General features: G+C 36.1%; 1 protein-coding gene across 1 annotated transcript; it reads right to left on the bottom strand.

The window, feature by feature from the left end:
• Nucleotides 1-150401: 150401 nt before the first annotated feature.
• On the bottom strand, nucleotides 150402-270462 carry LOC129235475 (pituitary homeobox homolog Ptx1). Its single transcript, XM_054869343.1, has 5 exons — nucleotides 269533-270462; nucleotides 245156-245986; nucleotides 202614-202754; nucleotides 188749-189002; nucleotides 150402-151703 (listed from the first exon to the last, which is right to left on the bottom strand). The coding sequence occupies exons 2-5, from the start codon at nucleotides 245643-245645 to the stop codon at nucleotides 151122-151124; spliced, it is 1467 nt and encodes a 488-aa protein (XP_054725318.1). The 5' UTR covers nucleotides 245646-245986; nucleotides 269533-270462; the 3' UTR covers nucleotides 150402-151121.
• Between the last annotated feature and the right edge of the window lie 17896 nt (nucleotides 270463-288358).

Here is a 288358-nt window from a genome sequence, read left to right as displayed (position 1 = left end):
CCCAGTATTAATGTGATAAATGGTTAATTATACAGAGCGATGTGGAGTCGACCACTCCGTTGAAACTCCATTTATTAACTGCAGTACGAATAAAATTATAAAAAGCCGTAATAATAACAAATTGCTTAAAATCTTACCTACAATTATGTATACTACATTTGTATATATTTCTAAATTTTCGCATTTTTTCATTTTCATCAAACATTTAGAATATTTTTCATATTTTACCAACCACAAAAAAACTACACTTTTCGTATTCAATCCAAAACCGAACGAAACGAGTTGCCAACAACCCAACCCTTTCTGTTCGTGATAGCTCATATTTTTTGCCAACAAATAGTGCACGAAATTTACATTCTGTGCACGTAAACACTCAAAAACACACACACGCACTATACACAAATATGTATGTATGTGTATAAATATATAACTCTAGAGAGACAAGTATCCTTTTACTAACTTTTCAATTCCTAATTATAATTAGTGAATCGGCTGTGTTTATAAATATTAAAAGCTCTGCTTGGTTGGCTGTCATCTCCCACTCCAGCCATGCGGCGCTCATTGTCAACAATGGAATGCGTTCTTTTTGCTGAATGTTATTGGTGTTCGCCTTGAGAGCAACGCAGCGACACTGCGTGAATAATTAACTGAGTTGTTGTAAACATTTCGTTACGCTCTGTACGAAGCTTTGCATGAAGCCTTGCTTGTTCCTTTACCAAGAGACAACGTGGCCGGATTCTCTGGCACCCACTCACAGTTGCACCATATTTGTCGTTTTTTTTCTGTCTTCAAAAACTTATACTTTCGAAAGGCTGTTTGTGTATTCTGCATGCGATATGAAAATTCTGGTGGCATGCAATCAAAGCTCGTACATATATATGTACATAAGTATATGTGTATATACATTACACATACAGTCATGCATTAGGCCGGGTCGACTTTGCAACCCGTACCGCGTCGTCCAAATTATGAGTCCTCTTGTTATTACATTAAATTTAAATTAAAAAATTTTCTACGAAATGGGTGTAAAATGAATTTCGAAGTTCAAAAATTTGAGCTTCATGGAACATGTCTTGTTTATATAGAATTTTCATTGGTGCATTCGTTACATTACAATTTCACGTACAATTTTACGCTTAATCCAAATATGAAATTGGAAAATAAAACCGTAGAGATATAGCCAAATTGCGTTTTTGAGACTTGAAAAAAGTGTATTCATTTAAATGTAGTTGGTTCATTACAAATTTCCAATTATTAAAGCGAGTTGACTTTCCTAGGGATCAATTTTAAATTGTAATAAAAAAAAAATGCAAATTCAAATTGATTGTTCAATACTTATTATTTTTGTGTAGAATATGACATTTATTTTTTAAATATAATCCCTTTCAAATGTTACCCGCAACTGCGTCGAATTCCGGCCATCCGTAAACACCAATCACTGGAGGACTTCGGTCGGTATTTCATTAATAAATTTAGTTAGTTTGGTGACTTCTAATGCCTCAATCGAAGCATTTAGACTTTACATTCCCTCACATATAAAAGTTCAAAGGTGTGATATCACGCGATCCTGGTGGTTATTCCACTGGTCCAAGACGCGAGATAAATTGCTCACCGAAACGACGTAGCAGTAAATTTATTGTTTCACGAGCTGTATGGCAAGTAGCGCCGTCTTGTTGGAACCAAATATTGCATAGATAACTGGCTTCAATTTCCGGTATCAAAAAGTTGTTTATCATAGCGCGATAGCGTTCGGTATTTACTGTTGCATTGGCGTCAGCCTTGTTTTTGAAGATATATGGGCTGATGCTTCCTCCGGCCCATAGGCCGCACCAAACGGTTGTTTTCAGTGGATGTAATGGCTGTTCTTAAATAACTTCGGGTTGCTCTTCAACCCGAATATGGAAATTTTGCTTATTTGCGAAGCCATTAAGCCAAAAATGGGCCTCATCGCTGTACACTATAAGTTGGCCTGAGTGCGCTCTTCACAGTGCGTCGATTTTCGTAAAACAATTGTACGATTTGTAAACGTTGTTGAGACGTAAGTCTTTCCACGATGAAATGTCAATGAATACTGAAAAAAATATATGTACAGTAGGTTCTGTTTTTATGCGGCTTTTTTTTATGCGGTTTTGAAATAGTGCGGTTTTTTTTTAAATTACAAAATGCATGTCGACCTATGGGGAATTGTACATATAAACAAGATTCTAAACCAGCTAAGCAAAAACTCATCACAGATTGCATCAGAAATGCTAACCCTACAAGTATGGAAGATATATAAAGATATAATTTTCAAAGATACAATATTTTGTTTATGCGATTTTATTTAATTATTTCAGATTCATGCGGTCTATGGAACGTATCTATAGTAATAATATGGGACTAGTGCCCTTTTTTATGCGATTATTTCAGATTTATGCGGTTTTAGCATTTGAAACGTATCTATAGTTTTACTATAGAACTAGTAGCTTTTTTTATGCTGTTTTTTCTTTATGCTGTTTCTTGCGGAACGTATCTACCGCATAAAAACAGAACCTACTGTATTTAGTTTGACAATAGTCACGCGTGATCTGCCATAAAAACCCTATTGGAGAAAGTACCACCAATCTGACCAACCTATATTATAGGTATATTAGGTCTGTCCATAAGTTCCTAAGTTCGTGCGTGTTTTAAAGGCGGTTTTAAAATTAATAAAAAATATGTTTAAAGTATTTGTCCATCAATAATATATTTTCCTTCATTATTTACACTGTCTTCCCAACGTTAAGGCACATTTTTAATTCCCTGCTCAAAAAAATTGTTTGTCCTTGGAGCTAAAATACGCTTCGATATCCCTTTTTATAGCTTCTTTTGAGGAGTAGTTCTTGTTATTCATATGAGATTGAAGTCCGCGGAAAAGGTGATATTCACAAGGTGCAATATCCGTAGAGTATGGTCGATGCGGCATTAGCTCCCATCCGGGCTCGTTCAGCTTGCCTAATGTTTGCCTTGCGGTATGAGGTCTTACGTTATCGTGGTGAAACACAACTTTGCGTCTATTCATTAAAGACGGTCGATTTTTTTTAAGTGCCTCATTCTGGTTTAATAGCTGATGGGAATAATAATCGGCAGTTATCGTCTGGTTTGGTTCCAGAAGTTCATAATAAACAATACCGGTCATATCCCACCAAATAGACAGGAGAATCTTTTTGGGGTGAAGGCCATCTCTAGGGGTCGGTTCTGGTGTTTCATCTTTATCTAACCATTGGCGTTTGCGAACAGGATTATTGTAAAGGACCCATTTTTCATCACCAGTAACGAAACGGTTCAAAAAACTTTCATTTTCAAGCCGTTGCAGCAGCTGAGAACACACATTCACTCTCTGCTGAAGGTTGGAAAGTCTTTGCGGAACCCATTTGCCCAGGTTTGAAACCTTTCCCAACTGAACCATGTGCCTGTGAACTGTTCCATGCGATGAATTTAACCTCTGAGCTATCATATCGACTGTCAAATTTGGCTCAGCTTCCACGAGTTCGAGCAAGGCGTCGGAGTTAAAGACTTCAGGACGACCAGCGCGCGGGGCATCCTCCACGTCTCAGTTACCACTTCGGAATTTTGAAAACCACTTTTGCGGAATTCTTACACTCACGGTATCCTCTCCATGAACAGTGTTTATTTCTGCAGCAGCAGTTGTTGCATTTTTACCACTTTTATAAAAAATGCAAAATATGCCTCTTATACGCGTTCGAAGATTCCATTTTATTTTTTAACAACACGTGCTTCTATCCGCGATTAAACTCACTTGTTGAATGCACAATATATCAAAGAAAATATACATAAATAGTTCCGTTATATTCCGCGAATAATTTTTGTATGCAAGGACTGCCCTGATATTAGCAAACTTTTCTCACCGGATTGTGGTTTGGAGCTGACTATTGGTTTATCGATGATTTTTCATAATTTTTAACAAAAATCTCTAAAAAAATCATATTTTGACGTCTAGGAAAGAAATTGCTGGTAAAATTTTTTTTCAGGTTGGTATTGAAAGTAAAAATTAATTTAAATTTTATAATAAAATTATGCAAAGTTGTTGATAAACCCATGAATAACAAAATCCATACAAATTGCATTGCCGTGAAATATGCGTGAACTTTCGTTTGTATCGACAAAGTAGTATTCGGTTCACGCCGTGAAAACACTGCGCAACATTTGCTCACATCTATTTGTTTTCGAGTCAAGTGCCTGTGTTTGAATATTCCGAAGATATGGCAATTTTAAGCGAACTTCTTCGCGAAGAGTGTAAACAAATCTTTTTAATATTTTCATATTAATTTGTTTAAAAACTTTTCTTTTACCAAAATTTGCCTAGTGCTTCTGGGGCAATGCTAATAAATTGACATTTCTTCTCATTTGGACAATCAATGTTGCTAGCAATATTTCACAGCAAGCCAAATGCATGTTGCTGGCGCAATATCACGGCTGAGAAGTTAGTATTAGACTTAATTAGCAATCCGATTGGAAAATGTTGTTAACATACCGAAATTCAATTAGTGAAAGGACATTTGAGATTGAGCTGTTATGCACATTAACAGATGATTGCACTTAATTTAGTGCACTTTTTTCAGATTTTAAAACCGAAACTTGACCATAACTCAAGAATGATTTTACTTTTCGTATTCTGACTTCAGTACGACATAGTACTCAACATAAATAAAGATCCGTCCTTATCAATACAAGATTGTGTTTGGGCACCAAACTTATGAAATCTTTCTTGATTGAAAGGAACAAAATCTGCAGATGAACAAAAATTTCGAAGACCGGGTCTAACCGATGGTTGTGAAACATGGATCCTTAAAGCTAATAACGTGAATTTTCTGATGCGCTGCGGGGCGAAATGTAACGTGTTTTAAAAAATCGCAAAGATTATGCTGGTATGGACAAGTCCAAAGAATTAGCAGCGAAAGAACGACAAAAAAGTTTTTGAAACGAGAATCAGTAGCGACGACAAAGAGATGGCTACAAGACGTAGAAGATGATACGAAAGATGAAAATCCCACAACTTCGAGCAATTAAGTAAAGGTCTTATTTTGGAAACTCAAAGTTCATATTACATTTATTTTCAATTCGTGATAACAAGAGGAATCATAATTTTGACGGCACAGTATCGAAAAATGTATTGCCATACAAATTGCCCCGGCCTAATATACATACATACATACTTTAACAGCCAACCACCACCCATTAATCGTCAAATGTCAGTTTTTGCCCACCTACAACGCCATTTTGTTCCCTCTATATCCTTTTTATTGTGTACATAAATATGCATGAGTATGTGAATATTAAAAACAGCAACAACAAAATGTCTAAACATTGTATCAACGAAACGTACGCAACTTATGAATTTGTGCATTTTTAATGTAATTTGTGCGAGGCATAAATAATTATGTACGTAGATATATAATATACAAACATACAAATGAATACACAGCCAAACACATTATTTTCTTATGCTAGTGTGGGTGTGCGCAAACATTTAATACAAAATTTCAAAGATTCTGTTAGATGAACTCATGATTTATGAAGCGATCTCAATGAATGCATATAAAATGTATATAAAATAGCTAAATATTATACATACAAATGCATAAAAAGCCATTGAATATTCATATAAATATGTAAATATGCTCTTGCATTCGCCTATTTTCGTTCATTGCACAAAGATTGGACTTCAAATGAAATGAGTAATTTTAAGAAATTTAGAAAGCAAATCTATGAGGCAAACCGTACTGGAATTAGTTCAAATGGCTTATGATTAAGAAATTGCACGTAATAACAGCGAAGCAGCTCTACTTATAAATAAACTATGTTGAGAGTGCAATGCCAAAGTCTCAAAGTAAATGCAAACAGTTGCCTTTTTCCCACAAAATGCGTGGTGTTTTGCCTGCTCTAAGATCTGCAAGATGGGCATTGGATCACGTTTCCACTATTGTGCAAACAAGCTTACAGTATGGCCTCTTGTGGATATGAGGACCTGATCAAGTAATTTTGAGCCATCAATTCAATGCTTTACTCGTAAATGTTAGAAAAATTAATTATTTTAAGCCGATGTGGGAGTGCTCGATTTGTCGTGGAGTAGAATGATTTGTCTGTTCCAATTGGTTTTCTTTATTTTTCTAAGCCGTTCCAGTCAAAACTGACAGTTGTATATTGCTCTAATGGCAACCTTTTACATCAAGCAGTTGCTCCTAAGCAGAACTTAGACGCCCTCAGCCAATATGCTGCTTAAATTAGGAGCCTTACTTCATGTGTTAGGACTGAAAGTCCCAAGCCTAACAAAGAAAAACCGTTTTTTTGTTCAAAATTAGCTTTATTCATCAACGTAATTTCCATTGGGAACAACGCAATCATTAACGCATCGCTGGCGAAAACGGTGGATGTGGGGGCAATTCGAAGTTTAATTCATGTAGTTTTGCCATTGTTCTAATTGACTTGTGACGCGGTGCATTGTCTTCATGAAACACATTTTTTTCTTTGCCATATGAAGACGTTTCTTTGGAATTTCGGCCTTCAAACGCTCCAATAACGCTATATAATATTCACTGTTGATTCCCAAAATAGTCGATGAAAATTACACCACGCACATCCCAAAATACTTTCCAGCCCATTGGCCTCCAGCCTAATGGCTAAACACTGCTAAGACACATCAACACGTTCTTATTTCTTTTCCAGAGCTTTCTCATAGTCACTTTATTTTGATATCTTTACGATGTCTGCTAACTCACGCAACTTCACTTTTCGGCCATTCAAAACGATTTTGTTGTTTTTTTTTTTTAATTTTTCTGGTGTTATCGCCTCATTTCGACGTCCATTGCGTTGTGACTCTTCGGTATCTCTACAAACCGTCATTTTACTATTGTTTCTGATGGAGTGGAGCCCATTGATTCACTTGAACGGTAATTTTCCCATCAAAAAGTAGTGTAAAATTAAATTCGAAATTCTTTTTGATAATAATAACTCAGGAACTAATGAATATAATATCACGAAATTTTAACAGCTGTATTTTTAAGGGACTAACTTAAAAAGAGGTGAATGCAATAAAACTAGTGCAATCTACGTGTTAAACCCGGAACTTTTCAGCCATGTGTTATGTGCATAATTCTGTCGTATTAATGCTATTTAATGCACCCTGATGGAATTTTTCCAACATTTCTTTGCACCAATCGAGATGAACCTCTTTTTGCGTGATTATGTGGCGTTCAGCGGGAACGAATTATTTGAATAATATAAAACATATACAAGCAAGTCCAGCGCGCCTCAATCTAACGGTTCGTCATATAAAAATCTCGTAATAACAGTTTATGCAGAGCATCAATAGTTGGTGGCACAGCAGTTTTTGGACGAAATATTTGTGTATCCGTCTTGTTGCGTAGTGCGAACATGATTTAATTCGGGAAATCAGCTAAACAGAGTGGCTTAAGAGGGCGATGTATCATCTTCAGTTGTTGATTAAATCCACCTTGAAAGTCATTGAAAATATTGGATCCAGATGAATGTTTCATATACGTGTAAACATCATATATACTGAGTGTGATTACCATTAAAAAGGTCGAATTTTATGATGACAATATCATGTACGGGAGAGGGAAGTATGGCGTACTAAATCTCCTCTACTACATCTACAACACCAACCAACACAAAAAACCAAGGACCAACACTTCTAGAGCATCGACATGAAAAATTCGCTAGTAGCCTACATAGAAAGCCAAGCAGCTATATTCGTAAAAGCGATAAAATCATACTGTCCTTCATCCAAAAATGTCCATGAATGCAAGGAAGAAATTAACATGCTCTGACGTAACTACAGGCTTTGTGTATATTAGGTTCCGGGGCATGAATAACAAAGGAAGGCGCGAGATTGCAGGGGATCACATAAGTCAGGTACTTAAACTCCTACGCATAATTCAAAAAGAACTAGAAGAGCATATGGTAAGAAAGGCTTAGTCAAACCAACTGCAAAGTTGCCAGGAGCATGTGTAAACACGCATATGAGGACAAGAAAGTATACTAAATCGGTTATATCGTTTGATAGAAGGACCTGTAGAACTCTAATTGGTGTACGAACAGGGCACTCTGCCTAGTTGTAGCGCATGCTTACAAGCTAAATCTAACTCTGAACGATGATTGCAGGTAGTGCAATGAGCCGGACACAAGAGAAATCCTGAAGCATTTTCTATGTAACTGTCCGGCTCTCTCGAAAACTAGACTATGCTACATGGTTGCTGTCAGTTTTGAAAAAGTAGTATTTATCCCTGGACTGAAGGGGTGACACCACTGTAGAAATTTCAAAAAATTGATTTTTTTTATAAGCTTAAAAAATTCTTTGAACCTTTTAAAATACAGAACAAAAAGTTTTATACGTTACCGAAGTTTATTTCATAAATATTTTAAGCTTTTAACCAAGCGTTAGTGACTGCTACCTAACGACTTCTCCAAATTTCCAAACTTTAAACGCGTTTTTCTCAAAACACGTTTTCTGAAATTGGCACGCAGCATAACTCAAACAATTTTAAATATTTTTAATCAGGTTTTTCACTACGTCTGTATAATAACCTTCTTAAGAGAAGGGCGTAGGGGATTTTCGATAGATTAATTTAAACGATTGTTATAATTATTTAAGTGCCGTTTTTTTAGTCCAAAATAGAGTTTTTTCCTTCAAATGCTTGCTAAATCCACAAAAATAAATATTTTTTAAATCCCCTACGTGTTTCTCTAGCTATTCTTATCTAGATTAAGAAAAAAAATGTTTCTTTGTTCCAGATTAAAATTTGCACCCTCTGTGCTGCGTGCCACGGAGCTCCTTCAAGAGAAACCACATTAAAAAAATGTCTCCAATGCCGCCATTTTGTAAAATTTTTCGATCAAACTTTGTAGTTTTGTATTTTAGTATATAAGTAATAACTACCCAAATCAGAGTGATTGTTTTCCCTTTCCTTCTATACAAAAAAATTCTTTAAAAATCGTGTTTATTTTACGCGTGTACAGTGATGTTACCCCTGAAGCTTGAGCGACTTCTATAATTCGCGAACAGCACGCGAGGCTTGAGAGATGAATTTTTTCGCTAAAAAAAAAAAAAAAAATTAGACTCTAATCTGGTATCGCTATGGACCACAATGGTCTCTGCGCGGCTTCGGCTAGCCAGTATAACCTAATCTAACACATATGGAAAGGAGAAGCGCAGCAGATCGGTTCTATTGAATTTTTCTACAGAGTGCATACGAGGTGTGTTCAAAAATTGAGGTGACTTTTAATTTTCTTCGAAAAAGTATTTATTTATTAATCAATATTTATTTTGTCACCTTCAAAGTAATCCCCCTCAGATACAATATACTTTTCTCCAATCTTCAAACTACGTCTTACCAAAAAGCGCTTTGGTATGGCCTGAGCTTCTTCGACGATGCGGACATTTTTTTCACAATTATGGCAAATATCCGTGTTTTCAAAGGTATTTTCTGTTTTGACAAAAAGAAAGAGTTTTAAGGGAAGTCTGGTGAGTATAGTTGTTGATGCAAGATTACGGTTTTACTCTTGGCCGGAAAATCGCCCAGTGTCGAACCTTTGCATTTGACAAATACAAACTAAATATGCTACATAATACGAAAATCAAATGTGCGTTGCTCGCGAAATATTTGAAACCAGTATGGCAATGCTAATCATGCACAGAGTTCATGAGTCCATATGACTATGTCATAGTCATCAATTCAATTTGTCCTGCTTGTCAAGCTAAAAATGGGATTTGTATCTTCGAAAGAAGTCGGTGTGAAGTTATAGTGAGAGCATGCGATTTGATACGATAAAGTAATTCTTGATATGTTTCGCCCATTACCTTTCGATACGACATACATAAGTTTTGGAGCTGTTACCAAAGCAGTCGGCTTGATTCCGTATTCGGATTAAACTATCTATGAATCTGAGGAAAAATTGTATCTGCCGTGGCAAAAAATTCTAAAGCAACGCAGAAAGTATATTCCTCCAGAAATTCACGAAATATTATTTAAGAAGTACGTTTTGGTATGCTTAAGAAATTCTATATACGTTGTGTCTAACCAATTTCCATTTGCAATACTCAGCTGAAGGGAAGAGTATATTGGGAACTTCTAAGAAATTGATTCCAACATCTCCTGTCAATAGTTTATGGAATGAAAGTAAACAACAGATCACATACATTTTTAAGACCACGTTGCCTGAAAGTTAATACAATATCTTGACCAACTATGATTTGTTTTTTACTGCTTTGTGGGATGCATAACCACTACGATGAGAACCTAACCCGCTGAAATACTCAGCGGACTTCTAGGAGCTCCCCATCTGCTCTATCATGATAGAGCACTGATACTTATTAATATGTCAGACCAAAAGAGAGTATGGACATATGGAAATCGCAATGAACTCCTGTAGTGCTTTTGCGCAACTCCTTTGCCATAACTCCTCTGATAAAGATCTAAGATTAAGATAACTATTTTAGATCGGACACTTTGGGAATCAGGTAATCCATAACCTGGTACGCAGATGGGACGAAGTTTGTGGATGGTGGGACTGGTGCAGATATCTTTGTGCCGAACTTAAAAATATCAGTATCCATAGGCGGTTATCACACAGTCTTTCAATCGGAGATCCTTAGTGGTGAGAATACCTTCTACTACATTTGCCACTACTTCGAAGCGCATCTGCATTTTGTTAGACAGTCAGTCAGACTTATATGTACTGGAATCTCATATAAGAGTATTTAAACTCGTTGAAGAATGCTACATTGTTGCCATTTCTCAATTCTTAATGGGCTTAACGAACACCGTCGTGCTATTCTGGGTACCAGGACATGAAGGTTATGAAGGTAATGAACGGGCGGACTTAGGCGCCCTTTCAAAATTTAATGCACTACAAATTTGTTGTGGGCTCACTAAAGTCCACATAAAGGAAGTTTCGAAGACTGCGAAGACAGGAACTTCACAAGACACTGTATGTATCCTTCCCTCCAGAAGAGCATCAAATAGGCTCCTAAACCTGAATAGAGCGGTTCTTTTCTTCGAATGTGCAGCTCTCGTAAAATGTAAACCTGAGCACCAAGATGGTGCTACTCTAAATTCATGTGAAATGGGCCACATCAGAGATCGTAGTACATTATGACCCAATAATAATAATAAAAATACTCAGGAATTCACTTGAATCAGTTGTCCGTTCTTAAGGAATATATGTATTGATGGTATAATGGCTCCTTTAGAGAACCCGAAACATATATATTTATATACGTCCAATTTTTTAAACAGAAACTTTTTTGAATGCCTATGGCTACACAATTCGACTTTGTCTTTTTCTGAAAAAAATTCTTGTAGATATTTTTCCATCAAAATAACAACTCAAACAAGTGAATACATATATTTAGTAATTACAAGAAATGAGAAACTAAAGCGTCAATCTAATTTCACGCCACACGCGTTCCGCTCGGGCACTTGGACTTAAGCCCAGTAACAACAAAATTGACACGCTCAATTATGTCATATAAAATATGATGGTGTTCATCATCGAACGAAGCGTAAAGGAGAATGTTCTCTGAATGTGTTTTCATTTTCATATTCATTTTAGCTTCCGTTTTCATTAATTTTGTTAGTTTTGTTTTTTACTTTCCGTATTTAAATTTCAATTCGAGCCAAAATGAAGCGTGAAGAAAAGCAAATAGCCGAAGAGTTGCGTCATTACTTTTCTGATTTCTGGTTACGTATTAGTGTGATAAACGAAGCGAAGCGGCGGAGAAAAACAAGAATGAGTGCAAAAAGAGTAGGGGAAGAGCTCAGGATGTGTGGTACGTGCCACTGCAATGATGATATTAGCAGTTAGTGGGTCAGTGTAGAAAATTTCTTTAAGATAGAAAAATTTTTAAAATTATAAATTGAAGACTGGAAAAGAAATTTCATTAAAATGACTTGGGCAAGAAATACGCAAGGAAGCTTTGGAACTTGATTGGTTCGTCATAGAGGCTTGAAATGCACGGAATACAGACGCATGTATGTACATAACTTTAAGTATTCTTTTGATTTTCTTTGCCTTTGCTAGATGGCAAACAAATTAAAACGAAGGACTCAAATTTCCATTTCATCTTGTAATGGAATTGCGTACACAGCAGAAATCCCCCCCTTTCTTTGCCATCACATTGCGCTTGAGTGAAAATTTTCAAAAACTTCTTACTCCACATCTGGTTACATAAACCAATACTCAGGCAATTTCATTCCTTACTCACTCCCGCTTTTCCGTTGTAATTTCACTTCAGTTTTTTGGTAACTTGTCATAGCAAACTGAATCAAATTAGGTTCAACGTTGACTTTCCTGACGCTTCTAGATACATATATTTACCATTCAGACACACGTTCATACCTACATGCATACTTATATACGTACGAATGTATGTGCTGCAAAGTGAAGCGCACCATTTGCTCTTCCTTTTCCAAATCTCGTTGGTTGCGCATAAAAAACACACACTCACTCAACTGCACACTTACTAGTGACACCAATACAAACGAAGTGTAGGGAAAGTAAAGAAAAAAACGGCATCGCACAAAAGTCACGAACTGTAAAGTCAAAACGGAAATGCCTGCATGGTCCGGTTGCTGCACGATAGGAAGGAGGAATGATTGGGTGCAAGCGACTAAGTCACTGAGATTAAAGTAAAAAGTCCAATCAAGGGCAAATGTTTTGAATATAATCGAAATTGAAAATATGTAAAGTATAACGTAAGACATACAAGGAATGTACATACAGGAGCGATTCGATTAGTGCATTTCTCGATTTGGGCTATTTCATAGTTTCTGAAACTTGTAAATTTGTGAACTTCTTAAATTTTAAACTAAAGACCCTCTAAAAGAAAAGTTCAGAAAAAAATTATTTCACTTAGCGCAACTCTTAGATTTCTTGAATCTATAATCGTTAAATATTGGAAATCCTTAGCCTGAGCAGTTGTAGAACGGAATGCACTGAACAGGATGATCTTATCTTAAGCGTAATCAGAAGTTTAATTCTCTATGTAAACAATTTCACGTTGTCAGTGTCGGATCAATTATACGAAGCTGATCTTTCAGCAAATCAGTCCGTTAAAGAAGTGCGAAACCTCCTGAGCTGTAGAGCAAAATACCACCAATGGAAGTCGAAAAAGTTTCTTAAGTTGATAACGACTTCGAAAGTATGGCGTAGCAACACAAAATAAAATCAAAATCAAATAAAATAACAACTCACTTAATGAATTTTTAAGACTACAACGATATCAACAAAAATGTTTGCATTCCAACCTTCTAATACATAAATGATGAGCTTTTGTTTTGTTACTGCCAGGGATGCGCATTTTGCACTACCTTTAAATTGCATTACAACTAATTTTTGTGGTTTTATTGTAATAAAAAATTATATATACATATAATTGGCGCGTACACCCGTTTTGGGTGTTTGGCCGAGCTCCTCTTCCTATTTGTGTCGTGCGTCTTGATGTTGTTACACAAATGGAGGGACCTACAGTTTTAAGCCGAACAGCAGATACCGAGGGGTGACCGCTATTACAAAAAACCTTTTTCTTCATTTTAATGTTTCACTCTGATTCGAACCTACGTTCTCTCCGGATTTCGAAAGGTAGTCACGCACCAACCCATTCATCTATGGCGGCCGCTAAAATGAGTGATATTTAAAATAAGGGGTTTATTATCATTAAATCTTCAGTTTTCCAGTTTTTTAACTCTTCGCTTATTGCATTAATTATTTAGTTCACTATGCCCAACCCCGGTTAGTGCATGCAGCCTCGAATTTTATTACTTGCACAAAGCGCAACGCCACTGTATGTAGAAATAGATACATATATTCAACCACACAAATAAATAACTTGCACATATACATTGCTTCTCGTTGCTTTCTCCAATCTTTCTATAGATTGGGGCCCCAATGTGCTTCACAAAATATTTTCTCGCTGTCACATAAACTTGGCTGCCTTGGTGAGTAGGTTATGGTTGGTCTCGGATTCGAAGCCCACTATGGACATGAAAAGTTTGTTTTTCTGCCAATAAAAACCATTTGGAGTCCACATAAAACTGTAGAATGTATGCGAAAATTATGCATATATAATATCCCAATAGGCCTAAATAGTTCCAGAATATTTAGAAGTTGAGCCCAACAAATCTTATAATAAAAGGATTTTATTTTCCATCGCGAATAGCGCTGAAACGGAAACAGTTATTTTTTTATTTCAACATATCGAATAGTAATGAAAAGTGAGTATACAACTCGATTTTTAGAAAGCCATGGAATAATCCGGCCAGACACATATGCATGTATGTATGTAAAGCGTTTTTCAGTAAGAGCGCTTCAACTTTTTTTTTGAATAAAATACAAACGGTTTGACTTTTTTAACTAATTTTTTTTTATTATCGAGTTTGAACATATACATTTAAGTATGAAATGACCACCGCGTGCACGTTTTACGAAGTCCAATCGTTGAACCCAATTTTCGACCACTCTTTTGCATAAATCGGCCGAAATTCCAGCAATTTCGCGTTCAATATTGGCTCTGAGCTCACAAATCGTCGCCGGTTTGTTACTGTAGACCAATGACTTCACATAACCCCAAAGAAAATAGTCTAGAGGCGTCAAATCACACGAGCGCGGCGGCCATTCGACCGGTCCATTTCTGGAAATAATGCGCTCATCGAACTTACTCTTCAACAAATCAATTGTAGCGTGTGCTGTGTGGCTTGTGGCCCCGTCCTGTTGAAACCACATGTCGTCTAAGTCCATACCATTCAATTGCGGCCAAAAATAATCGTTTATCATGTCGCGGTATCGATTTCCATTCACAGTAACGTGGCGATCGTTCTCGTCAACGAAAAAATATGGGCCAATTACGCCGCCGGCATGTAAACCGCACCAAGCAGTGATTTTTTCGGGATGCAACGGTGCCTCATGAATCACGTGTGGACTGCTTTCTGCCCAGTAACGCATATTTTGCTTGTTGACAAAGCCATTGAGCCAAAAGTGAGCTTCATCACTGAAGATGATTTTTTGGAAAAACAGCAACAGCAACAGAGCGATTATTTTCATAAAAAATTTGCACGATTTGCAATCGTTGCTCAAGTGTGTAGCGTTCCATGATGAAATGTATACTAATGAAGTTTACAAATCACAAGCAAAAATAAAAAATATTGCGTCGTTCGCCCTCCCTATCGGAAAAAAGTTGAAGCGCACCTATTGAAAAACGCTTTAGAAGGTAGAGCAAAATTAATCAGCCTATCGAAAGATTTATAATAATACATTTATTGGAACTACAAAATACAAACAGACATGCATTGGAGCGCTTAAAGGTCAAAATAAAAATTTTCCAAAGTTTCTTAAAACTAAAATGATTAAGTTTGCGCCACCTAGTATAATTGGGTACATCCTTTGTTAGACGTTTGGCCGAATTCCTCTTTCAATTTGTGGTGTTTCTCATCAAGGCATCTACATCTGAGAGTTGCTGTTGCTTGCCGAGGCATGGTGTTTAAAAGTAGCTTTCGAACCAGGTTTCTACCGAATGAGAGTCACGTACAAATCTATTTAGTGCAGCTTTACTAAATCAAGTATCTGTGAATCCAAACTAATGCGCTGTACTTAGTAGAACCAGTTGAGTGCAATTTATTAATAACTCCTTCCGGTCACTGAAGTCAACTCGAAGAGAATTGCCACTTCTACATATATTTTCATACTCTCATACAAAAATATCTCACGATATGTGGTATATGTACTAAAATTAAAAAAAAGGCTTCGGATTACTCACGCTTTCCACTAATAAACGTTTGTTAACAAAACCAATCTGTAATTTTTATATTGTGAGTAAAAAAGTAAATGAGTGTCTGAAGAGTGCAGTCTCCATACATTCTAGTCACCTTTGAAATCTGTAGTCGGCGCGGCAGTCGATCTATTTCTAAAAATCGTATTTGCGTTTCGTTACTCCATCAGAAAGTTATATTTAGGCAGCATAAAAAAAATCCATTCGGCCATATTCATTCACTTAAGGCATATCTTCAACGAGGTAGAAACTTTGCAAAGATTATTTGGTGGACGATTAAATTTACTTATGTGCACGATATAACACATGGGCTGAAAAGTCCCGGGCCTAACACACAGAAGGCATTAGTTTTATTGCATTCACCTCTTATTCAGTTAGTACTAACCTTAAAAAGACAGCTGTTAAAATTTCGTGATATTATATTCATTAGTTCTTGAGTTATTATTATCAAAAAGTATTTCCTGCCGGCGTGTCGAATGGGGTTGTGTGTGACTACCATTCGGAATTCAGAGAGAACGTAGGTTGAAATCTCGGTGAAAGATAAAATAAAGAAACTTTTTTTTTTCTTATCGCAGTCGTTCCACGGCAGGCAATGACAAGCCTCTGAGTGTAAGCGCCAATTATAACTATATACCTATATATAAGTTAATTTACCCGGTCACGGTTGTTTAAAAAAACAATTTTTATCCGGTGAACGGTCTTTATTTGTTGAAACTAAATTTACAACTGACTTAAAATTATTCTTAATTCTAATACTAAAACTAAGCCCGTGTGCCAGCAACGTGACCCATTCTTTGCTGAATTGGTTTATTACAATTCCCTTGAAAGTCCTTCGGTTTTCTTTTTCCGGAAATTTTAAGTGCAAGTAGTATGACAGCTATTATTATGGATATTGTAAGTGCTGTATTGGAGGTTAAACCCACTTTATTGATTTTGTTGATCGTCTCCAGCTTCTTCAAGTTTTGTATTTGGAGACCTTTCATCATCTGCAAGGATAATATTTCTTCGAATGGCGTCTTCGGGTTTAGTTTTTGTAGAACAGGTGGAAGAGGTTGTAAATTACTCATTTCATGTACGTAGAAATTTTTGTTTTGCACGTTGATAGTGGAGTTGTGGTGTTGGATTATGAATGTTCCATTCAATTCTATTGATTTGCCATCTATTTCGATTAAACTATTATAATTGTTCAAAAATAGTATTCCGGGTTGTACTTCTTCTAGGTTGCTAATGTGGTCAGCGTTGATAAGCGTGCAATTTGGGCGTCTACTGTTTATAAGATTACTAATACAGCTATTATTATTTATTTCTATAAAATCTTTTTCATTACAAATTGTTATTTTATTATATGCTCTACATTCATTTTTTAGTCCGTATATTTTCGTTTTACATTTTAATATTTTTTCATAATCAATTTTATTAATTTTATTTTCCTTTTTTACTCCTTTGAGTATTATCTTTTCACAAGTTTCTTTATTAGTAGTAGGTAAGCTTAGAATATAAATTATAGAAGTGCCATTTGAGGCTATTCTAATATCGGTAAATTCTAGTTCTTCTTCAATATTAATGTAAGGTATTTCCTCTTTTCCAATAATTTTTTCAATTGTGCTTATTTCTAGATTCGACAATATAAATGAATTAACAATATTTGATTTTGCCCAATGTAAGGCGTATTCAATATTAATAAGCTCTTCCTTAATTAATTGTAATTTATATTTAATTTTAAGACCTAGTTCTAATTTTACATTTTCATTATTTTTTAAGCTTTTAAGTATTTCATTTGTGTTATTACTTGCTTCATTTATTTTATCTAAAAATTTTTTGTTTATTATTACTTGTCTATCGTTATTTTCTAGTAAATTTCCAATATTTTTATTAATTAATAGGTCTATGAATAAGTTCATGCGGTTTTTTTTCGAAATTTGAATTTCGGATCATTCCCATGGCTTTTAAACGTTTGGAAATGGTTGATTGATCAACTCCCAAAGTTTTTGCAACCTCTTCTTGCGTTTGAGCCGGATCTTGATCGAGCAATTCCTCCAATTCGGTATCCATGAACTTTGGCGGCGCGGCCAAAATCACCACTTTTAAAGCGTGCAAACCACTTCTGGCACGTTCGCTCAGCTAGAGCATGCTCACCATAAACTTCCACCGAGATACGATGACTTTCGGCTGCTTTTTTCTTCATATTAAAGAATTCCCCGCAAAAACACATTATTTGGCACGAAATTCGACATTTTCAAGTGTGGTAAAAATATTGTTGTTTACGCTTCAAATAAAAAACTTATACTGACGTTTGTGCCTTACGACAGTAGCTCTCCAATGAATGTTTGGAAATGTGGATCGATGGAATAATAATCAAGTTACGCTATCTGTTGTAAAACCGCACGAACTTATCCATAGTGATAGACTTATTTCTAAGTCATGGTGGTCTGGGTTACCAGCAATCCATTTCCATGCTGTGCCTATAAAATCTAATGAACGTTTATTTTTAATTCGAGGGGTGAGTTTTGAAAGAAGTGTGTGAATTTGGATTATCTCGTGGTTAAGGAAAGGATGTAATGGATGGTTGATTTGGATATTTTGTGCGATAGTATTTTCAAGTTCTTTCGTTAGGTTGTCGTACTGTCTCGTGTCTATTATATGTATAATTTTAAATGTTCCTTCCTGTATTCTTGCTGTTCCATCCTTCAAGGTTATAAGCTGTGCGTTCGTATAGTCTAGGATTTGTGTTTCTGCGTAAGCCATGGCGGCAAGGGTACTGTAAAAAGGTTGTAATTATGGACCTATAGTTATTTATCTAATTTTTAAATTTCTATCGTTGGCCTATGGCATTTATAACGATTTTTCTTATTATCTAATGATCGAACGCCTATGGCATTTTACTCGATTTTCCCTATTATCTAATGATCGAACGCCTATGGCATTTTACTCGATTTTCGATATTATCTAATGATCGAACGCCTATGGCATTTTACTCGATTTTCCCTATTATCTAATGATCGAACGCCTATGGCATTTTACTCGATTTTTCCTATTCGCTAAAGATTACATTAATTATTTTCAAATTAAATTTAATCATATTAAAATTCCTTTGATTTTAATTGTATCAAAATTAATTCAATTTAATAGAACTAAATTTGGTTTAATTTCTTGAAATTAATTTAATTCGATGGATGCGAATTTAAATTAATATGAAGAAATTCAGTTCAAGTTTTAGTTTTCTATAATTAAAATATATTTTTTCCTTTGTCCTTTTCTTTTTTCTTTTTTTCCTGTTGTTTTTTTTTTCTTTTTTGGTGATTTTCCTTCTTATTATGAGGCCTGGTGAACCAAGTACGCTTTGGGTGGTAAGGTTAACTTCTGATATTACTTTTGTGAACAGTTCGGCCTGATTGGGTTTTGACTGTAGTCCTATTATTTTCTGCAACTATTTCTTTCTTGTATCTTGATGATAGTTTGGAGCCTAATCTTTTATTTATTTTGACAAATATCTCTTCACCTACGGAGTAATCTTTCGTTTTTTTCCTGTTTTTATTGTGATAGTCAAGGTCCTTTATTTGCTTCTTTGTAAGTAATTCTATATTTTGTTGTCTATGTCTTTCTAACTCTTGGGGGTCTGTGGTAACTCTGGTGCCGAAAAATGTTTCTAAGGGTTTTTTCTTGGTGGTTGAATGAATTGTCGAGTTGTATTCTTTAACAGATTTAAAAAGTAGTTCCTCGAAAGTCAGACTATTGTTGTCGGATTTTAAGCATCTCATAATTTCAGAGAGAGTAGAGTGAAATCTCTCCACTTGTCCGTTTGTCGTGCTAGCGTAAGGCGGTGTAACATATACTTCGATGTTCATTTGATCCTTCAATAGTGATGAAATTGAGGCAGAGTTCAGTGAATTCTCATTGTCAATTACAACAAGTTTGGGAATTCCAAATGCAATCATTAGTTCACGTATTGGATCTTTTATGTGCTCTACTGCTCGGGATGGGATTATTTTTACTTGTGCGTATTTGGAGTATTTGTCAACAGAAGTGAGAATGAACCTTTTTTCTGTGGAGTAAATGTCTATATGGACGATTTCTCCAGGGTTTTGTGGAATCGGGGTGGCTTGGATTTCTGGCTTTGGGGGATGTCTATCGTATTTTTGCTGAAGGCAAGTTGAGCACTGTTTGACCTTTTTCTCTATTTTGGAGTTCGTGCTAGGGAAATAGTATTTTTTTAGAATTTGAGTTTTATTCTCACGGCTATTTCGATGGGCACGTTGGTGCTCTGTTAGTATTATTTCTTCTTGCTCGGTTTCGTTTGTGATATCCTGTAATAAAGTTTGTGTAAAACGGATTTTAATGTTTCTGAAATGTAGTGGATACATTTGTATGAGGATATGAGCAGAGCTTTCGTCACTATGGTCGGTTGTCGTGAGGGTATTTACCTCGGATTTAGGTGGTCTTGAAAGAGCGTCTGCCACGACATTAGTTTTACCAGGTTTATAGTAGATTTCATAATTATACTCTTCTAAAATGCATTTCCATCTTTTCATTTTTGCGTTATGGTTTTTATTGCTTAAAGCAAACGTAAGAGGTTGGTGGTCGGTGTAAATTATTACTTTGGCTGAACCGTAGAGATAATTCCGTAGCGTGTTCAATGCCCAAATTATCGCCAACATTTCCTTCTCATTGGCGGCGTAATTCTCTTCTGTCTTTGATAAGGATCTAGATATGAACGTAATAGGTTTACCTGATTGTTCTAAAACAGCACCTAACGCATAGTTTGATGCGTCGGTTGTCAGATGGAAATCTTTTTTGAAATCTGGGTATGTGAGTATAACTTCCTCAGATATTAATGAAGTTTTAATTTGGTGGAAAGCTTGCTTGGAATTATTATTCAGCGTGATTAACTTTTTACTGGAGTTAATATAGTTTTTGAAGCTCGTCCGTCTTCTCCTCTAAGGAGTGAAGTCAGTGGTCTTGCTAATTTAGCGTAGTCTCGTATAAATCGTCGGTAGTAACCTGATAATCCAAGAAATGATCTCAGATCTTTCAACGTCCTGGGATAAGGGAAATCCTGGATGGCTTTTACTTTGTTAGGATTTGTCTTAATACCATTTCGTGATATTACTACACCTAGAAACTCTACTTCGTCCTTAAAAAATTCACACTTATCCAACTGTACTTTCATTCGAGCGTTTTCGAGTGTTCGGAAAATGGTTTCTAAGTTCTCTAAGTGGCTACGTTCGTCCTTACCAAGTACTATTATGTCGTCTATATAGACATAACAGATTTTTCCAATGTGATCCCTAAGTATGTCATCAAGGGCACGCTGGAAAATGGCTGGTGCATTTTTGAAGCCGAATGGGAGTCTTGTAAATTCATACTTCCCATTATTGACTGAAAAAGCTGTCTTTTCCATGTCAGATTCCTTCAAAGGAATTTGGTGGAAGCCGCTTTTCAGGTCGAGAACAGAGAAAAATTGGCTACTTCCTAGTTGGGAGATTATTTCATTTATTTCAGGTATAGGGTATTTGTCCGCTACTGTCACTGCATTCAATTTTCGGTAATCGATAACAAGTCTATATTTTTTCTGTCCGGAGGCGTGTAGTTTTTTAGGTACTACCCAAATAGGTGAGTTGTATGCAGATCTTGATCGTCTAATGATTCCATCTCTTAGTAAGGTTTCAATCTCTTGGGTTACAAAGTCTCTCATAGCTAAAGGATAGGGATAATATTTGGAATAAATTGGGCTGTCCGAAAGAGTCTTAATTTCCCCAACTACCGTGGTGGTATAAGTAAGCTTTGCATTGGGTTCCGAAAATAATTTGGAATATTTTCTTGTTAAATAATTTATGTCATTTTTCTGCTGCAATGTCATGTGTTCAGTCCTAATATCAATTTTATTAACGTCCGCTGAGAATTTTTGTTTAATTTTAATAACTGTATTGTTACCAATTTTTAGTGTATTATCGTGGATATTTATAATAGCAGACAAGTCTCTTAGACTATCGTTACCAAGAATTCCGTGGAAAGAATTTAATGTTGGGAGTAGGAAGAATTTTAAATTTGTATCATTTTTCCCGAAAAGATTTACCAAGGTGGTATGGGTGATTTCTATTTTTCCGGCTATGGAGTTTGCGAAGAAGGGTTGTTCATTAAGAAGAGGCTTTAAAACAAGATTTGGCTGAATATAATATAATTCTTACTAGAACCAGTATCTAGTAATATCTTAATGATTTTTCCGTTCTTCGTCCGACACTCTATGTACGGTAACGAAGAACACGTCATTCTAAAAAATGTATATCCGTAAAGTCAGCTGAGGTTTCATGTTCCTGAGACAACTGCGGATTATATCCATGATTCAATGCTGTCTCATATTCGTCCATTGTAGGTATACATTCTTGTTCGTATCCTTCCTGTTGTTGCCGTTCACTTTCAATATGAAAGTTCCTCTGAAACTTGTATGGTATTTGATGAGAAGTGTTGGATGGCCTCTTTTCAGCTGGTTTACTTGGTCCTGGTCTATTCATGTAATTAATTGCCTTAGATTGCATGGAACGATCAATTTCCATGGGTTCCGGTCTCGGTAATGGTTTTGGAGCTACCGGGCGAGGAGGTGTGAATGTATTTCTGACCTGAGGGTAAGGTTGAGAAAGCCATGGTTGAGTTGGCGGTTGAAAGGATGTAGGATACTGTTGAGAAGTTCGTTGTGTATTCCAACCAAATTGAGCAGGTGAAGTCCTTTGGTAGTACTGTGACATATTTCTGGGTGGTAGAGGTGGAGGAGTTTGTTGTGGGTAATATGGTCGAGGAATATGGTAGGATGCTCGCGTATTTAGAGGCATATTCCTTTGTCCATTTAACTTTACAGGTGCTGGAGGTGCCTGTATATTTGACCTATTATGAGGGGAAAAGTTTACTTGGTTTTCGAGGATTTCACATAGATGAAGTGAATGTGGGAGGTCCTTTGGTTCCTTTACCGCTAGAAGCCTTGGCATATCGCCGTTGAGTCCATTTATGAAGGCATCTCGAGCTTTTTCTCTATACATGTTCGTTAAGACTCTTATAGCTTCTGGGCTCTCCTCCATGCAAGATATTTTGTTTAATATTAAGGACAGGTGGGAATAAACTAGTTGATAAAAATCCCGAATCTGTAAACGTCCCTGAACCAAGCTACAAAGTTGGTACTCGAGAGTTTTTAGATCTCATTTATCAGCATAGTGCCAAGTTAAACAAGAGCGAATAGCCGTCCAATTTAATGGAATATTATAAGATTCCAAAACTTCGTCTGCATGACCTACAATTTTGTTCCTTATTGTCATAAGTATCCCGAAATATCTCGGAGTCCCCTGATACTGACCATAGTACTCTAAAAGTCTCTCTATACTTTTTTTCCAGGAGCTAAACTCACTTGGATTTCCTGAAAATTCTCTTATTGTCCTAGCTATTTCTGGGACACGGTCCGAATCTGTGGTTCCTTGTGCAACTACGGGTTCGTCTCTCAAATTAAGGAATTCGTAGTTAGGGTTCACTAGATTGTTCACTAGCTTCTGTCCTTCACTTTCAAAAATATTTTTTACTACCCTACGGATTGTCTCTTCTAATCCTGTCATTGCACTGCTGCTGGCCGCGGTGCCAGTGTTCAGCACGGAAGGTCGGAGTATCGAAGATATGTTGTCGTCAGGCATTTTGGATTTTCTTTTAAATTTACAAAATTTTCCTTTCTAAATTTTTTTCTCACTTTTTATTTAGTTGCATTAGTTTTCTTAAACTTACAAAATTTCTATTAATATGAATTTCCTTTTTCTAGATTTTTTTCTTCACTTTTTATTTAGTTGTATTATTTTCTTAAACTTACAAAATTTCTATTTTTAGATTTTTTTTTCTAAATAAAATTTCTTTTGATTTTTTTCTTCACTTTTTGTTTAGTTGCACTAATTTCCTTACAAAATTTCTCTTTTTAGAATTTTTTTTTTCTTATATAAAATTTCTCTTGATTCTTTAAAGAATTGGGGCCAGCGACATCTCCTCTTGTATGGGGTCCTGGGTGCGGGCAGAGCGGCTTGGCATCCGTTGCCGTCCTTTTCCTCTGCAGTTCGTCCTGCAGCTACTTGGGGGCCTCGTTCTCTACACTCGCGTTTTTTTCGGGACCGACAGTTCCGCCGTTAACACTTATATCACACTTATATTATATGTATTTCGTACGACACGTTAACGTTCGCGTTTGTTCTAACGGGATTAGCGCACTATCGGTCCCTGCTCAGGCGCCAGTTAATTTACCCGGTCACGGTTGTTTTAAAAAAAACAATTTTTATCCGGTGAACGGTCTTTATTTGTTGAAACTAAATTTACAACTGACTTAAAATTATTCTTAATTCTAATACTAAAGCTAAGCCCGTGTGCCAGCAACGTGACCCATTCTTTGCTGAATAGGCGTTTCCCACGGAAACGCCAATCGCTGCTCTGGTATCTCTTCATATTTTGGTTGAGGTGTGCGAACTGTTGCGTTAGTTGAAACGTTGCGCATATGGGGTGTTGGGTTACCATCATATTTGGGTTGAGGAATGTGAGGTGTTGCGTTAGCTGAAACGTTGCGCATGTGGGGTGTTGGGTTACCATCATATTTGGGTTGAGGAATGTGAGGTGTTGCGTTAGCTTATATATGTACAGGGTGGGCCATATAGCGTTTGCTTTTTGAACCACCTATTTTTTTGAGAATGGTAACACAAATTACATGTCAAATGTGTTCATAATCTACTTAAAAGTTTGACATTTACAAAATGGGACGCTATACGCTTGAACAAAATTGGGAAATATTGAAAACCTATTTCCAAAGTGGTGAGTCTTCTTCTTCTTTTTTGATTTTCACATCGGTGGCTACGTTAATAAGCAATATTGTTGGATTTGGGGCTCAGAAAATCCACACGTTACTGTAGAGAAGCAAATGCATCCACAACGAGTCACTGTTTGGTGCGGTTTTTGGTCTGGCGGCATCATCGGGCCATTTTTTTTTGAAAATGAGCGAGAAGCCGCGGTTACAGTAAATAGCGAGCGTTGCTCAACGAGTTTTTGTTTAAAAAATTGAAGAGGATGAGATGGACGACATTTGGTTTCAACAGGACGGTGCAACTTGTCACACTGCCAAAGTTACACTCGAACTATTGGCTACCGTTTTTGAAAACCGAATAATCAGTCGAAATTCCGATATCAATTGAGCGCCTCGGAGCTGTGATTTAAGCCCGTTGGACTATTTTTTGTGGGGAGCCGTTAAGGATAAATGCTATGCGAACCATCCAGAGACGATTGATGCTTTAAAACACGAAATCGAAGTTGCCATTCATGAAATTGGAGCCCAAACAATCGAAAATGTGCTTAAAAATTGGGTTGATCGAATGGCCTACTGTAAAGCCAGTCATGGCAGTCATTTGAACGATATTATTTTTTATTCATAAATGACAATGTTCAATCTTCAAAACAAAAAAAAAAGTTTGAAAAAATATTGATTAGTTTTTTTTTATAGCCGATTCAAAAAGCAAATTTTATATGACCCACCCTGTATACTTCTTGTTTTAATTTTACATTGCTTCTTAATGGGAAAAATACCTTTCAAGAGAAGCAATGGCTTGAAAAGTGTAATAAAGTGTGTTATAGGTGTTATATTGTTCCATCAGAAACAACAATAAAACTTTGGTTTCTGACTTCAAACATGGTCTAAGAGACACCCATGATGCAAAACGCAGTGGACATCCGAATGCGGCGATAACTCCAGAAAACATCAAAAAAATCCACAAAATCGGTTTGAGTGCTCGAAAAGTGAGTTAGCAGATATCATAAAGATATCAAAAGAAGGTGTTGGCTTTATATTGCATGAGCATTTGGCTATGAGAAAGCTCTGTTCAAAGTGGGTGCCGCGTATGCTCACTATTGACCAAAAACAAGAATGTGTTGATGATAGCAAAACAATGACAAAACTACATGAATTGAACCTCAAATTGCTCCCACATCCACCGCATTTCAAAGATTTGGCTCCCAACGACTATTGGCGACTGCGAACAGCAGAATTAAAAAAATGCTCGTCCTTAAGAAGTTTCACTCGAATGAAAAGGTAATCGCTGACACTGAGACCTATTTTGAGGTAAGAGATAAATTGTTCTAAAAAAGTGGTATTGAAATGTTAAAGCGGCGCTGAAATGATTTCGTTGTTCTTGGTGGAAATTACGTTGATTAATAAAGTAAATTTTGAACAAACAAAAAAAAAATATATTTTCTTTGCTAGGTTGAGAATATTTTTGGAGAGAAGAAGTACGAATTCATTATTATTTTGGCAATGAGTTCTCGGCTAACTTCCCACACAAATAAATAACCAGAAAGAATTAATTTAGTTACGATTCTAAAAAGGTCAAAGCCTCCTTAAATGGTTCTTAAATATTTTACGTTATTTCTGAGTCCATTGGCATATAGCGATTAAGTTTTCCTGTTCCTCAATAAATATTCTGGAGAGTAGAGTAATAGATGTGATGATCATATCTTGGTTATGATAGGTTCTTAGAATTACATATCAAATCTACAGATTAATATAGCATTTAATAATGCTAGAAGGATATATAAGCATGTATAGCATTAGTAGGTATGCTCACAAATCGTCATGGAAATATAAAATTCTTGGATGCAATATTTTGAATTTTTTGGTGCCAAGAAACCATATGTTCATGTTAAAACTGCTATAGTGGAAGGGGCGAACGCTATTAGGAAACACCTTTCTTATTATTTGATAGTCACCCATTCGGCTACGGTGGCCGCCGACTTGTGCAACTTGCAACACAAAAATATGTGGGTAACAAAAAGAAAAAAGATTGTTATACTGATAGGCGACATCTGCGAATTTATACTTAAAAAGTTTTAAGCAATCACGAGAAGTTCAGAAAATTGGAGGGAGGTTGAACGAGTCAATTTGATTTCTCAGTCGAGTTAGGAATGCCTTCAATAACGGGGTAGGCTAGGCTAGGCTGAATCGTGAACTGATTTTTCAGTAGAAATCTACCAGCCAGTATCATATCATATGAAATAAATCGCCCAGGATAAATATTTGTGCGTACTATTAAATTGTTTCCTACCGAGCTCTGTAGCTCAAGATATTATGCAAAAATCTCAGGATGCTGTCTACGTTAAAAATATAATATATTTCTAAAAAGCCCTTTCTGATGAACGCGAGCTATTCTAACAAGCAAATTTACTGTGTTTGGGGATGAAAGAAATCTGCTCTTGATTATTTAGTGCATTCGATTTGAGGTTTCTTTCTTGTCAATATCGCAGGGTCATGTTGACCGACAGAAAGAATTCAGTTCCTTAAACCATTTCATTAATACCATTTGAACTCCTCGTGGCATAGACCTAGAAACTTGACGAAGGTGTTGGAAAGTTTAGTTGGTAGGATATACCACTGTAAAGCTAGCCGTGAAAGTCCTATAAATAATGGTAATATTGCTAGAAATTTAGTTCTTTCTATTTTTTTTTGTAATTTTTATATATCCTAAACAATGTGTATGTAGTATAGGCCCCGATGTGAAGATTAGGCCGTTCGCTTTAATTTATGTACTGACGTTACTGAAATATTCTTGGCAATACTTTTTTCCGGGTGTAGGTTTTAGCAATCTCAACTGGTCTAGTAGTCAATCAGATACTAATGCTAAATCTAATTAGGTTTTCACATTTGGGCAAGTAAGGAAACACTAATAAGTGAGTGCGTATACTCAGAACCAAGCGAAACTTTGGAGTAGGGCCGACATAAGATTACACATAGTGTATCTCACTCGATATGGTCTGGATCTAGACTAGGACTCTTTAAAAAAAGGTATAGCTGATTATGATGAATGTTACGACTGCGGCTACTAAGGATTTCTTAGCTTCAGTAAAGAATCCGTATATGCTTTCGGTAGTCGGGATTTTGTATGAAATCCTCTAAAAAAATTAATAAGACATAAAAAAAACATTTTTTTCATGAAAAAAATTAAATCCAAATCATAATGGAACAAATAAAGAAACTTAATTTAACATAATTTGGTTTCAATTCGTCATAAAAAGATGCGCTCATTCTGCCAAGTAGTTCTGGGAAGAGTTTCTAGAATAAGTGTTCAATGGTATGTGAATTGGTATATATTTAGTATACGAATTATTTATTTTCGGCAGTGTATCTTTTCGGCACAGTTCAATGGCTTTGAAAACTCTTTTTGGACTTCCTCGGTCTCAATGTTGCAAATATTTTTGTACCATGTTGCGGCTGCCGTAGCCGTATAGAAAAACCAAAAATTAAGAAAAAGTTTCTTCTAATCGCGGCCGCCCCTCGGCAGGCAATGGCAAACCTCCGACTATATTTCTGCCATGAAAAAGCTCTTCATAAAAATATCTGCCGTTCGGAGTCGGCTTGAAACTGTAGGTCCCTCCATTTGTGGAACAACATCAAGATGCACACCACAAATAGGAGGAGGAGCTCGGCCAAACTCCAAAAAAAGGGTGTACGTGCCAATTATATATGTATATATTAGGCCGGGTCGATTTGTGAGGAGGCAAAAAAATCGCCCATTGCTCTGTGAAAATCATATTCTAGGGATCAAAATAAGAAACTTTGCCGAAAGAACCATACCTCTAAAACGAATTCTGATGTCTCCCAATTTGGGTCGAACTTTTAGTGTCTTTTGTGGGGAGGCAAAAAAATCGCCCATTGCTCTGTGAAAATCATATTCTAGGGATCAAAATAAGAAACTTTGCCGAAGGAACCATACCTCTAAAACGAATTCTGATGTCCCCCAATTTGGGTCAAACTTTTTAGTTTCTTTTCTCATGTAAAGGTCAAAAATGGTGATATTTTGAAATGATTGTATGGGGAACCCCCCAGGGGAGTACCAAGGGGTGTGCCACTGGCATGGGTGGACCGCCCGTCCAAAGTTAGTGGGGGTCGGTCATACATTTGGACTCGATTGGAGCACTCTAAATGGGTCAAAGTGGGATTTTTCGATCGACCCGAATTATTGGGGGACATCAGAATTCGTTTTAGAGGTATGGTTCCTTCGGCAAAGTTTCTTATTTTGATCCCTAGAATATGATTTTCACAGAGCAATGAGCGATTTTTAAATCGACCCGCCCTAGTATATACATATCTTTTAATACGTTTTTAATTGTGGCTCGAGAAAAATTTGAAATTTTGAAAAGCTCGGACTATCAAGGAGCTTAGCCACCCCTGATATATACAGTTATATATAACAATGAGCTTATTGAGTATTTTTTAAAAATTCAGCCAGACAGCCCTAGGCTGGATGTACATACATAAATCCGCGTCGCTCCCGTAACGTAACCGACTGTCGTGAGAATATGCTTATGATGCGTTATCGTTGGTGTAAAAACACGAAGACGAACTGCATAATTTTCATTAATTTATTTATTTCGTAGATTTTAATTTTTGACAAATGAGTATTGGGTATTGGGAACATGATATCGTGACACAAATTTTCCATGCATTTGAACATTTTGGTAATTATTGAACAACTTTTAGTCATACTTATTATGCAAATTAATAATAACTTAATTAATAACTTTTAATTCATACATACTTACTTGTGTTGTTTACATACAAACCAATTATCTGGCATTGCGTTGCTTAGAAAAAATTAAATAATTCATCATAGTACGTCTCGCCGCTGTGCTTTGCCACTTTAAGCGACTTAAGTAGGGGAGATATAGATTTGTATGTGTTTAGAACCGTCACTCTGTCCGTCCCAGCCAGTAAATCCCACTCACATGTTTGTGCTAGCATAATATGCACATACATAAATACATACATACACACATACATACAACCGTATGCAACACTTGGGCTGAGTGACAGCGGCGTTGCCTCGTCGTACATACACGTAAAGGCGTTGGTGGTGTTGCTTCTGCTGTTGCATTGCTGATGAAGGTGACGGATGCAGCCAGCGACAGCAATGAACCCATAAGTCAAACTAACAAACGCATCAGTTTAATTTTTCCCACTTTTTCACAACTAAAAAGGCACTTTCAGTTTTTAGGTGGATTAACTACTTTATCCCTCAAAGCAAAAAACAAAAAAACAAAACGAAAAAACAAAACAAAAAAATCGAAAACAGTGGAAAAATAAAAACTTCATTTGTAATGGCAGAAACAAAACTAATATGAACAAACAACGAATGAGCTCACCAAAGCATGCCGGCTTCCAGTTTTCCGCTATTTGATGTGCTGCCTTATTACTCGAATCCCTCGGCGGCTGCCAGCCAGCGCTAGGCGTTTGCACGCACTATTTGTCGGAGTTCGTCTATCTGTGTGTGAATGTGTGCCACTGGAAATGGTAGGCGCACATTCTGGAGCACTGTGCGCCGTTTGTTTGCTGCTCGAGTCGCTGCATGTCTGCTGTTCTGTTTCATTTCAATTCCGGACGGCTCCTTCTGACGAACGACACTGCCATGTTACTTTTGCTGGTGCTTTATTTCGTATGAAAATCAAAAATTAAAACAACCTGGGCGGGATTAAGTGAGATTAGAAGGAAACGAAGCTAATTTTATTGCACGCGTGTGAGCCAATGTGGGCAGAAATACATGCAGACATACAAATATAGACGCAAAACGGGAGCCCCAAATTACAACCTCAAATGATCAACGCTCGGAGTGCACATAGTGCTGATATGAAGGAACGGGGTTGCTTCATCGTGTTTTTAATTAGATATTTTCTTGTATATAGTATTAAATAGAAATAAAATTACTGTACATTTTTATACAGTGCTGCAAATGTTCCGTTTTTCTGGGTGATGGAATCCGCTCCCAGATATACGAATTGTGGGCGTTGAATTGGTTGTGACGGCAGCTGAGCTGAGCGGGCGTTGGATTTCAATTTTTGAAATGCACATTTCATGTTCACGTTTTCCTTTTTCGAGGACGAATTTAATCAAATCAACCAAAGTGGCTGAAAATGGCAATTACTCTGCAGTTTTGTTTTACAATCTCTTTTTTACATTTCGCCATTCGTATCTGTATTTTATTACGTTTTACCATTTTGATCTGCGCACATTAAATTTTATTACTATGGACTTTATCATCAAAATTTTATTTCGCACACAAAGCCACACACACATACATACTGATGTGCATACATACATACAATAATGTATATAAATAAATGTACATACATATAACTGTATTTTTGAAAGTAAACGTTTATACATATATATGTATTTCTTATATACAAGAATAAAATCGCTGCAAAGCAAACGAGCATTTCGCATCCCTATTAGTAACAATTTTTGAATGTCAACAGAGGGGATACTTTAATGTCAAGTAAAAATGTAATGTTATTTCTTTAAAACCAAAACCAAAGGTAATGAAATGAAAATGGAAGCAAATAGGTTATGCAGGGGTAGACGTGCACATGTACCTAGCTTAGCTGTTTAAAATAAGTGGTTTAGTGGAAGTGGATCGAAATGGCATAAATTGGAGTATTTTAAATTATTTATTTAACGTTTAAGCACAGCTTAGAGGAATTATAACTATAACTAATTTCTGTTGCTTAATACATTTATGGTACTAACGCCATGCCTCCACAGGGGGGAGTATTATCTCCACTCCTCTGGTTATGTGTTATTAGTAAAATCTTAACAAAACTTAATGGAGGAGGGGTAAAAGTCGTCGCGTACGCTGATGATGTGGTGTTAATGGCATCAGGACTGTGTCCCAATACGATCAGTGGGATCATTCAAAGGGCGCTAAGCGAGCTTAACTATTGGGCTACAGGCTGTGGCCTAAGTTTAAACGCGCGTAAAACAGAACTCATGCTATTTACGACCAGATATAAGGTACCAATTTTTACTCAACCAAGCATTAATGGACAAACCCTCTCACTTTCACCCAGTGCAAAGTACTTAGGGGTAATTCTGGACTCCAAACTTAGCTGGAAATCAAACATTGAAGAACGGGTAAAGAAGGCAGAAATCGCTTTATATGCCTGTAAACGTATGCTGGGAAGAAGATGGGGTCTTCAACCCAAGTATACATTATGGTTGTATAAGGCGGTTATACGACCAATTTTAACGTATGGCTCTGTAGTTTGGTGGAAAGCTCTAGAGAGAGAATACAACATCAAATTACTCAGCAGAATACAAAGATCAGCCTGTGCAATAACAGTCGGTGCGATCAGACCATGCCCTAGGGAGGCCCTGAATGCGCTGACTCACGTTATTCCGGTAGATTTACATATCAAGAAGATGGCAACTATGAGTGCATTTAGGTTAAATGAAGCGGGTCGCTGGAAGGAAAAAGCTCATGGCCATGCTAGTCTATTACTGCGACAAACTCAGTATACCTCGAAGAGGACTGACTACATCGTCCCGACGGTGACATTCAGCAGAAATTTTGTCAATCTCTTTCCATCTCGGAAAGAATGGAATAAGGGATTCTCACTAAACAAGTTCGACACTGCAGTCTATACAGATGGGAGTAAAGTGGAATGTGGTGTTGGAGCTGGTATATATTCTCATAGACTTAAAATTGAAACATCTGTGCGTCTCCCTAATGCTTGCAGTGTCTTTCAGGCGGAAGTACTGGCAATTGGGGAAGCTTGTAGACTACTAATCGCAGATCCCTCTTTTAAGGGCAATATCGCTATTCTTTCGGATAGCCAAGCAGCAATCCAGGCACTGGGTTCAGCTACAACAACCTCTAAAGTGGTGGAGCAAAGCAGGAATAGGCTCCCCACCTTGAGCGAAAACCATAAAGTAACCTTAATCTGGGTCCCGGGACATCGGATCATCGAAGGTAATGAAAAAGCGGATGAACTGGCAAGAAGGGGATCTGCCATGAATAACGCTCTTGCAGAATCAGTATTCACACCACTAGGGGCAGTCAAGAGTGCAATTTCCCTAAAATACCTTCGAATCGCAGATTGTAGATGAAGAAATCAGACAAAATGCAAAATTAGCAGAACGTTATGGCCCACCTACAACCTTAAGCAATCGTTAGCATTGATCAACATGAAACGACGGGACGCCTGGAGACTAACGGCAGTCATAACTGGCTTTTGGTCTGTGGGAGAACAAGCAGCCAAAATGGGCATCCCTCACAACACATAATGTCACAGTTGTAAACAACCGGAGAAAAAGGAAACAATCTTCCATTTCCGCTGCGAATGCCCTGCCTTATGGAAGGACAGAATGTTAACCCTGGGTAATCCGTTGTACGAGAGTCTGGAACAGCTATCTGGCTTAGATGTCAACAACCTGATAAGGTTCTTGAACCGCACAGACTGGATATAGTCATGCTGTGAATAACTGGCACACAAGTTAGTAACGAGGGTGTGGCAACAAAATGGTGCGGAAGCGCTAGTTGGATTCTGGAAGAATCACCACTTAAACCAACCAACCACCAACGCCATGCCTTCCGCCTGATTAGATTTTGTCATGGACCCAAACTCTTTACAATATCGCAATAGATAAAGATGGAGTTGGTTTTTATTTTAATAGCCAAGAGTCGTAAATTAAACTTAAGTTTACCTCTGAAAGAGTTAGCACCCATTAAGCATTAAGTAAGGAGATGTAAGCTGTATAATTTTCACCCTGTATTGGCCATCTTGGTCGCCGTAGGCGAATGGGTTGGTGCGTGATTACCATTCGGAATTCATAGAGAGAACGTCGGTTCGAATCTCGGAGAAAACACCAAAATTAAGAAAAACATTTTTTTAATAGCGGTCGCCCCATGACAGGCAATGGCAAACCTCCGAGTGTATTTCTGCCATGAAAAAGCTCCTCATAAAAATATCTGCCGTTCGGAGTCGGTTTGAAACTGTAGGTCTCTCCATTTGTGGAACAACATCAAGACGCACACCACAAATAGGAGCTTAGCCAAACACCCAAAAAGGGTGTACGCGCCAATTATATATATATATATTGGCCATCTTGAACTACTCAATAAATCCGTAATGCCCTTTTGGAAAAGCTACTTTTTATTTCGGAGCAAATGCTAAAGAAAAATTGCTAAAAAGCATAGAAATTAAAAGTTTTATGAAAAAGTTTTGTTTTTGAAAAAGTACTGTTTTTGTTGAACCACAAAAAGAAAAATTAAAAAAAAGAGTGGGTAAAATCATGCGGCACTTCAGTGAAACCAGGCGAAAAATATTTACATAAGTGTAGTTTTGTGTCTACCGTTTGGAATTCGGAGATCGTAGGTTCGAATCTGAAACATCAAAATGAAGAAAAAGTTTTTTCTAATAGCGGTTGCCGCTCGGCAGGCAATGGCAAACTTCCAAGAGCATTTCTACTATGAAAAATCTCCTCATAAAAGTATCTGCCGTCGGATGAAAACTGTAGGTCGCTCCATTTATGCAAAAATATCAAGACGCAACCGATTGGAGCGGGTCAAACACCCAAAGAGGGTGTAATCGCCTATTATATATATATGTATATTGTTTTGTTTAAACGCATTTTGATTTAGATCATACTGACTGTTGTGTGCTTGATCTGGACAAAGAAGTGGCTCATCTTAAGGAACGACTTGTGAAGCTGGACCAATTCAAATACATCGTCAGTCAATTAAAAAGTTGGAAGTCACAACCAACACCATTCATTGGGCTTGGGAGGATATGACACAGGCAATATCAAAAATTTGTACATGGATTAACATATGTCTTTTTGTCAAAGTTTTTGTGAAACGTACCGAAAGTTGCAGAAATTGTTAAAAAAATTAAGTGGAAAATACTAAGTTAAGTTGTATTTCATTTCTATGTAGTTTTCGTCATCCTAAATGCTTGTGAAACTATGATACTAGCTTTTAGATTTAGGAAATTCATCTTTCTAAAACCTGAAAATCAAAACTAATTTAAGGAAAAGTTCTAAATTAAAATTTTACAAACAAAAATACAATGAAATATATACCACATAAAGAAGTAAGTAACTAGGCGCTAGGCATATAGATGTCAATGACATGCACTAACTATATGCATATGTATATGTAACAAATCCACAGGAAATATAAATAATTAAGTTTTTTTTCCTTGTTCACTCCTCTCGAAGCATAGGGCCTCGACAAGACTAATAGCTCCTGGTGACGCTCAAGCATGCATGTCCTGCAGCTTATATGTGTGCGTGTCGGGTGACACACGAACTTGCTTCGTTTCACACACACTTGTTGTCGGCTTTTGCATGATGAAAATCAAAAATTTTAGATATTAGCGTCATGCACCCAACACGCACACATATGAACTGCAGGACATGCATGATTGAGCGTCACCAGCAGCTATAAGTTTTGCGTTGGTTTTGTTAGTCTGTAAAATCTGTAAATAATTACGTACCATTCATAAAATAACATAAAATTATGGTATGGTTTACATCGATCTATTTTAAATTTTATATTACCTTTTTAGAATGAAGATAAACTTACCCTTTTCATTTTTCTCTCAAAAACAGTTTTTTTGTTCACATCAAAATTTTTTTTTATTTATTTAATTATGAATATTTACTTCAAATAATATACAAAAAAATATGTTTTTGAAAATTTTTTTCATGTATTATTTAGCGTCTACATCCCTTGTCGGGTGTGGCCGACCTGCTCCTCCGATTTGTGTGGTGTGTTGAGTGTCCTGATGTTTTTCCACAAATGTAGAGATTTACAATTCTTACCACCTCTGAATGGCAGACTGTTGTTTAAGAGGAACTTTTTTACCTGAAAGAAAAAAAAAACAAAAACGGTTGACGTGATATCTCAAGTTTGTAAGATCCGAAACAAACTAATGATAGTTATTGGCAAAGAGCTGACTTGAAAAAACATTTAAAAAATGGCGTTAAATATTAGTTAATAACTTTGAGCGTAATTCATCTTGTAAGGACATACGCAAGTACGTGCAAAATAAGCTGTACAAATTTTAGACAGATTAGATCAATATTTTTTTCTGAACCACATCAACCAAGTCGTAAAACATTACTTCGAGAAATACAGAGTACAAAACAATACTTATATACTCGTATTATCTAAACACGCCCAAGGCAGGTTCTGAGTGTTAGAGAGGTTTTGCGTACTGAATCCTTTTTAGCAAATTAACGTTTTCCCCAACAATCCCACAAATGCTTACTATGTATATGAACTTGCACTTTTTAGAAAATACATTTTTTTGTAATATTTCTTGGACAAAGTTCCTTGTTCAAATATTATATTTTCATTTCAAAGTAGTTTTCCACTTTTCGGTAATCAATTTTGAAAAACCAAAAAACAAAAAACCGGAAACCAAAAACTATATACGGAACCATTTTTGAACAACGAAATATTCAATTTTTGTGATTCCATATTCATATGATTTTATATTTTTTATATGATTTGTTCAAATTTTACCAATGATGTACATTAGAGCGGGTCACTTTGTTCGTAAAATATATAAGCGACTTTGCCTCGACCACTGATGTATTTTACTGGCAATTCTGAATAAAAAAGTTCATGGAATCGTGGACTAAAATGGATTTCGAGCCTTCTTATTTTTAGATTTAGAGAGGTTTATTTTTTTAAATCTTATTAAATTTTTTAGAAGAAAATATATGTTTATAGAGACATTATTTTTTTAGAGATTTATTATATTTATTTTGACGTAAACTCTCTACTAAAGAGCGTAAAGTTTATTCATTTGGACTATTTTTAAAAAAAGAAGCATTAGTGTTTTGTAGTTTTAAATAAAAAAAATATGGCAATTTTTTTCTGTCAAATTTAAAAAAATAAATAAAGCAAAACATAAAAGATTTAATAAAAAAAAACAGAGGCAGTAGACAGTTTCAGAAAGAATTCTATTCACTATAATTCCCTATATTTGCCACTATAATATTGAAATTTGAAAAGTTAAGCCAAGCCAGGCTAAAAAGCCCATTGTATTTAGGTTAGGTTAGCCTGGTTGGCAATAAGCCACGCATAGACCTTTTGGTCCATAGCGATACCAGTGGAGACCGACTTCTAATGAATAGTGCCCATTGTATTTAAAGCTATGGAAAATGGAAGGGTAGATAGTCAAGGAGAAAAGGAGAGAAGTAACGGAAGGAAAAAGATAGAACAGAATAGAGAAATAGAGGTAGTAAGATCTATGAGAATTTTGCAGATTTTTTGGTAAATTTGAAAATATCCTCCAGTTTTAGAGAACAAATTTTACTCGCTCTCATGACATCGGAACCTAAAACTCGCAGCTTTGCCCTAGCAAATGTAGGACACCCACAGAGAAAATGCTCAGTGCTATCCGCCTCGTTTAAGCAAGACAGGCAAATCGGGTCCTCAATGATTGTGTCCTGTAATAATACGGACCATCAACCGAACGTCTTTTCTTCTAAGTTTTAAAAGAAAGTCCGACAGTTTTCTGTTCGGGCTTGTCAAAAAATACTTTGCAGTTCTGCAGCGTTATAATATTACACTGTGTGTTTGCTTTTCTTTCAAGGTTTGTGTAATGTGCCTTAATTTTTACATCCCGCGTCAAATGCGTTATGTTGTTTATATTGTTAAATTATGTTACAAAAAATTGTAATTTTTAGTTATTTTTTTCTCGCAAGCCAGACAAAACACTTCTCCATAGAGCTGGTAATATTGTTGCCGAATATTGTTGAAATTCTCTCCTTAAGCTAGAGCTAAAAAGAAACTTCAAATTGCAATGTACATAAGTATTATATTTTCTTCAAAAACTTCCTCATCACCACAGTGGAACTTTCTTATTTTTCACTGGACTCTTTGCCTTTTTCTCTTTTATTGTAAATCTGAAATAGTTTAACGCACTCTAAGATTTTGTAGAAGTTGAATGTAAAATAAACCTATTTGCCCATATCTCTTAATATACATAAGTTATTCATAGGTTCATCATCATAATTATAGCATCACAGTTCGGGGTGACCCATTGTTTCCGTTACAATTCGCCTCCACGCCACTCGGTCATCGGCTTTTCGTTTGTTATCAGATATGTCCATAGCTAAAATCGCCTTCGATGTCATCGTTTTCTCGATCAAGCTCTTCTTCTGCCGCCTTGTGGACTTGTTTCGAAGATATTTTTTAGATAGAACTCGTTGCTCATTCGTAAAATTTGATCGTATCACCGAATCCTTTGCGCTTTGATGTACCTGATTACATTTGCCCCCCTGATAAATGTGGCTAACTCTTAGTTGTACCGAATACAGTAAATATCGTCTTCAAGTCATACAGGTCCATATACTTTTCTTAGAATCTTTCTTTCAAAACCATTTAACTGATCGGCTTCGCACCCGTATGTGAGTGTAGGTCTTATGAGAGTTTTGTATATTCGTAGTTTTTGGTGTCTAGAAAGTAGTCTCGAATTCATCAACTTTGTATGCGCGAAGTAAGACTTATTTGCAGCTTGTATCTTGTCTTGTATGGTTAAGATGCATTACGCGCTGCATCTTCCTTATATTTAGTTTTGTCTTCGTTAAAAACATATCATATACATATCTGAAATCTAAAGATCCCATAGTTTCCCATGACGATTTGCAATAAGAATGTGCGAAATGTGCAAGTTGCCGTTGCGCGTATACTTTTGTTTGTCCTCGTTACCAGAATTCAATATTATAACCTTGTCATTTTCGGCTTGTACAGAGTAATTAGATGATTCCGAAAGTATTTAAAGAAACCATTACACTGGTTGTCATGTCTTCTATATTTTGATGAGTTTGGCCTCCTACCAACGTATAGATTCGATATATCGAATTGAAGAGAAAATGACAGCTGCGCCTGAATATGGGGCTTCGACGGGCCTTTTAGCAAGACAACGGCTGGAAGCACACTTCGAAGCTGACCAACAAATGGTTCTTGGATAACAAAATCAACTTATCATATTAAGCTGGACATTTTTTTTATTTAATGAATTTTAAGTATTTTCTTTTATTGTTTCCAAGTAACAACATTACCTTCTTTCAAAATAAAACACCACTCACAAATATCTGAAAATATCGGGTTTATTTGTATTTCTTTGAAATATTGCCATGCCTCCCTATTATTTTTCACATGACTGTATGTGAATATAATTTAAGCAATGGTCCGAGAAAATTAGGTAGGCAGTCTGCAGTCTGCAGTCTGCTAGATAGGTGCATGTCGTAATATACTGCAAGTGAATTGATTTTTGTTCACTTCAAAAAAAAAATAAATAAACAAAAAACTGTTTTGAAAAATTAATCTTTATTTGTTCCAATGGTTTATAGGTTCCTCATTGGTTTATAGGAGCCCCTGATGGCCAAGATTAAATTCGTGCTGGAAGATTGAAAACAATACTCAAATTTTTTCATCACTTAATTATTTTCAGACTCAATATTTATAGATAATATGCCATATTCTCCAATAATTGGCCAATAATAAAATAAACATCATTACTTTCAATATTTTGTTTGCTATCGTCTTTTATTGACTCACTGTAGAATTGCAATTATTTGACAACATAATAAAAATGTTGGGGTTTCGCTTTCATTCGCACCATTAAATTAATTCCTAAGCGCTATATTCATTCCAACAATATTTATTTGGTGTCGTTGCTTTTTTATACTCTCTTAGCAACACTCGTACATACCTACAACTACACATACTTACATATGTTTACGCATATGGGATATGGGGTAGGTTTGTATTTTCAAGCGCATGCTATTGTTTTCTAACAACTGGCAAGACTAGTCAAAATGGTGAATACGTGGGTGGATGTGAGCACTCTCGGGGTGCAGTGTCAATGAGCAAAGTGAAATAAAAGTATATAATTTTACGCAAATCTTTGCATTTACATCTCTCGCAATCACATGTTGAGAGTAGTCATGTAACTTCATTTTTATACAGTTCTATAAAACTCGTTGTTGCTGTTATTGACACTAACTCTAACCCAGATGCAGCACACTGAGCGCAATGGTAGAGGTTGACCTGGTAGTCGTTTGAATGTCGCTGTTTGTCGCCCACCTACTCGTATACGTAACTTATGAGCAAATGAAAGCTGAATGTAATAGGTTCTTGCTGCTATTTCTGTTGCTGTTGTTGCCGTTGGCAGCGGTAGACAATATCCATAAAATGCGCAGATAAACATAAGTCCTGCTTAAGGCTGCACTGCGTTGTGCCGCGTTGCCCTGTATTGGTGCGCCTCACATGGGTTTGTGCGTGTGCGTATGTAAGTACGTGCGTTTGGAAATAAAATTGGGTTCTTGTGTCTTCTTAGCGCTCATTTATTGCCACTGTTTGCGCTTGAAGGCTCAATTTTCACGTACTGCATTCGTTTCGGTTCGCCTATGTTTGCTTTCATTTTGGTTTCATTCGGTTCGGTTTGGTTTGCTTAATGTGCTGCTCATCTACATAATAATAAAATAAACACAGTGAAATAAGTTAAGCGTTAACCTAATTTTATTTTAATTTAATTTTATTTAATTTTAGCACATAAAGTTTCAACAATCCTTATTCGGTTTCGATGTGTGTGAGGCGTTTTATCTTTCTTTTGTAGGCGTTAGTCTATAAATCGGTAAATTAATTTTGATGAAAGTAATCACACGATTGTATTTATTGTGTATATAAGTACACTTAATTGGGGTGATATACCGATTGATGGAAGGAGTGAAATTCTCCGATCATCCCTGAACTTTCTTTTTCGGAAATAATGGTAAATATGTGTTAGTTGAAAACATTTCTATACACTTATAATACATTCTAAAAAAATCAGGCAGCGCAAACTTGTTTACAAGCCTATACCACAAATCTTCATTATACTTTATTTGTATTCCTAAGCTTATAGGCTAGTTAAAAGGTTTAAACAACCTGGTCACAATAAGCAAAGTAAATACTTCGAAACATGCCTCATTAGTTTAGGTAGTTGGAAATAGTTTGACTACGGTTTTACTTAGATATCAATTTAGTGTAAATACAAAGTTAATATTAGTAGTTATAATATTGTTAAAACGTATATAGATATTATTAATAAGTTATTATCGAATATCGATTTTTAAGGCCGAATTGAACCGAATCGAATTTCGGCCAATTTTAGCCGAAGCCGAATCGAACATTTTAAAGCACACCAATAAGGGTAATACAAGTAACGATTTTTAAAAAATACAGTACTTTTGTTAATAAAAAAACAAAAAAACGTAGGCCGTTTTATGCCCTGTTTCACAAATCAAGCCTATTATAAAATTTATCAGCCTATTAAGACTTACATTTGTACAATTTCAATACGAAACTTTGCTGTCTAAATTTTAACAGTCTGATAAATTTAAAATGGATAAGGGAATCGGGTATCAATTATCGGCTCTTTTTTGGCCGTCGCCGAATGGAAACCGAACCAAAATTTTGCGGCCGAGCGTGGCCGAAGCCTAAGCTAGGTCCTATTCTAGTTATTGATAATTAATATTTGTATGAAGTATGTATTAGTTAGTATCCGGCGTGCTTTGAAGTGTCTCACATCTGAAATGTTTTGTGTCTTATCCTAGGTTAGGTTAGGTAGGTTGCTTGTCTAAGACAAGACTCTCGGTAGCCATAAGGCCCATTGTAATACCTGCGTTTGATTTCCTTTCCCTAACTAAGTTGCTTAAACCACTTAGACCTTTTTAAGAAGGTAAGTAGTCCCTCCAGTGAGATATTTTGCAAATTATTTCAAAGAAATAATGGCCAAGATATCTGGTAAGGTTTCTTTAAAGTGCAGGGCATTCGTATAGGAGGCGTTGTATCGACTCAATTTATTCTTCATCTTTTCATGATTCTGAGGTACATCCATAATACTGGCTAGGGTGCCAATAGTGCAGGGACCCGTCACAACCCCTATGAGGGCGCTGGTAGTTGATCTGTTGAATCCAAGCAGATATTTTGTTCTTTTAAAAGTCAGTTTTGGCCAGAGAGCTTTGGAGACCCTGCAGTTACTAGTCAAATACCCCCTTCTGTTGGTTTTCGCGATTATGCTCAAGTCAATCGCAGTGTACAGTTGAATGCTAATGCCCTCTTCTACTTGCTGAAGGTCAAGCCCAGAGCCTTTCCTTGCAAACTCATCCGGTCTGTCATTTCTTTCGACTCCGGAATATCCGGGAACCCAACAAAGTGTGATGTTGTGTTTTTGGATAAGCGAGAGCGACTATGAACAAAAATGGTAAGGTTTGCCGAAGGTAAGTCCATTAGTCTTATCGTTTTTATTGCTTTTTCTATACCGTAGACCTCAGCTTGGAAGACGCTAAGGAGTCTTGGAGTCTAAAGGAGCAATTTAAGGATAATTATTCCGAGTGCACTCCCGATCCCGTGCCATTGTCCATCGGTATAAATATGGTGGCTCCGTCGGTATAACTATGGTGACAACTATCACTTGATATGACTCTGGTCTGCCCATCCTTTCTGTAGGGTAGTTCATTTTATAGTCTTTGTCCAGATCTATTTTGGGAAACAGATAGTCTGTGTTCGATGCGTCTTGCAAGTGTTCCACAGATAGTACAGCTGATGACAATGTTGCCCTCCAGGCCAATAGTAGGTAGATCGATGCTATACCAGGCGAGTATTTTAACTTGGTCATGGACTTATAGTATATGTCCAAAGTGTAATACTCCAAAAGTTTCGATGTATTATTATCTAGTCCATTAGCCAAACGCTTTTCGGCATCCTTGCTGGCATTTAATGTGCGGAGTTCCCAGTCTTCCATCGAACGCGTCTCCATGTGGCGGATATAGGAATGCTCGACAGATACGGCGGCTAGGTGGGAAAGAAAAAATAGCCGCGGACGAAAAGCGGCAAATATCAGCTCAAATGCTCTCTTTATGTCATCGAGATGAAAAAAAATCCATTCAGTGTCTATCTTTCAAATAAGCAGCTGTTTCGCCAGCGTCTGACTCAGAATGAGCGGCTGTGCACGGATAGCGGAATGCCAATTTATAAATATGAGCTGATCCGCACGCATTTTTTTTACAAGTATGATACTGAAACCAGACAATTTCTTCAAAAAAGAAATTGAAAACTGGCTCAAAATGGAAAATATTTTTAATAAATGAATCGTTCAGATTTTTGTTTAAAAAGCACGAAGTTAGAAACTTCAAAGCGCATAAGTTCCACCTCTAAAAAAATTTGTGTTAAAAAAGCTCATACATATCTAAAGCATTTAACAAAATAGTGCATAGCACTTTAATTACAAAGCTCTCGAAAATTGGTCTTCATACCACATTTCTTGATTGATTTTAGTCCCACCTTATGAACCGTTATTTGGTAGTATTGTAAGGGGTGATTTTTTAGCTATTATCTTTTTAAACAGTTGGTTTAAACAGCTGACGCACGTTTCGTGTTTTGTTTCACTGTCAAACATCTTCAGTTTGGTCTATAATTTAACCATGAATCGTCTTACAAACGAACAACGCTTGCAAATCATTGAATTTTATAATAAAAATGCGTGTTCTGTTAGGAAAGTTTATCGCGCGCTTCTTCCATTTTATGGTCAGTTTAATCGACCCACTGAAGCGGCTATTCGAGCTATTGTGACTAAATTTAGAACCAAATTTACATTATTGGACATCAAACCACCAACACGCTTACGTAGAGTGCGAACTGAAGAAAATATCGCAGTTGTATCGGCCAGTGTTAATGATGACCATCAATTATCGATTCGTCGCTTTTCGCAGCAATTGGGCCTCTGTTACTCAACAACGTGGAAAATTTTACGAACGGATTTAGGTGTGAAGCCTTTCAAAATACAGCTGGTGCAAGAATTGAAGCCGAACGACCACAACGCAGAATTTTTGGTGAATGGGCTCTTGGAAAGTTGGCCGAAGATCCACTTTTTTATCGAAAAATTGTGTTCAGCGACGAAGTTCATTTTTGGATCAATGAGTGCATAAATAAGCACAATTGTCGATTTTGGAGTGAAGATCAGCCAGAAGGGCTGCAAGAGCTACCAATGTATCCAGAAAAGGTCACAGTTTGGTGCGGTTTATGGCCTGGAGGTATCATTGGACCGTACTTCTTCAAAGATGCTGCGAAGCGTAACGTAACTGTGAATGGTGTGCGCTACCGTGGAATGATATCCAACTTTTTTTTTCCCAAAATGCAAGAGCTTGACTTGCATGACATGTGGTTTCAGCAAGACGGTGCCACATGCCACAGAGCACACGTAACAATGGACTTGTTCAGAGGCGAGTTCAGTGAACATTTTGTTTCACATTCGAGACCTGTCAATTGACCACCCAGATCGTGCGATATAACGCCTTTAGATTATTTTTCGTGGGGCTGTGTTAAAGCTCATGTCTATTCAGACAAGCCTGCTTCAATTAACGCATTGGAAGACAACATTAAAGCATTTATATGTGAGATGCCGGCCGAAACATTGGAAAGAGTATGCCAAAATTGGACTAAGCGGATGGACCATTTGAAGCGGAGGCGCGGTCAACATTTGCATGAAATAATCTTCAAACATTAAATTATATGGACTGTACTATCGAATTAAATAAAAATGTCATGCATTTTTCTGAATTTTACGTGTGTTTTTTTGAAAAACTTTTCTATAGCTCTTAAAAAATCACCCTTTAGCTGTGCATAATGCTAAATTCTATCTCGTTGCATAGCCAGGTGCTCCACAAGGAAGAATTCTTGTGCTATTGCTATCTCTTTTGATTATTAATGAATATTTCTCAATGCTTTGTAAAATGTGTTTTATATGCCGCTGATTTAAGGGGGGAGCCTGGTTTATGAGGTCTAAAAATTGCATCTCTTTGCGATTTTTTTTAAGGAAAAAATTAATTTAGCACTGCAAAGTTTTTTCTATCTTTTAATGAACATTTAAAAAGTATAAACAATTTTTGTACTGGTTAAAATAAGTTGAAAAAAATGTTTAACATAGAAATTAGTAGAGCGCTGCAACGCTGGAGTTTCCAACTGGCGTACAAGATACAGCTCGTAATTATTATCTAAAGCAAAAAATTCAAATGGATTTCTAATTATCATGATTTTTTATTCTAGATGAACAAAGAAAACTGAGAGAAATTCCAAAATTTCACCTTTTTGGAGGTTTTAAAGAAAAAAATGCCTTTCTATAAAAAAAAAATTCACTTCAACTTGGTATAAAAATCTTGAAATTTTTTTTTTATCTATTTTGTTAGTTCAAATAGAAGATAATTTAATACTGAAGGGAACAAGTTTATGTTTAAGTTCGTGCGGTTTTTTTTCGAAATTTGAAACTTTATTGACGTAAAATGGTTACAAATTTAATATTCAAAGTATTGTCCATCGCTTACTACTACTTTTTCCCATCTTTCTGGCAATTCACGGATTCCCTTTGTGAAAAATTCGGTCGGTTTTGCCGCAATCCACGAATCGATCCATTTTTTGACTTCATCGTAATTACGGAAGTGCTGGTCAGCCAGGCCATGTTGCATCGATCGGAAGAGATAGTAATCGGATGGCGCAAGGTCTGGACTATACGGCGGGTGGGGTAGGACATCCCATTTGAGCGTTTCTAAGTATGTTTTGATCACTTGTGCAACATGTGGCCGAGCATTGTCATGTTGCAAAATAACTTTGTCGTGTCTATCGGCGTATTGCGGCCGTTTTTCTCGCAGTGCTCGGCTCAAACGCATCAATTGTCGTCGGTAGACATCCCCCGTAATCGTTTCATTCGGTTTCAGTAGCTCATAATACACAACACCCAGCTGGTCCCACCAGATACACAGCATAACCTTCAGGCCATGAATATTCTGCGCCGACGTCGATGTTGAAGCATGGCCAGGGTATCCATACGTTGCCCGACGTTTTGGATTGTCGTAATGGACCCACTTTTCATCGCCAGTCACAATTCGATGCAAAAAACCCTTTCTTTTGTGCCGTTGAAGCAGTTGTTCGCATGCCATAAAACGGCGTTCAACGTCTCTTGGCTTCAATTCATACGGCACCCAATGGCCTACCTTTCGGATCATTCCCATGGCTTTTAAACGTTTGGAAATGGTTGATTGATCAACTCCCAAAGTTTTTGCAACCTCTTCTTGTGTTTGAGCCGGATCTTGATCGAGCAATTCCTCCAATTCGGTATCCATGAACTTTGGCGGCGCACCCTCGCGTTCTTCGTCTTCCAAGCCAAAATCACCACTTTTAAAGCGTGCAAACCACTTCTGGCACGTTCGCTCAGCTAGAGCATGCTCACCATAAACTTCCACCAAGATACGATGACTTTCGGCTGCTTTTTTCTTCATATTAAAAAATTCCCCGCAAAAACACATTATTTGGCACGAAATTCGACATTTTCAAGTGTGGTAAAAATATTGTTGTTTACGCTTCAAATAAAAAACTTATACTGACGTTTGTGCCTTACGACAGTAGCTCTCCAATGAATGTTTGGAAATGTGGATCGATGGAATAATAATCAAGTTACGCCATCTGTTGTAAAACCGCACGAACTTATCGATAGACCTATTATTATTCATTTCAAAAGGTTCATTAGTTTTTTTCATTCATGTACGTCAATTCAAAGAAATCATAAAAATGAAAAGTCGAGAAAAGAAGATAAAGTTTGTGCTATAGCTGTCCGGTCACAGCGTAACTACCTAACGCTCGCCTACCTTTGGCTTTGTATCTACGGAAATATTGAGAATTAGGCTCTGTAACTTTGTGTGAATATTCTGAAATATGTTAGGAATCGCTTAAAACGAAAAAAAAATTGATTTTTTTGACCTTATAAACCAGGCTCCCCCCTTAAAGGTCTATCTAAGAGGACAGGATTCTAATGATATAATTCGCTTACAGGAAGATTTTGATAACTTTTATAGGTGGCGCAACAAAAATCGGCTGTTCCTTAGTCTTAAGTAATGCACTAAATCACTTTTTGGCACATTCGCTCTCATTTTTTGTTATCGTACCATTTTGGAAACTTTGTTTTTATCCAGTATTGATAAATTGCTGAATTTGGGTGTTGCTTTTCATTTTCGTTCACATTATTGGTCACTTAAACTCATTAAAACTTATTTACTTCTACCTTTTGTTAAAGGTAATAGCAAGAAATTTTCTTTTTGTTACGTTTGTCCGTTCAAGACTTGAATGCGTATCTTTGATTTTTAGTCTCTTTTATACTTCTCACATTACGCATCTACTTACAGAGTGCATTCCAAAGAAATTTTTTTCGCTTCGCTTTACATCCTTGAATTGAATTCTTTAATTTTTATTGCGGATATCATTAGTGGCGCAATCAATTGCTCTAAGTTATTAGAGGAAATTTCTTTTAATGTTCCTCTTAAATACTTCCGGCATAATAATTTGTTTTATTTAATTTACATTGAACCAATTATGATTTAGACGAACCTATTTATAGATCGCTTTTAGAATTCAATAACTTATTAACAAAATATAATATTTTCTTTTTGGTATTTCATTATGTAGAGATTTTCTCAAACGACAGTTATGTATACAAAAACCCTGGAAATTCTACAGGGTGGCTGATGAATTTTGCTACATTAAGAAACTCAAATAACTTTTTTTTTAGTGTATGGAATTCATTTATTTTTTTTTTTCAAGTTGAAGGTCATTAAATTTTATTAAATGTAGCTTAACTAGTTTTAAAAATAATTGAATTTAAATGCCCCCCATGCTCGTTGACACAAGTGCGGTATCTTAGTAAAAAGTTGTTCATTGCTGCTTTGAGAGTTGCGACAGGAATAGCCGCAATTGTTGCCCGAATGGATTGTTTTAGTTCATCCAAATTTATTGGCTTTGTTTTATAAACTTCTTGTTTATATAAACCCCACAAGAAAAAGTCAGGTGCAGTAAGGTCAGGCGACCTGGGGGGCCAACGAAATTCGGAGTTTCTTGAAATCAGTTTATTGGGAAATTTTCGTCGAAACTCTGTCATAACAGTCTGGGCTATGTGAGACGTTGCCCCATCTTGTTCAAACCACACAGAGTTGAAAGGAATTCTCTTTCGGCGTAGTTCTGGATAGAAAAATTCTTTCAGCATTTTCAAATAACGGTCTCCAGTAACCGTAATGGTGTGACCATTTTCTCCAAGAAAATAAGCCCCGACAATACAGCGTGAAGAAACCGCACACCACACTGTCACGCGAAGAGGATGCAATTCCGTCTCGTGGAGTATCTGTGGGTTAGAAGTACTCCATATTCGACAATTTTGTTTGTTCACATTGCCGTTTAAATCGAAATGGGCCTCATCAGACATGAAAAGGCAGTTTAACATGTTTTGGTCTTCTTCCACCATTTGCAGGATCTTCTGGCAAAATTCCAAGCGAATCGGCAAGTCTGCTGCATTGAGTTTGTTAACCATTTGAATTTTGTAGTGAAATAAGTCTAAATCTTTGTGCATTATTGTTTGCAAAGACTGTCGGCTGACACCAAGTTGAGCAGATAAGCTTCTTGTTGAAACCCTTGGATTGCTTTGTATAGCTGCAGCTACAGCAGCGATCGTTTCCTCCGTCCGAACTGGTGGGTTTAGATGATAAGGCCTTCTTGCGACTGTTCCTTGCTCAGCAAAATTATTCACCAGTCTCATATGGTCCATCTGCTCGGGGGATCGCCGCCAAACATCCGCCTGTACTCTCTCTGTACCAAAACTACGGACTCCAGTGCGTGATAGCGGCGGACTATCCAAATTCTTGTTTGCGTGTCCCAGTTATCCATTTTAATAAATTTTAAAGATCAATCTGCAAATTAAAACAAAAATGGAACAGATAACTTAAAAAGAAAAAAAGTTATTCAATTTTTTTTTGGTAGCGGCTTTCATCAGCCACCCTGTATTTAAAATTATTTATTTTTATTACTGATTTTATATTCTATCTGAGTTTTAATCTCAGTCAAATAATAATAATGACTCCCAATGTACTTTTAAGAAGTTCAGCTTAGCAGCCATAATACTCGTTTGTTCTCTATTTAGATACATGTTTATATAATACTCTCCTAATGCAGTATAAAAAGGACGTGCATCATTTGTGTTGCTTTGTTTTTGTGTTATTACTCTAAATTTTTCTACACGAACTTGCTGAAAGTTTTAACATGAACTCGTGTGTATTTCGAATACTCTCATATGGCTCTTTTTTCATGTTTGCCTTTTTGTTTTCCTGCTTCTTTTATTTGCCCAATTTTCACATCATACTCGAAGTCATAAAAATCCCATTGGAAACGATTTGTTTCATGAATATTTACGCCTGTAAATTCGCATCATACGAATATACATACATACAAATGCAGCGCCTCATCTCGTTTCATGTGCAGCGCCCATCTCTCGCGTTATTTTCTAAGACTAAAAAAATCTCCATTACTCATGCTCATCTCGGCTGTGTTTGAGTTCTACAGTTCATTTGTGATGCGGCCATATTTCATAACTTTGTAAGCCGGCGAAGATGAATGGCTCCAAATCTACACAAATCGAAAGTTCCGTAAGTGAGCTGTGGCTTTTGTTCGCACACAGTCACATACACTAATACATATGCATATACGAGTATACTGGGTATGTGAAGCCAATTTAGTCGCAATTTATGTGTATTACTTGGCATTGACTTGGCTCCAATAGAATAGATATGCTGACAAGGGATAGTTGCCGCACTTCTCCCTCCTTTCTCGCTCTTACATTTATTTTTACTGCCTTCTCTCTAATACATATACATAAGCGTTTTCGGCATGTTTTTTTCGGTGATGCAATAAGACGGATTTATTTCGTAATGTGTGAACTTGTATTTTTGATAGAGTTATACACAAAATGGCCAAAATATAAACTTTGAGCTTGTTTACATGCGAAAAAGTTTCTTATGAGCGCACGTTACGTTAGAAAAAAATATGCCCACAGTGGGAGTGGAGAAAAGTGTTGGAGAAATTTTGCAAAAAAGTTTTTTAACTGCTTCTCTGTTACTTTTTTGTTTTCAATTTAAGTTTGTTTTTGGTTTGCACAAGCGAGTTTTAATGTCTGCTGATATAATTTATTGTGTTTTAAAATTCCATGTTTGTGAATAAATTACAAAATGAATGGAAAAACGACTTTATGATTTTTACATCTATTTTTTGCGGAGAAAAAAGTGAGTTATACTCGAACATGGTAGAAGTGTAAATTGGTTGGGATGCTAGCTGATAGTCAACTTACGAGAGATTACCACCCAAGAATTAGAGGTTTGAGAAAAATTCTATCATAACTGCATATTGAGAAGTGGTGCATGACGGTTTTTTAGAGCGTAAGGTTGGATGTATGTGGATCATTCCTTTTTGATTCTAATTCAATACAAGCGGTATCTTATAGGGGTCAGCCAAAAAGTTAAAGAAAGAAAGAAAGAAAGGTTGAAACTTCAAACTCCATGCCAAATTACAGGGTGAACGATATGAAGTGTTACCTATTCAAAACCCCATAACTTTTTTGTGTGAAATTAGTTTTTATTGATTTCAAAGACAAAATTGTTCAAAAATGATTACAATTTTAACATATTTTCAATTTAGCTCGATATGACCACCTTTTGCCTTGACTATAGCGTTCAAATGGTCAAAAAATGAGTTGCATGCAGCACGAATGTGATCTTGAGGTATTTTGGCCCATTCTCGTATTATCGCTTTTCTCAGTGCATCCATACTGGCAAATTTTTTAGTTCTAACCTTGCTCTCCAAAATGGACCAGATGGAATAGTCCATCGGATTTGCGTGTGGCGAATTCGAAAGCCATTGTGTTGACGAAATGAAGTGTGGAACATGATTTTTTAACCATTCTTGGTTCACACGAGCCTTATGAGACTGTGCCGAGTCCTGTTGGAACGTCGATGGTCTACGACCGAAATGTTTGCGTGTCCGGCTCTAAAGCAGCTTCTAAAACATTTTCCCGATAATAAATCGCATTCACTTTGACACCAGGCTCGATAAAAACGATTGGAGAGCGTCCATCAGCGGTCACTGCGGCCCAAACCATTACTTGTGATGGGAAATTGCTTCGAGTAGCAATTCGTGGGCTCGAATTCTCGTATGAGCGTTCGGTCAAGTAAACACGATCGTTTTGAGTGTTTATGAACTGCTCAATTGGGAAGTTTTTTCATTAGAAAACACAATGTTAGGAAATTCTCCACGTTCGTGCAAGCGCAACAACTCCTTTGCTCTTTCGCACCGAACTTTTTTTTGCTGGGGTGAAAGATCGTGTGCGTTTTGGAACTTGTAAGCCTTGACCTTGAGCTCATTTTTCAATATGCGTCGAATGCTGTCTTGCGATATTTTCAGTTCTTTGGCCATTTTTCTTCCACTTCGACGTGGATTTCGTTCAAGTCGAGCCTTCACTTTCCGAACCATTACTGGCGTTGTTGCGGTTTTTTTTGGTCCACCTCCATAGCGTTGTGCAATGCTACCAGTATCATTGTAACGTTTTATGGTGCGATACACAAACATTTTATTCACTTTGAGGTGACTGAGCTCACGAACAATGGCTGGTTGTGATTTTCCAGCCAAATATAATGCAATCATATTATTAAGTTTGAATTCCATCACAGAAAAAAAATTTCAACAAAACTGAGACGCAAATGCTTTTGATGGCTTATAAACAATATATTGAACTGTCATTAGAACAATTTTGACGTTGATGTCATGAGCTGTTTTACAGATACAAGCAGTGTGAAGTTGGTAACATTTCCGTTCACCCTGTAGTTTGAAGCGTTCTCAATGCGAGACACTATGTAATGTGTGACTTCCTGTGTTTTGGCTAGTTTCCAAATTTTTAAAAATTCAGATAGTTCAATTTTAGTGACTGCGGAGGAATCAAGTATGAACTCCATGATTTTGCAAAGCAGACCCAAAACGCTTAAATAATAAATCCTCATGCACTTTATAGGGCTCCGTATCTGGAATAGGTTGGTTCTAGTCTCCATGCATGAAACACCAAATGTTGGGAAAAATTGTTTCTAGTAGCGGTCGCCCCTCGGCAGGCAATGGCAAACCTCAAATCAAAATCAAAAACATTAAATAAAGTGTATACGCGCCATATATATAATATATTAAAAAAATTTGGGACAGTCGAAAATCCTTCTTCTTGGTCTTAGGAGTTATATTGTATAGAAACACTCTGTCCACCTAATTAGCTTGGACAGAAATTCTCCATTAGTTTTTTGTTTCTTGTAGAGTTGCTGACGTACTGACCGGCTCCTGCCTACTACTGCAGGCTGCTTTCCAGTTTCAACTAATATGATGACATTTCGGGACGACTTATTAACAATTCTGCAATATTGGGATAAATGCCGCCCTTAAAGTATGGATAGATTAGGTTGGGTGGTCCCTTTTTAGTATGTATTTTTACTAGGTGGGTAATGCCAAAGGCGGTCTCTGTAACTGTTTATGTTGCAACACTTACTATAAAAGCTATGAGGTGCAAAACTTAAACTTCGTATATCTCGGCAAGGCTAGAGATGAAAAGTTACCGTATGGTTTGCCTTAATTATGCCTTTTCTATAAAAGTGAACCATCATTGAGAACTCAGATGTGATGACTGGTTGTATTACGACCAATTTCAACTGACCTCTGTGAGTCGTTTGATACCAAACTTAAATTCTGAATATCTTCTTATAATATATTACTAAATAGATACAAAACTCTCCATGGATCTGAAACAGTAAATGATAGAAATGGTTTTTTCTCGTAGTAGTGGCAGGCAATGATGAGCCTCCGAAAATATTTCTGCCATGAAGAAGTTATTCATAAAAAACTATCTGCTGTTCGAAGGCGTCATAAAACTGAAACTTTACGGAAAAATATCAAGACGCGACCCATAAATTGGAGGAGGAGCTCAGCCAAAATACATACGAGTGATGTGCGCTTAATATACATATATATTAAAAATGAAACAAAAAAAAAAAACGATGTTCGCAGTTATATACCCATTTCCAAACTCTCACCTGTTTTTAAAGTTTTTGAGATAATTGAGAATTAAAAATTTCATTTTGCGGGCAAATTCAAATAACCATAAATTGTCACTTTTTCGTTGCTATCCCCTCTACCACTGTTGTAAATTTTCCAATTTTCAATGAATATAAATCCTGAGTTAATGCAATATACTTATATGTACTATATACTAATTTCTCTAAGGCATTCAACAAAATGTACCATAGAATAATCTTGTTGAAGTTTGTGCCAAAGAGTTTTCACTGCACACGTTTTCATCATGCGCCAAGTCTTACTTATCCAATGGAAACTATGCCGGTGCAGTGACTTCCGTTCGTTTGTTCCCCGACTAGCATTGTAGGACATCCCCTTTTGATTCTCTTTGTTAGTGATGCCCTTAAATAATTTGCGGTTATTTTCGGCAAGATTTCAAACTGATCCACAAACTGATCTTTTATAGCTAAACATTAACAAATACTTGCACGCAACGTAAATCGATTATTACTTCGCATACTTCGTACAGGATTGCTTTCCCTTAAAATTCGTTGACAAATTTAAAGATTTATGCTTTATTTTGGAGTCTAAGTTAAATTTCACTTACAATATTAACCACAACTCTTAATGTGCCTTACTCAACATCTGTATATTGAGGCATCAATGTTTCCAGTTACGGATCATTTTATGCTCAGTAAGCAGTTCCTGCTGGGGACTGTACCACTGCAGGTACTTGTTGGAGGCTGAATCACACGGAGTTGTCACGATGGGAAACATCTGTCTACATGACTTGAGTGATGCGATCCCGGACTACACCCGACAAACCCTGGACCTCCATACATACCGGTAGGCTATAAATGACATTAAACAGGAGTTCCTCACCACTTTTATGAACCCGTGCTACTCGAGATCCGCGATAATTTGGCACAATTAGGTTTTGGATACCGTAGCAGGTTATACCTTCTATCTATCCAATATCGACGATTACATACTCAACATATGTATGTGTGGCATGTGAAAGTACCCCGACGCACTAACCAGCTATTCACGGCACCCCTTAAATTTACTTATTTAACAACCCTTTCCCTCTGTCCCTACCATGTCGGAACATCAAGTTTCCTGTGCCTACTGTTAGATGGGACTGATAATGGTGGCGGACGACTTCCCCGCTTTTCGCGGTGCTTGACAAACTACTATAGTAACATCAATGCTCATCTTCGATGCTAGCATTCGTTCATCGGAGTTGTTCTTCTTTTACTAACACCCACACACTAAATATATGATATTGTTTTTTCCTTTTGTCAAATTGTCTCGTTTTTTTACTTGTATGTACTACTTACTGGAGAGGCTCTCTAATCGGCTTTAGAGAGTTCAAAAAGTTTTTCTACAATTTGCGATTCGTTCACTCAACTTTTCGGGATCTTTGCCATTGTACCACTTTCGCTATTTACTGATTGATATAAAAACTTTTGAAAGCAGAAGACCCATCCTATCTTGTTCTTTTGCTCTTAGCATTATTTGTGGGACTACTGATTTCGCTTCCTTTTTTAATGCTCACTCAAGAATTTATGACAGTTTGAAACTTCTTTAGATCTAATCAAGGTGTGAATTAAATTTGTTTCAGGTGCAGATATTTTATTATATTTGTTTATTTTTATTTGGCTTACAGAAATACAAATTCTTATGGACTAAGTATAATGAAACTAATCGATATAATGTAAAAAGGAAATTGCTACTGTATGCTAGTCTGTAAGGATCTGTTAATCCAAATATTTTATTAATAATCAAACAAAAAAACAAATCCAACGCAGGTATTGCCAAAAAGTGTTTCTTTGAGTCGAGAACCACCACCATCCAAGAGCTTGGAAATAATAAGTTGTATTTTCTCTTACGTACTCATTGAAATATTCCGGCGTAATAAGAACCAACGGCTCTAAAAACTTCAGCCTTTGAAGGTATGAGCGTGGACAAATCGGACTGTGAGGAAAAGGTTAGCGCGATATGAATTCGCTCGAAATACCTTTGGCAGTATCGCCACCATTAGAAATTAAACAATCATAAAATGAGGTTTCACAAGACGCAAGTGTGTTAAAAATAGTAGAAGCGCGGCGAATTAAACTGGCAGGAGCATATAAAGAAAAAGCGAAATGAAGTTAAAAATTGTTTTAAGAAATTGTACTGGCTACTTGGACCTCAGTCCAATCTATCATTGCAAAATAAAGTACTTATTTATCGAACGATAATTGCTCCGATATGGAAATATGGAATTGAGATTTGGGGCACTGCTGCAAAAAGTAATCTAAGTATACTTCAACGAGTCCACTCTAAAATACTTAGGACCTTAACTAATGCACCTTGGTACATACCTAACGCAGATATTCACCGCGACCTTGATATCGATACTATTGATGAAACAATACAAAGCGCTAGCAGAAGACACATAAATAGATTATTAACGCACACAAATCCTATGATGAGAAGACTACCAAATAAAGAAAAATCTACCCAAAGTCGGCTTAACCGTCAAACACCAACAGATCTTGCAAAATCCATGTAATCAATTGTCAACTAATCGTATATGTCATTGTTTGTTAACCACCGGTTTTAAATAATATAATATGTATATTTCTTCTATATGAGCTTGGGGGCATTGGCCCTTCTATATCACTCTCATTCCATCTTTTTGTAAATCAAATTACTTATTGTCTAACGACAGGTGTAATATTTTATGGAAGAAATACAATAAAAAAAAAAATAAAAAAAAAAACTTTTTTTTATTCAATTTTTTTTTTATTTTTATAAAAGTGTGCATTCTAAAAAATTCTCAAAACTCCACACTTCGTACAAAATTCGCATAAAATTCACAAATTTAAAAAAATTCTCAACTAATTAAAATCTTTGAAAAGCTTCAGGGTAAGCAGCCCATTAAATTTTTGTATAAAAAGTGTAAGTTTGAAGGTACCAAAAATCGCGTTGAAATGCTCAACATGTCAGGTAGAAAGAGTTGAGAAAAACCAATAAGAATTTTGAGCCATTTGATACTTGCACTCTATTATAAATTGGCACTCTATCATATATTGGAGCAAAACTAATCACCCTATCGGAAGATTTATAATTTTTGCTAATAGCGTCGTACTTTAATCATATTTGGCACTTGGGAGTTAGACAGCTGCAGTATACAAACAGACAAGCAATGGAAAGCGTAAAGGTCAAAATAAAGTGTCAAAGTAGTCAAAGTCATTTTCATTTAATAAGAAATTTATTGATAAACAAAATTGGATGATTAGTTCCGCATCACCTTGTAGTAAAATTGAATGGGCTATGAAACTGAATAACCAGACTTTTCAAAAAATTTTGAATAAAAAGTTGAAAATTTTGATATGTGAATTTTTGTCTTTGAAACTTGTTAAATTTTAAAGCAACAAAATTGTTATCTCATCGTAATTCTTTGCGCTCTTATTATTTTGAACGGTATCTGTGTTGCGGCCGCCGTAGCCGAATGGGTTTGTGCGTGATTACCATTCGGAATTCACAGAGAGAACGTTGATTCGAATCTCTGTGAAACCAAAAATTAATAAAAACGTTTTTCTAATAGCGGTCGCCCCACGGCAGCCAATGGCAAGCCTCCGAGAGTATTTCTGCCATGAAAAAGCTCCTCATAAAAATATCTGCCGTTCGGAGTCGGCTTGAAACTGTAGGTCCCTCCATTTGTGGAACAACATCAAGACGCACACCACAAATAGGAGGAGGAGCTCGGCCAAACACCCAAAAAGGGTGTACGCGCCAATTATATATATATATATCTGTGTTGCTATGTATGTTTGCATATTTGTTAGCAATGATTGAATGTAACGAAATCAACACCAAATATCCGCATATTATATAAATCATGTAGTTGTACGTTTGTTCGTATGTATGCTTGTATAGTAAACAAATTCGTACATCCCATCAGCAATTATAAATTACATAAACACGCATTTCAGTTGGGGGAAAAGGCACAAATATGTGGCTATGATGAATTTGCATCTAAATCGAATGGACTCTAAGCACCTAACCTGGTTAGATATTTATTTATTTATTTACTCTATATCACTAAGCCAGCAATGCCTTTGTGGGCATTAGAAGCAAGTTCAGCGGTGGAGATGCAAATGACCATTGCTGGAGAGTAGATTGACAAGGAAACCACAATTTCTAGTTAGCTACTGCAACTGGACAGCACTCGTAATACAACAACCGCAACAACAATATTGTTGTTAGCATTTTGTAGATTTGCATAATAAACTTATGCATTAGTTTAGAAGCTATACCAAGGATTTGCCAGGACAAGCGAACATTTCATTTTACTGCATAAAGATGCAAAAATAATAAAAAAAGATAAAAAAACAAGGAAATAAACAATAAATAAAAGCAAAATAATATACATATGTATGTACATAAATAAAAGTTGGTGTATTGCTTAGCATTTTTATTAAAATATTTATAAATACCTTTTACTCTGCCAACAGGATTGCTGGCCTCCGATGCGTTTACACATACATACATACATATATATATACATGTGTATGCGTATAGTTTTTTTTGTGCTGCTGCTGATTTTGTATTGGAAAATGAAACTTCTCTGCATTGCTTTAAAATTGAGTGCAAGATTTATCTGTGAAATTACTTTGACCAAAATCTGGGCTGGTTTAGATTTAAATTGCTGGGCTTATCCGTTCGCCTTTTTCTCACTCAGAATGGTAAGCTACAATGCAATATGCATGTCGTATGTATGTATGTATGTGTAGTGAATATGTATGTGTGTGTTTGAATGTAGATGTTGGCTTTCTGAGAGCTCATGCATTCAATATTTTTATGAAGTCCTGCTGCACTGCAGATATCTGGCTTTGAAGCTGGTTAAATTGGCGTATGCAAAAAATTTACTCTGGTTATTTTAATTTCGGATACAAACGACTTTTATTTATTTTTTGTCCGTTTCGCAAAATAAAACGTCAATAATCCTAGCAATTTCATTTCGAAGCCACTCAGTTGGACACCTAGCAAGGCTAAAGCTGCTATCAACAACGTCACACACACACACACACACACTCAAATATATGAATGTATGCTAACATGCGGAAAACACAAGTTTTTCTCTGCATACATAGGTACTCGCATGTATGTATGTATGTGTAAGTATATTTCCGTTTGCGTTTTAAATTTTCATTATGTATTCCGCATTCGCATAAATAAACTTCAACGTGAGGATATTTAAAATATCGCATAAGTTTTGGTATTGTCGCACAATGACACCAACAGCAATATATGTATGCAATGAAGATAACAACAATAACACAGCTCTATACTGACAACTGTGCTACTGTCCAATGGCTCAATGGCAAAAGCAGGTTCTTTACTGGTAAGGGGTTTTTAAATACAGCAAAACCAACAAATGCCGCATTTCAACACCACAAACAACATGGCGAGTGGCCTGCATGGTTGCATGGTCACATTGTTGGTGAGTTGTAGCCGAAAGCCCGACAAAATAAATTTATATTATGTTCATAAATTCAGTATGAGCAAACACGTACTGGTACTCAGAGTGTGAGCTTTGACATGCAAAAATGTTTATCTCATTGCTCTTGATCCCGAAGTATTTCGAAGTTTAATTAGAAGTCTCAAAGAAACGGAAGAAGTTCGATAATGCAATACAAGTCCCGTGTCAAGGACAGTTGGGTCAACGTTACCGAGGTTAATAACTGGACAGGGACTGTTACAGGAACTTTCACAAAAAATTAATAGGAATGCTTTATGCTTTTACAATAATAACACTAAAGTAATAAGTCATTTGGGACATAAAAAAATACTTTTATTATTATATGATTAGTTGGTAGAGAATCGGCTTTGGGCACATATTGGCGAAACAAATCTCGTTGTTTACTTCTCGTTTTCGTCTTAATTTGGCCTACGTAAGAGATTCATCGAATTCTGACAGTTCCTCAATAGAGCATCCCTTGAGGCGTTATCCTTGTGGGTTCCAATCAAGTGCCATTCTACTAATGTCAGTCGCTGGTTTGCGCAGTCAATGGCCAATCCACTTCCATCTGCGATCCGGCATTTCGATGTTTATTGGTTTTTGTCTGCTTCGATTAAAAATATGGTAGTCGAGATCTTTGAAACTCAAGTTACGCTGGTTATTATTATTATTATTCTGAGAAAATTTAGCACTGCGCCTTGAAAGATGCATTGTGTCTCTTTCATGGATTCAAAGTATTTTCCCGAGCCCAATATTCGTAATTAATTTGAGTATTTGTTCCATTTTATTGACTTTTATTTCCTCCTCTGGTAAAATATGTTTACCAGGTCTTTGTACCGCTTATGTATCAGTGTTGGGCACTTTGCCAGCGCCGATTCTCTTCGTGATTTCGTGAGGCAACAGCGAGACATCTACGTAACCTCACTTTCCGCCACTTCTTCAGTTATCTTTGCCGCTCCGATATCTGGTATTTTGATCCCAGTGTTGGCGTAGGCTTGATTGCTGCTACATTATTTCTATTGCTGCGTCGTTGTTGTACGTAGACGGAAATCATTTCTTGGATTGATTTTATTCACATCTCATCGATGCCCATTTTTAATAGTTTCTCAGTTTTCAGTTCATTGTTGCTGAGTATTCTCCCTAGGTGTGTACTCAGATGCCTGTTCTGAGTGATGACGAGGTCCAGAAACTTCTTTGTTTCAATACCAGCTGCTCGGGGTACAGTCCTTAGATGAACTTCTGATATTTTGTTCCCGTCACGTGGATACAATTTTAGACCTCACCAGTTGGATAGTTAAGGCGCCATTTCCTTAACCAATTGATAGTTTCCTCGGTTGCACAATCGACTGGTATTAAGCCTAACCGAATGTATGCACCTTCGAAATTGTGTTCGGATTTACACCCTTTATACATCTCCTCTGGGTAGAGCTCCTCAACCCTTCTCGCCTCCTTCTGTGAGGGTATTTGTGTGTAAGATTTAAGTAAAACATCCAGTCTTAAACCCTTAACGATGGTAATATAGCTAATATCAGGTTTCATAGTTAAATTGGTTATTTGCGCAGCTTTCGGTGCAAAATGTAGCTCGAAGCTTCAGGTACTTTGCCCTTACTTACCGCTTGTATTAGTTTTTTGGCACAATTGTCGTCTGCTGGGCTTATCTCAGCAGCACCACACTTTCTTGCCTCTGGAGTACATTTAGCGCCGCCTAGCGTCATCTGCTTTGCGTGCTCTGTCTTTAAGCCTTCTTTGATATCTACATATATACCATTTGGTACCTGTGCCATTCAGACTAGTCGTTTTTGCAGCCTCTCTGAAGCTGCATTCATCAGATCATTTGAGATGCGGTTTGCGACATGTATGTTTTATTATTTTTTTCATATCTGTTTTGTCCATAATTTAATGTCATGAGTGTGAGGGAAAGAAGGGACATATGCCCCAATAGCACAGTAAGTCCACAGGCAGCAGTGATGTGCAATGCTAAAATACAGCCTGTCATCCCCGACTGCAAACAAGTCCCATGGAGTTTGTTCTATCCCGGATTGGCGGGCAGTATGTTTTGCGACCATTCTAGTCATGTACCCATATTAGTCTGACATCTCCATGCAGACCACTCCAATATGAGTGACCCTGATGGTATAACTAACCAAACCTTTGGTAGAGGCCAACCTGTCGTAGATGCAAGCAAACCATATGCATAAGAATAAATGGGTAGCAACAAAATATATTAACAAATCAGCAAATAAAGAAATAGAAGGCAGAAAGTTTTTATCTTTACTTTGCTTGCTTATTCGACCAACATAAATTTGTGGAAAAATGACCCTTTTGTTTTAAAAAATGCAGAGTTATAGTAAACATTTTAAAGTTTTATCACAAAACACTACCCAATTTGTTGAGATATTTTTGATTTGTAGCACACATACTTATGTATTTTGGATATTTTTTGAAGGGAAAACTTCTTTAGAATCGTTGGGAGTGATTTGAGAAAAAGTGAAACGAAAAAAGCGACACTCTTGGCTACGAATATTACATATACACGTAGCGACGAACTAAATAACTTTTAGGCCAGCGCCGACAACATGGCGCGATAGCCGAGCGGCTAGCAATGTGAGCTTCCGATCCAAAATCCTTGGTTCGAATCACAAGAAAAAAAATTTTTTTATACAGTTATTTTATTTTATTTTATGATATGTTTATGAGGAGCTTTTTTTCATGGCAGAAATACACTCGGTGTTTTGCCATTGCCTGCTGAGGGGTGAGAGCTATTAGAAAAATAGTTTTCCTTAATTTTGGTGTTTTCACCGAGATTCGAACTGAAGTTCTCTCTGTGAATTCTGAATAGTAGTCACGCACCAACCTATTCGGCTACGGCGTTTGTTTAATTTTATTGATGCAAAAATGAGGAAAAATATATGAATAAAGTTTGCTTACTGCTTACACATTTTCCAAAGGTGACGGAGAACCAAAAAAAAAAGTCGATTTTCAAACAAATACGAGTGCATATGTGTAATTGTGTTAGAGTTTCGGTCACGCCCCAGCAAAACCTGCGTGCATATGTGTTTGTAACATTCAAAAAAATGTAATTGTGTTAGAGTTTCGGTCACGCAGGTTTTGCTGGGGACGCTCATAATAGCAACCGCGTGTGTATTTTTATATTCGTAAATATTTTCATTTTTAAATATTTACCGCAATTATGCCGAAAAATAATGCAGAAAAGTGTCGCGAATATCGACAGAAAAAAAATCAATAAATAGCATCACGGAATTCATTCACGAAAATTTAATAAAGTATACACCAGAAGTATCGCGGATACTTAGAAAAGATTACAATAAAGTTCCAATGATTTTAAGTGGCGTTTTTAACGTAAATTTTGCATTGGACACAGCGGTTCCTTTAATTGACGTTCTCAATACAACATTCAATTTAAAAATGTGTTACAATCGCACTGAATCGACAACACGATCAAAAACAACCATTGAAGCGGTATTTCAAAGACATGTTGACAACATCGAAACCAAAGCATTTGTATCATATTTTAGCTATCATAAGCCACTCGTATCATTTGTTGAAATTGAAAGCATTGAGGTTGAATAATAATAAAATGAAGGAAATAAAATATGAACTTTATAGCAATATTATAATGAACCTATAATTATCTTGCTCCTAATGCTGCTTTCGTCTTATTCTCTCTCTGTTTGTTTTACGGAAGGTTTCACTTCTATCGCGTCTAACCGTTAGACTGGTGTTTTTTTTTTCATATAATGCAGTGTTTATTAATGCGTATTTAGGGTGCTACTATCTCTATGTTATTTTTTTTCTTTTTGTATATTTTATAGCAGTTTGCTCTTTAGTCCATCGTTTCGAAAACTGGGACAATAATAACAGTGTTCCTCAATTCTACGCAGATAATTGTTTAAGATTACAAAAAAAAAAATTAATTATGAAACGAATTGTTAACTAACTTAAATGATTTTTCCAGCGAAGCAAAATTTACTTATACAGAATTAGAACTTATCAAAAAGTACCCAAAATATGCAACACTCCAAGCATGAGAGTGGTAGACTGGGCTATACTATATATGGACCTCCAGAACTCTGTATCCTCGGTGTTTCTAGTGCAACTTCAATACATAAAAAACACAGATGTAGTAAATAGATAGTAATTAGTTTCATAACTATAGTGGAATAATTGAATACCCATCAGTTGCCGGGAAAAATTGTATAACTTTATGAAATTGATCCTGCCGAAACCGAAATATTTCCTGAATGTGAAACATTAAAACATTGTTTTTTCGAATACTGAGATAATGCTGCGTTTTTGTTTTCTATGTTATTTATAAGTAACAGGTGAGTTTTTAGCTATTATCTTTTTAAACAGTTGGTTTAAACAGCTGACGCACGTTTCGTGTTTTGTTTCACTGTCAAACATCTTCAGTTTGGTCTATAATTTAACCATGAATCGTCTTATAAACGAACAACGCTTGCATATCATTGAATTTTATTATAAAAATGCGTGTTCTGTTGAGGAAGTTTATCGCGCGCTTCTTCCATTTTATGGTCAGTTTAATCGACCCACTGAAGCGGCTATTCGAGCTATTGCGACTAAATTTAGAACCAAATTTACATTATTGGACATCAAACCACCAACACGCTTACGTAGAGTGCGAACTGAAGAATATATCGCAGCTGTATCGGCCAGTGTTAATAATGACCATCAGTTATCGATTCGTCGCCGTTCGCAGCAATTGGGCCTCTGTTACTCAACAACGTGGAAAATTTTGCGAAAGTATTTAGGTGTGAAGCCTTTCAAAATACAGCTGGTGCAAGAATTGAAGCCGAACGACCTACCGCAACGCAGAATTATTGGTGAATGGGCTCTTGGAAAGTTGGCCGAAGATCCACTTTTTTATCGAAAAATTGTGTTCAGCGACGAAGATCATTTTTGGATCAATGAGTACGTAAATAAGCAGAATTGTCGATTTTGGAGTGAAGATCCGCCAGAAGAATTGCAAGAGCTACCAATATATCCAGAAAAGGTCACAGTTTGGTGCGGTTTATGGGTTGGAGGTATCATTGGCCCGTACTTCTTCAAAGATGCTGCGAATCGTATCGTAACTGTGAATGGTGAGCGCTACCGTGAAATGATATCCAACTTTTTCTTGCCCAAAATGCAAGAGCTTGACTTGCATGACATGTGGTTTCAGCAAGACGGTGCCACATGCCACACAGCACGCATAACATTGGACTTGTTGGGAGGCGAGTTCGGTGAGCATTTTACTTCATGTCCGGGACCTGTCAATTGGCCACCCAGATCGTGCGATATAACGCCTTTAGATTATTTTTTGTGGGGCTATGTTAAAGCTCATGTCTATTCAGACAAGCCTGCTTCAATTAACGCATTGGAAGACAACAGTAAAGCAGTTATATGTGAGATACCGGCCGAAACATTGGAAAGAGTATGCCAAAATTGGATGAAGCGGATAGACCATTTGAAGTGCAGTCGCGGTCAACATTGGCATGAAATAATCTTCAAACATTATATTATATGGACTGTACTATCGATTTAAATAAAAATTTCATGAGTTTTTCTGAATTTTACGTATGTTTTTTTGAAAAACTTTTTTATAGCTATTAAAAAATCACCCAATATTACCACTATTGAGCTCGACTGCTGCATTAGTAGCTCCCTCTCGAGAGCTCTGCTTCTTTTTAGAGGACTAATTCGAAGCATTAACACTGCACTGTCTTTCGGAGGAATCAAGGCCGAATAAGATATTTACAGAACTGCGAAGCATACTTGTCCCAAACACGACAAGTCATAGAAGGGGGAAACTTTCTAAAAAGGCCGAGCAGAGGTATCTTTAGACTAACAATCGCGATTACGGGACATTGGCCTCTTGATGAGCATGCGGGTAAAATGAGCCTTCCGCACAACTCATTTTCTGTGTTAATTTGAGACAACTGCTACATTTGTCTCCGGTTCCTTGGACGGTTGATTCGACTTTCGGGCTGGACATCACCAAGTCTCTCGGCATGTAACATATTACATATCATACAGTTGCTGCAGTGGTCCTTTTGCTTTCTCACGCCGCATGTTGTCTTTTTGGAAGCACGTTCATTGGTTTGTCCTTTGTCATTTACTGCATTTCTATTTTTGCAACAGTTTGTGTATTGGTGTGCATCTGTATGTGTGCTGGTTTTTCAAATGCAAATTTTAGCGTACCCGTCCAGCAAATCAGTGGAGAAGAGGAGAGAAGGAGGCCAAAACATTGCCGCATTGTCGTCACTCGACAACGGCCAACCAAATAACAACCAATCAACTGTGTCAGCAGGCGCAGGCACCCCTCGAGACCCTAGGCCAGAACATGGCATGCTACCAAGTGGCTATATAGCTGGAGTCGCACTTGTTGTTGGTGGTGAGTGCTGGTAGGCTCAAACCACAGCGAATATTGGTTTGGTTGTTGGTCAATGCGACAGAAACGGTTCACTAAAAAAAATCTTTCGACAACATTGCAAAGCAAACAGAATATAAAAAAAGAAGTGTTGCCGGCGCACTGGTTGATGCTTCCAATGCAGTGGTTGTCAGTGCGACGCCATTACTCGTAATGTGTTTGTTTTACTCCAGTTTTGAGTGTTTTTCTTCGCAGTCTCCCTCCTGGAAGCACTTAACTGTCGAAACATTGGTCGTCGGGCAGTGGAAAAGTGTCGACATTGTCACTTGTATTTAGCAGCAGCTGGACCACTTTATCTCCACGAAATTTCTGCCGCCTCTCCTACTGCCTCCAGCGGCCAACAAGAACAGTAGTTACAACCACCATCACCATCATCACCATTGGAAACTGTTTGTTACTCTTTGTCACTTTGCTCAAATGTGGCTGTGCATGTTGCATGTTGCATGCTATCGCTGTTCGTTTCCATTGCCACACGTGCAACATGCATGCTCGCCCCACTGCCAGTGGCACTTTTTACTGTCCCTCATGTTCTGATGTTATTGGCGACGGCATTTATAAATTATGCCGGACAGCAAAGTGCCATTTTGAATATGAAATTTGATGCTTTTTTAAGCCTTCGTTTACTCTTTTGCTTTATTGTTCATATGGCTCTTGTTTGCTTTGTTCTTGTATTTTTTGCCACAACCAACCATTGCCGGTTACGTGTTCGTAGAGGTTTTTACATTGTGTTGTAACTTTTCGCCAGCTTTGATCCACCAAAGACAAGGCGATAATTTAAGATTCTTAAATTTTTCCACATAAAAGCACTCTCCATTGGGTATTTGGTGCCCAAAATTGATAAATGTCAATGATTTTCAGCCCTATCTTAGGGGTATCTAGGAATGTATGAAGTAGTGTGTTATTGTGATTCTGGTGCTTAAAGGGAAAACAAATATTATATTTATGAGAGAGTTTAGTGCGGCCGTTCGGTCATTATAAATTCATATTTAGCTTCTTCTGGCATTAGTTTCTATTAAGTCCTATTTACGCTTGGGAGACTTGTACACCCACTCACATATATTATTTAAAAAGAGATTTTAGTGCGATCATTTGCTAGATTATTATCCTACATAAAACTACCACGAATGAGTAATAACAAAGGAAAAATTGGGTGTGTCATGAAGACAAGCGTCCATAGTGAGGCTTTCTAATTATAGAAAAATGTGAGAGAAAAATCTTCGATTGTAACGATGTTTTTCTATTGGTATTAACTTTCATTACCAAGTGATTTTATATTTTTAGCTTGGAAATTAAGTATAATTGACCACCGTAGAAAACTTGAAAAGATTTATTTGCCAAGAAGGAATAGCTCCATAGGCGACTTCATAGAAGAATTAAGAAAGTTTAAAATATGATACTAGCGAACTGGGAAAAATAATATTTTATAGTTATTAGAGAAATTGGTCTAAGTGATATCTCGAGGTGTTTTAGATATACATAAATTTCGTATTTCAGTAAATTTTTCTGAGTGAAATTTGCAATTGAAAAGGGCAGCTGATGGGAATATTAAGCAGATGGTTTCAAGCTTATCAACCGAATAAACATTTAGCGCACAATAACGTGATTGTAAACCTTTGGAAGTAAATTAATTGCACTTTCTCTTAAGCTCAACTGGGATGAAGCACACGAGGGCTGGCTTTTATATTTTGCGACTTTGCAATACTACGTGTGTTGAGCTGTAATGTGATATTTTTATGGAAAAGTTTGATATTTGTTAGCATAACGTTGCATTTAACATTTTCACTTCCGAGATTTATTTGTTCTTTTCACAGAGAGTTGAAAAATTCAACTCGCCAAAAGATGACAATAACTCATGGAAGTTTCGTACGATGATTTATTACGATTTTCGACGTGAATTATCGAGATAGGAGGGGGCATTGATCAATTTACCAATAAAACGCAGGTACAACGATTTCCAATTTGTGACGACCGTTGAAAAACGTTCTCGTGTTGATTGACGTTTCAAAGCACACGTGTGACACCGTAACAGGTAACGAAACTTATCTAGATACAGATTTTGACAATTGACAGTACGGGTGTTCCAAGATGAGCTTAATTCATCCACTTATTTGCGGAAGTAGCATCTCAAAGCAAATGGTCCCTCCGGAAAATCTGGTCATATCGGAACGCTATGTTAGCTCTGGACATACTTAAAACAGTCAATTTTGAGTAGTACACGACCATTTGTTTGTTAGAAATATTCGGAGAATTAAGCTTGAATATTACTAGCGAAGGTTTTGGTAAAGGAAAGGTGATGTCATCTAAGAACATGGAATTGCTGAGTCTGCAGCTTTTACTTGCCCAGCTACCTAGGGATGATATCAAGTCATTAAACTCGAAAATAAGTTCAGAACGACCTGGAAGACAAGGTAAACTGAAGGACACTTGCATTTGAAAGGGAGCTTCAAGAGTGTACTTTGCACTGGTACACATATAACTCCTAGACACTGGAAGACATAGGCGCTGGAATATACGACCCCAGAACCAAGTGTGTTGTGTCAATGGGTAGATTTCCAAGCATCTTCCAAGCGGCGGCTTATGCCATCTATCTGAATGCAGAGACCAGTTTAGACAGGAATCTCTGGAATGAGTGAAGCGGTACTCAAGGCACTGTCATCCTGTGAGGCTAAGTCCTCACTGGTCCTTGAGTGTATCGAGAAACTTCGGTAATTTCCATCAAAATGCTAACGTCTGGTACTCAGCTAGTTCCCCTTCGACACCCCTTCGTAGGGTTAGTAACCAAGTGATTAAGTTAAGTATCTACGACGTCTTTCTCGGTAGGCCTGTGTCTTCTGCTTCGGTGCACAATTTTGAACGCTTTCCAAGTGAGTAAACTACGTTTGCTATCACTGCCTCTGTAGGAATGTTTTTTAAGATGGTAGTCACAGCGCACAGTGTGCCCATCTTCGGAAGGTTAGTAAAATACGAGAAATAGTACATATCAATACCTCGACACAAAATTTTTAGCTGCAGCAATACGTAGATACATTTTTTGCAATTTTTTTTATACAATTTGAGTTTTCAAATGCTTCTTTGAAACCTATTAAAGGTTACTCAAAAAAGTAATGGTTACTGAATAAAACAAGATTCAGCTGCTACCACTTGCTACCTTGCGACCCCGAAAACATATAAATTTACATGCATCTTGATTATGTTCTAGAATATACGCTATTTGACGTGAGGGGGTGGCCAATAGGGGTGGAAGGGGGTGGATTTTCAAATTTTAAGATCAAATTCATAATCAGCGACCCCGACAACCCCCGAGTAAGAAATTTTGAATCAATTACTTAATTTTTTGAGTTTTGGCCAGCTTTTCGGGAATCGGCCGCACTGTGCAGCGGCTTGAATGATTTCAAGCGATTCAAATCCGGTGAATCCCAACAAAGATAACGCAGAAACTTAAGTTATTTGCATCCAAAGGTAAAACTTACTTCATAGTATGCCAATCCTGGACTAATACCTACTCGTATATTTAATTAAAAATTTTCCGGAAGTTGATGCTTTAAGTCCATTTTATTTATGAAAATATTATTTTTTTGGGATTAGAAGTTGTAAGTTTAAGGGATTTGCTGTTTGAATAACAGTTGAACATGAAAGAAAAGCGCTTCAAATTAAATAAAATTATTTGGAAAATATATCGATGTGGTGAAAAGTCTGACTTTGTCGTTTCGCAGTCGAAAAGTTTTGAATTTAGAAAACATATTTTTTTTCAAGCTCGAGGGCAGGGTGGGCGGAGGTGTATATTCTGATCATCTGGGGATCTCGTTCAGTTTTCGGCTCCCCGACTACTGTAGTGTCTTTCAGGCTGAACTGATGGCAATAATAAAAGCCGCGACAGTGTGATGCGATATCCGGAAATGATATCTACATTTTCACTGATAGCCAAGCGGCGATAAAATCCCTCACAAAACAGTCGACAACCTCCAAGGTAGCCATGAAATGCCGCACATCTCTTAACGAGATGGCTGAGTCATTTCACCTAAAGGTAACATGGGTTCCTGGCCATCGCGACATTGAGCGTAACTGTAGAGCCGATGAATTAGCAAGACTCGGCACTAAATTGTCTGACGAGCACATAGATAATGACATAGGGATACCCTTACAAACATGTAAGCTACACATCCTTGAAGAAATTGTGAAGAAAGCAAACGAAAGATGGCGAAATGAAGCAACCTGCAAAATCGCCCGTCAACTTTGGCCGACTCTAAATGCTAAACGCACAGAATCTCTGCTAAGCCAAAATAAACACAGTCTTAGCACATTGATCTCAGTCTTAACGGGGCACTGCCTAATAGGTAGACACGCCCAAAGGATGGGTGTGCAAACACATGACTTCTAAAGAAGTTGTCTAGATGAGGACGAGGAAGAGACAATCTCGCACCTACTGTGCCACTGCCCTGCTCTATCCAGACGCAGGTTTACTATTCTGGGTAGAACATTTTTTAATGAGTTAGAAGACCTCAGTATTATAGAAATCAGAGATATTTTAAAATTTTTGAAAAACACACACTGGTTTTAGGAGAGATAGGGACAAGCTCCCCACGCGGCATCACAATGGGCTATGAGCCTGAGTGTGTCCCACAGGACAACCGCTTCAACCTAACCTAACCTAGAATTCATGTTGACGACAGACAAATCTATTGTCTCCCACAAGAAATTTTTATTAAGGCAAAAGTTTTTGTAAATTTCAATTATAAACTTAATTTAGTGAGTAATGACCAAAAATACAATTTAAACTAAAGAATGAGACTTCGCGGACAAATTGCCTTTTCAATGTAATTTGTACTATAATTCCAGTATACTTCATTTGTTGTTGTAGCAGTTCACGAAACCCTGCTCAGTGCCGTGAAGTCATCGACGATCGTCGTTTATCTCATCTAACTGAAGACGCAAGAAAGAGGTTGTTCCGGCGGGGCGGGAGCAAAAAGAAAGGAGTGTTGGTTCTGTGGGCTTAAGTGGGCATGTGAAGAGGAGGTTACTCTGACATGCCGCAGATTTTGCTTGTTTGGGGGTTCATTTAAACCTGCTTTATTCATTCAAGTCTTATTTTCAAGTCTTATTTGCATAAGAGGTGGATATAATGGTGTTTGCTCAAAATCATTTATATCTACTTAGTCTTGCCATAAATTCTGTGACAAATTTCCAAATATGCAGAAAAAAGTTCCGTTATTTGTGAATTTGTTGGAATGCCTTGTCTACTCATAAATTATACTCAGTTTCATAGTAAATTCCGCTTGCTAACAATGGAGTGCGGAGATAAGGAAATTTATATTACATAAATGTTGAAAAAGCGCAAGTGAGATTTACGAATTGCTGAAAAAACTTAATATTTCGAAAATATTTGTTTACCACACGGTCAATCGATTTTTCCAAACGCCTCAAGCGGCAGACAGAAAAAGAAGTGGTCGCCCTCGAACCAGTGCAGCCATAAAAGCCGTTCGAAAGTATTTGCAGAAATCCCCTTAGAAAGCAAACAATCATGCCCAGCGGAATGAATGTATCGACCAGGTCCATGTCAAGACTATTTGGAGTTGATCTCCACATGAAAACCTTCCGTCGCTCAACTGGTCATCTTTTGGCAACGCGTTTGAAGAAAATTAGACTCGACACATACAAGCAGCTTTTCTTCTTTTCATAGATGAGAAAATTTTAACTGTTGAAGAAGATTTTAATAAGCAAAACGACAAATTCTATGCTAAAACTTCAAAAGACGCAAAAAAATGTTGTTCCAAGGGTTCAGGGTTGCCACCAACCAGTCTCGTAATGGTTTGGTGGGGAGTGTCTTGTAAAGACGTTACATCAATTTTTTCTGCGAAAAAGGGGCTATCACCAGCAAAAGTGTACCAGTACTCTCTTCAATGGAGAGCATTGGATCTTCGGGCTTCGCTCCAGCTCATAAGACAAAAACCACCAAGTAGTGGCTAAATACAATATTCCCGGGTTCATAGCCGCAGAAGACTGGAAGATTGGCCGTCAGGAAGCCCAGATCTGAATCCATTGGACTACAGTTTGTGGTCAGAATTTTAGAACATGATCTATCGGGGACCTTGCCGAAATTTGCAGAGGCTCAAACAATCTTCTTTTCGAGCAGCGACGTCAATATCTATGGAAACCATGCGTGTTGCAATAGCTGAATGCCCTAATCGTTTGAATATTTAGAATTGTTTAGAATTTTTGCTTTAATATTTACATGACTAAATAAAACTAACTTCATTAAAAAAAGTATTATAATATTTTATCTATAACGGACTTAACTTGTAACCGAACTTATGGCAGGACTAAGTAAAATAAACCAAGATATTAGAGCTGCTGGTCGGCCGCCGTAGCCGAATGGGTTGGTGCGTGACTACCAATCGGATTTCACAGAGAGAACGTAGGTTCGAATCTCTGCGAAACATCAAAATTAAGTGAAACATTTTTTTAATAGCGGTTGCCCCTCGGCAGGCAATGGCAAACCTCCGAGTGCATTTCTGCCACGAAAAAAGCTCCTCAAAAAAAAATATCTGCCGTTCGGAGTCGGCTTAAAACTGTAGGTCCCTCCATTTGTGGAACAACATCAAGACGCACACCACAAATATGTGGAGGAGCTAGGCCAAACACCCAAAAAGGGTGTACACGCCAAATATATTATATATATATATTAGAACTGCTGAGGTTCAAGAAATTAAAGACTTAGGAGTGCATGTTGATAATCGATTGAGTGTCACTACGCATTTAAATTACAGTAGAAGCCCGATAAGTGCAATACCGATAACTGCAATTTCGCGGAAAGTGCAATTCGATTTTGAGTCCATAGAAAACTCGAAAATAGCAATAAAAAATGTCGATTTTCGGGCGCAAAAGAATTCTTGTTCGAAGAAATTTTTTACTTAATACGGCAATGTATTTGCGTTCATCACGCGCGAAGACACAGCTTTATAGCTATGCATAGTTATGGTTCTCGGAATTATTGCCACCAAAAACACTGTTCTCACGCTTTGTGATTTTTGATTTTTACAAATAACTGTAAAATTGTAGCGCTGATATCATAAAATATGGCATCGAATCGTTTGTGACATTCAACACGCGTTAGTTTCAAGCTGGTTCTTGAGAGTAAAACAATCGTTCGGAGTTTGAATCATTTTTTTTTGCTTTCATCAAATAAAATCATGGGAAAAGTGAAAAAGAATCTACATTTTCTTACATTGAAAGAAAGAGATGAGATTCTCCAAAAAATTGAAAAAGGCGTTAAACAACGAGATCTTGCATTCGAATACAAAGTTGATTGCGCAACGATTTGCCGAATAAAAAAACAATCCCGTTCATTAAAAGAAAATGCATACAATTCATTTTCACTTGGAAATAAACGGAAAACATTACGGTTTGGCAATCATCCAGAGCTCGAGAAGCGTTTGAACCAGTTTTTCATGAATCAGCGGCGACGAAATGCTCCTGTTTCTAGCTTGATATTGAAAAGCAAAGCATTAAAAATATTTGATGAAATAAAAAAGGATGGAGAACAATTCAATGCAAGTAATGGATGGTTTTCGCGATTCAAGAAACGCTTCGGACTTCGCTATTTGACTGTGACTGGTGAATCATTATCTTGTGATCCAGAAGCCATTGAGCCATTTAAGGAAAAATTGACGGCGAAAATCGCTGAAAAAGGATATGTAACATCACAAATATATAATGCTGATGAAACGGGGCTTTTTTGGAAACTTTTGCCAAATAAAACCTACGTTTCGAAAGATGAAAAGAGTGCTCCAGGCAACAAAGTTTCAAAAGATCGAATCAGTGTTCTTTTGTGTGCAAATGGTGATGGCAGCCACAAAATAAAACCATTAACGATCGGCAAATCTATGAATCCGCGTTGTTTTAAAAATTTTCGTCTATTATGCTAGAAACAAGAACGCGGGATATTTTCAAAAAGTGGTTCTTTGATAATTTTGTCAAAGAAGTGAAAAAATTCGCCAAAGAAAATGATGTTCCACCCAAAGCATTACTCTTGCTGGATCAAGCCCCATCTCATCCGCCCGAAGAAGAATTAGTTTGTGGTGAGATCGAAGTGATGTATTTTCCGGCCAATTGCACAGCGATTTTACAGCCAATGGATCAAGGTGTTATTAACCATAATTAGTGAAAAAGATTCTTCATTACATGAACTATTGAAGAAAATTGATTTGAAAACCGCCGTGATCATGTTGAGCCAAGCATGGGGGAAATTGCTCCCTGAAACGATCGCTAAATGCTGGGAAAGCGTATTGGGTACAAACCCAACAGTTGACGCGATTATTGAATTTAATCCAGACGATATGCCATTGGATATCGAAATTGACGACCTCCTTCTTGTTGGAGGAGTACAACGGTTAAATGAGATGGGTGAAGCAGACACAGTTGAAATCCGCAATTGGGTTTTGGAATTAGGAATAGATGAAGGCGATAGTGAAGCCAATGAACCCGAAGATACTACTCAAGAAGAAACAACCGAAAAAGTCCAGCATGAATCGATTTTTGGCTGTGTCAATACAATTTTGAAATGAGGTGAACAGAACGATGTACTGTCATTCAATCAGATCGCTTGTTTGCATGATATCCGATCAAAAGCACTTGAAAAGTGTTACGAGAAAACGCAATCGAAAATAACAAAGTTTTTCCAAAAAAATAAAAAATTGAATTTTGGAGCACACACTCATTTGTCCTTCCGCATTGATCTCTTTGTATTAATTTCATTAAATATGTGTTAATTTTTCTTGAATATCAACCTTTTGAGCTCATTAATTGCATTGAATAGAGTTAAAATATTTTTCCGTAGGTATTCCTCGATCCACAGGAGAAATTCGCAAAAGTGCAATTTTTCGCTAAGTGCAATCATTGCTGAAATTTTCCAATTGTACTTATCGGGCTTCTACTGTACATTATTATGAATTACAGCTTTCATATCTTAGATGCCACTTTTCCCATTTTTCTGGTCCACCTACTTATAAAATATCTGTCCGATCTAAATTTGAACACGTAGCTTTTATATGGAGGCCCTGTCATGCCACATAAACTGATTGAAAAAGATCCAAAATATCTGTCTCCGTTTTGCTTTCCGCTCTCTTAACATTTCTCACCAGATTCCGTTCTGCGAATACGGTGCCGATGTTCTTGTTAGTTTAATTAATTTTTGATCTGGTTTCCGATAAGATCGAATTTAAGATTATTTAGTGCAAAAGTATTAAGTGTTTGTCGTATAAATTATAGATAAACAAATAAATTCATTAATTAATTAATTAATACATAAATAAGTAATTAAATAAATAAATGAAGTGATGGAAATCTGTTTTTGTATCTTAACGTCTCCATTGCTTGTCTATTTGTATAGTGAAGTTGTCTAATTCACAAGTGTAAATATGTTTGACACACAACGTTATTTGTAAAAGTTGTAACTCTTCCGAACGGGTGATCAATTTTGCGACACCATATTAGAAGTTGAAAAGAGTTTATGTTAAAAATCGTATTTTTATTTTGCAAAAGTTCTCTTAATATGGTTTCCACAAAAAAGGTGCACTATTTTACTATTTATGTATATGTATGGATGCATGTATATGTGTATTTCAAACTTTGAAACTTTTTGTGTTCGAATTTTAACAAAGAACTGTAAACCCCTCAATTAACTCTTTCAATGGCTTAGAGCAAAGACTTTGTTTAACTCATTTATATGCATTCTATTTGATTGTCGTATTTCATATGCAATATTTGAGCGGTAGATTTGTTTAAAATTTATACAATAAAAAAATTAATTAAAATAAAGAGACAAGACAAATATTATTTCGACAGCAAATCCACTTTCGAAAGTACATATGTAGATACTCCAGCACAAAGTAAAAGATATTTTTTTTTGTCAAAATACTAAAAACTTGAACGTAATAGTGCGTATGTATGTGCTGTATGTATGTACTATATTTCTGTACGCATATGTGCATGCATGCAAGGATTTATGAATTCTTAATAATGCAGCACAATACAATGAATATGGAAGCTCATATGTGCGCAATTGTGTATATGGTAGATATGTATGTAGTACGCAATATGGCTCCCTGCGAGTAATACCGAGATAAGCAAATTCATGTAGGTGGAAAAATTCAGATAAAAGCTACAATTGCGAATGGCGCACGGATTCGAATCGCTAGGCAATGAAATGAAACTGAGTAGAGTGGCATCAAGTGCCAGAATATGGCAGACAAAAATGTCAGCATTTGATGGGTTATACTTACGTACATACCGAATAATGTAGGCATAAATGTATGTATATTGGCATATATGTATGCACATAAATACATTAGTGTTCCCATGCCCTTATGTACATATGTATGTATGGATATGTATAAGCATTTGCGCTTCACTTTGGACGTTTTCGTACAGAGCGAGTGCGTAATTTAAAATGCAAAGTGTGGCAGCCTTTGGTGGTTCAAATTGATGTCAATATTGGAGCATACAAAACAAACGAACACATTAATATAACACGTACACATGCAAGAATCCATATCCATACGTACTGGGACTTACTATACCTAGGTTAAGCGTATGAAGTGCGTCTATATAGAAACCCAATGGCGTTCGGAGGTAAAAAATACGTAGCACAGATATGCAGTTACACATACATATATGAAAGTAGTATATAAACATAAATATGTACATTATTTATGAAAAAGCGTGATACATAAGCATATAGGAGGTGTGTTCAAAAAGTAATGTGACTTTTAAAATTTTGCGAGGAACGCTTTTATTTAAAAAAAATTTTTTTTTTAAATCAGTTTGCAGAAACGATCATAATCACTTCTTTTTACAGGCCCTTATTAGTTGAAAGTGTGCCTTTATTTTTACTTAGGAGACATAGTAAATTGAAAATTTTGAGGAAGTTTTTCGCGACACTTTAATACTTTGAGTTATGACACTATTGATGAGTGATATATATGCTTACAGTTTTAGTTTCATATGACATTAGTTTGTTTTTGAGAGATACAAAGGTTAGAGGTGTTTTGGTATGATCGGCGATTTTCTACTATCGAACAATAAATAACAAAATCTAAATAATTCCATCAAAAGTAGCACCGCAATATTACCTGTCTAGGTTAATTTAGACAGACTTTTCCGGAATGAGCGAATTGTTATCATGAGACTGTCAGGCGGCACTCAAGGCTATGCCATCCTGTGAGATTAAGTCCTCGCTGGTCCTTGAGTATATCGAGAAACTGCATTTGTTAGGAACGCACAATTGCATTCGGTTAATTTAAGTATCAGGGCACAGGGGTATAGCTGGGAGTGAAGTAGCGGACGCAAGAGTGGCTGCGGCCTCGTTATTAAAAGAGCCCCTTCTTTGCTATGCGACAGCACACCATCTAGGAGAAGTTTAGAAGTCAGTCTGCCATTTGCAGCCAGAAGAAAGGTACATACGCTCAACAAAACCCAGCTCTATCCTGAGGTTAATAAAGGAACTGGAAAGATGATGTGAGCAGTAGAGTACACAAAAGGCCATGAGGTTGAAGTGCAAACCTCAAATTAATCTAATTCTAATCTCTTGCGTCAAAAACTGTACTCACCGGAGTTGGCTCCTTGCGACTTTTTCTTATTCACTGAAAATAACTATGGAAATACGGATATTTGCTACAATTATATAGATAAAGTTCGCGTTGTTCGACGACGGCCATATCAAAGCTCATTTTGTGGGCTCGAGAATTGGAAAAGTGTTGGTAGAAATGTATTATTTTAGAGTCCAATTACTTTGAAGTGGACAAATAGATACTGATGATTTATAAAAAATTTACGAGGAAAGTAAAAAGTCACCTCACTTTTCGAGCACACCTCGTATTTCATACCGAGGTACTTATATTCCTTATATCTCCAATGTGCTTCATAACAATATTACTACTGTACGCCACTATTTGTGTTGTGGTTGTTTTTACTGCTGTCAAATCATATTTTAATCTATTTTGATTGCTGACTTTGGTATGTGTGTGTGCATTGGATTTGCATACGGAATATATTCGTATTGCGTACAGATAAGGTAATTGAATTTTATTTATTAAAAAAGACAAATGAATCAATCGAATTGGCTTATGCACATATACATACATATACTTTATATGTGCACACGTGCACCGTATTCATACGTATATAGGTATCTCTACAAATAATTATAAAAGTCCTCATAAGCAATATATTTTCCTCATAGAAAATATTTGCCGTTCGGAGTCGGCTTGAAACTATAGGTCCCTCCATTTGTGGAACAACATCAAGACCCATGCCATAAATAGGAGGAGGAGCTCGGCCAAACACCCAACAGGGGTGTACGCGCCAATTATATATATGTAATTGTATGGAGAACCATTTCTATTAAATATTTTACAAATGTTTTTTGGCATCCTCATTTGATGTGCAACCGTGGTAAAATAATTTATATGACTCGACCAAAGGTTCGATTGCATTACATAAAAATAGCAGTCGACGGTGTGAACCGTTGGCTCAATACCTGCCATTGCCGGCCCAAATGGCGGTTCTTGAACCAATGGCGAACCATTCAAATTTGTGTAACACCTTAAACAGGTCACTTTAGGAATCATTGACTTTCATTAATTTCTTATAATAAATAAGCTAAGCAACACTGTTTGATTAAGGCACAAATATAGGAAAGTAATTTAGAACTGTGAACACAAACGGGTTTGAATACAGCTGAAGGCACAAAACACTAAAATTAGAAAAAAGGTTTTTCTAAAGCGGCCACTCCAAAGCAGGCAATGACAAGCCTCTGTGTGTATTTCCGCCACGAAAAAGCTCCTAAAAAACGATTTACCGTTTGGAGGCAGGTAAAACTGTAGGTCCCTCCATTTGTTGAAAAATATCAAGGGGCATATCACAAATTGGCGGAGGAGCTCTGCCAAACATCAAAGCGCAAATTCTGTGTATACATATATGCATATATATGTTATATTTGTATAAATATTGTTTATTATAAATGTATTTATGACGATTTTTGTGAGGGTAGTGCGAGTTGGTTTTATTTGCTAGTATTTACGACGAAAATTAAAATTAAATTGAAGACAATTTCTAAATCGATGTTTCGGCAACATATCATCTATCAGTGCAAATGTACTGTGTAATTTAAGAAGAAATCAGTTTATTTAAAATTATTCGAGTTTTATCATTCAGCAAGACGGGTAAGATTGTCAACATATTAGCTGTACAATTACCAAAGCCTTTCTAGCAGGCCAAAGTACCTAATTTTCTACAACTATCACGCAGGTTACCGGAGCAATATATGTAGTTACATATGCCCAAATTTCGTATGTCCTTGTAAGATAGCGTAAACTAAGTACTTCCATACATACATACTTATGTAAGCCAAAAATTTGCTTCTTCGCACACCCACAGCTGTATCCCTACTGAATACCGCACATTCTTCCCCATATGAACGCCAATTGTCTGCATATCCCTACATTGTTTAATGTGGTGTCGCCAACTATTTTACCGTAGTGTCAGCTTAAGCTCTATCATCCTCCCTCTATTTCCTCTACTGTCAACATATTCCTATCTCCGTCTCGCTCAGTCGTCCTTGTCGCCAATGTCGCCGTCGGGTTGTGGCAGTCAGTTCGCCGTAGTTGGTAGTTGGTTGGTTGACATTCGTAAAATCTCAAAATCCCGAAGGTCGTTGCCAGGGATTTTCTTAGATTTTGTTAGATTTAAATGAATTAGTTGCGTGGACGATTGATTTTTTGACCTTTTTTAGCAACTAATGCCGAGTCTAGCTTATTTGTTTGTTTGCACTCATATGCTGTCGCAATCACCGGTAGTAAGTGGCTTCAATGAGATTTTTCTGCCGGCAGTAGAGTAGTTATTAGGTGCTGCCATGGCTTGTTAATACACATGTTTTTACATTTTACGAGTATGAATGTGTGTATGTGTATTTGTATGCTTACACTGTTTGTTTGCTTACTGCTAAGACTTTTAATTTGAGTTTTATACTTTGTTGGAATGCCAAAAGGATCCCAATTTTGTTTGAGCTAATTTGATATTTGTCCATGCATGAGCCATAAAAGAGCAGCAGAGCATTGCTGAAAAAATAAATATGTCGTTCAATGGCTTGCTGGTTGGATGTATCTACATACGTATACCTACTCTTCCAAGTTTATACTTGATTTCAAAGAGAGAAAGAGACAAGGGATGGCTTAAAAATAAATTTATTTAAGTAAAACCTAATAAATATTTATTTACGAAGGCAAATAAAACCGTAAACTGACTTCTACTTTTTTATTAAATCAATTTTTTCTGTGTGCTATGTTTATCGTCTGGATTCAAAGTCTGAGTCGAAAATATAATATTACAAGAAGGCAGGCTGAATTCGGGTCAGACCACACTTTATATACCGGTACACATTTTAATAAATTTAATTTGGACTGGTTGTTAATTATTAGAGTCGAATAAACTTCGATACAATTCGAGTTACAGCTTGCAACACCAGAGAGACTGCCCGCATTTTCGACTTAACTTGTAAAAAGTGGGCGTGATTTTTATTTGATCTCAATAGCATTTATGGCTGATTTAAGTAATGAAGTAATCGCATTTACCCAAAAGTGGGCATGGCACCGTCCATTTTCCACAATTTTACTTGCGTCCAGAAATATGTTCTTATTTGGCTCAAAATAAAAAAGGAATTTACTCAAAAAAAAAAAAAGTTATATGCTTTCAAAATGCCGATTTTTATGTTTTAAGTTTTAGTTTACGAAAAAGTTTTTAATGAATAAAATTACTTTAATATTAAATAGTATTATTTTGCGATTAATTTTTGTGATTATAAAAAAGTTAGAAGGCTGAAAAAATAAATAATTCCAAAAAGTTTTCTATTACCGCTATGTATTTGACCTTCAAAATATTTAGTGGTATTATTTGTCATCACATAAGGTGCAATTTCACAGAAAGTTTCACAAATTCGACTAAGTCATCTCTATGAAACAATTCACTGTTCCAACACCACTGTATTTTGGAATGGTGGGAGCTCAGGTATAATACAATTTAATGGTTTAAATTCCATAGACTTTGTGAAGCCTATAAGAATGGTAACAAAATGTGTTTTATTTTCTTCTCTTCTACTATTTAAATAATTGTATTGTAATATCTCATATCTCAGTGAATAAACCTTAAACTGTATAAAATACATAGTTTTTAATTTTTTATATGATAATCCTTACGAATACTAATTCAAATCGGGCAAAACATTTCATTGGACTAATACTATAATAATTTAAAAACCGTGTCAGTTTAACATTAGTCGTTTTAAGGTAGTCAATGTTTAACCTTGCCATGAAAAACCCCCTCATAAAAGCCATTTCCATTCGGAGGCGGCATAAAACTACAGGTCGCTTTTTGAAAATTCTGGACCACCGGGACCCCTTAATACAGGGTTTGATTGAAAAGTAATGAGCCTTATTTTTTTTAAGCAGTTTTATTAAACCTTTTGGCTTATACAACTAATATTCTTCAAAATAGGACTTTTGAACGTCAATACACCGCTGGTAGCGGGCCTTCCACTGCAGGAAACATTTTTTAAACTCATCTGCCGGAATCGCGTTCAATTCGGCCGTCACAGTTTTTTGGATCGCCTCGATGGAGTCGAAACGCCTCCCCTTCAGCTTTCTTTTCAGGCGCGGGAAGAAGAAGTCCGGAGGGGACAGGTCTGGGCTGTAGGGAGGGTGGGGAAGCACCGGAACCCTCATCTCGCATTGTCGTGATGAAGGGTCCAATTGTTGACGAGGTCGGGCCGACCCCGGGCGAGGCGGTTTTTCAGCCGAAGGAGCACTTCTTTGTAAAATGCCGCGTTTACAGTGCTTCCTGGAGGTACAAACTCCTTGTGGACTAACATCTTCGTCTGTTGGCGTCGTCGAAGGCCTTCCAGATCGCTGTTCGTCTTCGACGTCCTCCCGGCCTTCCTTGAGCGACTTGTGCCATCGTTTTACCTGGGCACTGGACAGAGATTGGTCCCCGTAAGCCTCCTTGAGTAGCCCAATGGTTTCGGTACTCGTTTTGCTTAGCTTCCAACGATCGCTGCATTTCCGCCGCTGCAAAATCCTAACACACTTTTAAAACAGCTTTCACGCGCGGAGCGATGTTGACTTCACCGCTGTTGCCAGCGAACTGGGACCAATTTTAGTGGAAGGGGAAGGTCCAACGATCATTTTCCCCCACCTGCCGATTCGGTTGATCGCTTGGCAGACGCTCCGCGCGGGAAGGCTCATTACTTTTCAATCAAACCTTGTATTAATAATCGGTGATGATATCTTTTAATCTGTTGCAGAAATCAAAGATCTAGGGTTTGTTTTGGATGCATGATTAGATTTCTTAATCATAATATATAAACTTTATTCTATCTGGCTCGAACTTTGTAGACCCGTATACTCTTAAGTTGATATTTACTGCATTTGTCCAATCTACATTAGCATATGACATGCTTGTGGGGAGAACTTACCGCCAATTCTCTATCGACGTAATTGAATGAGTTCATAAAGTTTTTCTTAAGTATGCTCTGTCTTTCCTGAATTCCTCTGATCTTGTCGCAATATATAAAACCAGAATAAGGATTTTAACGCGCTCTTTTTTGGTTGATTTATCAAGGGGGAAATTGATAGAAATTATTAACTATTCGGTCCGTGCCAGGCCTTTGTGTAATAAATATCCGTTCCATTTGAATAGGTTCAGAACAAATTATGTCTGCAATGTTCTTATTGCTCGCTCTCTTCATGAACTCAATGAGATCCCGAATTCTACTGATCTTGAGTTCACATTACATAAACTGCTCAATTAAACTTTTTCTAGTGTAGTTAGTAAGACATTTAACTAAATTTTGTGTTTTTGGTACATATACCTTGGTTATATGTATTTAGTAAGAACAATTTTTTATTGATTTCAGGATAAAAAAAAACAAATAAAATAAGTAAGAAAATGACCGTGATTTGCGTTAACGAACGTAGTGACACGGGATTTTCATTTACTAAGATTAAATATAAATACACAAAGAAATATCAAGAAAACTCAAAATGAATTTTCATCTTCCTATTTGATAATAGCAAATGCAAAGGCAGATTTGTGACCATTGTTCCCACCATAAAGCTAATTTGGCTTGAAATAGTGAGTGTACTCGTACAACTAATACGAGTATAATAGAAAACTATTACAAAGCAATGGAAAGGCATGGATTGCGAGAACAGCGCCATCTATAGGGTCAAAAGTATAATTTTTTCAAGTGAGAACCAACAATACACCCCCAAAAAATTTCATTGAAATAAGTTGGGCCGTTTTGGAAAATATCGAAGACTTGAAATTTTTTTGTATAAATTTGTTTGTATGTATCGGGTTCAAAATTCTTTCATGCATGAGGATTTAGATAGGCTATCTAAATAAATTAAAAAAAAGAGAAAAAAAAAATTCCCGGCAACAACGATACCTACACGTCGGTTTCAAAAGTATCTTATGTTTCGAGTAGGAACCAACAATATATCCTCAAAATTTCATTTAAATCGGTTGGGTTTCGTAGATTCGTGTAAACGAAAGTAGTGGCACGGCGATTTTATGTATATATTACAAGTATTGCTATTTGTGTTTCTGGACTTGGGCATTTGGGCATAGTGTTGTCAAGTGTCCATCTGACGTTTGAAAGTGTCGCATATCCTTCAGCACTGTAAAAAACTGAACAATGAATTTTCCCGTGGTAGCTATTCGCTCATCCGCGAACTTTGGTAAGGTAGTCCAAAATCTGTTGGTGTTTCAGAAAATATCGATACTGTGCACGAAATGATTGAGCGAGATTGAGGCGGCCTTGTATTGAACTGCCTAAAACTAATGTGAAATTTTAAAAAACTTGGAAAATCTCTTGTTCTCTTGTTTCCACAGTGCTGAAATCATTGAACACATTAAAGAATTATCCACCTAAAGCGGTGAATCTTCGTCTGGATAAAACAGGTGACATAATGTGCAAATTCGTATTTTTATTTTCCTCATCTGCATCTTATGTATGCACATGCCCGTCATCTGAGCGTGTGTGTCGGTATGACAGACAGTACCCCGTCATAATAGAAATCACATTATTTTGGCTTAAGGGGTTACATGGGATACGTCGGGTAAAAAAAGGCCTATTTTCAATATTTTTTTTCTATGTAAAAAATTATTTATTTAATTAAAACTTTTTTCTGTCTCATAGATACATATTTGAAGAATAATTTCTGAAATTTCAAAAAAAAAAAAAAAAATTAAAACTCCTCCATTGTGACGTCATTTCCGGTGAAAAAAAGGTGCGTCCGCGTTGTCAGCAAACTCCTGACAGACTCATCAAAAATGGAAAAACAAAAATAAGTGCATTAGTTAAGTCCATAAACTCGTGTTTGAACGAAGGAAAGAAAAAAAAGTAAAAATTGGAATTTTGGCAGACATTTTTGCAAAAAAATGAAAATTTCGGTCAAATTTGCTTGACATTTTGTTTTTTTTTTAAATAGTAAAATCCTTCGTTCAAGCACGAGTAAATTGTATTTCGAACACCTGTGTAAAATTTCATCAAGATCGGTTGAGTAGTTTTCGAGAATATTTGACAACCGACTCTGAAAACACAGTTCCGAGAAAAACGCGTTTAAAGTTTTGAGTAACAATAAAAGTGGCTTGGAGCGCACACAATTTATTATTCGGATCGACTTGAAAATTTAAGATAATATTTCTGAGATGCTGTAGAAATTAACAAGCAAAAAAAAAAAAATAAATCGATTTTTTGAACCAACGAAACCAATGTAACCCCTTAACAGATATTTTGTGCGTGTAGTATTGACAGTCGGCCACAATTGTCGGGCTATTCAGCAGGTGGGATTGTTATGCCACCACTCGTTCGCTATTCTGTCATGTTATGCCATTTTCCGATGCCATTTCCTACGTGCCCGCTAGGAATTGTGATCTTGAGTCCTAGTTCATCGGCTCTAGAATTCCCCCCAATGTCGCATTGGTTTACAGATGTGCGCTATTTCATGGCTATCTTAAACGACTGATTTGTGCGTGACAGCCGCCTGGTTATCAGTGAAAACAAAGATATCATCTGCAGGTATCGCAGCGCACTATACCAGAGTCATGGCTTTTATTAGTGCCATCAGTTCAGCATAAGAAACACTACAGTAGTCGGGGAATCGAGTGCTAAGGAAGATCTCCCGATGTTCGGAATGTACACCACCGCCCATCCCGACCTTGAGCTTTGAGCCATCAGTGTATGCATGGGCGTCGTCGTCCAGTCTTACAACGAACCGTTTTTACTCTTCCTTTGATGGTAGTTTTAGGCGGTAGTGCATTGTTCAACATTCCAGCAAGTTTCGAAATATCGGGCAGGATGCTACCATGCCCATAGCAGCGCGGCATAAGCGGTATATTTTGTATAAAAAGTTAAAAATTTAAATTTATTTCGGCTGTGTCCTTTATACAAAAATAGCAAATTTAAATTACATTCCAAATGTATTGAAATTGGAAGGTTTTAATATGATTATTATCTCTATATTCTAATATAATTAATTTCTGAACTATCTATAAACTACTACATGCACGAGTATATAATATAAGTATATGCAAATATCTCTACATGAAAGTATAGACCTCAGCTAATATCTATCTACGTATGCACATATGTACATATTTATAACCAAATCTTTGTGAAATGGATTTATGTTAATACACATCCACAGCATCCAAATGCAATTACAAACCAATACCAATTAATAATTATGTATGCACGTTCATGTACTTATGCGCCCACATAATTACAAAACTTAACCCACCAACTAATCCAGTTAAACAAAAGTGATTAGAAATTGCAGCCACAATAATTTAGATATTTATTTATGCTACATTATTACATGAATATGCAGATATATTTGTATGTATACGAGTATGTAACTAATAATTTGTGGTAATCACCAATAGTTATTGAAATATTCGCGGTGTTCAAAGTACTTGACTAACAAAAACGGTTCGGTTTAGATTAATCTTAATAAGAATTGATGAGTATTCTCGTACTTTATTATTATTATAGTTCTCGTAGTCGTACATGGAGTGGGGGATCTCTACTCTGATCGACCCCATTGTGTATGAGTAAAATAACTTGCGGAAAAACAGATAGCAAGGCGAAGATGATATTAAGTCTCCTCCTTTTTGTTTTTGTTGCATGTTATTGTACCCAAATGCGACACTACCCAAAGGATTTACGAATGAATTTAAGAAATTTAGACTGCTATCATTCAATTGTCATTCTGTCTGATTTAATTTAGAGCAATTGTATGAGTAAGTTTGCATTGCGTAAAGCTGTGACCTCGCGCCTTAAATAAGAGGTTTTTACAGCCTATAGCTGGAACTCCCTAGATGAAAAAAACTGTTTTGAAGCTCCTAGAGAATGCATAAAGATCTACCCTTATGTGGATTGCTGAGGCTAACTGTGCCATCCTGACTTTTAGATATGCATATTGTTTTTTTTTCCTATAGATATTAAAGACAGTATCACGCAGTGGAATCAATCTACGCGATCATGATCAACAATTCTCAGAAGATTTGAGCTTATCTAGACTTGGCCATAGCACTGCTCTTATAGAATTCCATCATCGCTGAGAATACCTTGAATACCTTCGGAAAATGGGTTAGCTAGGTGAGTTTCTATTTTTTGTTTCTAAACTAGGTGACATAATCATAATTATTTTATGCTGCCATTTTAATTAAAGTAAGTTAAAGTCCTTTATAGAAAAAATTTGTTTTTTTAATATCCCACATTGATCAAAATGTTGCCGGAACAATATACAGGTGATTTGAGTTCTGTTTTTTTGTTTGGTTGCATCGTCTGGCGTTATCATTCCTACCATTGCCATTCGCTATTGCTTGACATTTGTAAAAGTTACGCCGCCTTAAGTAAATCGACCACTGCACGTATTTTCGATGTTTTACTGTTTTAGAAATGGATTTGGATTTGTAAGAAGAAGTTTGTATAGGGTGATCAGTTAAGAGGTACCAGATTTTAAATTGAAAAAATGAACATTCAAATTGATTGCGCAATCTTTATTATTTTTGTGTAGAACTATTCATGACATTTACTTTTTAAAGATAATTCTTTTCAGTTGTTGGCCGCAACTGCGCCGGAATTCGGCCATCCGTAAATACTAATTTTGAATCACTCACTGGAGGACTTCGGTCGATATCTTATGAATAACTTTAGTAATGGTGACCGCCAATACCTCAATCGAAGTTGGTTTATCCACAAATCATTTAGACTTTACATACCCTTACATATAAAAGTCGAAAGGTGGCTAAATTACTCACCGAAACGACGTCGGAGTAAATTTATTGTTTCACGAGCTGTATGGAAAGTAGCGCCGTCTTGTTGGAACCAAATATTGTATAGATAACTGGCTTCAATTTCTGGCATCAAACAGTCGCTTATCATAGCGCGATAGCGTTCACCATTAGCTGTTACATTGGCGTCAGCTTCGTTTTTGAAGATATATGGCCAATGCTTCCTCCAGCCCATCGCCCGCACCAAACGGTTGTTTTCAATGGATGTTATGGCTGTTCTTAAATGACTTCGGGTTGCTCTTTAACCCAAATATGGCAATTTCGCTTATTGACGTAGCCATTAAGCCAAAAATTGGCCGCATCGCTTTAAACTATAAGTTGGCCTGAGTGCGCTCTTCACAGAGCGTCGATTTTCGTAAAACAATTGTACGATTTGTAAACGTTGTTGAGGCGTAAGTCTTTCCACGATGAAATGTCAATGAATACTGAAAAAATTATGTATTTAGTTTGACAATAGTCACGCGTGATCTGTCAAAAAACCCTAATAAAAGAAGTACCTTCAATCTGATCACCCTTTATTAAATTTTACGTTAAAAATGGATTCAATGTTGCGATTCCTTTAGAAATATTAGGAAACTGTTTCGGCTACGATTCTATAAAGAAACAGCAGTCTACGAGTGACATGAATGCTTTAAAATAGATCTTGAGTCCATCGAGGATGATGAGCGTAGTGGAAGGCAATTGGCATCAAAAACTTATGAAAGCATCAATAAAGTGAAAGAAAAGAACCTGAATGTGATGAAAAACAGGGACCGCGCTGATATCGCCAAATACGTGATGTCCAAATCTGAATCCGATCCAATATTCATTAAAGGCATTATTACGGGAGACAGGACGAGGGTTTATGAGTAGGACACGTAATCCAACCAGGCGAGAGAGTGGTGAGCTCCAAGTGAACCAATACCAAACATTCCAACTTGTTAAGAATCTTAGCGACCATGTGTTGGGTTTCAAGCATTTTCCTTTGTATTTAGTTCTATTAAACCTCGTATATTAGTCATTCCCTACCTGAAAAAGAATTATGCCACCACTCTACCAGGTCTTTTCAGGAACCACTTGCCAATTTTATAGGTTTTAGTACTGCACCAATGGTTCCCATAATATGTATTAATGAAAACCTTGATGAACCCACCTGTTCCCACTAAGCTTGGCTCTAGAATTCGATCCGGCTCAATTGGCAACTCCAAAGAACGATAGTTCTCCAATTAATGAGCCAGTTTGTTGCCTTGGGCAACCACATAACCTCAAGCTCCTTCCTCCTTGCTAAGTTCTGCAACGATATTTCTGAACTATTTTTGAAGAGACGCGAGCGGTTTTGAAGGCATTTAGAGTCGCTTGGCCCTTACTTCAGGCTCTGATCTTAATTCTTGGCTACCTTTCGACAATTATCCAGGATCCAGGTTAAGTGTTGCAAGGATTTCTAATTAAAATACCGTTTTCATTTGCATAAAATAGTAAAGCATCTGAGGTTATTGAAGTGTCAATATGTAGCCAGTGAGACTACACAGCATTCAAAGTACAGAAAACAACGCAGTCGTAAGTGATCCAGTTCAAAATAAGAAAATTTGGCGATTCAAAACCGTTCGCCGGAATTGAGAAACAATCAGTCCACTTTGACTAAAAAAAAAAAGAGGTTGTCTGTAAAGTCGGTTTACTGACGATAGTTTAAAGTGATAACGTCATAAGAAAATACTAATTGAATGGTTGCATTTTTCAAAAGAAAATTTTAATTTTATTTGTTTGATAGATATTTTGTATGGATATAGAGAATGAGTTAACATTAACATAACATAATATACTTTAACATAACATAACATAACATAACATAACATAACATAACATAACATAACATAATATACTTTAACATAACATAACATAACATAACATAACATAACATAACATAACATAACATAACATAACATAACATAACATAACATAACATAACATAACATAACATAACATAACATAACATAACATAACATAACATAACATAACATAACATAACATAACATAACATAACATAACATAACATAACATAACATAACATGACATAACATAACATAACATAACATAACATAACATAACATAACATAACATAACATAACATAACATAACATAACATAACATAACATAACATAACATAACATAACATAACATAACATAACATAACATAACATAACATAACATAACATAACATAACATAACATAACATAACATAACATAACATAACATAACATAACATAACATAACATAACATAACATAACATAACATAACATAACATAACATAACATAACATAACATAACATAACATAACATAACATAACATAACATAACATAACATAACATAACATAACATATCATAACATAACATGATGTTCAAGCAAGGTAACGACGCATGAGCAAGATAACGACGCATTTTTTGGTGCGTGCAGCTGGCTACATAGAATTATAAGACGTTATCACGTCAAAAAATAATAATAATATTAAAACAACAGGTATTATTAACAAACTTGGTTTTATTTTAAATTCTTCAAGTAAATCAAATTAATAATAATCAATAAGAAGGCATATGCAAATACAAATAAGTGAATTTATATATGTACATATGCGCATATACATACACATATACGAGTTATGTATTATCGATCGAGTCAGTCTTCGGCTATGACTCGTAAGAAATAGTCGTGTAAAACCAATTATTTTAATTTTAATAATATAATAACAATAATAAAACTTAGAAAGACTTTGAAAAAACTAATTGTTTCAATCGGAAAACATAAATGGCGACGAGGATAAAAAACAACAAAACAAAAACACAAATTTATATTATTAAAAAACTAAAATTTAATATCTGCTCTTCGTGATGTATTGAAAGGAAAAATAAATAAAAATTAAAATAAAAATAAAAAATCAATAAATCAAATGCGTGCAAGCAAACGTTGAAAAAAAAACTATTACGAATAGTGTGCAAAATTAAGAAAAAAAATATATGACTAAATTTTAATAAAATATTTAACAATAAATATTAATATAATTACATATGAAAACTAAAGTCGAATCGAAATTTGAAAGTGTGAAATTTTGAAAATAAACTGGAAGCTATACGTGATTTGACGAAAATTCTGAAATGCGCACATACATTTGTACATAAAGTTAATTTTACAGAAAATGGGATTTGAGATCTCATGGGGAGTCAAATTAATACGAGTGACAAGGAACACCAATTTGAAAGGTGTTAACACTTAAATTTCAATCTTGTTAAAAAAAAAAAAAAAAAAAAAAAAAAAATGAAAATTGAAAACTGAAAGTGAATAAATATTGAATGTTGAGCGCTGTACTACTTGAAAAAGCCTAGCCAAATAACAGTTGAAAAAAAAAAAAATACCGCAAATCACTCAAGTATTTCTATATTACAACAACTAAAAAATCGTTTAAAAGTGCACTTGACTTCAAAACGAAGAAGTCATGACCCGCTAGGTCAAGAAAAGGACAGAAAAATACTAACGGACATAAGGCTTATACACATTGTTGCCAACGAACAATTGTTGCGAAACAAAGCCATCTCGCGAAATTCTGGACACATGTTGAGTGATTATGTGTGTTTGTGCATAATAGATGTAAACGAGTGCGATCAACCTCGAATGAGAATTAAAAGACAACAAAAAATAAAATTTAAAGAGAGATGAAACGAGACGAAAACATAAACTAAACACAAAGAAATAACGAAAGAAAGTAGTTAAAAGAAGTGCTAGCTGAGGAGGCAAAGGTATTAGAAGAAATAAACAAAAAAGTGGAAATAACGACATACATAAATAAAAATAAAATAAAAGAGGTTTACAAATTTATACAAACGTGCTTCCTTCGCTTGTCCTCAGAATAAATATCGCGCAGTGATAATTTGTGCCGGTAAATTTTGGTATAAACTAAATTTCAAACCCATTCAATTGTAATAACTAAATAAAAATAATTCAAAAATAAGAAAGCAGCAAAATAAATAGTGAAACAATAAATGAAAATACAAAATTAAAAATACGAAATCAAGTTAAATCGATTTAAGTTTGTCTAACGTAATACAACGAAAATACTGTCAACATGGACTCGCAGGGTTATGAAAATGCAAAGGGTGAGGCACGCACTGTTCACGATTTGTCCTGTCAATTTGGTAGCAAGGAATTCACCAAGGAAATGTTTCAAATTGCTGGCGGTAGTCAATCGGATAACAACAGCGAACAGCAGCAACAACGAGCCAACAAAAAAATAAAATAAAATAAAAAATAAGTAAAATTAAAATATCAATATAGCAACAGTCGCAAAAAAGTAGAATAAGCTTACCAATAAACAGTGTTTCTCAAACTGCCTTAATTTAAAGTAAAGGAAAGTAAATAAAGAAGTAAAAGGGGGACTATAAGAAGGAGGAAAATAAGAAAAAGTATAAGGATTCGTAAAAGAAGGGGAATAAGAATAAGCAAAAGAAACGAAAAATAAAACAAAAACGAAAGAAAAAAAAACAAGAAGTCAAAGTAAATAAAATGAAAATGAATCAGAAAAAAAGTAAAAATAAAAGGAAAAGGAAAACGTAAATGGAAAGTAAGAAGAAAAAAAGTGGGAAAAAGAAACAGAGAAGAAGGAAAAGGAGGAAAATAAAAATAAGAAGTATTAGATATAGTAGAAGAAGAGGAATAAGGAGAAACAGAAAAATATATTAAGAAGGCGAAAAGTAAAAAGGAAAAGAAAAAGAAGAAAAAGAAAAGGAGAAAGAAAAATAAGAAGAAAAAGAAAAATAAGAAGATAAAAGGGGGAAAAAGAAAATAAGGGAATAAATAAGGGAAAAAGAATAAAAGCAAGAAAACGAGGACGAGGAATATAAGAAGGAGAAGAATATAAGAAGGAGAAGAATACAAGAAGTAGAAGAAGAAGATGAATAAGGATAAAAATAAAGCAAAAACACGAAAACGAAAAAATTAAGAATTAAGAGAAAAATAGAAATAAAATGAAAACGAATCGGAGAAAGAGAAAAAAACAACAAGAAGAAAAAAGTAAAAATAAAAGAAAAAGAGAAAAGAATAAGAAAAAAAAGAGCAGTGGAAAAATACAATGAATAAAAGAAAAAGAGAAGGAGTAGAAGGAGAAGGAGAAAGAAGGAAACTAAGGAGAAGAAGTGTGAAAAAGCAGAAGTAGAAGAAAAAGGGATAAAAAGAAAAAAAAATGAAAAGGAAGGTGAAAATGAAGATAAAAAGGGGGATGAAAATGAAGAATTGAAAGCTAATGAAAAAGGAAGTGAAATAATTGAAAAGGAGTATGTAGAAAAGACAGATAACTTAAAAGAAAATAACACAATATAATACAAAATTGATTTTTGAAGTTTATTTACAATTCTTGCTATTTCATGTAAAAATTTTGTAGTTGCAAAGCAATATAAACAATATGGAAAATGCCTTCACATATTATTTACAAAATAACTTGTTGCAAGACATTGATATAGGTCGCGGCAGCCTGAAGGTTGACACTTATGAGAAAAATGTTAAGAGCAATCATGATTTTCATTCCAATTTCAATCGGTTGAACCATAAAAACCAAACCAATAACAATCTTAGTAAACAAAATTCAGGAGTTTTCCGCAACAAAAATACAAATTTTGAATATAATCCGAATTATAAAAATTCGAACAGATACAATAGAAATTTTGAAAATAATCAATCCGGAAATTTTAATAGCAATGTCAACTACGGTAGAAATAGTGGCAATTGGAGAGCGAACACTTTGAGAGCCTAAGAAAAATATTTAACTGCTTATCTACAAATAACTTAAGAATACAATACGATAAATGCAAATTTTTATATAGATATACAGATTTTTTAAAACGATAATAGTTACTTTGCGGATAACGAAGAAAACATTGATATAAAATCTTTGTTCGAAAATTCTTTAGAGACGGTGCATACGAAAACCTAAATGAACACTTTCTTTCCGAGTCCATGGTGAGTGGATGCACCACTCAAATTCGTATGGTGGGGAGCAGGTCCATCGAGGGCGAAATGTTATATAACAAATATAGAATAGTCTAAGAGCCACTCAAATTCGTGTGGTGGGGAGCAGGTCCATCGAGGGCGAAATGTTATATAACAAATATAGAATAGTCTATATAGCCGAAAGAGATACAGATCTTTTTAGGAAATATATTAAAAAAGGATCAACAGGAATTCATTCAGAGTTGCCTGATAGTGCGTAAAATGTTGTATTAAAAAAGGAACAACAGGAATTCATTCAGAGTTGCCTGATAGTGAGTAAAATGGGGTATTAAAAAAGGAACAACAGGAATTCATTCAGAGTTGCCTGATAGTGCGTACAAAGTGGTACAAGAAAAACTGATAAGTTTATTCTCTTATGACAATAACATTAAATTTATTAAATGCTGTTACAAAGCTTTAACCTTGAAAACAGAGGAGGAAATTTTAGAGGTAGTGGAAAAAGTCCATACGGAAGGGAACCATAGAGGTGTGCTAGAAAATTATGAACAGATGAAATTAAGGTACTTTTATCCAAATATGAAAAAAAAACTTTATCAATAGAAACGACATAGATTTTGAAAAAATAAAAAATTATACGTACAGAAAAAGAAACAAGCAATCAACAAATTGAATGCAGAAGCAGAAGGGCTTCCATATTTCAACAACAGCAAAGTTTACATGAAGAATACTCTTGCTAATAGAAATAAACTTGCAAAAAGGTTCGTACAATTGCAAAAAAGTTTTCCTAATAAAGTTGACATAGCAAATATCAAGAGGCCGCATAAAATAACGTAAATGTGCTTATGAGAATTTTATTAAAGATTTTAATATTTACTCATAAATGAAAAAAAAATAGTGATTGCTACCACAATAATTACTAGAAATTCTACTGAAGTTTTAGTTTATTAAACACTATGTAAATTTACGTAAACTAAGCTAAGTTTTATAGTTTGTAATACAACAACTTGTATACTGCAGATGTAAAGTATAAAGTTCTTTTGTAAAATGTAAAAAGTTGAATATTCAAAAACGGCAAATAACGAAAATGCAAATAGAAGTTAAACATAAAACAAAATTTTAATGCTGGCTGAAACTTAGTTTTAACTACTGTATATTACAATGAAATTGTGTAGTTATAAGTTAATAAATTAAAGTAAGTTATATAAAATACACTAAGATAAATCGCAGGGACTCGATTTAATTTAAAAGTAATAATATATAATAATATAATATTAATAAAAAAGTATAAAGTTCTTTTGTAAAATGTAAAAAGTTGAATATTCAAAAACGGCAGATAACGAAAATGCAAATAGCAGTTAAACATTAAACAAAATTTTAATGCTGACTGAAACTTAGTTTTAACTACTGTATATTACAATGAAATTGTGTAGTTATAAGTTAATAAATTAAAGTAAGTTATAGATAAATCGCAGGGACTCGATTTAATTTATGTGGAGGGCGAGTTATGTATTATCGATCGAGTCAGTCTTCGGCTATGACTCGTAAGAAATAGTCGTGTAAAACCAATTATTTTAATTTTAATAATATAATAACAATAATAAAACTTAGAAAGACAAAAAATATTAAAGTGTTTTAATCGGAAAATATAAATTACGCTCACTTAAGTAGGAGAGAGCAAGATGTCGAACGTTGCCGTTCGTTTGCTTTGTCGTTCGTTCCGCGCTTTCGCTTGCAGTTCATTCAAGGTAACGGCAATGAGCAAGGTAACGACATATGAGCAAGGTAACGGCAATGAGCAAGGTAACACTAATGAGCAAGGTAACGACAAATTTTTTCGTGCGTGCAGCCTGTTAAATCGAATTATAAGACGTTATCACGTCAAAATTCTGACCTACGCTCTTACAAGACTAAATTAACCTAAGGAATTAAGGTTGTCGATCGTTTAAAGTTACCACACTTCTCAATTGGTTTCTGCAAAAGTTTTGTTGTGTTTCTAATGAAATACCGATGGCTTTGAGTTCGGAACCGCAACTTAATATGAAAAAAGTGCATTTAACGATTTTTGAAGCGTTCTTAAGTAATACGTTTCCCCTTTTGTAGGAAAAAGTAAGTTTACCTGGCTTCTAAATGTTTTGTTGTTTTGCAAATGTACTTTAATTTATTTATAAGAATGTTTCTGGAATAAAGTATTCACTAAAGTTTCTCTTAAATCAATTGAAAGCGAATTTTAAAAAATTAAATCGAAACCAAATATGTGCCAATTCAAATATGTAGCACTGAGAACGCCCAACCGATAGCAAACTCAGGTTGGGAAATGTTTTGCAGCAGCGCATAGATAAACTTAATAATTATGTCGATTGGGTCCTTGATCTCGTTTAATGCCCCAGCTAAGTCCACATAGTGGCTGATTTACTTTATTGTCTGTTGATGTGTTGCATGCAATTTTAAGTGTAGTAGTTACAAACATACCAGGCTTCAACTGTATGCATATTTACATACATAATTATGCTTCTATTATTTTCAATGGTGTGTTTGGGAACATAAATATATACGGGGCGCTTGCGTAACATACCAGCAAATTGATGTTGCTTCTAAGTAATCATCACAGCCAAGATTTATTCTAATTACTACGCACGACCGCGAATTACAATGCTCATAATTGTAGCCCAGTTACCAGTTTTCGGCGAATCAACTCATTCTACAAAAACAAAAAAAGATACGTATTATGTCGGTATACAGATACTAGGGCCATCACATATAATATTTGATATTACAAAAATTCTGTTGCTAGGTTATTAAAAAAAATGTTACCACTTTTATTTAAAAGACGCCTCTTAACAATTTTATGTGAAAAATGATTTCATTTAAATGTCCACCATGACCACGTGACCGATTCATAAACGCCTAATTGCTCAGAACGTCGTGAGATGTCAATGTTGAAAGTTGTTCAGCAACACTTTGTACTACACTAAAATTGCTGAATTTTGACCAAAAACAACATCGCATGAGCATCGCTCAGAAATTGTTGAATGACGTCAACGATGATCCAGATTTGCTTAAAAGGATCATAACTGGTGACGAATCATGGGCATATGGTTATGAAGTCCGTACTAAGAAGTCCGTACGGTAAATAAGGAGTATTATCTTGAAGTTATGCGCCGTTATCGTGAAGCAATACGAAAAAAACGCCCGGAATTCTGGAAAAAAATTAATGGCTTTTGCATAATAATAATGCACCTACTCACTTATCTTTGCTTGTGAGAGATTATTTGGGCAAAAACAACATCTTTATCATGCCTCAGCCACCGTATTCATAAGATTTGGCCTCCTGCGACTTTTTTCTGTTCTCAAGATTGAAGGGAACGGCGTTTTGCGACGATTGAGTGATATCAGAACTGCTTCGAGAATTAGAAAAAACGCTGGTAGAAGTGTATTAAATCTTAGGGGGACTACTTTCAAGGAGATAGAATAGAAATTGATGGATAAATAAATATTTTTTTAGAAAAAATGAAAATTCACCTTATTTTTTGAACACACCTTGTATATAGTCAAGGGAAAACTTGTAAACTTCTATGAATGTCTATAATTAGTAAAAAAATGTATCATTTTCAAAACGGTCTTGAGATGTGTACATTTTTAGGTTTTACAACGATATTAAATTTCATAACTTCAATCATTAGTTTGAATTTCGGAAATTCTACCACTATTGCATTTCGAGAAACCGCGCAAGTCCCATTTTATGGGGACCTTTAAGTTGGCTGGACTGTAATAAAATTACACTTAGAGCTAAGTTTTTAAAAACTTTTACCGAAAAGTGAATTACACTCAGTTTCAAAATCGTGATCAACCACCCTAAGGCACACATGCATACATACATATGTGAAAATTTACCAGCATTTCAGTATTATGTGCATATTTGCATTGCCTATTTGCATTCACAATCGCATCGACAAATACCAATGAATTTGCGATTGCACTGCATGTATGTCGACACAGTATATATATGTATGCATGCGTGTTTACGTGCATATCTGCGAATTGTCAGATCTCTGGTCTTTGCGATTTGCATTGCATTTCGATTTGCAAACGCCTAAATTCTCATTAGGCGCATTAGCTGCAAATTCCCAGCTGCCACACAAATGCAATAATTCCATTGCATGCACCATGTACATATACATATACTCGTACATATATAATTAGTGCTATGAGTGTGTTTTGCAGGTGTTTCTCTTGCTTTGGGTCGCATTTATCGTTTTATCCGCGGCCAAAACCACAACCAAATTCAATAATAATAATTGATAGCTTATTGCAATTTGCACACCCACATACGCGCATAAATGAAGAGTACATGCCCAGCACACAGCCACATACAAATGCACTAGCGTACATACTATAGGTATGTGTGTATGTACATAGCTATAGGCATATCTAAGCCAGTATTAGACAAATTCGTTTAGCTATGAACACATGTTCACGCACACGATTAGAATTATCTTGGCTTTGGTTAGAATGGGCAAATGGCAAATGATCACATAAACACGTGGACAAATATATATAGTGTATACAAATATACATAGTGTATAGATACATACATATGTTTGTCCATAAGTACAGGCGTTTAGATGTTAACTCTAATACAAATGAATCAAATAAACACACACAAATTTGCAAATATATTTCCCCTCTGACACCTTTGAAATCCGGAATTCATTAATTTCTGCCTAAAATATTAATATTTTCATTTGGTTTCGTTTCCGTTTTGTTGTTTATGCATCAATTAAGTTATCACATACGAGTAAAGATTAATGCAAAAGCAATAGGGATTTTTACAAAAGTAAACATTTTTAAAATACATTTATAAATTTTTAATTTCACACATTTTTTGAATGAATAAGTCATTTATATAAAGTTGACTTCATTTGTGTTTTGGGAATTTTACATTTCTAATCCTTCAAATTATTCTTGAAAAGAAAAACAAAACAATGTTTGCTTATTTTTCACTTTCCTGGGGGTCGGAAATCGTGAAATCGCACAACAAAAACCATTACAAATCAGTAGCCATAATTAGCCATTTAATATATTGATACCCATGACTTGTTGGAGGAGCTGGTTAGGAGGCGCAATCACCCTAGCCTATGCGGACGACGTGGCACTGATTGTTAGAGGAAAGTTTGTAGATACTGTACGATTTGTTGCAGGGATATCTGAACGTAGTTGTTCGATGGGTAGCGGACTGTGGCCTGTCGGTTAATCCTCTTAAGACGGAGCTTGTCTTATTCGCGAGGGAATATAAAATACCAAGAGCTCAACTCCCCTCAATAGGGGGCGCTCCATTGGTGCTTTCTGACAAGGTGAAGTACCTAGGCCTAATCCTTGACAGTAAGCTAAGGTGGAAGCCTAACATTGAGGAGAGAGCAAAGAAGACAACAATAGCACTGTATGCATGCAAGGACGCCATTGGCAAAAGATGGGACCACTCGTTTACAGTTGTATTTTGGCTCTATAATACCATAATAAAGCCAAATATGGAGTCATTGTCGGGTGAAACTCACTGGAGAGGATGACATCGGTTAAGAAGTTGGAGAGCGTTCAAAGGTTTGCACTAATTGGAATCAGTGGGGCGCTTCGAACTACTCCTACTTAGAACTTAATGTAATGTTAAATGTGGTACTTGTAGACATCGCGAGCACAACTGCCGCTGCACGTACTGCGAACTCACTTACGGACACTCAAGTATCCTTAGAAACTTTGGGTTCATCCCCCCGACAACAGAGCAAAGTGTACCCTCGCTTAGTCCAAGCGGAACTTTCTCCACTCATATTCCATCAGGGGAAGATGGCTGGAAGTTGGACGGTAGGGTTGGAGGAGGATTATTCTGCAAAGAGACTCAAATTCAGTTTACCGGATCAATGCAGTGTGGTCTAAGCAGAGGTGGTCGCAATCAAAGAAGCAGCTGATTGGCTACTTACTTGCGAAAGGCTAACCTGGGTACCTGGTCATAGTGGCATTGCGGGAAACTGCGAAGCAGGCGAGCTGGATAGACAAGGGACCTGTGAGGTATTGTTCCCGCGAAAGGAGAGAATCGGGATCCCTTTGACAACTTGCGGTCTACTCCTGGAAAGATGGGATGCGCGTGAATGTCAGCGAGCGCTGGGAAAGTACTCAAATGTGTTAAGTCGCGAAAATTTTTCTGGCTACGGGTGGATCGGAGGCGTTCGAGGGATATTCTGAGGATGACAAAATCTCAGCTCTCAAATTTTATGCACGTCCTCATGGGGCACTATCCGCGAGGTCTACATGCGGTGAGACTCGGAATTACTTCGAGTTATCTTTGTGGTAGCTGTATGGAGGATGAGGTGGAATCATCTCAGCACCTGCTGCACAGCTGCCCCGCTCTCGCGGGACTAATATTTAGGCATTTTGGTTCGCTCTTTTTTCCTACGCCTGCTGACATAGCAGGCCTTGATATCAAAAATCTGTCGAACTTCATCATCAGCATAAAGCTTCATAGCCGCAAATTAGTCACCCTTCGTAATCCACAAGCACCTCCTCTCCTCTCCTCTGTCCTTTCGTCCTATAGGGTTTTCAATAACTTATTTTCCACTTGTAATGGTATCACATAGGATGAACTTAACTTCTTCGTCCAAGCATTTCTCGTGCAATCGGCGCCAGCTGGACATGCCAGGGGAAGCCAAGTTCTACTCCGCCTGATCTTTCCAACGCAGAGAAGGCCTTCCTCTTCCTCTGCTAACACCAACTGGTACTGCTTCGAATATTTCCTGAGCCGAAACGTTTGTATCCTTTCTGACGACAAGACCATGTCAACGGATCCTTTGAATCATTACTCGCTGGTCTATGTCTAAGTGGTCATAAAGCTCAGACCACTTATTGTTCCATCGTGTACGATACTCGCCGTCGGTAACGTGCAAAGGCCCAAACATCTTCCACAGAATCTTTCACTGAAACACTCCAAGCGATGCTTCATCGGTTGTTGTCATTGTCCAAGATGCTGCGAGATACTATGTATATGACGGACATGATTAGAACCTTAAAAAGTGTTAAAAAACATTACGACGCATAATTTATAAGCTATTATAATTTCTTACCATATTCACTAAGACCCTTAAGATATCTTCCATGGATCTGACTATGAAGAATCGAATGCGATTTGCAAATTTCTGGGATGTACGTATGCACTACACCAACAAATTATAAGACCAACTAAATTTCTTTTATTTTTATTATCAAATTTTTGACCATTCGACATTAATCACACTTCTATGGCTCTTAACGCTATCAAACTGCCTGCTATTTTTGAAAACCGATTTAAAAAGTGTTGCCCATACATTTTCGATTGGGTTAGGGTCAGGGCTGCAGGCAGGCCATTCTAAAATTGGTAGTTTTTTCGATTTGTTGCTTTGGAAGCATGAACGGCTGCGTTGGCCATTGCTCATCGAAATTATCATAAAAGAAGTAATAAGTACTTCGTCTAGAAGCTTTTTAATACTTGACACTATTAATTTTTGTGTATATGAAACATTTGCCTTTGACACTAATGTGTGCCCAAGCCGTGACAGAACCTTCGAAATTACAAGTCATTGTCTCTTCCGTTTTCTTCCGCTTATCATGCAAATATATTTGGCAGCTATCTGGAATGTTCAGATTGAATTTTTTTTTATCAGAAAAAATTGTTCTTTTCCTTTCATCTTCCCTAAACTGGTACATTTGCGCCAATGTTAATGTCAATCTGGCCTGTTTGTGTCGAGTGCTTAAGTTAGGTTTAGGTACTCGTTTTGCATATGCATAGTAGTGCGTAGTACAGGTAACTTCCAAATTAAGAATGTGTTTGATTTCAGTAAGGCCGTAGGATGTATTTATAGCTAAGCGTTGGATTTCCGACATCTCTAGCCCTAAGTTTTGGTTTTCTAGCATTTCTCTTGGGATATCCGTACTTTTCTTTCAAAAGGAAGTAATGCAAAACAGCACTTTTGAGAACGAGATAAGGTCATCATATAAAGATCAAAGGCAGTTATAATAAAATAATTTTAACGTAATAACTTAAATTGTCCACTTTTAAGTTAAAAGAAAACGCTTTTGGTCTTATAATTTTTTCGTTTTGCACAGATCAAGAATTTGCGTGTTACTAAAATACTAGCAAGTGATTCGGAATAGTTTCCGTTGAGATACCGTTTTAAAAATACAATTAACGAAACGATATTCGAACATTTTTCTATTATTGCTTTAGTAGGCATCATCATAATCATATTGGTATTACACTTTTCTCGTGCGGTTTACATGAAAGTAAATAGTATCCCTATCAGAAAATGACGCCATTACGACTTAAGCTATGCGTAAGCTTTTTAGTATTTGCAGTGGATTTTCTAACTTTTTTCATACTAATTGCCGGTATTAATATTACCAGTATTTTTTGTTCGAATTCATTAATTCATTACGTTACTAAAACTCAGACGGGTTATTACAACTATGTTAAAAATAACTTTAAAAGTTGCCAATATTTTATTGCTTTGGAATTTGCGGAGACCTATGTATACATTCAAAATTCAGAATGCCGTTCAATCTTGTCAATAGTTCACCCTTATGTGATGTATTACCAAGTTACCCTCCATATATCTATATATAGTAGTATACCTTTCTATATATGTAAATGATTACATAACTAAAAAACAAGTTTGGACCAGTTAATGTGAATAAACTATTGATGAAGAAATTTTTGCTGATACACAAACAAGTGCAATCTTATATAGTAAACCTTAAAAAATATTTTAAATTTGGTGAATGAAATTTCTTTGATACATCGCATAGAAAATATTTGTGCGATGGAGTAGGTGGCACAGTTAAACGGCGCGCCTCCTGTGTCAGCTTGAGAAGAACCATGAACCACTATAGGCTCCTTCTATTCGCCACTTCTCGGATCAAAAATTTGTGTGAAAGCAACAACAAAGTTATCGAGCAAGATTCGTCGGGAATGTGGGTATGCCTCATAAAACTGCTATAACTCACTATTTCAATGCTTTCAACTTTCTTTGTAGAGAGTTTCATTAGACCGCATTCATACAGGCAGACTTTTGTTGCTCCAACTTTCCGAATTCTTGTTTGATGTAACCGACGTGCACACACACCTAACAACTAGCATTAGTCTACAGTCAACATCATTGGGGAGAACGAAAACGCAAGGGTATTGACAGACCACCAGCATCACAAGTAACGAGTTGAAGCAACAAAAGTTGCTCTATAAGAATGCGGTCTTACTAATACTCATTAAGTGTTTCGAAACAAATGTACCGTAATTTTGGCAGTTTCTTTCCAGCGCTACCAGCATATGTTTATTTTAACAGTTGTTTCATCTACTCGACACTTGCTAACGCATTACATATTTTACTTTTGCTGATTACAACAACAATCATACTTTTTAATCACTCAGATCCAAGGTAGCTAAATTAATTAGAAAGTACCACTCATTTGTACCACAAATTCGTATCACTTTATATGCCAAGAAACTTCATTTTTTAAAAATAAGAGTACTAACAATAAAATGTACCAGCTAATATAACGCGCTTTATTCTCTGTTAATTTAAAAATGCTATAAATAAAATAAAAAATTATAATGAATTCGAACACAAATACTTACCTGTAAGTTGGCAGTTTATATGCCAGGAGGATCAGCCATAACCAATCATCAATTTTGTGAAGTTAAAACTAAACTTCCGCCCGTTATGGGCGTGTGGGCATAAGCGATCACGTATTTCAAAATTATTTGGAACATAATCTCATAATTGACTTTTTCAATTTCTTCACCAGTTCTCACTTTCCAGCAAAGGTTTTCTAAAGGCAAATAAAATCAATGAAATATTTATTAATTCACAAGTCTAGTCTCAAAAGGGTTTAGAGAAGGTGTTCCCACTGAAATCATATGTACTGATCTCAGCATTTGACAAATTATGACACTCGTTAATAATTTATAAACTCGACCTTCAGGATTTTCAAAGTGGTCTCATTCGTTGAATCTCTTTCTACCGCTATAAAAAGTTATTTTCCACTCGTAGCGTAATTTACGTTTCTTTAGGAGTCTCCAGGCCGATTCGGTTCTTGATACCGATACCTGTCATGAAATTAATATGTAAAACACGTTAATGTGTGCCGATGGGTAAAGTTTGCTAAGTCACACGAAAAAAGGACTTAACTGCAAACAGGGTAACAGGTGTCTCATATACCTTATCTTAAAAAATGCAAAATTATGAGCTACTCACGAAGATATGACTGGAGGAAGTACCATACTTATGTGTTACAATAGTTGACTTAGGTGTTGCAATGAATACCAAATGTATTCTTATTCTTCATATTAATGACACCGTTAGTAAAGCCAGAGGTGCTATTGCTTTTATAAAGAGATAGCCAACAGAATATGCCAATGAAGCTCTTGTATATTTTTTGCAAAAAGGTACTAGAATATGGTTTGATTGCCTTGAACCCGCGTTATCAAATTCACATTCAGAAGTTCAAATCCATTCAAAAACAGCTTTTACTAGATAGTTCGATAAGAGAAGGCGTTGCTACTTACCAAACTTATTTTTTTTGTTATGTTGGTACCCTTTATATAGTGAATTTTCATTTCAATCTGTCCATTCATTTTATGCTTACAACTCATTTAGCATCAATGTGTCACAGTATTTTCGTATATCGTATTGGAAAATCGTGGAGTGACTGAAAGAGATTCAGTAGAAGTCCTAGGCATCTCATTAGGCAGTAAGCAATATTTTGACTGAAGTATTGGATTTCAGAAACAAAAACATATGCGACATTCTCATCAATATTTTGAGCGTTTTCGAGTTCGTCCAGAAATCGGTCAAGAATGTGTTAGCATAAGATTTTGGTATGCGAAAGGAATTTTACAAAAAGGTAAGCAAAACCTTAAATTCTGAATATTATTGTAACCTTTTAGACAGCTGAAGGAAAATATTAATGAAAAAATACCCAGTTAGAAGAAGAAAACAATGTACTCTGTCATAACAAAATTTTCACTATGGCGAAAATCCATGAATTTATGTTCGAATTGTTGGAGCATCCACCGTATTCACTAGATTCGGCACCTAGGGACTTTCACCTGTTTCCAGGCGTAAAAAAAGCATGCATGGAAAGAGTTGAGGTTATAACAGCTTTGGATGCATATTTTGCAGCCCTTCCAGATTCTCACATCTGGGATGGAATTCATAAATAGGAATCTCGTTGGAACCAGTATATAGTATTGATGTTCACGGAGCCTATACTGAATAATAAAGCGCTTTTCAAACCATAAAATTGTGTTTTTCTTATCGAACCGCAAAAGTTATTGAACAAGCTAGAAGTCTATTTCTTTTGGCATAAGTCAAGCTTAATATCCTCACACGAATATCAAATAACTTTAGGCCTGATTTTAAAACCACGCAAAACAAATGATGGCCTTAATAAACGTTTTGATCCTTAAGTCTGGATTTTATACCTAATTCTGGCACTTTTGATCTACTTTTTACCTTCAGGAGACTTTACCTTCTCTGAATAAATCATTGACGATGGTATAACTCGAGATTTTCATTCAACTAATGAACTTCTTTTCTGTTGCTGACCATTTTTAGATATCGACGCTTAAATTATCCGTATGTCATGCAGACTAGGGCCCTGGTGTCGGTTGGGTATAATATTATTATTTTAAGTACGTAAGTGTACTTATGTACATATGTATATATATATATATCTATATACATATATATACATATATCTGTACTATAATACCAGTATTAACATAATATTCGCCTTGAAACCCATTATCTGATTTCAGTGAGATGAAAAAGTTGTTCAGTTGTTATTCCATCAAACAAGAGTAAAATTAGGAAAATTATGATTATTTCCATGCAACCGGTATTAAATGTGTGCCAGATAAAAGTGTGTGCAGTCGTATCTACATATGTATATATGTTTACTCATTGTTGCGTACGGGTAGGAAGCAAAAATCCAATAATGTTAAAATGAATAAAAAAGTATTAGGTCCCTTTGCGAGCCAAAATAAAAGCTCATATCCTCCCTTTTCAAATGTTATTAGTAGAATTTCAAACACAATCGCATTGACAGAGCACCATCAGGAGAGTGGAAAGTGTGCTTGTATGCATGTGTGAACACTTTCGTAAGTACTCTACGAAGATGCGGGAGATTTGACGCACACATGCGCGAATAAGGGACATCGCACACGTGTATGTATGTACGGGCAGCCTGCAAAAGTGACTTTAGGCAGGGATAAAAATAAGGATTTAGCATAATCTACAATACATTAGCGGTAGCTTTGCTGTGGATTTCAATTCAATTCTTCAGGTATTGAACTAAAATCCATGTAAATTACGATTTGGCACCTACTTGTGCGACGAACCAGCGCGGCATCAGCTCCTCAGCGAAGTATAGTATAAAAGCTAAGCAAAGTGAATGGCGGGGAAAAGGAATAAGGTGAATAGGTGAAGCAGCAAATGAGAAATGAGCAAACGAGAAGCAGAAAAGCTTTGAGAGAAAAGAAGCAGAACATTCTCCTATAATTATAAGTAAATGCAAATGTTACCATTCTAATCACAAATATTAACCAAAAACATAATAGATGGATACAAAGCGTCTAAAGCTCTTATTAACTAATGGAAAACGAGGGCAGTAGTAGGGCTTAAAACAAACATACGTAGTTCTAGTTCAATGAAATATATAGTTCCAATACATATATGTGGATATTGAACCCTTTCTCACCTAATAAAAGCATTTGAACTTGCCTTATCTTCTTTCTTATTTTTTTCTCCAACAGCTGTACTGCGTAATGTAGGTATTGCCTACTTCGCTTGTAAAATAAACCCCTTTTAGGGTTATGTTGTGTCAACGTTACAACTCAAAGTCAAAAGAACAATTCAACCATTACGATTTGCTTTTTTCATACTTAAAAGTACACACGTATGCACGCATATTTTATATACCCTCTATGCAATAAAAATAGGTGGATATACGAGAATTCTATTCATGACTTTTACGTGGCAATAGCGTCAAAAAATGCTGCTTGCTTTTAGTTAACCAATGTTAAGTCACACTACAGTTTGTTAATAGTTTTAATAATGTTTTCAACAATTATGCATTACTCATTTTCTCTTTTTCTCTTTACCTCTACTATTTATATTTTCACATCTCTTCTTCACGTGTCTTAATTTGCTTCGTCTCAAATAGATCCTTTCTTTAATAACATTATCGAAATAAATCTCTTTGTTATACCATAACAACAATAACAGTTCTCATTTTGACTCTCTCTATAAGTACTTAAGCTCATATTTGTTTACTTAGTGGTAAGAATTGTGTAACCTCGGAAATTATTAATTAAGCTACCTTCGAAGTGAACGGAATTATTATTATACTGAATATTGGGTATACCTTATTTTTTCGTAGGAGGAAAGTACAACTATGATGACTAAAGAGTCTTACTTAATTATATTATTATTTGTCAACGTGGGCTTATTTGGGTCACTTGCTCTCGAAGTACTCGTAGAACACTCAAAAATGTGTGCTACATACAATAAAATTTAATTAACACGCGTGCTTATGAATCCAAAATACTTTCTATAAATTGCGAATGTCGACTGGCAGTAGATAAATGACTATTGAGATAAACGATTATCGATTATCGATGCTATTCTGGTGTCGATCGGTCGATAAATCCGCGACTGTGAACAGTTTTCAATCACTTATTGTTCTACAACAATATCTTAGTTGTTGAAAGTAAATGCGTGGAAGTCCACAGCAAGAGGTCTAAACGGCTCTCTAAGCCAGTGAAATTATGTGAAATGTGGTTAAAAATGAAATATTCAAATCGAGATTTAATAAGTAAAATAGTATGAAAGCAATCAAAATCAAATTTAAAAAAATTGTTCACAAAGTAACACAGTAATAGAGAAATTTTTGTCGATCACAATAAAGGGTGTTTTTTTTTAAAGGTTAGGTTTTCAAGATGAAATAAAACGTATATAATTTAATGTTATGGCCAAGAATTTAGCTTTATTATAAAGATAAGGGTTTGCCATTATGTTTTAAAAATGATTTCGGGCAAGTGGCCGCCGCGGCTGGCTCGAATAAATTCCAGCCGAGAGGCCCAATTTTCGACCACTTTTTGCAGCAATTGGGGCCGTATGTCAGCAATAACGCGCCGAATATTCTCTTCCAAGACGTCAATCGTCTCGGGCTTATCTGCGTAGACAAGCGACTTCACATAGCCCCACAAGAAATAGTCCAGCGGTGTTATATCGCACGATCTTGGAGGCCACGCCACAGGTCCACGGCGCGAGATAATGCGCTCACCAAAAGTTTCCTTCAATAAATCGATTGTTGCGTTGGCTGTATGGCATGTAGCGCCGTCTTGTTGGAACCAAAGGTCGTCCACATCAACATCGTCCAATTCAGGCACGAAAAAGCCATTAACCATGGCTCTATAGCGCTCTCCATTGACTGTAACATTATGGCCGGTTTCATTTTTAAAGAAATATGGACCAATGATTCCCTCTGCCCATAGAGCACACCAAACAGTGACTTTTTGAGGATGTAACGGCGTCTCAGCAATGGCTTGTGGATTATGTTCACTCCAAATGCGACAATTTTGCTTATTGACATACCCATTCAACCAAAAGTGAGCTTCATCGCTGAACAAAATTTTCTTCGATGCGTCGCGCGAACCTAACCATTATTTTCGTAATAAATTTGCACGATTTGCAAACGTTGTTCAGGTGTAAGTCTATTCATTATGAAATGGCAAAGCAAACTGAGCATAAATCAAGTGACAGCTGTCAAAAAGACCATCTACGAAAAAAGTAGTGCCAACTTGAAAACCTAACCTCTAAAAAAACACCCTTTACAAAAATAGAGTAGAATCGACTCAGGCGAAAATAGTCTATTCTACTGCCAGTCGACATTTCCAATAGGGGTGAGCAAGACCTTTCAGTTTTAAATTTTCAAGAGTCATAGAATAAATTTTAGACCTGTATATTGAAATGTGCTCACGACATGTCTCTAGCAATATTGTTATACAGGGTCGGCCATATAGCGTTTGCTTATTGAACAACCTATTTTTTTGAGAATGGTAACACATATGACATGTCAAATGTGTTCATAATTTACTTAAAGGTTTGACATTTACGAAATGGGACGCTATACGCTTGAACAAAACTGGGAAATATTGAAAACCTATTTCCAAAGTGGTGAGTCTTCTTCTTCTTTTCTGATTTTCACATCGGTGGCTACGTTAATAAGCAAAATTGTTGGATTTGGGGCTCAGAAAATCCATACTTTACTGTAGAGAAGCAAATGCATGCACAACGAGTCACTGTTTGGTGCGGTTTTTGGTCTGGCGGCATCATCGGGCCATTTTTTCGAAAATGAGCGAGGAGCCGCGGTTACAGAATGGCGAGCGTTACAGTGACATGCTCAACGAGTTTTTGTTTCCAAAAATTGAAGAGGGTGACATGGACGACATTTGGTTTCAACAGGACGGTGCAATTTGTCACACTGCCAAAGTGACATTCGAACTTTTGGCTACCGTTTTTGAAAACCGAATAATCAGCCGAAATTCCGATATCAATTGGCCGCCTCGGAACTGTGATTTAAGTCCGTTGGACTATTTTTTGTGGGGAACCGTTAAGGACAAATGCTATGCGAACTATCCAGAGACGATTGGTGCTTTAAAACATGAAATCGAAGTTGCCATTCATGAAATTGGAGCCCAAACAATCGAAAATGTGCTTAAAAACTGGGTTGATCGAATGGCCTACTGTAAAGCCAGTCGTGGCAGTCATTTGAACGATATTATTTTTCATTCATAAATGACAATGTTCAATCTTCAAAATCAAAAAAAAACAGTTTGAAAAAATATTGATTAGTTTTTGTTTTATAGCCGATTCAAAAAGCAAATTTTACATGGCCCATCCTGTATAATACTTGATTCATAACCATATAATAAATTCGGAATCAATTAAGTTTTAGCTAGGAGCCACTAATTTTCTCTGGGGTAAAATACATGTTGAATATACCAAAGGGACCGAAATATTACATATAATTTACCTACGGGTTAGGGATTATTTATGTGAGAATTCGACTAAATATAACACCAAGACTTATTACAAAGTCAACATTAAGGTTACTTTGCCAAATGCGTCAAGTTGTAAACACTTTTTATAAATGACAATACACTGGGATTTACTTGGGTTGAGAAATAGACTATCATTGTTAGAACACTCATTGACAACGCTTAGATCTTTATTTAAATTACAAATTCTTGCATTAACTGAATCAAAGGGGCAACTAAGACATAATTGGGCGTCATCGGCATAGATATGAATACCACAGAGATTAAGTACCTCAGGAAAATCATTAATATGTGATACAAATAACAGAGGTCCAAGGACAGAACCGGGATACCTGTGCCCTTTTTGTTCTTAAAATGTGAAATATTGTCTGCAAGCGAAATCAGAAAATCATGCCAAGAAAATTAATGTATCGACCAGATCCATGTCTAGACTAATTAGATATGATCTTCACATGAAAGCCTTCCACCGCTCAACTGCTAGAATAGCTTGTAAAGTTCCTCTGTTGAAACAAGCAAATTTAAGGAAGAGGAAAAGTTTTGCTCAAAAGCTCAAGTCGCGGTGTGCACCAGAGGGTATGCAAAAATGGTGTAACATATTTTGGAGCGATGATATAAAAATAAATTTATTTGGAAATGATGCTGCGAAATGTTAAACGCCATAAAGAACAAGAGTCAAGCTCATAGAAACAACAGTCAAGCACGGTGGCGACAACTTAACGATTTGGAGATGCTTCTCTTCGTATGGAGTAAGACCTACTGACCTTATAACCAATAAAATGGACATATTTCATGAAGTGATGCTAGATAATGACCCGAAACAGTCCTCAATACTAGCACATGAATGGGTTTTAGAAAATAAAGTTAAAGTTATGGATTGGCCAACCTAAAATCCATTGAAAATCTTTGGGAGACTTAAAGTAACGAATCGGAAAGAAAACATTTAAAAATAAGAACGGTATATGGTAAAAAATCCAGAACTATGCCATTCCACTCCCACAGAAACTTGTTGTAGGATTATCAAGTCTATGGCAAATGGATGCAAAAAGTCATTGACAATGACGGTGGAAAAAGTGGTGATTGATTAAACTTCAATAAGTTAATTAAATAAAAAGCATTTTTAATAAAATCACTAAGTTCTTTTTGTAACGTATCTATTTTTATTTCGTACCTACGAATATTTTCTTTTTGTTCCTATCGTTGGATTGTTATTTATATTTACTATAATTACTTACGAAAAATTTAACATTTGGATATCTGTTATTATTTCTTTAACAAACTTGCATTATCCGTATAAACTTGGGGGTACCTATTTTAATGACGGCGTGTGTACATATCTCGCTAGTGTTGCTTTTTAGAAACACCAATTTTTAGAGAAATGAATAAGTATATATGAGTCTATATGAAAAAATAGAAATATTATAGAAACAAGGAAAGAGTAGAAACAATATGTCCGTTTAATATATTATTTTTATAAGAAAAAAAGTTTTCAGTTATGATATTTCTGATTTTTAATTAATTTTTAATTTTCAAAATAATTACGCAAGTTAAAAGTAAAAAGCTTAAGTTAACGTTCGTTTTAAGACTAGCTTTCGTTTTTTATACATCTTTCTAAAGTAAGCGTTTATTTAAAGCAACGGTTGTGGTTAATAGTTTAAGCATTTCTAAAATTATTGCTTCAATCCACCGATTTACTGAAGGGTATATGAAGTTTCTTCACCCACACTTACGAAAACTTTTGCCTTCACCACACCTTAAAATTGTTAACAAACGACACGTACGAGAATTCTTTCTTCACAGAGAGAAAACATAAGCACCAAGTCACTTATGCACAAACTTAGATACTGAAGCGGATGCGCGAAATATCGGTAAAACGGCGAAGAAAAACCCAAAAAAAGGAAAACTACAATTCGAAATAAAAGGAAAAAACAGCGTTGTTGATGGCTATAACAGTGGGTTTGGCATACCAAATTTACAACAACAATTGCAATAAGCGTAAAAACAACAACAGATGAAGCAATAGTGGGACCAATATGTAGCTAGACCAGTACTCGCAACAAAGCAACAGCAGCAGTGGCAGTAGCAGTAGCAGATTTAGAGGTTACTTATGTGTGATTTAGGAGAGCACGCGCGAATATGGCGGTGATAATTCTTTAAAAATTGGAAATTGTTTTTCAATCGATTTTGCATTAAGTCAAAGCCCTACCATTTTGGCGATTTTTGTATTTGTCGTTTTTACTTTTTTGCACATACATACATATATTTTCTAACGCTGATTGTTTCGCAAATTCATGGGTAAAATGCGTGTTCGGACGAAGGGAAGAATATTTGTGAAATATTGGCTGAAGTTAGTTTAGATTTTATAAATTCAAACGGATACAAAGTTTCCATATTTGCCTGCATGCTTGTACATACATACATGCATATATTATATTATGCTTCCAAACAAATGTAGGTACATATTTCGTCCGATATTATTGCTTCATGTTTACTTTATTTCCGCAGATTTAGTTCCGAGAGTGAAGTTTTGGGATTTATCGCAGTACAAATTATGGCTTATTTTGCATCGAAAGTCGAAGTGAGAAATGTCTTCTGTTTTGTAGTTTGAAGTTAAGATTTGATTCAAGCTTATTTAAGTGTACAATAAAGTGCTTTTGCATGTTTGCATGTGTGTCAGGCTGCCAATTTGATTGAGTTGTGTTTAAAAAAAGTTGATCGAGTTTTAGCTCAGTAATAGAAGAGAAGTTGTTTAAGGTACTTAAGGGTTTAAACTGCATGAAATTAATGCACATATTTTGTCTTCTATGTCAAAAAATACTTAATTTAGCCAATTTGACCTAACAAGTAGTGCGAAAAAATATGTAGATTTATACAAAGGGGGCGTATGGAATAAGGGGACAGGTGCAGTAAAATATTGTATTCTGATTTCAAATATTATGTACAGGGTGGCGTATATATATAGCCTTTATATGCTTACACCTTTGTTGGGTGTTTGGTCGAGTTGCTGCTTATATTTGTGGTGTGCGTCTTGCTGTTTTCCACAAATGGAGGGACGTACAGCTTTATGCCACGAGAGGTGTTTTTTATGTCAAGCTTTTTCGTGGCAGAAATACTCGGTGTTTCCAAAAGAGGTCCTACAAAATGGCAGCTGTATTTTGACGGTGAAAGCTGGAAATTTTGACAGAAAATCGGTATCATGCCTTCGCGGGTCAAAGTGAATCGCTTTGTACTTGAACAGAGTTAGAAAATACTGCAAAATTATTTCAACAGTTCGTTTATTCAAACTATGTCAAAAACATCTCTTCTGACGAAATGCATTTTCTTCTCGGCAGCTGTGTTAGCGAAACTGTCAAAACTGAGGACTGGAAAACCCGCATGTGAACATCGAGAAGCCAATGCATTCTCAGAGAGTGTTAGTTTGGTTTAAATTTTATCGTAGGTTGGAACATTTTTCTTTGAAAAGGCGGCTGGATTTCAGTCAATGGCGAATGCTATGGACACATGATAAACGATTTTTTAGACCGGAAATACTCGTAGTATACATTGACTTGGATGATTTTTGGTTTCAGCAGGATGTGCATTATGCCTATATAATTCAACGACAGATCTCGGTGATGTCAATTGGCCACATCGAAGCTTCAATTTAACGTCAATGATATACCAAAAAAATTAATTGTTGTTCATTTCTTTTTTTATTTTAAAATATTAACCACTATATGGACCACCATGTGGATATACTCGTATGCATGTATTCACTTATTATGGGCTTCAGTATTCACCTCATATCTCTAAATAACTCCATAGGAATCTTCGACTGCTCAAAATTGTATTGGGAGTCTTCTTCTGAACATCTGCGCCTTCTCATTTACAGCTTCAACGGACTGAAATCTTGTTGCTTTCAATTCAGATTTCACTCTAGGGTGATAGCAAGATAGAAGTCACACGGCACAAGATCCGGCGAAAAATAAGCTAATAAGGCATTTGGTCTAACATTGGGATGCTGTACTTGGCTAGGAACCCCTTTATAAATAAAGGGAAATGTTAGTCCAAAGTTCTCTAATGCTTAAGTATCTAATTATGATGTATGTCTTAATGTTTTTCTACAAACGGATTGGGCTACAGTTTTATGCCGTATCCGAGCGCAGACGGTTTTTATGAGGAGCTTTAATCAAAAATTTAATTCTATATTTCTCATTTTTTAGTGCCTTACTTGACGCGTGAACAACGCTGAGAAATATTGGAACCTCAGTGAGTGACTAGCAAGGTCTATGCTATACATAAGCCCATAATAAAATTAGCAATTAAAGTCCTTAAATATAATATCAACCGAATGAGGATTGAGAAATAGCCTGCATCTGTGAACAGGGTCGTTGGGTTGGCAAGATGCCGTACATTAATGAAAACATGTTCCTTGAATAATGAGAATACTTGCTATTTTTAATAAAGCCATAAATAATGAAAAGAATTTCCAATTTCATTTTAGTTTTGAAAGAAACTTGTAATTGGACTACAGGTACACTTAAAAGGGAACATCTAAATATGAACCAAACGTTATGAGATCTCAGTGAATCATTCTAAAATTGCTTCCAAAATTTGCTACTCTTTTCTCTTACTGCAAAATTCTTTACAAATTTTGGTGTGTTGGTAACAGATTTCACAAAGTGTTGGTTGAAATATTTAGCGCTTAATCAAAAGCAAGTTCCTTTTAAATTAAAAGGAAAGGTATATATACTCGAACAAAATACGTCTTTAAACAAGGTTTGCTGGAGGAAAAATCAATGATAATTCGCAGTAATCAGAGTTTTACTGGAGGAAGAACTGGTTTTTAAAAGCGATTAGGTAAAGCGTTGCCTTAAGCACACCCGATTATCGGTAATATTAGTAGGTGCATTTTAAATATAGTAGTCAAGCAATTTTCAACGATGCCCTGTTAGGCTGCTATTGGGAAATTGTGCCATTTTACGTTAATTAACCTGGTAAAAAACAGGAAAAGGATTCACTCTAAATAGGTGACGGTCTCCGGCAATTAAAGCATGTCTAATTCTTCTACATATAGCAACTTCAGTCACGTTAAAAGTATTATTCCTATGCATGCACTTACCCTAATCTTATCCCACGATTTCTTCTCATATCCGCCCCGTTGTGCAATTATAAACAACGACTATTTTTTTATAAAAATGTTGTTAATAGTGCAATAAGGCAAACTTTATACAAAATTTATAATACTTTTTCAAAATTTCATTGTGAAGCGCAAGTTTCAAGTGACTACAAAATACCCTTGATTGTCGTTTGCCTCTTGCACTACGTGACTTATAAGTATGTAAATTCAACGGGCTGTTAAACGACCAAGCATACCCAAAAAATTCTCAAATTTCTGTGTGCAAAGTTTATTATTTCTTTAAAATTCAATACAATTTGTTATACACTCATTTATGTACGATTAACGGTACTCGTTAAAGGAGACTGAATTGAAGATGCCTAAAACAGTGAATAAGTAAATACATACATAGGCTACTGATCTACTCTTTACATCTGGTTGATATACTCATGTTCACATAAGTAGTCTGTTTGTACACACATATATACAGTCAATTTATTTATTTTTTAATTAAAATATATTTTTATAAAAATATATGTAGTTCATTCTATAATATAGACCATATTAATTTTTATTTCAAACTTTGTACCAGATTTATAAAAATTCTAAAAATTGGGAAGAGAGTTTTCAACTGACTCAAAAATCCCGTTGATTTTTAATTTCCATATAAAAATTATTAAAAATGATTATAAATTATACAAAATTATTTATTTTCTCCACATGAAAAAAGTCGTAGATTTGTTACATAAGAATACTAAAAAAATTATAAAAAATCAAAGACATTTCCTACCAACTTCAGTCTTGGAATTTATTGCACTAAAATTAAATAACCAATGAAAATGTGTACCAAATTTCTTTTTAGTTCTGTTCAAGAATTTTAAAATTTGGGTGAAAATATGTCTAATTTTTGAAAAAAGTTTGAAATTTGGATTTATCTAATTTATTTATTAGACAAGAAGCTCGTGTTTGTACATATGTATACCTGCATGTATGTATATATACTTAGCACATCACTGTATCCAAAAGGAAGTGACATAGTTTTACTTTTTAAGGCATAATTTCGAGTTTTGAGCCTATTTTTTGGCTTAATTCTATTTTTAATTTTTTTCGCATGTTTCTTAGTAAAATTTGTGTTTTCACATTAAATGACTTTAAAAATCTGCATTCGGTGTTATCGATGTATACATCGTTTGATATAAGCGTAACTTTTCAAGAAAAATGGAATAAATATTTCCGCCGTAGCTGAATGAGTTGGGAAGTCCACCGGAAATCGCGGGCATCAGATTTTAATTAATAGAACAAGCTTTTTTTCTAGTTGTAGCAGACAAAGGCAAACCTCCGAGTGCATTTCTTCCATGAAGAACTTATCAAAACAAGTCATCTATCGTTCGGAGGCGGCTTAAAAAAGGGAGGTCCGTCCCTCCATTTGTGGAAAAACATGTAGACGTCTACCACAAATAGTAGGAGGAGCTCAACCGAATGCCCTAAAAGTGATGTAAGCGCCTATTATATATACTTATATATATCTTAAACACCAATTTATAAGGGGGTTTTTCGAAAGACGAGCCTCGGTGTTTTTTTTAAATAAATTATGAAAAAATTTCTTTTAGGTTTCGCTATTTTTATTCAAAAGACGGCTCTTAACAATTATATGCGAAAAATAACATCATTTCAATGTTTACCATGAACACGTTTGCAGGTAAAATCCGCCAAACAGTTGATTCATGAATGCTTAATTGTTGAGAACGTCGACATATCGAAGTTGAATGATGTTCGGCAACATTTTGCGCTACAGCAGCAATATTCGCAACAGAACGTCCAGTTATTGGTCTGCCAGTCTGCCTTTTTCTATCCTCGATGGAACCTGTTTCTGTAAATTTTTTCATCATTTGAATTGTCGACTCATTTGAATGATTATTTCTAGTAAAACAATCGCTAATTTTGCGAGATGTTGCTCTTAAAGGTCGACCTTTTTCATAATAAGTCTCAATAAATTTAACGCGTTGTTCCATCGTTAAAAATTTACATCTGTCTAGTTAACAAATGACAACGAGGACATACAAAAAGGTACTGTCTTGGATATGTTCGCTATTGATATCTAGGCGTCACTTTTGAAAGATCCTCTACTTCTTAAAATAAATTACGTTTATATGCAAAATAACGTCAAAAACTGGAAGAAATAGCAAAGCACACTGCTTTCGAATAACTGTTTGGCTGAAAAGTATGATCCGTTTGCTGTTGTGGTCTTCATTTATCATTTGTGTACAGCTACAAACATTATATATATCTTATCTTCTATATAGTAATACGGAGAGCAAAATTTTGTCGTACTTTTTTTAGAATTTATAGTCAGAGAAAAAAGTTGAAACATATACCAATGGATAGCATATGTGGCGACGGTTTGTACAATGTATTAAAATAGATACATAAGTGAATAGGTGCAGGTAAATTTTATCACACTATTTTACCTGTATTATGATATATCATGTTAAAATATGTATCATGATATTATATATATGTATCATGATATAAAAGTTGATGAAACAACTGTAAACTTATATATTGTGAATCAATACTATTATAAATTTGATTCAGAAATTCTGATGGTCATGGATTAATTAATGATTGCTTTTTATTATGCTCTCTCAAACAAAATTAATTTTTTTCCGTAATACATGAAATTAAAAGTTTCCAATTCATGAATAATAAAAAATGATGATATTTGAAATACACAAATATAGGATCGCTTAATACAGATGAAATGGGATATTTTTCACATTTAATTTTACTACATCTATTCACATATATCATGTAAAAAGTTTCATCATAAGCTATCCATTTATATATGTTTCAACTTTTTTCTATGACTATAAATACTAAAAAAAGGTATGACTAAATTTTTGCTCTCCGTATTTATATAACGTCGAATAACGTCGAAATTTCGACGTACGGGCGATCCTAGTGTATACTTAATTCACACATTCACTATATGGACATACATATTGCAATTCAGCCACTTCATCTTTTTACAGTGTTTGTTATATTTTTCAACCAAAATTTTCTCGATGATTTTTTATAAAAACATAGTTTATTGTATATCAAAAACCTTCAAAATATATATCTATTCTTTGTACAATATCTACAAAAATTAGCATACACATTTTAAAATTTTTAATTAAGGTCTTTAGAACACTGCAGTTCTAAAGCCAGCTCAAGTATAATAAAGTGTGAGTTTGAAGTCCTCAAAAATCGGATTGATTTTTCGCAATTTTTGTTTTGTTCTTTGAGAATCTTCTTCCATTTAAAGTGTTTAAAAAGTTCATGACAAATATTTAAGATAAATCTAAGAAAATTTTTAATTTCTTCTACCGGCCGATGCAAGTCATGGCAAATTTTCAGTTCGTTAACTGTTTTGCTTATTCTTCTCTTTGAGAGAGAATTTTCGTTAAGGCTCCTGATTTAGATTGGGGCTGATGATCAAAAATGATAGATTACCTGGTTTGGTTTTCAGCTATGGTGAAAAACGTCAAAAACTGGAAGAAAAATCAAAGCACACGGCTTTCGAAAAACCGATTTAAAAACTCTAGATCGTGACTATATGGCTATCCCCTTTGAAGTACGCACGTGTGGATACCGAACGCATATTTTCTATTTATAAACTTGTTTTCGACGATATTGCCCAATAATTTGTTATTTACTGCAATAACATGAATTGTTATTTTTTTTAATAATTACTTTTCATTTAATATATATATACATATTTAGATGTGCAAGCATTATGAGAGTATTTAGGTGCTTTAATTTCGTCAATAAAAAATTGTATGTTTTCTAATTTATTTTGTTTAAAAAGAATTTTTTTTATTTTTTATTTTTAGAAAATGTGTTTATTAATTTCTTATTTAATTTATCAAACTATTTCTTTTACATTACATTTTCTTGAATTCGTATTTTTTAAGACATATTAAGTGCAATTTTGTAAGTTTTATACAACACGCATTATTTCAAGTTTTTTAAACGACTACAATTACATTTCCAGTGCATATTACAAGGCCAGTGTTGGCTTGCTCTTGTGATGAAGAATTCACGAAGTCAAATAAAAGCTGGTGCCATAAAGGGTTGGCTCCAAGTTAAGTAAACTAATTTAGTACAGAGAGGCATAAATGAGATAAAATTTTGTGTAATATCGAAATAGTTAATAAAAATAGCATAAAAGGCAATCAAAGTAAGAGGAAGAACATACTTTAAGAGCATTTATGAGCGGTAAGATTCATATGTAACTGTACATATAACTGCATAAAAGCACATTAAAGATTGTACGTATTTAGAAAAAAAAGCAGGAAATGTGCACAATGCCTGTGTTTGGATGAAAAGGATGAGCCGTTTGCTGTTGTGGTCTTAGCACAAGCATATATGTATGTATGTTTGTAAGTACACCTTTGTTTGAATGCTTCCACCTCCCATGCAATCCTCTTTCTTTTCTTCTTTCCTACCGCTATTGCCCTACTTCAGAATGCGAATTTCATTTTGTAAAACCACGAACAAAACCTATATTATGACTACCCAAATGTGGGTAACAATAGGTTTGACTCCACACCGGCAACTGGGTGGTTACTATGGTATTGCTTCCAGCAACAAAAACAACATAAAAAAATCAAAAACAAATAGCGGCTGCAGGAGTGACAGTTTATTCTAGGGTGGGAAAATAAGCAGGCGCGTATGGGCAAGCAGAAGTGGGCGGATAACAGTTCAACGATATTAATGTAGGTGTTTGCTTTGTTAGTTTGCTTGTACGCATGTACATGTAACTGAGCGGTGGCAATGGGAATGCCAAGGCTGCCGTCGTTGTAGCTTTTGTATGACAGTCGTGACATATTTTATTTGCACAATGACAATGGCGATACATAAACATCTAAGAGATACATACAAACATAGAATTGCACGAAACCAGTTCTACAATTTTCCGCCGCAACATCCTGTATACGCATACATACACATATATGTAAGAATGTAAAACTTAGGAGGCGATGCTTTTATATTTGCAGTTACATCCCTGCAGGAAAATTCAGAGATGCTCAACAAATTTAGCTATATTAGAAGTAGCCGTATTCCAATGCAAATGCATTAACAACTATATGATCCTAATAGGGATACGGTTGCATTTATAATCCCTTAATGTCGTTTTATTTCCCTTGGGTAGTTCGGCAGCACTGCGTTTAGTAATAGAATTAAAATTTTAATAAACAGAAACGGTTGCCGGTTTTTGTGAAACGTTACATGCATCCTTGGGAAAATTGTAATTAGTGAATATGAATTTGACCTATTAGCGAATAATGGCATTTGTGTTCGATGTATGACAATATCGAAATCGAGAACAATAAATAAAAAATAATAAACAATGTCTCTTCTGGCATAATATGAACTGGGAGTAGCGTGATGACTTTGGGTTTTTACGACCAGTTGTGAGATTAGAAATGATTGCCGTACCGCTACTCGGGCAACAGAGAATTTTATCGAACCAGTAGTTGAGCTGAGGTAATTTTAGAGGTTTGCATAATTGTTTTTGGTTCCATACAATTTTTCTATATGCTCCCTTTTCTATTCTCATTCATGTTTACATTGGCCTAACCGAACTTTTAATTTTGTTCTTGAAAATTCACTATTTTGATCTATCATCTGATCAACTCATCTACTCTTGTAGTACGGGTAGGCAGCAGATAGCAGCTGTATGCTGTGTGGCAATAAGAACATTTTAAGTGGCCAAACATCGGCTACGGCCAAATATCGGCTACGGCTACGGTAAGATGCTAACTGATATTTTGGAGCTTCACGGAAAGGGGAATATGCATCCCCGCCTACGTTTACGCCTCTCCATCTTCAGGGGAAGAGTGAGTACGGGACGACGTAAGATAGGTCGCCTCCGTTCAAGAATACAAAGATAGTTCAAAGCTCGAGAGTAGAGTGGGCGGAGGTGCATATTCCAAACACCTTGGCTCTCCGACTATTGCAGTGTCTTCTGTGTGAACTGATGGCTGTAATAAAAGCCGTGACACTGGTACAGTGTGATGCGTTACCTGGAGATGATATACGTACACATTTTCACTGACTGCCATAAAATCCCTCATAAAACAGTCAAACACGTCTAAGGTAGCCCTGAATTGCCGCACAACTCGTAACGAGATGGCTGAGTCATTTGTATTCATGAGTCAAATGTAGCATGGGCCCCTGGTCATTGCAACATCGACGGAAACTGCACGGCTAATGAACTAGCCAGCCTTAGTACTATATGGATATATGGATATATACTATACAAGTATATATACTATACAATGATAAAAATACACCCTTACACACTTGCGGGCTACTAATTTTTGAGAAAAATGTAAGAGCAGACTCTCTGCTAAGCATAAAAATATGCATAAATAAGCATAGTCTTAGCACACTGATTTCCTTCTTAGCGGGACAGTACCTACTAGGCACACACGCTTAGAGGTTGGGCGTGCAGACACATGACGTCTTCAGATGCTAAAGAAGAAGAGACAATCTCACATCTTCCAAGCCTAACCTAACTTACGTCATGGGAAGGTTACGTTCATATTTCCCCCTTAAAATGCGTGATCTTGTATTCTTAATCTTAAATTATGCTTAAATCAGGATGAGTTATTTCGAGGATTGATGATGTGTTTTTTCGTAATTAATAAGTATTGCAAGATGACATGCACATCAGAATTTTATTAAATCCAAATTATCCGACATATAAATTAAAGTATTGTACAATAGTTAAAGAAATACCATAAAAATATATGTAAGAGCTGAGAATACTATATCAATAATCGCAATTAGGATTTATTGAAGGGCATGCCAATGCTACTTATACTCGTACATCCTTTCGACTACTGTAATAGTGACATCAATGCGAATGGGTTTACAGTTTAGTTTAGCTTTGTCGAATTTTGCATTTGGAAAAGCATAGTCCATATCCAGCTACGGTTCACGGTGTCACGTTTCTAAATTCGCTAGAAACACAACAGTTCAGATTCAATTGACTTACCTGCAGGGCCTTCATCTGCTTCGTAAATACAATAACAAAACTAAGTGAATGTTATGCTAAAGAATGTGTAATAGGAACACGAAAAGCAAACAGCCGAGTAAAGAAGGTGACAAAACAACAAAATAATCATGACAACAACAATAATGCAATTTGAAGTGAATCACACGTAGCGTAAGTGCAGAGGATAATGCGAATTGAAATGACAAAACCTAAAATAATCATTGGAAAGTGCTGGCAGAGTGAGTGTGGCAAACATGCAACTGTGTGTAAATGTATGTGTTTTATATTACCCCAATAAACATTTTTGTTCGATCTCAAGTTGAGAAGCATTTGAAGGCTTACCATCAAAGTTTTCGAAGGTCTAAATTTACCATGGAATGCGTTCTCAAACCAAAAGGCACAAATAGTAAGGGTCTTCATTAGTTCTCAATTTGAAAAGGTCATATTCTCAACTCCAAGTGTTGTCATTGATACGAAAAATAACCAATTACGATAACAAGCTAATTTTTTTTTTGAAAATTATGGTTGAAATAAAAACCAGTTTATAAAATTCGCATTCAGATAGTTTTCATTCGTGTCCAGCTACAAATATTATTTACTTATTTTAATTTGCTTAAGTAAAATACAGCCTGTTTAATTCACATATTCATTATATGGACATACCTATTGTACTTGTATTTCGGCCACTTTATCTCTTCACAGTGCGCGCTATATTTTTTAAGGTACATTTTCTCTTTAATTTTTTATAAAAACATAGTTTATGGTATATCACCTTCAAAATATATGTGAGCTGGTCCACGAAAAGGTACCTTACGTGCGAAAACAAGTTTTCGAGAAAATATCAGTTAAAGTTTAAACTTCTAAAAACCCTTGTAACTTTTTTAAATATTAATATTTTTCAATCCGGTTTGGCTTTTTCACAGTATCAATAAAATCACAGAAGCCGTGAAAAACATTTTTTTATATATACGCGGGGGACGATATTATATGTATGTAAATAAATAAGAAAAAGTTACTGCAAATCGCAGAAATCATGACAAAGAAATCAGTCTTTTTCGTATTTGTACTTTTCTTTTTTTTTACTTTTAACAAACTTTTAAACAAATTATGACTTTCTGGTTTTCACCATTTTAAAGAGCCTTTCACACTCTATTCGAATCAACAAAAAAGTGAAAAATGATTTTTTGACACGTAAGGTACCTTTTCATAGACCAGGTCACATATATCTAATCTTTGTACAAAATTCAGAAAAATTAATATATGATATGTACAAATTGTAAAATTTGTAATTAGAGTCTTCTAGGTTGGCAATTTTTATTTTTTTTTTGAGAATTTTCTTCCATTTAAATTGGTTAAAAAGTTGATGACAAATATTTGAGATAAATCTAAGAAAAGTTTTAGTTTCAACTTATATGCAAAGCTGAGAACTAAGATTTTTTCAAAGGTTCGAGAATTTGTTTCTAGTGTTTGTTGGGACGTTTGAGTCTAATTTCCAAAACTTACCTGAATACTGCAAATATTTATGCACAGTATACACCTAAATGGGTATATCAAAGTGCCACAAAAGATAGAAATGGTGCGGCAGAGATATAATTTAATTGGGAAGCCAAATATCTACTCAGGAACTTTGGATGACCACCCGTTTTTAAAACTATTTACTTAATAAAGAGCACAAATGGATAATATTCAGAGTTCTTACATTTAAGTGCGATGCTAGTTTTATTTTAAACAGTTTTGTATTATTGTATTTAATAAATTTAAATAATTGTTTTGCGAATAATTTTGTGTAGTCGACACAAAAATTTGTAGCAGTTATTCCTAATTTTTTCAAGTAGGCCAAGAACGTTAACGCCAAAAAAATATCCATGACTCAAATATTGAGAGAGCAAAGTCACAGTTCGATGTAAGAGGTACGCTGATTCTATGCTATTGAAATTTTAGCCAACAAAAATTATCCATCACGAAAACAAATGATATGTGACATTTGATTGAACTTTTTGTAAGCAAATAAGTTTAGTTTTTGTTTAATCTGGTATTGTGTGTACTTTTGTACTTGCGCGGTTTGAAATTTTCAGCTTGTAGTCAGAAACGATAAAATGAAAAATTTATCAACAAAAAATGTTGCATACTCAAATATATTTATGGGATGTTTGTGGCCAACATAAGCGTTTGCGAGCAAACTTAGCTGATAAGTTTTCTTCTAACGGTCGATGCAAGTGATAGCTAACTTTCAGTTCATTAACTGTTTTGCTTATTCTTCTCTTTGGGAGAGAATTTTCGCTTATGCTCTTGATTTAGATTGAGTCTGATGATCAAAGATGACAGATTACCAGGTTTGGTTTTCAACTTTGGTGAAAAACGAAATTGAGCGAGTCACTCGGCTGCTACGTCACTGGGTACCCTGAGTATACTCGACATTAAGAGAAATTCGCTTTGCTATTTATTTGAATATTTAAGTATAAAAACACTATTTATTTATAATGTTAGTACATTTTAGAATACATTAGATAAGTAATCGAATAAATTTATTTAAATCATTCAACTAATTGTATTTATTATTTAGAAGCACAGATGTGCATATTTTCAAAATAAAAAAAAGTGCCTAAAGGGTTAATTTTAATATCAATATTACGAGTACAAGTACAGTGAAATTTCTCATTAAGGACAATTCTTATAATAGGACAGCTTCAATGGTCGGGCAAATGTTGTGTACACAGATTCATACAAATATCTTCGCAATAACCAGACACTCTAACAACCCGACTCCTGGAAGTTTATTTCGACAAAAAATGGGGACTCAAGCCTCAGGCCGTGTTTTGGATGTACAACTTAGTGGTACTGCCAATTTAAATGTATGGATGCCTGGTTTGGTGGGAAGCTTTTCGGAAGGACTATAATATTACTAAACAGTTCTGCCCTGAATGTCGTTTTGCACTTACTTTGACTGCACTTCACTTACACCGACTTTTCTCTTATGTATTTCAATTGCTGTTCAAAATTCCAATCAGGTTAAACGAAGTTGGCATCTGGAGATAATCTCTCAAGAGATATGGTAGCGTTTTTGGGCAGTTAACACCGCATTTCTCTGAACTTCGAACAGATCTCTCTGTCTACAAACTGGAGTTTGAGGGTCGTACCAGGGTAATCTTTCCAAGTACGCAGGATTGGTATGATAGGAAAAACTGTACTGATGCAGGTACCTCTGTCTTCACTGACGGCTCGAACATGGAATCGGGAGTCGGAGCAGAGGTTTTCTCTAAATCAGCCCATTTATCTATTTCCTTAAAATTGCCGAATACTGCCAGTGTTTTTCAGGCAGAAGTCTTTGCGATCCTACAGGCATACAAAATGCTTAAAAAACGTGGGAGCGAGGGAGATATTAACAACTTTTGCGTCTTCCGCTAACAACTGCATTTGAAGGCTTTATTTTCATTTGTGCTTTAAAAATTTAACACGCGGAACCTCGTTTGCATTAGTTTGTTTAGTTCTAATCTCAAAAATCCCAATATTACCAAGCCATTCACTGAATTTTCACGAACAGGTAATTACTGTTGCTTTTATTTGATTTGTTCGTGTGTTTTGTGTTGCGAAGGGAGCTGACGTAAGATTAAATTAACTGTTTTTTAATAGCTCGACCAAAGATTTCCATCACTCAAATTAATTTTATTTATTAAGTAAAAAAGTTATTCAAGAACTAAATTAGATGCTTAGTTTTGCGTCACCTTGTATATGTATATGCTTCGGAGACATATTCCGTGTCTAGTAAGTGTAGAGTTGCTAACCGTGTTTTATTGGCTATTAAAGGTAGCACATCTTCCTATACAAATTAGTAAAACAGTACTCGAAAAGATGTGTTTTTGTTCATAAGAGAAAATGACATGCTAAAACAATGTATGTAAATATAAGTACAACAAAGAAGTTGCAGTGCACATAACAATCGATTTATAGCAATATTGAAGACTGATCGAATGGACCACATAACTTGTAGCTGCGGTGGATGTATGCCGGATATCATATTCAAAAAAGAATGCCATGAAATTATCTACCAGATTGCAATAAAACAAAAATTCATTCTCAAGCTCTTAAAAACACCGGATATATCTTAAGGGATTAGGCCACTGTAGTGGCGGAAAAAATAAGCATAGTACCGAATTTTTTTCCACGGGACAATCAACTAAATCAAATTCTGAAAAATATTCTTTATTGTACAGGCAGTATGATTATTTTTCCAAAGGATGGTGAAGTGTAAGCGGTTGGATCAACTGCAGCTGCAATTTTTTATTTACGATAAAAACAATTTTTTTTCGAAAAAAAGACTTTGATATATTGATTTAAAAAAAGCTGGCGCCTTAAATGTATATTAATGGTTTAAATTGTGGTATAAAAAACTCTATGTAGTACATGGTTAGCTAGTTGTATATCAGAAAAATAAACATGGTCAAAAAGAATTTGATTGATTTTCAAAATATTCCCTATGATAATCCATGCACCTTTGCTTTCGTTTGGCCCAATCTCCGTAGAACTTTGTCTAGCTGCGTTTCCAGGACATTTTTAAGTTGTGTGGAATCCAACGTGAACACACCTTTTATACTGCAAGGTGATCGTGATGATGATGGTCATAGTAATGCCTCAGGATGCTTCAATTTCAGCTCCACGATAACTGATTTCGGACGAGCTTTTAGAATTCGTCAGAGCGCGGACAACGATGCGAGAAACTAATTTTTTTTCTTGTTAATCAATGTTGTGATAAATAAGCGGAAGAAAATGTTCACGGTTTAACTCCATTTTTTGGCGTGCTAAATTGTTAACACTGTAAACAACACTAGTATGGCTCACAAAATATGTTAAACTTACCAAGGGAAACGGAACCTCAAAACACTAGAAATACACGGGGACAGAAATATAAATAGCGACCCCCGTACTTCGAAGAAATACGTATATTACCTATATACGAGGGCGGTTCAATAAGTACCTGTGTTTGACGAAAGATGGCGTTCCTGAGGGAAGTTGGTATTAGGATCGTATGCTGTCATCTATCAAATGATGGCAAAACAAATTTCAGACAGATTGATAGGCTAGTTTGAATTTGGCAGCTATTCTAGTAACACGTGTTTCTTGACTTTCGCTAAGATGGAAAAAGAGCAGTATCGTTCGGTAATTCCCTTTTTGTTTTTGGATGGGAAAAAATGCGAGGAGAAAAAGCAAAGTTGGGGACGCTTCACAATCTATGACTACAGTTAGATATTGGTTCAACGAATTTAAATGTGGGCGAACATCCATGAACATCCGATGGGTGCGGCGATTGCTCACATGCAACAACAAGCGGATGCAGCCGTTAATTTCGAAGCAGTGTTTGAAGCAGTTTAAGCGAGATCGGCGTCATCCTGATGGAGTTTTTAGAGAAAGGAAGAAAGATCATTGGACAACACTACAGTGAGTCATTGGACCGCTTTCGCATAAAATTGAAGGAGCCACGGTCGCATTTGACGAAAAAGAAGATGCTGTTCCATCAGCACATTCATCCGGAGTTGTCGCCGCCAAACTGCGTGAATTGCGTTATAAATTGCTGCCGCACCCCCCATATTCACCCGATCTGGCTCCTGCGACTTTTTCTTATTCTCTAACATGAAGAAATGGCTTGCGGGAAAAAAATTTAGTTCAAACGAGGAAGTTATCGCCGAAACAAAGGCCTATTTGGAGATTTCGACAAATTCTATTTTTTGGAGCTAAACGTCTTTCTTATCTTAAACCTTTGAGTATCTAATTACAAAGTCAATAGAAATAAATAAATAAACTTTTTGTAATTTCTATAGTGGCACAATCCTTTACAGCTTTGTTTTGATGGCAGCCCTCGGCCATTTTTCTTATTCCGTACACCATTCCACAGCTAGTCTTTGCTCTAAATATATAATATTTGCTGTCCATAATGAGCGCTAAGTTTGCGCTCGCCGATAATTAAACCCCTCAACATATTCGTTTACACGTTTGAATGTATGCGTCAATGTTTGGTCTGGAAACATTATAAATACATTTTGTGTGCTTCATAAGCATTTCACATCTATAAAATTCAGGTCTTTTGCGTGGCATTAGAACATATCCCGACTACACCGCAAGCAATAACAGCTAAAAAGCAATAAACTTTTTTTCTTTTGATTTTCCTCATTCTCCATTAATTCATTCAAACATTTACTCATTCGTTGACTTTTTTCGCTAGTTACTGTCATTGTTGTTGTCAATGGCTGTTTTATGATGGTTTAGGTCAAAATTTTGTCATAAAAATGGCCAAAACGAAAATGGTGTCACTTTTTATGTTCGCTGCTGCCATAAAAGGACACGCGGCCATTTTTATTAGTCGATGCTTGTGTGCAATATTGTATTTTTACAACAAAAAAAATGCATGTGCCAAATCATCATATACGCACACCCGCATCCACCCCATATGCGTGGAATTGGGGTATTTGTGGGCTTATTTTTATGTGTTACCGTTTTTATTGCATTTTTATTTACCTCTTTGTATTAAAATTTGTTCATAATTTGGTATATGGACTAGAAGTACATATATGGACTAGATCCGCAATATGTTTATGAATGTAAAATTGTATTTAAATGTGCGTCTTAATGGGTATCTGCAACCTTTAAGATATGTTTATATTGCTGCATTATTTTGCGCAAAAAAATTCAGGAACGAATAGAGTTACAGAAATTCTTAGACACTAACTTTAGCTAACGAAGGCAATCTTTGTGTGGTATGCAGTAACAAATCTCTATACCCTTGGGCTAAGTTGTTGAATTTTTGGTTGGCATCTAAGACATATTCAGGTAATGGCTAAATAAAGTCAGCTTTGAAAGGTGCATCTAACATTAAATAAAGCAAAACACAAAACAAATCAATCGAATTACCAATATTTAGACCACCCAGTCGAACCAGCTTTATCTCATCGATAAGGAATCGAATGTTAAATTGCAAGTTGTTAGCTTCAGCTGGTTTATCGCGAGAGGTTCGTATTGTATTGCATGAGGGTTGCCTGTTACATTTTGCGCCCAAAAATATAGTAAAGTAATAATGAAAAACGGGGTTATTCAACAAATTCTTCTTCGAAGTCAATGCGTTTCTGCTTGCATTTGAACTAATATTCAAAGCACTTTTGCCTCTCAGAAGTTGATACTTCAGGCTTCAACAGCTTCACACTTATGTTCACTTCACATTTTAATGTTTTTATTTGGGAACGAACAGAAATCATTAGGTGCGAAATCAAGGCTGAAAGGCGGATGGCCTATTAACTCGATCTTTTGAGTGCTTAAGGATGATTCGTCTTCGGCGGTTAGTTTTCCTTAATGCTCTGAAAACTTCTGGCATAAAAATGGTTGTCTACTGTTTTAAGATTTTCTAGTGGTACAGTTGCGACAGGAACAGATTTTTTGGATCATTTGCTTTGAGATGCTTCTATCGCGAACCATTTTTGCAGGATTAAACTCCCCCTGGAACACCCATACTGTCGATTGCTGTCAAATTATGCGATATCTAACAAGAACAAATCTTCTTGGTGACCAAATGCTCATGGAAAATTGAAAAGTATGCTGATCCCACTAATGGGATCACAGAAACACACGATGGAAAAAGTGGCAAGTCAATTAAACTATTGTATTTTATAAATCGTGGATGGGAAGAATCGCAATCTCAGCTTTTTAATGGCGATTTCATTGCCAAGTAGTGCTATTTATTTAGTGCGTGAGTATGCAATTCTTCAATAAATTCCTAAGGTATGAGGAGTGCCATAGTCGTGAATATTGATGTGATTAAGTTTCAATTCTAGAGTGCAAATATCATCACTACTTTGTCAATATACAAGTATAATATAAAAATGGCTTTTGGTGACTTGAGAGCCAGAGTAGGACAAATAAGGAAAAGTTTTCTGAGTTCCTGTACTTAATCACAGTGGAAAAGATACAGAGGTGTGTACGACCGCGAACCGTTATTTTGCTCTCAGTGCATTTGACAAAATCAAGGTGTTTTCTGACGCAATAATATATTACATGTATTCATTTTATTGTTGAACTATTTTTAGTTTGTATTGTTAATCACGAAGGAATTTCCTTTCAATGTGGTCGCAATCTTGTAATCTATAAGTCTAATTTTTCGTGCTAAAGATGACTCATCATTTCGTTATTGATAACATTAATTAGATGACTCATTGAGATATAAATATAGTCATCTTTTTCTTATTTATTTATAAGCAGTTATCCCTGGTTCAAGCACCAACACCATATCAACCGAAACTATGGGTAAAATTTGCCGCAAATCAAGGATCGTGGTTAAAAAGGGGAGAAAGATTAGTTTTAAAGAGAAAAAGTCGGTATCCGGATCTGGCTCCCAGTGACTTTTTCCTTCTTTTTCAAATTTAAAAGAGGAGTTACAGGAACTAAAGGCTTTCCAGCGACAGTGAGATTAAGGTGTCTGTAGAAAACTAGTTTTGCAACTGATGAGACACCTTTTTTCTTGGTGGGAAAATAATAATTTTTCATTACTGCAAATGAAAACGAAACATTTTATTAAATTTTAAAATTGCTAAAGGAATACTTAATTCTATAAATTGCGTGACGAGACTTGCATAACAGAGCTGTCAAGCTAGCGATAGTCAACACTATCGATGTTTTCGATTCTGATCTTTTGAAATATCCATAAATCGTCGATTGTAACGAAGTCCATGTTGATCCATCTAACCCCTTCCTGGCCAGATTTTCCAATATATAATATAAACATGCCTTAATTACAATAAAACAATTCATATAGATATTATTGATTTTAGACTTCATGTTAATAGAGATTTTACTTTATAAGCAGTTCATAGAGGATCACTCGATGAGCCAATAACATTTGTTAATAAAGGAATCATATCAACATTTTAAGGCTTGAGAGAATATCTCCTTTGGAATAATAAACCCAGCATTAGTGAATATATGCAGGGGGCCTCGCAAAATAAAATCCAATGCAGGCAAAGTGGTTGGTGATGGGAATACACACCTTATCTCCCTCAACTGTCAACCTCATTTTCACGTACTACCTCCTGTTTAAAACGGACGAGGCTCTGACGACCGAGTAAATGCGGTATAACTTTGCCATCTGTAACAGAGGAAATGTTGTTGCAACAAGCCAAACATTTTGGCAGCAAGTCTGGGGGTTTTAGCCGAAGCCTCGGCATTGGAATCGGAAAGGTAGGCTGATAACTTGCTAATCTTAAGCCTTATACTATCAACGAAACCGCAACAAATAAGCCACGGATAAAACAAACTGTTCCAAACTGGACGACTTTTGGCATGAAAAACAGCAACAGATTTGGAACAGGGGTGTTAATTTGCTCCCTTGTGGAACCATAGAACCGTATGAAATTGTGTATTCATAATTTTATATACAGCCATGGACAGATAAATAGCACAAATGTGAACCTTATATGTTAAGTTAAGTTTTTAGTACGAACTCTGCTTTGATCAAATAGATTTGTTTTTTACATTTATTACCATTATTAAGCTTACTGTAGGTCCCTCCATTTGTGGAACAACATCAAGACGCACACCACAAATAGGAGGAGGAGCTCGGCCAAACACCTAACAGAAGTGTACGCGCCAGTTATTTATTTTTTTTTTTTTTAAGCTTACATTTATGCGAGGAATTTACCGTTTTTTTTTTTCGATGGAATCTTTTGCGTTCTATTTTATGCTTATTGCTGTTTTGAAGTGGACACAAAAATATCACATTTTAACTTGTGCAGCGGAGAGTAAAACTTTAATATTGTGTCAGCGATTTTTAGTATAATTTTTTGTTTATTATATAAAATTTTAACGTAATTACTAAAAATGAGGCGTGGAAAACACTGCACACCGGAGAAAAGAGCTCTTATATACCGTATGAGTCAAAACGGAAAAAGCTATGCAGAAATAGCTGAAATGATGATGTGCTCTCGGAAAATGGTTTATAATGCTCTTAATTTAGTTAAGAAAGATTCAAACGGAAAGAAACCCAAAGCCGCGAAAAACTGATGGTAATGTGGTTAGAGCTATAATTCGCAAGAGCAAAGCAGATCCTTTTAAGTCGGCACGGCAAATAATGCTTGAAATAAACCAAGAATCTGGTCTACAGGTGTCCAGAAAGCTTGTAGGAAGGCGACTTAACGAAGCCCAGCTGTTTGGCCCCATAAGCAGAAAAAAACCACTCTTCTCAAAAAGACATATCAAACACCGGTTTGCCTTTGCAAAAACCCACAAAGACAAATCTATTGGAAAAACGTACTGTGAACCGACGAAATCAAAATAAATAGGATGGGACCAGATGGGAAAAGTATTGTATGTCGTCCAAAAAAGCAAGAGCCAAATCCTAGGTTCACAAAAAAGACGATTAAACACGGCGGCGGAAGCATTATGGTTTGGGGAGCTTTTCCTGGCATTGTGTTGGGCCGATTAATCGCGTGGTTGCTAAAAGGGATAGATTTCAGTATCTAGAAATACTCCAGAATAAAATGGAGCCATTTGTGTTTGATTAAATTGGACATTTATGCATGATAATGATACAAAGCATACTGCAAAGACAGTGAAGCAATGGCTCAGAAGAGAAAAAATTAATGTACTGGATTGGCCGACGCAGAGCCCTGATCTCAATCCAATAGAAAACTTGTGGAATGACGTAAAGGTCAAAATTGCTAACAAAGATTTTAAAAATTTTTATGATTTGTGGGCCGCAGTTGAGGAGGCTTGGTACTCGATTCCAAAGGAAAGATGCCACAAGCTTGTACAAAGCATGAAGCAACGGCTTGAGGAAGTAATCAAAAACGGTGGATATAGTACTAAATACAAATCTGGTAAAACAATATTATTTCTTAACTATCTGATTTGTTTACTACTTTTGCTTTTATTTTGAATTTTTTTAGGATGTGCTATTTATATGTCCAGGAGGTTTCGTGAGGTATCAATGTTCTTGGAAATTAAATCAGAACTGAAATTCTTTTTGACCATTTTTTTGTTTTAAGAGGAAGTATATAAGTTTTTTATTTTTTATGTTGATTTTTTCCCAATAAAAAATAATTATTTAAAAACATATTCAACTCTTTGCTTTCAAAGTCTAAATGTGCTATTTATTTGACCATGGCTGTACGTTGATATACCGATTCAATGGACGTGGCTGGTATTAAAAAATCGCATTCCGCACCTCATCAACTCCTTCATAGGAGTGTTATTGGCATTATGTCGCAGAGAATAAATAGAAGCTTAAAGGACTCTATAACTTCCAAGCGTTACACAATCACTAACAGTTTGCCCCCTTTTCATTATTCCAAAGGAATCGGTGTTTTTGATAAATTCCACTGCTTGAAATACTGTCGCAATTTGATTATAGAATTTTGGTTGTCGTTTGACGATTCTGCAGCTTATGATATTGATGAATCACTGCATATACCTGGGATTTCATTCTCCAAAATTCTTACCATTACTTTCCTCGAACTGTTCCACCTTCTAAGACCTAAACAGAATCGCGTCAACAACTTACTTTAATATTAATACTTGAATGTCATTTTTAAAATTCAAAGTATGGAGTGGACAACCTACATATGATAAATAGTCGCGTTGAAACATTTAAGGAAACAATAGTAAAATAAACAAAAACAAGTCATGTCGATTACTGTTTTCTGTTCGACAATTACCAATTACCATGTTGTAACCAACAAACAACTTCTTTATGGATAAAAAATAAATATATGTAAATATAATTTGTCCTTGTCACTGTAGTTGTCTTCAGAAAATTAGCAATGAGAAATTTTCGAGCCCTTTTTGAGCATAGGAACATGCTTGTCTTCACTCTTTTTTTGCCTGCTGCGCAATTAACTTTTTGGCGTAATTAATGCCAACTCTAATTATTGTTAATCATGCTTAGCTCACGAAACGCAAAAAATATATGAGCTCCAATTAAAATCACAAACATGTCAGAGGAAAATGTTGCATAAACCAAACGACGGCCGAAGAAGCAGTCGCACGTACATCTATCTACCCATCCAGCAGCCATCAATTACCCCAATACTAGAAACACACACAGGGACACATGTACACAACAATGCCGGAATATGTGTGCGTGAATGTTTCAAGGAACCCCACATCAAAGTGATTTTGCCTGTTCGTCTGTTTCTTTCGTGCATGTAAATATTGCTACGTACATTCCTATCTACGTACATACGTACATTCGATAAATATGTGCGTCCATATACAAGGTGGTTCAAATACATATAAGAATTTTTTTAAAAATGAAGTAAAGTGTAAAAAATTAAATCTTTGGTATCTGACTTCATTAAGTGCCACTACACTTCTGTTAAGTGATTGACCCAGCTCTTCCTCCTATTTGTGGCGTGCGTCTTGATGTTGTTACATGAATGGAGGGACCTACAGTTTTAAGCTGACTGCGAACGGCAGATATTTTTTATGATAAGCCATTCATGGCAGAAATATGGAGGTTTGCCATTGTCTACCGATGGTTGAAGGACTGTTTTTTTTATTTGGTATTTCATCCCAGATATTCGAAATTATGCACTTCCGAATGGTAGTCTCGTACCAACCCATTCGGCTACGGCGGCCTGACTTTATTAGGCAAACAAAATTCTGACTGAAAATGAAAACGAAAGATGCCTCGACTGCCTTCCCAGAAGCACATCTTCTGAACTCAATCCGACAACCTTAGTGGCGGGTTGTGGCTCAATCACATGAACGGCTCAAATGATATTTAACTTAAGGGACTGGCCCATTTCTGAATTTTAAGCATAACAGCGGTCGATTGTTTGAAGGGCCTTGTGATATGGTTCGCCATTCTACAAAAACGAAAGTGCGAGGTGTAAATGTACACATTCCATTCCTGTCAACGGTAATCCCTTGCAGCTGAAATGTCATTTTTATCAATAGTATTGTTTTGAACGTGAAAGATATCTGCAATTGGACCACCCTGTGCACGACCATTAAAGAGTTTATACAAATGCAGCATTGTCCCCGTCACTATTGCCGCCATGTTGAATTTTTACAAGCCAACCCATTTGGATGAGGTAACTCCTTCACCACTTCCACTTAGCGCAAAGCATCCTGTCCCAATCACGTTATTGTAGTCGCTATTCCATTCCCCTTCAATTGCGGAGAAACCACCTAAAGCACCAGAATCATCATTTTCCCCATCATTTTCTTTGTCAACTTCTTCATCTTCATCATTATTATTATTTTGTTATTGTTGCTATTATTGCCTCTGGTTTGTGTTCTTGCTCTTTTGATGCTACTTAAGTTGCTGGCATTGTTGTTCTAACTTTTGTTGCCTTCACTGGCGTTCGCATTGTCTGTCATTATTGTTGTTTTTGTGGTTGTTGTGAGATTTCTCTTAGGTACTTGTCTTTCTTAACTCATTGCGTTGGTAATAAATCTTTCCTGCTCTTATCTTGTGTTGCGCACATTTTGCTCCATTTCATGTAGCTTTTGCTTTTGGAAATATGCTCCATTGTTGTGGCAATCTTTCCTCAAACCTTCCTACACAGTGGCTCCACCCAACCATCATCGACATCATCATCAGTAGTAGCAGCACCACCAATTCCAACCCAACATTATCATAATGCAACGGTAGATCTTCTACGTACAGACATACAAACACCTACACTCCCTTAGCGGTCTGTTGCTGGTTATGTATTCCGTTTCGACATCACCCGTTCTGTGCTATACTCCTCCTCCTTCATGCATATTCAATTCGCTGTCTCTGCAAGTTTTCAAACTTATTTACCCCTTTGCCCTCGGTATCACTCTCTTCCCCTCCAAAGATGCTTTTTGTTCGCAGCGTGTTATTTGTATTTGTCACTCTGTTTCACATAAAACATAAATATTTATTTTGTTATGTACCAGTAGTGGAGTACTTATGTCGAGGCATATTTAGTAGTATGTATACATGTATGTATGAGTGTTTGTAAATGTTTGGTTGCGTAATGCAGGTATGCAAGTTTCACATACTTATATATTACATTTGTATGTGTATATGTGTATGTTTGCTAATCTTAATTTTATTTAAAGTTATCTGTTTTTTTGCTAAGCCAAAAGTAATGATATTTTATCATATTTTATGAGGTTTAAACACCAAAAATTACACAGCTTCTAAATAATAAAACGGTATACTTTTTGCTGAGATTTTTTTTATATTTTTATAATAACCGTAAAGCTTTTTATTTCATATCTGTGGTCGTATGTAGCTTAAGTAAAAATTAAAGTTTGGTCAGGTTCTGTAATTTACTCTAGAGTGAATTTCAATGCAATTGACAGAAAATTTCAATGAAGTTGCTCCAGTAAACAATTTTAGGGCGCATTTCTTTTGTGAATTTAAATAGGAATAATAATAATAATACTAGAATTACTAATGCAGACACACTTTCCAGGTTGTCTCTGCAACTAAGACAGTAGAACTCAACCTATAGTTCACAACGGGAATCCCCCAACAGATTTCATAACGGAGGATAACATAAACTTTGCCATTGGCAGCTTCAGACTTTACAAATCGCCAGGTCCAGACTGATCTGCAACATACAAGAGATATGATCGCACCTATACTCGTCTTAATCTTCAAGGCGGCGGTACGACTCAATTATATTCCCAAAAAATGGGCGGAAGTAAAAGTGGTATTCATTCCCAAGGGAGGGAAAACCACACATACGAAACCGAAGGACTTCAGGCCGATTAGCCTATCATCTTTTCTGTTAAAAGCCCTAGAGCGTTTACTAGATATGCATATCAAAGGTGAAATTTGCAATAAGCTATCATCGTCCCAACACGCATACAGCAAAGGCAAACCAGTGGAAACAGCGCTCCACGCGCTAGTTGACACGGTTGAGAAATCACTTCACTATAAGGAATATACCCTCGCTGCCTTTTTAGACATCGAGGGTGCCTTCAATAATATATATCCGGAGGCTATTACAACTTCGCTAACGGAAATGGCTGTAAAGAGGGCACTAGTCTCGTTTATAGAACGAATGCTAACTGGGCGAACGATAATCGCAAATTTGGGTGACACATCCACCTCCACCAAGAAATTCCCGATCAGGGGTACACCCCAAGGTGGGGCAATCTCTCCACTTTTGTGGAACTTAACTGTCAATAATCTTCTTCAAGAACTTGAAATAATGGGAGGGAAAATAATCTCATATGCCGATGATATTGTTAAAGCAAACTCGGGGAAGCACCTTCCAACTTTATGCGATCTTCAACAAAGATCCCTCAACGGACTATCACTTTGGTGTAAAAGTCGAGGACTTGAAGTAAATCCGAAAAAACGGATCTGATACTATTTAGCAGAAAACATAAAACACCTGCTCTTAAACACATATTCCTAGGAGGGAAACCACTTAGAGTAACAGAAAAGGCGAAATATCTAGGACTTGTACTGGATAGGAAGCTAAATTGGGGGCTCACAGTCGCAGATAGAGTACGCAAATCTATGATGTCGTTGTACTCCTGCGGAAGGGTAGAATGATACACTGGCTGTACACAGTAGTGGTTAGGCCTATTCTCTACTATGGTATTGTAATATGGTGGAATGCACTTGAGAAGGGGGTGAACATCAAAAAACTTGACAAGGTTCAGAGACTAGCATCTGTTCTCATAACTGGCGCGATGTCAACCACACCATCCAAAGCATTATATGCGACATTAAACTTCACGCCGGTAGATCTGCAGGCGAAATACATCGCGCGCAGCACGGCAATAAGGCTGAACACTCTAAGTAAGTGGTCAAATAAGAGCTACGGTCACGGCAAAATCCTGGCTGGCACTTTGGAGATTCCCGGATTGGTGCACTCCCGCCCACACTTGCCATTACATCGTTTACGACCCTCCTACCCTCAAGGGAAGAGTGGGAACGGGACGATGTAAGACAGGGCGAGTCTATCCATGTATACACAGATGGCTCAAAGCTCGAGGGCAGGGTGGGCGTAGGTGTATATTCCGAGCATCTGGAGATCTCCTTCAGTTTTCGGCTCCCCGACTACTGTAGGGTCTTTCAGGCCGAACTGATGGCAGTAACCAAAGCCGCGACGCTGGTACAGTGTGATGCGATATCCGGAAATGACATCTACATTTTCACTGACAGCCAGGCGGCGATAAAATCCCTCACAAAGCAGTCGACAACCTCCAAGGTAGCCATGAAATGCCGCACATCTCTTAACGAGATGGCTGAGTCATTTCGCCTAAGGATAATATGGGTTCCCGGCCATCGCGACATTGAGGGTAACTGTAGAGTCAATGAACTAGCGAGGCTCGGCACCAAGTTGACCGATGAGTACATAGATAATGACATAGGGATTCCCTTACAAACATATAAGCTACTTATCCTTTAAGAAATCGTAAGGAAAGCAAACGAAAGATGGTGTAATGAAGCCACCTGCTAAATCGCCCATCAACTGTGGCCGACTCTTACTGCTAAACGCACAGAATCTTTGCTAAGCCAAAATAAACACAGTCTTCGCACACTGATTTCAGTCATAACGGGACATTGCCTAATATGTAGGCACGCCCACAGGATGGGTGTGCAAGCACACGACTTCTGTAGAAGTTGTCTTGATGAGGAAGAGGAAGGGACAATCTTACACCTTCTGTGCCATTGTCCTGCTCTATCCAGACGGAGATTTGCTATTTTAGGCAGACAATTTTTTAACGAATTGGAATATCTCAGTTCCGCAGAAATAGGAGATATTCTAAAATTTTTGAAAAGCGCACAATGGTTTTAGGAGAAATAGGGAAAGCCTAACCTATCCTAATAGGAATAATGACAATAAATAAATAATTAGAAAATTATGTTTACGATTTAGGTGTGCTGGAAATATTATGAAACAAACGGATTAATGCACTTAAAAGAAATCGACATTTATATCGGCCACCTGAAAACTATCGGTATCGATAACTATGGCTTGACAGCTGAGAATGGCACACTGTGTTGGCATTTCTGTTCGGTAAAGTTTGACAAGTCATCACGAATCGTTTAAGGCAAGGATGTTTAGTTTGAAAACAATAAGCCATGGAAATTTAGTTTGAAAACAATAAAAATAAATATGTTCACGAAGTTCATAGAGCAAAGTGTTGAAGAGATGCCGAAATGTTGATTCGTCATCATACTCAACTTGTTGGCTCTTGCCCTTCGACTACTTAGAAAATTTCACGTAAGGATTTTGGCTTACGTGACTATAAAATACAGTACATGCAAGACTTTAAACTAATTGACTATCGTTTGCATCGTATTTCTGCTGATTGGGCTCATTTAGATTTATTATACGGATTAATTGGAAAAAGTAGTCGAAAATAGGACTGATCGAATGAACCATGTAAATCGTAGCCCCGCGAACATACGCCGGGTAAGATATTAAAAAAATTAAAAAATGAAATTATCTACCAGATTATAAAAAAACAAAAATTCATTCCAACAATCTTTCATTTTAAGTTCTCAAGCTCTTAAAACACCATACAAAAGAACCCGACACGGACTGTAATGGAGAGGGAATGGACAAGGCGAACGACAGGATAAACAGAACGAGACGCAATGAAAATGTAAGCAATATAACTTTCTTTGGAGAACCGTCGAAGTGAGCTGTTTAATTGAAAAGAGCGATTGTTGGTTTGAGGCTCAAAAATATTTACATAATAAGTCTATGAATAAGTTCGTGCGGTTTTTTTCGAAATTTGAATTTCGGATCATTCCCATGGCTTTTAAACGTTTGGAAATGGTTGATTGATCAACTCCCAAAGTTTTTGCAACCTCTTCTTGCGTTTGAGCCGGATCTTGATCGAGCAATTCCTCCAATTCGGTATCCATGAACTTTGGCGGCGCGGCCAAAATCACCACTTTTAAAGCGTGCAAACCACTTCTGGCACGTTCGCTCAGCTAGAGCATGCTCACCATAAACTTCCACCAAGATACGATGACTTTCGGCTGCTTTTTTCTTCATATTAAAGAATTCCCCGCAAAAACACATTATTTGGCACGAAATTCGACATTTTCAAGTGTGGTAAAAATATTGTTGTTTACGCTTCAAATAAAAAACTTATACTGACGTTTGTGCCTTACGACAGTAGCTCTCCAATGAATGTTTGGAAATGTGGATCGATGGAATAATAATCAAGTTACGCCATCTGTTGTAAAACCGCACGAACTTATCCATAGACATTCAGACATACAGATACATTTATGGCATTAGCAAGAAACAAATTTAATTTTGATCATATGCCGACCTAAACTAATATGGTATACGACCCAGATATATTCCCCATATCATTTCGAAACAGATTACTATTCGACAATTTAATGGCTCTCTTAAAATTGTACCACTGTTAAATATTTGAATAAGACAAGTAAGGAAGGCCTTATACACCCTCATATGTTTAGTAACACTTAATTAGCGGGTGTGACTTTTATTTGTTTCGTTTTTCGGATTTTATTAATATTTATTTTACTAAGTGCATCCAGTTTGGGCGAATTTTATTAAGTCATTATGGAGATACATGCATTTACAGAAAAGAGTTCGTCGCCCTGCACATTTTCCAAAAAATTTGTTTGGGGAGAAAAAAGTCTTGCGCAAAAATAGCAAATGGTTTAAAACTATTTTATGGTCGATATTTAGATCCTGGGCAATGCTACAACTACTAACATGCCGGTAAACCTCAATTGTTTTTGTGATTTTATCGACGTTCTCTTTAACATCAAAAATGCCTGAACGTAATCGACGAAATTAAAATTGCTCAATTAGCTGTTACAGTAACGGCACCATAAACACCATTCACAATTTCAGCCGCCTGGCTTGCATTTTCGCCTTCATCAAAGAAAAACTGTAAAAAATAAAATGTTCCGAATTTGCTCTTTGTTGACTTCCATTGTTAACACCCTGTAACTCACAACTGAATGGAACAAAAAAAAAACATCAACAAAATAATTTGTTTAGTGTGAAATGCCGCATAAACTTTAAACTGTTTGATCAACTACAATCATCTATCGAAAAAATAATGATTTCTTTTCCCCAAACTAATATTTCCTTCGTCGTTTACTTAGTGCATCACTCGTACTCCGATTTTTCCTTTTTTGACAATCATCGTTATATGGACAAAGATTGATATGTCTTCTAAGTTTCTTTGAAATATGTATATCAAAACCCCTAATCATTCTGCGCATTCGAGCTATCTCATCGAAAGTATCCATTTCCACTTCATCCAACCCACTGCGATGACCAACTGGTACAAGGTTGGCTACTGTTTGATGCAGTCGGAGTTGCAATTTTTACATACCAATACGGGGGTTGCTATTTATATTTCTGGCTTAACAATGATCAAATGAAGGATAGTGGTTCAAAGCAGTTGTATTGTTTTTTGTTTTTAATATTCTCCATGTTGATCAGTATACTGTTTCATTAGTTACCGCTACCCTAACAGCCAAGTAAGGTTTTGGTTTGAGTTCGATGCCCCTATACATAGGAAACATTTTAACGGTCAAAATTCCCTCGGAGGTTTGCCATTGCAACCGGTATTAAAAAAATATATCATCATATAGCATCACCGGATGGTAACACATATCAACTCATTCAGCTACGGTGACCGCGGCTCGTTAACTATAGGAAATTTGAGACATTTTTCTTTTTTAAACTTACCATTGTATGGGAACTGGCGTAGTTATTGACCAATTTTCTCCAATACCAAACTATTTTCGACAAGCAGTAATATCTATACCAAGTTTCAAAGATATACGCGTATATTCATTTTTGTTCGAGTTATCGTGCGCAGGACGAACGGATGGATAGACGTGGTTGTATTGACTCCTCTCCTCATTCTGAGCTTTTTGGTATGCATATGTCTATATCTAACCCGATTCCTTTATACGGTTAACTCTCTAACTCAACTGCGCTAATCCCAGAGCAGTTGGTTATAATATTTATAAGTAAACCCCTCACAGTTGGGTTTACTAATATTATTTTTAAACATCACTGCTTCTTCGCACAGTTATTTTTTTTCCTTTTGGGGTTAACGAAAAATAAATATTACGTTTTCCCCTAATTGCAAAATGAGGTGCCAAGTATCATATTTTCAATATTTCCATCAAAAAAAATACTTCCCACATTTTTTTCACTGAATTCATTCATTGTTGTTTTTTTAGCTAGCTGTTAGATGTATAGCGGCTTTAAGTGCAATTTCGGTAACACTTGAAATGCCTAACCACTTTGGTGGAATCTCAGGAACGCACGAAGTATGTAGTAACAGATAAGCAGTTTATTCAACTGTTCAGATTTGGCAGGAAATTAGAGACCCTTAAACTTGAGATAAAAAAGTATCGTAAATACAGCTAATATTGTTGCTTCTTATCATTTAAACTTTGACCTTTCAATTCGTAATCGAGTAATTCGAGTAATCTTTCATTTTTCTTGCGAAGGCAGCCAATCAAAAAAGTAAAAGTAATTTAGCCCCAAACGAACAATTTCACCGCAGGAAACGCGAAATTGTGCTAATAAAATCTAATGAAGTTCTAAAACAGCACGATGACAATTTATTAACCCTTTGACACCTCTGCGGGGTAACATTTATAAATCTTCTACACTATAGCGGAATACAAATGCATTTACACATCGTTCGGGTGCATATGAAAGGCATGAAGTGATACATAAATACATACATACATACATTTAAATGCAATAATATCAATTTTATTAAAAAAAGCTACAAACGAAAAACACAGGGATTTAAATATCCAGAGTTAAGAAACACTTATCGATGCTGAAGGCAGGAAAGAAGGTAGGAAGAAAGGTAGGAAGGAAGGAAGGAAGTAAGTAAATGAGTGATAGAGTGATTGGCGCGCGGCAAACGTTTATTTGGGTGAATTGGCGGCGGGTGGTAGAAGGTGTGTAGTTGGCGAAAGTTGAGCGACAACATCACACCCCAAAAAACGGATTTAATTTCACCGATTTATTGTTTTGGTCGTGTGGGTGCATGTTCATCGCTCATTGCTCTACGCATAGAAGGTAGCACCGTGCGCGCCCTAAGCGATGTACTGCTCAGCGGGATGCATCAGCTTCAGCGCATCCTTTTTTGGCAAATATCATGCGGCTATTAGCTCTGCAGAAACGCTGTACATAACGCACACTTACACTGACACACTTACAAATAGTAAAGTGAACAATCAACCCCAGAGTCGACTTCAACTGCTACGAGTCACTTGTGTGTGCATTATTGAGACCATTGCGCTATGTGGTGGGCTTTCACTTTCTTTGCCTCCACGCTGGTGTCATTCTTGGTCGCTTACGACAGTTGTGGTAGCCCGCGTTTGTTCTTTTATTATTACTTTTATTGTGCGGTGATTTTCTATTTACTTACCAACGACGGCTCGTTCACTAGTGCAAAGTGAAATGAGGCATTGAACATGTGACCATGAACGAAGCGAAGCGTAGCTCGGCTACGAGTCATCCCTTCGAATTGCTTTCGTGTACTTGGGGTGCATATAAATTCGACATAATTTCTTTGTAATGAATAAATTGATGGATGGATTTTGCACCAGTTTTGGTACGTTTTGAATAAGAATACCAATTTTGTGTGTTGGTGGCCCTTAATGCACCCCACTTCTGTATCACCTTCGGCAAGGTAATAAAATGTGCTATGGTCAGTCCTTAACGCTGCGCTCAGTCTGCTTCCAGTACCGCTAAGGTTGTTTGAGCAAGTAAATTTGCATTTTCCACCGTCTCGCAATCCTGGTGGTACGAGTGTAATGTGTGCTCGCACACATTTTAATCAAAATTAAATTGAGTCTTCCTGCGGTTTGGTGTCTGTTTGCCCTCTGCATCTCTCTGATGTTACTTTGTTCTGCGGTAGAATAAATTACGATTTGATTTTGATTTTAATTTAGCATTTTGTTAGAGTCATTTATTATGGTTCGGTGGAAGTGGGGGCGCGAGGAAAGCTGCTGTGGATGAAAAAACGCACACTATTGCTTCTCACTTTTCTTCGATTCTGAGTAACTTATTTTCGTAATTAAAATCAATAAGTAGAGAATGGCGGTTGCCATTCATTCATGAAAAATGATAGATTTGACTGAGCTTTGACAAAGTAACCCAGAGTTTAATATAATTCGTGGTTTCGGTGAGCCAACCGCGTTAGCCATTAATAAGATCTGCCACGGGATAGACAATAAACGCCCTAAACCACTCTAAAAGACGAAAAGAAGTGTTAAACAATTAAGTTAAAACACTTTTTGATCAATTCATACTTTTGCGTCGTTCACTTTTATTCGCGTTGTTATTGAAGAACCTACCTTTCTAATGTTTGTGATGTATATAGTAGATGTGCTCACTGGAAACAGCTGTTTTAAAAAGTCATGTTTACTTTGCAGCGCTTCTTGTGAAGGAGTTTCCAACAAGAACCTTATTGAAAAGGGCAAAGTTAATATTATGAAAATTTTGACATTTCCAGCAGCTTTGTCCATTGTTACAATGATTTTAATATATATATATAATTGGCGCGTACACCCTTTTTGGGTGTTTGGCCGAGCTCCTCCTCCTATTTGTGGTGTGCGTCTTGATGTTGTTCCACAAATGGAGGGACCTACAGTTTCAAGCCGACTCCGAACGGCAGACATTTTTGTGAGGAGCTTTTTTATGGCAGAAATACATTCGGAGGTTTGCCATTGCCTGCCGAGGGGCGAACGCTAGTAGAAAAATGTTTTCCTTCACTCTGGTGTTTCACCGAGATTCAAACCAACATTCTCTCTGTGAATTCCGAATGGTAATCACGCACCAACCCATTCGGCTACGGCGGCCAATGATTTTAATATTGCTCGAAAAAAGCTGACTATGAAAATGGTGGATCAGTAGAAGTCACGTTCCGTAAACGTGTCACTGTTTAGTGCGCTATGTGGTCCATTTTTTATCGAAAACTCGGCTGGAAATGTATTTTACGCTCTCGAGGGATGTTAGCAACTGAATTTTGGCTTATTATTGTTGTTATGGATATCACTGACATTTGTTTTCAACAGAGCGCTCCGACATGTGTGACATAACCACCGAAACAATAAATTTATTGCAAACAAATTTCCCGAGGAATCGACATCTTTAACCGAGGTTTTTTCGATATAATTTTTTCTTTATAATTGCCTTACTCTTTCTAATACAATAAACATTGGAATCATTTTCATATAAATTATCGGTTTTCTTTTATGACTAATATTGTATGTTTTTGTTTCCGTTACCGCTTTTGTAAATGTCGTAGAAACATTTTGCAAACATCGGGTTTTAACTAAAGGGTTTTTCAATAAGGGCGGGTAGATGTGCAGAATGTCAATCGTGGCGTTTGCTGTGTGGCACGCAGCGCCGTCCTGCTGGAACCACATGTTGTCTAGGTCCATATGGTTCAATATGGGCCATAAGAAATTGGTTATCATCGTTGTGTAGCGGTCGCTGTTGACGGTGACCGCCTCACCAACGTCGTTTTCAAAAAAATACGGACCAATGACGCCGCCGGCCCAAAATCCACACCAAACGGTAACTTTTTGAGGATGCATTATCACCAGGTGAACCTCGTGTGGATTGGTGTCGTTCCATATACGGCAATTTTGTTTGTTAACACAGCCATTCATCCAAAAATGCGCCTCGTCACTAAAGATGATTTTTCGCCTAAAACTGGGGTTCTCTTCCAAACGATTCGAAGCCCAGTCAGCGAATAAACGGCGTTGTCTATGGTCATCAACTTTGAGCTCCTGAGTCAGTTGGATCTTGTACGGGTGTAGACTCAAGTCCCGACGCAAAACTCGCCAAGTTGAAGTCTGTGAAAGGCCAAGTTCTTGTGCACGGCGAGGAATAGCCTGCCTCGGGTTCTGCTGTACACTTTCACGGACCGCGGCAATTTTCTCGGCTAATCTTGCGTTCCTTGAACGTACGGGTGTTGGCTGATTGTTTACTGACCCGGTCGTCTCAAATTTGGCCACCAAACGTTGAAGAGTCGACTTTGAAGGGCCACCACGTCTACCGAAAAATGGGCGCAATGCGCGCAACGTTTGCGTTAATGAACACTCATTTTGATAATAAAGTTTTATCATTTGAACGTGCTGTTCAATCGTGTAACTTGCCATGATGATTTGGCATAAACAACTGAATAATAAACAAAAGATTTGACAGATGTCACCAAAACAAAATGGCTGCCACAAGGTGCCAAAATCGACCCGCGCCAATTGAAAAACCCTTTAGTACCATAATAGTACCGAGGTCAGTCGCTTGAATATTGGTAGAAGAGATAATTCATTGATGTACAATTTTATTTATTAGTCAATAATTTTATTTTTCAGCGTTGAAAAAAGTAAGTTTACCTATTGTAGATATTAGTTTTAATCAGCTATGGTCTTGATTAGCTTTATAGTGGGAATTTTATGTTTCCACAAGGGAATAAATGGTTCCCCAGTAGAGTAGAGATTTGATGAGATCGTTCTACTGGTGGATTGAGAATTAGCCGCCGTAGCCGAATAGGTTTGTGTGTGCCCAATTTCTTGGGCTAGAGTTGGAGACTTACCGAGCATGGAATACTAAATGATAGAAAATGCCACACTTCTGAGCATATTTCCGCCATGAAAACGCCTCTTGTAAGAAACATCAGTCATTCAGAGGTGGCGCTAGGCTGTATAATAGGCCGGGTCGATTTGTGGGGAGGCAAAAAAATTGCCCATTGCTCTGTGAAAATCATATTCTAGGGATCAAAATAAGAAACTTTGCCGAAGGAACCATACCTCTAAAACAAACTCTGATGTCCCCCAATTTGGGTCGAACTTTTTAGTTTCTTTTTTCATGTAAAGGCCAAAAATGGTGATATTTTGAAATGTTTGTATGGGGAAACCCCCAGGGGAGTTCCAGGGGGTGTGCCACTGGCATGCCACTGGAGCACTCTAAATGGGTCAATGTGGGATTTTTCGTTCGACCCAAATTGGGGGACATCAGAATTCGTTTTAGAGGTATGGTTACTTCGGCAAAGTTTCTTATTTTGATCCCTAGAATACAATTTTCACAGAGCAATGCGCGATTTTTAAATCGACCCGCCCTAACTGTATAAAGGTTGTATGCGCCAATTGTATACCCAATTCCTTTCTTAGCATACAAAATATGGGATTATTTATTCTATGGTACAATGTATTGTGCATACCCTATCTGGAGTAATGTCGTATATAAAAAAATATATAACACAGACTTCTTAATTTTAAGTATAGCCTCCCTATATACTTTTTAATGGCAAATTACGTAGTCGACCTAGAACTTGTTTCAGATAAAACTGAACTTACTTTAACCACAAATATTAGTTTCTGAATAGTTACCCACTCGGGGTAGCCTTCCAATAGTATAATAAGTTAGTATTAAGTTGAGGTATTTAAGTTTTATTGAAGTTTCAGAAATGCTGTGAGGCAGAACTACCTCTACCTTTCCTATCTAAAATACGATTAAGTTGAAATAAATTAATTACCTTAGAATTTCAAAAAAAATTGACCACTTAAAAAGAAAAATTTTTCAAGCTTAAAAAGAAAACCTTTTCAAGCCAAGAGAGTGAGATTACACTTAAAAGATTTGATTTGAAATTGACTATCCAGCTAAATATTGTATCTATCGTAGTAACCATTCATTATGGCTATTCTAAAAGATAGCGCAAAATTAATCACTCTAAAGTTCAAAATAAGGATTTTCACATTCAAAATATCTTTTTTTATTCAGTAATTTTATTTGCTTAGTAATTCTAACTGGATACTATTTATAAGGTGCCAAATCATGTTTCGTGGATGTAATAATGGTTTTCAAGAATCATGAATTTACTGTGTAATCAGATTTCTAAATGGCATTACAAAATTTAGATAATCATGATACACCATTTTATGATGAGACTCCATATTTTTCCGACGGCAGTTTTACGTACATAAATTAGTTAACAGTTATTGATTTCTTTGAGTGCTCCTGAATATAATTGGTAAAAAAGATTCCAGTTCCACTCGACTATCACATTTTCCAGTGATTTCCATTTTTAGCGATCTACTATTAACCCATTAAACGTCACCGTACTCAATTGAGTAAATGGGGATTTAAGATTTTAAGCAATTATTTTTTATATTATTATTACACTGTTCAAAGCTATATATAAATACTTGGTGGGTACTGTGTTTGTTTTTACATCAAACCATCAGTTGAAGTTGATTAACGTGAGTACTGTGCAGGTATGGACCAAAAGTTATAATAGCAACAAAACTATAGCCTTTTAAATTTTGCTCAGCTGAGTACAGTGGCGACTTACGTAAGTAAAATAACTGTCCTATGTGACATGTGATAAGTAATGTTGCACCCATGGATCAAATCATCTTCTGACATCATATCGCACGATATTACTTATTTACATATGTCACAGTATAAAAAAAAAAAAAATCGCGTTATCTGAGCGTGGAAATCCTTTTTAGTTAAAGGAAAATTTTTTGAAAAAAAATGATTCACTGAGTATTCAAGCCATTTAATGTGGCGTTTAGAGTTGTTATTTTATTGTAAGTGAAATTAAAAATTTAAAAAATGACTAAATTAAATGGTTAAAATAAGATTATCTTCATAAGAGGGTTCAAAGCCAAGACTTATTAGTGGATACATCAAAACTTTCCAGTTAAGATACCTCAGTTCGCATCGTATTATCAAACATGTGGGTGTGTTCGGGCGCTAATAATTACGGTACTGTGCTTTGCATGAAATATCATCACCTTCTAAGCGAAGTTACCGGTAACATTTTCTATATCAGACGCTCGATCAGCAAAATGTTGGCAGTCTCTTACTTATCACTAGTAAACAAGCGCTCTAAAAAAATTTTACTCCGTAATTGAGGTGCAAAACCTTGTGGAAATTAGCATTTGTAATAAACGCTAAAATTTTACTCAACTAGGACTAAATTGTTGATCAGTTCACGACTGGAGTTTAAGATGAGTTTGATATAAAAAAGAAATCGATTCTTTGGGGTAAAGTATTACTATAATACCAAGTTTTTTTTTTGCAACCTATATTTCATCCGTGACTAAATAGGTGGAAATTTCTGTACTTTCTTCTAACTCTTTCAAATATCACGTGTGAAGCAAAATTAACTTCTGGAATATTGCAGCAGATTATCAGCCAAGCGTTAGCAACAGAGTATCAAGCAAGTAATAAGGTTGCAATTAGGAGTGCAGACTATTTTGATATTCATTACTTTGCGACAACCTAACTCGAAAAAATTACACCGAAATTGTTTGGGAAACTGTTCTACCATATAATATTATATATAATATATAATATTAAATAAATGTGTTTTAAATACAATTTTCTCACTTAAAGGGAAAATTATTACTTTAGCAACACACCAAAATGTATACCCATATTATACTGGGGTATGCATATTTGATAAAGTAATTTAAGATATGCCGAAAAACGCAAGTTGCTGAGCAAATAATTATAACTGGCTCAATTGACTGCCCTTCTTTTTAGAAAATATTTCTTTTAATATTTCCTCTAGAATCCCTCGCCACGCGGAATGCTTTAAAATTGCTCTTTCTAGAAGTAGTTATGGTGTCCACGCTCCCATATCTAGGACCTGTGCTGAACTAAACTTACTCTTCAATGCTTTAGATTTTTATTTCACTCAATCAATTCCTTGTTTCTATCATTTGATATTTCATGCCCACATGACCGGGCTTTACCGAAAGGCAGTCATGTTCTAATCCATTTGATTATGACAACCGCTGTGTAGTTTCCAGTATTCTTTAGTTTTTCCAATTATTTCATTAACCCCTTCAATGAATAGTCGAGCAGAAGGAATGTGGAAATGTGCGGAATTAGAAGTATTGAACCATTTTCAGCAGGTGTATATTCCACTGGTTTTTAGGAGACGAAAGTGTTTGTAGAAAATTTTTCTAGTTTTTTTAATTCGAATTAAAAAAACAAAAACACTATTCAAGGATACTTGAGTTTAAGGCTCTATATCCGGAAGTCATTCGAGAATTTTTATACAAGAAGAATAAGTTGGTTTTTCAGCCAAAGTCACGCTTTGATTTTAAACCATTCCATAGGCCAATTTTCAGGATATAATTTTATGTTGAATTAGAAGAATGTGGAAATGATAAATTATTCATTCCTGATATCATTCAAACCTTGACATAAGTGTGTGCTCCTATTATACTTTTATTTTAATTTACCTCTTTGAAAATTTGTTTTAAGGTTGAACGCCTGAGTATATACCGCTCAGCCTTTGAGCCAATGTATACTATCTTGACCAAAAAGTTCTCAAAATATATTATAAAATTTCAAAATATAAGTTTATTCCGCAAAGCTGTTGAAATATGAGAGCCGGTTTCGATTTTTCCATTACTTCCTTTCGGCTGTTAAAACGCCGAAGTGGCTCCCCGTAGTGTTTTTTGACTCGAGCGAACAGAAGAAAGTCGCAGAGATCACTATCAGGTGAATTCGATGGCTGTTGGATGGCATTCGTTTTGTTCTTGGTGAAAAATTCTGGGATCATGGTGCAAAATTGAGTTGTTTCCCACAAATCGTTTCTTTTTTTTGGTGAATTGCTTTACGTAAACGTCTCATAACGCCAAATAATAGTCCTTATGTTTTGTCTGACCTTCTGACAAAATGGTGGTGGTATACAACACCGTTGTAATCCATAAAAACCATGAGCATCACTTTCTTTTTTGACTGAAAACACTCGTTCGCCTAATGTCTGGATATCGTACTCCTAAATCCTCGTCACGTCTCCAGTAACGATGCGTCTGATGAATGTTGGCTCAGATTCAACGAAACTCAGGTATTTGGCAACAACTTTGCAGCAACTATAATATCTTGAACGAATCCATAGACAATGTTCAAGTCCTCTGCCAGCTTTCTGACGTTTAATTTGCGATTATTGATACATTTGTGGCAACCTAACAAAAAAGGTCGAACTCTAATCAAAATACTTAGAGTGTCTCCTGGCGGTTGTTCCCAGAACTTTTTGATCAAGGTGGTGTGCAATATACACTTTTGTATGTCCGACATCGGCCGCCGTAGCTATTCGGGAGTACGTAGGTTCGCATATGCGCGCATGAACATCAAATAATAGAAAAAAAAAAATAAAAGTGTTTTCTAATAGCGGTCGCCCTTCGGCAGCCAATGGCATACCTCCGAGTGTATTTCTGCCATTAAAAAGTTCCTCATAAAAAACCATTTGCCGTTCGGAATCGGCTTAAAACTGTAGGCCTCTCCATTTGTGGAACAACATCAAGAAGCATACCACAAATATGTAGAAGGAGGAGCTCAAGAGAAGTGTAGGCGCCAATTATTTATTTATTTATTTTTATGTTCGACTTCTATTTTTCTGTCACAATTATTATCTTTTACCGTTTTCCTCATAAATATAAAACCATTTAAAGATGTTCATTGCAATTTTTTTATTGTTCACTTTCAGATGTTTTTCTTAAAATTTATTATATTATATAATATTTATATTTATTTACTTTTATTATGCGTTTAGCTGTTTGTGTTCTTCATTTATATATAGATTTTTTTGTTTGAGTTACACGACTAGACAACTTCTTAAAAACTGTTAGTGATAGAATTTGCATTTACTTTATTTAATATTACTTTTTAATTTACAATAATTTTTTCCATATGTATGCTTGCTAATTTGATTGATTATGGTATTACACGATTTTCTTAGTACTATTTAATTTCGTTTCTTTTTTGAAAAAAAAAAAAAATCTGAGTAAAGGAAAGTATGCAAAGTAGTTAGAAAAGGAAACTATTCATTTCGAATCTTTTAATTTATTTACTTATCTGAATTTGGTGTTCTTTCTTTGCGGACCAGGAAGTTGTTTAGGTGTTTTGCTTTAAATTCCTTATTCGTAATTTTGCTTTATTAAATGTGTCTTAAATGCGCTGATAAGTTTTTATTCTTTAATTCTGAACAATTTTATCAAATAATTTATTGGGCGAAGAGTCATTTGTGTGTTTTTATTTACATTTTTTCTGCTGTAAAAGCAACACAATTTTTGGAAAAACTTAACACAAAAAATCGCATAATCACTTTACAAAACAATTTCAATATGTGCTTTCTTTTAGTTTAGTAATAATAAAAAATAACTAGATTTTTCTTTTAATTTATCCTTGCGTTCTTACTTAACATATTTAAATACATAAGTTACCGCAGTGGCTGAATTTAAAAATAGTTATTGTTCTGTGGGTATTTTTAGATAATTTTTCTTCCTTTTTAAATACAAATTTTCATCATTTTAACTACAATTAATTCAATTACTTACAACTACTCGTCTGAATAGGCTTCAGTTGATCAATATTTTACAAATAACAAATATTTTTTTATAATTTTTATGCACTTAATCCGTTTAAGCTTCAAATATTTTGAGAGCTGTGGATTGTGCGTTTTTCTTTAAGTTCTTATTAGTTTTTTTTTTTTTTTTTTGAGTTACATTGACTCAACCTATTTAATTCACATTCGCCACCTTTAGTCAATCACCTCTTCCACCTCTTCGCCGCCATCGCTATTGACATTTGGCCCCAGCAGCCCATTTGTCCCACCATTACCGCCGTTGCCATCCCCCATATCACTGTGTTGATGTCCTAGTGGCGATTTACTGCTGTGGGTACCGTTGCCCACCAAACCACCCACGCTCAGATCACCGTTATGATCTAGCAGCAGGTTGTTGTTATTCAACAAGTTGTTGTTGTTATTATTATTATTGTTATGCAAATGATGTAAATTGTTGTTTATATTGGGTGAGTGAGAGGATACCCCGGCACCACTACTAGCGGAGAAGTGATGTAAATGGTGTTGATGTTGATTGAGTAGCGCCCCAAGGGCGTTTTCTCAGACAACATCAGTCACGCCAGTGTATTGACATGCCGACAGACCCGCCGAATTGGAGCGCGACACTGGCGATGGTGCCGAGTAAGGACTGGCAAAACCAGTCGTGTGCTGTTTGGCCTTCAGGCGTAATGTGGCGATACTCGATGACATGCTCGACGTCATGCAGGGTTCGGCGGCGGCGCGGTACATGTACGGATTTGTAGGTGTGGTGTAGGGGCATGGTGCAGCACCGACATTTGTGTTGGTAAGCGTGGAGCCCATTGTGCCCGGCAACATGGAATTGTTCATGCTGACAGGTATGCTGCTAGCGCCGGTATTAAAACAATTCACCGAATTCTGATGATGATTGGTGGTCACCATGGAACCGAGCGGATTAACCGGCCACGGAAAGGGTTTCGTGCCCAACGGCGAGGGCACTTTTGTCCAGTTATTATAGGGATATGACGAGTAGAGCGAGTCGTCGGCGAAGGGTTGCATAAACTGTGAGCCGAAGCCGGATTTGAAGTCGGCGGCGGCAACAGCCGCATTCATGGCATTGCGTTCGCGCTTACGCCACTTGGCGCGACGATTCTTGAACCACACCTGCAATGATCAGAAATAAATGAGAACTATTAGATTTATTTAACCTAAATATTTAAATATGTATATATAAACAAGATTAAGAATAGTACTTGTAATGAACTTTTACATCACAAATTGCTGCACAAAAAGGGAGAATAAAAGTATAGGTCTATGTCATTTGGTATACATAAATCGCGCATATCAGCTCTAAGTTGTTTGGCCGAGCTTTTCTTCCAAATTGTTTTGTGCATAGTGATGTTATCTTACTAGTGGCAGATGAGTTTTTGTGAGCCTTTTCCATGGCAGGAATGCATTCGGAGATATACTATTGGCCGACCTGAGTACTTAAGTCGCTTGGGATACAACTTTTCACATCATTTGATATTTCATGTGCCCAGTGGTCATCGGACAGGAAATTATCGAGTGACAGTTACCCGCAAACCGTTCGGCTACGGAGACAAAATCATTACTAACTCTAACTAGTAAGGAATTTTGTATTCAGTTCGGACCGAACTTGATATATCAGCGCACAAATTAGTAAAATTTAGTTTAGGCTGACTGCCAATTTTTTGAACCAAACAAACTAATAAGCAATGCGAGTTATCCTTTACATACACTGCCTCATCAATTGTGCACATTGTGTGAATTTGTTATGCGAGTATATTCGTTTGTATGGAACATCGAAAAGTGTGGCCATCACTGATCGATAGTGTGTTTCTTTCTTTTTATACCTATCAAATTTTGTTGGCATTCTAATGACCATCTTGAGGCAAAATGAGGCATGCAAGTAAGTTCAAATATTTTCAATAAATTTTAGCTTGAACCAATTATGTGTTGCTTAAAAGGTGAAATATAGAAATAAAAATATGAAACTTCCATTTAACACAGAATTTGTTTATATTTTCTTCATTGAAAAAAGTGAAGTTTTGTGTAAATTTTCATAAAATGCGTCAAGTTTACTAGCTCTCGAAAACTATGAAAGGCATATGCTATGTTAGGCTCATAAAAAAATGCTATTGACCAAAAATTATAAAATTGTCTATGAGGTACTCATCTTGTATGATAGAATCAAAAGAAGGTCCAAAATTTAGTCTTAATATATAAAAAAGTATAAATATTTATGTCGAATATAAACGAGGTGGGGAGCAATACTTTTGATAGGTCCTCGACTAGAATTACAGTGAGGCATGCCGAAGAATCAGTTAGGCCCGAATTAGGCAGGCCTTACTGAGGCACGCCTCACTATTACCCTTACCAGGCCCACGTTAGGCAAGGCAAAGATTGGCATGCTAGAACAGTACCAAATTTGGTTGTGGTCACGAAAATCTGTGGCAGTGTCTCACTTAGGCATAAATTGGAATCCCTAACTGATTTGTAGAAGGGCATCCGGAGTATTACCGAAGTTCGGTTTTTCGAACCTGCGCCTAATGAGGCAGATGTGTGGCGATACCTCTCGGGACTTGGGCCTAGTTTGGCTGCCTTATGAGGCGCAAATTTGGAATGCGGTCTGCCTTATTTGCGCCTAATCACCGCCTTACCAAAATTTCTAGTCGGGTCAAGGAATTTTATATAGTCGTTAAGAGCTACGCTCTCATACCCAAAAGTTGTTATTCAAAATTGAGCAGGAACAGTTCAGAGTATATCCGCGTTTTGTATGAGAGGCACGGCAAGTTCTGGGAGCTAGACATTCCTTCCCGTTCTTTTCTTTGCCGGCATGCATTTATTAATTTTTATTTTGACGTTTTCCCTTACACTCATAATAATAATTATCGATAATACGGAAAACACAGCGTTGCACGGAAAAAAGTATAGCTATAATTTAAGATTATTTTATGATCTCGATTTTCAAGAGAAAAATTTTGTATGGGTAATATACAATGGGTAATAGATAACCTAGTAATATATCAAGCTAATATAAGTTTCATTGCTCGAATTAGGGTGCACACGAGCAGACGGACGAACAAACAGACATGGCCAACCGACTCCGATCATCATTTTGAGTATTTTGGATTATATAATATTATCTATCTCAATTCCCTTATACCGTTATGTGAACAACATTTGTATACCCTTGGACACAAGTGCGCCGGTATAAAAATGAAGTATAATGAAATTCTTCACGGCATTTGTTCTATATCGACAAATATTACACATATCGTAATTTATTTTTATTTTTTAATAACTAATTTCTAAACTCCATGCAACCGGAAATTCATTTAATAATTCATAATTTCCTTAAAATTGCCTTGATTGGTATCAACTCAAATACTAGCAATAGATCAAGTTTTTAATACCAAAAAATTTACTTCGAAATGTCATCATTTACCAATTTCCTGGATTTAAGAACAAACAAAAAATCGAATCAAGGATTAGCGTAGCGAATTGTTGAGTTAACACACACGCACATGCTCAGTATTCTTGTTTAATATATGCACATACTTATGTACGGATTGTACGGGTCTATGGTGAAATTCATTCAGAAAACGATTTGGCATATAGAGCTGTTTTTACCGGAAATGTTATTATGCAATCAGATAAATATAAAAAATATTTAAGTGATCGATTTTTCGGCAGCCAAAAAGTACAAATACAGGCCCACCGTTTATGCACTATATTTATAAATAACATATACATATATATATATATATCTGCTTACTTACATATGAATGTACATCTAAATGAATACTAAAGAATTGTTTCATAAGTCATGGTGATTGGCAAATCTACTAAAAGCCTAGATTGTGTAATACGAGCATAGAAGAAATACGACAGAGGGAGTCTTTTAGCCCACAAATAAGTATTTAATCTCGTCATCATTCTCGGACGTTAACCAATTTGAAGGATGTTAATTGAACAACCAAAACATAACAATTATTTGTTATGCAGACGATTATTTGTAGTAGCAGACTGCGAAGATAATCTGCAGAGACTTCTACATCCCCTCATAACAACGAGTCTGAAATGCAACATGGAAGTGTCTAACCAAAAACCCTAAAGAACCAAGAAGGTGTAAACTGGAGTTTATCATTAGCATTATAGAGCAAGTAATGCATTTCATAGTAAATGTACCAAAAGGGCGAGAGTGTTGGATTATTTTCGTGATATGATATGGAAAAATAAGCATATGATCGTTGAAAGCAAAACGCGTATATGCAACACGATTGTGAGATCCATAGCACCGTATGTGGGGCCGAAGCTCGAGCGAAAAATTCAAAGTCAAAACAAGCAGAAATACACACATTAAGGACATTTGAGGGGAAAACAAGATGGAATTGCGCTAATAATCAAGACATAAGAAGCCAAACAAACACCGACGAGTTTGTAAAATGTATAAAATTCACACTGGCGCGCATGGACTGAACACATAAAAAGAGCATCCCACAGCCGACTGATTGAAATTGCACGCGACAGAATACCAAAAGAGGGGCGCAAAGCTAGATATCAATTTCAACAGAGAATTAACATTAACTGTGTCTTTAATTTGTAATTCAGTGTATATAATAACAGAAAAATATATAATATGATATGTTAAGCTATGATACTACTTTATAATAATTATAAGCTTATGTGCTTATTTATATCAAATGCTAGTAAGTTAAAATGTTAAAATATTTCGATGAAAATGTAAAAAAGCAGGCAGTGCCTATAACAAAACTATAAGAAGGAGAAGAGTTACATTTTGATACGGAGTTAAAACGCACACTTAACACACATCGAGACGTTTTATGGTGTCGCCGCAGACCGCATTTGAAATGCGATTTGAGAGCCTCTGAAGTGTGAGAAACTGCCCGTATAAACACGATTTACGTCCAAACGTTTCTGAACAGCTGATTCGCAAGGCTGCCTTTGAAAGGATTTGGTCGTAAAAAAAATGTATTATCTACGGAAACTTGGTATTGAAATTGAATGAAATCGGTCAATAACCGCGTCGACTTCCAATAAACTGTAACTTTCAAAAAGCAAAAGAATAAGTATACTATTGAAATGGGATAAAAACCACGCACATTTTTGCAAGCTACAAATCGAGAAAAACATTAGTTACAGACTTAGAGCTGGTGAAACTCAGGAATAACTCTTACCTTAATAGAAGGAAAATGTATATATGTGTGTCAAAAATTGACGAAATCAGTTGGTAAGCACGTCCATCTCTCATATAACGGTAACGGTGTTTAGCAAAAATCGAGATATCGTTGTTATAAATGACGCAAAATTACTCAAATTATGAACCGGAGAAAAAAAGTGTGCAAGGATAATAGATTTCAAGGTTTGGCCATCTGAAGCGAAATTGTGAGATTAACTTTAGTTGTCACGTAACCGGAAACTCTACAGCAGAATTCTGCTCACTCATTTCTCACGGTTATGTCTGCTGATTCCTTCAAATTCGCCGAGAGTAGTTTAATGTTAACCTTATCCTGCAGCAGAACTATTCTCTCTGTCATCTGTTGTTAATATTATTTATAGTTGCATAGTTGTTCCAGATAGGGTGCAAGGTACCTATATATACATATATATATGTATATATATAATATAAACTTTTAGCATGCCTACATTATCACATCCTTCAAACCTGTCTTTGGAATAATGTAATTTTTTCCTTGAAACAAGTTAGAAGTAGTTAGGCTGTCAATGCTCCGATTTATAAAGCTTTAAGGCAGTAGTCTGCTTTACAGGCTTCAAAAAATCGATTTTTTTGTTTTGTTTTAAATCTCTTCCAAAACTATCCAAGAATATGTCTTTAAAATTCCAGAGGCCAATTCGACATATTTTCGAAGCTAGAGCAGTTTTGGTGGCCGAGCGTCGAGCAGGTGCGAATGCTCAGGCAGAACTTTAAAGCGCGTTTTCTCGAGTTTTCATTTTCACAAGTGTTAGAAAACGGTGCCGGCGATAGCAAAAAGAATATATGTATGTCCGATCGAAAAAAACCAAAGTGATCTAGCTTCAGTATTAAATTATCTTCTATTTGAACTAAAAAAGTTGGACAAAAGTATTATTTAAACTACTTGTTTTGCAACTTAAAGTCAATTTTTTTTCTTAAAAAAGTGAATTTTTTTTTTCAAACTTCGAAAAAATTTGGAATTTTATAACTTCTTCGGTATTTTTTTAGTTCATAAAGAAAAGAAACTTATAAAAATTAAAAAAAAATTTGGTTCGACTGTTTCAGATGCATCGCACGACCTCCATCACCGGCACCGATTTACAAGTGCAGACTCCAGGCGCTCCAGAAAAATACTTACAACTTTAAAAAATTTCAATATTTTTTAAAAATAAATATTGTTTTTTAAACCTTAAATATAGTACACTATCGTCTTAAAATTCCGTTTACCGCAATCATTTCCTTCCCTTTCAAAAAAAAATTGCTAAAAAAACGCTTTTTTTCGGCTTCTAAAGCAGACTACTGCCTTAAGGAAACTGAATTCCTTTTCAAATTCTTTAGCACTTTGACTTATTTTCTCCTTAATCTGTAATATTCTTAAACAAATTTTTCAATGAATGAATGCAAACGCTCCGGCACTGAAGAGGAAGAACTTGGCTTCACCTGGCATGTCCAGCTAGCGCCGATTAGCACGATAAATAAGCGACTGTTGTGCTTTGTTAAACTCGGCCAAAATCGCTTAAGCAGTTTTCGCGCCAATCAAAAAGAAGGAGAAAAAGTCCGCGATGATTTGTTGATGGATTTGGATGATTTAAAGGCGCTTTAGTAAATTTGTCTTTTAGAGCAGCCGTATCATTTCGGACGTAGAATTTGGAATTGAAACTTAGCGGTGCATTAACCCCGACCGATTTTTCTTCCGAATCCACATATTATTTTTATTAAGAAATTATATTCAATTTTAAAAGAATTACCCACCCAAGTTCATAAATTAACAACTTAGCAAATATATTGCATTTAAGACACATTATTTGCAGTTTCTATCGCATTCTGAAATTTCTGGCTCAAACATATGCTATGCACCTACATACATAGGTGGATGTACACGAGTGTTAACACAAATACTTGTTACATATACGCATATATATATATGTACTTAAAAGAAGCACTTGTGTATAGAAATATGTACATATGTGAATGTGTATATGTGTTTATGTACACCTATGTATGTTTTATGTGTGCGAACACATAAATTTAAAGCACTTAAAATTTCAATGAAAGATAAACAAACACGAGCACCTTAAAATGCTTGAAGCGTATGGCTGACAATGAGTACTCAGGCTGAGCAAAAAAAAAAACAAAATGGCGTCGAGCATGTACATGGATACAAAGCTAAAGTACTTATAAAGCACAAACATGCAGGCATTGGTGCCTCGGTACATAAGTACACACATACAATTGTGAAATTGCAATGGGACTAAACAAGAATAAGAGAGAAATCGAAATCAAAATGAAACGCCCCTTCATACTCGTATGCCATCCATACACATACACACATACAGATATATGGTGGAACAGATAAGCAATTTTATAAATAAATAAGACAAACTAAAGAAACAAATAAAAATTCCAAATGCGGAAATAAACCACTTCGCAGAGCTCATCAAAATTCATTGCAGCTACGGCTGCTAAAACAACAAGAGCGGCTAAATACAATAAATGCTAAAGAGTTGCGCTGTTATGCTTTTCGTTACTTGCAGGTCTTACTGCTTTTGCGCTCACTCTTAATTTAGTTTTCTTACATAGATTATTCTTCTCCAGCAAATTCCTGCCGTCGACCCGTTTACATTTTACTATATTTTATTTATTTGGCACAAGTTGACAGCCCCACGCTCTGTTTGGGCTGCTGCCTCTTAACTTAAGTAATAAATTACACAGTTGCCATTTTGTTTTTGCATTTTCATTTGTTTCTTTGTGTTATTTTTTTCTGCTTATTTATTTGCCATTTATTCCTGGTGTTTTGTGTCTTCATTGCGTACAATTGCAGAGTGTTTTCTTTTCCATTTTGTTGCATCGCGTCCATTTTATGTGTTTGCTGGCTATTCGGTTTTACTGCATTTCCAAATAAAATTTTGATTTATTTTACCACCGCATGACTTGCTTCCCCACTAACCCTCGCCCCCACAAGCCACTGCTTCACTGCTTTGAGGGTTGCTTGATTCACTCATTCATTCACTCGAGTGTGGGTGGCCACCCAACCACCCACAATTGTACTTCTGTTCAAATTTCACTTTGTCTTTCTTCCATTTCCACCTTGCCCCCTCCGTCCTTATCCCTTCCATATTATATTTTATTTATATAGTTCTCTCTGTTAAAAAAGCTGCAGCATTTACTGGTATTTGTATTTATAATTACTGCACATGCGTACTCCACAGTTGAAAGCCAGTGCCGTTGGAGTGAGTAGGTGGTTGGGGAGTTGTGAGTTCATTGGGGTTCGCCATTTCGAACTCTCTTTACGTGCGAACAAATGGATCTACATGTATGTGTGGTATATCGCGTATGTGCGTCTGTGCTTATATGTAGTAGGTGTATGAGTGTTTTAAATAAATTGGGGGTAGTATTTTATGCAATAAATATGGTGGCAGACGGAATACATAAATTGCTGTCAGTGCAAAGTTTATAAAAATATAAAAATGTGCGCAAGGTTTTTTATTATTTGTTGCTTGTTTTGTGTCGCTTTGGGATTAAATGTTGAAACTTTTGAAGAAATTAAAGTTTCTGCGCTATGAATATCTTGTGAAACAGAAAGCAAGTAGCGAAAATTGCATTACTTTAAGTAGTCATAGGAATATTTTTACAGGCGTATGTAGCAGCTAAGCTCTTGGCGCTTCTAGTTTCATTTATATTTTGAGCAACATCGATTACATTTTGTGAGAAATAGGAACTAGAAGGTCCATAGGGTATAAATGACTGTTCATGCAAGAAGTGTGAGTATTATTTCACAAGAATAAACGAGAAAGACCTGAAGAGCTGGCTTAATCTGATATTACTTAGACTTTTATACCACCAATTAAAGAGAAGTGCTGGTGCACATTTTCCCATCTTTTTGCCATCACAGTAATTTCAAGCACGAGCCATTCATGGAGTTATGTTTGTATACCTTCGTTCAAACCAAAGTTTCATTTATAAATTCCTTGAATTGTTGGTACAAACAAATGGTAATTCCAAGTAGTTTCCTTAGAAGAAGGGTCCGAAAATAATTGTTATGATGTATTTCAAAAACTAAAAAGTCAAGACATACAAATTTGTGTAGAGGTAGAATAAGAAGTGGAACAACATCAAGGCGCACACCACAAATATGAGGAGGAGTTTGGCCAAGCACCCAAAAAGGGTGTACGCGCCAATTATATATATATATATATATATATATATATACATATATATGTATTAGGGAGGCTCGATTTAAAAATCGCTCATTGCTCTGTGAAAATCGTATTCTAGGAATTAAAATAAGAAACTTTGCTGAAGGAACCATACCTCTAAAACGAATTCTGATGTCCGCCAATTTGGGTCGAACGAAAAATCCCACTTTGACCCATTTAGAGAGCTCCAATCGAGTCCAAATGTATGACCGACCCCCACTAACTTTGGACGGCCGATCCACCCATGCCAGTGGCACACCCCCTGGAACTCCCCTGGGGGCTCCCCATACAATCATTTCAAAATATCACCATTTTTGGCCTTTACGTGAGAAAAGAAACTTAAAAGCTCGACCCAAATTGGGGGACATCAGAATTCGTTTTAGAGGTATGGTTCCTTTGGCAAAGTTTCTTATTTTGATCCCTAGAATATGATTTTCACAGAGCAATGGGCGATTGTTTTGCCTCCCCACAAATCGACCCGGCCTAATATACATATATACATATATACATATGTATATACATAAGAACAAGAAGTTCATGTACTTTTCAAGCTCACGATGTCCCTGCAAGGAGCATTATTATTATTTTTTCTACCTTTTTTAACCCTTTATCGCATGTATGCAATTTTATATCCAAATAAAGTATTGTAAAATAATTTAAACCATTTTAGTCCATGAAATATATATTTAGCAATAATAAATTGGGGAGGATGGTTCCATGTGTAGAAGTCCACGCAAGTGGGGAAAGTTACTGATCGCCATTCACTTGGGAGTGGCCAGGACGATTCTTCTGCATATGGTCCAAGCAGCTCATAAAGTCCGGGATTAGCCAACGTATCCTCTAAGTAGCTTCCGAACACCCGTTCGGGAGTGAGCTAACGTGAGAAGGCGAAGCATGAATGAAAACAGCAACAAAGCCTCGGATGAGAATTCCAACACTGATGACGATCCCTGCAAACGAACTAAGGACTACGATTTGAGGGCATGCACCTGGAATGTCCGGTTCCTTAATGGGGAAGGTGCCTCTGCCCGGCTGGCTGATGTCCTCGGAGAGTAAAGGCTGACATCACTGCCATTCAAGAGAAGCGATGAACGGGGCAAGCCAGTTAAACTTAGGACCTTGCGACATCTACTATAGCTGTCAAGTAACGGAGTGCAAATTCGGTGTTGGATTTGTTGTGTCAGAGAGACTTCATCGCCAAGTACTGTCGTTCACTCCGGTGGATGAGCGTCTCGCAATAATCCGCATCAATGCGCAACTTTTCAACATCTCGCTCGTTTGCGCCAACACAGGAACGGAAGAGAAGAACGATGCGGCCAAAGATTCTTGCTATGAGCGTCTAGCGCTGCGCACGCCACGACAAAAAAATCGTGTTTGGCGACTTCAACGCCAGGGTGGACAAGGAGGGAATTTTTGGTTCCAATGTCGGAAAATTACCCCTGCACAACGAAATATATCGTAACGGACAGAGGCTGATCGACTTCACCGGTGCCCGAAATATGGTTACCTGCAGCACCAGAATCCAGCATAGAAAGATACACCGAGCTACCTGGCTGCTCCTGTTCGAAAAACACGAAACCAAATCGATCATGTTGATCAACTCGGATCATTACCTTGTTGCAGCCAACTGCGTACACGCTTCGGTGCAGCAGAAAACGTACATCTACCTACGCAAAGAATGTTCGACATCAAAAAGCTACAATCACAAGAGACAGCAAGAAGATTCGCCACTCAACTCTAACTCCTGCTCTCAGAGAATACTTCCCAACAATCCGGCATGCACGAGCAATGGAGCAACAGAGAGATAAAAAATGAATAGAGACGTATTATCAGACAGAAAAAACGGGAGGCCGAAAAACGATAGTACGAGGAGCTTAAGATGCTGGCCAATACGAACAACGCCCGAAAATTCTACCAGAAAGTTCGGCGGTTTACAGAAGGTTTTAAGACCAGGGCGTTTTCCTGTAAGAACAAAGACGGCGATTTGGTGACTAACATCCAGAGCATACTTAAATTATGGAGGGAACACTTCTCGAATCTGTTAAATGGGGATAGCTGCGCATGTCACAGAGAGTATGAAGATCCCGATACCCCAAACGTTGACGACGGAATTGTCGTTCCGCTACCCGACCATGACGAGGTGAGAATAGCGATAATGCGTCTAAAGAACAACAAAGTCGCGTGCGCCGACGGACTGCCGGTTAAGCTATTCAAACATAGCGGCGAGGAGCTGGTAAGCTGCACGATTCAGCTCCTATGCAAAATATGGTCGGATGAAAGTATGACTGCCGATTGGGATTTAAGTGTGCTCTGTCCAATCCATAAGATCCTACAATCTGCGCCAATTACCACGGGATTAGTCTTCTAAATATCGCCTATAAGGCTTTAGCAAGAGTATTGTGTGAAAGACTGAAGCCCACCATCAACCAACTGATAGGACCTAATCAGTGTGGCTTTAGACCTGGAAAGTCCACAATCGACCGCATATTTACAAAACGCCAAATCTTGGGTCTCGAAAGGAGAATCGACACACACTATCTTTTCGTCGACTTCGAAGCTGCATTCGACAGTTCGAAAAAAAGTTGCCTATATGCTGCGATGTCTGAATTTGGTTACCTCTCAAAACTAATACACCAGCAGTGACATCAGAATTAGGAAGGACCTCTCCAAGTGACTCGACACAAAGTGACTCGCTGTCGTGTGACTTCTTTAACCTGATATTGGAAAGGATCGTGCGAGCCGCAGTACTTAATCGCTTAAGCACAATTTTTTATAAAAGCGTACAATTGTTGGCGTATGCCGATGATATCGACACCATCGGCCTTAACAACCGCGCTGTTAGTTCTGCCTTCTCCAAACTGAATAAGGAGGCAAAGCGAATGGGTCTGGTGGTGAACGAGGACAAAACGAAGTACCTTCTGTCTTCAAACAAACAGTCGGCGCACTCGCGTATCGGCTCCCACGTCACTGTTGATTTCTCGAAGTTAAAACAAATCAAGCGATACCAAATTCACTTAAATATTAACATAAGGTTTAACGGCTTATTGGTTATTTGGCAATAACTTTTATTCATGACAAAATAAAATCATTTAACTATTATCATTGCGCATATAAAGTAAAAAAATCAACTTTTTACTGTGATTTGTACCACAAAATGTTTTAAAATTTTATTATTAAAGTACTTCTTACTTTTATCTTGCCTTACTATGAAGGTGTGACTACAAAAGGAAAGATATTGTGGATATATAATATGTGGAAGTTTTATGCGTAAGAAAATGGGTCCAATAGAAAGGTAATAAAATTAACTACTAATTTCTTTTTTCAATTCGTATTCATTTTATAGAAGCGTTGAACAGTTGCACCTAGTATATACTTAGGTATATAAAAGGATACTAATAAGCAATTTTCATTTGGTAATTCAACTTGTTTTAAGAAGAAGACATGAGCTTTCCAGCCCAGCTTAGCATAAAGTGTTATGCTCAGATTTTGGGCTCGTTGCTGCTAGATAATGTTCATTATTATGTTTGTTTTTTCAAGCAAATTAAAAAAAAAATTATAAAAATGTTTTTTTTTTCCGGTTGCGCTGTTTATTGAAAAAACTAAAAAGTTAACTTCCAATTATTTTGAGATTTATCGGCAGTCGGATATTTAGTCTTAAAAACATCATCAAATTTTTAATTCTAATTCTCCAACAATTCCCGAGGTTAGGTACTGCTGATTCTGCATAATTTCAGAATAGCGCGAAGCCCGATACTAGCAGATGAAAGAGTACGAGAGCACCTCTTTTCCAGAATTGTAGCAACAACAATCAGAAATAATAATAAATATAAAGAGTCGTATTTGTCTTCCTACACCTCGTGGCAAAGATATAGACAGTGAAGCCAATTTCTTCCCCACTTGTCTCTTCCAACGCAGTGGAACATCTTCTCTTGTTATCATCTATGCTTCTGCTTCACATAATACAATGGGCATGATGAGAGACTTATAAATTGTTAATTTTGTTCGTTGAGAGAGGAGTTTACTGCTCTATTTTCTACTGAGTCCAAAGTAGCCCTTGTTGACAAGAAACTTTCTGCGTTGGATTTTAATGCTGACGTCGCTGCTGCTGTTGATGCTTGTTCCCAAGTAGACTACGCCCTCTTCTTTTCCAAATTTGTAACTGTCAACAGTTACTCGCTCACCTTCCGATATCCGATCGCCTCACTTCTCTATCCACATTGGAAAAGGTCTATGATGCCAGTAGTTGCACGCTTTTGTGCCAGTTCGTTTCAGTTCTGTAGCTCGTACTATATTCTCCAACTTCAGGTTAAAGAAATCGCACAACAGAGGTTGATAATCATCACATCATTCAATTTCAGCTCACGAGGTCATAACTATACACGAGTTAACTTTAAAATAATGTTTAGAACTATCAAGTGTATAAATTATGTTCCAAAAGGGCGCTAAATTTGTTAATAAAACGAAATCCGTTGAACTATTTCCTTTAAATTAATCTCTTTAGCTGTTAGAGTTAGAAACGTTTTTCTAACTAGAAATATAGGGTCCGCCATATAACTTTACGGAATTAAAAATGCTATAAAAAAGAAACTATTCAATATTTTTCCAAACTGTTTTTTTATTTTGAAGTACAATCCTTCCGGTTAATGATGGAACACAACTTCATTCATATGGCTGCCTCGGCTACCATACCAAGGTCTTTACGCAAAATTCGACTCAATGATGTCTCCGAAATGTCCAATTGTTGAATAGTTTAGAATAGTTTAATGAGAATGCGATGGCGATGAAAAAGAATGGTAGGTGACGAAAACGGAGACCAAGGTTGGGTGGTACATGGTGGTATGATCTTTCGCTGCAGTTTCTATGAGTGGTGGCACGATGTTTTTTTGTGACGAATAGACATTTTTTATGCACGTACTTTTGCATTGGCTCCTGATTAGCGGAACATTGAATCGAACAAGGAAAACAACCTATCGCTAAGTGCTATTGTAATGCGACTACGCGGCTATTGTGCTGCATTATTCCAGTAGAGTTTCCTGCGTTTTCTAACTACTCTTCTTAAAATCTTCAAAATACATACATTTCATAATCCGATTTTAAAACTGCCTTCACCTTTCTTTTTAGCCTCAATTGTTTAAAAAAATGCTGTGTGAAGTGTTAGGTTGGGTTGAGGGAACAGCAAAAAGTCACACGAGGTCAACTCAGATGAACACGAAGATTGTTGTAATAACGATGTTTTTGGTCACAATTCTATCCACTTTCAATGGACATTCTCCCTCAATCGCTGCAGTTCGCTTTATATATATAGTATATTTGGCACGTACACCCTTTTTGGGTGTTTGGCCGAGCGTTCTCCTCCTATTTGTGGTGTGCGTCTTGATGTTGTTCCACAAATGGAGGGGCCCACAGTTTCAAGCCGACTACGAACGACAGATATTTTTATGAGGAGCTTTTTCATGGCAGAAATACACTCGGAGGTTTGCCATTGCCTGCCGAGGGGCGACCGCTATTAGAAAAATGTTTTTCTTAATTTTGGTGTTTCACCGAGATTCGAACCAACGTTCTTTCTGTGAATTCCGAATTCGGAAATTGAGAATAAATTTACATTATTGGATGATACTTGACCGAATAGACCACGTACGGTCTGAAGTGAAATGAATATTGAGGCCCCGATCTATCCCCCGAGCCTTTCTTATATCGCTACTTGGGCAATCGTACTCAAAAATCTTGATTTGAAAGCGTATAAAATACAGCTAGTCCAAGATTTGAAGCCGGTCAATCTTCCAAAGCGTTATAATGTCAGTCGTAGGGCTCTTGAAAAACTCGCCTAAAATCCGCATTTCGGGCCCGAATTTTCTTTAGCGATGACGCCCATATCAGTGTTGCCAGAACCAATCGCAGCAGCGTACTAAAGCGATGATCAAAACAGTAATAGATTGCTGTACTCCGTAATAGGAGTCTAAGCAAAGTTAAAAAAAAAAAAAAAAAAAAAATTTTCTATAGCGGTCGCCCCTCGGCGGGCAATGGCAAACAGGATTTAATTGACTAAAACGAAAACAAAACACTCACTATCACACTGACATGCTCATCACAGTGACAATTCTCGAACTGAATAAACTTCTAACAAAGCAGTAAAGCTCATTCAGAAAGGCAGAGTCAAATAAATGTCATAATACAGTCAGTAACACAGAATATCACTAATTAACATATATTCTTCCAACATTAGCGGGTTTAATATTTTAAACGTGTTGTATCGTGTTGTTATACATATTCAAAATTGACGATGTGCAGTAGCGGAGAAATTATTGTCAAAAGGGCGAATGAAACAAAAATATCTCCAGACATATGTCCTTTTAGCATACATCATGTTTACTTTTATGGCTGTTGCTCGCCCTCTCTCGTTAACAATGGGAATTACATAAGCAGCGATGGATAAAGAAGGTTCCCAATACGTCTTTTATAAAACATTTTTTTCAAAATTTGGCTGAAATTGTAATTTAAAACATGAACAATTTTTCTCCTGTTTCCTCTTAGAATTGGAAATTGTAATAGATTTCATATGAAGTGTAATAGCTTAATAAACTGAGAACAAATGTAATAGATCTATTACAATTGTAATAGACTGGCAACACTGGCCCATATTGGGCTTAATGCCTAAGTCAATAAGCAAAATTGTGGTGTTTGGGCTGAAGAACAACCCGAAGTCATTTAAGAACAGCTATTACATCCATTGAAAACAACAGTTTGGGGCGGCCTATAGGCTGGAGTCCATATTTATTGTATCGGGCCATGATAAACGACTTTTTGATGCCGGAAATTGAAGCCAGTGATCTCCACAACATTTGGTTCCAACAAGACGGCACTACTTGCCATACAGTCTGTGAAATAATCAATTTACTGCGCCGTCGATTCGGTGACCTATTTATCTCTCGTCTCGGACTAGTGGATTAGTCACCAAGTGATGATATCACACCTTTGGACTTTTATTTGTGGGGTGTGTAAAGTATAAATGTTTTGTGGATAAACTAACTTCGATTGAGGCATTGAAAGCTAACATTATTAAAGATATTCAGGAGATACCGACCGAAAACCTTCAGCGAGTTATTGAAATTTGGTGTTTACGGTTGGCCGAATTACGGCGCAGTTGCGGCCAACATTTGAGAGGGATTATATTTACAAATAAATGTCTTGAATGGTTCTACACAAAAAGGTTGCCCACTCAATTTGAATTTTCAGTGCTTTGTTTGAATTTAAAACCCGATGCCTCTAAATTGATCACCCGTTAGTAGCCCTTTGTAGTGGAAATATTGCAATTCGATACATATTATATGTATTATATGATATTTATTAAGAGATGTTAAGTTATTTCAAAATCATTCATAATCAAAACTTTCGCTCATTCGAAGCAATCGCACACCATCTCATTCCGACGTAATTATCTTCGCTAAACGCAAATAAAGATTTAATTGATAACCCATGGATGTGAGAAGCTAATTATGGGCATAGCAAAAGTTCTGTGAAATTACAATTTTACACTAGCGTGTGCAACATTCACCAATACATGCAAGCCCACTACTGGCTTCTTCACGCAAATCATTGGCAACGGTTAGGCGTTCGAAACGGCGCCTGCGCTAGCTCTTCCATCTTCAACAATTGTAATGAGCATGTAATCCCTTGTTGTTGGTAGGCATTATGAGAAAAGTAGTGGTGGCTTTCAATGAAGGCGTATACATACATACCTACATTTACATAGAAAGTATGGCTTAGTGGGGATGAATTAGCCAAACATATACAGAATGCAAAACTCGGAGCTAAATGATAAATGTATGCATGTATGTGACACCAGTTACAAAACCATCAACCGGTGAAACTTTTAACTATGCGCACGCGTTTTATATTCGAAATGAACGCTACGCATTGAAAATGTTACATGTTGCGTTTTCCCCTTTTCCCGTAACTGGACGCATTCACAACGCGCACTATGTCAATATTTGCTTTGTGGGAAAATTGGATAAATACATAAATAGATGGATGCATACATGCATATGTACATATATACAAACACACTTACACGTGCTGACGCACTCTTATAGTAGCAAAAGTCAATGGCTCTGTATTTGATTTAGTTTTATGCGCCTAAAAGGCGTCTAATCAAATTAGTTGCGTTCTATCGTAATTGAAATGTAATTACCAAGCGATAGCGATGTGTGGGAAGTTTCAGTATTCGCGGGGGTAAGCCTGAAAACTTCGTTTTTTGTTTGTTGAGGAAAGTGTTAAGTAAACAGAATTGAGTGTCTTCGTGCTTCACTCACCAACTCTACCCTCTAATTTTATTTACCTTTTGTCAACTTTCACCTTGCTCTATTAGGCAAAACATAGATAGCTGAACGTTCACCCGTCATTACCTGCCCTAATGCATAAGCAAAGTAATAAAAATCAAAGCCGGCAAATCGCCTGCACTAAGAGAAGCTAATGCCCACAATTAATCATGTCAACTGAGTCAAGTCATCATCTGTGGCAGCTTTAACCAACATCAATGTCAGAGTCAGCGTCAGAGGGTTAGTCGGAGGAGCAGTCTTAGTGGGAGCAATTGACATAGACATCTTTCTTCCTTCCTTCCTTTCTTTCATTTACACTGCTGTCGTATTCTTCGACAGCGCTTCACTAAATCTTCATTAGTCAATATTTGTAAGTTGGCAGACGAAAATCTGAGTGACTGTCTCTGTTTGGGATACACAAATGGAGACAGGAAACATGCCTATGTTTTCTTTGCATAGCTACGAGTAGCTTCATTTAAACCCCCTTTTTTATTACTCAAAGGGCAATCAATCAAAAAAGTATTACCACTTTTATTGCAGTTTTCCAACCAATTTTACTAATACTTATGCCAGAGAAATTTAAGACGATTTACGATTTGAAAAGCAGGCAAAATAGAAAAATGTTGAAGAAAATTTGTGACAAACTAGTATGGCATAACATGCAGTGTATTTTGCGTCAAAGACGTTTTCATTTTTGCGCACATTTTTTTTGTTTCAATTTTACTACCCACTTCACTCTTTTCATTGATTTTTATCTTTGTGTGCATTTAAGATTTTATTTTTTTAACTGGTTTACTGCTTTCTTCGTTACGGTGGTGCGCTACTAATTTCTTTTCACATGTTTCTATGTTATTTTTAGGTGGTCCTTTCGCCATTTTTACTACCCCATTTTTTCCTTTTTTATATAGCAACATTTGTTGGCTTCCTTTCCGTTTTTTTTTTCAACAATTTATCACGAAATTTTCTTACTCTTTCCTGTGCTTACGTCAATGTGTCATTATCATCAATACCTGATGAGCCGTTACGTTTAGCCCTGGTCATCAGCTCAGCAAATCAAGCATTCGGGAAAATCAGGAAAAACAAACGGTGTCATCATTGCTTTCATCAAAACCAATTAGAATTTTCTGCTTGAGTCAGCAACACCCAACCAACCAGCACGTTTATCATTTTTTGCTAAGTTCAGCAAGCGTGTTATTGCTGCAGTCCTTTTCCCATCTCATTGCCGGCAACTAGGATATACGATGTTGGCAGTTTCAAATTTTTAGCATTTGCCCTTTTTTATTTGGGTTTTTTTGTTCGGACTTTGTCTTTTTATTAGCATCACTTGATAGCCATGAAGGTTTTTATACTTTCCTTACTCGGCTCTGCAGAGCTGACTGCTTTCAACGCTGTTAAATGATACGTGAAAATGACAGCAGACGAGATCGATGATAGTCTGTGATGTGCTGATGCGAGTGGTTGGGATAGCGGTTAATGTTCGTATTTATATACATATGTATGCACTTATATTTGAAGGTGCTTGCGCCAGGGTGTGGCAATTTAGATGTATGAAATTGAAGTAAAATGTTGTGCCAAAAAGATTAAAAAATTTTGTTTATGTAGTACAACTTACATAACTAACATAAAAAAATGTTCGGTTAGTACCGAAGAATGTTTTCGAAAATTAATCTGTGTTCTTAATACATAGGTGCAAATTCTTAAAGCAAACATTTGTAAAATTTTTTGGGGAAAAAGTTATTTTGTTAAAGAGGATTGAGTACAGGTCGAAACACGCGAAATCACGCAAACGTCTCAAACACTAAGAATGTGCATTTAGTGTGTTTAACTAGTATGAGTATAACCGTTTTTTTCTTGAAACGACGTTTTGCGATCTGATTGACATGATTCAGAAAAAAACTTTTGGTCCGATCTGTCTAAAACCGGTACAGCTTATTTTACACATAAGTATACTTATAACATGAACTACGCTCATTTATTATTATTTAAACCTCTTCTTAAACAATTTACAGTTAGAAAATGTTACAAAATTCAAGCCCATTATTTTGAATTTTTATTTTGGATTTCTCCATCGTAGTTCATATCAAAGCGACAAGTCTGCTGGTTGCTTAAAACTATTATTTTTGTTTCAGATCCTACACACATAGGATACTATGTCAGTCGGTTTATAATTATTCTTCCGAATTTATCAGTAATGAAAAAATTGTAAATATGTTTTGTAATAGTAAAAAACCTAAATTAATAACAAACATTTTAAACTAAAAAAAAAAAATATTCTTGAGAAAAAGTCAAAACTTTGAACTTGAATTAAATAATAAATTTTGGTTAATGACTTGTAATAAGAACTTTCGTAAGAAACACTGCGAAAACTGTGATTAACTCTTCGCTACGAATGGGTTCTTCTTTTGATGAAAAACAACACGTCCAGAAGTACAGCGAAACTAAACTCTGTATACCTGGCGCCTGTTTTAAATTAATGAACTTATGTTTCTTCAAAAATTTGCTCAAATATTTCTAATTAATAAAGTTGAGATATCTTACACAAAAATCTATTAGGTGATGTATAATAAAAGACCTGAATATTTCTTTATGAGAATTCAGACAGCTTTACCTTATGATTTCTGCGGCGTTAGAAAGGCGCTTAAAAAAATTCTTTGCGTGTTTTGTGTTTAGTGCAGCCAGTTGGGTATTACAGAATTTTAAAGTAAAGGTTAGAAAAGAAAATTTTAAAAATTTTTCTGTACAGCTACAACAAAAGTGAAATGTCGTATCAGAAGGCCAAAAAATGTGTGCTGTATTGGCCCAATGCAGTGTTGAAAACAACAGGAAAACGGTACCTCCAATGATTTCAGGCTAGTACAATAGAAAGGTGAATGTTCTCTAGTTGCTAGTACCTTAGCTAATAATAACAATAATAGTCACTCTACTAGAACAACTGCCAAAGAAGTTTATAAAATTATGAAAATCATAAAGTCAGGCCTGCTTTTATCTATTGCCATAGAGTTGAAGATTAGTCAGAAAACTCTTTGGAATAATTTTCATAAGGATAATTACAACTATGTAAATGTGATCGTCAAAATGAAGTTAGCAACTCTTTGATGGCTTTTTAGTACTTCACCTAATATTTACTTCAGCTAATATTTGAAAAATCATTTTTTGAAAACCAACTAACAGATTACTTAGAAGCAATTTTCGCTACCTACTCGTAATAATACTAACAGATTTTTGACTTTAATATTACAAAGTGTGTAGCATATGGAAAGAAGAATTATTAAAACAACCGTTATAGGACACTAATGAGTATAAAAAGTTCCTAATATAGGTAAACTTAAATTTATTAGATAGTCTAAATATTTTGAGGGGCGTGCCAGATTCTAATGAGATTACTATGTAGAAGTGCTTTTTTTAAAGAGAGTAAACAAAATTATATTATATTATAGATTCCATTAACTGCGTTAAAGTAAAGAAAATAACTGCCAAACTTTTAGATGCTCATTTAATACTGAATATTATAGAAACTGGTGTAAACTATTTGGAATAAATTATTTATTTTGCAACCTTTGTTTTGGTGTCTATTATTTCTGCTGGTACTACCCCTCAAAACACAAAGATATGCAAAATGTTGATGTATAGCGCTGGAAAAAAATATATTGCCACAGAATTTGGGCCTGTTTTGACTACTTCTCTTCTATAATTGTCCTCTACGTTTTAATTTTCATTAATGTTTTTTAAAAATAAAGTTCATTAAACAACAAATATCATATAAATCATAGTTTTAAGCTTTTAATAAGATTTTCAAAATTCGTATTTTCATCAAAATTTTAAAAATTGAAGATAAAAATGTGCATTCGTTATATTGGAGAAAATGTGCAACATAGTCACAAAAAAAAAAAACTAACGAACACTTTGAGCCTCTTTGAACTTGCACTTTATTACTATATATTTAATGGGTTAAAAAATTGCGTATACAAATTTATTTTAATTCTGATTAAAAATTTTGAAAATTGGTAAAATTTTCTCAATAAATTATTTTCCAGCAGAAGGATGTAAAAAATTGTTAATAAAAAAAAATGGGTCCCCAATCATTCAAAAAAGCTGGAAATCAATTTTCTCCACTGTATTTGGAAGACTCATGCAAATGATGTGAAAAAAAGAATGCTTTAAACTTGAAAATAGCCTTCATATGAGATTGGTGCCCCCGCTAACACTAAAAATTCGCACATTCTAATCCACAAAAATGCCATACAAACTAACCAACCAACTGACCGTAAATGCGCGCTAACAGTTATTTACCATTTAGCCATTTTGCGCTGATCATAAATGGTCACATTATGGCTTTTTGAAAAGCTCACCAAAGAGTTGTTGAAGCCAGCAAATCCCATTGCCAATGCTGCACCAACGAGAAAGCACACAAAACAAATATATGTATATAAACATATATGTGTACTGTTTCCAATTGAAGCTAGAGCTAATGTACTTATATGAGTACATATTGTGCTGAACACATAAAACGAAAAAAATATGGAATTGAGCAATCAACGCCTGTAACAGGGAAAAAACGAATGCTAGAGAAAGTTGCTTGGAAAAAAAGCCAACTAGCAATCGCTTTGCAAACGAGTACTTAATGGTCTTTTATGCACCCCAACTGCCCGTTCTGTGTGCTTTCCGATGATTGCAAACACCTGTCATGCTGCCTGGCTGGCTGGCTAGTCTGGTTGGATGTGGCAAAAAAGAGCAAATCAACTCTTTGGAAAAATAGCAGCCAACAGACAATGTCCAACATTATTTTTTCCATGAACACTCATATCGGCAATGATGATGCCAATTTGTAAAGATTTTTAATAGCCACCCCGTCCTGTGCTTACATATGTGTCGAGGATGACTGCGATTGAAGTTGATGATTTGGATGGGGGTAGTGGTTGCAAAGCCAAATTCGGCAAAGTGTTTTTGATGACTCGCTGGGATGCTTTAAAAAATCGACAAACGATTTTATGACTTTTGCTTTGTTATTTGCTTTATTATTTCGCTTTGCGAGTAAGTTTATGTTTTGGAAAATTATTTATTGAATTTTTGTGCACATAATGTATATAGTAGGTTTGTTTTTATAAGCATTATACAAAAGAGCATTTGTTTCGAATTGTTTTTAAATGTAAATAACGGTATAATAAGGATTATACTCTTAATATGGGAAAAAGGTTATTGGTAGGGGTTGATGAAAAATGGTGCCATTCAATTTTAATTTCGAGGCCTCATGAATATTTCCTTAAAAAGGTAGAAGCCAAATGTGCTTCCCGATTTGGCAACTGGTTTCTCAATTCAGGCAAGCAATTTATTTAAGTAAGTAGAGGTGTTTCCACTGGAAATAGGAAGATGTTCATATATGATAATAGATACTTTGTGATCTAGTGGATACAGTTATGTATCTACATATTTTTTAACTACTCCTTAGACCGTGTGGAAGCTGCCAATGGTGGTAGCACCCAGTTCATTCAGTCTTACTCATGAATATAATATTCCGAGCAAATAATAATACAAAAAGCAAAAATGTTTGTAAAGGTCCACTGTGTCGAAAGTGAAACGAGTATCAAAATGTAATTCTCTGCATAGTTGCTTAAACTTATTTTTCGCAAGAAAGGAATATATGTTTCTACCGTCCGAACAAAAACAAAAAATTAAAAATCAATGCAATTTTTCAGACTCTTTAAACTTGCACTTTATTATACCAAAATTTAATTTACGACTACTATAAAATAATATTTAACGGACTGGATACACCAACTTTTTCTAAAAGTTATGTTTAAAAAGTTCGAAATTTGATGTTTGATTGTATTTTTTTTTAATTTGCCTAAAGTGTGGAACTTGGATTTATATGGTTTTTATAGGAGAATAAACTTTATTTTCATAGAAAATTTTGAAAATTAAATAAACAACTAATAAACTTTAAAACTTTGCGCTAGATGACTATACAATAGTTATTAAATGCCTTAAGACTTATAAGTCTTTTGCTAGTACGGACAAATGCAGGAAATGCAGAGAGGATGTTAAGGAAACTTTAGAACATCTTCTGTGCGTTTGGGCGGCATCCTCAAAAGCGTGTTTAAAATGCCTGGGAGCCCCACTGTTTGAGGGTATGGAGGACGTCTCAAAAGCGGATCTCCCAGCTCTGCTCTGTTTCGACAAAAGCGTTAACTTCCACATGATGTCTACTTTCAGTATTCATAGAGGTCGGTCTCCATCTGGTATCACTAGGGACCAAAAGATCTATGCGTGGCTTAATGCCAACCAGGCTAACCTAACTGAACCTATAAATCTTTTTAAGGCAAATACATATTAAGAATTTATTGGCATATTTTAAGCGCCTAAGCGCGTTTTTAAGAACATATTTTTGCTTGCCCTCGTTATGACTATAAAACTGCCATGAATTTCGAATTTCGACTTAAAAGAAAATCCTGTTGCGTGAAGTGTTACGAAGAGCCAGCATATTTACTTTTATGAGAGAAAGTCACAAAGAAAACTACGTATGACATCCCGAACATAGAATCAGGCCCTGTAGTGACAGCGAAGCTGCTCTAAAACTCATAGAACCCACTTGAAACGCTTCGAAAATTGTCTAGGAGAGTAAGTTGAGGCTGAATTATGTTGCAAGGTGAATGAGCTGGCACTTTTGTGGGTGCCGGGACACAGTGGTGCTGAAGGCAAAAAACTGCATTATAAACTGCTGAAGCATAGCGGGAACAATAGCGAACATCAAGGAGTTCCTTAATAAAGCTCATAAAAGCCGTTGGTGCAGTATTGACAACTACAAAACAATCAAGTGCTTCCTGATAAGGCGTGAATGGGTTGTAGCAAAACTTATTCTCAGGTAGGACAGGTGTGAGCTTAGAGCGCTGATGGGACGGTTTATGGGGTATAATCCATGCGGATGACATATGGTCACTCACCATCGACAATACACTATACAAATCTTCTTGGGAGGATGAGGTTAGCACATAACATTTTCTGTGTCTTCGCTAGATGATATATTATATGTTTTGGTTGGATGTATTGAGAATGGACGAGTGTTTTTTTTGTTTTTTTTTTTTTTGTTGTCGGGACAACTTGCAAGTGCAGCACGACTCAGACAGTAATCCATTGTACTACACTTGGATTACACTTGGACGAGTTACAATCCCATTTAAATGACAATCTAATTAATCAAATAGTGAGCGAAGTTGCATCCCACCTGTCCCTATCCTCTAAATACGCCAGAGTGCTATTCCATTCTATGTCGCTCTTTATCGTCTGCGGTCCGTTATGATGCTTCCGAATTAATGTTATCGGATTAAAAATGATTGTTCAAGTAATTTACTATTTTACATCTCTGTGGTATTCGTTTTCCGATAGTAGAAATGGGTAGTACCAACTCGAATTGCACAAATATATTGCTTTTATATTTCAGTTTTACTTTAACTACTACTTTTACTTTTCAATTAACCGATTGGTTTTGATGACTTGCTAAAATCATTTTGATTGCATCACTAAACTTCGCTCGAAATATAAAATAATTTTCATCAGTCGAATACGGTGAGATTCTTACTTGCTTATCATTTTATATTTGTTTAATATTAGTACCCCACTCTACTATTCCTAACTTGACTCGCGAATTAAATTATCGCAACGAAAATCATCAATAAAGGGAATTCCGTTTAAATAAATGATTATTGCACTCGATATACAAAAAAAAGCGTATAACATAGATGAAGCAATTTATTGTTTGCCGGTGTGCAGTTTATCGTTGATTATTTATTTAACTATGTTTCGGATTTATCGGCAATTAAATCATACATTTGACCTATATACGAATATCAGAGCGACACAAAGCAGGTATTTATTTTAAATAAATAAATAAAATATTTTTTAGCAACGAAATGAAATAGTTTTTCCAAATAAAATTTGTTGTACGTATTCACTTTGTTAGCATGATAAAAAAATTTAAAATATTTGTTTTTTGGATACATCAACTAGTTGCAATGCCATTGAGACAAACAATGTACATAGATTATCATATTTATTAAACACAAGTAACGTCATTTTATAAAAAATACCCTCGAAATTAAAGGTGTTGCAAAACAAGCAAAGTATATTTAGGCAAAATTCTCATTTTCGTCACAGGCACTCGAAGTGCTTATGAAAAATACTTGCAATATAAGCACTACTTAATTTTCGAAATTTGATAATATCGCAAAGTTCTTCTTCTCTCTGAAACAACTCAAGCACCTTGTACTTTACTTGTGATAAGTCATGAAACAACGAACGAGCCAAAACTGTATTCGGAGCCACTCGAGTTTTGACATTCAATTAGAAGCGATACTTATGCACATGCGATATGAATGCGTCATTGCCCTGTAGGAAATTAATTGCAAACATATTTAGGGTGATTTATGTAGGGTATTTTATTAGGATCTTAGCTTAGGTGCCTATAAAATACAGCTCGTTTGAGAATTGAAACTAAATGACTACCGTTTGCGTCGCATTTTTGCTGATTGTGTTCATTTAGATTTATTCGAAAAAGTAGTCAAAGATGTGACTGACCGAGTGGAGCATGTAATTCGAAGCCGTGGTAGACATATCCCGGATATCATATGAGTATTCAAAAACTTATCTACCAGATTGTAATAAAAAAATTCATTCCAACAATATTTCTGTTTTATATGATCATTTAAAATCTCAAGCTCTTAAAAACTCCGATATTTATATACGTATATGAACTAGTTCGTTTGTCACTACATTGTTGAGCCAACACTAAAATATGATCAATATAAAGTATTGTAATTGAAAAATGTTCACTACAAAGATTGATTGTCACTAAATCACATCGTAGTCCTATAAACCAACTACTGTAGTCCTGTCAACTCCACTGTAGCGTACCATATACCTCCGCATCCACAAACGTTTATCTTTATTGAATTCGTTGGCGACAAAGTCGTTTCTTGACCGACCTACTCTCCAAAATGTATTACTTAAATTCCGCGAGAAAACTAATTTCATTTAAATTGATATTTTTTAACCATTTGGCTGCTGTTGTTTGGTTTCTGGGATTTCCCGATGCCTTACTCAAAGTTTCGTAATTGTAATTGAAAATGGTACACTCATTTGCAGCATATAGTAAGATTAGGGAAGGATGAGAGTGTTTAGTTATCGCATGTTTCGATTTCTGAGCTGTATGCAAGACAAATCCACATAAGATGATATCACCAAAAAAATATCAGTTTTTTATGTAAAAAAACCGCTGTCATGACCCCGGTGGCGTTAGCTAATCAACTCATTCTTTGAAATTCGCAGAGAGCCGGTTAATGGAATAATTTGGGACACACCTTTTGCATTATTTTCACGAAAAAGAGACCTGCTTCTTGGTTGTTACCTTATTTATTTATTTACATTCTCATTGAAACTATCAAATTGCATAAAGCTTATACATTTAAATGTGGTTGTTGCTCTAGCGAAGTCTCCTACTATAAATTCGTTGTGGTTGAATAAGCCCATATTAATATTAAATTTTGTTCCATCTTCATAAAAACTCTACAGCTGTGAGACATATCTTTGAAAAATCGTCATAAAGTGGAGGAACGTGCATATATCAACAATTTAACAACGTTACAAATACTTTATACAGCTCAACAAGCAATCGTATCAAGGCAAAGGCTTCGGAAAGCTCAGCGGTCATTTTTATATTTTCTACAAACTGTGTATACGCTCAATTCTTTTTATGTAAACGGATTCGAGGCCCACCAGATAAAACCGGTATATTCTAAACGGACCTTAACTAATGATATGTACAATTTTTTGAGGGTATAAGGATTTGAGAAATGTTTACAATTACGTCAGACAAAAGCTAACATAGCGTAAAATTCGAAATCAAATGTGAGTTTAGAGTACAAAAATCTAGGCCATTTTAAATTTGGTCTAAAATTTTCAATTTAGACCCGGAAATATTTTAAGTATAATCTATGGTACTTGATGCATTGCGATATGTAGGAAAAACAGCTATGTCCGATATAAAATAATTAGTCTCATTTTGGACTCGATCAAAATCACTTCCGCAGCTACATAACTAATTTCGAAGTAAAATTAACAGGTGTGCTTTTTCCTAAAGGGTATGCATAAACGAGTATGCGATATGTAATATGCATACTTCAACTTTGACAAGTTAAGCTTTAGTTCAATGGGCTTATCGAGTATGATCAGATGTATTTTATTCAATTTTTCTATGAAGTTGCAAACGAGCATGGATGTGACACAATATAAAGAATGCAGAGAAGCAGACAAGTACTTATAGAAGCCCATTGTAAGCCTCATTATGATTAAGCATTTAGATGGCTTTGTAAATACATATTTACATTTTGTAAATATCTATGTAAACATATGCTCGCTTAGGAGTAGGGAAGTAACTGAATGCAGCATGACGAATGTGTCAAGAGAAATGCATTTGGGAAAAGTATTTCATGGCGCCAAGGGACAAACAGCGTGACGTGAAAAATGTTGTAAGAAAGGCTAATCATAATCATCATAAGGAGAATTGAATTGTGCGCAGCCGGCGATCGGTAGCAATGTCAACAGCGTCGCCTATATCGAACTCAGCCCCTGCTGCGATATTAGTTGGTTGTCGGCTTCGCGGCACTCACAACAAGGCGATGATCGATGATTGCTGATTACTGATGGCATTTCCGAAGTGACAACACTTCTTTATCAATCAAAAAAGGCAAGCAGCGAAAAAAGAGTGCTAAATGAAAATAAATAGGCATAAAGAGTTTCTTTTTTGCTTGGTAATAAAGAAATAGGCAGCACCACACATGACGGAGCGCGCAGTCTAAAGGGAGTTTTGAATGAAAAAAATAATGTATGTATATGCCTACATATATACATCTAAAATAATTAAAAAATTCGAAATCCGCTGCTAAATCAGCTAATGAGGAGTGAAGGTAATGTTGCATATGCATGAATGTCAATTGGCGTAAATAAATTTCCTGAAAAATAAAAAATGGCACATGCGCTGTCATTGCAATACTCATGAAAATGCAATTAGTGACAATAAAAGACATCTGCCTCGCGCGTTAGCGGGGAAATGTATTTTAGTTGAAAAATTCTGCAAGAAAATTCTACAGTTGGCCGGAAGATACAAATATATCTAAGTAAAAGTTTAGTTGACAAATTTAATGATAACGCAAATTTCATGGTTTCTTTATGTAAATGAACTGAAGTGACAGAAGTGAGGAGTGAAAAAAGGGAGAGAAAATGGGAAAAAGGCGGAGTTGCTACAGCTCTGTCAAATTTGTAGCACCGCATATGCCAAAATTTTTGTTGTGCCGTCTCCAACATATACACACAGCGTGTATAATGGGACAATAGTAAGCACACTTGACTTGGTTGAGCGGCAGACAAAAGTTAAATGACAGCACCACAAGCTTCAAGCAAACAACAACAATAACCATACAAATATAATTGAAGCGTCACCAACAAAATGTATCTTCCCTAGTCTTGCACAATCATCGACAATGCGACTATCCTTTAACCTCCCAGTGAATATCCTTAGCCCTTCGGCCTTGAGTGAGCCAAACTCTACGTCAAACAAGTGCAACTTTCGCTCGCCTCACATCCATCCAACGCCTTAATGAGTCGCGTGAAACCGCAATTTCAGTTTATACACATTTTGTATATAGATCATAATGCGAAATTATGTCAATTGAAACATGTGTTCCGAAAAATGCAAAAATGAAAACATATTTTCCAAATAATGACAAGTCAACTCCCGTTAAAAGCAAAGAAAAACGAAATTATACACCACAGGAAATGTTTGAACTAAGCCATAAGACAGTCTGTTTTATGGACCTATTACACTCGTAGGTACATACACACACACACACACCTCCACAGGCATTATTCCCTTCTTGATAAGGCCACAGGGAGTTTGAATGCAAAATGCAGCAATAATGTGCCTAATACAAATGCAAAACAAAACAGCGGTGGGTAATTTGTCAACACTGTGGCGGATATATGCATGTAGAGAAGGCAGCGGACAGACACCCTTTGCAGTAACAACAAAACCCAACTGAGTTTACCATATTACGCTTTGTCGTTTGCACCCCTTTTTTGGTTCGACGACCCTCGGAATAGTTTAATGAATTAGAAACCGCATTGAAATTAATGATCTAATGTGTTGCAGCAACCGAAAATGCAAAAGGCAAACGAATACACACACTCTTATGTATGTACGTTTTTTTTTTGGAAGATCTGTCCAAGGTAAATGAATCTGTGACTGCAATAATAGCGGCAATAAAATTTATCAGATATTGTATACAAAAGGATTAAGTGCGTGCAAACATTGACGCCACTGGCAAGCACACGCATACATACAGATTCAGCGTGTTAGAGCGAGGGATGTTAGAACTGATGGGTGTATGCATGTAATTTTAAATACATACATAAGGGCAAAGGGATCCAGGAAAGGCATACTTAGTTTTGTAGCAGAAAGAAGTAGACCAAAAGTACATAGATGAATAGAAAAAATTATTGTTTGGCTTACTCAAAATTTAGCGTGAAATTTTTATATACTTAAGTATTTATATTATCTAAATTTAGCAAAACAAAAAACAAAAAAAAAAAAAAATTAATGAATATATGCTTAATTGTTCATGAACTTGCCTATACAAAATAAATTAACAAAAATAACTGTTTGTCATCAGTCCATCGAACAGTAAATCGACTATGACGAGTACCTTTGAAGCAAAAATTACATTTGCTAAAGGAAATTTTTACTTCTTCATTCCCTACTAAGTACAAATATTTATTTATTTCATTTATTTTTATTTATTCATAATAATAATTAATAATCTAAGGATGCAGTATTTCCTAGAAACTATGAAAAACAGATTAATGCTAACAATTCATTTACAATTTACTTATTTCATTTAATTAAATGAAAATGCCCTCAAAAAGGCTTTCAAAGAGGAATGGCAAAAAATTTCTTCTGGTGGAAACGGTTCCAAAGAGGCTCCAAGCTGTTATTGACAAAAGAGGATACAAAATATTAATTTACTATACACTAAAGTTTTTATTATTATAACAGTTATAAGCACTATTTTTTAGAACTGCATCATTTTCCTATGAGCTGCCTTTTGCAATTTGTGTTATTTTTTCTTTGTACTAGGTTAGGTTAGGTTGGTATGGTTGCCCAGGGAATTGGCATACTTGGACGAAGAAAGATTCGTCCTTTGTGATACCAATATGAGGGGGTGAGGCGAGAGAGAAAGACCGATGGGATGCAGGGAGAGGGCGTGGAGAGGTGATGCTGGGATGGTTAGGAGCGTGCGGATTACGAACGATGACTATGTTTGCGTCGACCGCTTTATGCTGCTGATGAAATTCCTCAAATTCCAAGATGTCTAGATCTTAGCCCCGCCAGAGCAGGGCAGCTAAGGAGAAGGTGCTGAGATGATTCCACCTCATCCTACATACATCCAGCGCAAAAAGGACTCGAGGTGATTCCAAGTCTCACAGCATGCATTACTCGCGCATTGTGTCCTGTGAGAGAATCCACGAGATTAGAGAGCTGATATTTTGTCAGCCTCAGAAGCTCGCCCGAGGGCCTTCGGTCCACACGTGGCCAGAAGGATTTCGCGACCTTACACGTTTGTGTACTTGCCCAGCGCTCGCTGAGTTGGTGCGATGCCCATCTTTCCAGGAGCAGACCGCAGGTAGTCAGGGGGCTCCCAATTCTCTCCCTTCGCGGGGAAATCACCTCACATGTCCCTTGTCTGGCCAGCTCATCCGCCTCACAGCTTCCAGCAATGTCGCTGTGACCAGGAACCCAGATGAGGCTGATGTCAAAGAATTCGGACGCAGTCGAAAGCGAGGTCAAGAGTTCCTTGACTAATTCCGAATGCACCGTCATAGACCCGAGGGCCCTTATTGCCGCTTGGCTGTCGCAGTAAATATTTACTTTCTTGGCCGATGGTACGCATTTGAGCAGCCAATCTCCTCCTCCTCAGCTGCCTCCTTGATTGCGGCTACCTCTGCCTGGAACACACTGCAGTGGTACGGTAATCTGAATTTGAGCCTGATGGGGAGCTCCTCGCAAAAGACTCTTCCGCCAACCTTTCCTTCCAACTTCGATCCATCCGTGAACAAGTTCACCAGGCCCTGCCCCCAAGTGTAGCCCTCCGTCCACTCTTCCCTTGACGGAATATAAGTGGAGAAGGTTCCGGTTGGACTAAACGAGGGTATACTATAAAATTAAAAAATTTAAAATGGTTTTTTCTACTATATATTTAAGAAAAAAAAATGTAGTATTCACCAACTGGAACATAAATTTTGTCAAAAATGTGTTTTATTTTCCTTTAATCTCATTATTGGGTTTAAAAATTTGACTGCGTCGTTTTGGCTGTGACTATCGGGGAATAACGTATTTTATGCAGAATTTTAACTAAACTACATATCAACTTGTGCTCACGTTATCTTTTTACAGTAGCCGCAAAATTTCTCATGCACCATTTCGGTTAATTTTTTAGAAAAATTTTGTTTATTGTAAATATAAGCAAAACCTTAAAAATCAGTGTTTTGAAATTTGTACGAAATTTACATAAATTTAACAAACTCAAAACTATTTTCATCAGAATTGCCCACATTTTAATGAGAATGTTTAGAATACTTCTGGATATGTAGTTTCATAGCCCACTCAGTTTTAGTAGGCAGGTAGGTAGGTAAAATGGTTGAAGTGCCGGTCTGGCACTCATGCAGTAGCACAAAAGCGCCGTTTTGATACCATTATGAGACCTTCAACTGGTTGATATGCACAGCCAGCCAGAGCTGTTGATATAATGGAGGAGATTGATTGAATTATGCTTGACGCACTGCCCCAGGCTGTCGAAGAAGGAGCGCTCAGTGACCTTAGTCGTCTAGCTGTCAAATCCAGACATTTACAGAGAAAGTACTCAACAGTCTCCTACTCTGAAAGATCCACAGCTTCTGCAATGGAGGTTAAATGGTAACCCTAGCTTTTCCGCGCGTGTGCCGATCGTCCAGTGACCGGCTAGGAGTTTGGAAATTGAATGGCGAGGAGTCCAAACGACTTTCTGAGTCTTTCGTATATCGTATTGGAACCAAACGGTTTTCGAAATAGCACATGAAGAAATGGAGCTCCATGGAAATGACGGAAAAGTCGATGGGAAGTAAGTGCAAAAGGACATTCAGGGCAGCACTGGGGCAAGTTTTACATGCTCTGGTGATGCCAATGCATGCAGTCCTTTCCCAGTTTAGTCTTATTATAGCCCTTCCGAAGAGCTTCCCACCAAACTAGGCATCCATACGTTAAAATTGGCAAAACCACTGCGTTGTACATCCACAGCACGACCTGTGGCTTGAGTCCCTATTTTTACCGAACATAGATTTACAGGAGTAGAAGCTTGTATAGCTTTCAATGGAGTTTGAAGTCAAGTATCACTCCAAGATACCTAACTTACGATGAGAGCGGGAGAACGTGGTTGTTTAATTTGGGAAGTCGAAAGGGTAGAGGTTTATATTTTCTGGTAAATAGCACTAGCTGCGTTTTGTCAGAGTTGACTCGGAGGCCGGAAGTGGCAGCCCAGCGACTGAGTACATCCAGTGACCTTTCCAAAATCTCAGCCTTGACTGAGGGAAACTGTCCCGATACCATCAGGACCAAGTCATCGGCGTATGCTACTACTTTAACCCCGCCCTTATTTAGCATTATCAGAACTTCGTCAATAGCAACTAGCCAACGTAGGGGCGAAAGGACACCACCCTGCGGCGGCCCCCTGTGAACGAATCTAGTGAATTTAGCCCCTCTTGCGACCGCATTTACTTCCCTGCAGTCAAGCATTTTTAGCAGTTTTAGTATAATAAAGAGTAAGATTGAGCATTTTCTTCCATATGAAAGACTTTGTGCAAACATGTGGAGGAAAATTCTCAAAATACATACATATATATATATATATATATAATTGGCGCGTAGACCCTTTTTGGGTGTTTGGCCGAGCTCCTGCTCCTATTTGTGGAGTACGTCTTGATGTTGCTCCACAAATGGAGGGACCTACAGTTTTAAGCCGACTCCGAACGGCAGGTGTTTTTTTTAGGAGGAGCCTTTTCATGGCAGAAATACATTCGGAGGTTTGCCATTGCCTGCCGAGGGGCGACCGCTATTAGAAAAATGTTTTTATTAATATAATTTCGAAACTACGTTCTCTCTGAACTCCGAATGGTAGCCACGCACCGCCACGGCCGCTTTAGAATGTGCTTTCAGTATCAGTATTTTTCCATGTTCATGAAGTACTGTTTCTTAGTGTGATAGTTAAACACAATTTCTATTCTTATGTTTCATATTCGTTTCCTATGATTGCATCAAATAGACGAGTAGTTCAAAGTTCAAAAATAGAATATGTAGCTAAAAAATTAAAAACAAAAAAAAAACAAAAAAATGAAATCGGTCCAACAAAAACTCGGTTATACCAACAGGCTCTGTTGTTTTTTAGTTCCGATTATCGGCAACTCTCTGTACGTATACATACTTTCTATAAATGCGTATGTATGCATTTATAATTACATGTTATATACATAAGCACAAACATATAAGTATATATTTAATTTTTTTTCCTCATCTTACCGAAAGCAAGTCGGGGCAAATTAATGGGGGAAATGTAAATAAATTCACAGTTAATAATGACGCGGTGGAATTTACCGAAAACCGCAAATTACCAATCATTTTTACCGCCGCTCAGTACTCATTTATTCTGTTTGGAAATTACAAATGCGAAAACTCAATATGTTAAATCAAACAAAGCAAAAATTGCCAACTGTGGCGCTCTGATTGTAACACAGCTGGAAGAACGCCATAACTCAAAAATTTGAAATTTATAAGTAGCCGAATTTCCTGGCGGCTTGCGAATAAAACGTTAAGTCGCTTGTTGCAAATGGGCATTTCCACAAGATGGTCCACCGCAAACAAAATATTAACAGTTAATAAAATTGCTTTATTTTAGTATGTTTTCAAACCGAAACAATTAAATTTGATGTAAAGAAATTTACTGCATGCATTCGTAACTCATGTCGAGATATTCTGCAACTATTTTTATTTAACTTTATTTTGGTTTACAATTTTTTTGCATTTTCATTTTTTATTTTTATTAGATTGTTAAGTTTATTGTTATAATCTGAAAATAAATAATCTGAGTACTTATATTGATTCAAAAATATTTTTACCAAGTTTATTTATAAATAATTTCGTAAAAAGATCAACAAAAACCACATAAATACCAAGATGGAAAAAATGTCATGTGCGGCATGTCCCGTGCGAAAGTAATTAAAATTTAATTAAAAAAGAAATATAAATAATTTTCCCATTTTTCCCGTAATAGTCTAAAACTAGTAACTATACATTGCAATATTGCCGCAGGTTCGCTGATATCGGCTTTGAATTATTTGCCGCGAAAATCACTTCTGTTTTTGTCCCGTGCGAATGGCTTGGTTTTTGGTAATTATCTTAAACCTAAACTTTCCTAAAAGCCAATTTCGCACCAATTATAGGAAATCAAATAACGTTTTAGATGACGATTGTGTGAATTTTTACGATGGTCACATTTGATATGTATATGCAACATATTTAAGAGTTTCGAAAAATAATCAAACCAAAATGTAAATATATACGAAATTAAAAAGGTATTCACCAAAAGGAAGCACTGATCTAAACTATGAACAGTTATGTAAAAAAAATTTGCTCACTTAATTTTTTACTGTTTTCCCATACAAACTTTTCGTTAAGCGCTTATTATTTAAAAGCTATTATTCTCCAAGTATATATAAATATACACATGTACATATATATTCTTCTAATGAGATACAGTTAATAGATGCCGCTATAAATTTTTAACACACCTAAAAACAGTTTTTTGGCGTTATGACGTTCTTCCCGCAAACGAGTTTTGTATGCAAATATAAATAAGCAGCCGTTTATGGTCCATCGGAAAAGGCGGAGACAAAATTATGTGCTTTCACATACAAACAAACACGAAAATGCCGCAAAACACGAGCATTGACCGCAATAACTTTGCAGTGCTCATACTTTCTCATACTTTTTGTTGCTGCTGTTGTTTGTGTTGGGCAGCTACTACCACTTCTCACTGGCCAACAACCACACTCATTCGAACAACCATGTTGATTGTTGTGGTTGTGGTCGACTTGCTGTTTTTGTTGTTGTTGGTGTTGCATCATGGCGACCAACTCGTAAATTTGTTGTTTTTTGGCATTTTTACTACCCAGCCAACAAACCAAAAAGAAGGAGAAAACCGCTGCGAATAAGCTCAACAACAGCTGCGACACCAGCAGCACCAACAATAACAACTCAACTACACATGCAAGCCTGCACAGATTAAACGCTGAGGGGTTTTGTGCATTTTCGAAATTTATTTGCAAAGCTGGCCAAAAACACCAACAAGACACAATCCGCTGCAGTCTAGTCCATACAACCGCTAACCCGCCTCAACTTCGCACTTGTGCCGCCATAAAGTGTGGATATTCGCGCATTGTGGGGAACTTCGCGATTCCAGTACTGTGGCTGCGCTTCCCTCTCCTTTCGGAGTTTCGCCTCACGTGAGTGAATGCTTGCGAATATTGCACGTTGCAGTTTCAGATCCGTTGCTTTGTTGTTTGGGCTTGCTATGATGCAAAGTTGCCATAAATTGGCTTTTCGCGCTTTTGCGTACAAGGCTTTGCCAGTCATTCCGCGCTAACATTTGTACAAAACAATTTAAAGGGTTTTCGATTTTACATTTTCGTTTGGTGTGGTGTTGTCGAACACTCAATGCGCGTTTGCACATTTTATAGAGCCACAATAGGAAGTTTGTTGTAGTGAGTTTTATGACAATATGGTGGTCGGTCGGTTGGAAGAGCGCCATAAATACATATTCGATATGGTAAGGCGTTATACGTGGCCTCGTAAAGCACATTGCACAATTTAAGCAAATGGCTTCGAATTGAACCCAAAGTTTGATTTCCAGGTGCTTTAAGGGAAACCAAAAAAGTTAGGGCTTCACCAATATTCTACGCTGAATTTGCACTAGACATTGAGCGACCTTCATTTATACCAAAAAACTTATATAATTGGCCAATCGCGCAGATTTCTTTTGATTTTGGTAACGAAAAAGGACTACAATTCACTTACACAAATCGCGAACGTTAAAAAAAATATTGCAAATTGTGCAAAAAATCTTATCACAAGGAAATCATGACCTTATCGACTTTTTCTTAGTAGGCGAACGTTTGCTGTCACTTTAAGTCATTTTTATGATTATATATAATACTATTAAATTAAAAATCACGTTTTGTTCAAAAATTATTAGCTTAAAAATCTTTTGCCATAATCAGTTGAATGACTATATTTCCCAAATGCGAATCGTTATTTTTACAGAAGTTGCCACTCCAGACGCCTTACTTTTAAATTTTTAAATGTCATTTCTTTAAATATTTGTATACAATCAAAGTTTCAAACGTATAATTATTTTTAGAATAAAGGAAATAATTAATATTTTAAAATTGTAAAATACGTCCCCACGAAAATATCAAAGTCTTTTCGTATTTCTCTATCAATATATTTTTGGGTTATGTTAAAAAGTTTGCTTCTTCCACTTTGTTTTATTTAAATAATACAGCAACAGTACCAAGAAATTTACATAAAATCGCACTAGCGCAAAATTTTTCTTTTGATTTTCTTAAGCGAAGTTGACCTATCATCTTACAGTTTTTTACTGTTTTGTGTTTTTCTGCAGATATGCAACTGTAAGCTGCAACTTTGCAGAAAAAAGTCCGTATACACCTCTGTATGTCCCTCTACCTCTACCTCTATATTTCCCTCAAGTTCCATCCCTGATTCCCATTGTGGTGAAACCACTTCGTCTCTCTAATAAACGATGAAATACTGTCAGTTTCCCTCTTAGCCTGCTCAGACTTAATGCAATTTCCAGAAGGTGCACCGCTTAGCTAGCTCATTTAGAATAGCTCTATATTGGATTGCCGCGTTGGAAGTACCCTGACAGAGTGGCTAGTAGTCGGTTGTGCTGCGACGGGCAAGCCTGTGACTCCCAACGCAGGAGTCAGGCAGCCATATATTTAGGTTCAGCTGCACTCCCGAGAATATTATTTAGTCTTGAACCCTCAATGAAAATAGGCACTGACCCTGTGTCAAGGTCCTTAAAGTTATCCGATTCACATCTTTCTGTTATACGTGTGGAAAAATTATTTTCAAAGCAGAATTGTTAAGCAGTGTAATCTAGCTAACTATGTGTTCCCGGAAGAGTTCCGAGAACTTTCAAGTGCCCAAACCTAAAATCTTTCCGGAATAGGCAGTCTGATTGCGTTGCAATTAGCACAGAGTTTGCCGTAGATATATCTCGGGCGAAGGTATAATAGAGTAAACTTACCCTAACTCGAGCTTCGGTCAAATTTGTCCACATGGCGATCTCTTCGCGAGTCGACATATCCGGATAGCGATTGCGGCTGAATGTGTGCTCCAGCTCCTGCAGTTGTTGCGATGTGAAATGGGTGCGCTGACGGCGTTGCCGTTTGTTTTTCTTATCGTTTTTCGGCTCATCTGTGGTTGTTGTCATCGGTTCGTCATGACCAGAATTTGATATGTTTTCGGTTTTGATTGTGGTCTCATTGACGGAACGATTACCTGCAACAACAAGAAACAAAATAAAAAAAATATTAGTAACAAGAGTTGGAGAATCGAGTCAGAACACATGTTAATACGAATAAACAAGAGAAAGTAAATATGGAAGTAAATATGAATGCACGTATTTCAGTTGTAAGTGAAAAGTAAATCAATGGGAAAATTCAATAATGGTTGCGCGTGTTGAACATTCGAATGCACACAGGCACCTCAGGTACAAAATAATTTGTTTACTTAAAATTGTACAAATTACTATTAGTTATAGTGCACAAATCGATTACATGTGTTGTTTTTTTTTTTTTTGTTTTATCGGAGCCGCATGAAGCAATCCAACAGCAACAATATGGAGCAATGTAAACTACCGTAGCTCTACTACGATAAATAGAGTAATAAGTGCAGGCCGACAGGCACTTTAGCGAGACACTCGCCACACTGATGAGACGCTTGTCAAACAAACAATAACAACAACATTTCCTATCAGCTAATAAGGTAATCATAAATCGTTGTAATGACAGCGCTAACAGTTGCATGTCTCCGTCGCTGTGTTTGTTGTTGTTTCATTCAAGACGGTAACTATTGTCGGCGCCTTCCGCATGGTGGCGAGGTGAGAAAAAGGAAATCAAAGTGTTGTAAAAAGCAGAGGATTGACGTTGACTGTAGCGACAGAAGTAAACGCTGCAGGATATTGATTACATACAGGGTATGCCATTCATTGCAGAAGATGATTTGGAAAACCTACATATGCGCTACCTTTACTCTATATCCTACCTATTTTTCTCAAAAATTTGATACATTTCGATTGATGGATGAAATCTAATATTTGAATTTTATTGCGAATGTTCATTGCAGCGTCAATCTCCAAAATAATGGTGATCACACAAGTGAGATTTTTCTAAAAAATTGTTAAGTCGCGATATCAGCAGTGAAATTCATTACGGTAAGATGATTAGAAAAAATGTGACCTTCTCAATCATAGGAAGTATCTTAAATGATGAGAGAAAGTCAAGAATGATAGAAAGAAGATTGCGCCCATCAGAGAGTACGTGACGTCACATTTGCTGAGTTGTGCAGTATTGCCAACCATTTGTTCTTCGCAATAAATTTAGTGCTTTTTTATACCGAAAATGCGAAAATTTTGAAGTTTCGTGTTTGTTTCTTTTTTTTAATTTAAAGCTACCGAAACTTTAGGTTAAAAAGAAACTGTATTATTATACAAAAGAAGGTTAAAAAAGGCCACTCTGAGAAGACTTTAGTGCTAATGAAAATTAGTTGGTTTTATAAAAACCATTGATATTTTGAAAGTGTGAATTTAATTTTTTGCTCCTTTTAAGGTTATGGAAGAATATTAAATGCCTTTCTCTCAACTCTTCTTAAGATTGAAAACTTTTTACACATTTTAAAAGGCGTTTGAATTTACTGAATGCGGATTAAAACCATAGAGGTGTATTCATTATAAAAATAAGCAACAAAATACCAGAAAATACTAAAGAAACCATACTGACAGTTTTAAATAAAGAGTACCTTATCTAGTTACATAACCTCAAATATAGCAAATAAGTCACTCCCTTAACAAAAGAGTCTTGCTTGACAAAAATAACTTATAAATTAAATTGTACATAAGCATAACACATTTACATATAATATTAAAAAAAAAACGCACATTCTAAAGACAATTTGTCACGCAAACAAAGTTCTTTAAATGATTCAATAAAAATGTGTTGTGTTATTTTCTTTGAATGGGAATTTTAGTGCGTTTTTATATCTCTCTTGCCAACAAGTGCTACTTTGGACTAAGTAGGCAATTGAGCAGTAAAGTCCTCTCTCGACGAACAAAATTAACACTCTACAAGACTCTCATCATGCCCGTCCTAACGTATGGCGCAGAAGCTTGGAGGATGACAACATCCGATGAAGCGACGCTTGGAGTGTTCGAGAGAAAGATTCTGCGTAAGATTTTTGGACCTTTGCACGTTGGCAACGGCGAATATCGCAGACGATGGAACGATGAGCTGTATGAGTTTTACGACGACATAGGCATAGCGCAGCGAATAAAGATCCAGCGGCTTCGTTGGCTGGGTCATGTCGTCCGAATGGATACAAACGCTCCGGCTTTGAAAGTATTCGATGCGGTACCAGCTGGTGGTAGCAGAGGAAGAGGAAGGCCCCTCTGCGTTGGAAAGATCAGGTGGAGAAGGACTTGGCTTCACTTGGTGTGTCCAATTGGCGCCGGTTAGCACGAGAAAGAAACGACTGGCGCGCTTTGTTAATCTCGGCCAAAATCGCGTAAGCGGTTATCGCGCCAATTAAGAAGAAGAAGGCAATACTACAGTAGCGAGAGAGAGATTTGACTGCCGAAAGCAGAAGAACACCAACAATACCTGCAATCGCGGGCAATGCCACCAGATATTAAAAAAAGTAAAGCTAAATAAAACTAAGTGAATTATTGACCTAATTTAAAAAAAAATGTATATTTTACAAAATTATAAACATTACTTTTAATTAGAACAGGCTAGAAAAATGTCATGAAGAAAGAACTAAAACTCTCAGACGAAATAACAGAAAAAAATATGCTAAATCAAGTTACGAAAATGGTAATCTGGCCGTACTGGAGCTAAAATCACGTAACTCGTTGTCAAATTCGCTGAGAGCAAAGTAACGGGACCACGATAGGCGCCTTCTCATTATTCTTTCCATCATGAGAGAAAGTGACTCTTAAATGAAGGCTTCCGAAACCGTAGAACAAACCATTTGCACTGATAATAGTCATAAATTCTGTTAATAATCATAAATGGGATTATTTCAATGTAAATTTCTAAAACGTTCAGTCAGCGAGAAGTCAGTTTTACATTCATCCAGATATGTATTTACATTCATATCGATATTAACGCATTGTAAATGCTAAACTTATATCATTATTTTTGCTCGTAATAATGTCGCTATTATTATGCCTCTCGTAAGGACTGCCAAATTTTCGTGAATTTTTTCTCAGCGTATTCATAGGGTTGAGCGTTCTTTTCTAAAAATTTCACACTCTAACCGCGTAAAAGTACAACATTTTTTACCCTATCTTAAAATCTCTAAAAAAAAAATTGTATTCAAACTTTCCATCTTTCTACTCCATTCAATGAAACTACCTTTTAAGTGGATCCTGTCCATGCAGCATACAGAAAAAATCGATATGTGCACGATATTATTACTCAATAGTAGTATAGTAAATCTGCGTTTTCAGTGTTTGATCATCACATGAGGATTTCTTTTAGAGGATCTCAAAATTTCGGTTAGAAAAAAGTAGTAGTATTAAAAAAAATTGTCTAATTCTACAAAACTATTGACTATATGATGTAGACGTATATGCAAGAATCCCTAAGGAGCAAGAATGCCTAGAGAGTTCGGAAAAATATTTTTTTTCATAACAATACTTGGGAAAATGTGAAAACATTTGTATCATAATATTCTTGGGACTTATTCAAAACACAAAAAAAAATGTGATAAATACCGTTACGGGCCATTTTCACAGTCACAAGTTAACTAATAGATTAATTTAACCACCTAATTTGACCAATGGTTGACTGCAGGTAGCTAATGCACATCCATTTGTTGACCAATAGTTAGAATCAGAAAGGCCAAAGTTAAAAAAAGCGTTTTCCAAACATGCCATGGGATTGCCATGAAAAAAAAATTTAATTCTCCTTTGTTTGTAACTACGCATAGTACTAAGTTCGCGTTTCACGTGAAATGGCTACCGAAACTCATACAAATTGCATTGCCGAGAAATATGCGTGAAATTTCATATGTATCTCACGGCAAAGTAATACTCAGTTCACGCCGTGGAAACACCGCGCAACATGCCAGTAACATTTTTTGACACTAATTTATATAAATTCATTTAATATTGAGCGAAACTGACAGTTCGTTTTGCGAGTGAAGTGCCTGGGTTCAAATACTCCGAAGATATAACATTCTTAAGCGAAACGCCTTCGCAAAGAGTGTAAGTAAATCTTCCTTATATATTTTTGGGTGTCAAGGTGTGTTTTTGTGTGTTAATTTGAATATTCTAGAAAAACTTTGACGAAAGTCTCTATTATCCTGCCGATAATTATGAAACATTTAGTATAAGCTTCGACATTTCTTAACATAAAGATATTCTTCTTCCAAACGTCGACACCTGGTACATCGGCAAAGCGCTCCAATAACTCGAATGCGGCTGTGCAAATATTGTATTTAAGAAAAGCAAGATGGTCCAAAATTCCAAGTTTAAGCCTCTTTTACAGCACTTGGAGTCACTTCTGGAGCAATTGCCGCAAAGCAAGGCAAATATGTTGAGAGCAAAATTCACACAAATGGTCTATGAGGAGGTTGGGAAGAACCAAAGAAACAAAACAATTCGAAATAAAATAAAACTTGATTGAACTAAAACTTCTTTCGATTTTGATTTTATATTTTACTATAAATTAAAAAAAAAACACGCAAATAAATGAACTACCTGTAGGAAATCCTGTTAAATATAATACAATTTAAACAGTTTAAACTCACTTCTCTTATCAAAATTTGCTAATTGCTTCTGAGGTGATGCTCATAAATTTATTTGTCTACTTTTCTTCAAATTTTATTCTGACGTTTCTTCTCATTTGACAATCAATGTGTTCGCAACATTTCACGGCAAATAAAATGCATACTGCTGGCAAAATTGCACGGCTGTGAAGTTAGTACTAGCGTTTATTGATATTAGCTTTTAAATTCAGATGAAATAATTTTTCTTAAAAGCAACAACGTATTATAAAATAAGGCATTACCATTATGGCGCACTGCACACTGCTACCAAAGCCTATTGTGCAAAGCTTGTTGACGTATCCTATATTTTAGTGGAGGCAAGGCTATATCACCTTGGTGGTATTACATTTTTCTGCCTAGTGCAGGACACTTACAAAGGATGTGTTCTGAATTTTCAGTGCCCAATTTTGTTTAGTTGATATCTCAGGCAACAGTTGCCCGTGAAGTAACCAGTTACAAGTCTTAAGTCTACTCTACTGAGTGAAAGTAGCTCAGATATGCCTATGTCCGGCGTTAAAAATTGTTTCGCTTGTCGCTGACCAATAGAATTTCGCCAGTGTTCAAGGAATTTCTTCTCCTCCCACCTCCTGAGAAGTTTATTTATGTGGCCCCTTGTGAGTCCACAGATAAACTTACTATTTTTCGTGCGCAGGAACCCAACCTAATAATATGATGTTGAAGTCACGTCTATATGAAATTATGTAAATGTGGGTTCTTTTCATTTTTCTGCGCATATCTCAACGTCATGTATTTCTGCCTGGAATATTGTTGAGTAGAGATCCATTTAAATCAATTTTTTTTAATTTAGGCCCATTGATTCCCATTCCTGCTGTATCATCTTCTAATTTTGATCCATAATCCATATGTGGAATCCGGGTTCGAAGGTGATATAATTATTTAGCCGTACTTTAATTATTAAGAACTTGGAAGCTCCTAGAGAGAAAGGCTTTAACTCCACAATGTTATTTTGGATCCACCCTGTACACGCAAATGTATCAATGCATCAATTCGCCAGTGCATCAATACCAAGGCAACAAGCGTTTATTAGCAACATGTTTGACTCTGATAAGCAATGACCCGATTTACACGAGGAGACATCTGGAAGGGAAACATTTTGTTCGGGGGCGAAGGACGGTCGGGGAAGAGAGAAGGGATTTTGTCTCCCGTACTCGGCGACACGCTTTGCTCTTCTTATTCGTATTTCCAATCTTTCCAATTTTTGACAGTTGCTTCATTCGTTTTCTTCTTTTGTGGCAGAAGGTTCTGAGTTATGTGTTGGTTTTCAAGCAAACGGAAGATAACAAAGATGACAAACATCCGAACACTGCTTGGGAAATGCACGATTATTTTTGCTAGTAAAGTAGGTATAATTTAAAATATATTATGGGGCATGTTTATGTTGAATTCTAATTTTCCTCGCATTTCTAGTTACTCAAGTTAATTATTTACATATGAAGTATTTTTAATTTAATTTTTTTTATTCGAGTATAAGAATTTATAAATATATTTCAATAAAAAAACAACAAATTATTTATTATTTAACCAGTTTGCATTTTTCATTCATATATTTAAGAAACTGTTGTCGAACGCTCTCTGCTTTACATGTAAGCGCGTGCTAAAATACATCCGAACCAGACGATGCTAAAGTGTTGAATGTCAAAATGTCGCGGAAACATTTTTGCCAGTGTGAACGCGAATGAAACTTCAAAAGAGAATTTCCAGTGTCTCCCTTCCAGATGTCTCCTCGTGTAAATCGGGTCAATGCCGTCGGCAACTCCATACCGCCAAGCAGAACCAAATGCATTTACGAGTTTTTAAGTATTCCAATATCGAAATAATATTTACCATACTTGGTAGCTAATCGTTATAATGTGCACTATCATTATCATTATTACTAATTATCTGTCGGAGCCCACACATACTTCCACAAATACCCCTTTGGAAGAATACAGCTTTGGTTGAGTTTCAACAAGTGAGTTGGAGCAAATTTGCTTAGCAACGCAATGGTTTTGAAGGAAACGTTGTAAGAGTGAAGAAGGTATTAAATATACTACATAAATACATTCATCCACAATCATGAAAATATCGATGAAGGTAATTTCGATAATTGATAAAACAAACAAATGCTTCTCTCGCCCTCTGTTTACCCTCCAAGTCGGCGCAAAAAAGAATTTCAATCGTTGCCGCTACCTCTGCCGTAAGTACCCTAATTTTAGTAACTGATTCACCTACCACCACCCGCTCTACCCACTCGATTCGCTGCTCCACTAACACATATATGATATATCGATCATTTGCTGCTCTTCAGTGGCGTTTGGTGTTGTGGAGCCGCCCGATATGCTACTACACAGCTCCTCAGTAATTTGTCGCTTTACGCCTGCCCTAATCAGCCAAACTAAATGCGCTCAACAAATAACATCAGCAAGCAACAAATAATTAAATAGCAGAAAATGTAATGTGTTTCAATGAAATAAATATTAACAGCCGGTCGAAGTTTGTATGTTGAAAATCAAAGTCAAAATCAAAGGAATTTTCGCCGACAAGGGATTTTGATTTTTTGGTAATGGTATTAACGCTCCCTAGCTACTGTGCTTTAGTGTGTTGCACGAAATTGTTATAAATTACAAATTTTATCTTGAATTATTTTTGGCGGTGATAAGAGCAAGCAAATAAATGAGCACGTTCGTACTCACACGCATAAACTTATCTATACGAAAATATACTTGAACATACTTGGGCTGGCATTTCATTTAGTTTAAATGTGATTACTCGCACTTCTATTCATAGGTGAATTGTGTGTAAGTACTTGAATATATTGCATATGCCATTTTTGTTGCGCTTGTTGTACTTTTTATTATTGCAGTTGTGTGGCTTAATTCGTATAAATCGTTAAAATGAACGAGTATTGGTTGTTTGAGAGGATTGCTTTGATAACATGACGGGACAGAAAATTTTTTCTATTCTGTGACTTGCCGACGGGAAAATGAATGAACGATTATAAAATGCATTGCAACTTTTTTGACAAAAACTTGTGAAAAATCGTCACGATGAGTCCTCGAAAATTAGAACCAATACTATTGGCGCGTCAAAACTAAAAGTATAAACAGAATCAAGTCGCTCTGAAGACTTCGACGGAGGAAAGTTCGCTGTCAAAAAAAAACCGCACTGTAGTGCATACAGTCTGTCTTAAAAATTATTTGACCAATTTGATTCTAATAAACTGCGTTGTATGGGTTTACAATATTTATTATACGCCATATATTAAATAAAATCTATAGTCAGCACAATTAGCCATAAAGGCTTCACATATTTGAGTCATAATTTGTGCTAATTTCTGCGTAAGTTGTGGCGATAATCGACTCCAAATTAGCCGAATTTGCCTTGATAACTGTTTGACCGACTAAACCAAACATTCTCAATAGAGTTGGTAGCAGGCGACTGTTAACGACAATCCAACATTTCAATCCCATTTCGCTGTTTCTATTCTACACACCTTCGGCTTCGATGCTTGGGGGGATCGTTGCCTTTTGGTAAAATTTACATTTGGCTAGTTTTTCCTAATAATAATAATGTGTTTGCTCCACAAATGGGAGGACCTACAGTTTTAAGCCGACTCCGAATGGCAGATATTTTTTATGAGGAGCTTTTTCATGGCAGAAATGCACTCGGAGGTTTACCATCGCCAGCCGAGGGGCGGCCTTAGAAACCGCTTTTTCTTAATTTTGGTGTTTCATGCGCAGAGATACGAATCTACGCACTCCCGATTAGTAGTCACACAGCAACCCATTCGGCTACGGCGACCACTCCATGATATGGTTCCGTTTAATTTTAACACAGTCTACTAAATAGTTCAATAATGTAATTCTAAGAAGCTAAAAAGTTTATAAGTGAAAATCATTATTTGGAAGGCACTAAAAAATAGAGAAACCCTGAGTAAAGTATAATTTTACTGCAGTTGTTAGACATTTATTGAGCCGCATTTACACTGTATGAAGTTTCTTTTTTATTTACAAAATTAAAAGTTTTCACAGGCAGCCGCCGGAGCATCATCATAAAATGTGTGATTGAATTCGAGATATTATGGGGAAAAAGTATTGGAAAGGCAGGAATAGTATTTTATCTTTATGCTTTAAAATCTGTTTATTGCGAATAAATCAGAATTGCTTTTCAACAATTTCTGCTAACATGTGCGTCTATCCAAAACGGAGTGAAAAACGTTTAATAAGCGAAAGCATTTCAAATCGTTATTTTGCATGCTTCTTCTAACATTTATGTATTTTATTGTTTGAACACATTGAAGCACCTAGAATGGTTTTAGAAATTCAAGTGATTTTTCAGAGTCTGTATCGTGTTCTTATTTGGCATCTTTTATAATTGATTTTAATTTTAAACACTACCCTTTAGTGTGTTTTTTCTATGGGATGATATGTGGCAACATAGTTATTATATGCCATCTGTTGCTCGGATTATAATTCTAGTTTGTTCCATACTACAAAGGGTGATTAGCTAGATAAAAAAGCAAAGGTTTTCGGAGTGGTTTGATTAGTCAAAAGTGTATGAGATTTTCCGTTAAGCATCGATTAAATTTATATAAAAGAGGAAGACCCTTTTTCAGAAAGAATTAATTTAAATTCACGTTTTATTGCTTATCTTTTACTTATTCAAAAATCAAATTGTTATACTAGATTGACCACATACCATATCAAGTTTTATAAATTAAGTTTAGTTCTTTCCCATTATAACAATTTTGATTTATCTAACAAAATTAGTAATATTTTTTATACCGCTCTTGACCAATCTATTTTGTGCCCTCTTTCAGAAACCTTCAATTTCTGGTATAGGTCCAGGTCTACAAAATTCAACAGCCTGCTGTAAGGTGCTTCGCTTTTTGAATAATTGGATAACCGAATATGTAATAATTCTTTATATTAACAAAATTACAAATTTTCTTTTTATATTTGCTCGTTCTCAAATGTATACCAATGTAAAATAAACTCTAACTTTGAGCTGACGCTTGTACCATTTGCAACAGCTATTGATTTAAATATTCTTAACCATACAAAAATGTATTTTTTACGTGCGTATTTGTATTTAAAGTAACGGAAAATTGAAGCCGTTTATCATATATGAATAAGTGAAAATAGAATTTGAGTTCCCATTCAAAATACAATTTGAATGAATCACCGCGAAAGTGTATCACTTCGAAAGTTAAAAGTTACCCGTATGCATGTGATCGAGAGATATCAACTGACTTCGCGACATGATTTTGATAATGTCATATTTGATAACTTCCCGAAGTCCCCGTGAAGAATGTACTAGGCCCTTTGATATTTAAAATAATTTTATTGTTTGATAATACTTCGAATATATTTAAGATTTACAGTCTTTGCGGACGCACCTCTAACATACAATACGAATAACAAAGGACTAACGGACTTAATTTCGTACATACATACCACTATTAATATACTTATACAAGTACATATGTATGTCCTGTAGGAAATACATCGAAGGGCTTAAGATACATATATATATATATGTAATTTTATTTAATTATATAAGTATATACTTATGTAGGATAGTACAATAATATATGTGTATACGAGTATATCTCCTCTCTAAAAGACCAAAAACTTTCCTTTGTCATATTTGATCTTATAAAACGTTTTTCAATAGGTGCGCTTCAACTTTTTTCCGATAGGGAGGGCGAACGACGCAATGTTTTTTATTTTTCGATTGTCATTTGTAAACTTCATTGGTATACATTTCATCATGGAACGCTACACACTTGAGCAACGATTGAAAATCGTGCACATTTTTTATGAAAATAATCGTGCAAATTTTTTATGAAAATTTATAAATTTTCCAAAAAATCATCTTCAGTGATGAAGCTCACTTTTGGCTCAATGGCTTTGTCAACAAGCAAAATATGCGTTACTGGGCAGAAAGCAGTCCACACGTGATTCATGAGGCACCGTTGCATCCCGAAAAAATCACTGTTTGGTGCGGTTTACATGCCGGCGGCGTAATTGGCCCATATTTTTTCGTTGACGAGAACTATCGCCACGTTACTGTGAATGGAAATCGATACCGCGACATGATAAACGATTATTTTTGGCCGCAATTGAATGGTATGGACTTAGACGACATGTGGTTTCAACAGGACGGGGCCACAAGCCACACAGCACACGCTACAATTGATTTGTTGAAGAGTAAGTGATTTGACGCCTCTAGACTATTTTCTTTGGGGTTATGTGAAGTCATTGGTCTACAGTAACAAGCCGGCGACGATTTGTGAGCTCAGAGCCAATATTGAACGCGAAATTGCTGGAATTTCGGCCGATTTATGCAAAAGAGTGGTCGAAAATTGGGTTCAACGATTGGACTTCGTAAAACGTGCACGCGGTGGTCATGCAAAAGAAATCGAATTTCATACTTAAATGTATATGTTCAAACTCGATAATAAAAAAAATTAGTTAAAAAAGTCAAACCGTTTGTGTTTTATTCAAAAAAGTTCAAAAGTTGAAGCGCTCTTACTGAAAAACGCTTTATATACATATATAGATATATGTAGAGAAAGTAATACATAGACATACATACATATATTATTATTTTCTCGGGTTCACTATTTGTAGAATAATTATATTTCAATGCTTCAGTTCTTGACAGAAATATCATTTTTTCTCTTTTTTAAAACTACCGGTATATCGTATTTGAGCGTGGGCATTGACCGATTTCGTTTATTTTTAATGCCTATCTAGCTTGGATAAGGAGTATTTTGTGTAACAGGAGCTGAATATTACTCAGAAGTGAGGTGCAATCAATATTATCATTTATCACGCTAAACACAAATGAGCAATTTGTGAGTGGGTCTACAAATAAATGCAGCTTATTCAAGCCGGGTCTATTCAGCAGTTTCAAAGTATGAAAATCTGAGAAGTTGGAACTAAAACCTTGATTAAAATGTTCCTTGAACAATCACCAGTTGATGCTCTTAATCAACTCATTTGAGTTCTGATTTTGTTTGTGATTAACAGTTCCATTAAGTTACGCCCTTTTGTGTAAATCTAAGTACCTCTACACGTGTTTCCGATTTTTTAAAGTTTTGAAAATGGATTTGAGTTTACAACATTGAGTTCGTATTAAATTTTGCGTTAAAAAAAGTTAAATGAAGCGAAAACCTTAGAAATGTTGGGAAACTGTTTCGGTAACGATACTCTAGAGAAAACAGCCATTTACGAGTGGCATGAACACTTCAAAAGAGATTGTGAGTCTAACGTGAAAACTTGATCTATAGTAGCAAATTAACCATTAGAGAGCTGATAGCGGACTTTGACATTACTTATGGATCCGTTCAGGTAATTGTAGTTAATGATTTGTGTTTGAGTTGTGTTGCTGCAATGTTGGTCGCAAAGCTCATGCAAAAAAGGGACCGTGTTGATATCGCCAAATACCTGATTTCCAAGTGTAAATCCGACCCAATGTTTATCAAACGCATTGTTCCTGGAAACGAAACATGGGTTTATGAGTACGACACGCAATCCAGACATCAGGCGAGTGAGTAGATAGCTCCGAATGAACCAAGACCAAACAAACCTCGTCGTTTTTAGTCAAAAAAGAGAACGATGCTAGCGGGTTTTATGGATTACAACGGTATTGCACACTACGAATTTTTGCCAAAAGGTCAGATATTTTATAAGGACTATTATTCGGGTGTTATGAGACGCTTACGTGAAGCAATTCGCTAAAAAAGAAAGGATTTGCACCGTTACAAAGCGCCGTCATAATCTGTTCATTTTTGAGTCAATTAAGAACAAAACGAATACCATCCAACAGCCATCGAATTTACTTGATATGGTTCCCTGCAGTTTTTTTCTGTTTCATCGAGTCAAAAACTAATACGGGGAGGGCGTTTTAACAGCCAAATGGAAATAATGGAAAAATCAGAGACGGCTCTCATGGCTCACTGAACACAGAGATCCAGAAATGTTTCGAGAGTTGGATCAAACACCGGTGTAAGTTCATTGCCTTTGAAGATAACTGCTTTAAAGGCAAAAATATCACTTTTGAGGAATAAAGTTGTACATATTTTGAATTTTGTGAATATATTCATTTTTCATTTTCATTTCTTAACACGTTCGCGGACGTGAATGCTATAGCATTCATTTTTATAGTGATGCAAAATGACGTGAATGCTACAGCATTCAAATTTTAAAGCCAAATTTTGTTAATTTAATTTCATGTATATTAACTTTAAGTTTTTGTAATTAATATACATTTCAAAGTAATGACCACTTGATTCATGAAATAATTGCCTGTCTATTTTTGCAGCTCCCTGAAATTTTTAGTGTCCGCGAACGTGTTAATTTAATAAATCTAGAACTGCAAGTTTTTTTACAGAGTGAATAGAACAAACAGTAATTGTAACAATTACATATACATTTTTTACAAATTTCGCAACTATTGATAAAATTCATTGAGTGATAAGTTGAACTTGTATTTAGGTAGCGATAAATAAAAAGCGAAAGAACTTTAAATATGGTTAAACTCATTCAATGTTCTAATCAAAAGCAGTTGCCAGGCATAAACAGCTCTAACCTGCTCTAGGAAGAATAAATCATTATTCCGAGAACTTGTTGTTCAAGGTGGTATTTCGACGCAGAAAACCTGGAGGCGGATATGATTTAGATATAGTTCGGCTGATGTGATGATTAGCCCCTTGGATATATTTGACGTCTGATACACGTCATGCATTTGTTTGCCCTAGGAGCAGATGAAGTGTTTTTGTTTTGCAATTCTAATTACCTAAAGTCACCTTAATACTACATACATACGCCGTAAAATGTACAGCTTTGAAACACTACTCTAAGCAATATGTTTCGTCATTTGTCCAGAGACATAACAGTAAAAATTGTGAGACAATTAAAGCTTATATTCGGTATCCAATCTAAAAAATATTTTAATTATCCACTCGAGTTGAGTAAGATTTCAACTTTAACACCTACAGAATACTAGTAACCATTGAACAGTGGAAATATGGGAAATTTCAAACATTAAACTTACCATCCTTACGATCCCGATTTCGGTTCGATAACGTTGACGATGATGATGTTTGAAAATTATTCAAATGTGTACTATCCAAACTATTTGCTACAGCGGTCATGGAACTATGACTATCACGAAAATCGCCGGTCTCGGCCCAAACTGAAAAGAATAAACCAGAGTAGAGAAAAAATATACAAAAAAATTAATGTTTTAAGGAAAGTTTTTCAAATACTAATATACGCGGAGTTACAAGTATTCAACTATTAATACTCCAATAAAAATGATTGCAATATGTTAAAAAAAAAAAGTGTGAAGTGTGGACGCTGTGTGCCAACCGCTCGATTCACAAGCGCATTTATGGGCACGCCATTATAGTTCAGACCATTAAAAAGCGCATTAATGTTGTAAGTAGGTGCACTTGGCCTGCCTGCAAATATGGTTACGTAATTGAGCGGGAGTGCGCCACAAGAGGCTGCTTAAAAGGCGATAAAATGGATCATAAAAGGATTTATGGCATTTACAAACATAACGGATAGGATACAATGTATTTCAAGAGAAGAGAAATGGATAAGGGAATAGGTGGCAAGTATATTGGCATGAATAGTATGAGTTGAAATAAATGCAGAAACAGTAAAGTGCAGAGTTATGATGAGAATTTCATTGTGCTCGTTATTTTATAAGAGCTCAGAATATTACAACTTTGCAACGCAGCCTTGCGGCTTACAACTTGAACTACATTTATACATACATATATATAATTGGATGTAAGTAAGTTGGAGGTATTTTAGCAGTGCATCATGTTCCGACTCTTTTTTCTTAATAGAGAAAATTTCATTTATAATTTATTTAACTCACGCAGCAGGCATCATCGAACAATAAAAACTCACTCAAATGACTAAATTAAAAATCTTGCCTTATTCAATAAGCAGTGTCATAAATTATGCAACATTCATATATAGCATCATACATACACACCACATAAATCTATAGGAAATAAAGTACATCCAACGTTGTCTGCCGTCTTCCGTCCAATGCTTTTTTCGCCACCCGCTAAATGAGCCATATCACTTAATGACCTTCGCGGTTGTGCTCTCTACCAAGATAATTAACAAATTATCAATTGACAAATACTAAATTTACAGCCTAAGCATTTTTGATGCGCTCTGAATTTATTGCTTACAAAATAATGCATATGGCTATTTAAATATATGTCGAGCGTTTGAAAAACACCCGTAAAAGTCAAAAATGCCGTACCAATACATTTTTCTATTTTCTCTCTCAGACCTCTTCATGCTCCCACGTTTGAGAATTATTCAAGTGCATTTTAAAATTTATTGCTTTTCCACATGTTGTCGCTCAGCTTGTTGCAACAGCTTCATTTTTCACGCAGTCAACGGAAGAGAACAAATTTTCAACTATTTGTTACAAATTTGTGTGAAATTAGCTGTTCACTTCATTTCATGTTCACTTCTGGTTGTTGCTCGGTACTCGTAGAAATGGCAGGTCGCTCCCGCTGCTCCTGTGAATCGGGTGTCATTAATGTCACTTTGGCATGTGTCACTAAATTAACCACAGATTCACAATTGCTCAAGTATACTCGTACACATGCAATCACATTAATAGAGCGTAAGTGTTTTGCTGCTTAGTTTTCTATTTCACTTTCTCACTTTTCTCGTTGGCAAGCAAGTGGTTTATGTCACTGGCTGTCGTCGACATTTGCCATTCTTTTGTGTTAACATTTTTGAGAATTTAAAATTTATGCCCCTAACAATGTGGTCACATGCTGTTACAGGGAAATGTTCTGCGGTACGGATATGATGATGAAACCACTTGATAGTAAAAAAGTTCCTAAAAGTTGACAGAGGAAATCAGTCTAATATAATATATTAGAATTCATAAATTTTTATAATTGTTTTTTAACACTTTCGGCTGAAATCAGATTAAAATGAGACATTTATCAGACTCTTGTCGATAAATCTAAGTTTTAAAGAAAAACTGTTGTTGGCACTTATCCAGAACAACTCTTGATTAACAAGGTAGTTTTATTCCACTTCCATAAAATTCCAATAATGATATTACAAAATGACTGCCTACTGCTACAGAGATGTTTTTCCTACAGAAAAGCATACGTGTAGATTCAGCAGCATTGCTCTACGAAGTGTGTTCAAAACGTATCGCGAATTTTGTGTTTTTTCAAAAATGATTTATTTATTCATTAACATCTATTTTGTACTCTTCAAAGTAGTCCCCATGAGATATTATGCACTTGTGCCCACGTTTTTTCCAATCTTCGAAGCACTTCAAAAAATCATTTTTTTTAATCTTGTTCAGCTCCTCCTTCGATGCCGTCTATATCTCGTGAATCGTAGCGTAGCGTCGTCCTTTTATGGGCCTCTTCAGTTTCGGGAACAAGAAAAAGTCTGGGGAATACGGGGGCTGTGGCATCATTAGTGTGTTGTTTTTGGCCAAAAAGCCGCGCACAAGCAACGATGTGTGATCAGGGGCGTTATCGTGATGCAAGAGCCAATTTTTGTTCTTCCACAAATCAGGGCGTTTCTGGCGGATTGCTTCCCGCAAATTGCGCATAACTTGCAGGTAATATCCCTTATTGACCGTTTTACCCTGTGGTAAGAACTCATGATGCACAACGACCCTGCAATCGTAGAAAACGGTAAGCAAAACTTTTACATTCGACCGAGCTTGGTGCGCTTTTTTCGGTCTTGGTTCGTGAGGTAGCTTCCATTTAGATGATTGAGCTTTGGTTTCCACGTCATAACCATAAAACCACGATTTGGATCGTCGCGGACAGAGTCCAAGATATCATTAGCAATGGTTCGAATTTTGCGGTGACCCGTCTCATGTCCAAATCATTCTAAAAAATCGAATGACACGAGCCAATAAATGTGTCTAAGTCCTTAGCAATTTCTCTAACGGTGATTCGACGATTGGCCAACACCATTCTCTTCACTTCATCAATTTTTTCGTCTGTTGTTGAAGTGCTCGGGCGTCCGGCACGCTTTTGGTCGTTCACATCTTCTCGGCCTTCTGAGAACATTTTGTACCACCGATAAACGTTGCTTTGGACCAAAGTAGCTTCTCCGTATGACACAGTCAACATTCGGAATGCATCCGCGCTCTTAATTTCGTTTTTCATACAAAATTTGCTACAGATTCTTTGATCCATCTTTTTGAACAGGTAAAACTCGAAGACGAGCCGAAACACGTGCAAGCAAAGCAGCTGTCAACAGTTAACTGGACATTCAAAATGGCCGAACTCGCCGGCATGAGTGAGAGACATGAGTACCAATATATCGCCACGAAAAATCGAAACTCGAATATGTATACGCCAAAATTCGCCTGCCAAAATTCGAAATTCGCGATACTTTTTGAACAAACCTCGTATTTCATAATGCATTTTTAAATAAACATATTTTTTTTTTGTTTTGTGATATTCACTCAATTCAGCGATATTTTAAGATGAACTATTGGGAAGAACATCCACGAGCCAGTCGATTGAAACTTTTTGATTTTCATACTTAAATTATAAGGACGAAAATACACACACTTTCGTAGTGGATTTTAATGATTTTTATGCTTCTTGAGCGTTTCCAAGCAAATGTAATTTTTGATATCTCCTTCCCAGTGCTGCCAATATATGTTTACTGTTGCCAGCTGCTTCATCTATTCGCCACTTGATAACGCTTGGCGAATCGAAGGTGCCTGATTTTCACTATACGCTATTATGAACCCTGAGTAAGAAGGTTCACCGCATGCAGTGAGAATTCATTTAGGAGGCAGGTATTTTATATAAATACCTTATTTACAATCCTTACGCTCTTAAACACTATTAAGTATGTTGATTGTTAAATAGAAATGCTTACACAGGATTAAATGATATGATTAATTAATTTGAAAAAGTGCGTTACCCCTTGGAAAATTATCTATAAAATTGGCACAAGTTCACCGCCTTCAGGGAACGAACAAAAAGGATAATACAAACAAAGAGGAAATCAAAAAATAGTAAAACATACAAATGCACATAAACAGAAAGATTTTTATGCTACGTACACAGAATCACAATGAAAATCATTTGCAAAATCGTCAGAGAAGTCAAGCAAACTGGCAAAGTGTCTTCTGCCGGAACTATTAATCATGAGGTTTGCTAAATTTTTGGGTGACTTCTCGGCGACTAGTGTGGCAGACAATGACGCACACAGAACGCACACGCCCCAAAGAGGTGGTAGTGGCGGAAATTGTAGGGTTTGGAAATATTAGAAATAAATTTTGTGGTGGCAATGATTTTGATATTTATTTGTTAACCAAACACATATGTATCATACACATACACGAGTACATACGAATATGCGTACATTCGAAGGCATTGTGTGCCAGTGCGTAAGGCCTAAAGAGAGTCGGGTGTCTATTTGTCATTTCGCTTTCATTCATGAAAATTGCCTAAATAGTTAAAGTACAGCAACGGTCACATGCTGTAGAATGCAAGAAACGAGTCACAGGGAAATCTAAGTATGTATGTATGTATTGATATGCGCAGTTTTGTAGAAAAACGAGCAACCTAAAAGTGACATGCAATAAATTTAGTGGGCAATAGAATATCAGTCAGAATGAAACGCCAGTAGCGGCCACAATGTGTAAACAAATAAAATGTCAAACAAAAAATCACACAAGAACGCCTCTGCTGGCAGGGTCAAAACAACGGCGCTCATACGATATTCGCAGTGGTGTATCGTGGAGTCCATTTAGGAGGGGTGACAATAGGTTTTAAAAATGTTCATGCACATAATGGCTTTCAAAATACTTGAATTGGTATGAATATACGAGTATATGTAATTTCAAATTTGGTTTTGTTTTGTTTCTTTTTTTTTGTTGGTTTCTGAGTTGAATAATTAAAAAATCAGAAAATTGACTTTCGAAAATAACACTGTGCGACTATGCAAATGGAAAGTCGTTATCAACAGGGTAAAAATCAGACCAAAATTATGGCAAATTACTGCTGGCCTTCTTGCGTGGAACTTCCGACAATTTATTTAAGTGAAAGAGCTAAAACACACATTTCTTATAAGTATTTTATGTATTCATTTATTGTATAAGTATGTGCATATGTCCGATATATCCTTTAATTTTTTTCACGGTTTTCCATGAAACCCAGAATTATCTTTGAAGCTAAGATCTTTATTTCATTTGCTCTCTTTGTATAAAATATCATAGTTTCAGTTAATTCTAAAGAGAGATGCCTTGTTTTACTAAGAATAAAACTTCTTTATAGAAGGTGACTTAAATGTAAATGCTGTAAAGTATTACTACAGATTTAATAGCTAATAATGTAAAAAAAAGAGCAAACGAATTATTCACAATGAGTGAGATTTTGGAAGCGGCATGGATTATTTTAATTTCTATTACTTATTTTTTGCCAAAAACTTTTAACTCTAAAGAGAATTGTTAAATTCTTCTGCCTCGAGCCCCCGTGGTCCACCCCTGCACATTTATATGTGTGTATGTATACTAACAAATATGTCCTTTAGACACTTTCACTGCCACATGAGCATCTGTCGGTGCAAAGAAAAAAAGTAAAACACTTGGAAAGTACAAAGTATATAAGAGGAGTTTCCCTTTCCCGTTCATCCTTGCATCCGGCCAAACAAACGATTAATGTGACAGTTGAATTAGGATATATGACAGCAACAGCAAATACAGCTAACGGACTGTTCGGTATATTCAACCGTACACGATGGATGACACTGACGGTGATGATGATGATTTTGCACAAACAAACAAACAAAAAATAAAAATAAAATAGTTACATGAAAACAGGAAAGGCGCCCAGAAATATGCCTATTTCAACATACAATAAAGGTTGGCAGGATATGTACTGCTGTGCTACTCCTTTTTGCTCGCTTTATATATGAATGTACAAGTTTATGTATTTTCTTCCGTACATAGGCAGCAATTGCTCATTTGTTTGTTTGGCTATTTTGACATTTCTCCCTTTTTATTATAATAAATATAAATTTATCGATTGCAAATACAGCTTGAGGGTAACGTGAGCGATAAATGGAAGTGAATGTGGTTGTGGATTTGCCACTGGACATAATGTAGTTGTGTAGATGGATAAATATTAAAACATACTTATGTGCAGGAAAGGGTTATTTCAGATCCATGGAAGGGTTAAAATGTGTCATTTCATATATGTACGATTTTAATTTCACACTTCATTTGCCTTAAATTGCACCTTATGCCGGAATTTTTAGCACCGAATTGGTTAGAAATTTAAGCCTTTCAACACTTGACTTCTGGCTAATAGTTTAATAAATGTGTGAGGATTTGCACGCCAAAATGAAAAAAATTAACTACATATGTATGTATGTATACATATATACGTCTGGCAATATTGGAGATGCGAAATTGGTGAAGGGAAATCTTTTATTTCAGCATGAATTATACTTTGCTTATTATTCGCATATGAAATAATGTCAGTCTGCTGTCGCATATTTTTGTTTTGGTTGTTTTTTGGCTTTGGAACTCTGTTAATGATACTGTGCTTCTGATGCATCTTTCTTTCAGAACTCCATTTGGCATGTACCTACTATTTTACCTACTACTGACCGACTGATCAAAGTTTCAGCGTGTGGCTGAATTGTTTGCTTGATTTATTCACTTCAATTTTACTAATTTTAAAATTTAGAAAAGTTAGAAATCAGATAAAATCACGCACTATCAACAAAAAATTAATTTTATCTTAAATGTATTAAAGTTTTCCTCCGTCCTTATATCGGTTGGCAAGTTATTATTACATAATTCCTTCATATTTATAAGGCATATTCTGCTCGCCTGACGAAAAATTTGCATGTGAAAGCAACAACAAAGTTATAAGTCATACAAGATAACTTATGTTGTTTAAATTGCTGGTAGAAAGGGAGACTCGGTTAACACGCTTTGGCAACACCAAAAGAGTATTCATTCTGTATAAACGCGGTATTACTAATACTCTATAAGCGTGCCCAAGCAAACTTAATTTTGGCAGCTCTTTTCCAGTGCTGTCTACATACATATATAAATTGATTCATCTATTCGTCCCTCGCTAACGCAAGGTGAATCGAATACGACTATAGTACACTCTTTTGCTGCATATGATACCAATCTAGACCTTTTTAAATCATTCCGTTTGCATATCTGATACGTAAAACATTTGTGGAGATAAATAGTTTAGCAACGTATGGTTTTTATTAAAAACTTTTTAATTTTAAAAATATTTTCATTCTATTTTCTTGCCCGATCAATAATAAAATGGAAGAACAATATTCAAAGTGCGGATTAATCATAGTATTAAAAATATTGGTATTGAGAAATAGGGTTTTTTCTTTACTTCCAAAAAAAAATATATTTTTTATTTATTTTTTCACAAATACATTTATTAGCAACTTATATAAGAATTTGGAATCTATAAAAACCTTAATTTTTTCTACTTTTTCCCTGTTCCTTGATCTATAACAACGTTATTATTGGATCTTCCGTTTACGTTTTTTAATGTGTTGCCGGGATCAGACCAAGCTGGAATTCTTTAAGATAAATCTACACACAGTCCTCAAATATCAAGCAAAGTCTTATTTTGTTAAAAGTTTCGCTCATGCACTGTTTGCAATTCTCTAAAATAAAAGCAACAAAAAGAAACATTTACATTTACATTTAGCCTAACAAATTAAGTTAAAAAGCGTTTTTACTAGCTAAGGTACAAAAAAAGTAGTTTCTTTAAATATTGGGTAGTCGAAAAAGTCTTTTCGTATTTTGTCAATAGATGTCGTTTGAGTCATCTATCTCCAGTGCTACCGATCACATTGTGTCATATCATATGGTGTTAGAAAGCTGACATTTTAAGCTTCATTTAACCAAAAAAAAATTAAATTCGGAGAAGTTGAAAAAAAGTTATAGCTGTTCAAAAATGAGTGAAAATAATCAAGAAACTCGCTATATTTTGAAATTTTTGTATAAAAAAGGGAAGAATGCCCCGCAAGCCACCAATGAAATTTGTGAAGTTTACGGCGACGATGCTGTATCAGTTCGTGTAGCACAACAATGGTTCGCTAGCTTCCGTTCTGGAAATTTCGATGTGAAAGATGCATCTCGCTCCGGTCGACCTATCGTTAAAAAAGTCGATGAAATTATGGAAAAGATTGAAAAGGATCGTCACATAAGCTGCCATGACATCGCCAAGGCACTACACATTCATCATCAAACGGTTTTGAACCATTTAAAAAAGGCTGGCCGAAGCTCGATGTTTGGGTACCACATGAATTGTCTGTGAAAAATTTAATGGACCGAATTAATATCTGCGATTCTTTGCAGAAACGAAATGAAACCGAACCATTTCTGAAGCGAATGGTAACAGGAGACGAAAAGTGGATAAAATACGACATTAATGTGCGAAAAAGATCATGGTGGTGAAGCTCAAAAAAAGGTCGCAAAGCCAGGATTGACGCCTCGAAATGTTATGCTGTGTGTTTGTTGGGATTGGAAAGGAATAATCCACACTTTACTGTCAACAACTGATGAGATTGAAGCAAGCAATCGAAAAAAAACGGTCAGAACTGATCAGCAGAAAGGGCGTCGTCTTCCATCAGGACAACGCTAGGCCACACACATCTTTGATGACTCGGCAAAAACTGGGAGAGCTTGGCTGGTAAGTTTTGGTGCATCCACCATATAGCCTTGACTTTGCACCATTAGACTACCATTTGTTTCGGTTAATGCAGAACTCCCTTAATGGACCAAAGTTGGCTTCAAGAGAAGCCTGTGAAAATTACTTGTCGCAGTTTTCGGCCGAGAAACCACAAAAGTTTTACATTGATAGAATAATGTCTCTGGAAGAAAAATGGCAAAAGGTAGTCGACCAAAATGGTACATATTTGGTTTAATAAAGTTCATTATAAATATAAAAAAAAAATGAGTTGAAGTTTGATTAGAAATACGAAAAGACTTTTTCGACTACCCAATATTTGGCTGTTAGGAGCTTTCTCTTGTGAGTAATTCTATTTTTTGCTTTTGAAAAAAGCCTTTCACAAGAGGCAAAATTCTTTACCCTAATACTAAATATTTTACATACTTCAAGTTCAGTGGATTAAACTTTTGGAAGTTTTTTCAAGGAGGCATTGCAAATTTTCAATTTTTCAAAATTAATTATATTCTTACAGGTAAGAAAAGTAAACACGAATATTGTGCAAATGGATCGATACTAAGTACTAAACTCGACAAAACCAACGAGTAAAAAAGCGACTTGCTACGTAAAAATGTATTGAATATTTACTTTCAAGTACAGGTTCCGAGGAATTACTACGTAGAATAGAAGTTCAAAATGTAAATACATAGCTGTTCACATCAACTATTAGGTGTGCAACTACATAAGTTCTCGCTGTTTGCCAATAGATGCTGCCAGCAGTGTGTGCTAGTCGATTCTAACATAACCTAAACGTCATAAACCAAGCTTAGACATATGATAAACAAACTGCTTCCACACATTAGTCATTTTGTTTTGGTATCATATACTTTCGGTTTTGTGAAAATGTCTGACTTTGTGCCGAATAATCGTCATTTGCGGGAAGTGTTGATTTTCCTCTTTCATTCGAAAAAAACGGCGGCTGAAGCGCATCGAGAGCTACAAAAAGTTTATGGAGATGCTGCTTTAAATGAAACAACGTGCCGAGATAGGTTCCGTCGCTTCAAAGACGGTGATTTTAATGTTGACGACCGGCCGCGTGAAGGAAGGCTAAAAACCTTCGAAGACGCTGAATTGGAGGCATTGCTCAATGAGGATCCATGTCAAATGCAAGAAGAGCTTGCTTCAGTAATATGAGTTAAAACCAAAGGATGTTGAACGTCGTTTTTTCGCCTGTGAACAAGTGCTCCAGCGGCAAAAAAGGAATGGTTTTCTTCATCGCATCGTGACGGGTGATGAGAAATGGATTCATTACAGCAATCCAAAGAAAAGAAAGTCATGGGGAATATTCACGCTGCGAAGGTTATGCTATGTATTTGGTAGGACCAAGTTGGTGTTATTTATTATGAACTGTTAAAACAAAGCAAAACCATCACTGGGGATCGGTATCGACTTCAATTGCTGCGTTTGAGCCGAGCACTGCGTGAGAAGCGGCCGCAATACGCGGAAAGGCATGAAAAAGTGATTCTACAGCATGACAACGCTCGGCCTCTCGTTGCCAAACCCGTTAAAACCTACCTGGAAACACTGAAATGGGAGATCCTATCAAACCCGCCATATTTTCCAGATATTGCGCCGTCCGATTATCACTTGTTCCGATCGATGGCACATGGTCTAACTGACCAACAGTTCCATTCATATGAAGACATCAAAAAATGGCTTGATCCGTGGATAGCCTCAAAATATGAACAGTTTTCTCGCGACGGTATACGAGATCTACCAGAAAGATGGGAAAAAGGTGTAACCAGCGATGGGCAATACTTTCAATGATTCACTTGTAACCATTTTTTCAGAATAAAGTTGAATTTTGATCATATTTAGAACGAAAAAATATGCTTTTCGAAGTTGCATATTGCGCATCCATATAATATTATACAATTATTCTCAGAAAGAACTTTGTTTTTGTGCAATTATTTCCAAGCCAAAATATATGTGTGTGCATTTACATGTTTTGCGTATCTTCAACCGTCAGCATCTAATCCTGCCAACATCAACAGTAAGAAACTTGTTTTCTCTGCTTAACAATGACACCTGTTGTCACAGCATTTGACATCTTTTAATTTCGTCAAGTGACCAACATAGCAAGCAAACTCAACGGAAGAGAAAAATGTAAAAGTAAAAGGAAAATAAAAACAAAAACAAAAACGCTCGTAATTTTAGAAACTGTCAAATTGTTTTATTGACGGCTGCTTCTGCTTGGCGCTGTTCTGACGCTCATCCCCATCTACCCCAGAGCTGTCACCTCTGCGAAAACATAATACACAACACATACATATGTATGTACATTCAAGATGCATAGCGACACTAACGAAAACATATGTACGCACAAGCAGTAGATAGTACATTGGGAAAACCTTGACGTGCAGGCAAATCTACATTCATAGGTACATATCCTAAAATACTTTTGTAGGTATTCGAAAAAAGTTCGCTTCGCTTAAGAAAAATAAATGTTCCAAAAAGTTTTTGACACTTAACAATGGTGACCTGCTAAGCAAATATTTGGTATTTTCTCGTTTTTTATCTTTTTTTTTTCAAAAACGCTCCTATACGAAAGGTAAACAATTGGCCGCACTAAAAATTATTTTATTATCCTACAGCAGAAAAGAAAAAAATATCATTGGAACGTGCTTTTTCGTATTTTTCTACGAATTGTATGTATGTCTTATTTATTTTCCATTTGACTGTGGAAATATTTTTATTGTTGGCAGATGCGCTTTGCAGCCTACCGTAACTAAAGTTTGTGTTCTGCTCGATATCTTAAATTTTAGGTCGTCTCCGCAGTTTGAATATTTACTAGAGCATGTCCACAGAAAAATTAGTTCAGCTATTAAAAAATACGATGAAATCAGAAGCACAAAAAAAAGAAAAAACTAAAACCTCGAAAATGATCAAAACAAATATCGAGAAGTATATATGGAAATTAAAGAAAAATTGTGATGATATTAAATTTAAAATTAATTATCATTAGAAATTGCACCGACAGTATTGGAACATTATAAAATCAATCACATCTTCGTTCCCATTTACTAAAATGCTCTGAAAAATATTTATTGAATGAATAAATATTTTGATACATTTTTCAAAGTAGAAAGCTGAGTTGGTCTCATTTATTTATACAGGCAAAATCAGAAGTGTGTATTTCTGCCATGAAAAAGCTCATCATAAAAACTGTTTGTCGTTCGAAGACGGCTTAAAGCTGTAGGTACCTCCATTTGTGCAAAAACATCAAGACGCATGCCACAAGTAGAGTTGGGTTTCGGGAATTTCCCGACGGGAATTCTCGAGAAATTCTCGATATTTTTTCATCCCGAATTTTGAGAATTGAAATTTTTAGCATTTCGGGAAATCCCGAATCTCGAGAATGTTTCAAGATTTCTCGAGAAATCCATTTTTTTTTTTTAATTTTTGTTGTCAAATATTAAGAGAAAAAACAATTCTTTCAAAAGTAAAAGAATACACATACATATGATTAATACCTGGAAACACCAAACTGTAACGGCCATTATGTTACAAAGAATCGCACACTACATACTAATTCGCAGAATCACATACAATTCACACCATAGTTTCAATTGCTATGCGAAAAGCCACAACAGTATAACTGTTCCATTTGTTTGTTTGTCTGTTTTTTTTTTTTGGTTTTAGGGTGACTACAGAGTAAATGCTAGATGCGTTGCTATGCTATGTCGAAGGAAAGCACTGTAACATCAAGCTAATGAAGTTTAGTTTTATGTGTTTCTTATATGTAGCAGCAGTTAAGCAATTAGAAATGCTTTGAAAATAGTCAAGCAATTTCAATTTGTTCGCAGACTGCACAGACGACGTTTGTAAATTTATTTTTTGTAGTGAGCGGGTGCATTTCATTTTGTGGTACCTGATTAAGTATAAATTATACACCGTATAATAAAATATTTTGTGGTCCAAATATTACTTATTTTTAAGTTTTGAATCGACGTATCGTTGACTGTGAGTACCGGTTAGTTTCTTCCTTTAAAAAACAAAATTTAAAACAAATTTTGAATTTTTAGCATTAAAAATCATGAGTTCAGAATACGAATACGACCAAGTGTGGCAGCTTTTCAAGCGATTTGACGATGAAGCAACATGTTTGAAATGCAATAAAATCATTAAATGCAAGTCTTCGTCAACATCTGGACTTCACCGTCACATGGAGAGGATACACAACATGAAGCGAAGGGAACATGAGGCTCCAAAAGAACAGCCACCAGCCAAGAAGACCCGAACTCTTCACAACTTTTTCAATACTTCTTCCTCGCCTGAATCGCTTGAACAAATTGTTGCAAAATTGGCTGCAAAAGATGGAATTCCAATAAACGCGATAACAAAAAGTGAGTTCATTCGTAATAGTATCAGCCGCTTAGGATTTCATCTTCCAAAGTGTCACAAAGCTGTTCTGGGTTTGGTTATGAAGTACTGCACGAAAATAAAAAGCGATTTGAAGATCAAAATTGAAAATTTTAAATCTGCACAGCGTAAGTTCAGCTTGAGCATCGACGAGTGGACAAGCGTGCGAAACCGACGTTACATGAACATCCATATATATTATGACGATGGACAATCTGACAACCTTGGCCTGGTTCGCATTCAGGAATCATGTCCCGCTGAAAAAGTATATGAGCTCGTAAATGCAAAGCTTTCAGACTTCAATATAAAACTACAGTCCGACATCGTGGCTATTACAAGTGATGGTGCCAGTGTCATGATCAAATTTGGGAGACTATCACCAGCGCATCAACAGATTTGCTACAATCACGGCATACATTTGGCGGTCATGGAGGTAATGTACCAGAAACGAAAAGTCGCAAACAGGATATACGATAGTGACGTAAGCGATGGAGACGATTCGGATGATAGAGGCTCCGATGAAAATGAAAACAATGCAGGCAGTACTTCATTTTCCGACATTAATGCGGAAAACGCTTCCGATGACGAGGACGACAATATCGTATTTGTTGCTGACAAGACGGTCACTATAAAGTCTGCATTTGAAATCGTAAAAAAGGTTCGCAAGATAGTTTTGAAATTCAAGAACTCGCCTGTACGGAATGCCATCTTGCAGGATTATGTTAAAGAGGTCGAGAAGAAAGAGCTTTTCTTGCTGTTGGATTGCAAAACACGTTGGAATAGCCTGGAAACTATGCTGGCCAGATACATTTGCATCAGCAAGCATGTTCGTAAGGCGCTCGACACTCTTAATAAATTTTATGGCCACTACTGACGCAGAAGAAAAGTATTGCGAGGATATCATAAATGCTCTTAAACCTATACGTGTTGCTGTAGAAGCACTTAGTCGCCAAAATGTGAACTTACTTGCTGCGGATTCTATTCTCAAATTTTTGTTCACAAAATTGGAGAATCAGCACACCGAATTGGGCAATGAATTCTTATCCAGCCTAAAAAAAAACTTAACAGCTCGTAGATCTAGCCGTTTGTTATCGGCCTTTAAATATTTACACGATCCAGTTAACAGCTCTAGTGACAAATCTGAATTTTTCCACACCTGTCCTAAAACAGAATTGATAAAAGAAGCCGAAAACTATTTGGTTCGTCTATTTTCTACGAGCATTCAAGAAGACCAAGCAGTGTCTAGTTCTGACGATGATGACGTATTTGCAACCAACAACGTCGATGAAGAAGATATGGCGAAACAGCTTGAAAAATACGTTCAGCAATGCTCAAAACTGAAAGCAGACATTGCGCAACATGCGGCGAACCAGATGTTTTCGTCGCTTAGAAACGAGCTAAAACTATATGAAAAAACTGGAGAGAAAACACAAAATGTTGAAAGACTGATCGAGGCTTTTAACACTGTTAAGCCAACATCGACTCAAAATGAGAGGAATTTTTCTACAGCGGGTAATTTTGTGTCCAAAAAGCGTACGCGATTGTCAGACGAAGCTATTCACAGTCTGTGTTTTTTAAAACACCATTTTGGTAAATAATGTTTACAATCACTTTTTTCCCCTATTTTAATAAGTATAATCTTGAATTATTTTTGTTGTGCATTTTTTTGTAATTATTTTTGTTTCACTTTTTTGTTTGCAATAATTGAGATAGTAATATTTTCAAATATTTTTTTATGTAATTTATACTTTAATAAAAATAAATAAAAATAATATTTTATGAAATTCATTGCTCTTACACTGGTTTTAGATTTTTTTTTTTAATTTTTTGGAATTTTTCCCGAATTTTCGAGAATTCTCGAGAAATCTCAAAAATTATTTTCGGGAAATCCCGCATCTCGAGAATTGAAATTTTCGTTATTTCGGGAAATCCCGATTCTCGAGATTGGGATTTTCTCGGGAAATACCCAACTCTAGCCACAAGTAGGAGGAGAAGCTCGGCCAAACACCCCAAAAGGATGTGAGCGCAAATTATATACATGCATACATATATAAAACCAGGAAGGAAATCCTAGAAAGTGCATTTTCCTAATAAGGGATTGGTGTTTCCTTTTCTTTCCCGGACTGCCATATTTTCATGTTCTTTCTCAGCGTATTTATGGAGCTGCGTGCTCTTTTCTGAAATTGTTGGACGTTGATCAGACAAAATTGCAGTATTTTCTACTTCCTACAAAAAATGAGGGTGAGTATTGTCCACTGATTTTAACTTATCTGTGCACTCGTGTATAAGTTCGTCAAATTTTGCGCATTCTTTAATTGTTAAACTAAAAGAAAATGTTTGCAAAATTTAATATGTGCAAAATATATCTAAAATTATACCATAAGGTAGCATCCGCTCCATGTTTTTCCATCAAAATTTTATGAGTAAAATTAGTTTTTATACACTTTTTTTAATAATTTCCGATGTTAGAAGAGTTTGGGCTTAAAATGTCTGCATAAAAATGTTTAAAACTATTATCAACGGGATCAAAATAATGAATATTTTGGTGGAAGGTTTTTTTTGGTGAGGCATCCTAATAAAACGTTTCCACCGCGACTGAGTTTTGGCTTTGCTGTCGCTAGCGTGTTTAAGCGCAAACACCAGCTAAAACACTTGTGAAATGTCATAAAAATATCGTAACTCAAATCTATTTCAAGCCCATATTTCACATCATGTTTGTGTTGGGTTGACATGCATTTTAATATTGGGTGCTGACAGTAGCATTCATTTCCGTAATTTGTGCTCTGTAGTTATTGAATTATTATCGCAACATGGCAACAACGTTTTGCAGCTTGTCAATATCGACACAATTTGACTGGCTGCCGGCGTCTGAAATTTAGATTTTCTTGCATATACAAGAATGAGGCAATCAAAAAAATAATGAACTACAGTTTAAACACAATATCCATGAAACATGCAGTGGAAACAGTTAACAATTCTTTCAAACCCAAAACCTGTTAACCTACCCTGGCTTTTCGTGGAAACACATTATGATATATATATAATTTATTATATTCAATATATGATTTGTTCCATTGTTTTTTTATTTCAAGAAGTTAAGAAAACATAATGTCAGGCTGACTACTAAAACTAAAGAATAATGAAAATATATGTATACAAATTCAATTACAACCTTACATCTAATTAAAATATACAAAGTTACCTCTAACAAATTAAAAGATAAAGTTCATTAGTACAGAAAATTCTTCCTTAGAAAATGAGAAATCTTGCGCGTTAGAATTGGAGATATTTTTAAAATCACGAAGGGCACGTTCAATAGGAGCATTGCGAGCATAATTGGTATTGAACTTATTTAAATAGTAACGAAGAATTTTGGAAGGTGTAAGAAAATTAATACGTTGAACAACATCAAGCCGCATACTACATAATTGGAGATGGAGCTCGGCTCAACAAGGATACATGCGCCAATTATATATGTATAATACGTATTTTGTAGCAGGATTGAATTTTTGTTGCTCTTTTCAGATGCTACTTTTTCATGAAAAGAAAACACCATAAAATACAAAGGTGCACAGGGAAGGTAATTTCCCCAGCGCAAAGGACTCGCGCTGACAAATGTGTCTCTGATATTAAAAGGGGTTTTGGCTCTGTCAGAGTTTGACACTTGACGTTACATTGGTCTCAATAAATCCAATGACAAATTATTATGGTTTTGCCATGGCTGACAATTACAATCAACAAAAGTCTGTGTTTCTTTGTCGGGCTGATGAGCGTGCGAACGATATGCCCTATCAATAAAACGTAAACTGCCCAGAAGCACTGAAACACAAAAAACCAAGTTTCTTAACCGAAACAAAATGTCAAAGTTATTTGATATTTTTATTCCTCTTATTCTTACACAAAACAGTTGACCGCTCTATTCGATAATTTTAACAAAGTTTGTTCGGACTTTTTTCTAGGGTTATTCCGGTCAAGTGGGGAACACGAATCGCTCTCTCAAAGTGGCTCTCAACAACGCAAGGATTGGCAAAGAAACACAGTATGGACAGTTTCGAGCGTCCGCGATCACAAACCTGTGTCATTGCAAAATCGGTACGCTGAAAAGCAAGCTTCAAGGACTTAATACAACAACAGCGCATATATTATTCAGATTTATTTATTTAGACGTTGTTGTACTTTTTAATGGAATTGCAGTATCATATACCCTTCGAATGGCAGATGGCTTTTATCAAAAGGCAGAAGTTATTTTTTGGAGATCGTATTCAAAATTAGACATAACGCCTAAGCACACTGGGCTACAGTGGCCGCTTAGTTCACAACAAAGACGGAGAAACAAAATATTAAATAAATTATTTATAAATTGTATCAATGCTATCAAATAAAATAAAAATCTTTTATTTCAGCTAAACTTGAAATTATTTAGTATTGCATTTTAATAAGTAGTTTTAGTTTTGTTTTTCAGATTTTAGAGTTTTCTTTACAGTTCATTACTAAAAATAATATTTTGGCACATACGAACTTCTAATGAGACTTTTGTGAATTTTTACTACCATTGAGTGACTCACGATTTTATCTCGATCTCGCAGAGTAGATGGACTTTAGAGAATATATTGAAAAGCTCTGCACAGCAGATTTGCCTCTCTAGCCAGGAATTTTATAGTTCGCGTTCTACACTATTAACTGTTTGGAAAATTTAGCTTTCAGTGTTCTCATATGTAATCAGTGTCGGGCCTCTATATTTTATGTTGGTACAAAGTACAATCATGCCGAATTTGCTCCCTCGAACAGAGTCCTATCTGAGTTAAATGATGTTCCTGATTTGAAGCTTTTCTTGCGCTGTGGCGCTGTCCGTAGCGCATTGCATGATTATTTTTAAATAGTATTAAGTAGTTTTCCTCAATAGTTAGCAAGAATTGTAATCATATGACTAAATAATAATAAATGGGTATATAAATAAAAAATTTAGACTGAGTATTAGTGCAGTGGATGTTAAATCTATAACTCTTTAGCACTCTTCTGTGCTATCATTTTAAGCTTTTCATTATTATTTTTAACCCTTTATTCCTATATCCGTGTAAATATATAGAAATGTATCTACTTAAGCAACAATCCCTTGACAAATTTCTATGGGATATCGCAAATAGATACATGTGTACCTAAATTTTTTGGACGATTGTTGACACTAATGCCGATTGACTTAGTGCCTTTTGTCTTCAATAGACAACGAATACTTGCATGTGCATGCAGGCATATATGAACATACATATACGTATATATGTTTGTTACATAAATTCACCAACAGATGGAACGAAGTAGCGGCTAAACCGCTGGAAAATTGCTCCCATATGTCTCTTTACTAGACAGCGCAATTCGGCGGAGGGTTATCATTGTCGAAAGCATTGAGAAGAATAAAGTAAAGATATTCAATTTGGGCGAGGGGAAAACCGAGCAAAACCGAATAACTATTCACTCGTACACACAAAAAACAAAGGGTGTAGCAATTGTGGGCATCAACAAGCAAATGACAATCGCCCATAAATTTTCCACAAAACCAACAATAATAATCACCAGCAGGAAGATAGATATTAAGAGCTGGGTAGTTGAAGTGGGACGTACATAAACTTGTTGGAGCCCACCAAAGCTAGACACACACACTCACATACATATGCTTTCATCACAAAATTGCATTTGCTGATTGTCCACAGTAACTTGACAACAAATACATCTTTCACGCTTAGCGAGCTCAAACAAGCTGAGGTCCTTTTGCGGTTAATACCAATACGTACACGTATGTGCGTATGTGTGTAGTCGCAAGCGTTCCGAAAGCTGTCTCATGCCTGTGATGCAGTAAATGTTTGCGAAGAAGACATCGAATTGAGGAGGCCATATATCAATCTGCTTAAGAGGTGGTAGAGATGTACTAACATATTTATTTGCAAAATGTAAAAGTTCGATAAACGCTCTGGAAGAGAGTTCAAAAGTAACGAGAGCTAGCCAGTGGTCCTTCGATAGCTTCAATGGCTACCTCGTAGCGCTTGCAAAAACATCTATTATAACGTCATTAGTGGCAGGTTGGGCAGCAAAAGTTCGGAAGACAATCGATTAAATTGAAGATAGGTGTGCGGGCGAGCACACACCAGCTGGCGGTGTAGTGCAAGGATGGCGGTGTAATGTCCGCCACAATTACTTCCAAATGTTGAGTCCAAACAGTCATGAGTTTCGCACCGCACGTACTCGTACATACTTCCACACATACATGCAAGCACTTCGCTTTTTCTCATTATCTATTTTAGTAATTTTGTAAAAATGTCGCTTTAGAGATTATCTTTGCACAAACTTTAACCGAACGGGACGTTTTCGACGCACACACCAGCTGAATACTTGCAAAGGCGACTTCCAACTATTTTGCGCCATTTTGCTTGTTCATTACCCACTCTACGCTCCCATTCTCTAATTTCAACTCAACTTGTCCTCTTCGACTCAGATAAACTTCAACTGACAGTTTCGACGTTCGCTCGAATGGCTCGTTGTTTGTTCGCAGCGTGCGAAGAAAATGCGAAATGAAGAAAATTGCCAGCCTGCTGTGAGGCGGGGGTTCAAGAAAACAGTGGATATTCACAACCGTACGAACATTCTTCTGTGTACAACAAAACAATCAGCTACAATCACATGCAGCGAAATATGTTTGTATAGGCGAAAGCAGACACTTCGCCGCTATATCCAGATCTCCTTCATCCTTCCTTACTCGTTATAACGGGTAAGTACTTCACTTAGATGTTTGTATGTGTTGTGTGTGGCAGACATTTACGAGCTAAACTGTTATCGCAAAATGTAGAAATTAATGAGCTTCTTAATGCAATTTGGCTTGCGCCAGGTTCGCCGATCGCATTTTGGGGTTAGTTCGCTGCCAAGTCACATACACATTCACTCAGACAGTTTTCGCTACTCCAAACTTTGTGTGTGGCTGTGCAATCCCTGTGTGTGGGGCAAATGTCAATGTTATTACAGTGATTTTCGTACATATATGTAGTCTTGCTTCCTTTTTTCGTATTACACACATACAAACGTAAGTTTCTTCTCTTTCATCTGGCTTTCGCCATTCGTGTTGTCTTTTCGTAATCGCATATTACATTCATTTACCCACGGAAGCTCATCATATTGCAATATCCTAACGGACATTTCCGAATGTCTGCCGTTGGTAGCTCTCCCAATAACAAGGCAGACGTTAGGGGTTGTGCATATAATAACAGTTCGGAATTTTTTCTCTGTTGTTTTCTTTTATCGTATAGTTTCTGTATTTTTTGGAGCTCAAAGTGACCCCATATGGCTGGTAATGATGATAAGTAGCGGTAAAATGGGTATGTACGTAGTTTGTTTGGTCATAAGACTCGATTTTTTGCAAGTGCGGTGCACAAATGACTTTGTGACTGGCAATTTTGCAAATTTTCTTAATTTGAATGACCAGTTAGAGCCTTAAGGTCACTTCTACTACACTTGTATTTGGATAAGCAAGCGATACACTTAATAGCAGCTGCTAATTTGTATTGTACAATATTTTGTACAGCAGGAAAACTTCGAGTATAGAAAAAAAATTCTGGCGCTGAAAATACGGCTAACCAATTTGCTAAAAAGAAATTTTGAAAATTTTGTAGGAGTCCAGTAAATTCAAATTAGTATCTTTAGTGGAATGGCTTTAGCAGACCCGTTTTGGACCTATTAATTGTTATAGTACCGTAAACTGTCTACCTCAAAAGGTCTACAAAAATAAGTTGTTTTATTCGAGTTTTATTTTAACTAATTTCCGGTGCATTTTTGTACTCTGAACACAAGTGTGGGGTCTATGAGTGTCAATCACTTCATGACTTTAAGATAATCAAGCTCATAAAAGCTTGTTCCAGGTGTTGGAAATGGAGGGACATTTTTCATAAGCCTGAGGCGCAAGAGACTTTAACTTATACTCGAACCCGAACTTGTATATTACACCATACATCCATATATAAAGAAGTTGTTCCAAATATATATAATATATATCTCATAAAGGGTCTTTCAAAAGATGCGCCTATTTATTGTTTAAAAAAAATAAATTACTAATTGATAAACAAACTAAATATTTTGAAATTTTTTGATAAATTCTGTATATTCCGTTGCACCAAAAATCTGATCACATAAGATTTTCTTGATCTGAGAAGTGTAGAGTTTGTCGTAATTGTTAGAAAAGCTGTTGAAAAGCTATAGAAATTAAATTCTTGTCTTACGTAAAATCTGCATAGGTGGGGAAAATCAATCATCCAATTTCGTTTTCGAATAACTTTCTTAACAAGTAAAAACAAAAAATATTTTGAGTGATGAAAATCTTTATTTTGACCTTTGCGCGCTCTTTTGCCTATATGTATGGTTGTATACTACAGCTGTCTAGTTCACAAGTGCCAAATGTGATTGACGCACACCGCCAGTTGTAAAAACTATAAATTTTCCGATAGGGCTATTAATTTTGCGCCATCTTGTAGTTAACAAGTAAATGCCGGCGTCGTATGACCATTGCGAAACAGGCAATGATAGCTGTGCACATCTCTTCTCACTTAGGAGAAATGTATTTCCCAGAGTCGTCGAGCCGAAAGCCTTAACAGTTTTCGAATAAGTGACTGTTACTCTACCCATGTGATACCACTAAGATTTGATGAAGCCTACTTCAACCAGCCAATTCTCTTTAGACTGATGATTCAATAGTTGGTTTACAATCATGTGGACATGGCAATGGGGATGATTACCACGAACTTTAATCAGCCTCAAATAAATAGTTTTTGGGGCTTCAGCGCTTTGTAAATGAACCCTTAAAAAATACCCTTTCTCCAAATTACATTTATTTTTGAAGAATCGTACAACTACCTGTAAGGCAGTTGTCTGGAAATAGTTGTTGTTTTTATAAGGTTAGGTTATTATTCCAAACTTCCTTAAGACGTTGAATGGAAATTTGTTGGAATTTTTGTCAAATATGAATTGGGTGTGCTTTACAAAGTTCGATAAAGCAAGTATCGGTTGTTGTTTTAATAGCTTGAGAACTTAAACGATAATACAAAACAGAAATATTGTTGCCATTTTCAGCCACATAGTTATTGATAACGATAGTTCCCATAAACAACTTATACAAGGTTGGATTGGTTACTGCAGGGAATAATAGCTCACTTGTGCCAAAGGTTCTTTGTGATATAACTGATTTTAATGAAACTATATGAAACGAAATTGTAAGAAAAGGCGCCTCATAAAAATCACCTGCCACTCTAAAAGGGCATAGAACTGAAGTTACCTCCATTTGTGGAAAACATCAAGACGCACTCCACAAACAGGAGGAGAAGCTCGGTCAAACACCCTAAAAGCGTGTAAGCGCCAATAATATATATATATAATATATATACAATATACATGATACAAATGGAGCAATGTATGTTAAGTAATGATGGCAGGCTTATTAAATCAAAAGTTCGTTTACATTAACCCATAACCGATAATTGCAACAGTAAGACTCGATATAAATTTGCAAAGCTTTTGAGTAATAATTTCAGTTTTTCTTTTATTATATTTAGTATTGTAATATTTTACGTTTCCGCTGGGATTTAAGTTTCTTGTATAAAAACTTAGTACGAATATGAATTTTGCATGAAAAAAAGTTTTTGTTTTCCTATATTCAAGTTATGTCATATTTTGGCTTTACTGCTAATAAATATTCAGTTTATTTTGGAAGGTTGTTTATAACTTCCCCATTAATTAAATTACAACTTTTTGTAAACTTACAATTTGTGATAAAAATTCTGATTTCGCTTTTTGAACTGCATTTGACATTTTGTCTTCTTGAAGTGAATCCCCCTACTAATATACATCAAATCTTCATTCTTAAAGCACAAAGTTTTGAAGAGCTTATGAGACTTATGCTACAAGTTTCTGTCCACCTCTTGCTTTGAGAAGCACCTCTGGCAGCTGCTATAACCCCGATTTCCTTGTTTGAAGTTGTTCTGCATGTGGCACAAATTTCCTTGACATTTTTGTGTTTTATTTACACAAAGATTTTAATTTTATATTTTCGGAATTAAACTAGGTTGCATTTAACTTTTCACTAATCGGAATGATAAGTTTTAAACATTTATAATATATACATATATAAACATAATGAATTAATAGAAAAAATTTTGATAAAAAAAATTTTGCGCTTTATTTTTAATGAGATGAGACTGATACCGGAAATGGAACTTAAACCAAGAAGACTAAAGCGCAAAACACCCACAGATCTTGCCCGTACTGTGATATAAAATAAAATATAATAATATAAAATTATAGAAAACTATGTATTAGTAAAATTATAACTAAATACCACCAAAGACAATAATGTTCTCTTTCAAAGGGAAGGGACATTTTAATTCCAAACCCTAACACCAATTACTTATTGTTAATATTAACAGATCGTAATTTATAATGGAAATAAAAAAAAAAAAAAAAAAAAAAAAAAAAAAAAAAAAAAAAAGAGGTTGTCTGCAAAGTCGGTTTACTGACGATAGTTTAACGTGATAACGTCATAAGAAAATACTGATTGAATGGTTGCATTTTTCAAAAGAAAATTTTAATTTTATTTGTTTGATAGATATTTTGTATGGATATAGAGAATGAGTTAACATTAACATAACATAATATACTTTAACATAACATAACATAACATAACATAACATAACATAACATAACATAACATAACACAGCATAACACAACACAACACAACACAACATAACATAACATAACATAACATAACATTACATAACATAACATAACATAACATAACATAACATAACATAACATAACATAACATAACATAACATAACATAACATAACATAACATAACATAACATAACATAACATAACATAACATAACATAACATAACATAACATAACATAACATAACATAACATAACATAACATAACATAACATAACATAACATAACATAACATAACATAACATAACATAACATAACATAACATAACATAACATAACATAACATAACATAACATAACATAACATAACATAACATAACATAACATAACATAACATAACATAACATAACATAACATAACATAACATAACATAACATAACATAACATAACATAACATAACATAACATAACATAACATAACATAACATAACATAACATAACATAACATAACATAACATAACATAACATAACATAACATAACATAACATAACATAACATAACACAACATAACATAACAAAACATAACATTACATAACATAACAAATTACCCCGTATTAAAGCACTTATCAACAGCTCTCATTTTATACCCATATTGTACATACACAACCAAAGGTTACCCGGGTCCACGTTTTGACCTATATCTCGAGACCCCAGTCACGGAGCGGCATGAAAAATACTTTGTACTAAAGCATTCACCAACAGCTTTCATTTGATACCCATATTGTACATACACGTCCGAAGGTTACCCGGGTCCACGTTTTGGCATATATTTCGAGACCCTAGTCATCAATAGGTATGAAAATTACCCCGTATTAAAGCACTTATCAACAGCTTTCATTTGATATCCATATTGTACAAACACATTCTAGGGTCCACGTTTTGGTCTCTATCTCGAGACCCTAGTCACGGAGCGGATGGAAATACTCTGAACTAAAGCATTCACCAACAGCTTCCATTTGATACCCATATTGTACATACACATCCGAAGGTTACCCGGGTCAACGTTTTGACCTATATCTCGAGACCCTATCTACCAATAGGTATTCAAACTATACGGAAATCATCTTCAATACCTACTTAACAATGTGTGTAAGTTTGGTTTAATTCGGTGCAAAGACACGGCGGGTCCACGTTTTGGCATATATTTCCTGACCCTAGTCATCAATAGGTATGAAAATTACCCCGTATTAAAGCACTTATCAACAGCTTTCATTTGATACCCATATTGTACATACACATCCGAAGGTTACCCGGGTCCACGTTTTGACCTATATCTCGAGCCCTATTTCCAAAATAAAATATAATCCATGTTACTCGTGATGTAGCTTTCGAATGGTGAAAGAATTTTTAAAATCGGTCCAGTAGTTTTTGAGCCTATTCATTACAACCAAACAAACAAAGTTTTCCTCTTTATAGTATTAGTATAGATATGGTGAATATTACCATACATTTTTTCCTTCAGATATAATAAAAAAATAATAATAATAACATTAAAACAACAGGTATTATTAACAAACTTGGTTTTATTTTAAATTCTTCAAGTAAATCAAATTAATAATAATCAATAAGAGGGCATATGCAAATACAAATACGTGAATTTATATATGTACATATGCGCATATACATACATATATACGCTCACATAAGTAGGGGAGAGCAAGATGTCGAACGTTGCCGTTCGTTTGCTTTGTTTGCTTTGTCGTTCCTTCCGCGCTTTCGCTTGCAGTTCATTCAATGCAATGAGCAAGGTAACACTAATATGAGCAAGGTAACACTAATGAGCAAGGTAACTACATATGAGCAAGGTAACACTAATATGAGCAAGGTAACTACATATGAGCAAGGTAACACTAATATGAGCAAGGTAACTACATATGAGCAAGGTAGCTACATATGAGCAAGGTAACGACACATTTTGGTAACGGCAATGAGCAAGGTAACTACATATGAACAGTAATGAGCAAGGTAACTACATATGAATAGTAATGAGCAAGGTAACTACATATGAACAGTAATGAGCAAGGTAACTACATATGAACAGTAATGAGCAAGGTAACTACATATGAACAGTAATGAGCAAGGTAACGACACATTTTTTCGTGCGTGCAGCCTGTTAAATCGAATTATAAGACGTTATCACGTCAAAAAAAAAAAAAATTTTTAATCACGCTTTTTTCATACACTTTTAATGAAACTACTTTTAATTTCTTTGATTACGTTTTTTTAAATCTAGAACGGAAAGTTACTTAGACTTTAGTTAAAAAGATTTAATACAAAATTTTAAGCACATACAAATTAAGTTAATGTTGTTTTGTTTTCTGAAGGCATAGTGAAGTTTTCCGTAAATGCATGAATTCAGTTAATTCTGAATATTCGATCTATACCTATCCATTTGCTCATACGTTGGCACGCATAGATAGAAAAACAGAAAAAAATCACAACTTTGACAAACCTTTACGGACGTGTTCTAATTTACATACCTCCAATGGCTACGTGAAAATCGATAATACAACACTTGAATTTCTAATCGTATTCATGGGATACATACATTTACAAACATACACACATTTAGACATAAAGTAATGGCACAGAAGGCCTGTTTTAGGTGCTCTTTGGTAAAAGTAAGTAAACTTTCTAACCATAACAACTTAAAGTTGCAGATATTATTCGCATACTTCATATACATATATACCATTTGTATGTGTGTAAGTATAATTACATACATATATATTTTTCTCGAGTGCACCATGGTTGTACCTACATACATATATACATCTGTTTCAGTATTAGTATCAGCATCAGTATCTGTTCAAACAGGACGAGAGATACATAAATACATACATACATAAGTACATACGTATAAATATGTATCCGAGGTGGAATGCTTTGAATTTAAAGTAGCCTCATTTGCGGAAGTGGCCTCTTCTCTGCCACTTTCCAAACAATTTCCCAACATTCTCGCTTTTGTTGGCATCTTGGGTAAATCGCTTCATGGGAGATTTCATATTCCTCTGCACTTGGGAAACACTGCCCTCGCTTCTTTCAAAGTGTTTTATCAAATTCTATTCGTAAATGTATATGTATATGTGTTTAGGTACGTAAATGCCCGTGCATGGAAAAGGAGGCTGAAATTGCTCAGCCTGCATTCATTTTCAGGAGTTTTTTTTTCAATTTTATGAGGAGGACCTAGCTTGTGATTGCGGCTTGCAAGTATAGCGAGTTTATGTAAAGGTTTTTGAAAACAAATTTACTCATATAAATACTTGTGAACACACAATTTTTTGTCGACTTAATAAAATATTTTTTTAAATTTGTAACAAATTTTATATTGTAGTATTAACAATATTTCCAAAAACAGCTTTAGATTTTCGGTACTCCTACTTTTTAAACGCTGTATTAGTCGCTTAAGAGATTTTTCCCGACCTCAAAAATGTTCACACGTTTTTTTTCGAGGGCCAATCTATTCCCACCTGGAGTAGTTGAATACATTGGCACGATTTGGCCTAGACAGAGAAACCTCTGGATAGTAATTTGCTATACTTTGTTACTTCGAAATTATAACTGTCACTGACTATTTGTTTTATGACAGCAGATACTTCGATTAGTTCTCGTTCACCACCAGCTCCACCCGCTTTCCCTATTCATCCAACTTGGAACAGGTGAAACAAATGCCGAGGTTCTGTCGGTCGGCGACGTCGATATCTTCTTGCATGTGGTCCGGAGCGATTAAATTTTGGAACTCGAATTATCTTCACCATCAGCCTTAACAATTGCGATGGAGTTGATGGTTTCGCTTCTTGCCATCCTGTATGGTCGCATATGCTTCGCGCAGATATCAAATTGAGACTTAGAAGCAAAGAAGAGTATGCAATGCATTTTATGCTGCCGAAAGCAGCTTCAACAAAAAGATGCTGAGTATCTCTTCTATTTTACCAAGTTTTATATGCTTTTAACATCGCTAATATCTGGTTGATGGTAGATTTACCAAGTCCAAAGACATATTGGTACGGTCCAGTTTGTGTAGTTATATTACAGGTTCAAAACTCGGTCGTGGAAGGAGGTACAAGATTGTTAGATTGCAAGGATTGTTGGAGGAGAAGCTCGGGGAAACACTTTACAAAAACAAACAATCTCCATATACACTTTTCGACGATCTTTTTTTGATCGATATTATCAGGATTTTGGGTATCTTTTTCCAGTATACGTATGACTAATTTTCCCGAAACTAAATAACACATTCTCAAATCAAGTCGTTATGTTTTCTACACACATACATACGTATTTTTTAATTTCCTTTCTTTCAATAGGTGCGATAATTCAGGCTCTTCAAAGACCTTGAGTTAAAATTTTTGACTATTTGAATGTTGAGTATTTTCATTACCTCCTGGTTGTTGCTATATGTTATCTAATCTTACAGCCAAGCTATCTTATTTAGAGTATACACATTTATCATACAGATACATATGTATGTATGTTTGTATGTAAACGCATATGTTACGACTTCGTAGCATCTGTACACACTCTTGCCAACACCATCCCGCGCCCTATGATCCTCACGTGCCACTAACACTTTTTTGTTACAATTAAATAAATATGATATTAACAATGATTAGAAAAATTATGGAGGAATGGAAATTTGCACCGCATAACAAATTTACATATCACTAAGTCAAGCATGCATTTAACATACATATAGATATATGTATGCATACTTGTTTTTACTGTTTATTTTATTTTTATTTAATTCTTTTTTGCTCTTTACTATAAGTTTGGTTCAGCAGTTTCTATAACAAAAAGGCTTGCCTCTCTGCCTCGATCCTACAACAAATTTCTTTGTCATTATCCAAATATCGATAAGCCAACACCGTAGTCCTTCAAACGCGATATTCTTTGTATTTTATTGCCTTGTACATAACTGTTTGTGGTGGTGATTTGTTGAGTGTTTTTTAAAAAAATATTTAAATCAATCAAAATAATTTTGTTTTCATTTTTTTTTTTTTTTGCTATCGTATGAATTATAAACAAATACAATTTTTTTTCTGTTTCCATTCCTGGCAATTAAAAAAGAATACACAATTTCTGCATTATGTAAAACAAAAAACGTTTTTAAATCATATTCAAAAATTGCGTACCTTTATACATATGTGAGCTAGCAATAAACCACAAATAAATTCAATTATTGTTTTAATTTTTTTGCCAATATTTCGACCTCAATTAAAAGTCATCTACATTAAATCCAGGCTATTCCTGGTGGACAGGTCGAAATCATCATATTCAGATATTTTTTATCAACTTTTTGGTTAACGAGTATAGAAAAAATTTATTTAACGTTGAAAAGTTTTTGTAAGAAAAAATAAATACAGAAATACAGTACAATCTGGGTTGAATGAACCCCGGCTTAACTCAACTCCTCGATCGGCTGAACACCAAATTTCTTTTACTAGTACTCCATAAAGTGAACACGTATTTTTTGGGTACTGAGTACAGTGAACAAACTCTAAGAATTGAATGAGAGACATTTTATAACGGTGTCAGAAGCTGCTACAGTCTTTGAAAAAGTTATCGAGCGGACGAGGAAAACAGGGGAAGAAATATATACATTTATCCTTCGACATTTTAGAGGTGATGCTGTAACTATCAAGCGTCGCAAACCGATATATTTGAGACTCATCATTCGAGGTACTAAATATGAGCTAATGCAAATAATAATCGAAGGAAAAAGCGTGGCATTAGACGTAAGCAGATGTTCTGGACTCGCAAATGGATCGATCTAAGACCAATTGGAGGTAGAGAAACAAACTTGTCCTATTTTGTAAAAAATTGTAGGTATAGTTCTTAAATTTATGTATGTATGGTATGTCTGCAGGCTAACTTGAATGTAAAACGAGTGTATGTTTTTAATGCCTACCAACATCCAGCAACGCATGAGCAGTTCAAGAAGAAAAGAAGCTGTAAAGGAGTAGCTTAAACACAAAAAAGAGACAAGCCAATACAAAGGCTTTTTGAAAAATGAAAATATTATACAAATTTTTAAATTGATTTATATAAATGTTTATTTAATGACCGAATTTCCTTAAAGGGACCTTAAATTTCTGACTTGTGTTCTGTGAAGAACCTTGGTTAAGTGAAAAAAACTTGCTTGAACTAGTTTACTCTACGTGGGTTTTACTGTATTTTAATATTTTTCGAAATATTTTGTCTCAATTTTTGTATTTTCTTTTATTTTGTAAGGAGAGTGATGCACCCCAATGTATACATTCATATTAGGGCGGGTTGATTTAAAAATCGGTCATTGCTCTGTGAAAATCGTATTCTAGGGATCAAAATAAGAAACTTTGCCGAAGGAACCATACCTCTAAAACGAATTCTGATGTCACCCAATTTAAAAAATATCACAATTTTTGGTCTTTACATGAAAAAATCAGCTAAATGGCTATGTTTTTTCTTTATTTTCATTTATTTATAATAATATTTATTATTTATTTATAATAATATCTATTTTTTCTCTTAAGAAATTTATTTAGTCAGAACGTGAGTTATAGAAAAGAAACTAAAAAGTTCGACCCAAATTGGGGGACATCAGAATTCGTTTTAGAGGTATGGTTCCTTCGGCGAAGTTTCTTATTTTGATCCCTAGCATATGATTTTCACAGAGCAATGGGCGATATTTTTGCCTCCCCACAAATCGACCCAGCCTAATACATATACATATTTATGTATGTGTGCATATCTTACTGTAAAAGTGTGTTGTTTTACTTCATTAATATGTACTTAACTTTATCTAGAATTAAAAAAAAATACTTCGCCAACACTTTAAACATTAAAAAGTACGCTCGCTTTGTTACTTAAGCAATATTTTCCTGAATTTACTCTTTATTTACTTCTCAAACTGCGCGCAGTTAATTTGATCTCTTACTTAAATATTTCTTTCGTGCTCTAGTACTTGTATAGTTTTTAATAGTTTTGAGTTGTGACAACACGTTTTTGACAAATAAGAAATTTCCTCCTTATTTGACTTACACCAAAGCAAATGCTCCCATTTAAATTGTTTATGTACGTAGGTACATCTTTTTATTTTTTCATCAGCCACAAATAATAGTAGGAAAACACATATTTGCTTAGAACGTGTGTACATACATTTACATTTATTCATTTTGTGAAATAAAAAAAATCGGTGTACAGATCAAAACGCGTTTGCTTGTTTACACTTTTTGTGTTTTTATGCAAATAAAAAAGAAAATTTTAACTTAAACAAAAAGTTGATAAGACTGCAGAAATAATGCCATCTACAAGTATGTATGTATGTATGTATGTATGTAGATATTGTACATATACACGTGTGCATTATCAACCTCCACGTAAAGTCTCACGTATTTCATACAACTGTTGCACTGATATTGCTTTCATTGGGACAGGTTTTGTTGCATGTGGAAAATAAGGTAATTTCTTACATTTATGTACATAGTATAGATGTGGTTAGTGATCTGACTGCGTTTCTCCTCTTTTTGTTTTATAAATGGAGAGATCTACAGTTCTACCCAGGCTCCGAATGGTAGATGGTTCTAATCAGCAGCTTTTAGATGGCACAAATGCGCTCAAATAATTTCCATTGTCTGCCGAAGAGCGACTGCCGTTAGAAACAAATTTCATTCTCACAATAGTAATCGAACACGGTTCAAGCCGAGTTGTAGACATCCACACATATACCCACTTGGCTATGTGTAAAATATTCACAAGAAAATGGTCTCTAAATTTTGAGAAGACATTCCATTCAGTAAAAAAATCGGTAGAACGACTGCTTCGAAATTAAGCTTTAAAAGACGCTTTATATAGTAAGGAGCTTTTTCATGACAGAAACGCATTCGGAGGTTTGTCGTTGCCTGCCGAGGATTGACTGCGGTTAGACAAAACTCTTTAGCGATGGGCTTTCGTACCCTCGCACTGTTGAGTGGCAGCCACGTACCAAGCAATTCGGCTACGGCGGCCCCATTAGAAATGTTTAGGTCCTAATTCAGGATAAGCTTCGTAAATGGGCCTGTGCAAAATTTGAAAACTTTTGAGATTTTTTCTTAGAAACTATGCCTAACATCTTGTGAAAACATGGCCACAGCAGATGGTTGAACATTCCAAGGGTTGACTGTTTTAGGTATCAATGAAATAATCTATACAGAAACCTACTGTTGTTGCCTCTCCATAACAGTGACTACACTTCTATGCGACAGGCTGTATGTAGATATTTATTTAAGTATTTACCATAAATTCAATTAAAAGGCTTTGTTCGAATTGGTAGTATTTATTTCAATTGTATGTCAAACATCTTATTTCGAGTTGTATTTATGTATATAATATATATTATGTATATACTTATTTACTTTTCAAATGTTTAAAAATCATACCATTTTGTGAATAAATTGTATGTCTTCACGCATCTTAACATATGTTGAATATCACAATTTATGAAAAAAAACATGAAAGAGTTTATCATTTAAAGATGAAGTGTAGAAATTAAGAAACATGCTTTAAAGCCATTAAAAAGTGGTACAAATGGCAGGGACAGAAAAAAAAACTATAACAAACACAGACGACATTTTTTATGGCATTTTTGCATATCTTTCCGCTTTCTTTTTTGTATTTTTAGTTGCTCTTCTTATATAGCAGCTGCTAGCGACATAATTCACACTCAAAATGGTGCAAGTGCGATTCTGGCACAAGCCACGAGCAAAAGGAAAAGGATGGGTGAACCAGGATGAGGAGAAGTGGTATCTGAGCAAAGGCGTGGATGGTCATGTACAGAGAAGCGTACATATTTATGGTGGAAGTAAAGTTATAAAATTTCTGGAGAATTTGAATGCGGTTCTTTAAAATAAATACACAGACATGGAGCAGCTGTGATACCCTGTCGGGAATTTCTTAGTCCGCTACTGAAAAAGCTAGCTTTCAAATTATTATTTCCGATTAATTTTAAATTATTTTTCGAGTCATGTGGAACTCATTCGAATACAACAAATGTAGACTATGTTTTACAATATACAATTTTATTAAAAATGTTAGTAGACAGGTGTAAGGCTCGCTTGACGAAAAATTTCCACGTGGAAGTTATAGGCAAGATTCGCCGTAAGCGAGAATGGTTTTGCCTCATAAAACTGGTACTCGTATAACTAATTATTTTACAAAAATATGTTATTTTATGCAGTTTATAAGCTTATTTATTCCAGTTGGCTCATCTATTCGCCACTTGCTAACGCTTAGCGAATCAGGACGCCCAGTGTTGTAAAAGCCGATGTTCCGTCTCAGTTCTAATGTGCATTTTTGATAGATAGATATTGATAGTTGATTCTGGACTGTGGAAATCTGCTGCCAAGCGAGTTTATCAGCAATTTCATTACTTTTTATTGTCGAGTGCACCAAAACCGAGCACGATTTGGTTAGTTAGTTTAACCAACTGCAAAATTGCCAAGATCATTGGTAAACACGCTTATGATGACAGGTATACTAAATCGGTTGTATCGTTCGATAGAAGGAACTACAGAGCTTTATTTGGTGTACTATTAGGGCACTGCTAATTGCAGTGCATGTTTATAAGGTAAGTCTAACTCTTAACGATGCTTTTAGGAAATGCAAAGAGCTGGGTACAAAGGAAACCCTGGAGTATGTCCTATGCTGCTGTACGGCTCTCTCGAAAACTAAACTATGCGACCTGGCGGCTCTCAGCTTGGAAGACTAAGACAGTTTTGAATGTATCCCTGAACTGGAGCTTGAGTGACCCTAAAATTCGCGAAGAGTACGCTCATCTTTTCTCTAAAATATTACGCTGATAGGGTATTGCTATATACCAAATGGATCTCTGCGTCACTTTGGCCAGCCAGTGTAATCTAACTTAGCCTAAGATCAGCAAAAAAATAAAAAAAGTATGTTTGAGTAAATAACATTATATAAAAACGAAAAATTTATTCATTGATCTGTGGACAAGTTACTCAATCTGAATAAATAAAATAACAGTTATTAGGGTTATCTGATTCCATGAGCATTCAAAGTGAGTTAAACTCCCTGCAGGGGTGCTCGCGGCGCACATACATATGTATGTGTGAGTGGACGTTTAATTGTGTGCTTATGCGCTCATAATCAGCTTTCATTCTTAGGGAAAAGCAGCAAATCGACCGGCAAAATTAAGTCAAAATAGCATTATGTCGGAAAATTTGAAGGGGCTTAATAGCGAATGAAAGCGGATTTTTAGGGATCAACAGCGCTCTTGGTTGAGAGGGTTAAGGTGAACTATAAATAATTATAAATAATATTTTATGTAGTCGTGATGCAAAAGATGAACAAAAAAGATGCACTTGAAATAGCGCAGAATATTAGAAAATTTTCATAATTTTTTTTATAATTAGGTGTTTTACGTTGGTGAAAAAAAGCACGCACAAGCGACATAAATTTGCTGAAAAGAATAAAATGCATAACAAATAAAAGCTAAAGCGAATCAAATAAAAATAAAAAAGTTTTTTAACAGCCAAAAGAGATTTAAAAATCGAATGAAAAGGGTAGTGAACGAAAACAATTACAACTATGATAAAGGGAAAAAAAATTAAAACAAAATATATAAGTTCAGTGTAGACTGCAGAGTAGTAGCATCGCCACTCACCCGTCTTGCAACAACAAGTGATTGCACCGAAAATGCTTTTGGTAGCCATTAAATTGCCAATAATTGAAATCCCAAATGCATACATGTTGGACACGTTGCAAAACCATTATTTAAACAATAACAACAGCAACAACAAATAACCATACTAATGGCAATAAGCAGCACAAGCAAAGCCAGACAAACAAAAGCTGTGGCATTAGCAGCAGAAGGAATGGTAGAGAGACGCCTTGCAGCAGCAGCAAATAATACAAATGACACGTTCAACAACAAGTCTAACGACAATAACAACAACTTTGTTAGCATGGCGCACCTGCACACAACAAAAACAATGCAAGCAACAAAGATGACAACAGCAATGATGACAACCACAGCAGCAACATTTTTGGAAGGGTGGCGCCGAGTGGAACAAGCAACAGTGGCATTTGTGGCAACAGCAAGTACAACACAGACAGCAAGCAATGCGGCGCATGGAGCAGCGGGAAGGCGTTGGTAATGCCGCTTGTAGAAATAACAGCAATAGCAATATGTGCAGACATGCAGCCAATTTGCATACGTGGAAATTCTTCAAACTTATGTACAAATTTTCATTTATGCTTGTATGCATTTGTGATTTCACAGGTGCAATGAGAATATTTGTTCACTGTAATGTATATGTTACTTTTGTTGTTGTTGATTTTCTCATGCTTCGCAATTCGTATGGTCGTTGTGATTTCTTTTTTTTTATTTAAGCAAATAAATTCAAATAAAAGTGTCACAGTGTCACTAGTAGTAAGGGGTCAACAAAGTTCCAAGGAAGTTAGTCCTTTTGGTTATCGCTACTAATATGCTGGCGCCGCATTTGCACCCGGCAGTGGATTGCAACAGTTTGGTGCATGTTTGTTTTAACTGCGATTTCATCTTTAAGGCACACAGAACATATGTACATACGCACCTAGATATGTGCTTACAATGTGTGAGGAACTGTTAAATTTGAATCGCACATTTGAAATTAAATTTTGCTATTCTATCTGCTGAGCTTGTTGAATTTTAAGTGGCACGCGGTCAATGGCCATGAAAATATTATTTTCACAGATGCGAATTTTCACTGTTGAAGAAGTTTTTAATAAGTAAAACAACATATCTATGCTAAAATTTCTAAAGACGCAAAAAATGTTGTTCCAAGAGTTCAGCGTGGCCACCATCTAGCCTCCGTTATGGTGGAGAGTGTCTTGTAAAGGCATTTATCTCTTCGTGTCTGCGAAGAAGGAGTTAAGACCGAAACAAAAGAGTGCCAGAAGAATGTTTGAGAAGGCGTGGTGAAGCGATTGAGCAGTACTCTCTTAATGGAGAGCGTTGGATCTTTCAGCAAGATTTCTCTTGGGCCCATAAGGCAGAAACCACCCAGCAGTCGCTAAAAAACAATATTGCTGGGTTCATAGCCGCAGAAGATTGGCCATACGGAAGTCCAGATCTGAATCTATTAGAATAAAGATTGTTGTCCGAATTGGAGAACATACCCTGTCGAAGACCTCACAGAAATTTGGAAAGTCTCAAACAATCTTTGGCTCGATCAGCGACGTCAATATGGAAACCGTGTGCGCTGCAATAGCTGAATGGCTTAATCGTTTGAAGACTTATGTGAAAGCAAATTGTGACCATCTCGAATGAAAATTTAAATTTTTTTTAATATTTAGATGATAAAATGAAACTAATTTCATTAAAGAAAATTTATAATTTCATATCTATAACGAACTTTACTTGTAACAGAACTTATGGCTGGACGAAGTAATATAAATTCTTTACTTAAACATAGATATCAACGTGTTTCAAAAATACCATTGCATTCAAACTATCTTTACCTTTCCATTAATATATGCAATATACATATTTTTGTACATTTAATAGGTTTTTGTAATTAATTTCTTAACTTCAAAGAAATAGGTGGCAACACTAGCTCAAGAATTTTTTCTTCAAAGCTTATTTAAATAACTTTTAAGCGATATCCATATTTTAGTCTTGAAATAAAATCTTCTGGTATTTTAAAATAAAAATCATGTGGCAACACCGTATAAAAATATATTTTTATTAAATATTTTTTAAATACTTCTTCCATGATTAGTTGTTATATTTTCGAATTAAACTCAGGTGGTAACGTCATATAAAATTTGTTTTAGAATATATTATTATTATTATATATTTGTATATATTTTTGCAATTATATATAAGTATAATATATTTCTAGTCAATTTTTTTTTTAAATAGTGGCAACACCACCTTAAAGTATATTTCACTTTTCATCCGTAGTCTAGTATTTGAATGAAATTGGTTATTAGTTGGTATTTTTGCAATACAGTTCAAGTGGCAACGCCATAATAATTGGTTTAAGAAAAAAATTTTCTAAAAAATATTTGCCTTGAACCCGCGTCTCTTTTTGTCTGCTACAGTCTACTTTTGCCTATTTAAAAATAATTTTTTTTTAATACAAACTGGTGGCAACACCTCATCAAAATGAGTGTTACACACCAACTAGCTACGATCCGTGGACTTTTCAACGGTTTAAAAAATGCGCTAACTAACTATAGCACTTGGACTTATTGACAATTTTCGACAGTATATTGGTTTCTTATTTATTTGTTACCCTTTTTTTATAAATACAAATTTAATTAATTAGCCTACAAAACCCATCTAAATCCAAGTTCCGAACATTGTGTACATTAAAAAAAAAGTTAAAAAAATATTCTTGAAAATGTAAACGAATCGTGACATTTTTTTTTATTTTTATAAATATGCTTTCCCTCATTATGGTCCTGCATTGAGCTGTACATAGCGGGTTTATTCGTTTTTCCACTAAAGGCCCTCTCCATATAGATGAGGTATAAGGGAGATCATGTTGGCTGAGCGTACGAATAGCAAATTTAAGCGAGATTAATAGCTATTAAACACTAGACTACATCCTCCATCTAAACTACTTTAAATAGATCGTCTTCCACATCCTGACTACAATATTGGTAGTTTCCCAAAGTTGGAAAAAGAAATGGAGCGCGTCTTATAAAATGCTTTCCAGTTCTATTCAGAAGCTTCATAGGGAGCAGTGTTAAAGGGCGTGAAAATAAGTTTAAAAATATAATATAATATGTTAAATCATAATAAAATATATGTATATATGTACATATATATATTTATATAACTGGTGCTTACACCTTTTTTGGGTATTGGCGGAACTTCTTCTCCTATTTGTAGCGCGCGTCCTGATTTTGTTCCACAAATGGAGGGACCTACAGTTTTAAATCGACTTCGAATGGCAGATATTTTTAGAAAAAAAATTTTCTTTTTGGTTTTTCATGCACGGAGATTCGATTCTACGCACTTTCAAATGGTAGTCACGCAAAACTCATTCGGATATGGCTCATAAAATATGCTCATATATGAAATCAAGATAATCAGAGTTGGTCACACAGCTCGCATCACATGCCCTCGATTTCCATCATATTCAATGTCAGCCTACCTTAGGCCTACGATAACGTCGTTGCAAATTTCGTGCAGATATTTGAACAAGAAACATTTATGTATCTATCCCTTGGTGTGAACTAAGTTACGTACGTACAATACCCTAGGGCACTACTGAAAGCTTATTCTATAACAAGTCGGAGAATTTCAATTTTTTCATCATGAAAATTCATAGAGAAAAGAGTCGTAGAAATAAATATTAAATAAAATCACGTATATTATTTCAAATCATCAGCGCACCTTAGATCCGGATTTGTTGATCTAATTATTACGTTTGACTCTGGGTTCACTTTAGCTGATTATTCCGAAGCCTTATAGTAACTAAGAATTTCTGCGCAGATATGCATGATGACCAATATTTTCAATTCAATATTTTCTATTCCTAATTATGTATATGTATTATGATTATGAACACTAAATAGCCAGTACATGTATCCTTCCACTGTTCTCCTTTCTCTTTAAACTCACTTATGTAGTTCCCACTTTCAGTTACGTATCTATTTATTAAAATAACATTTCAATTTCAGCATTTCCCAAACCAAATTCGCCCCAACAAAGGCAACAAGCACTTGACTCAAACATATCAAATTTCCAGCAAGCACTTGGCAGGACGAGTTGAACAATTACAAATGAACGGTTGAGTGCGAAACCCTTGTCATAACTGAGTATCGACCATCGAGGGGCAATGTTCTTCCGTTTGCCCATACAGGTCCAAGTACCACATCGAAGTAGAAGGCAACTCTGCGAGGAAGTACTCGTATAAAACGAGCCTATACAAGTAAAGGCAAGTAACGAATTTTCAACTTGTAAATATGTTTGGATATGTGTTGACTCGCTGCTTATTCGACATCATTACACGGTGCTGCAGTCAAGCGCATTATGTGCTTCCATCTATAGCACTCCAGCATCGCACACTCTGTGCGGCGCATCATTTTATGGCAGAAGGGTGCTCAATTAGCCATGACGCTATGGATGCAGGGAATATATGTATGTATGTGGGTATGTACATCCCAGTGAAGGGAAGTGAAAATTGTATATTTGTGTACGCTAATGATTGCACAATGATTACGTTGGAATTTTGTTCTTTTTTTATTGCTGACATCCCTCTTGCTCCGCTTATATGTAGCTCAAACCCATCGAGATGGCGCAATGCAGTTGCTGTGGAACGCATTAAAATGCGTGAAAAATGTTCGCTTGTTTGAACAAGTGCAGAGGCAGAGTGGCAAATAACAGCAAAAACAAAAATTATTACACATATACGTGCACATGTATTTAATATTCCCACATGTAAGGGATTGGAGGGAGAGGGAGCGGTTGCTTCTATTGTGGCTGTTCTGTTAGGTGGGTGGATGTTTGGATAGTTAGTCGGTTCTAAGTTCGTCGCTCGATTTTCTATTGCTGAAGTGTGACTGAATGTCATCGAGGTCGCGCAAATTTTAACACTCGCTTTCAACGCGCCATTGAAACGTGGTTTTGAATATTATTGGACGAATTACAATGCAACGCTAGTCGTCAACACGTTAATGCTGTGTATGTATGAACTTTGTTGTTTTTTCTGATAGCAAATTAAGAGCGTGAACGTTTTCATGAATCATGATGAACTACTGGAGGTAGCGGGAATCGTGGCAGCTGTTGTTGACAGATTACTCTGACATAATTGTTGCTTTGTTTGAGCCCATTGCTCGATATTTACATACATACATATGCACACGTACATTGTCGCATTTATTTAAATATGTATGTGCTTACATATGAAAATTCACATTGCTCAATTTTTCATTAATAATTTGAATGTGGACTGTGGCACTTGTTGGTTATATTTGGAGAAGGGGGAATGCCTTCTAAGAGATGATGTACTAACCGGCAACTCGATAAGGTTGTATAGTAAATCATCATTTGGAAGTGAAAATCCCCTTTCGACCTCTCTTATTGGGTTATATGGGTTAGGTTGGGTCCAGTTGGATGACTGTCATTGAGGGAAATCCTTAAGCAGTAAAGGTACCCTTGAAAACAGAAGAACGGGAAGAAAAAGAATGGGGACTAGATAAGAGAAACAAAGAACATGTTCGGACAGTGGCTACTAAAAAGTATTCTGCTGTCATAAATAGCAAACATCTAAGCTTGATTTCACACAAGACGTCTGGGCTCGAAGTTTTGTTGAGTTTCATCTTAGTGATTCCCAATGGAAAGTATCCGATTAGGGTATCCACCACTGTTGAGAGGTGTTGCATTGTTAGTTATAAAAACTCTCTGGAACACTATCCCATGACTCCAGAAGTGCTCCCTGAGATGGATCAGGGTTAACTAGTAACAGGTAGCTGAAGAAATCGACACCATCTTTTCCATGCCTAAGCTACTTATTATTGTAGTCCTGCAGTTTTCCGTAAATTTTCTAATATATTACTTAATATATTCGAACGAAATGCAATTCAGGCACTTCTTGACAGTTTCAATTTCGCTTTTAGAGAGCTTGGATTCTTATTCGCCGCTTGACTATCAGAATGAACGTTTGTCTACTTGCAGCATGTTGCGCTGGTCAACTGTCAATAGAATGCTTCTTTCACAACATCTACCTCAACCTGAAAAAACGTTAGAGGGACTCAGTAGATTGAATTTATTCTTAAGGACGAGTTCTTCCCAAAAAACTATTCCACCAACATTTCCATTAACTTCTGACTATTCGCTTACAGATTCACTGGGCCTTTTCCAAATGTTGCAGCAGGCCATTTCCTCACTTGAATGAAAATAAGTGGAGAAGGATTCTCTACCTATCGTAAACTTAATCTTACCAATACAATATTTTAAACTTAATCTCAATTGATATTGATACGTTCAAACTTAATCCTTACTTTTGCAGCATAAAATGCTTTTTAAATAAATTAAATTAAGTATCACATCAGACCAATATTTTATTCTATTTGATACAAAAGTATCCTTTTACCCAACATAATAGTCACAGTGTGAGGGAATAACAATCTGTTTCCTTGAAGTACATATCATCCTCATGTTCTAGCAATCAAGCACTATTTTCCACTGCGGAAGCGCTCTTCGTCCTAAAACTAATTTGTTTGGAACATATGTACCGTCATATCCTTCTCACCTATTATTCATAATCATTAGATCTCATCTAAAGCCTAGGTTTATCCCAAGCCTTTCCTTCACTTATGAAATAATAAATAGTGCAATTGATTGCCCGAATTCGCTAAAGGAATCAGATTTATGTAGTATGTCACAACGCCCTCTTCGTAACTTACTACCGGTCGTTGGAGATAACGTGACAACAAATTATTCATACAATGCAGTGAATTCAGTGATATTAGTCATATTGTCTTTCTTGACATTTCTGTTTCAAGAGCAGTTTTTTCAAACTTTTGGACTTCGCTTTTTAATTTGTGAAGGTATTACATATTTTAAGTTATTTTGTGCCATTCGTGTGCTGTAAGTTTGTAATTTTTTTTAGACTAATATAAATAAATGAATAAATGGTAAAGAGTCTACATCGCTGACGGTTGTTACGATCGAGTGGTGTGCGTCTACAAATATTTTGTGCTGATGATAACCTATTCGAGCAAATCCGGGTTCTGCACTACTGAATTTCGAATGAAAAACTAAAAGGAACTTCATACGTAACAACAAACTAGAAGAAGGTAATAATTAAGGAGTTGGTTGAATGTAAGTAGCGCTTACTATCATCTGGGTATTTTAGAGTAAGAGGGTAAGTAAAAATGCAATTCAACTTTATCTAATTAACCGTATTTTTTAGCTTGCTGAATAGGCATTCATATTATTATGTTAACTTTACGCTAACTCCAATTAGTCTATGTGGAATTCACACCGCCCACTACTTACATATCTTCGCACCACCAGAGATCACCCACAGAACGATCCTCATTATCGTTGGCTAACTATCGCACACGTATGTATGTATGCATATATGTCCATACAGTTTCATTGTTACAGACACGAACATAGTTGCTTGTTCACATTATTTTGGCACACAGACATATCTCCCGTCTTTAGGCACAACTCAACACATACATATGTCTCTCGGACTTGCTGAGGAATGAGTGAATTATGAGCTAATTCATTATTTGTTAATTTCTAGTTGTCAGATGTCATTTTAGTCACGATCACATAGGAAACAGTTGTTGTGTTTTTGCGCTCCATTTGTTGTCGGCCAAGTCAATTTGGGATCGACTGAACCAATTTAGTTCTCTATTCGTGAATCTACTTTTTCAGTACAAGAGAAACGTAAAATGATTTTGAGATTTTTTCAAATTCAGTACAATTCTACTTAATAATATTTTAAATAATTTAAATAAAATATATTAATTTTATAGACCCAAAAGATTTTTACCCACCTGCCATGTGGATATTATATTATTAAACTTTCACTTCTCTTCGCTTCACTTAACTTGGTCCTTTCTGGCATTATTATATTCCAGCAGGAACCTTGCGGCTAACTAATTTTGTATATGTATTTTGTTATCAGTTAATTTAAATTTAGTTGAAATTTTAAACACATGGATATTTACACCACATAATTTACATCTTCATTTTCAATTAATTTTACCTAGCAAATTCAGTACTTACTTCTTAGTTTCTCGAGCGGCTCATGCTTCGGCGTATGCGGTGGCACCACAGTATGATGTGGATGCTGTGGATACCCACTGACCAAATCCTGACCCGCTGAATGATGCAAATGACTAAGACTACCGATCGGCATAAGACTCGAAATGGCGGGTGAAATGCTAACCGACGAATTGGAGTCATGTAGACTGTGGTGATTGTGTAAATGATCCTGACCTGTTCCAGAACCAGAGCTGCCATTTACCGTTGAACTACCAGTACTGCCACTGCTTAGCGCAGTGCTTGTCGTATTGGCACTCTCTGCTGAGCCCGCAGAACCAGCACCAGCTGCAGTTCCGGCGTTTACTAAATCCTGCAGACAAAGTCCAGTCGATTCGGCCGACATCGCTTCGAGGCCGTTTAATGCACTGCCTCCGGCGCCAGCCGAATTCGGTACCACGCCGAGACCACCGCCAACAGCGACAGCACCACCGCCGCCGCCGGCGCGGTCCATGCCTAAGTATGTGGGAAAAATTGTGGAAAAGCTTTGTGCGACAGCCTGATGTGGCTGATGGTGATGCAGTGCGGCCGTCTGCTGATGCGGATGTGGATGCGGATGCAGTGGTGGCAGATGATGGTCTCTGCCAGAGAACTTCGTCGTGACGACGTCCTTGAAGTGTTGCAAAAATGTAGTCGTCGTGGTGAGGCCGGTATAGTCTAACGTTGATGCAAGATTTGCAGGCACTGACGCGGACGCTGTGTACTGCGTCGTGCGGTCGTTAAGTCGATCGATGTTCGCGCCGTGAGTCACAACTGGGAGGTATCTTCTTTATACGGCGATTAGAAGGCGTACAACTGTAACGTGAAAAATAAAAGTACAAGTGATATTAGTTAGCGAGGAAGCTGAATGTAGTGTATTTTTTTTATTTTATAAGAAAAAAGAGATGTACGCATATATATTACATATAAAAACTAGCGCATACTTATTTCTAATCCATGAATTTGAAATTTAGAATATACGACGTAAGGGCAGCAAATGGTAAGAGCTACAATTCTATGCCTTGTCCGAATACGAGTAATGAGAGGCTTTTTTAATCAGTTAAAAAGGAAGCTTGCACTCACACAATAGAATTCTTCATTTTAACCACACTCAACACACCAATAAAACAGAGCTAATTTCCATACGTACATAAATACAGATTTATTTATAACCTAAATTTTTCATTTACATCATCAGATTAAGTTTATTTTTTTTTTTTTACCAGTTTCGAGTAATTTTTTTAAATTAACGCAAATTATATTTTTTGAAGCAAAAGAAGCTGTTATTTTTACAAGATAACGCAACCCCTTCATCCCTTTATTTAATAACTTTTTAATATATAAAAAAATAGTTTTGAGTGATGGAAATCTTTATTTTGATCTCTACGCGCTCCTCTGCTTATGTTCTGCAGCTGTATAGTGTAAAAGGGTCAAAGAGTGTTATACCAGTCTAGTAGCGAATCTCGCCCGATAAATTTGTTGTTGCTTTCACACGCAGGGGAGCAGGGAAGTGGCGAATCGAATGCAGCTATGGTTTTTCAAAAACCCTTAATAAGGTAAAATATTAATTGGTCGAAAGTAGAAGGATCGGGAGGCATTTTTCTTTTTCGCTACAGTTACAACATTAACCAATTTCCAGGTGTCAAAAATTGTTTATTGATAATAACGAAAATTTGATTATATGCGTTAACAGTGATCGATTTTTCAAAAGTTAAATTCGTTACCAAGACCATGGAAAGATTGTCACCAGACATAAAAAAAAAAAAATATTTTCCTTTGGCGACTTAATTGCAAAACGTTCATTCATGACATCAACATAAATGGGATATATTATATTGTATATGTACATTTGTAATGAACATTTCCGTACACTTCAACTCCTAAAAATATTTTAAGAGCTGTAAAATTCAAAAATTGTTTATTATTTTCCAATGAATTGCTAGCAACATACCCGCTTTATAGCTGTAATGTGTACAAACATACGTACATATCTATTTACGACAAATGTAAGCGTTCCCTGTACATATAGAAAATGAGTTTACTTGACAAATTTACAAACAAAATAAAAAGCTTAACCCCAACAGCACCCAGCGACACTTAGACGAGACTAAAGTAAAGACGCCAAAGGGGTTAATCTGCAACACAGCTCCAGAACAAATAAATGCATATGTATGTCTACAATCAAGATAGTGCACAATGAAACTTATCAGAAAATCGTAGATATGCACCGTTGATAGTGGTGTGGGCTGTTGTAAGCAGACGACTTACACGGCGGCATTGCCTGGCTGCGTACTACGAGTGTACTTAGACACATTAAGAAGAGATAGCGCTAGAAATACAACTGTATAAATATAATGTTTGTATGCATGGGTTGGTTTGCTTTTTAAAAAGTATATTGAAGTAATGAAGTTGAGTTCATGGCTCTGCTGCCACCTGTGCTCAAAGAACAGCGAGCCGCTGCTTCAATCTGGATCTTCTAAGAAGTAAGTTGACCATTTGGAGAATATTGTAAGATAAATTGTATGGTATTTTGTACAAATACTTCTTAAAAATGAACTCACAAAAACTCTCTGTCCTCTTTGTGTACAACTCCGAACTATTTTGCTTCCAAAATATGCAACTCTGTTCCTTCCATCTTTACTTACTTCACGACTGCTTCAGCTGTTTAACTCTGGCTTTTTATATATGTGTATATTTTAAATTAAAAAAAAAAAAAAACTATACCTTTGTAGGTACTCTGTGAAACGCTGTGCTCTATGCTAATTTGCTTCACGGTCGCAATTACAAATAAAGTGGTTATAGCACCTACGCGCAAACACACCAACGCACATATTACAATACACGTCGTGTATCAACAACAGATAACAGCTCTTGGTGTCTTATCTATGTAAAAATATTTACACTCTACGTGTCTTATTTATTGCTCGTGCTAGCGGCGCACTGCTTAGTAGTTCTGCCGTTGGTTTTGCTGCCTGCTGCTCCAATGATGGCTAACAATAAGTTGGTGTAAACTATTTTCAGTTGCGCTTATCTGTGAGTGGAAGTTTCTTTTTTTTCAACTTAATCAAATTAGTGCACATTGTCTTTGTTGCTGGTGTTGGTGTTTGTTTGTATTGAATTGTAATTAGCATTATTAAGATTGTAATTGCCTAGGCTTCTACAGTGTGTTTTAAGATCGTTTTGTATCTAACTATGACAGTTAATGTGACACATCCTGCCACCCTTTTACATTTTATAATCTAATATTATCTCACCTTTCATAATCTGAAGATAGTCTGACAGACCCAAGTAAAGTTTACAAGTTGCGCAAATTTAATTCTAAAGTTATTATTAAGTTAAAGTATTCACAAACTAGTTTTGGAAAGAAATGCATCAGTTCGCAAAATAGATTCCAAACTGCCTGAGACATTCGACCGTTCATGGAAATTGACGACACTGAATTTGTACAGACACAGTTCGTCTTAGAATTCAAGATGCCGATTTAACTGCTTGGAGTAATCTGAAAATTGCAGAGGTGATTTTCTCCTGAGCATCAAATTTACGATGAGGAACCTGTGAACGGTATAGCGACGAGTGTGCTCATCGTCGTGTTAGACGAGATGCAAGCCGAGGACCCGAAAATTTGCCGTTCGTTGCGATTAATAGGGTGAATTGAAATTTGAGAATAACTTTGGCGTTGACAAATATGCCTGCTTATTTCACACGTTGGTCACGAAGTCTCATGAGTAGTGGGTGCGTTGATTATTTCGTGCATGCGCCACATAATCACAGTTTTTGCCGACCTCAGTTGTAAACAAACCACTGTAATATCTCTTATTGCGTCATCATCATTTTTCGGCTTATTAATTTCTACAACATCTCAGGAATATTATCCTAAATTTTTAAGTCGATCCGAATAACAGTTTCGGAGATACAGCCTTTGGCAGGTGTGCGCTCCAAGCCACTTTTATTGTTACTCAAAACTTTAAACGCGTTTTTCTCGGAACCGTGATTTCAACGTCGGTTTTCAAATGTTCTCGAAAACTACTCAACCGATCTTGATGAAATTTTACACAGGTCTTCGAAATACAATTTACTCGTGCTTGAACGAAGGATTTTGTTTTTTTTTCAATTACAACTATTAAAAAAAACAAAATGTCAAGCAAATTTTACCGAAATTTTAATTTTTTTGGAAAAATATCTGCCAAAATTCCAATTTTTACTTTTTTTCTTTCCTTCGTTCAAGCACGAGTTTATGGTCTTAACTAAAGCACTTATTTTTGTTTTTTCATTTTTGATGAGCCTGTCAAGAGTTATGCTGACAACGCGGACGCACCCTTTTTTCGAGGGGTCACCGGAAATGACGTCCCAATGGCGGAGTTTTAATATTTTTTTTTTTGAAAATTTCAGAAATTATTCTTTAAATATGTTTCTATAAGACAGAAAAAAGTTTGAATTAAATAAATAATTTTTTACATAGAAAAAAAAAATTTAAAATAAGCCTTTTTTTACCCGACGAAACCCATGTAACCCCTTTAAATATAACACATAACATATGCTCTATAATTAATATCATGATATTATCCGCTGTTTAAAGAACTTCTCATTTCCCTAATGGACTTTATAAAATCGCCCTTTATTTGAATTTTGGGCTGCTTGTAGGGGGATTTAAGCACGCGAAGCTATGAGAAAATTTTAAGCGTTTGATTTGCTTTTCTTGGGTTATAGCACACTGTGGCCTCTAATACAGTATTTCGTGTTTAAACACGAACCTTTAATTATAGGCTTCGAATGAATTTGACTACTTGTACTTTTTGTTCCATAACATTAATGGATTTATTTCTTTATTTATTTAAGTCTATGAACCAAAATTCTTACTGTCTGTTTAATATAATATATACAGGGCTGCCCATATTCGACGGACCCATCTGGCAACCCTGTATCTTTTGACGGAGACGTCAGATCGCTTAATGACATACCGCGTTGGAAGCGTCAGTCTAAGCAGATTTACCATGGAACAGTACATGCCACGCAAGCGCTCCCAAATTGTTGAAATTTACATTCAACAAAAGAAGTCAATTGTAAAAACTCAACGTGCGTATAAAAAATTAAATAATGTCGAAAAGGTTTTCGACTGGTGATGCTCTTTCTAATCCAAAGAGGCCAAATCTTGTACGGGCCAGTGTTGAGACGTCGCCAAGGACATCCCAAAATCGCCGTTCTCAGCAGTTGAGCATTGCTCGGACCACTTTACAACGAATTATCCACATTGATTTGCATTTATTCCCGTATAAGATTCAATTGACGCAAAGATTGCTGCCTGCGGACAAGCCTCGTCGATTGGAATGGGCCCAAAGAGTCATCGAAATCCGTCGGGTCCGTCGAATATGGGCAACCCGTATGTGTACCACTTACGATTAGTGTTAAAATAAAATAAGAAATAAATAAATTTACGAAAGCTGGTTTAGGTAAAGTGGAGTCTATTGCACCATCTTGGGATATTATCATATATTGAATTATCGCATAGCTGTGGATAAGGAGCATTGGTTGCGAGCATGGTTTGAATATTGGCTGAACAGAAGGAATAAGAGATTCATAGGCCTTCTGAATGCGAAAAGTTGTTCATCAACCAGCTCTCAAAAATGGCCAGATATAGTTTGTAAATCATCTCTATGCAGGCTGAGGAACCTCTGGGTTTGAAGAAAATTATAAATTCTAGAAGGAAGGATACATTGTTTTGCCTGGATATTTCATGCAACGCCATATGAATTCTGTGGCTTTCCAGTTGTCGAGAATTTAATTTATGTGGGTTTTGTTAAGTGGGCAAAACGATTCTAGTCCATGTTGCTGTATCAAGTGGGAATATTATAAGTGTAGACCCCAGTAAGAAGTAGAACAGAGAACGCTTCACTTCCTGTTTTTGTTTTTTTTTTTTTTCATTAAAGTACTACATTTCAACTTGTCAAATACGGTGCATATTTTAATAACAAATTTTTTATTTTTACTATTCCACATTCAAAACTTTTATACACCGACGTCACTAAGATAGACCAGGTCTACCATATCATCAGCAGCTCGAGAAGTAATAAAAACATAAATTCAATTAAAAATCACTCAATAGGTAAGTCGTAAATCAATGATTAGGCTAATCAATACATGTTGATAGACAAATTAAGTGCATATGTTTGCACGTACATATGTATGTATGTACATCTGAATATTCTTTGAAATGTTTTGTATACATTCCTTATAAATAACCGTTTGTTTGACTGGCGTTGTAGCAAATATTTTTTGGTTTTTACGTGTTAGCATACATATTGCACGCGGCTAAAGTCAGGCAGGTGCGAGGTGGGGCTGAGCACCCCCAGAAATTGACCGCTTCAAATTAAAATTTTACATACAACTTATGTTTTCTGTTTTTTTTTTTGGTTAATTTAAACTTCTGCATTAATTATTAATTTTTAATTTAACTGAAATAAGTTACAAGAAACCACTCCGCAAAAGTTATTCAAGGGATTTTGTGCTGATTTTCATAAGAAATATCTCAACAATCCAAAGACTTTGGTTCTGTGTGTACTATATGCCTACAAACATATAGTAGAGAGTGAAGATAGAAAACTTCAAGCGACATGAAAGCTTTGAAGTTAGTCGTGGGTGATTTCATAAATGTGTTTTTTCCATATTTATCGCGTTTGCTGATTTGGTGTCTGAATAAAAAGAGAAATAAAAAGGGAATAAAAAAAATAAAAATATAGGGAAAACAGGCTTTAAAATATTCATTTTATTATTGCATCTAAGTGCAAATAAATATTGTATTTTTTTCTATTAATAAGAATAATAAAAAAGAAGAGCTGACGCCCATTCACGATTATAAGCAAAACGAGCTATACAATTTTTATTTCTGCTTGTTTGTATTGACTGTTTATTATGTGTGAAGAATGCAGAATTAGATGTATAATATTTAGCAGCAAAATGTTTTATTTCGATGAATTGGCGGGCAAATATTCACAAGTAATTGTGAGTCCCCGTATCGAAAACAGTTTGCGATTCGCACCCCAGGTGTGCATCATAAAACAATCGGGTGCTTCAGTAAGAGCTTGAAAACTTAAAATAATAATATAAAATAATAAAAAATAGTTTAAAAAAACTAGAAAACACTCTTTTATTGCTAATCGAACTAAAAAGTAGAAAATAAATTTTAATGACAAAGGGACTTATAATGAAGTAATAGCAAATCGAACGATCAGTCATAGTCAACTACCTCAGAACAGAATTATAACAAAAATTAAGATACAAATAGAGTAATTCAAATTAGAGTTAAAAGCGTGGGATGCATTTTGCTTCACTTTCATAACCTTCTGGGTTTTGCTTAGTACTACGAATGCCAAAGTAAAACATATAAAGGGTTTTTCAATTGGCGCGGGTCGATTTTGGCGCCCTGTGGCAGCCATTTTGTTTTGGTGACATCTGTCAAATCTTTTGTTTATTATTCAGTTGTTTATGCCAAATCATCATGGTAAGTTACACGATTGAACAGCACGTTCAAATGATAAAACTTTATTATCAAAATGAGTGTTCATTAATGCAAACGTTGCGCGCATTGCGCCCATTTTTCGGTAGACGTGGTGGCCCTTCCAATTTCTTATGGCCCATATTGAACCATATGGACCTAGACGACATGTGGTTCCAGCAGGACGGCGCTACGTGCCACACAGCAAACGCCATTTTATTCCATTTCAACATCTACCCGCCCTTATTGAAAAACCCTTTACCAAAAGCTAAAAAATTAGTCATTCAATTTTGGTTTTTAAATAACTTTTTTACTAAATGAAAAAATTACCATTATTGTTTGTATACTACAAACAATTACCATTTGAAGAAATTATAAATTTGTAAAAGTAAAAGTAAAATATGAAATTATATGTAATAATTTGTAAAAGTAAAAATTGAAATTATAGGTATGCTCAATCTCATATATATTTATAGCAAAGCGTTTTAACAGTAACTTCTCTTCTGATACAATTAGGGTATTCACAAGTTGTCGTAACAGGAGTACTCTCACCAATTTCGTTACTTTGGCCGTTTGTTAGGCAAAAGTGTTTTGTTGTGATTCATCTTTTTGATTTATTTCTGCTAATTTGGTAGTGCTCTTTCGTAACAGCTGAATCACTTGCAATTTAGCGGCGTTTTCCCATTGGAAGAAAATATCCATAGAATATCAAAATTTTGACTGCAAAAATAACTTACTTACCTCTTCTTTTCTCCATTTCTGGTACTATAAACTGAAACTTCGCGCCTGACCATCAACTCCTAATTGGCAAACAGCTGATCAATCAAATTAGCATGCTTGGCCCTGCGGCTCTGCGTTACTTGGGATTTCTTTGCAAATATACGCAAAACTGCCAAACAATAAAGCAACGAGCTCGGTGTGAAGACCCCTTATATTTTATAATAGTTTAAAAGTTGTGTTGTTGGCCTGCGCAAAAAAAAAGTAATTTAAGAAATATAACTGTGACTGCTATGTGAATCCCCTAAAAATGTATGTTAGCTAGCAAAGAATGGAATGAGATGGGCGAATGCCGGGTGTCGCTAAAGTGGCAGACCCAAATCTAGTATTCTGTATTTGGCTTTTAAAAATATTAAATTGCACCTGAAATTTAGCTAATAAAACTTTTTTGGTATAAAAAATGGTGGGGACTACTGTTTGATGCCGCCTTCGATCTGCAGATGATTCTTTCACGAGATGCTTTTTCATGGCACAAATACACTCGGAGGTTTGACTTTGCTTGCCGGAGTGGCGACCGCTTTTTGAAAAACCATTTCTACTATTTGGTGTTTCGTTCACACAGCGTGTTTCGAACTCGCGTCCTACCGAACATACACCTTCGACTACTTTCATTAAATTAAGTATATATTCATACTAATTAATGTATGTACAGTCACTCACATACTATTTGATACAGATACCATTTTTTTGTAAAGTGTATAATTTAAGATGCTGTGTGAATTTTGTACTTTTATTGTATTTTATGTTGAGAAATGAAATAAAACAAAATAATTAAAATATCTGAATACTCTGTTTTCCTTTTTTGCAGGATATTATAAAATAAAGAACATTTTACACAAAAATCCTATCTGTATCAAATAAGGTGTCAGCCACTCCCACTCAAGATATCAAATAAAAGAGAACTCATTTTCCTGAGGCACCAGATTCTATTACAAAATCTCATTAATGAAATGGTGCAATCCATTATCTAACATTAGTTACGTAACACTTCCAACATGTTCCCCTTGTTGATATCAGTGTCGCACAGCATTTAATCCTAACAAATATTTGCAGCAATTTAAGAGCAATCACAGTTCCTCCTTATTCACATTTACATACATACATACGTGCATATGTACATATATTTTTGTATACTTAGATATGATGTAAAATGTGTTTAAAGTAAAAAATAAACAAATATATGTACGTAAGTAGCGAATTCGCAATGTAAACTATTCCACAATATTAATAAATGTAATTCTTATATGCCACTTTCACTTTCCATTCATTAATTCATTCATTCGCGTAGTAAATATAAAAAGCTTTGACGGCGCACGATCTGCTGCTCACTAACCACTAACCGTGCTAACTGCGGCTTTAGATTGTCATAAACACGCACACACCGCCGCACATACGTATGCTCAAACAAGTAGGCTGATAGGCAGCCATGCAAAAATATATATGTATGTATGTGCATATACGTATTTGTGTACTTGCCGCCATCCACACTCTAGTAGTCAAATCAAATTGAGAATTTATACATCAAAATCCCGCTTGATCTCCACTTGATCCCGAGTGGATTAAAGTAGCTGAGTGGTTGTAATGTTTTTAATCGTTTTGTGGTTGGCTGGCGAGTATTATTAAAATAATAATTTACTTTAATGTAGATTTTTATTTGAAAGCGACAGATTTTGTTTAATTTAAAGTCACTTTGATGTGTTTAAAAGTGTATGAATATATACGAATGTATGTGTGAGTGGACGTTTGAGGGAAGACGCGCTAAGTCATGAGATGGAAAAAATATGAGTTTTTACCCAATCATGCACAAGGTGGATATGTAGAGAGTAAAATTAATTTATAGACGTATTATAAACGCATGCAAATGTATATTTGAGTCTTATTATGAATGTATTTATATGTATGTATATATATGTTTGGAGATAATTTTACTTTTTAAATGGTAGCCATAATAAATAATCTCGTCATGATTTTTTTCAGATTTCATATTTCGCGGCAAATATTTTTTTTCTACATGCACATACATATATTTATATGTGTCATCAATACTAGAATGCTTGAAATATTCATTTTCATATTCGAGGTGCCTAGACATTAGATCGGAATTTTCACAGGCAATTTAATGTCTGAACAGATTATCCTTCACCACCTCGAAAAAATAAATTTATAGGCCCAATGTCAAGTTTGTAGCTTTTGCTTCCACATTTTACGCATTTTTTTATTTGCATTATGTGTTTACCTATTTCAAAAAATAAATAAAATTGAGCCGTCAAATTTATGAATATACAGTAGGTAAACATTTTGATTAAGAAATTATAATAGGTGAATATTAAAATTTAAAATTCCGCAATAACTAATTACTACGGCAACTTTAGCCCGATTTTTTTCAAAACCTTTTTGTTATTGCAAATAAATACAATTTTTAATTGTAAAAGTTCTTTTTAAAAATAGAACGGCTAGATGGTAAGTTTTAACCAGTGTGTAAGGAGATAATAAAGCCCAAAATGAAGATAAATCATACTGAAAAAGTATTTAAAAAATATAACCAAGTAGCGTAAATGTACGAAATTCACTTTTCAAATGTAACGAAGGTTTGCTTCAGCTTTACACACACAATATATTGGATATGGGAATAAGTTTCCGCTCTCGTAAAAGAGGTGTTACTGCTGATACTATGTTGGTGTTTGCTATTGTACCTATTCCTGGTGATTTGAAGGTGTTTATGTGAGGTGTCGATCGCAGTAGTTGACATTCGTTTGAAGCGTAAAGATCCATTTTTATCTGACGTCAAAAATGTCTACGTTCGTTCCAAAAAACAGCATTTGCAGGAAGTCATGATTCATTACTATCTTTTGAAGAAAAGTGCAGCTGAAAGGTGTCATATGCTAATCCATATTTACGGTAATCACGCTGCATCAAATTCAACTTGTAATGCGTGATTTCGACGCTTCCTTAGTGGCAATTTCGACGTGAGTGATAAAGATCGCGGATCGCGAAGGGCACCGAAAAATCGAAGATACTCAACTACAACAATTATTGAATGAAGACGCATGTCGAACCCTTGATGATATATCTAAAAAGTTGAATGTTGACAGATCAACCGTCGGTAAACGTTTGCACGCGATGGGAATGGTCCAAAAAGCCGGTAACTGGGTGCCACATCAATTGAAGGAGAGGGTTATCGCGAGACGTTTGGTGACGTGTGAGATGCTTCTTGAACGGCAGAAAAGAAAATGTTTTCTGCATCGCATCGTCACTGGCGATAAAAAATGGATCTATTATGATAACCCTAAACTTCAAAGCTTATCTTGAGCGTCTGGTGGGATCAGTAGGGTGTCATCTATAGACTCATAGACTCCTTAAACTATCTCTGGCCATCGTTACCGACTGCAGCTAATGCGTTTAATAGAGCCGTAATGGGACGATTGACATGACAAACTGATTTTGCCGCATAACAACGCCACACACCTTGCAGAAAAAATCGGTCCAGAAATATTTAGAGTGACTAAATTGGGTATTCCCCAGTATATTCCCCCTGATATATCCGCTCTTTAAAAAAGGTGATAGGAAATCTCCCTCCAATTATAGAGGTATCTCATTCATGAACTGTGTTGCAAAGATAATGATGGGTATTTTAAATGAGCGACTCACAAGCTGGGTAGAAAATAAAAATATTATAACAGAATTTCAAGCAGGTTTCAGAAAGCGACATTCAACTGTAGATAACATATATAACCTAGCAGCAATAGTCCATATTAAGTTTAGGGAGAAGAAAAAAGTGTACGCGTTTTTCGTGGACTTTAAAGCCGCTTTTGATACTGTCCCTAGACAACTATTGCTATACAAGCTTCATGAAATAGGAATCTCCACCAAAATGGCAAACTTTATTGAAAGTTATTACAGAAATACATGTTCGATAGTAAAAGTAGGAGATGAAATGAGTGAAAAATTTAAAATATCGTCAGGAGTAAAGCAAGGGTGCCTGCTTTCACCTTTGCTCTTTGCTCTTTACTTGAATGACCTGCACGACTGCTTGGAGGGGGGACTCTTTATAGATGAGTTAAATATCCGTTTGCTATTATATGCTGACGATATTGTCATATTGGCAGATGAGGTTAGTGCCCTTCAAAAAATGATAAGCAACTTAGAAAAATACTGCGATAAGTGGAATATGCAAGTAAACTTATCTAAGTCAGCTATAATGATTTTTCGGAGAGGCGGTAGAATAGCAGAAAAAGAAAAGTGGTTTTTTCACGGCGAAGTTATACCAATAACGAAAGAATATAATTACTTGGGTGTAAAGCTAACATCAAAACTCAGTTTCAAGCAACATATAGAAAATAGAAATGTTCTAGCGAAAAACAGCATAAATGCAACTTGGTGCACATTTCTTAGTAAAAATAAAATTAAGTTGTCGGCAAAATGGAAACTGTTTTTAGCGGTGACTAGAGCAATCCAGAGTTATGCTGCTCAGGTATGGGGAAACTCGTTGTTTGACGAAGTAGACAAAATTCAACTTTATTTTTTAAAAAGGGTACTTCATCTCCCGAGTAATACGCCATCTTATTGCATTCTCTTGGAGACAAATGTTCCAAGTTTTCATTTGTATACACTGCAGCTTCACTTAAAATATATATTCAAAACGTTATTTGAATATGATGATAATAGATTACCCCATATACTATCAAAAAAGATTTTAGAAAAACAGATATTTTGGGTTGAAGAAATTAGTAATCTAGCGCAAAAGTTAAATATAACATGTAACTGGGGCACTTCAAATAAAAGAGAGTGGAATAGAAATATAATTTCAATAATAGAAAATCTTCATGATTCGAATATTCGAACTTTATGGGAAAGGGCACACCAAAGCACCCGATTATATAAGGAATTAGACCATAACAACGCCAGAAGCTATTTAAACGATAATACTGGAATCTATAAAATTATGTGGATTATGAAAGCCAGATGTGATTTAATATACTTGGGAAGCCAAAGGGATTTAAATTGCACTTTATGTAACTTAAATGAATTAGAAGACATCACACATTTCTTAGGAAAATGCCCAATACTTAAAAGAATTTGTCAAAGATTTTTTGGAAAATATAATTAGTTTAAACCGAGATGAAATCATAGACATTTTAAATGGTGTTGGCCCTTCTGGATATAATAACTTATTTAAGTTCATCACTGGTGCTATAGAATATAGAAAATTAATTTTAAGCGAATTCAATACATAGTACCATAGTAACATATGTAAAATGTATTATAAGATTTTGTTTTTTCTTTTTTCTTCCGACAAACGACCTAGTGTCACTGTCGTACGTTCTAATGTTAGTGATTAAAAATGAAATGAAATGTAATGTTTATTTTAAGAAAGTCGAACAATAAATAATAATAATAAATAATAATAATAAATAATAATAATAATAATAAATAAATTGTTCTAGTGGCAGTTCAATATATTGTTTATAAGCCATCAAAATTATTTGCGTCTCAGTTTTGTTGAATTTTTTTTTCTGTGACGGAATTCAAACGTAATACTCGTAGTGTGATTGCGTTATATTTGGCTGGAAAATCACAATCAGCCATTGTTCGTGAGCTCAGTCACCTCAAAGTAAGTAAAATGTTTGTGTATCGCACTATAAAATGTTACAATGATACTGGTAGCATTGCAAAACGCTATGGAGGTGGACCAAAAAAACCGCAACAACGCCAGAAATGGTTCGGAAAGTGAAGGCTCGACTTGAACGAAATCCTCGTCGAAGTGGAAGAAAAATGGCCAAAGAACTGAAAATATCGCAAGACAGCATTCGACGCATATTGAAAAATGAGCTCAAGGTCAAGGTTTACAAGTTCCAAAAAGCACACGATCTTTCACTCCAGAAAAAAAAATTCGGTGCGAAAGAGCAAAGGAGTTGTTGCGCTTGCAAGAACGTGGCGAATTTCCTAACATTGTGTTTTCTGATGAAAAAACTTCCCAATTGAGCAGTTCATAAACACTCAAAACGATCGTGTTTACTTGACCGAACGCTCATACGAGAATTTGAGCCCACGTATTGCTACTCGAAGCAATTTCCCATCACAAGTAATGGTTTGGGCCGCAGTGACTGCTGATGGACGCTCTTCAATAGTTTTTATCGAGCCTGGTGTCAAATTGAATGCGACCTATTATTGGGAAAATGTTTTAGAAGCTGGTTTGGAGCCGTGGACACGCAAACATTTCGGACGTAGACCATGGACGATCCAACAGGACTCGGCACCGTCTCATAAAATTCGTGTGAACCAAGAATGGTTAAAAAATCATGTACCACACTTCATTTCGTCCACACAATGGCTTTCGAATTCGCCAGACGCAAATCCGATGGACTATTCCATCTGGTCCATCTGGTCCAGAGCAAGGTGAGGACTAAAAAATATGCCAGTATGGATGCGCTGTAAAAAGCGATTATGCAAGAATGGGCCAAAATACCTCAAGATCACATTCGTGGTGCATGCAACTCATTTTTTGACCGTTTGAAAGCTATAGTCAAGGCAAAAGGTGGTCATATCGAGCTAAAGCGAATATATGAACAATTTTGCCTTTGAAATCAATAAAAACTAATTTCACACAAAAAAGTTATGGTGTTTTGAATAGGTAACACTTCATATCGTTCACCCTGTATATCGAGGTTCTAGAGACAGTAGTAAATCGCCCTTGATATTGTACGTGGTGACAGCCCACATATCTTTCGGCAACACTCTGCCCACGCACACAAAGCTATGGCGATATAAGATTTTACAGCTGAAAATTGCATTGGCCACATAACACCGAAATTAAAGCCATCAACTCTCCAGACCTTAATACCTTGGATTACTACGTGTGGGGTGTGGGTGAGCGTGAAGTCAATAAGCCTCCTCAAAACCTCATTTCTTTTCTGAAGGCTGCAATTAATGCCGCTATGATCAATATTAATATGGTGTATTTGATTCGACCATGAAATCGCTTCCGAACTCGGATCGAGGGGGTTATTGCAGCTAATGGAAACGTTATTCAATGATTTTATGAATCCTTAGTAAGTTAATGGTGTGTAAAAAATTCGTGAAGTTTCACAAATTTTTTTTCAAAATAAAAGCTAATTAGTTTTACTCTCAGGTTGTCCTCAAATACCGTACGCATTCTATATACGTATATAGCATATGAAATTTATATTTAATAAATTCAGGCGTATGGTTATCCCGTTTGCGGCTCATGAAGGCCTTCCTGTAAGGGTACGATGCCTGTACTTGCAAGTAAATACTCGATATTTTTCCACCATGCAAGTGGTTTTTTTATTCGACGCTTTTCTTCGAGTTTGTTACTGGATTTTGCAGTACTTACTATCACTCTTCATATATTCATTCCATCATGTCAAAGTAGGCTATGTAAATTTTAATTGCCGTGCTTACTTTGTTGGCAACTTCTGCCTGTAATTGATTTTGAAAACGAATTGAATGCATTTTGCAAGGCCGCTACAATCTTCCGCGTGGAAAAACTTCGAAAAATTGACTCAAACAAACTTGAAGCGTGTAAAATATGTAATAAAAGCGTAAAGTATTCTGTCTCTTGTCAAGGATTTCTTTAGCAAGCAGAAAATATAATTACACACAAAATAAACCATTTTGTTTTATTGTACCTCAGCTAGTGCGAAGGATTTTTTTTAAATAATTTGCTATGCTGCTTCAAAAATGTTTATTCTAGTGTGATTTCTTTTGTAAAACTCAAAGAAAATATGAAAAAATTGGCTGGACAATCGTGGTCGAGTCTTCGCCTGCTGCAGCATATGCCTCTAATTGTCTCTCTCTCCGGCGTTCTTCATGCTCGAAATTCAAAAAGCTTGCGACTTCATCTGCGTCGTAATCCATCTGAGCGGCGGGCGGCTGCTTCTTCGCTGTCTTCACTTTCCAAAGAGTACTTATTGGGGTGGGTAATCGATATTAGCCGTAATATGTGACCTGCCCATCTCAGTCTGTTGATCATTACTGTGGTTATTACAGGCGGGTGTACGTAGAGTTTTTCTAGTTCAGGATTGTACCACTTCCGCCATTCGCCTTTATCTAATATCGCGCCAAATATTTTTCGCAGCACTCTCAGAAAACCCAAATATTATATTAGCAGCTTCTGTTTATCCGCAAGCAGGGAAATTTTGTTACTATGATTAATGGTTAATCCTAGGTACTCAAATTACTTCACTACTTCAAAACCATAATCACTGATTTTAAGTGTTCGACGCCCATTGTGTCTGACATAGTCCGAAGAAGTTGAAAAAGCGCTTTAGTTTTGACTTAATTTGTTACTAAGCGCATATTTTTTTGCTGCTCTTTCTATACTTTCGAAGGCTTCTTTCAAATTAGGAGTAATATCTCCAAATATCGTCCGCGTAAGCCAGCAACTGAGCCGACTTAAAATACAAATAATTCCCTTTGCGTTTACCCCTGAATCGCTTATAAAATTTTCAAGGGCAATATTAAAGAGAAAACATGAGAGTCCATCTTCATGCTAGAGAACGTTCAGGGTGTCGAACTCTCGTGACATATTGTTTTGAACTCTTACGACGTTAACGACATGGCGCGAAAAAATAAATTTCCGTTTACTCAATATTTAAATATACGAGAAACTTTTGACCGATATTTACTGAGTATTCTATACTTACCTCTCATGCCATAAACAAGTAAAAGTACCAATACCAAGGAGGTATCGAACGATCACTACCTGAAGGTATAATTCCGTTCATACCGCGCCCGATGTTACCGCATGAAGTCATAGATTGTTGTTGGTTGTAGCTGGCTAAAATCATACAATTAATTTCATCAGGTGATTCGATCACCAAAACTACTTTCCGATAACCGATACGCTCATCACCTCCATGCCAATTGCATCATTTTGTTTGAACCATTTAACTATATTGCAATCATTAGCTACATTCTTTTTGCATTCGACCTGTTAAAGGGCGCTAGGAAATTTGTGAATTTCGTGGAAAGCAACAACACATAATATCCCACTGGAGTTTTTACAACCGGTTCGAGTGGAAGGCACTATTTGCGACCTCATTAGCACTGATAGAAGCTTTCATTGGCAATGAACTTTTGAAAAGTGTTTGAAAAAATCTAGTTAAATCTCAAACTGCTGGATACACACATAAAACCGAGGTGCATCCACTGGGTGATCAGAGTAGAATATCTAATTGGTTTTTCTTGAGATTTAGTGATTTGTTGTTTCGCTGGTTTGTTAACATTTTGAATGAAACTTTGACACTCAAACCAACAAATTGCAAAAAAAAAAATGCCTAAAATGCCTTGCAAATTTGGCATATGCGCTACTGCTAGCGATCACGACTCACGATGACTCCACGTTCAGTCAGAAAAAGTACAACTGAGCCGCATATAAGTGCGTTTTAAGCTCGGCGAAGTATTGGGCCAACATATAATTCCTAACAAAAGTTCTCTGTCATCTAAATAAAAAACGGCCATGATGTCAAATATGCAACAAACACAAAAAAACGAAACTCCATAACCTTCTACGAAGTATTCTCCATATTCCTATAAAATTTAAGTAATTAGCTTCAGTTACTACAATTCTTTCTAAAGCTTCTTCTTTCAAAATGTAAATTTGTATGTATGTAAGCACTTAATTTTTCTGTTACATTGCGTAATTGCTACAAATGTCACATAGCAATTTTTTCGTTAAAGTACGTTCGCGCACAGAAAATTATCTGCGTATCTTAGATATATAAATAGCAATAACAAGCGGCGAAGGGTTCGTATTTTCTGCTACTAAGCGCAAAAAGTAAATGAATAAAAAGCAGAGACTTGTCTTTTCGCTGAAAGTAAAATATGCTTATGTGCCGCTAAATATATTGTAAATAGATATATGTATGTATGAGTACATATGAATGCGTGTTTGTGTATACGGCCGCTTTTTTATTGGCGGTTTGAACTGTGCTCGGTGGGCTCTATCATTAATTATATCTTTTTATTGCCGCATTTTCTTTGGCTACTGTTACTGTCTGCTTATTTATTTCTTATTTTTTCTTTCAATTTGTGAGCCGTTGAAAATATTTTCATCTTATAAGACTTCAATAAGAGAAATTGTATTTGATGTGATAAGAAATCGTAAATATTTTCAACACCATTCGGTTCTCTTTAATTTGTTTGGTTTCTAATAATATGCAATTTAGCCACAAACGATAAGCACTTAATAATTTACAAAAAATTATGAGCAAGTTAAATTGGGGAATGCTTCACATAATTTTAATATCACCTTTTGAGTTATAATACAGTTTGGTTAAAAAGTATGAAAGTAAAAGAAAATAATGTGAGTTTTATATGAAATTCGCTAATTTTATTCCATACGAACTCTCTCAATTTCAATGCACTTATTCCAATGCTCCTCCAAGAGTTTTTTAACATCTCTTTAAAGATTTTCAAGAAGTCCTGCAAAGTACTAATCCACCGCTTTTTGTTGAGTTATTCTCACATGTAGTTCTTCATATAAAATATGGTATTAGCAATTTCTTGCCTAGCCAAACTTGAATCTTCACAAATAGGTATTATAATATCATACATTTGCTCAATGATTTCTAGAGTTTTTGCACTTTTTGAACAAAACATATTTTGTCTTCAACGGTGGTGCGACCAGGCATAACTATGGTTTGACAGTTAGAAATTTTACGTAAAGATCTTGGCTTACTTGCCTATAAAATACAGCTCGTGTAAGAACTGAAGCCAAATGAACATCGTTCGCGTCGCGTTTTTCCTGATTGAACTCATATAGATTTATAATTCAGGTTTATTGGAAAAAGTAATAAAAAGTTGGACTGATCGAATGGACCACGTAACTCGTAGTCTCGGCGGGCATATGCCGGATATTATATTCAAAAAATAAATGCCATGAAATTATCTATCAGATTGAAATAAAAAGAGCATTCCAATAATATTTCTAGTTTGTATTATCATTTTAACTTCTCAAGCTCTTAACAAAATATCCGATAATTTCGAAAATTATAGAGCCTACCTCGTCAATGTCATTTACCATGTACATAAGTCATATTTATTTGAAGGGTAAATTATGTCAACCACTTCATTTTGCCGATCCCTTTCCATCTTACAAAGCTCGCTGCTTGCTGATAAATTAATGCTTACTTGCAAATAGTCGAAACATTTAGCCCTTAATGTTCCATTACCACTTTCATGTTGTAGAACTTAAATATATACATATTTTTTTAATTTGCACCCGTTACTAGTTTTTTTAGATTCTTCTTGAGTGCAGCGTCTACATCTATTTTTGTACGGCCACCCCATCTTTCTAACATGGTTTCCCAAAGGCCAGTGGCACGTTATAGTTGATGTAATTGTGAATATGTCTGCTCGTGACTTTCTTAACAATTCGTCAGTTCTAAATTTGTTGAAATTGGGCCACGTTTGTTTAGTTATTTTGCAGGTAGCCGTGTTAGTCCAGTTGTCAATAGCCTTCTTCTCGAATAGTGAGAAGACCTGCCTTTGGCGCACACCTTAGGGTCAACCTACATTCACCAGGTACCCCAGGTACCCAGATTAGAGTGATGATTGGTTGTAGGTGACTTTAAAGCTAAGATTGCTGCTTGACTCTCTAAAAAAATACATACCGATAGATAGGTGTGGGTGGTTTTTAACTATCCTCTAGGGTTACTTCTTAACATTTATAAGAAAACTTTTTGATTTAGCTATTAAGAAACAAACATTAAGAGGTTTTTGCGCAAACTTATATAATCTGTAGGCCGGTGTACGGCTAAAGAAAGGTTAAACTCTAAAGTCCATCGATGTATAATACAATTGGAAATGAATCAGCAGATTTCTTTAACAAATTCCTGTTGCTGACAAACCTTCCAAAATAAATGATCTTATCGCTGCACAATATTTCTTTTCATTGCTAAAAGCTTCACTGACACATCGACTTCAAATAGCTTTTGAATGAACAGTTTTCGAATGTATGGTTATATGAAATATGAAAATGGCAATAAATTTTTATTCCTCTACTGCTTAGTAGGAGTCACTTTCAGTTCTTTTCAAGCAATCTTTGCATCTGTTAAGGGATAAAGAAGACAATTTTTAAAGAAATAGTCATAAAGAAATAGCATAGTCTAGTCCTTTGGATCCTCGAAACCCACCAGAGGAAATATCTATTATTAACACTGTTCCATCCATTGGATAAGTGCAGGTCGAAAGCAATGAAACATTTACATCAACAGTGTATAACCAAAAACAAATTTTTTGTAGATAAATGTGTAGAAATGATGAGAAGTTTTCCTTTTATGCTGTGTAAAAAATGTATACCGATATAAATTTACATTATGTCATTAGTTTAAAGTATGTCTTTACTTTTACTTAGAAATGCATCATCATCATAAGAATTACAGTCTTGTCTATCCACTTCGATCGATCCTCTACTACATTTTCCAGTATGTAATTCGCAATTTTCGCAGGCTAGCTGTGACCTCATCAACCCAGCGCTTGCTTGGCCTCTCTCGTCCTATGCGTCCAACCGGTAGTCTATGGCATGCTATGCTGGCAGCTCTATTTTTGGTCATTCTGTACGTGTGCCCCAACCACCTCATTCTTTGACTTTTAATAAAACGTGCCACATTTTCGGGATGTATCAATGCATCGAGCTTCTTATTATATTTGAACGAGTGGCGAAGAAAATATTTAAACCCTAGCGACCCTTTGCTCCCTCGCAAGGGGAACAAGGCAATACCTACTTGAATATAACGAAAAAAGACAAGCGGCAAAGAAAATCATAAATCAGAAGAAAAAATAAGACATGATGAAAGCTCAGTGTTTCGAGATTGTTTTTAAGCAAGCAAAAATAAAAGATATGCTTAGAAGTCAAACAAAAACTTATCAACCCCGAACAAATTTATGCAAATAAGGCGAAATATTAACCGAAAAAGAAAATATGTTAAATGATGGCAAGAATACTACAATAAGCTTCTGAATATAAAGCATGCCAATAATCCATATTGTACAAGCGAGAAATACTTTACATCGGATAACTTCATTGAAGCTCCGGAACGCAACGGAGTGCTAGGAAGCCTAAAGAAATTTAAAAATAACAGAAGTAGCGGAAGTAATCAAATGAATGCAAAGCTTTTAAAACGGCGGAGAAACGCTCATATATTGACAAAATTGATAAGGATACTTTGGGAAACTGAGCATCTAACGGATGAATGGAGCAATAGCCTAATTTCAGCATTACATAAAAAAGGTGGTAAGGTGATCTGTGACAATTAGCAAGGCATATCTCTGCGCAATTCAGGTTACAAAGCCTTCACAAATATTTGAAATAAAAGGCTGCGGGGGTATGCGGAGGGAATATTAGATGACTACCAATATGGTTTTCGCCAGATACTAGAGAACACCAAAGAGTATGAACTTAGAAAGGCATAGTAAATTGAAGACTTTGAAGCCGTGTGTCTTTGCGCTCTTGCACCTCTATGTTTAAGAGAGCCATGTTATGTGAAAAGCTTACTGAACTGAAATAAATATCTGCCTATTCTTTGAATTCCCACTCATCTGGGCTTGACTTTATTATTAAATTCAGAAGAAATAACCACTTTTATTTTACCAATTTATAAAAATATGATAGATTATTAAATCTAATATAAAATTTTTGTAAAGAAATTTGCTTTACAAAATAATCTCAGCCTCGAAGGCAGTTCGTGAGCCTCACTCATTGGCGACAAGCTCGCAACACTTGAGCTATTGTCTTTCGGCTCTTATCACCAAGCATAAATGCAGGCTTGTTCACTCGAAAATATTTTACAAATCTGTTATTTAAAGCTTGTGAAATTATGTGCTTCAGCAACCAATAATTTCCGTTTCCAACGGATTAGAAGCACATCTCAATATTTTTTGCTGCTTTCATAAATTTTGCTGTCTTCTTCTGATTACCGCACTCCCTAAAAAAAGTCATGTTATTCGAGCCAGGTGGTGCTGAAACATCAAAATTTGGCATTTGACTCAGTGATATCAATTTTTTCGTAGTCGTAGCGGAGGGTTGTATTCGTAACTTTTCTATGTCCAATCAGTCATAATGTTGATTTAACCAGTATTTAAATTTTTAGTGACTACAAATACTAGTTTAGTAAAAACTCGCGATTTGAATGCAGATTCTCTATTTCTAAATGCTTGCAGAAAAAAGTGGAAACTCCCATCAAAATCGTAATAAAGAATTTTCTAGAATTATAGAAAATATGCCCATTCGAGACATATTTGCATTAATAAAAACTCATTTCGTTATTGAAAGTAATTAAAATATTATAATTCAGCCTTGCTAAATCAGAAATGATGCTGTTCAATTGGATCTAGTGACAAGTCGAATCAACTCAAAAATGAAAACTGTAATCCATAAATCTGATAAGCTTTTGCAATGCTCAATGCACATCAAAAGCATTAAACTCAGCCAATTCGTTGCCATTCGTGCTGTAACCGATAGTCTTCCATGACAGTCAGACTGCCCCTGAATGCCTTAACAAACACTCGACTACTCGAAAAAAAGAAAGAAGTCCAAGAAATTTCGTTGCGGAAAATATTGAACTTAAAGTTATGCTGTCATCGAGGTCTTGATTCACGGAAAGAAAACTGCGCGGCCTTGGAGTCTTGCTATAAATCCAGAGTCGACTATAGACCTAAGTCTAGCGTGGCTATCATTATTTAAAATTATTTATCAAACGGAAAGGAATTGGATAGACTATTCGTCGCAACACATAGAGGCACACAGTGTTATAGAGAATCCCAAAATTATTTCCTTTTTAGCAGCGGAAGACAATACTTGTACGGAGCTTTTCTGACTTTTGGAAGACCACGATGAACCGGACATGCTTATAATGGGTAAGTTACACAATCTACTCTTCGATAGATGTCAGAAGTTAAACAGTGAGAAATCTGCTATAAGAGTAGATAATATTTGCCGTTTCTCCTATCCCTATATTTTTTTGCTTAAGCTTTAAGTACAACTTGTAAATAAGTTTGAGTAGTCGAAAAATCGAGGTGCCTAAGAAATAAACACTTGCTTGATGGTAATTTACTGCCGACTATTTCTAGCTTTCATTCAAGCTTTCTAAAAGACGTTCGAGCATATTTGCTAAAAGTGTATAATCAGTCCATCCCTTGAGATCAACAATCTAAACGAGCAAAGTGAGAGCAAAAATTTGTCTTGAGACTTTTGGATAAATTATAAATTATGTTAGAAATTGGGAAAAATGGTATTGACATCGCCTTCTTTTAAATAAAAGTTAGTATTCTCATTTCAGTTGGCCTCCTCTAATCCAAACGCAATGAATATAAGGCTAATAAAGGAATGACGCTTAAATTTTATGCGATATTTCTAGTTACGTATGCGATCAAAACAATTATGACTAGTACCATGACCAAGAGAACAAACTGAAAACATAGTATACTCGTATAAAGTTCAGTGCTGTTTACACCGAAATGTATCACTTTAGTTGCTTTTATTGAACGCAGAACGAAGCCGTTTCGCATTTCCTTTATCATATGTTCAGCCGGACTCCTTTTTCAATTTCTGATGTGTTTATTGATGTTATTTCACAAATAGAGAAACCTATAGTTTTATGCCGCATCCGAACGCAGATGACTTTCTTTCGACAAGCTTTTTCTTGACCGAAATACTCTCGAAGATTTTCCGTTGCCGGCCGAGGGTGACCGCTGTTGAAAACAACCTTTCAATCATTCGTTATTTCATGCCCACAATGGATTTCGAATCGTGTCCCTAACGAGTGTTAGTCACGCATAAACCGATTTATTGAATCAAAAATATAGAATTTCTTGTATGAAAGTTTGTTTAAAGGTATTTGCGAGGCATATTTTCTGTAGTTTTTTGCTTTGGAGGTAAACAAAAACAAATATGTGTGACCAAACGCCACGTCGGCGTCTACTCACACGTGCATAACATTTTTAAGCCGATAATCCTAAATTTGATGAATGTTTGTGAAAGAAAAAAATTCGTTACGCCGTCTTAGTAGAAGTCACGTCCACTGCTTAACAGAGCAACAAATCAAGTAGAGAGCTAAAAAATGTGTGATCTTACCTTTTAAAGTTTAATCCACTTGTAATTAATCAATTTGTCTGACAAATTTCCAAATCTTTTCAATTCATTAACTTTTTTGTGTGAAAAATACTCGGATAGTTTTCATTCGTTTCACTTATTTACTACCAATGCACACTGACGATGGGCCGATTGGCCGACGGGTCGTATGTGGAGCGCGTAAATCAAATTGAGCGACGTCGCTGCAATGCGGAAAACAATCGGAAATTTATGAGTGCGACCAGACTGGAGCAATGCAATATTGAGTTTGAAATCTATAAGAATGATTTTTTCGCGTCGATTTTTTTAAGATGATTTAATACAAATGCAGATTTACATATGTATTTATACTATGCGCATCACTTTTTATAGTTTTGTGGGTTAATTATTTTATTGGTCTATGTGGATTTTTGCATTTTTTGTCACTTTTATATTTTTAGGAAAGTTTTTGCCACTATTTGGTGAAAATAATGTTTTTCTTTTGTTTGTAAATACATGCATATGTCACTACTTAATTTGCTTTGCTGCTTCTTCTCATTCCACTAAAAATTATTGTTTTTGCCGCCGGCGCAATCAATTTGAAAATATTAGCACAGTGCTTACGTAGTGATTAAGCGCGTTAAAAAGCTTAGGTTTCGAATGCATAAATATAAACACTCACACATATGCACGCGCACATATGGAAAAAGGTGCTGCACACTGCCAAGAATACAGTTTTGCTTGACGCCGCTAGTTAGCCTTCGTTGGATTCGCACTGGCTTAGTCTTCTAATATTTTAATCCGCTCGCGTAATTAAGCTAAGCGGCATACGTTTTCAAATACACAATTCTTACAGCACAGCACTGTCTCACTGACACCCACTGATTGTTGCTCAACGTTGAATAATTCGCCAAAGAGCTTTACGCGTTCACTTTGAAGAATTGAAGAACTTTAGTTGTGGAGGAGCGCGTTTAGCTGAATGCGTGTGTAGCGGCAATCACAGTGGTAGCGGAAAACGGAAACGCGTCTGCATCGGTAACGAGACGTATCTGAATTGAAATCGAATTTGAAACGCAAATGTATCGACTGGATGAGTAGTGGATATGTAAGTAAATATGGAGGTATGTATGTATGGGATGACTCGTTGGCGATTTTGCTTCTGCTTTGCTGGTCTTTTCGGGTGTCGCGCGCGCACACACCAACACAAACACACACAAGAATAACAAAGAAATATACAAATATCAGTTACAAAAAACACACCGTTTGCCGTATGGCGTGAGAGAGTAAGAGCGCGCGCTGCTGCTACTGCTGCTGTAGAATGGGGCGGGTGCTGCACTGCCAATGTGTTGCTGCTGGTGCGCTGCTGCTGACGCGCTTCTTTTATCACCACCTCCTCTTATTTCCCGGCTGCTGCAAGGATGAATGGGACCAACTTGGTTTTTGGCCACTTTGACGCTCACTCGCCTATTACTAAATTCACCACTGCACGCGCTGTTTGTGCGCGACAAACAAAAATACACTCTGTAAATACACTCTGCTCTATTGTGCGTTCAGCGCGACACGTCTAAAGCACGATAACTATACCGCAGCGGAAAACAACGAACTGAATTGGGAACATGTATTTTCCAGCGCGCCAGAGTACCAAGCAGTCGCACCGACGAAGGCAACACAAATGCGTTATCAGCATACGAATAACGGCAGCGGCGGCGGCGGCGACGGCGACAAGCGAACGATTTCATCGAGTAGTGTTATTGCATGCAGATGGTTACGGTGGTGGAAACGCAATAGCAATATGTAGTCCATGGCGTTCTCTCAGTGCGAGTGTTTGCTTTGATAAGATTGTGGCGATGGCCGTGAGTGTGTGAGCGACAGAGTTGAGAAACTATTGTATAGCATTCGCTTTCACTTTGTTGGCCACAATGCGTACTCACTTAAAGTGACTTTGTGTCGCGCTGGTCACACCCGTTCGCGTAGCCGAGATATTGATTTTCCTGCATGGAAACGAGAAGTTATCTTGGTGTGAAGGCGTTCGATATATTTCGCTGGTGCGACTGATGCCTGTTAGTTTGCTTGTTTACTCTCACTCTTCACGGCTGGGAGCACTAAAATGTGGTGAGTGCGCTGATGTCCTATTTGCCATAGGCTTGCCTCGCCTGTTTTTATTTATAACGCGCCATGCTGTGTAAACAGTTACCCCCTTTTCTTTGTCAGTGCCGTGTTATACCAGCAGCTGATATTGCCAAATTATTGTTCTTGTATTGTTGGTGCGCTGGCGCTGCTGGTGTCACACCTCCAATTTCCCGGCGCCTTTGTGTTGTGCAGTCAAAAACAAGCGACTGTTCATTGTATTTCCCATATGTATTTTCATATATTCCAATCCCGATTTCTAAGATCCTCTTCCCATTTCAAGTAGCTTTCGCACTTGTTCACTGTTTCTTGCTTCGTTCATTCAGCTGAATCTATGTTCATGTATGTATATACGTTCTTTGCATATATGTACATATTTTTCTGAGATTTTTCTAAAATCTCAACCATTTCTGATAACAGTTTTCTGCTTTCAACAATTTTCTCTCATTGCATCTTGTATGCGATATTTTCCGCCGTTTACTCTCTCTCTCTTTTGTATAGTCAGATTTCTTCTCCTCCAACGTTCACCGTTTCGTTTTATTTAAATACTTATCTTTCACATCAATCGGATGCTGTTATGGGAGATACCTCTTCCACTTTTCTCACCGACCCACACAAAGCTACTGCCTCGATTGCTGGTGTCAAGGGCGTTTTGTTTTCCATTATTTTGCTACCCTTTCATTGTGTTTGTTGTTTCCTTTGCTTTGACTGCCATTTATGTCTGTGCAGCATCATTTCTTTTCCTATTTTCTCAAATAAACTTTCATCCGCCTCTACTCCTCTCTTTTCCCCTCACTCACTCACACCATCCATTGCCTCATTTGTATTGTATACAAATAAATAACTGTTATTTTTTGACACATTCCATCTGCTTTGCGCTCGGCTTGACTTTTTCTGCGCTTTCGGTGGCATTCATTATATGTGGCAGCTGCCTCTGCTGCTCATTCTGCTTCTTTCAGATTCTCTGCTTTGCGGCCGACCTCCTTTGCCTTTGGCTGAAGCACAGCGCGACGCGGTGAATTTGAAGGTCTTCTTGAGGCAGTGTATTTATTAAAATTCATCGCAGCTCTCGTCGGAGTTCATATTTTTTAAGTCATTTCGTATTTTTATTGCCGCCTTATGTGAGCGCTTTTATCACAATACGCGTAGTCTTCTACAATAACAATAACAACAACAACAAAACACTCCAAGTACACTATCACGCGCACAATTCACAGCTCAGCAATAGTTTCGTTTAAGTGGTCCAATTTTGTTGTAAGTATTTACGTTTGTATTGTGAGTTACATGTTGTTTTTGTACTCATATTACACCAAAATGATTCCCAAGACGTGCAATTCGTATATTACTGAAGTATTTTTTGGATTTGTTACTGTTATTAGACGCATCGTGATATAATAGATTTGATTTTAATAATTTTGAAGGAAGACTTGTGAGTAAATAAATAATCTCGTTATATAGCACTTTAACTGAAGCCGCATTTTCTTTGGAATTTGTAGTGGAATTTACTGTCTCAATACTGCGATTGTCTAGATAATGAAATTTTAAAACGCATTTGTAAGTTGCATCAGGCCACTGTCAGCTTTATGTGACTAAGAAGATTGAGAAATTATTAATATTTCTTTGCACCAAATTTCTTCGTTAAATATGCTCTTGTTGAGAGACGTCAGAGTAGTTGATCGGTATGAAAAAATCAACTGAATCAGATAAGAATCAAATGGGTGCAGTGGCACACAGGTAAATGCAGTTAGTCCTTTGTATTAGTTATGAGGCTTCTAAAACAAAAAAAAACATCAACTAGCAAGCAATGTGAAGTGTTGGGACAGTAAACTATTAGCCAGCGGAGGAAAAACTAAACGGCATTTAAAATATAGAAGAATTAGGATGTATTAAAATTTAATTTTCAATAAGTAAGACCGAAGTTTTTTTTGTTAGCCAGCCGCCATCTTATTATTTATTTGTTTATGCATGACAAATGTGTGGTAAGACATATAGGACCGTACTAATAGAGAAGTTGAAGAAGGTTTTAACGATTAAAATTGCGTTTTATAATAAAGATCATTTTAATTCACTCTGTCTTAGTCTACCACAAAAACAGAGCTTTAACTGTAAAATGAAGAGAACGTGAATCAGGCCGTGCAAATTTTAAATAAATAAATGGCACGATTTTATTAAATAAAATATAAGTGAAATAAAATGATTCCTTTCCAGAGAATATAACGAGAATTAGCGATTTTGGATGATGTAGTACCTCGAAATTACATAAAATATTGGCGCAAAATTAATCAATCTTTCGGAAGGTTTAGAACTGCACATGACGTCGTACGTCAATCATATTTGACACGTGTGAACTAGAAAGCTACAGTATACAAATAGAGAAGCAATAGAGCGTCAATCTAAAGACTTTCGTCACTAAATCATTTTTATTTATTTAGTGAAATGGTTATTCAAAAACAAAATTGAACAACAACTCCAATTTCTGGTTAGCCTAAACTCCGCTTAGAAAATGTAGAGGGCTGTAGGTTTTAGATTCCTGAGGAGAGAAACGTACTGCAATATAATTTTACCTACTTTGAATAAAGTTCCTCCAAATATGCCATATAAAATTGATTTGTTGTTCGAATATAAAACATATGGATGGTAACGCATTACAGAATACTGTCGAATATAAAGGCGAGGTAAGAAATATGCAAAATGAAGTATTGTAATGAAAAACTCATATTGAAACAACACTACGTTTCTATGAAAACTAAATAATATCTTAAAACTTCGTAAAGTCTTGCTTAACAGAACTCTAACTGCCGTTTGGAAAATTTATCTGATTTAAGGCTTTTAATAGAAATTTGTAAGGAATTCCAAAATCTGATAGCACTAACCAAGGATAGTTTGGAGGCCTTTATTATTTAATAAAATATATTGGCTACGTTTAAACAAAGGCAATTAAAAAAATCCTTAGTTGGCCAATAGGACGCACATATTTTGAATTTAAGTAACGTTAAGCAACTAGGGCCGCTCTGAAAGAGAGCTAGAGAAATTTCAGTTGTTCTATCGAATCTACAGGAGAGTGAAATCCACAAAGTCACCTTAATTTGGGTTCCGGGGCATCGGAATATTGAAGGTAAGGAGAAAGCAGATGAATAACGTTCTTGCAGAATCAGTATTCACACCACTGGATGCAATTTGCTCAAAATGCCTCCGAATCGCGCATTATAGATGGAGAGGTCAGACAACATGCAAAATTAAGGTTCTGTTCACCGACAACCACAAACAAAAGTCAATATTGATAAGCATAAAACGGCGGGACGCCTGGAGACTCACGGCAGTCATAACTGGTTTTTGGTCTGTCGGAGAACAAGCAGCCAGAATGGGATCCTTCACAACATACACTGTCAAGGTTGTGAACAACCAGCGAAAACGGTCAATCTTCCATTTCCACTGTGAATACCCCGCCCTATGGAAGGAGAGAATGTCAACCCTGAGCAAGTTCGTAAGTCTCGAGCAATTGTCTGGCCTAATAGGTTCTTAAACCGCACAGACTGGATATAGTCTTGCTGTAAATAACTGTTAAGCACATTGGTAACGAGGTTGTGGCAATAAAATGGTGCGGAAGCGCTAGTTGGATTCTCGATGAATCACCACTTTAACCAACCACCTAACCGACATCGGCATAAAGGCTGTATATAAATGCTTTGTATTAATGAAAGCAGTTAAAAGTAGGGTGGGTCCTATAGATCCTTGAGGCACACCTGCGCTGTGGCCATGCGATTTGGGCACCAAAACTCTGCCTTTTGAGGCCATTGGAATTCTTTCTTGCGGGTTGTTTGAAAATAAAAAGGTATGCCATTAAGAACAGTCCTTGAACTGGAATATGGCCGGTAAGGCCGTTGCTGAAATTTGAAAGGGCAAACTACCATCAATATATCGTCTCAACTCATCCATATAAAAACTCCTTGAATGGGTGTATGCTTTTTATTGAAAAAAAAAACAAAACAAAAAAAAATAATAATAATAATAAATAATGTTTGTAATGGAGTTCACGAATAAAATGCAAAATAATTAAAGTCCAATATTTAACCTTTAATAGCTTCAAATATTAGAAGACCATACGATGCGACAAATCTCGGATAAAAAATATTTACCAAATAAAAGTTCCACTAACCTAATAGTTCCAGCAAATTTTGTTCTTGACTTGTAGAAATTAATTCCAGCCAGTGAAATATCTAATTTTTAATAATATACTTAATAAATATAAGCTGCCCAAAAAGTCGTTTGCTTATTGATTGGGTGTCATTTCATTTCAGAAACCAAAAATCAACCAAATATAAGTTGTTGAGAGCTCTTTGGGGGTCACCGACTATCGAATTCAAGTTTCCAACGGTATTCTGGAATAATGCGTGAAAAAATCTACGACACTAAACTGTTACCCTCTTCAGGACAACGGCAATTTTTTTGCTGTAGAAACCATGATATTAGAATCCAGACGAACAACGATGACATTGTCAAATTTATAAGATCAAGAAGGCGCGCATGGAACGAGCATGTTTCAAGAGTCTCCAACAACCGATTAATTAAGATTGTACGTGACGGAATTCCAGTGGGAAGGCGACGTCACGGAAGACCACCGAAAAGATGAGCGCAAAGCTGGATATCATCTTCAATAGAAAATTAATATCAGTTATGTATTTAAATATTACACATATAATTCAGGATTATTAATATGATAAATTATAAAATTTTGTATCTAAGAAATTGTGTAAAGAAAAACAGGCAAGAAGAAAAAGAACCATTAAGCTGAAAATGTATTTGAATGCGAATGAAAATTCTTTGGTACCTTGACAGAAGTGGCAAATAATCAGAAGTGGCAAATGGTAGTAAAGAGAATCTATATTCCTCTAAAAAAAATAAATATATTCTTTTACCTGTAGGAAATTAAATAGTTCTATTCGTACCCCACAGTTTTACGCTGCCACCGAATGGCAAAGGTTTTTTATGAGAAGCTTTTTCATGGCAGCAATACACTCATAGGTTTGCCATTGCCTACCGAGGGGCGATCGCTATTAGAAAAATATTTTTGTTCTACGATATTAAGTAAACAAATATTGCGATTAATAAAACCCGTTACTACTTTTACTATTCCTTCAATAAATGTAACGAAAGATAATAGTAAAACGTGGCGAATAAATTTTTTCCATATAGTGACCCCAAGCCACTAAGCGGGACTTGACATTATAAAACTATGCGGGGATAATAGGGTTAAAATTTCAGTAGTTATGACCTGAAAACTCATAATAGAACTTAGTTTCTAAAACAAAAACATTTCGAAAAGTCAGATGGTTTTGCCCTCTTTATTTTGTGAAGTTGGTACCATTTAAGGCAATATGTTCAATCCAAAGGAGGATTGTTCATACAAACTTTTGTGGCCTCGTGAGTTCACCAGCAAATTGACCGGCAGAAAACGAAGCTTGCGCAATCAAACAGAGTTATGAAGCTATACGAGTATACATATATATATATATCATAAAATATAAACTAATATAAAGCTCATTTTGCAGTAAAGTTAGTGCGGACATGCTTACAAGCACATATGAGCGCAATTATATAAGAAAAGGAACAATTACCTACTCTACCCAAAGTCAATAATTTAGTACATTTTAGAAAATCACGTGGCGATTATCGCAAATTTTAAATTGCTTCAATTCTTTTATCTCCTTTCCGCTGTCTGGTCTTCAAATTTCGTTGAACCACTGCTTGTTCTCGATTGGTTGCTCAACTTATATTATATTTACATATAATTTGTTATTGAGTATTCGCGAGTGTTATAATACTAAAGTACTGCAATTGTTGTGTCTCTTGATTTTCTTGCCATCAGTTTGAATATAAGTGCGTACTCCATGTGGTAAACGGACTGTACGAACTTGGGTGGAACTAGCCCGTTTTAGGCTGATATTAGTCCACTTCAAGTCACCATTAAATATATTCAGCTGTCTATTTGCACTTACTATGATGCCCTTTATCGTGCTAATTTCCAATTATAGAATGCATTGGGATTATACTATATTTCAGCCACGTCAGACCAGCCAGTCACGGAAAAATTAAATGATGTAAAAAACACAAAAGTAGCATGAAAGGCGTGAGCGACGAATTGAATCTTAGAATTTATAAGAAACTAACAATAATTTTACAAATCGTATGTGATAAAGTATTATGTTTCCTTGCCAGTGCTAAGAAACGAATTATTGTTGAATGAAATATATATATTTCTACATATGTATGTGGTTAAATTGGAAGTGAATGTGATGCAGGTGAATGAATGGAGGGAGTTGAAAAGGACGAGTTTCCAGTCTTCGATTTTTCGTAGCTGGGAGCCGATAGGCCCAGTACCCAGTCTCTCTTAAAGCTTCCGTTGTCGCTCACGACGATTGCGTGCGATTTTAGCTCTTTTTTATGTGATGGAATTGTGTATAATGAAATATTTCGCAAAATTTATGCACCTATTGTGAATGTAGCATAAATTTTGTTAAAATTATTGGTGCGCAACTAAGTTCTCGCTGTTTTTTTTATGAAAATACAACTTTATTCTGAAAAATGGTTACAAGTGAATCATTGAAAGTATTGCCTATCGCTGGCTACTACTTTTTCCCTTTCTGCTAGATTTCGTACATCGTCGCGCAGGCCAGTGCGCAGACCCTCAGATTTAAGGCGAGTTCCAACTTTTGTTGCAGTATGATATAACTTTGCTTGTGTTTATAAATTTATGACACAATACACGCTTAAGTCACAGTTTTGGATATGATGAATCATTGATTGGTGATAAGGATAAATAATAATCAAAAAAATATTGAAATTAATTTATTATAATATGCAAACCCCCCCGTGCGCACGGGCCTACCGTCGCGGTAAAATTGTTGGAATGTCTGGAGAAAATGGCGAGTGCGGCAGGATTTTCAATTTCAGTGTTTCCAGGTAGGTTTTAATGGGTTTGGCAACGTGAGGCCGAGCGTTGTCATGCTGCAGAATCACTTTTTCATGCCTCTCCGCATTTTGCGGTCGCTTCTCGCGCAGTGCTCAGCTCGATGGCATCAATTGAAGTCGATACCAATCCCCAGTTCATAATAAATAACACCAACTTGGTCCCACCAAATACATAGCATAATAACCAGCGTGAATATTCGGCCGAGGCGACAACGTAGAAGCATGACCGGACAGTCCACGTGACTTTCTTTTCTTTGGATTGCTGTAATGAATCCAGTTTTCATCACCCGTCACGATGCGATGAAGAAAACTCTTCCTTTTTTGTCGCTGGAGCAGTTGTTCACTGGCGAAAAAACGACGTTCAACATCCCTTGGTTTTAACTCATAAGGAACCCAAGTCCCCTCTTTCTGAATCATCTCCAAAGCATGCAATCGCTTGGAAATATATTGGCGGTTAACTCCTCATACTGAAGCAAGCTCCTCTTGCGTTTGACATGGATCCTCATTGAGCAATGCCTCCAATTCAGCGTCTTCGAAGGTTTTTGGGTTTCCTTCACGCGGACAGTCGTCAACATTAAAATCACCGTCTTTAAAGCGACGGAACTAATCTCGGCACGTTGTTTCACTTAAAGCAGCATCTCCATAAACTTCTTGTAGCTCTCGATGCGCTTCAGCCGCCTTTTTTTCGAATGAAAGTGGAAAATCCACACTTCCCGCAAATGACAGTTATTCGGCACAAAATCGGACAATTTCACAAAACCAAAAGTATATGATACAAAAACAAAATCACTAATGTGTCGAAGCAGTTTGTTTACCATATGCCTAAGCTTGGTTTATGACGTTTAGGTTATGTTAGAATCGACTAGTACACACTGCGGGCGGCATCTATTGACAAACAGCGGTAGCTTAGTTGCGCAATAAAAAACGTCGCTCTTTGACTCAAAGAGTCTCCTGCGTGAGCATAGTCTATTGAAATTTACTTCGACAGCAGAGTAGATCTTGGCATAGCAAATGCTACAGTGATTTGCGATAGCTTTTGGAAGTTAAGCAGAGTAGAATATTGCACTGCTCACTTCTTCAGTAAGTTTAGATCTGTCTGTTGTATGCTTGACAATTACATTGACCGTTTCGCGTTATTACTAAGTTCGGTCCGATTTTTAAAAATGACCTGAGAAAGAACTGCCTCTAATCTGAGTTGTCGTTCAACAATTTTGCTGCCGCCGAATTCCATCGTATCTATTGTGTTAATTGTCCTATTATCCATACTCTCAATGCTAACTTCTTTACTGAGTTCTTCATAACTATTATATACGGTGCTGGCAATGCTAGCTTTATGAGGATACAAGCTAGCGAGTGCCTGTACACCTTACAACTTTCAATATACTATATGTTTTCTTAACGCATCAACTAAGAAACTACGAAACCAAGACACGTAGTGGCTTTGGAGGGTTTCGTAACCATAACCTCTAAATTCAATTGTTGCGCGCCCTTGCTATCCATGATAAGTCTTAGATAAAATTACTAAATCGCAAGCGTCTCCTCATCTCTTACAAGTATAATTTTATACAATGTGTAATTGAAAAGGCAATTGAGAGAAATTTCAATAATCTGATCTTTTTCAGCGGGTTTAGTAAAATAATAATGGAACATAATAATAACACAACACTGAATGAAGGGTATGCGTAGAATGAGGAACGTATTTTCTGAAGCTCTCGATACTACAAAATTATTACTGAAATGACACTGCTCTACATCAAAGAAAGTATATAGGCAAGAAGATGCAATTGTCCGCCCAATCCGTTAACAAAATCCAAACAAGAAATGCCACTACACAAAAACCAACTCTTTCTAAATTGACTCTAATTAGCTGTTATGAGTTTTTTATCTGACATCCAATTTCCTACCCGCGCTTTGTAAGAGGAACGGGCCGAGATTACTACTTCTTGTCTTAATAAATACGATCCTTACCCACATTGGCTTAGACGCAAAACGGTTATCTACGCTTTTAATGTCTACCAACCTACACTCGGTGAATAATTCGGTGGTTCCACCAAATGTGCCTCTACATACACCTTGTAGGCTAGCAGCCGTCACCACTAACCTCAACTTATCTAGTCTATCAGATTTCTGCATGCAGTCGCCAGCGTAGTAATTTTTCACCCTTCCTTTCAGCGTCGCTTCACACTTTGATGCAATCGGACTATATTAACGTATGAAGCAGTTTACCCGCAGTAGCGGGGTCGGACCGAATGTGAATACTTATTCCATGACTGAAGATTAGCTAGCGTCCGCGATTCTTTATTGTAACGTAGCGAACTTTTTACAAAGAAGATAGTAATAGCTAATGAAAAATAGGTTACATAACGAATACAAAAAACGAAAATGATTATGACCAACTGACTAGCAGCTGGTCATAATTGCGAATAAGAAGGGTGTTGTATTCCATCAAGACAACGCCAGACCGAACATATCTTTCATGGTGCACCACCTAATGTATAGTCTAGACTCATCGCAAAGTGATTACCACCTTTTCAAGAATTTACAAATTTTTAACAATCGAGATTTCTTCAATCGCGAAATTAAGAAATTTCCTTCAAAATTAAAAAAAAAAAATATCCAACAAAGCGGAGAGTATTTAATTCCGATATTCCAAATTAATCTTATTTTTTCGTCAGAATAAATCGAAAAAATGATTTTAACTTGACCGCCGCGGTAAAATTGGTGCGTGCCGGGCTCGAAGCGTCGCGCATGAAACGCCAAATAATAGAAAAGTTTTTTTTATTAGTTATCTCGGCAGAGGCAAACCTCCGGGAGTTTTTCTGCCATGAAAAATTTCCTCATAAAAAAGCCTGCCACTTTGATGCGTTATAAAACTCAAGGTCCCTTTATTTGTGGAAAAACATCAAAATGCACAGCACAAATGGAAGGAGTAACTCAGTGCATGAGCCAGCTGATCTATTTTTGCAACAGTTTAATAACAGATACGAAACGGCAAATATAAGACTAGTCTTTTTCTGAGGTTCTCCGAATATTTGTGGTGGAGTTTACTCTCTAATACACATACTTGTGTGTGTGTGTGTGTGTGTGCCGTTTTGTGTTATTTCAATAACTTTTAAATGACATGAGCAGGTTGCAGGTTGGACTGCTCGTTTTGTGTTATGTTTTGCGACACTTAAAATTTTACTTATTCTTATCGTCTAATCGACTTCAAAAATTTACAAAATGGCGTTCATTTGTCGCGAACTCTTTGATCATCAATGATATTTGCTGAAACACTCAAGTACCAAACTTCACAGAACTTTTAACAAATTTTTTTATTCAATATAATTGAGAATATAACTATAACTACATATATATATATATATATATTTCCAGTTTATTTACTATGCATATATGTATAAATTCATGCAGTGCGCATGCCACTGAAAATAGGAACGTGTAAGTAATTAGTTCGGTATGAATGCAGTATTTTTGTAGTTCTTTTAGTGGAACTTCCGCCGAAATGGATTAAAAAACCCAACAATCCATCAAACTCCAATGTAGAATAATACGTCGATACCTCATACAGTATTTTTGTGGGCATGTATTTGATATAAGCGTGTTAGGAGCATGCGAACGAGCCGCTAAAGGAAATTGTTAATAAATATTTTTATATTGAAACGAATAATCCGAAATGGCTCTTTGAATGGCTAAATATTCGCGAAGCATCTACAACTCAACAAGAAATTATATATGGGGTATTTCATTATATTTATATACATTTATACTTATTTATATATGTATATATATATACGTATATATATATATACAGTGGTTCAATAAATAACTTGTGGTACAATAAATAACCCAAATGATATGGTTTGAAATCACAAAATATATATTAAACTGTCACATTTAATTTCTTTCTTCAAGCGTATTTTTCAAAACTAGTAAAAACATAAATAAACTTCGCCTCATTTGTACATAGAAAATACAAACAAAAAAATTTGGAAAATACGTGAAAAAAAGAACTCGAACATTTCATAAAGTAGAGTTAGGCACATAATATTTTAGAAAAAACAATATAATTAATAATAAGTCGGCAAGCCTTTATTTTTTTCACAGCATTCAGTCTTCTTGGCATGGATTCGACCAGCTCCTTGCATGTTAAAAGATCTATTTTCCCCTCCTCTTCTTTAATAGCATCTTCTAGGTATTTCTTTAATAACAAGCTTTCTCAGTTGGTTTTCCAAATGAGAACACAGATGTTCACTAACATTGATGTCTGGAGATTGTGGAGGTGTTTCCAGTACTTTAGGGCAGTTGTACATAGGCCATAGACGGACATCAGGTGCCTTATGCTTGGGATGGCTGGTTGTCATGATATTTCGAGAAATTGTCCTTAATTCCCCACTTGTCAGCCCTTTGGATCACATTTTCTTCCATAATTGTTTGGTATTGTTTGTGGTCCATACTGCCGTTAATGACGCACAAATTTCCAGTACCAGCAGCGGACATACAACCCCATACCATTACCGACCCACCCCTTGTTTAGTTGTCGAACTCAAGTTTTTTTCCAGCACCTCTTCATTAGGTCTTCTCCACACATATGATCGTCCATCTGACCTAAATATTAAACTTGCTTTAATCTTCAAATAAAATGTGCTTACAGATCTCGAAATCCTTATTGTCAATGACGCTTTGCGAATTTTATTCTCTTGCGTCGGTTAATCTCGTTGATGAAAGGTTATTTTTCGTGCAACTCTTCCATTCTTCTTCTTAATTGGCGCGATAACCGCTTACGCGATTTTGGCCGAGCTTAATAAAGCGCGCCAGTCGTTTCTTTCTCGTGCTAACCGGCGCCAATTGGACACACCAAGTGAAGCCAAGTCCTTCTCCACCTGATCTTTCCAACGCAGAGGAGGCCTTCCTCTTCCTCTGCTACCACCAGCTGGTACCGCATCGAATACTTTCAAAGCCGGAGCGTTTGTATCCATTCGGACGACATGACCCAGCCAACGTAGCCGCTGGATCTTTATTCGCTGCGCTATGTCTATGTCGTCGTAAAGCTCATACAGCTCATCGTTCCATCGTCTGCGATATTCGCCGTTGCCAACGTGCAAAGGTCCAAAAATCTTACGCAGAATCTTTCTCTCGAACACTCCAAGCGTCGCTTCATCGGATGTTGTCATCGTCCAAGCTTCTGCGCCATACGTCAGGACGGGCATGATGAGAGTCTTGTAGAGTGTTAGTTTTGTCCGTCGAGAGAGGACTTTACTGCTCAGTTGCCTACTTAGTCCAAAGTAGCACTTGTTGGCAAGAGAGATTCTACGTTGGATTTCAAGGCTGACATTGTTATAGGTGTTAATGCTGGTTCCCAAATACACGAAGTCTTTTACAACCTCAAAATTATAACTGTCTACAGTGACGTGGGTGCCGATACGCGAGTGCGCCGACTGTTTGTTTGAAGACAGGAGGTACTTCGTTTTGTCCTCATTCACCACCAGACCCATTCGCTTTGCCTCTTTATCCAGTTTGGAGAAGGCAGAACTAACAGCGCGGTTGTTAAGGCCGATGATGTCAATATCATCGGCATACGCCAGTAATTGTACGCTCTTATAAAATATTGTGCCTGAGCGATTAAGTTCTGCGGCTCGTACGATGCTCTCCAACATCAGGTTAAAGAAGTCACACGACAGTGAGTCACCCTGTCTGAAACCTCGTTTGGTATCAAACGGCTCGGAGAGGTCCTTCCCAATTCTGACGGCGCTGCTGGTGTTGAGCAACGTCATCTTACATAGCCGTATTAGTTTTGCGGGGATACCAAATTCAGACATAGCGGCATACAGGTAACTCCTTTCTGTACTGTCGAATGCAGCTTTGAAGTCGACGAAAAGATGGTGTGTGTCGATTCTCCTTTCGTGGGTCTTTTCCAAGATTTGGCGTATTGAGAATATTTGGTCGATGGTAGACTTTCCAGGTCTGAAGCCACACTGATAAGGTCCAATCAGTTGGTTGACGGTGGGCTTCAGCCTTTCACACAATACGCTCGCTAGAACCTTATAGGCGATATTTAGAAGACTAATCCCGCCGTAATTGGCACAAATTGCAGGATCGCCCTTCTTATGGATTGGGCAGAGCACACTTAAATTCCAATCGGCAGGCATGCTTTCATCCGACCATATTTTGCATAGGAGCTGATGCATGCACCTTACCAGCTCCTCGCCGCCATGTTTGAATAGCTCAGCCGGGAGTCCGTCGGCGCCCGCGGCTTTGTTGTTCTTTAGGCGCGTTATCGCTATTCTCACCTCGTCATGATCGGGTAACGGAACTACAATTCCGTCGTCATCGATTGGGGTATCGGGATCTTCACATTCTCTATGACATGCGCAGCTGTCACTGTTTAACAGGTTCGAGAAGTGTTCCCTCCATAATTTAAGATTGCTCTGTACGTCAGTCACCAGATCGCCGTCTTTGTTCTTACAGGAAAACGCCCCGGTCTTAAAACCTTCTGTAAGCCGCCGAACTTTCTGGTAGAATTTTCGGGCGTTGTTCCTATTGGCCAGCATCTCAAGCTCCTCGCACTCACGTATTTCGGCCTCTCGTTTCTTCTGTCGGATAATACGTCTCTCTTCCTTTTTCAGCTCTCTGTAGCGATCCCACATGGCTCGCGTTGCGCCCGATCGCAGCGTGGCTCTATAGGCGGCATCTTTTCTTTCTGCGGCAGCATGACACTCCTCGTCGTACCAATTGTTTTTTCGGGCTCGCCGGAATCCGATTTCTTCTTCGGCGGCGGTACGTAGGGAACGAGAAATGTTGCTCCATTGCTCGCGTATGCCGATTTGTTGGGCAGTGCTTTCGGAGAGCAGGAGTGAGAGTCGAGTGGCGAATCTCCTGGCTGTCTGTTGTGATTGCAGCTTTTCGATGTCGAACATTCTTTGCGTAGGTAGATGCACGTTTTTTGCTGCACAGAGGCGGGTGCGCAGTTTGGCTGCAACAAGGTAATGATCCGAGTCGATGTTGGGTCCTCGGATCGTACGTACATCTAATACACTAGAAGCGTGTCTTCCATCTATCACAACATGATCGATCTGGTTTCGCGTTTTTCGATCAGGAGACAGCCAGGTAGCTTGGTGTATTTTCTTATGCTGGAATCTGGTGCTGCAGACTACCATGTTTCGGGCCCCGGCGAAGTCGATCAGCCTCTGTCCGTTACCGGATGTTTCGTTGTGCAGGCTGAATTTTCCGACTGTGGGACCAAAAATTCCCTCCTTGCCCACCCTGGCGTTGAAGTCGCCAAGCACGATTTTTATGTCGTGGCGGGGGCAGCGCTCATAGGAACGTTCCAGGCGCTCATAGAAGGAATCTTTGGTCGCATCGTCCTTCTCTTCCGTCGGGGCGTGGGCGCAAATTAGCGATATGTTGAAAAATCTGGCTTTGATGCGGATTGTTGCGAGACGCTCGTCCACCGGAGTGAACGACAGTACTTGGCGACGAAGTCTCTCTCCCACAACAAATCCGACACCGAATTTGCGCTCCTTTACATGGCAGCTGTAGTAGACGTCGCAAGGTCCTATGGTTTTCTTTCCTTGCCCCGTCCATCGCATCTCTTGGATGACAGTGATGTCAGCCTTTATTCTCACGAGGACATCAACCAGCCGGGCAGAGGCACCTTCCCCATTAAGGGACCGGACATTCCAGGTGCATGCCCTCAAATCATATTCCTTATTTCGTTTGCAGGGGTCGTCATCAGTAAAGGCAGTTCTCATCCGAGGCTTTTTTAATCTTTTCATTGGGGAGGATTTTTAAGTGGCGGGTCCCAAACCCAGCGCACAACCAGCTATCCTGGAATGTTTCGCCTTCTCACGTTAGCTCACTCCCGAACGGGTGTTCGGAAGCTAACCAGAGGATACGTGGGCTAATCCCGGACGTTGTGAGCTGCTTGAACCATATGTAGAAGAATCGTCCTGGCCACTCCCAAGTGAATGGCGATCAGTAACTTTCCCCACTTGCGTGGACTTCTACACATGGAACCATCCTCCAACTCTTCCATTATAATTTTGCTTTCGCAACACTCACTATACGTATACTTTCTGGGTTGCAGTTAATATTAAGGTGTTGGGCGACTTCTGTTGCGAGCATCGGACCGCTCAAATTTGGGTTTTTCTGAATTTGTTGCACTATCCACCGTTCATCTGCATCCGAAAACAGTTTTGGTCGTCTCGATTTCTTCTTATTTTCCACGGATTTTGTGTCTTTGGAATGTTTTGTCACGTCGTATACACTATTTCTGCGATTTCTCGAACGGTTTTTGGGCTTTTCGTGATGACTAATAATTAAATTTCTGACTTCAATTGAGCTGTGTCCGTCCACGCTGTCTACCCTTGTTTGTAATTTGGACTTTTATTAAAAAAAAAAAACATGGCTGAAATTTTATTTTAATATATTACGTTTGGTCCTTTCTTTGCATTGTTCTACCGAGAGCAAACTAACTGTGGGATTCCCCGTTTTAAAGTGTCAAACAATCACAATAATGCCAGATGTCCGACTTCTTTTTTGACACCAATTTTGCGAATGCTGCAAGATAAACTTTTTATAACAAGGAGGTAATGGATTTGGAAATTATTATTACTACTTTTAAAGTCCTATTTGAATCCCCGATATAAAAATATATTTAACTTGCATTTGTTACAAAGTTACATGCTATGCATGCTCGAGTTCTTTATTGAGCCACTGTATAGCTGGCTCTTCCACTCTTTTATTTGGTGTTGGCCGAGCTCCTCGTCCAATTTATCGGGTGCGTTTTGATGTTTTTCTACAAATGGAGGCACATATTCCGTCTGAACGGCAGATGTTTTCCTATCTTTTGGTGATTTATGTGTGGAGACTCAAACCTGTGCACTTCCGAATGGTAGTCATGGCTCAACCCATTCGGCTACAGCGGCCGCCCATATTCTATTAAGATGATTTATTTTATATTTTGAACAAAAGTAGGGTTTTCTAACAATAATTTCTTTTCTCGTAATAATGTTGCATTTATTCTGCTCTGCGCCATGTCTGTAAAATTTTCATGTTCTTTTCTTAGCATATCCATAGGGTTGCGCATTTTTTCTCAAACTCTTGTAATCTGATCATGCAATTATGCATAATTTTCTACCCTCTACAGATGGTGAGGATGGGGGCGAGCGTTATCCAGTTGATTTTAATTTATTTTTTTACAAAATGAAAGTAAATGGTTAAGTTCTAATATTAACTGTACATAATATAATGACATATATCCACATTAACGCGCTTTTAGTCTTAGCTTTACTACCTTCTCTCTCTCTCTCTCTTCTAATTGCTTTGCTCACAACAACTTCTAACTCATATTGATCCTTAATTGATCCTCCGTTTTTATAAATAACTTTAAAAGTACGTTTAGGCATTGATGCCACTGAGCTTTGCAGATCTTTGCAAGCTTCCTTAATGACCAATTCGAGCTCTAATACGGGCTTATACTGCGGTCCTTACGCGGTATGTTGTGCTCTTCCAACCATTGCAGTGATTCTTTTGAAACGTTTATGGCAGCGTTATCTTGTTAGAAAATGCGGTTAATCTATTTTATTATCCAAAAATTAGATGAAAGCATCGCTTAACAATTCCGTGTATATTTTAGAATGCACAAAGCAAATATTTGCTTTTCCTCTTGATCAAAACGCTTCACACCATAACGCTGCCCCCATCAAAGCTGCCAAGCTTCTGTTTTTTGAGCGTAATCTAAACGCAATCTGTATTG

The sequence above is a fragment of the Anastrepha obliqua genome, chromosome 1 (assembly GCF_027943255.1).
Source record: "Anastrepha obliqua isolate idAnaObli1 chromosome 1, idAnaObli1_1.0, whole genome shotgun sequence".
NCBI lineage: Eukaryota > Metazoa > Arthropoda > Insecta > Diptera > Tephritidae > Anastrepha > Anastrepha obliqua.
The sequence above is the reverse complement of the archived record's forward strand: the minus strand, read 5'-3'. Positions and strand labels throughout refer to the sequence as shown.

Bases quoted from the DNA above. Each gene is read 5' to 3' on its own strand.
- LOC129235475 (XM_054869343.1), bottom strand. From the start codon at position 245,645: ATGGACCGCGCCGGCGGCGGCGGTGGTGCTGTCGCTGTTGGCGGTGGT. The intron at 202,755-245,155 runs GTAAGTACTGAA...TATTCTTTTCAG, and splicing joins GCCGCTCGAGAAACTAAGAA to TTTGGGCCGAGACCGGCGAT. The intron at 189,003-202,613 runs GTAAGTTTAATG...TTGTTGTTGCAG, and splicing joins AAATCGGGATCGTAAGGATG to GTAATCGTTCCGTCAATGAG.